The following is a 262245-nucleotide window of genomic DNA, read 5'->3' on the forward strand; positions in this document are numbered from 1 at the left end:
GTATCGGCCGCCACCTCGGTCAGAGAGATATGGTATTTGCCAACACAGACACCGTAGAGTCGGTATTGGCGACAGTGGATCACGGAAGGTATAGTCTACCGTCTCGGAGAGTCAGGACGTCCCTGCAACACAAATGAGCGCGAGGATTTGGAAATCATAAAAGCCGCTAGTTCCGCACCAACAACGTCACTAGCATTGATTCGACGCCATTTAGCACCTTCCAGGCCAAGAAAAACCATTCGAAGACAACTGCCCGACGCTGGTATACGCTGCTGACATCCATTATGAAGGTTACCACTGACCCCACCTCATAGGCGTGTCCTTTTTTTTTTTTTTTTTTTACTCGAACTCGGCCAAGCTAGAGTGTGACCTACATGAGGCATGTGATCTTCAGGCATGAATTCCGATTCAGTTTCAGTGCTGATGACCAACGCACAAGCTTGCGGAGGGGCCAGGCCATCGGTCAGCATTTATAGCTGTTGTTGTTTTATTGTCCAGTGGCATACGGCAGTTATACAAGGTGTGACAGTGTGGGAGTCATTTGCTGGGAAACACGATCACCTCTAGTCGTCCTTCTAGGCATTATGACAGCTCACAGTTACGTGGACGGCATTTTTAAGCTGGTTCTACTGATTATGCTATCAAGTAGCCCAGGTGATATTTATTAGGAAGACAACGCTCCGCCACATTCTGCGTGACTCTCCCAATAATGTCTGCAAGGATATGATGCATTCCCGTGGTCTGTCAGGTCAGCAGACCTCTCGCCGATAGAGCACGTTTGGGATATGCTTAGAAGGCTATTTTGTATTCTGTTCCAATACTATATATATATTTCCAGGTAAACTATCTAATGATCCTCATCATCCAGATTATGAGCCTTCAACTTTCGCCCACAAAGTTCAGGACAGACAAACAGAAAAAGTTGCTTGTTTTCAGAGGTTAGCAAAACGTAATATTCAACAAAACTAAAAAATCGCAACATTGAGTTCCGAAAACGGATTATTGTAAACTGTAAAGAAAAACAATAAACATGTAAATAAAACTAAAATTGCTCAACTATCACTCAAAAATTAGAAGAATGGCTTCCAAACAAGAGTACAGGTGACGAAAACATTTAAAATAACTTAACCTGAAATAAAAATTAACACATTCATAGAATAAATTAATTCAATTAAACAGCATGGAATTTAAATACTCTATCTTCAAAACACAGCATATTAAAAAATAACCTGAAGTAGAATTCACAGTTCCGATTGAAGCATTGTTTGTTGTTGTTTACATCGAAAACTTAGCATAGCGTGGGGTTTTTACTAGTTTGTACGGGTCATGGGAGTTGTTGTAGGAAATAACTGAGTCATGAGCTTTAAACGGTAACATATATATGTAAATTTGCATTATTAATAAAATCAACTGGTAGGTCAGGATTCATGATGCGAAACGTTGCTAAGAATATCCTAAATATTTCCATGCTTTTAAATTTTAGCTATTTATGGTAGAAAAGTTTCAGTTGTAAAACATTCGTGGCAGTTCTTAATCATGAAAATAAATCTACGATGTAGATTTCGTAGCAACGGCCTCTTGTGTATACAAATATTAATGGGTAAAATTAGGTAAATATTTCACTAAAGACAAAAGTTAAAGCTAAATGCGTGTGAGCCTATGAATCAAAAGTATTAAATAATATTGATTCTTAGAAATTATAAGCAGAAGAGAAAGATTTCCAAAAATCCTTTTCGACAGGTACTCAGAGAATGCCCTAAAACATGAGAACGGGAGAACACTAGAAGAAAAAAAAAAAGGCAATGCAAAAAAAAAAAAATATATTATGGAATATTCCCTTAGAATAATTAGTTCCCTATTCTTTTTTATGTTCAATTGTATAAGTTTTTTTTTAATACTAAAGATGACGGGCGTAAAACTTAAGAGATTGTTAGCTTAGGCGTCAAAATAACTATTACGCTACCAGCGTATCACGAGACTGAGAAAAATATTCTAAGCATTCCTTTATTTGCTGAAAAGATGTTTGGAACTTAAATAAAATATCACTCATGTAAATAACAAGTCATTCTTCTTTAATAAGCCTGCTTAACTACACAAACATATATTTTTGCTAATTCTATAAATTCTTTGTTCCCACTACCAAGAAACAAAACTAACAATAACTATTAGTGGTCAAACGACATTAAGTAAAAAAAAAAAAAAAAAAAAAAACATTAAAGGAAAGTAAGTATAAAATACAAATTACGTTCATTTGAAATCCAACAAGATAGATTATTTGAATACATTCTTAAATATTCAGCTGCATGTATAAGCTGACTGTGATTTTCAAAAAGTCATTTTTAAAGCAAAAGAAACATTTATCAAATAAAAGCACATCTCTTGAATTTATTAGGCTCGAGGGTGCTACGGATCAGAAAGTACGGAAATATCTTCTTCAGTTAATGAAAGTTTCCAAATACCATGTTGAAGTTATAAAATATATTGCTCCCGCTTTCCTAGCGTGCCTTCGTGGTGTAGTGGTTCTGCACTCTGAGCCGGTATTCCAGGGGTCCGTGGTTCGATTCCCGGCGAAGGCGATTGCTAATTTTTCATCTCTCTGGCTTTTCCAAAAATCCTAATCTCTCTACAGTGGCACCCGAACTAAAAGGGTGTTAGATGATGATTCTTCTCACCCAGATTTGGCAACTGGGACCCCTAAAAGCCGCAGTCACCCTCCCGCTTTCCTAGCGTGTCTTTGTGGTGTAGTGGTTCTGCACGCTGGGCCGGTATTCCAGAGGTCCGCGGTTCGATTCCCGGAAAAGGCGGTTGCTCATTTTTCATCTCTCCGGCCTCGAAATAACCTAATGTCTCTACAAAGTTATAGTCTAATTATTCTTTTTTTAGCCTAAAGGAGCGTTAGCTCAGAAGGGCTATTCATTTCGTTTTGGCATTTTGCGTCGGCTCACTTTCTGCGTTGATTCACTTTTCAAAGTGTTGCCACCAAATATTATCGTCCTGTGTTGTATTTAAAGAAATTAAATAATGACGAATCTGCATAACTGTATGTATGTTTCTCGCATTGTGATAAAACAACGGTAGCTAGATATCAGTTTTAAAAATTTGAGATACGTGTTTATTGGTAAACTCTTTTCCTGCATCTGTGTGTAACGATTCGGGTGTACGTTTAAAAATATCTTTTCGAAAGCAGATTTGATGGCCGCAGATGTTTTATCTTTGAGAGGAATAGCCCAAGCGTATTTGGAAAGAATATCTATACAGGCCAGCAAATATTTGTATTCACCATTAAAAGATGCCAGGGATTGCATATCCACTAAATCAGATTGATATTGCTCGTTTAAGCCTCCTACGATGACTCTGTTCCTGGGAAACTTGCGCAAAGTATAAGAATCCTTGGTTTGCAGCCATTTCTGGATGTCTTTTGTTTCTACGCGACCTTTTAAAGCACGATGCAAAGCAGCAAAACCCCCAAAACTTGCGAGGACGTGTGGATCCCGATAGGTCTGAATTAGAGCTGCGTTTATTGCAACAATTGTTATGATCTAAGCGTGCACTGATATTCATTTATATATATTTAAGTAGACCATGGAAATAATGGCAGAGTTTCTAATAACTTGCCTATATAAAGATTTTAGATGCCTATAATAGATCTAACACATGTACAAGAGAAAAAAATGAATGCTTAAAGGTTGAACAAGTAATGATATATATGTTTAAGAACAATAATATTTATACTCTAATAAAAATCAATAAGTTTGTATTAAATAGATATTTTTAAAAATTTATGTAAGTATTCATTACAGATTAAATATCATTTTAAATAATGTCTGAATCTGGAGACAGTCATGAGATCGTTGTAAAATAAAATAACACTTATTGAGCCTCATAATTATTTTACAAATATTCCTAGTATTCTGTACCTAAGACATTCGTAGTACAAAATGCATTTCTTACTCCGCTGAGTACATGGTTTAAACACACAGATTTTAAAAAGTCCATGGTAATGTAGTGAGCAGGTTTCAGTAACATTAAATAGGATTCTTCACCCCAAATATTTCCGTAAAATTGTCTGTCAACAGCATTGATTCTCAGAGCAATGGCATTCACAGTTTCTGTTTTATAAACGAGTTCTCCACAGCTTATGAGCTTGGGATATTTTAGTTCTTGCTGGTTAAGAAGTTTTCTAAGAATAATTTGGAGACGCGCTCTTCCCATAGAAATGTCGAAGGATTGGGACAGACTTTCCTCCTTAACAGTTTCGTCGGATATGCTTTCGTAGGCTTCACAAAATTCATGTTTTGATAAAGAGATTGGTGACAATGTCGCTGATAGGGCTAAAGTTTGTCATCAGTTCTTCCCACTGTGTAGTTGTAATGCTGAGGTTACTTTATCATCTTCTCCAGGATAGTGGTGCTTCAAAGTGAAGTGGGAATCCTTGTACGTGACCACAATGTTCATCGGCAGCTATTGAGATTGAGTGTCAGCAGGCCTTGTTCGTCCAATGTCATGTTGGTTGCGAGAACATTCAAACACCATGGCTCAACATTCACTTCTCGTCTTATCGGACGAATATCGCTTTACCATATTTGGTATACTCTCGGATGTGCACAGTCACTTTTCTCTTGTGAATGCTGGGTCCTACAAAGACATTCCTTCCCATGTGAGTGAGCTCCTCTGGAACAGCGTCTTCAGTAAAAAATCCTTTGCGCTGAAAGAAAAAATTAAGTCTGTTAGTATATAATACATTAAGGAATAGAATCACATACAATATAAACTTTAGCATATAAACTTTTCGCAAATGTTTTCTCGAAATGGGTTGTTTCTTCTGCTTTTCTTTTGGCACAAGAGCTAGTTGATTGTCTTGGAACATCTTGGTTTCGAATGAGGTCTTCATGGTTCAACACTTTATCGTTCAAAGGCATAGATTCTTTCTCAAACAGGTTTTCCATCTGAAAAAACGAAAGATAAATTCAGCACATATTGCAAATGCTAACTATTTCTAAAACATTAAAATTCTAAGAAAGAGTATTTTTCAAAACGATACTTACCGCTGCAGAGCTGTGGTTTCGTGCCTGACCGATTCGAAGCAGTGAAGAATCAAGAATCTTAATGACAGACGGTGGTCGAAGCAAAAGCAGGTGCGTACACTCAGGCCGACAGCAAGGAAAGAAATGTGGAACGTCATTGTCATTGTCATTTGTCGTGAGTAGGCAGTATTTAGTAGTGCTGGCTACTTTAACTGCCTGTTTTGAGAAATTGCCCTTAGGCGTTGGTAAACATTTTAAGATAAGGCGGTTACGCCGCGCCAAAAAGGCGAAACTTAACAAATGCATGTAGCGTGTAAAGATAAGCGTCTGGAGCTGTTCGAGTTGTGACATATTTGTAAATAAATAATGGCTGGGTTAAACCCAAATCATCAGACGATGAAATTTTGAAAGATTATTATACATTGAAAAACTTGTTACAATTTTGAAAAATTAACAATTTGAAAAATATCATAATGAAAAAATTATTCCAAATTTGAAAAAATCTACAAAGCATTGAAACTAGCTACCTATCATTAATGTTAATATTTCTTTTCCCTACAGGTGGAATAGTGGTATAGATGAGGAAATTCAGAATTCGAGAAATACTGTCAGCAGACTTTGAGAGTTAGAGTTACACATCACAGTGAAGTATTGGTAAGTAAAACACAGATAATTTTTGAAGCACTTTCACTATTTCATTTCACGCACTAAATCTTGAAATTCACACTTGCACATTACACATATCACAACAGCGAGTGAAGATATAGCACAGAAAGTAACACATATTAACCACTCGAAGCCGGCTGGTACAGCAGTTGTACCAGAAGAATGACTTTCTCAGACGCCGGCACTGGTACAACTGTCGTACCATCCATGCTTTCCCCATTTTAGAGAAACGCCTATCTGTAGATCTTTGGGTGGTCCATTGTCGCTACTCAGAGTAGCCGCTGGCTACGCATTATTTCCCTCTTCTTATCAGTTTCGCTACATTTGGGCAAAAACCGCCGGTTTCCTCTCACGCCAATATACTTGAAAATTAAATAGAGGCCATCTCTTTCTCAATCTGTCTCCTAATTTTAATGCTAATTTTTTTAGTACGGACTTTTGCTATGATTAAAACGTCAGCGATTTTGCACGCTCTTTAAGCATATTTAATATATTTTAAGCATATTTAACATATTTAATGTTTTTTAATCATAACAAATAAGAATAGATTAATATTTTAGATTTAATGCCCTTCTAGAAAATAGGTAAAACCGCTTTTATCGTTTACTTCCTTTTCATACTTATGAATAATAAGATTTTATTTTGACCTTTTTTTTGTGGAGTGCATAAAACCCTTAAGAAATGTTAACTCTTTCAAAGTGCTTCTCTTATGTAGGCAATTTTGTCTGATTTATCAGGAGATAATTAAGAGACAATTGTATGCATAATAGTTTTTGTGATTTTCATTCATTCAGTGATTGCTTTCAATGATTTTCATTGATTGTAAATTAAATAAAATCAATTTATCTTTAGACCCTCTTTTAGGATGAGATCTACCATAAAGTATTTAAATATCAGTAAAGCTCACGTTACTTCTAAATTGAATCAAAATATCAGTTACATTTTATAAAATTTCGGCTAGTTTTATTTGCTGAAATTCTTATACTCCTAAAGAGATAAAGGGAATTCAGACAAGTTGATAAAAAATATCTTTAAAAAAGGTTGTTATTTTGTCTGTAATAAGGTGTATGTCAACTTACTATTAAATGTATGAAAATTAGGATTGGATTACGGAAAAGCACGCGAACGCTATCTGCTTAAGGGGATGGATGCTTTCGTGTAAACCTTTTTAAGAGAAAATTGCTCGCATTTACGTTCCTGGTGGAAAACTCCACATGTAATCAACCCGCTCTTCGGTATTGATTGGATTAATTTTATTCGCTTACTGAATTACATCAAAACACACAACAATTACCTGTATAAGGGGAGTTATGCCTTCGCGGAGGACTTTCTAAGAGAAGCTGGCTTGCATTTACGTTACACAAAAACCGTGAATCCAACTATTTATCCGAAATTCAAACCCAAGCGAGCTACAAGTGTTCAGCCACCTTTACCGCTCTACTGAAGAGCCCGTAAAAATATTGATAAAGGAAAAGTATTGAAATAACCGGTTTAATTTACTAACCTACAATCGACAGTACATAAATTACGCATATGAGGGGGATTATTTGTGAATAAATAAACGGTATTGCACTTTTCTCCACTATTTCATATTACGATGGAATTATTGCATTTCAAAGTTATTTCTCATGAATTAATTTTGCTCTTCATGATTTTTGATATTTTCAAAGAGAAAATTTCACACTTTAAATAAAAAAATACACGAGAAGATACTTGATGCAAAATTTGGCGTAAACGGTTTTCTTAATTTTGCTTTGAAAATATTCCAGGGTAATCGTTTTCATTACTGGAAGAAGAATGAAAAACAGATTTACTACATTGTGTCAACACCCAGTATTTCCTTATTTTTTAGAAAACGTGAAAATTACTCTTTCTAAAATAAATTAGAAAATATATTATGTGCAAATAGAATATTCGTTGAAAATGAAATAGACTTCAACTTTTGGATATAGACAAAATTTCTACCTATGAAAAGAAATTAACGTATAATTAATTCTTCATGAACATTTAAAACTGTTCTCAAAATTCTTTTGATGATTGCATGTATAAGTCACGGATTTTTTTCTCTGCTATCATAAACAAAAGGCAATTTTACAAAGAAAAACTCTCGTTAAAGATATACCTTCTTTGCCTGATAGTCCAATGTAATATTTGTTAAAGTTAAATGATTAAACGCAACCAATATATCTCGGATTTTGATTTTTATATTATAATCACAAAATTATCGAAAAAAGCAGATTTAAATCTCTGTTATTGTTATGTAAGGCTTTATTATTGCTGTAAGTTCATCTCAAAATCTAATTGTATTGAATCTCATTCTAATCATCTAATGGTAATAAATATTATTATTATTATTTCATTAAATAAGTCATTACCATTATTTTATTAATGAAAACGTGTTTTTAAAAATCGCATTCCAGCCTGCAGACTTACAAATCTAGTCCGTATTTACTATATTTTGTTAAATTTTGTTCTCGCTTTCTAATTTCTAATACGAAAATACGCGAATATAAATGAAGAGGGAAAAAGTTAAAAAATTCACAAATTATTTACGAGATTGATTAGAAATAGTGAGTGAAATATAAACATTGCATACATTTTGTTTTAAATAAAGTGTGCACTGGATATGCATCCAGTACTGCATATTTATTTATGCACTATTTATTTAGAACTTCATTTAAATGAAAGCAAAATAATCATCGAAAAAATTGCAAATCTAGCAACCCCTCTACTATGGGACGTAAGCGTCCGACAAACATGTAAATTTTACTTCATCCATGGAAGGGGAACTAACGACTTTTCTCATTAGAAAATGTCAAAGAGGGGGCAAAACTGTTTCGGATCGCGCCGGTCTGAAGGCTATATCATGAGAATTTCGGCCCGGTTTTAGAAGGTTAAGCGAACACATTGTAAATTCTTGGGAGCTTAGGCTTGAATCCACAAGTCCATATAAAAATAAAAGTCTCTGTCAAGAATTCACTGTTATTAAATAAATAATAAAAGATGAAGTATTAATTTGCTGAGCTTGTTAGTGGCTTGCATCCACAAGTCCATTTAAATTCAGTGGCTTGAATCCACAAGTCCTTTTAAACAGCGCAAGTCTCATGCGCTAAAATATTTACACTTTTTATCACCATCTGCTGCTGTGAAATATGCTTCGCGCACGCTTGGCTGCACACTCAAGGGTTGGATCATAATTTAAAAGTTCTTTGAGGTGTTCGTACTGAGATTGTTCTATTTTTTGATAGAAATTGAGACTAGTTGATAGGATTTGATCCGCAACCGGACGTATCTTTAATTCTTTGTGGATTTGTAGGTTCCTTACAAACCAAGGTGAATGTACTATTTCTCGGAGGATTTTGTTTTGGAAAACCTGGAGCTTGTGCCTGTATATCTTAAATACAGTGGCCCAAACAGGCACTGCATAGAGCAAAGTAGGTCTTATCAGGCTGACGTAGATTTTCTTTTTGATACTGTAATTTAGTTTTGCTTTTCTGCCAATTAGTGGGTACAGGGCCATTTTAGCTGCAGTTGCTTTACGCAGCGCGTACTCAGAATGTTCCTTGAATAGAAGTTGAGAGTCAATATAACTCCTAGATATTTCGTGCTTGTCACAGTAGGTAGAGGTTGATTATTAATTTTAATATTCACACTGACCGGCGTGAATTTTCGATATCTTCTAAAAAGTAATATCTGGCTTTTAGTAGGATTTATTTTTAGCTTCCAAGAATCGCAGTAATAAGCAATTTGGTTAACTGCAAGTTCTAATTTATCAACTGCAAATTGGGGCTTGAGTGACTTCGTGAGAATAGCTGTATCGTCCGCATATTTGACTATTTTTGCATTTAAAAAGGGATAGGCATGTCGTTTGTGAAAATATTAAAAAAAATAGGGCCTAATACACTTCCCTGGGCAACTCCACTTTTAATTCTTTTCTTGGTTGAAAGGGCGTCTTGAATTCTCACTTGGAAGGTTCTGTTTCTTAGGTAGCTTTGCATTAGTTTTATGAAACTTAAAGGCAAATGAGCAAGGTGCAGCTTATAGAGGAGAGCCTCATGCCACACCTTGTCAAATGCCTTTTCATGATCTAGGAAGCAGCCTGCTATGGTATATTTTTTAGAGAAGGCGTCTGCAATAAATTCCGTTACATTTAACAGCTGGTGTACAGTGCTGTGCCCTGCTCTAAAGCCATACTGTTCTTTGCTGATGATTTCCTTATTTTCTAGATGTTGCATTAGTTTCTTTTGTAAAACACGCTCAAAGACTTTTCCTAAACTGGGGAGAAGACTTATTGGTCGGTAGGAGTTTACTTCTCTGGGACTTTTACCCGGCTTTACAAAGGTGATAACATGGGCGTGCTTCTATTGTTGAGGGAAGTAATTCAATCTCATGCAAGCAATTATAATGTTGGTTATAAGCACAATATAATTGATGAGAAGGATCTTGAGAGTATAATTAGAAATACCGTCATATCCTGGAGCCTTCCTGGGTTTTAGATTTTTAATAATTAATTTAACTTCAGTGGGAGAGGTGGGGTTGAAGTGATTTGCATCCGTCTGGTCAGGTAGGTGGATAATGAAGTTGTCAACCTCTTCTGTTTCATCATTATTCGTCAGTTTGTTAGTAAAGGTTTTTTCTAAATGCTACGCGAGTGTCTCTGCCATATCTTGCTTGGAATACATGATTCCATTAGCGGTATGGAGGGGCCAACAGTATCCTCTTGTGTTTTTCTTAAAGATTTTACTATTTTCCAAAGTGTGTTGGGGCTGAAATCCATGGATTCAAGGAGCTCTTCCCAGCAATTCGATCTGTATTCACAAAGGAAAGTCTTCAAGTTCCTTACTTTTCTATTGAGGGTCCTTTTAATATTCGAGTCAGCCGTCCTACGCCACACCTTAGCTGTACTTTTTTTATCTTTGATTTTTTCCACAATGTGACTTGGGAGCTTGCTTTTACTATATTCAGTAAAACGAGTAGCAGCATCAAGGGCTTGATTAATCTTCTGATTAATTTTAGTAATTTGGTATTGTATATTTGCGATGTCAGCCAATGCAGGATGTACCGGGAGTCTTTCTAGAAGGTTATTAAATTTATTCCAGTTCGTGAATTTCTTAAGCGGGAGGGTCTTCTCAAATCCATTTACCAGTATGACTGTAACGCGTAGTGTCCGTGGGACCAAAAATGCGGATGTCATTTGTTAAAGCATAGTTGCTGAGAAAATTTCCATTCACATTATTGCGTCTAGAATTCCAGTTGGAGTGTTTTGCGTTGAGATCCCCAGCAATGATAACGGGAAGATTGATATCTCTGAAAATCTGCATATCAATGGTTGAGATTCTGTTCGTAGGGGGATTGTAGGCCGAGATGAAAACAACAGGATCGTTAGTCCGTGCGTGAACAATAATGGCGGTGGTTTCTATTGTGCTGTTGCCGCTGAGTTGGTAGCGGGTGGCTTGCAGGTACCTTTTTATGAGTATTAACATGCCTCCTCCTCTGTAATTACTTCTGTCAGTCCTAAAAGTTCTGTAACCTTGAATTTTGAAACTATCGTTCGCCCGCAAGTGTGTCTCATTTACGAGAAAAACATCGATATCATAATGAGTTAGAAAATTATTGATTTCTACGATTTTATGCTTGATGCCATTAGCATTAAAGTAAGCGATATTGAGACTGCTGGTAGCAGTGATGTGTGTACTTGCATTATTTGTAAGGGAACTAAAATTCATAGTTAACCTCTCGAAGCCGGCTGGTACAGCAGTTGTACCAGGAGAATGACTTTCTCAGACGCCGGCATTGGTACAACTGTCGTACCATCCGTGCCCTTCCCATTTTAGAGAATCGCCTATCTGTAGATCTTTGGGGGGTCCATTGTCGCTGCTCAGAGTAGCCGCTGGCTACGCATTATTTTCCGTCTTCTTATCAGTTTGCCTACATTTGGGCAAAAACCGCAGATTTCGTCTCGCGCCAATATACTTGAAAATTAAATAGAGGCCATCTCTTTCTCAATCTGTCTCATAATTTTAATGCTAATTTTTTTACTACTGACTTTTGCTATGATTAAAACGTCAGCTATTTTGCACGCTCTTTAAGCTTACCATATTTAATGTTTTTAATCATAACAAATAAGAATAGATTAATATTTTAGATTTAATGCCCTTCTAGAAAATAGGTAAAACCTCTTTTATCGTTTACTTCCTTTTCATACTTATGAATAATAAGATTTTATTTTGACATTTTTTTGTGGAGTGCATAAAACCCTTAAGAACTGTTAACTCTTTCAAAGTGCTTCTATTATGCAGGCAATTTTGTCTGATTTATCAGGAGATAAATGAGACAATTGTATGCATAATAGTTTTTGTGATTTTCATTCATTCAGTGATTGCTTTCAATGATTTTCATTGATTGTAAATTAAATAAAATCAATTTATCTTTAGACCCTCTTTTAGGATGAGATCTGCCAAAAAGTATTTAAATATCAGTAAAGCTCACGTTACTTCTAAATTGAATCAAAACATCAGTTACATTTTATAAAATTTCGGCCAGTTTTATTTGCTGAAATTCTTATACTCCTCAAGAGATAAAGGGAATTCAGACAAGTTGATAAAAAATATCTTTAAAAAAGGTTGTTATTTTGTCTGTAATAAGGTGTATGTCAACTTACTATTAAATGTATGAAAATTAGGAATGGATTACGTAAAAGCACGCTAACGCTATCTGCTTAAGGGGATGGATGCTTTCATGTAAATCGTTTTAAGAGAAAATTGCTCGCATTTACGTTCCTGGTGGAAAACTCCACATGTAATCAACACGTTCTTCGGTATTGATTGGATTGATTTTGTTCGCTTACTGAATTACATCAAAGCATACAACAATTACCTGTATAAGGGGAGTTATGCCTTCGCGGAGGACTTTCTAAGAGAAGCTGGCTTGCATTTACGTTACACAAAAACCGTGAATCCAACTACTTATCCGGGATTCAAACCCAAGCGAGCTACAAGTGTTCAGCCACCTTTACCGCTCTACTGAAGAGCCCGTAAAAATATTGATAAAGGAAAAGTATTGAAATAACCGGTTTAATTTACTAACCTACAATCGACAGTACATAAATTACGCATATGAGGGGGATTATTTGTGAATAAATAAACTATATTGCACTTTTCTCCACTATTTCATATTACGATGGAATTATTGCATTTCAAAGTTATTACTCATGAATTAATTTTGCTCTTCATGATTTTTGATATTTTCAAAGAGAAAATTCCACACTTTAAATAAAAAAATACACGAGAAGATACTTTATGCAAAATTTGGCGTAAACAATTTTCTTAATTTTGCTTTGAAAATATTCCAGGGTAATCGTTTTCATTACTGGAAGAAATATGAAAAACGGATTTACTACATTGTGCCAACACCCAGTATTTCCTTACTCTTTTGAAAACGTGAAAGATTACTCTTTCTAAAATAAATTAGAAAATATATTATATGCAAATAGAATATTCGTTGAAAATGAAATAGACTTCAACTTTTGGATATAGACAAAATTTCTACCTATGAAAAGAAATTAACGTATAATTAATTCTTCATGAACATTTAAAACTGTTCTCAAAATTCTTTTGATGATTGCATGTATAAGTCACGGATTTTTTTCTCTGCTAACATAAACAAAAGCCAATTTTACAAAGAAAAACTCTCGTTAAAGATATACCTTCTTTGCCTGATAGTCCAATGTAATATTTGTTAAAGTTAAATGATTAAACGCAACCAATATATCTCGGATTTTGCTTTTTATATTATAATCACAAAATTATCGAAAAAAGCAGATTTAAATCTCTGTTATTGTTATGTAAGGCTTTATTATTGCTGTAAGTTCATCTCAAAATCTAATTGTATTGAATCTCATTCTAATCATCTAATGGTAATAAATATTATTATTATTATTTCATTAAATTAGTCATTAGCATTATTTTATTAATGAAAACATGTTTTTAAAAATCGCATTCCAGCCTGCAGACTTACAAATCTAGTCCGTATTTACTATATTTTGTTAAATTTTGTTCTCGCTTTCTAATTTCTAATACGAAAATACGCGAATATAAATGAAGAGGGAAAAAGTTAAAAAATTCACAAATTATTTACGAGATTGATTAGAAATAGTGAGTGAAATATAAACATTGCATACATTTTGTTTTAAATAAAGTGTGCACTGGATATGCATCCAGTACTGCATATTTATTTATGCACTATTTATTTAGAACTTCATTTAAATGAAAGCAAAATAATCATCGAAAAAATTGCAAATCTAGCAACCCCTCTACTATGGGACGTAAACGTCCGACAAACATGTAAATTTTACTTCATCCATGGAGGGGAACTAACGACTTTTCTCATTAGGAAAATGTCAAAGAGGCGGCAAAACTGTTTCGGATCGCGCCGGTCTGAAGGCTATATTATGAGAATTTCGGCCCGGTTTTAGAAGGTTAATACTCGAAATAAGTACCCAAGCTTCCCAGCCAATTTGGATTTTCTCCATAAGTGACTTTGTTTTAATAAAACGCTCAAACAGAGCTTTTACTTGGGTTATGAATTTCCTAATCCATAGGAAGAAGTCAGGGGCGGGGCTTGCTTGCTTGCTCTCTTCGCTTGCATGCTGATTGGTCGTTTGATTTTCTGCTACATTAGCATTTTCTGCGCTGTTGCGGGGGTTGCTTCGAGTGGAAAGTGGGGGGAAATTTTCTGCATCCAACTCCGGGGGCTGATTTTTAGTCATTTTCCAAGCTTCTTTTTTCTCTGCGGGAGCATTAATTTTTTGTTTGATGTTGTCTGGGTGCATTTCGCATTCACGATAAGAACTGACGTGTGGGTCTCCACAAAGACAGCATTTTCCTGGGATATTCCTATCCTTCGTGCATACAGTGGTACATGAGTTTGGCCGCATTTCAAACATCGAGGTTTGTGCTTCCAGTGCGCACGACTGTGGCCGTAGCACTGCTTGTGCCCTGGGGTGGGTTTGAAGTGCACAACTTTGACTGCTAAATCTAAAATGTGCGTGATTTTCTAAATTTTTTTTCCTTCAAGGCCACGTTTCACTTCAACCATGAAGGTGGGTAACTTCACTATTTCATTTTCGATTTTTTTTAGTTTATTGTCTGACACTTTTAACTGGTATTTTATTTTCAACTAGTTCTTGAAAAATGTCTTCCGGCTTTGTGTGGACGGACAATTTTTTAATGACAACACGAATTTGTTTATCTTGAGGGAGGGGGAATGTATGATACGGTATTTCTTTTTCGTACAGAAATTTAGTGACTGCTGGGTAGTCAGTATCTGTCTTGACCTTAATGTGAATATCTCCACCCTTTGGCTGACACTCCATGGCGAAAGTGAACTTTTAATTCTGTCACGTAAAGGTTTCCAGTCAGTAATGTCCGAAATAATTATGGGTGAAATTCTGCTGGCTTTCTTTTGAGGGGCGATAAATCCGCCGTCATTAATTTCGGCTTGCGAATCCTGCGAATTAATAATGTCCATTTCATCATCTGGGGATAAAGGAGCGTATTTATTTTTTACTGAAGTGATTGAGTTATTGCTGCTATTGCTGAGCGTGCGTTTATGCACTTTTTTGGGGTAATCCAAATGCCGTTATCACTATTTGCTTCGGTGGGGTTTTCACTATTGGCATCAGCCAATGAAGCTTGCATGTTGGGTTGGCTAGCAATATTTAAATTTGGCATGCTACCACGTTTAGATGCATTTACTAATTTTAAGATGTTTTTATCCTGATTAAGTTCATTAAGTCTGCTTGCAATTTTCCTAGCTACTTTATCGTTAATTTCTTCTAACCACTGAATCATTTCTGGCAAGGCTTTTCGTTGTCCATTTCTGATCAAATTGAGTGATAAATTAAGTTCAGTATTTAGCTGCTGAATTTCCTCATCCGTACCACTATTTAGAATATTCTCAGCTACTCCGCGAAAGCGTTCAAAATCTAGCGCGTTAAATTCCATCTTACACCTAACACCCTAACGCAGTACGAGCAAGGCTATGTCTATACTGAATTCTAACAAAAATAAAAATAAAAGCAATACTTACAAATCGTCAAGATCAACTGCACCAAGTACGTCCGACTCTTCGTAAATCCAAAGCTCTATCAAAAAAAGAAAAAAAATGCGGAACGTTTTTCTGGATAGGCTTATATTGAGTAGGAACTCTTTATTTCATCTGAACAGTGATTGGTTAAGAGACGGTGAGGTCATGTTTCAAAGAATCTGAGTGGTTCACAGAAATGTACCAATACACCTAAGCGGAGGCATACAAATTTGCTCGCTTTGTTCCGGCTGTCGTCACATATGTTGCTACTACGAGCGATGCAGTGAGTTGAATGCTCAGGGTAGGTCCGGAGGACAAACTAGGAGGTGAAAGCAGCGTAACCAATAGTCACGTGTGACACGGCAAGTCATCGGGGTAGCTGTCCAAGACGAAGTATTTAAAATAAACTTTTACATGCAAAATTACTAACAAAATGGCATGTAACAAAATGGATTTACCGATTCCTAAAGATGTAGGATCTCTACAGCGAGAACTGGGAATGTTTGCTCATTATTGCCGTTGGATTCCCAATTTTTCTGAAAAGATTCGGCCTCTTTTGACTAGAGAACCTTTTCCCCTTAGTAAAGATGCCGAGAAAGCCTTCAACTCCCTTAAGAGATATATATCCAAAGCTTCTTTAGCTGCAATTGAGAATAATATACCATTCAGAGTTGAAACTGACGCTTCTGAATTTGCATTAGGAGCAACCCTGAGTCAAGCTGGTCGTCCAATAGCTTTTTTCTCAAGAACATTAAACTCTTCCGAACGAAAACTTTCTTCTATTGAAAAAGAAGCATATGCTATTGTTGAATTATTGAATCTTTACAAAACTGGAGATACTATCTCATTGAAAGACACTTCGAAGTTTTTACCGATCAAAGATCTGTGGCTGTTAGAACCCAGCCTCAGTTGTTATTTTTCTTTCCATAGTTTGTCACTGCAAGAGTGGCAACCATCTGATCTTTGTTGTAGTTCTACGGATTTTGAAAATAAATATGACGCTTTGGAATTTTATATGTAAAGTTATTTTATTTTAAGTTTATTAGGAGAAAGGAGAACGGGTAGTTCTTGCAAATCTCAAACAATTTTGGTGACTACGGAAGTGATCGGTAAAACAATTTATTGGAATTTTATTGGTTTTATCGAATTTAATTCTATTTGACTTTATTGAATTTATTTTTACTGAAATGGAATCGTTAATTGAGAAACGAAAATCTGTCACAGCGTCTTTTACGAGAACAATTAATGCAATTTTGCAGGAATTAGAAAAGGAAATTCCTGATGAAGAATTTATAAAAACGAAACTTGTTACTTTAGAACGTTTATATGTTGAACTTATGCATTTGATACTCAAGTATTAAATTCAGAATTTTCTTAAAATGATCAGTTTGAAAATGAATGGGCGAAAATTGAAGAATACAAAGAAAAATTAGATTTAATACGAGTAAAAACGGAAACTGAAATTACCTAAAATAGAGTTAAAACAATTCGGTGGCGAAATTAAAGATTGGTTACCTTTTGGGGACAATTTCGGCGAATACATGAAGATAAAGAAATTCAAAACGAGGATAAAATGCATTATCTCGTTCAAGCGACCGTACCCGGTACGAGACCACGGCATGTTGTACACAGCTTCCCTGCAACTGCCGAAAATTATGAAAAAGTTATAGAAAGCTTAAAAAATAGGTTTGGAAGGGAAGAATTGTTGGTAGAATTCTATATTCGGGAATTATTAGGTTTGATTATTAAAAATGTCACTGATCAAAAGGGAAAATGCAGTATATCAGAATTGTATGACAAGTTTTTGCGTTCGTTGGAGTCAATAGGAATAACAAGCGATAAATACGCTGCAATGCTGTTTCCGCTCGTGGAATCTTGCATTCCCGAGGAAATTTTACGAGTTTGGATTAGAAATTATGCATCAATAATTACAGCAGAAAATTCTCACTCTGAGAAATTGAAACAATTATTATTGTTTTTAAAGAATGAAGTGGAAGGAGAGCAGAGAATTTCTTTGGCAAAAGCTGGATTTAAATGAATTGATTCGGGTGCTAAGAAAGAAAGTAGAAAAGATAAAAAGTACCAAAGTGAACATTTCGTGCCTACAGCAAATGATTTATTCTCAGGCCCAAATAAAGCAACCAATTATAGTGAGAAGAATTTTTTCATATTTTGTGAAAAATTTCATGAAAGTCGAGATTGCTTTGTTGCTCAGAAGATGCCTCTGAGTGAAAAGAATGATGAAATTAAGAAAAAGAAGAGTTGCTTCTTCTGCCTCAAAATTGGGCACAAGGCCAAGCAATGCAAGACAAATGTACGATGTTTGATATGCTCGAAAAGACATTGGGGTGTCATGTGTCCGGATTTGCCCACCAATCAAAAGAGCAATGATGTTGAAAAGAATAAAGAAGAGGAAACACAAAACGTATCACTTGCGAGCACTAATTTCCTAGATGAAGTGTTTCTTCAAACACTATTAATTAATATAGACGGAAACAAAAAGCAGAAGGCAGTAAGGGCACTTATCGATACAGGATCGCAACGTTCATACATATTAAAGAAGACTGCTGTACACATAGGGTGCCACGCAATTGGATCTGAATCTTTAATCCATGCACTTTTTGGAAGAATAATAACAAAGAGAGAAATTCACAAACGCTATGAAGTGAACGTTAGAAGCCTAAGAGATGATTTTTAGACGACTAATCTTGTTGGAATAGTCGAAGATTTGTGTACCAGTAGTCAGTTTACAGCCTGGACCATGGATAGAAGAACTAAGACAGAAGAATATCCATGCATCTGATGTAGGAAAAAAGGATTTGAAAATAGAGGTTCTTATTGGAGCTGACTTCGCAGGTGTTCTGTTAACCGGAAGAATTCAGAAATTAGAAAATGGGGGGCTGACTGCTGTGGAATCACTACTTTGATGGACAATCATGGGAAAGATAAAAGATAACGTTTCAGAAAGAAACTCCATGTCCATGTCTTCAACCATAACGTCGATGTTGACTCACAGCAGTGACATAGAAAACTTGTGGAAGCTAGAAGCACTGGGAATTATAGATGCCAAAGAAAGTAAAACTGACTCAGAATTAGAAGAAGTAGTGTGGGATCACTTTCACAAGACTGAATAGGGTGGATGATCGCTATGAAGTCAGTTTACCTTGGATCAACGATAAAGAAGCTTTACCAAGTAACAGAGAAGTTGCTGAAAAGCGATTGATTTCCACGACAAAGAAGCTCATGTTAAAAGATAAATTTGAAACATACAATGCAGTGTTCGAAGAATGGCTCGAATCTCGAGTAATAAAAGAAGTAACAGAAGAAGAGGAACGAGTTAACAATCATTATCTTCCCCACAGACCGATCTTCAAAGATAACTGTACAACAGCAGTAAGGCCTGTATTTGACGCTTCGTGCAAGCAAAAAGATTTCCTGTCACTTAATGACTGTTTAGCAAAAGGTCAAAATTTAATTGAGTTAATACCTAGACTGCTTCTTGAATTTAGGCAAGGAAAGATAGGGATTATCTCAGATATTAAAAGAGCTTTTCTTCAAATATCTGTTCAAAGATCTGATCGTGATTTGCTAAGATTCCTATGGTGGAAAAACTCGGAACAAAAGGAAATAAAAAATTTCGCCATTGCAGAGTAGTCTTCGGACTTAAATGCAGTCTGTTTCTTTTAGGAGCAGTGATCAACTCTCATTCAGACCAATATGAACCTTCTTTGAAGGAAGTGGCTACAAAATTGAAAAATTCCTTCTATGTTGACAACTGTGTCACTTCAGTGAATTCGAATGAAGAAGCAGAATACTTTATTGTAAAATCAACTCAGTTAATGGCAAGTGCTAACTTTGACTTAAGAGGGTGGGAGCAAACAGAACTTAACAGTGGAAAATCTACAATGAGCGAACCATTGAAAGTACTTGGTCTTCTGTGGGATAAATATGAAGATTCTTTGTTTTGTGACATCCCTAATATCAACTTGACTGATCTCTCAGTGACAAGACGAAACGTACTATCAATTGTACAGAGAGTTTTTGACCCAATAGGTTTCATATGCCCTTTTACTCTCCTTCCAAAGTTATACTTGCAAAAGAGCTGGGAAACTAAATTGAGCTGGGATGCCGAGCTACCTGAAGATATTAAAAGAAAATTCTTGAAGTGGGTCAAACAATTGCCCTTGTTATCCTCTGTGAAGATTCCCAGACTACTTTCATTGACAGAAGGACAATCTTTTAGTTTGCATACGTTTGCCGATGCTTCACAGGGATCTTATGCAAGTGCAGTATATTTGAGAAGTCTAAATAAAGAAGTGACCCTAGTGCAAGCCAAAGCACGAGTGGCTCCCTTTAAAAAAATAAGCATACTACGACTTGAATTTCTTGCTTATCTTATTGGGGTGCGATTAGCATCATTTGTCAAGAACCTTAAGGTCGAAATTTCAAAGGAATATTACTGGACCGATTCGTCAACAGCACTGTTCTGGATAAAGAACGTAGAAGTTTGGAGCACTTTTGTGAATAACAGTTTCAGAAATAGAATCCTATCGGATCGTGAAAATTGGCATCATGTACCAGGTGCGGAAAACCCAGCCGATATGCCATCAAGAGGATGCTCTGTGAAGAAACTCATTGAATCAAGATGGTGGGAGGGCCCACATTGGTTGGCACTGCCGGAAGAAGAATGGCCTCGTTCTATCCCAATCGATAATAAAGAAGAGGTTAATACTGAAAAACGTAAAGCAGTTATAGTTTCGTTAAGCAATGTTAGCGATATGTCTTCACAATTCTTTAGCTATTTTTCAAAGTATAAGAAAATACTTAGAATGATTGGGTGGATACACAGATTCATAGGAAATACTCGAAAGAGGAAAGAAAGAGAATCAGGAGAGTTAAAAGTTTATGAATTGATAAGGGCTGAGAAATCTATCGTGAAGATGATTCAACATGATTATTTTTCATCTGATGATATTAAGAAGCTGAAGTCAATAAGTGTGTTCAAAGATGACGAAGGCATTTTACATGTCAGGTCTAGGTTGACTGAAAGGAAAGACTATGAAAATTTTATTTATCCGATGTTACTTCCGAAGAATCATAAGATTGTGGAGAAATTGATAACTGATAAACATCTCTCTATGTCTCATGCAGAAATTCACTTACTGATGTCAACACTTAGAGAGACGTTTAGGATCCTGAAAAGTAGAGCTACGATTCGAAAAGCTTTTTATATGCATGTATCAGGTGCAGGAGACATGGAGGTAAACGACTACAGACTGTGCCTGCTACTCTACCAGAAAACAGTGTTGGAGAGGCTCGTGTTTTCAAGATTGTCGGCGTTGATTTAGATGACCCATTAATTTGAAGGATAAAAGAAAAGCTTGGATTTTACTTTTCACATGTGCTGTTTTCAGGGCGGTCCATTTGGAACTGATTTTGTCCCTTTCAACTCAAGGATTTTTGCTTGGGCTTAGAAGATTTATTGCCCGTAGAGAGAAGCCATCGATAATTTATAGCGATAAGGGAAGCAATTTTGTCGGATCCAGTAATCTCTTGAAATCGATTAATTGGAATACCATTGAGACAGAAGCCGCCACAAACAAGATCGATTGGAAGTTCAGTCCACCCGCAGCACCATGGTGGGGTAGCTTTTGGGAACGACTTGTTCAAATGATTATGAAGCTTTTGTGTCGAGTCCTAGGCCAGTCATGTCTGAATTATGAAGAATTGATGAGTGTGCTGTGCGACTGCGAAGCAACAGTGAATGCCAGACAGACCACTCACTTATGTGTCAGAGGACTCAGATGATCTCATCCCTTTGACACCATCCTTGTTTTTATGTGAAATTCCAGTCTTTGGAGTTCCTAACTTGGATCATCTTGATAAAGCTGATTTTTAACAAGAGACTGAGACATTTACAGAATTTACGAGAGCTCTTGAGAAAGAGATTTAGAAATGAATATTTCGGCCTGCTAGTGCAACGTCCATCTACAGTGCCGATTTCTCAACAGATAAAAATCAGGGATATAGTTCTTATCGAATGTGATGACAAACGCAAGGTGTTGTGGCCTCTAGCAAAAGTAATTGAACTATATCCCGAAAAAGAAGGCAACATTAGAGTAGTTTGTGTCAAAACCATGTCTGGAGAATTAATTCGACCAATCCAGAGAATATTCCCTCTCGAAATACCTTCATCTTTGGAGTCAGATGAGGCAAATGAAACTGAGACGCAGGGTGAAGACAGTTTAGTCTTAAAACTACCAAAGAATAATTCAGCTGCAGATTTATCAAAGGATATTAAGACTGTCGTGACTAGAAGTAGACGACAAATTAAAATTCCATCTAGATTTCTAACTTGAACACTACTTGAGTTATTTTAGAGTAGAAATTTAAGAACTTAATTTTTTCTTTTGTATTATTTAGCCTTAATATTTGTGTGGACAGTATTTTTTATTATACTATTTTGTTTTGATTGATTAAGTATATGTCATCAATCAAAAGGTTGGGGTATTGTTAGAACCCAGCCTCAGTTGTTATTTTTCTTTTCATAGTTTTTCACTGCAAGAGTGGCAACCATCTGATCTTTGTTGTAGTTTGTTGTAGTTCTACGGATTTTGAAAATAAATATGACGCTTTGGAATTTTATATGTAAAGTTATTTTATTTTAAGTTTATTAGAAGAAAGGAGAACGGGTAGTTCTTGCACATCTCGAACAGTGGCATTTATGTTTGATCAACAGCACTCCAGTAAAATTAAAAATGAGAAAATTATGTGTTGGCGGTTAGAACTTGCTTGTTTTTAATTTGATATTATATATCGCCCTAGAAATAAAAATGAAATTGCAGACACTTTATCAAGAATAAATGCAGCTATGAAACCGCAAATAGATCTAAAAGCACTGCATGATGAACTTTGTCATCCCGGAATTACTCGAATGTATCACTGGGTAAGATCTATAAATTTGCCTTTCTCACTAGAAGAAATAAGAAAAACTGTTAATTCATGTGTATGCTGCAGTGAAGTAAAACCTAGTTTCTATAGACCTGAAGGACATTTAATTAAAGCAACTGCACCTTTTGAAAGACTAAATCTAGATTTCAAAGGTCCTTTGCCTACGGCTTTCAGAAACCGTTTCCTTCTTACTATTGTGGACGAGTTTTCAAGATTCCCTTTTGCAATACCTTGCCCTGATATATCATCTGCTACTGTTATTGCTCACCTGAAAAATATTTTCTCAAATTTGGGGTGCCAGCCTACATACATTCTGATAGAGGATCTTCATTTATGTCTCGTGAATTAAAATGCTTCTTAACTTCATTTGGTATAGCAACAAGTCGCACAACTGCATATAATCCTCAAGGAAATGGCCAAGTAGAGAGGTATAATGGAATCATATGGAAAACCATCCAGCTGGCATTAAAATCAAAGAACATGGCTATGGAACGTTGGGAAGGCGTTCTGCAACCTGTTTTGCATTCGATTCGGTCACTCTTATGTACAGCAACAAATGTCACACCACATTGAACGTATGTTCATCCATGCTAGAAGATCATATAATGGACGTTCTTTACCTACGTGGTTAACACAACCCGAAACAGTATTAATGAAGAACCATACACGAGCGAATAAATATGAGCCTATTGTGCAGGAAGTGAGGCTCATTGAGGCTAACCCTGATTACGCTTGCGTTAAACTTCGAGATCGTCGTGAAACCAAAGTTTCAATACGATATTTAGCACCCAGAGGAGATACTCTCATACATGCCCATGATATCGGGTTGGATGAAAACCAACAACTTTCAGATTCTTTTGCTCAACAGAACGAAGGTCTGGCCACTGAAGCTCCTGAACCTGTATCGGAAACTGTAAGAAAATCGACTGAAGAGGGTCCCCAAGGTAGATTCGTGCCCTAGCAGACAAGAACGACTTTGAAAATACTTCAAATGATAACTTGCATGAGAGCGAATCCTTGCGTCCGAATAGGCAGAGACGTCAGCCTTATCTGGCAGACTATGTAACTTATTAATAATCTTTGGAAGGGGTGAATGTGGTATAATATTTAATATTGTTGCCAGCACTAAAATTGTACTACATTGAATGGCAACAGTCATTGTTAGTTTAAATATTGTTCTTACAATGTAACAATTGTTTTATGTGCAATTTTAGTTCATTAAAGCTTCATTTGAGCTTCTCTAGGAAAGTGATTTATTATATTTATAACAGAGACTTTCCACATTTTGCACCAATTCTCAATTATAGGGATGACACTTTGTAGTCGTTTAATTGCGTGGTTGACATTTGCTGATTTCATTGCCAGGGCAGTGTCGTCAGCGTAGCATGCTAACAAGCTGTTATTATGAAATTCCACATTTGAGAAGTCAGATACGTAGAATAAGAAGAATATTGGGCCAGTGACACTTCCTTGAGGTACTCCAGTGCTAATTGTCTGCATAGAGGAATGACCATCTCCACAACTTGCACGAAACGTGCGGTGGGAGAGAAAGGAGAGGATCATGAGTATAACTTCTCTTGGGAAATTCAGGTCAATGAGTTTGGCGATGAGTTCTTCATGCCAGACGCGGTCGAAAGCTTTTGCCACGTCTATCATGAGAAGGGCAACATTTAATTTAGAATGCAGGGCAGCGCCCCCAAATTCCGTGATTCTAAGCAGTTGTTTTGTCGTAGATAATTTAGGAATCCAAACTCTTCAGGAGGGAGCAGATGAAATAGTCCTTCATTCTATGAAACAAGATCATTTCAAACACTTTTCCCAACCTGGAGAGAAGACTAATCGGTCGAAAGCCATCAGGAGTTGAATGATCTTTTCCGGGTTTCGGAATAAGTATGATTTGAGCAATTTTCCATTTAGTAGGGAAGTATGCGTTAGTTAAGCAGGTGAGCTTCCAGATGATATTATTTGGGAGTACTTTGATCGCTCTATTAGAAATTTTATCGATTCCAGGTGCTTTTTCCATATTTAAGTTCTTGATAACACTATGAACTTCAGAAGGAGTGGTAAGAGTAATACGATTATTGGTAAGAGTAATACGATTATAACTCACGGCGCGTTGAGCCAATCTCTAACTTTGAGGAGGGTGCTTAATTCAAAACTAGGATCCATCGGCCAATCATTTGGCTGGAACTGCTTGGCAAGGTCGGACGCAAACATATTTGCTTTGTCATTATTGGTAGTTGCAACTTGACTGCCATAATAGAAGGGGCGATTGCTGGAGAAATCAGACTTTAAGTTTTTGATAAATTTCCGGAAAGAACCATCGTTAACGTTAAGATTAAGTATTTTTTTATTCCAAAGTTCTTGTCTGTTTTCCTTGATGAGGCGTTTAATAACTTTACTGAGCTGATTAAATTGTCTTTTGAGTGCTAGGTCCCACGTAAGGTGATATTTCATACGAAGTCTATTTCTTTGCTTCATCATCTGAAGGATGTTGGATGGGAGCTTATACAGCTTTTCATTGTTAGTGATTGTTTCACTTGCATTCTTAATAGCCTGCTGGATAATGTTAGTGAGGAGGTAGACTATATTATCAATTCTAGTATTGGAAACTAGATTACTAATAGCACATGGTATTTGCTATAATAAATATAGACTGCTGGCCATTAAAACTGCAACACCAAAAAAGAATGATCTGACGAATGTCAAAATCATATGAAAGGAAGAAGATGGGATAATCAAATGATTAGTATTTCAGCGCATTTAGACGATGCAGGAGGGAAAAATGACATCTGAAGCACTGCATAAAAGAAAAGTTATGTAGTGGATATCTCATTCGGAAAGTGCTTTACAAGGTCGAAGTTTGCACAGAATATCGTGTTATACCTCGAGTAAGAAGAGGAAATGCTTACCACCAAGTTTCGGAATCCGATAGAGGCAGGATCGTTGCCTATCGAGAATGTAGATTATCATTCCGTGATATCGCACGTCGCACTGCTCGACATCCAACCACTGTCATGCGAGTACAAAATCAATGGATTGCTGAGGGTCATACTGAACGGCACGCAGGATCTCAACGGCCTTCCATGACTAATGCCCCAGAGGACAGACACATTGTGAGATCAGCCCTGCAAGACCATACGACCACATCGTGGACCATTACTTATGAAATGGGCATGTTTGCAGCACGCCCAGTACCAGCTCGTAAGGTGCTTCGACGTTTGCAGCAGCGTGGACTCTCAGCACGTTGACCATTACTTCGGCTTCCCTTCACAATGCAACATAGGAAGAGACGGCGACTCTGGTGCGCCAAATGACAAAGCTGGACACAATATTGAAACAATGTCGCCTTTTCAGACGACTCCCGGTTCTACGTGCATTATTCTGATGGCCGTATAAGTATCTGGAGTGTCCGAGGACACCGCACGTTGCCTGCTTGCATTCATTATTGGCATAGGGGCTCTGCACCTGGCGTGATGGCTTGGGCAACCTTTGGGTACACGACACGGGCATCTCTAGCTCGGATCGACGGTAATTTGAACGCAGATGGGTTCATTTCTGACATCTTACGTCTAGTGGTTGCGCCCTAGCTTCAAGCCCCCCAAACGATCAGTTCCAACAAGATAATGCTAGACTACATGTTTCACGTCGTGTTCTGACCTTCCTCGATACACAGGGTATTCAATTGCTGCCCTGGCCTGTACGGTCTCCAGATCTGTTACCCAATGAAAACATCTGGCGATGGGTTGCTGAGAGACTGGCCGCCACCCCTCTCCAACTAATGCGGTTGACGAAGTGTGGCACAGACTTGAAGCAGAATGGCATGAGTTGCCCATTTTTGTCATCCAAGCCCAGTTTGCCTCCATGCCTATTGGGGTAAGGGACGTTACAGCTGTTTATACAAATTTTACACCCTGTAAACCTCCAAAACGCTTACAAATTTAATCATTTTGACTTCACGCCATACTGTTTACATGCAATAAATATCTTTTTTGCATTTGCTTTCTTTCATGGAGTTGCAATTTTAATGGCCATCAGTGTATTTTTCCTCTTGTCTTTAATCTTCTCTACGATGTTCTGAGACTGCAATTTCGCAGTACATCATAATACCTAATCAATTGCTGGGCAAATGGGATTTTGGATATCACAGCTTAAATCACCTGCAACTAACTGAAAGGCACAATACAAAGTCCATGAGCAATACATACTGTTACTTTTTTTTGACTTCTGACACCAGTTGTTACGTTATTTTCTTCCCTCACGTTCGTACGGGGTTCGTCTGGATTTGAAGTGAATAACGACAACGCTACTTGATGAAGTATCGAAACACACTCTATTGGCCAGTATTGTCAGGACAGCTCCAAAGCACGTTTACAGTCGTCGATGAACTACTATAAACACGCTGACACGATCAATGACACAGCCTTCAAGTTATCAGGCTATCACGGTGAAGACAGCTTCCTGCAAAGCAGCCGACTCTGCTTTCCGGAGTACAGCTCCCGACTCTGCTTGGTCGTTCTCGGAAATCCACGTACTCTCGAGGCTCTCCACGCTACAACTCGCGATGCACTCGACGACACACGAGCACAGCACCTGACGTTTCGGTTCAGTCTTTCCCGGAGCTCAACACGCTCTCTCGACGATGCACTAACCTCGATACACTAACAGACTCCTTCAATGGACTCGACGACCCACTCGGCACTCGCTGCCCGGCTGTCAACTCGATCGACTCCGCAGGGATTGACTCGCTAGACGAGGCACACTCACTCTCGATGAGAGGCACACACTCTCCCTCTCGATGAAGGACACTGAATGACTGCGGAACAGCAGGGTTTATATAGCTTTGGGCTTGTGTTCGGGAACATTCTGGACTAAATGGGTAAGAATTCGTTCCAGAAAGTTCTCCAACCGTCCATGGTATATCGCCAACTTCGTCGCAAATGGGCGATTTCTCGCCAAATGTGGCAACCTTGCCCTCCTAGCTATTTTATGGGAACCCTAAAACTGCTTTGCGGGGAAGCCATCTCACTGCGCCTTTACATTTCGTAACAATATTGTTACGAATTTTGTACTTAGATAGGTAATTATAGTAGAATTATAAGTAAAATTGTTGTATTTTTCTGTGTAATGTAGGCGAGACAAATTTTAAGAGAAATCTATGCCGGAAAAGTAAGAATACAGAGGCAATTCCATTTAGCATTGAGTAAATGGGTATCTCGGTAATTTGGCTGAGAACGATTTTGGCGACTTATTTTTTCACGAATTTTGGTCCGGTCCTATCACCATAATACGAAATGAAATTGAATAAATGTAGTTGACCACTATGTTAACTGTAACAGTAATTCCACACTCTTATTGCTTTCCAGTAATTTCGAGAAGCAGAAAGTACTAGAAAATCTCGGCGGCCGGCTGAAAGCTATAAAACCCGGAGAGAGAGCATCTGAGTTCGGTTGTTTAGTTATTGTTGTTGCGAGCTGTTTAGTTCCAAGTAAACTGAGATATCCGATTTAGCTTTCTCTTTAGATGCATTCTAACATTGTGTTTAAGGTTCTTAATAGTTTGATGCGTAACTACTGATTATACTGTGACTATTTGTATGAATATTTCTGTGGAAAATTCCAGAGTTCTGAAATATTTCTTTTAATAAAAATAAATTTTTATTAACCTATTATCGGACTTGTGCATTCGATCAATTACAAACCCGTACGCATGCAACACTTTGTGTCAGACGTGGGGTTGAATGCCTGTGACAAGAGCGCTGGATGAGCAACTAAGGCAGTTGATGAATGCGTTTGCTACACTCTAAGAGAAGATGAAAGACGCCTTCAACTCCGTTAAGGAAGAGATGAAAGCTAGTTAAGAGTTCTTTACATAGGAGATGAAACCGTTTAAGAAAATATAGAAGCTTGTGAAGAAAAGATAGAAGCAGGCCAAGAAGAAATGAAAAGAGAAATTACCTGCATAACGGAAAACAAATCTGGGGCTATAAAGGACAGAATAGACGCAGTTGAAAATACAGTTGGACAAATTGAAGATAAGGTTTCTTCTGTCAAAGAACAAATAATAGAAGAGATAATATCGGCTATGGAACAACAAATCGATTACAGAGTTTGTTCTGACAAAGAATAAACAGAAGAGAGAGCATCTGCCGTAGAAGAGAGGGTTTCTGAGGTCGCCAAAGGTCGTTATTTACCTTAAAGAAATTCTTAGCGACGGCAGGGAACAATTTTGATGGTTTTAAATTTTTATCCATGCCTGCTCGACCCTCTCTGAATCTATCCCCATATGACAGAAAGACCTGGAAAGTTTCTAAGACACAGATTTCTATAGTGGCGGAAACGAATGGATGGAGTTCCCAAACCAAGGCTTGGCATCTCGCCGCTTCATTCAGAGTAAACGCAGCGGATATCCTTCAGAATCTTCTCCAAAACCAGCGGCTAAACTCTATCCGGCGCGTTGCAGCTGCGCTTTGAGGAGAAATGTTTGAAAGACTACAGCAGGCTTCAATTAAAATGATGTGAACAGAAGGCCACGGAAACACTCCAGGAGCTCGGAGTGCCCCACAGAAACCAGGGAAATCCTGTCCCTGCTGTACGTCATCGATGGCATCCCGGAGACTGAAATATAGAAGGCTCTACGAATGGCAGATGACAAGGATTTAAAAAGCGCTATAGCAGGGATGGGACAAACGTTTTCTCTCGCGGGGCAAAAGTTGAAAAGAAACATTTGGCGGGCCAAGATAAATTTTTCTAAAATTTTAAAAACAATATACAAGTATTACAATTTAAATATATTAATGGGATGAATGAAACTGCGATTTCATTTTTAAAAGTTGCTTACATTGACGTTCGAAGCGAGATGTACTGATTCTAAGGAACAAGGCTAAATCCTCATCTGTCAGTCTACTTCTGAAATAATTCTTTCTGAGGTTCATAGTTGAAAACACTTGTTCACATACATAAGATGAAATTTTGATTTTCTGAGTGTGAGATATTAAATTTGGGAAACTCAGCTTCGATACTGATTTGTAAAACTCTAACGTTGACATATTTAGAAAAAACTGCTTGTAATGATTATTAGAGTGCAACTCAGTTGATTCAAGCTGCAAATCCGACCTCACTGCTTCACAATTTACGTTGAAAGGCATAGTAAAAATATCAAATTCCGTTTGAATGGAAGAGATCTTGAAATCGGCTTTCGAACACAAAATGCAGTTTTTTCAAGGCATCTTCATTTACTGAGGGTACTGAATTTAACCTCGGGAAATGAGACAAGTCGTTCTTAGCTAGCTGCCCAGCAAACGGATTAAGATTTAGTTTGAAAGCTTTGAGATGCGTCCACATATCGTCGATAAATTGATTTTCACCTTGCGTCTTGACATTCAAGTTGCTCGTATGACAAAGAAGATATGTGAAAAATGCAAAGTCCGAAAGCCATTCTGTATCTTTTAACATTTCGCACTCCGCAGAACACTGTTTCTCACGGAAGAATGACACAATATCGTCTTTCAGCTGCCAAACTCGCTCGAAAACACATCCTGCACTAAGCCCCCTTACTTTCTTGTAATACAATACATCAGGTATTTAAATTGCACTGACTGAAGAAATTCTCGAAATTGCCTGTGAGTAAGCCCACGAGATCGAATAGTATTTACAAGTTTCACGATTGCATCAAGCGCGGGTTTCATACTCAATGCAGATATACACAGAGCATTTTGATGTATAACACAATGCAGAAAAACAACATTGTTCGCGAGATAGTTTTCATTAAAGAGTCCAAGAAAGTTATACGCACTTTCAAAGTTAAAAGCCTTTCCTGAAATTCACGAAAAATATCACATCCCGTTGTAATTCCTTTAAAGAACGCATGCCTGCCATTTCCTCGCTAATTTCAAAATTCTCATCAACACCTCTTATAAATAATTCTAATTGAGCAGTATCATTTATATCAGTGCTTTCATCCATAGCTATGGAGCAAAATTTAAAGTGGCCAATCTCTGATTCTAATTGTGATGTCAAATTTTTATCGATGTCTTCTATTCTAGGAGTCATTGTTTTGCGAGATAAGCTTAGTCTCAAAATTATTTTTCTTGTCTGGACATAAAACATCACAAACTTGGAGCATGCATTGTTTAACGAACTCCCCATCACTGAGAGTTTTATTATTTTAAGCCAATATTGCATGTAACTTGCATGTGTTGCTGCTTCTTGCATACTGTTTATCTTCTTGAAAACATTTTGTCGGCCTGATAATTTTTTACTCTTTTGCAATTTGTTTTCTTTCATATTCGGACATTGCTTAATGTTATATTCTTTGAAGACTGCTACAGCTCCATTGCAGTGAAACACATTGGTTTATCCTTTACAGTTGTAAACAAATATTTCCAGGTCCATTCTTCATTAAAAGCAAGGCACTCTGAATCAACTTTACGTTTTTTAGTAGCCGTTTTGGGGTTGAATCAATATTTTACGAATAGTCCAAACAAGCACTAGTTACGCATACTTTTAATAATTTCACCACTATTCACAATGATGCTATATGTCCGTAATCTTTCCATACTCAATCAATAATATTAGAACTCGCGCCAAAAGAAAAAGCCGCTGGCTGGAGCTTAAAATGCGCAGTCTGCCACTTGTGAGATCTAGTTCACCCAAATTGGATTCCCATATGTCTGCTGCCCGAGAAAGAAATAACGCATGTTGGCGCCAATTTACAGCTATAACTAATAAAGAACTTCCAATTTTAACACTTTACCGATTGAAAGCTGCCTGTGCTTGCTATTTTCGTCGATTTATGTTTTGTAGAATAAAATAGAGAAAGTAAAAACATCATCAGTTCTTTGAAAAAAAGGAAGAAAATAATATTTAAACAAAGTAGAAAAGGAGACGGATATATAACGTATATTTCTTTTAATTTGCCTCGGACGGCAAATTAAAATTCTATCCGCCCTTCCAGAGGGCCGGAGTTTCCCCATCCCTGCGCTATAGTATACGCCATGAAATTCGAGACAGCCAAGTAAGCAACTCTTAAAGACCACCACCTAATCAGAGCTGCTTAAGACCAGGATGCATATAGACGATTTAATCAGATAGATCAATGCCTTGAGGTGGAGCAAGAGTGACAAGAAACCAACCACAAAGTGTTGCAACTGTTCTGTCGAAGGCCATATACGGCGGAACTGCAGAACACCCCAGGGCAAGGAAGTTAAGACCGCGCCTATCAAGAAGGGAAACTAATTAGTCGCCATCTCGCTGGGCGGAGGTTACCAGATGATGAAAAACCACAGTTTAAAGCGCTTCAGATTTCTGCAGTGAGTGGCGGCAGTAATGGTCTTTTCGTCAGGGGACATATCAATAGAATTCCTTGCAATAAGGCCAGCGATACAGGAGCCAATGTTACCATCATTCGAAAAGATTTGGCTGAACCACTGAAAGGTAAACTCATTTGGACTCCGCCCTGCGTTACCCTCCAGACTGTGCCTGCTGGTAAAATTGACACTGATGGAACATAAAACGTTAACATGAGGTTTGGAAGTGACGCCTATTATCAAATGGCATAGGTTGCAAATGTTGCAGATCCTTGCATACTCGGATTGTCTAAGAAAACACAATTTTTCCTTAGACTTTAAAAATAACGAAAGACATTCTGCCTCGGAAGACATAGTCCCTATTTGGATTTAATGATGAAAGAGTTAAATATGTCCAGAACATCATAGTTCAAGACGATATAACAATACCAGCATTACTTCCTGGATCCATAGCCGAAAACAGAAATTTTCGCTATGGCATCATAGAATAGTCCAAGAACTGTAATAGCCCGAAAGGAGTACTAGTAGCCTCAGCACTCGTCGACCTGTCGAGGATCGTTATCCCGGTAAGAGTTGACAGTGTAACTGAGAAGGAAAGAGTTATTAAGAAAGGTGAAGTGGTTGCAGCATGTACTCCAGTGACCAGTATTAAACGAAAGAGTAACACTCCAGAATTCGTGTCTTCAGAAAGCATTACATCACAGTTACTGAGGAATGCGCAATTATGAAGAGAATGCTGCCGATCGTGTCATTAAAGATCTTCAAGAAGATGTTTTATCCCGCTCGTCTTCTCACGTGGATCGAACCAGTTTGACACAATATAGAATCGATACCGGCGACCATCTCCCGATCAAGCAACATCCAAGACGTCTACGATTGCTACACAGGAAGAGGTAAGAACACTTTTAAAGGTTATGGAAAAAGACGATGTCATCGAGCCTTCAGCAAGTCCCTGGGGATCTTCCATCGTTCTTGTCAGAAAGAAAAACTGCTCAATAAGATTTTTCGTTGACTATCGCCGGTTGAATGAGGTTACGAAGAAAGACAGTTACCCTCTTCCTAGAATTCCGGACACACTTTCTGGAAGCAAGTGGTTCTCAACACTTGATCTAAAGAGTGGGTATTGGCAGGTAGAAATACATCCTGATAACCGAGAAAAGACGGTATTTACTACGGGACAAGGACTTTGGCAGTTCAAGGTGATACCATTTGGAATATGTAATACACCGGCAACATTCGAATGCCTCATGGAGACTGTGCTGAGAGGTCTTTCCTACGAAGCCTGTCTGACGTACGTGGATGACATCATCATCGTCGTCGGAAAGAGTTTTGAAGAGCATCTAGAAAATCTTAGAAAGGTGCTTTAGATACTGAAAGAAGCCAATCTGAAGCTGAGTCCCACTAAATGGAAATTGTTCCGTTAGGAAGTGACTTAACTGGGACATGTCATCTCTTCAGAAGGTGTGCGTACGAACTCTGAAAAAGTGTTAGCAGTTAAAGACTGGAGACGCCCCGAAAATGTTCATCAGTTGAGAAGGGTGTCCGCCGATAACACCGCGGACGAAAACGTCGCGAAGAAAACAACGCAAGTCGAAAACGTCGTGCTACAAAACATTGTGGGAGAAAAAATCGCAAACAGAAAACATCGCAGTCCTAAAACATCGTGGTACAAAATATCGTCGTCGAAAATAAAGCGGTTCAAAACTTCGCAGTTTAAAAACATCGTCATCGAAAATATCGTGGTAAAAAATAAAGTATCTACAAATCATCGCATGACGATAACATCGCAGACATGCTTTTCGCAAACATGCTTTTATAACTGTAAATGAATATTCCCATAATGATTTGTGAGCGCAAGATGCAAAGAAGGATAATTTTTACTTTCACATTTTTTATTAATTAATAAATTTTTGCTGAAAAAGTAATAAGGAAACTTAAGCATAGAAGATTAAATACAACTTATAGCTTATACTTTTCATGAAAAATTATCAGTAAAAATTTTTTTAAAAATTATTTATTAATGGCTTTTGTTAGTTAACTATGTCGGTTTAAAATTCTGTTAATTGCTATAAGTTGCATTAATTTGCTATGCTTAGGTTTCCTTCTTACTTTTTCAGCAAAAATTTATTAGTTAATAATAATAATAATAATAATAATAATAAAACAAAACAAAAAAAAAGTGAAAGTAAAAATTATCCTTTTTTCCATCTTGCGTTCACAAATCATTATGGAAATATCCATTTACAGTTATTAAAGCATGTTTGCGAAAAGCATGTATGAAAAAAGCATGTCTGCGATGTTATCGTCATGCGATGATTTGTAGATACTTTATTTTTTACCACGATATTTTCGAAGACGATGTTTTTAAATTGCGAAGTTTTTGAATCGCTTTATTTTCGACGACGATGTTTTGTACCACGATGTTTTAGGACTGCGATATTTTCTCTTTGCGATGTTTTGTAGCACGACGTTTTCGCTTTGCGTTATTTTCTTCGCGACGTTTTCGTCCGCGATGTTTTCGGCTGTAACCGTTGAGAAGTGTCCTTGGGTTTTGTACCTACTATAAGAGATTCGTGAAGGATTTTTCTTTCATCGCAAACACCCTCCACAAGCTGAGAGAGTGTGATATCTGGCGACTGTTTGGCGATCAACAGAGCATGCTTGGCGCAGGTAGCTCTTCTTCGAGAAGGGTTAATGTATTTATTAGGAGTTGCATGTTAGCATCGGAAGAGGAAGGTAGTAGATTGTACTATGCGGTAGGAGCGACGTACTGCTCTGAGTAACTATTATATTATTATTTGAATTATATATTTAATAAATGTTTGTTTCGTCTTGCTAAATGGTGCCTTATTAAACCATGAAGTCATCACAACACGCTCTCTTACGAGAAAACCAGAGAGGTTAGAAGCTTAGAGCGTTGAAAACGGAAGAGGCGTAAAGTTAAGCCTAACTAACGAAAGAAGTGTTCATTTGCAAAAGAGAGTAAAAACGTGAGAATTATTTAATCGAGAGTTTGAAAGGCTTGATTCTAAAGGAAAATAGAAGAAAATGTTCAAAAACGCAAAGAAAGAGGATTTAGTAACAGTTCTATTGGAAATTGGCGAAGAAGCATCCCCAGATTTGAAGCTGGTAGAACTGAAACACAAACTCCAGAATAGCAAGGAATACATCGAAGATGCTGATTTCGTGAAAAAAATTCTGATTACTACAGTGGAGAATAGAAAAAGAAAAGAAGAAATGGAAAGAATGCAAATGGAAGAAGAAAGAATAAGAACAGAAAGAGAACACGAAATAGAACTAGCGAAGATTCGAGCAACTCAAAATGAAGGAAGTAGAAGTCCAACACCTTTAATACAAAACACAGAACGAGAAACCGAAATTTCCCTGGACAAGCTGATCAAAGGAGTAGAAACACTGACTATACCAGTACCGAAGAGAGCAGAAGAATGGAATATATTTTTCGATTCTATCGAAAGAGCATTTAAGCACAAGAAGGTTCCTGAAGAATACAAATCAGAAATATTATTGAAATTAATTGGAGAAAAAGCTTCAAATGTTCTTGTTTATATAAAGGAGGAAGATCTGCAAAATTACGAAAAAGTGAAAACTCTTGTTCTGAAGGAATATCAACCTACTCCTCAAACCTGTTTAGAAAACTTCAGAAAAACTAAACGTTATTCCGGCGAAACGCATATCCAGTTCGCTTCAAGACTAACAGCTACATGGGACTATTACTGCAAGTCAAGAGAAGTAAAGGATTTCGAAACACTCAATGAGTTAATTATTTCCGATAAATTATTCCAAGCATTAGATGAAGAAACAGCTGCACACGTCGCAATACGCCAAGGAAATAAATGGCTGAAGCCTCAAGAATTAGCTACAGAATGTGATATTTATTTCACGGCCAAAGGAAAATCTTTCGACGAAGTTCGAAATGGAATTAAGCGATCACCGAGATTCCTGGATACAACATGTGCACACGACAAATATATTCCACCACCCATGAGAAAAGAATATCCAAAACACGAAAGATTTCACGCGAGAAGAAAAGAATGTTATATTTGTGGAAATTATCAACACATCGCGAGAGATTGCCCAGACAAAAGAAGAAAGAACGAAACTGCAGTAAATAAGAAGGGAAAGGATGATTCCAAAACTCAAAAAAATTCAAACAGAACATCAAAAGAAGAAGCCATCGTAGCTAAAGTAGACTCATCCCATCTACGATCTGAATTCGCAGAACGCATCGTTCAACCACTGCAAAAAGTAGATATTTTTATTAACTCTGAGAAAATCGAAGCTATCGTAGACTCTGGAACGCAGATAACGATCGTACATTCATCGCTCATTCCAAATTTAGAGGAGAGAGAAGGAGGTAAAATATTGCTAACACCTGCTTTCGGACAACCAATTGAAGCAAAAGTTTGCCGTGTACCTATTTACCATAAAGATCATGGAAGCAATATATTTAATTTTGTGGATACATTAATTGCAGTGACTGATAAGCTAAATGTGCCTTGCCTAATAACTCCAGAAATATACGAACTCTTGATTAATCCGGCGGCAGAAGAACCAAACGCAGAAAGAAATAAATACGGAAGCGAAAACTTACAAACTTTATTCGCCAATGCACAGTCAAACGACAGCGTTGATTCCCCCCCGCTAATGCTTATGGAGGAGAAAAACGAAGAGTAGGAAGGGAAGAAGGCGAGTGTTTATGTAAACACAGACTTATCGTCTGCTGAACGCCTACGCGAAGAGCAAGTTAACTGTCCCTCGCTGAGAGAAGCATGGAAGCTAGCAATAGAAAAAAAAGGAAATTATTTATTTATTGATCATCTTTTACATCACCAAGAAAAAATATTAGGACAGAATGTTTTTCAGTTAGTGCTTCCACTTAGTAGAAGAGCACAAGTGTTGGAATTAGCACATAGTTCCATTTTCGGTGCACATCTTGGGATAAGAAAAACAAAGGAGCGAATACGATATTCATTTTATTGGCCTGGATTAGCACAAGATGTTGAAACCTTTTGTAAAACGTGCAAAGATTGTCAGTTGAAAAGTCCAGAAAAGCGATCTGACAAGATTCCCATCACACCGGTCAGAAGGCCAGGATTACCTTTCGAAACAGTTAACATCGACATTATTGGACCTATTGAACTTTCCTCTGCTAGGAAACATAAATATGTGTTATGTCTGGTAGATCAACATTCCCGATGGCCAGAAGCCATTCCACTGAGAAGCTTGACAGCAAAAGCCACTTGCGACGCGCTTTTGGAGATTTTCATGAGAACAGGAATCCCTAATACAATAGCTAGTGACAACGGAAGTAACTTCGTTTCAAAATTAACTAAAGAATTCCAGAAAAGACTAGGTTCTCACCCTAGGTTCTCTACACCTGCTTACAGTGCTTCAAATGGATTAGTAGAAAGATGGAACAAGTCCTTCAAGCAAATGTTACATCATGTCATCAGGACTGATCCTTCGAATTGGGATAAGCACATCCCATACCTGCTCTTTGCATACAGAGAAGTACCAAACTGTACCACGGGTGTCTCACCATTTCAGCTGATGTATGGAAGACAACCAAGAGGTCCTTTAGCAGTACTGAAGTCTTCATGGTCAGGAGAAATACCTATACCACCTAATCTAAGTGAATCGGCAGTGGATTACTTACAACTTTTAAAAATAAGGTTAGAACAAGCAGCCGAACAAGCCAATTTAATTGCAAGTGATAAACAACAAAAATATGCTGAGTACTTTAATCGGAGATCAATACCAAAAAATTTCAAAATCGGAGAACAAGTTTATTTACTCATATCAGATTCAAATAACAAACTCTATGCACGATGGACTGGTTCAGGAGAAATCGTGAATCATTGCCCACCTCATTCCTATAAAGTAAAACTACCTGATGGAAAGATCAAACATGTTCATGCAAATAAAATTAGAAAATTCCAAGCTAGTGTCAATGCAGTTGGAGTGATATTTGAAAATGAAGAAGAATTTGGAGAAATTATAACTTTACCAGGAAAAGATCTCTCGACCCCCCTGGAAGATTTTAAAATAGATGCAAATCTGAATTTAGAAAATTTGAATCCGCAGCAGAGAAGAAAATTGATAGCTCTTATCAACAAACACCGAGCACTATTCACCGGAAAGCTGAAAATAGCTAAAGTTGAAGCTCATAAAATTAGATTAATACCCAATATGGAGAGGAAGAAACCTTACATTTATAGGATTCCTGAAGCATTGAAACCCAAGGTCGATGAAGAAGTAGAAGAATTATTGAAATCGGGACTAATAGAAGAAAGTAATGCAGAAATAGCTCATCCAGTAGTTTGTGTAAGCAAAAAAAATGGAGACATCAGATTGTGCTTAGATTATCGAGCTTTGAATGCAGTGACGAAGCCAGATGACTTTCCTATGCAAAATGCCATTGATTTAATGTACAGTATAGGAAGAGCCAACGTCATAACAACTTTAGATTTGCTGAAAGGATATTGGGCAATTCCCATGGAGGAACAAAGTAAAGAGTACACATCGTTCAAAACTCATCGAGGTCAATATCAGTTTAAAGTGCTACCCTTTGGATTAAGGAACGCAGCAGCAACTTTTCAGAGAGTAATGAATAACGCGCTGAAAGAATTTCAACAATTTTCAAGAGCCTATATTGATGACATAGCTATATTTTCCACGGATTTCGACACTCATCTCCGACATATGGATAAAGTTTTTACCAAACTAGAGTCACTTGGATTTACTATCAATTCGAAGAAATGTTCGTTTGCAAAACCTCAAATTAAATATTTAGGACACATCATTGGATCAGGAAAACATCAACCAGATCCCGAGAAAATAGAGGCAATCAAGAAGCTGGAAACGCCGAAAACGAAAAGAGATCTTAAAAGTATGTTAGGACTATGTAATTATTATCGCGATTATATCCCAGGGTATGCAGAGATCGCCTACCCACTCACAGAACTCACGAAAAATAAACAACCGGAAATACTCGAATGGAAAGAAATTCATGAGTCAACATTTCAACAACTGAAGGAACGATTAGCGATGTCAACGGAGCTGATCACCCCAACACTGCAGGATCCGTTTGTCATTCATTCTGATGCATCCCAAATCGGAATAGGTGCATGTTTGTCACAGCAAAGGGGAGAGAAGCAATTTCCCATCTGCTACGCGAGCAAGAAATTATCGAAATCTCAACAGAGCTGGCCGACTATAGAGCGTGAAGCTTATGCTATAGTATGGGCATTGAAGAAGTTTGAACCTTGGATATTCGGTTCATCGGGGAAAATTGTGACTGATCATAATCCTCTAGCCTTTATAGTGAGAAATGCTCCGCAATCGTCCAAATTACAACGATGGGCCATAGCTTTGCAGAAATATAATCTCGAAATAGAACATTGCCCTGGAAAAAAACTGTCAAACGCGGATGCATTATCCAGACTTCCCACTTGTGAACTTTGAACATTAATTTACTGTCCATCTTCACGAACATTTTGTATAGTTAATAATTAGATAGTTTTCTTTGCTTTTCATAATCATTTTACAATTTTGTGCAAATAAGATGTTTATGTAATTTGAAATAGATAGAGAAATTATTGGATAACAAATATTCGAGGTAAGTGGTAAATTTAGATATTTTTCTCCCAAGGATTTAAATCATGCTGCAGCATCATTAATTAAAAGGAATGTTAAGAATATAATTTTATATATATATAAGAAACTTAATAATTTTACTGTCATCATTGGAATAATACTAGGGTATATTTTAACATGTTTATAAAAGAAAATATCAACTTGGTTTCTTTGAATTAAGAATTGATAAATTGTTACAATAATAATAAGGTTCGGAACAAGTGAAGTTAAAAATGATTTATCTATGTTTTTATATAAAAATGTGTTATCTATGTTTATGTAGTAAATTGAGGTATGTCTATAGTAATTGAGATTTGAAAATTAGGAGAGAATGTATAAAAGTATATGTAGTTTTTTTTTCTTTTTCACGTTGATCGCAAACAGTTGCTAGATTTTAGTTTCCAGATTGCTGATTGATTTGTAAATAATATCAACAACAATCTTACGACGGGGGTGTGATATCTGGCGACTGTTTGGCGATCAACAGAGCATGCTTGGCGTAGGTAGCTCTTCTTCGAGAAGGGTTAATGTATTTATTAGGAGTTGCATGTTAGCCTCGGAAGAGGAAGGTAGTAGATTGTACTATGCGGTAGGAGCGACGTACTGCTCTGAGTAACTATTATATTATTATTTGAATTATATATTTAATAAATGTTTGTTTCATCTTGCTAAATGGTGCCTTATTAAACCATGAAGTCATCACAGAGAGCAAGCAAAAAGTTTTTGTTTACAAAATAATATGAGGACGCATTTAACAACCTGAAGGAAGCTTTAACATCTGCTCCAATCCTGACGTATCCTCTCATGTGAGCAATGAAAGTGTCGGGGCTATTTTGTCCCAAGAAATAAACGGCGAAAAACGTGTGGTGGCCTACTACAGCAAGTGCCTATCTAGATCAGGGAGGAATTACTGCGTCAAGACGAAAGAGTTGTTCGTCATAACTAAAACCGTAGAACATTTCCATCATTATCTCCGTGGCAGAAAACTTCTCCGAATGAATCATGCATCGTTGACCTGGCTTTGGAATTTCAAGAATCCTGAAGGTCAAATAGCCAGGTGGATACAAAAACTCCAGTAATATGATATCACTATTCCTTATTAGAAGAGATCATCACATAGAAACGCCGAACGCCCTGTTTAGTAGACCTTGTCCAGGAAGATGACGGTATAATTCCAGGGTCGAGGCGAAATACGAGCTGCTGAATCCGGCCGTATGATACGTTACAACTTCAACATCAGCTGTCGAAACCCGTGAAGTGATGATGAGCTCAGGTAAGACCAGCTGGAAAGCGGCGACATTAAACCCATAATTGATTTAATAGTCTTGAAACAGAAAACACATCAGGCAGGACATTTCGATCTATAGTCCTATGACAAAACAATATTGGGATCTCTGGGACTCACTCCACATTCGAAACGGCGTCTTATACCGAAAATTTGAATCGGATAATGGAAAGGCTTTCGGATGGCAGCTGATACTTCCAAGATCCCGGACGTCCTTAAAGAACTACATACCAGCTCTACAGGAGGTCACTTCGGAATAACGAAGGCTTTGCAGAAATTCAAATCAGAGAATGGAAAGGCTTTCCGATGGCTACTGATACTTCCAAGATCCCGGATGGGTAAAAGTTTACAATTGGGTGCCCCTTGTTTCTTGGCGATTCTTTTTTGACGCCAAGATCGGCGCCAGGAAGGCACAATTTCAAGATGGCCGCTACACAAAACCAAAATACTGCACAAACTCTGTGTCCATGTACAGCTGGTGGCCGTGCGAAGAACTGCCGTGCGTCGCTGTTTTCACGCTCCTCAATATTCGCCATTTTTCACGTAAGTCCTCATAATTAGGTTGAGTAAATCATACCATACTATTGAGGAAGCCAAGACATGCGTTTTGATATATGGATTAAGCCTGTATCATCCATACGTAAAAAGTTATTAATTAATTTCTAGTTTACTCTTGGGAGCCCTTTGTGTCCGCCATTGTTCATGCAAGGGAAGAACAACATCGCTTTTTAGTCCATCATTTACTCTCAAGATTTATATCACCGGACGCGCAATCGTGTCAGGTTTTCCTTGGAACTATTTTCGTAGTGATCAGATTATTATTACGTTAATTACGTAAGATTATTTAGCTAGCACGTGGTGTGATGAGTCATCTGTGAAATTGCAGGAAAAAGTACGGTTTCATCCCTGAACGTATTGCTAACTATGACAAAGAGCTGAAAAAGAGATAAGAAAAACTGGTGATAACAAAAGGTACTAGTGGTTTCTTCATCAGGCAGTTTCTCCAGTTTTTACAGCCCTTTTTTCATGAAAAAACGATGACAACAATCAGCGGAAAATGACGATTAAGGATTTCTAAATTAAAAGATTCTCCGTCAAATAGTTCAGAAAATATAAAATTTGGCTTATTTTCTCCTTTCTACCCACCGCAGCAATCCCCACAAGGAAGGAATCTACAACGTTCCCCTTTTCCCCCCAGGACTCTTACGAACAAAGAGCCTCTCCCACTACGTTTGCGGTTTTTATGACAGTGGATATTCCTCAATTGTGCAGTCACTCTTTTTTCAATTAGAAAACGGAAACAGGACAGAGAAATTCCCTCTCAAGTCTTTCAGAGTACTTTAAAAGTGAACTTTGCATCTCTATCGGTCATCTACTTCAATTTTAGTGCTTTTGGTGAAATTTTGATTTTAGTAACAGCTTGTACAGACTCTATATTGTGTGATAAGATTAGTGTTTCATTGTTTTCGCACTATTTTCTTAACAAGAATTGAGAATTTTCTCTCTTGGAGATAGTCTAAATTACGGAAGAAGTACTGCTACCAAGGTAGGACTTTTTACTCTTTCGTCCCCGCTTCTCATTCTCCTTGCTTCTGTAATTGATTAATTATACCACAGGCATTGCATAGTTTAATAACAAACAGAGTTGACTTAATATATATTCGGCCTAACATTTTTCATTTCATTTTACCAATGTTTTTAATAAGTTACATTCTTATATTAGTTACTTTTTTCATTTATTGCACTGAATAGAATCTATTTGTTCTTAACATTCTATTATTATGTTTGTACTTGTTTTTTGTTATATATTTTATATTTAACTCATCTAATCTGATTAGTAATTAATACTGGTATTATTCATCCTAAAAAAACAAAAACAAACAAATAATACAAAAAAAAAATTTGGCTCTCTACGTATAGAAAGCATTTCCATTCAATTATCTCTGTACTACGACATTTCTCAGGAGTGTGTGCAACCTATCACAGTATAACTGTTCACAATTTATAATAGTAATTCCCTCATAGTCAGCTTCCAGCATGGCTCAAACTACACGTCCTTCGAGCCCAGTGTCCGTCAACTCGGAAAGTATACTTTTACCACCGGAAAAAGCAGCAACAGTACGCCAAGAAACGCATATAAGAGCCGTAAATCTTTATCATGCATGTCTAGATCTAGCCAGTACTAGACGAGGCGGAAAACGCATCATCCCACCAGGAATGTTCACAAAGCTTAAAAAGATGCTCGATGAGCTCAGAGATATTGCTACAAGTAATAGGATCAGTAACGTAAGCGACGTTCCGTTTCCGATAGGTATTCCGCATCCCTCCCACGCCGTCACATGTCAGTGCGATGATTCCACCACAGACTTAATTAATACAGAAACAATGCCGTCATTATTAGAGGATAATAATGTTCCTAAAATTTCATATGCTAATGCTGTAGCAAAGGTACCAAGAAAAAATAACCCAACTATTTTGCTATACCCAAAGCAAGAGCTAAAATGCCATATTACAGAGAAACTAAATCAGATCCTTCCCCTCAAAGAAATAAATGCCAATATTGATTATTATATAGCAAATATTAAGAATGGAGGCATCGCGATCAGCAGCACTTCAAAGGAAGAACTCAACAAGATTACTAACGCCATAAACGTTTCCGAAGAAGCAAATAACTTAATAGAAATAAAAACACCAACGGTTAAAAAACCGAAAATCTCAATCAATAATATCCCGAATACGTTACCACCAAAATTAGTTCTCGAAGAACTAGTTGACCAACTAAGGATTGATAAAGAGGAGATTTCACCTCTCTTTTACACAAAAGGCAAAAACCCCAACACCATTAAGTGGGTTCTCGAATGCTCCCCTCGTACTCTATCAAAATGTATTGAACGTAGGAAAATTATAATTAATTGGAGCATTCTCCCAATCGCAGAATTCTACGGAGTGAGGAGATGCGATGCTACAGATGCCAAGATTTCTCACATTCTGGTAATGCATGAAAATTTAGGACTTATTGCGCTTTCTGTGGCGGACCTCACTCCATAAGGAATTGCAAAGACGACGTACCGGATTGTATCAACCGTAAACTGTTCAACTGCACATATGGAACCTACATCAATACTTCACATGCTGCATTCTCCCTCAAATGCCCATTATATCAGAGGGAAATCTCAAAAGTTAAAGCTGCTGCAGTTTACACATCAAAGCAAGAAGAATAGTTAGCTTACTACCTAGTTTCTTTTAAGTTAATTTAAACTTCCCTTTCTGTACATGAATCCATCAAGTACTACCGCCGCCCCTTCAGTTCCCCAATCTCAACTGTTTACGACAATTTTACACAATAATTCGCCTCCACAGGACAAGCTTAGAATCCTTCAAATAAACTTAGGCAGAGGAAAAAAGGCGTCAGAACAACTTAGTGAAGTAATTGAAAATAACAATCATGATGTAATTTGCATTACTGAGCCGTATTGCGTAAAAGGTGAAGTCAGATGCCTTCCCCTTCACTGGCAAATATTTCAATCTACCGAAAAGGATCCTCTAGTTAACCCACGTGCCAGTATTATAGTCACCAATACCAAATGGTCCCCTACAATTATATTAAGCCATAGAGATGTGATGACGATAAGTATTAACTGTAAATCAGAACAGCTATTAATTACTTCCATTTACTGCTCACCACGAGAGGATATGGGCCCGAATCTCCACACATTAGAAAATATCTTTAGTAATCTCAGAAGATCACAGCACGTGATTACAGGTGACTTCAATGCTCACCATCAAATGTGGCATTACAATAATACAGATAATAGAGGACATACACTAGCTGACTTTATTGCTACACACAATCTGTATATACATAACCTCTCTTCAGACACTCCTACATTTGAAACAACAAATGGTAAAGGATGGCCGGACTTGACACTGTCAACATTGAGTATCTCCAATAAAATACAAGAATGGAAAGTTCTTGATGATCCAAGCCACTCAGATCATAACTACATCTCATTTGAATTATCAGAAGAAATCCCCGACCTCAAATTAAGAAGATTTTCAATCTCAAAGCAAAAAGCAAGGCAATTTGGAAGAAAAATCTCCACATGTCTTCAGTATGCGGAGAAACTTATAGATAAATGCACATCACCCGATGCAGTCCATGATTTAATGGAAACAATTATCAAAACAATACAGGAGACAGCGACCAACACATTTAAACTCCGTAACAACAACAAGATTACGAAGACTAACTGGTGGACAAAGGAATTAAGACGTGAAAAGCAACATACAAGGGCCCTTCGTAGAAAAATGAAAAGTGCTCCGGAAGGGTTGAAAATGGAAATATGGATAAAATACAAGCAACAATTAGCAAATTACAAAAAGAAAATAACTGAAGCAAAATTACGCAGCTGGAAGAATTACTGCTGTAGTAATAAAGATACATACGGCCAGCTGTATAAAATGGCTACAAGTAAAGTTTTTAGTCTCGCACATATCGGTCTTTCGAGAGATCAACTCTCACGTAACAGCCAGCTTGGTAATGTCACTGAAAAGATTCTCAACAATATTCTAGATGTTGTTTTCCTAAAAGATAATGCAGAAGACGATGGCCACTCACATTCCGACATTAGATACAATAATACCGCTCCAAATACTCCAGACGATGTGGAATTCCACTCACAAGAAATTTCAAAAATTATTAAGTATCTTCCGAATAATAAAGCTCCGGGACCTGACGGATTAGACAACAGGATTATTAAGATAATTCACCACGCAATGCCTTTTCTGTTCCACAAACTACTAAACCTCTGCCTCAAATTTTATGTCTTCCCGAATTGTCTCAAACAGGGACAAACAATACTATTCAAGAAAAATAATAAAGATCCTACGGATCCGGAAGCCTTCAGACCAATCAACCTCTTACCTGCAATAGGTAAACTTCTGGAACGTGCAATCGCGGGCAGATTACGCCACCACTTAGAGAAAAACGAAACCATAAGCCCCAACCAATACGGCTTCAGACCTCTCAAATCTACATCACATGCGATAGTAGAACTTCAAGAGCAGATCCGTAGAAATAAATCTTCAGCTCTCCATACAGCAGTACTCTGCATGGATCTCAAAAATGCGTTTGATTCCGTGTGGTGGCCTGGTATCCTTGAAGCCTTGCGCAACATTAAATGCCCTCGGAACATATTCAAGCTAATGAATAGTTTCCTAACAAACAGAGCAACGATAATCATCAGCAACAACTGTATAGTAGAAAGAAGAATAACGAGGGGCTGTCCACAGGGCTCTTGTCTAAGTGCAGACCTGTGGAACATCACCTTCAATTATATCACCTCCAAGTGGCCGGACCATACAAAGCTCATCGCCTTTGCCGACGATGTGGCCTTTGTAACAAATGGGCATTCAAGAGACATACTAGAAAAGAATAGTAACGAGACTCTCTCCATATTCCATTCCCTCTGCGTCAATCAAAAACTAATAATTTCAGAATCCAAATCACATATTATTTTATTTCCAAAACCGGGCAAATCGCTACAAAGGCTACCTTGCATTAAAATCAATAATAGAAGAATCAAGATCTCAAAAGAAATCAAATTCCTCGGATTGAAAATTGACCAAAAGTTTTCTTGGATCCCACACCTCATGGAAATTCGGAAGAAGACCCAAACTATTTCTAGAGCCCTCGCAAGGACGCAAGGCACAACGTGGGGCCTCAAGTCGAGGATGCAAAACATTCTCTATAATACCGTTATCGAAAAAATAATCCTCTACGGGGCATCAGCATGGACTCACCCTATGACAGTGAAAAAGAAAAGACTCTTAGCTTCGATCCAACGCCCCTTCCTCTTACAAATAGCAAAAGCATACAGAACTACCTCAACGGCAGCTCTCTGTGTATTAACAGGAATCCCACCCCTCCACCTGAAAGCAAAAGAAGATGCAGACTTAGCCACGTTATTCCACCTGAAGAAAAACATAGAGGTAGAAGATCAAAACCTGTGGCCCCTTGATTTTGAACAGCCACGAAATCCTTACCTAAGACACCCTGCAGTACATGCAAAACTCAGAATATCTACAAAAGAAGACACCCTCAGTGTACCTTCATTTCCAGTCGTGTACACAGATGGGTCAAAGTTAAACGAAGAAGTAGGATGCGCGTTCTTTGCACTCCTCTCAGAACAAGATACAACAGAATGGAAAGGACACCTAAGGAACAACAACAGCGTTTTCCAAGCTGAGCTTTCAGCCATAAAACACGCTATTCTATGGTCTCATCAAAAGCATCTAACATACGTTACCATCTACAGTGATAGCCAAGCGGCAATTAAAGCTGTCAATGATGCAAGAAACAAATCATCAATAGTGCAAGATATCTACGATTTATTATCACAGCGCAAGAGAACATCTATAAAAATAAAGTGGGTAAAAGCGCATGCTGGACAAGCCCAAAATGAAAGGGCAGATGCGCTTGCTAAAAATGCAGCTCAAGACCCATCTCTACCTCCAATCAATGTCCCATTCCCTAAATCGTATGTGAAACATATGTTGAAAAAAATTACATTAAAAAAATGGCAAACTGAATGGGAAAATGCAGAAGTAGGTAGAAGGCTTTTCAACTTCTACAAGAAACCCACATATGATCCAATCTCTTATAACTTCTTCATCAACATATTCTTATCTGGACATGGTCCTTTCCCCACGTACTACTTTGCACGAAATTTGAGCGAATCAGACAAGTGCGTACGTGGGGAAAAGGGAGACCCAGAGCACTATATTTTCAAGTGCCAGCTCACAAAAGAGCTACACTGCAAAGGAAGGTCATAAATTACGCCTGAGTACATTAAATGCATGCTAACGATACCTCATTTACAACAAAAGGTTTCCTTGATTATGAAGAAACTTTTTGCATATAAAAGAGAAGACATATGTCAAGATGCTATCGCATCTGTATAAATACCTCTTATTCTACAACTTGCAAAAATAATGCAAGATTTCAGAAATATTGCAAGTGTCTGAAACAGGCTAAATATGGTATAAATAGTTTTTATAAAATAGTTACATTAAGAATTTGGACTGTATTAGTGTAATAATTAAATCATTAATTAAAAAATAATGTAAATAATATACGACTCTATTAGATATATTAGTGTAAATGTAAGTATTATGTGATTTTCTAATGTATATTTTCTGTATTTATGATACATTAATTTACAAAAATAATAATGTAAGACTTCAGTGCTGATGCATTTGTGTGTAACAAGTTAAAAAAATGAAAGGAAATGTATTAATAAGAGAATTCGCCTTAGTAATTCAACTAAGTATGATAAAATGCACAAAAAAAAAAAAAAAAAAAAAAAAAAAAAAAAATCTTCAATTAGCTCCTTAAAATGATGTTTATTTTAATTCGATGTAACTAGATATACTAATGTAAATATATTGTTTGTATGAAGTACAATGTACAATGAAAGTTTGTATGTATGTTCGAAGTAATTATGTTATTTCAATCTGCCATAATCCAACTTTTGTTGATAGGTTAATTTCTTTGCAATAATTGTATACTATGTCTTTGTAATTGTATATTCAATACGTAAGTCTAATATTAATATAAAATTACTATGTAAATGTCTTGGTAGGCTAGCATCCGATGCGGGCCAACTGAAAGCCCAGCGGGGTACAGTAGTGCGGCGGAGCAACACCTGTAAAAGTCACTGACGAAGTTCTGGTGCTCCGTCCACTTTTCCCTGTCCCTGTGTCCATGTACACATCGATCTGTTTTCACTTAAAAAAACATCCTAGAATTGCACAAACTAGGCATTGCGCACTGCCTTAAATTTGTCCATGTACATATCAATCTATTTTCATTTAAATAAAATCAGGAAGCTAAAACAAGGTTAAAACTATCATGGTAACCAGAAGTGAGGTTTCATCGCCAAATTTTTTAAAAAATTGTTGCTAATCGAAGGGGCACCCAATTCTACACTAGAGCCCAACGAACTACATAGCAGCCCTACAGGAGGTCACTTTGGAATAATGAAGACTTTGCAGAGATTTTGAGAGCGCTTCTATTGGAGTAATGCAAAGATAACGTGCAGAAGTGCTGTCAATCTTGCGATGCCTGTGCGGGTCGGAAAGCGCCGAAGAAACGTAGCTGAGCGAAGCTACAACGTTACAATGTAAGAGCGCCTTTTGAACGTATCGCCTTTGACAATTGCCACGAACTGTTGATGGCAACTAATACATTCTGGTTGTCATTGATTACTTCATCAAGTGGCCTATTCCTGATCAAGAGGCTGTCACAGTAGCAGAGGTAATGAATGATACACCACTGGATTTCCAGGCTCGAAGTGCCTCTTCACTTACATTCCGATGAATTTTCTTAACGTAAATTTTCGCACAAACACAAGAAGAATAAGAATTTAACACACATTTGTTAAAAATTTAACTAGAACTAACACTAGAACGAATTTCATGTAAGGCGTTTCTTTAATTTTGGTTAAGATTCGAAACAAATGACATCAGATGAAAGTATTAAAATATAACTTCAACTTTACTTCAACAAGACATCTAAACCTGAAATTCCTCAAATCACGGCCCCTATTGAAAAAGCTTCTAAATTTTCTAAAATTCCATAAACACAGAAGGATACCACCTACCTCTTAATTACTCATATCGTGAAATTTAATAACAAATTACTTATTTCGAATCTTAACCAAAAGGAAAGGGAGGCCTTACGTGAAATTTATCTTAATAATACTAACATTATAAGTCTAAAGCTGATAAGATTGGAGAGATCGTTGTTAGGGACAAATACACATACATGATGGAGTCTCTAAACTGATAAATGAAGGCCCATACTATTTGACCCCTTAAAATCGGTCAGCTTCTGAACTCACGAAAGTCAAAACAGCTGTTGCGTCTTCTCATATACTCTCAGTTTAAAAAATCACTTATTCCACTTGCTAACTGTGCTAAGTTTTATACTCTTTCCAAAGTCTACAAAATTGGAATACCTTTGGGAGCTATAGTTTCCAACTTAGGGATGGGATCATATCCTTTGGCCAAATATCGTTTCCACATTTTCTCCTTTACTTTATAAAAATATTCACACTACACAAAATTCTTTTGAAGTCTTTGGTAAACTTAAAGATATTTATCCCCTGCGTTCCGTTATGGTTTCTTTTGATGTTAAATCTCTAATTACTAATGTTCCAGTCGAAGGACCATTAAATTGTCTTGAAAAACTGGGCTTCGAGAATTTTATTACACATATGCTGAAACTGAAGAGTTACTTTCTCTAAGTGAAACCTACTTTGCTTTCCTAAATGAATATTATCGCCAAATTGAAATATTAGCTATGAGTAATCCTCCAGTCCTGTATTTGCCGACACTTACATGCACTTTAAGGGTCACATTGTAGAATCCTCTGGTATGTTTTAGAATCATACACTGTAGACCCTACTGAAAAGACTTAAGTAGCGAACTCTTGCTAGGTCTCGAAAGAACAGACGACTGTAGAAGAAGGTTTAAAATAACCCGTAGACCCTACTGAAAAGACTTAAGTAGCGAACTCTTGCTAGGTCTTGAAAGAACAGACGACTGTAGAAGAAGGTTTAAAATAACCCTTTTATTTAAACTTAACAAATTACCTGAACTTTTATTGAACTTAACAGAAATGCAAACACTCGGTGCTCATAATTTACCACCCCTTGTGGCTAAGTAACTTACCAGAAAATAAAATGTATGATCACATGTATGTATGTATGTGTGTGATTATGGCAAAGCCTCGAGGGGAGGGATGCCTTCGTGGAGGACTTTTTAAGGGAAATTGGCTCATATACACGTTACACATGGGGAAAACCACGAAAACTCCCATACAGCCAGCCCGTTCGCGGGATTCGAACCTTGGACCGAACTACCAGTGTTCAGCGACTTTTACCGCTCGGCCGCTGGTGGGCCCTGTACGATCACAATAAAAGTAAAGATTATCTACACGACTGACTCCTTCTTTATCTAAACAGCTAAGTCGGCTGCATACAGCAAAGCTGAGCCTAGAATATGAATATGTTCTAAAGATAAGGACCAACTATTTACGTAAAGAGCTACTTCAAACATGCAGCATAAACTCGGAACTAACTCTTAAAACTACAAACTCTTAAAACCGCTGCTTAAATACTGATTCCGAACTCACTTAGATTTGCATACACATAATTAAAATCCACATTCTGAGAGGAAACTAAAATCAAAAGGGAAAGTTTCTAAAACTAAAAACAAAATTGTTTAGAATAAGTTTTTTGCAACACTATTGAGACACTATCTTTTCGTCTCTGGATTGGCTAGTAGACAACACTTTCGCGCATTTTTATGGTAATATAGAAGTTTTATCCCAGATTTTTATCTATTACAAATTCGATTGACCCCCCCCCCATCCACTTTCCTTTTGAAATTAAATCTGACAATACCCTTCCCTTCCTTGATATTATAATTTGCAATGAATCTGATATCAGCACTACTGTTTACTGTAAACACTTTTCTGTTCGTTTACCATCCCATGTTAAGACATGTCACCCGGCTAAGTAAAAAATGGCTCCTTTTTACTATTATGCATTTTGCACTTTCTTAGAACCTCTGCTTGCTAATGAACTCAATTATTTGAGATCAGTTGCCATCGACCAAGGATTTTCTCCTGTGGTTTTGTATAAAGCCTTAAAAAAATTTTCAGCTTGCCATCAAAGAAGACATTCCGCACTAATGCACAGTAATTCAGCTTTCAGAAATAACATTAATAACCTTCTAGTGCATCTGTCAGGTGTAAAATTGCATGGATTCTCCAGAAGTTCAATTTTCAAGTCATCTTCTCACCTATCAATAAAATCCATCAGTGTGGTTTGAGATATATCGGACAAACTGAAAAACCGTTAAAATTTTGTATCAACGAACACGAATTTAATATCTGAGAAGGCGAAAATACATGTCTTCAATAGCTAAACTTATATGGAAATATAATCATAATTTTGGCTTTGGGTCTGCATCCAGCAAGACGGGAAAGTGCTTAGTGAGTCTAACTGCTATACAAAAGGGCTGCGTTCGAATCCGGGAGAAAGTATGGATGTAATTTGTCCATCCCTTCATAGGAGGCAATTATTAGGTGCCTCCATAATAAAAAAACCACTGCTTCCAGTCTTAGTTTATAAGCTTCTCAACGCTTAAAACCGGCTAGAGCCCAGGCCAACTAGATATCCAATTGTTCTACGTTGGTGTTGGTGTATTTAATTATGGCAAAGCACACTAGGGCTATCTGCCTAAGGGGAGAGATGCCTTCGTGGAGGACTTTCTAAGGGAAACTGGCTCGTATACACGTTACACATGGGGAAAACCACAAAAACACCCATGCAGCCAGCCCGTTCACGGGATTCGAACCTTGGACCGAACTACCAGTGTTCAGTGACTTTACCGCTCGGCCGCTGGTGGGCCCAATTGTTCTACGTACCGTTGTGTTTTTCACAATGCGAGAAACATGCATACAGTCATGCAGATTCTTCATTATTTGCTTTCTTTAATATGGGGTGATAATACTTAGTGGCAACAATCTAAAAAATGATATTTATATTGAAACGACACAAAAAGCAGTTTCCAGACTATCAGCCCCTCTGGGCTAATGCCTGGCGAAAATATTAAGTCTGCAAAAATTATCCAAAAAGCTTCTTCTGTTGATGAATTGGATTTTTTTGAAGCTTTTCATAATCACAAAGATTTCCTTTGTTTAATGATTTTAGGTACAATGCAGCCTTCTAGCGTTTTTAATTCTATTAACTTAATATTTAAATTTTTCGTTACTATTTTTGCTGATAGACGGCACTACCTTCTCTTTCGCTTTACTGTTGTAAGAGAATTAACATCATTGCTTTCCAGTTTCACCCCCTTTTTTTTAGCTTTATTGATTTCACTTCTTCATTGACCTTTCAGCATAATTTCATCAACTAATGATGACTACTTAAAAATAATTGCTCTTCTTCGTTCTGCTCATGCTCTTTATTACTTCATTAAGTTTCCCTGAAACTTTAATAACATGTGATCTTCGATGTGCTTTCCACTCTTGCAGATTTCTTTGCTCCTGATGAAAAGGTTCTTGTATCTGTTTGGTCTCGACATCGATTGAGTTCTTCACTAAATCTATGCCAAACACAAGGTTGTTTCTTTGCTAATTTTATCATTTTCACTTACATGAAGTTAAGCAATGATTTATATTAACTGAATATTAACTTTTAGCAGCAGCAATTCTAAATTTACTTTTATAGTTATTAAAAATGGAATATTTTAAATTTGATTTGTTCGCATATGAACTTTTCTGGTTTCATATAATTTATTTTAAAGAATACCTAATATAATAAGAATATATAACACTCTATATACTTATTCATGGCTGGGAAGGTTTAAATACCCATATACATTTACAAATGGCACATAGAGAAAATACATAACTGCATACGCTTATTTATACATTTATTTAAATCACTTAAAGAAATAAATTTTTTGGTTGTCCAAAAAAGACAGATACTATTTACATGGTAAAATATATACATGGATAGATATAGACAATGTACATTTTCTAACATATACCTTTAAGGATTATTTTTTCATGCAAGTCTGTAAAAGTATTTTCAAAAGCATTGCGATAACAAAACTGAAAATAATTCAATTACAGAAATAACAGTGATCAATTTTACTTTACAAACTGAAACAGGAAACAGGCAATGAGGTTTACAGGAAGAAAAGAAACTTTCGTAATGTATGACTTGAGAATAACTGTAAATTTATGTTCCATAGACATTATAGTCTTAACGAAGTAATTATATAAAAATATATAGTATTGATTTCTTAATGTTTATAAAATACATTATCATATTTGCATAATTATTCCGAGTTCCTTGTGATATATTATTTTGCAATGTCTAGAAACACTGTATATGTTTGACACAAGGAAACTATCATTAAAATTAACACATGAACTTTCGATATCCCTCCTATACTTTAATATCTAAACCAAAATGCAAAACTTATGAAAAACTAGTTCTTTAGATACTATAACATATTTTTCCAATCTGAAAATTTGATACTTTGGATACATAGAATTTTAAAAATTAATCCATACAAATAGTTAAAAATAAAAATTAAAAAAAAAAAAAAAAAAGTAAGTCACATAGCAGAAAATATTACTCATATACAAATTAAAATTATTAAAAATCAGAATTATTATATTGTTGTATGCAATAGATTGAATGCACACAGGTGCACTGATAAAATTTATTTTATCAATAACAACACTTCATAGTTTTGGAACTTTTCACAAAAATAGTCGTACAGCTCTTCATAGTGTCACATAGTACAATCAGTAGTTACACTTCAAACTACCAAGAATGTAAACACAATGCAATGCAAAGCGTATCAAAAGAGCAAAGCTTACCCGGAGGAATCTCAGTACTCCGCACTCATGCTGAACTATCAACTGAGTGCAGATGCTCTGCCCATCCCCACGAGTACGCTTGCAGCGTAGTTGTCACTATTTTTTTTCACTGGCATAAATTCACAATACACAGAGGATGCAAACCTGAGTTTGTTCATGCTCAGCTTTTTCGCTAAAAAGATTTCAGATTTTATATTATGCCCAAACAGGCATTCCCCCCCTCCCATTTACAGGCACATAAGACATTTTGAGAACATTTGAGCTAACGTCACATTATGCTAAAAATATTTAAAAACAGCATATGTTTAGATATTTTATTGGAGGAGCTTTTTTTTTTCTAATTTATTTGTGTAATAATATATAGAGAATAATTTATTTGTGTAATAATATATAGAGAGTAATCCAATTACAGAAAGCTTTACTTATTACACAGATTCCTTTACCTGCCACACATAAAGAAGCAAACCAAAGAAGGGGGAAAAGAACTATTAAAAATATAAAATTGATTTTATTATATGGTGGATGGTGTTTCAAGTCATTCAATTATCTTTATATACTGTATTCCAAAACAATTTCGTAAGTCTTAATTTGTATAAAAACTGAATTGTGCATATAACTGCTTAAGCTCACTATCAGAGTTGTTAAATTGCTTAAACAAAATTTCACTATAAAACTAACCAAGTGTGATATTCTTCTAACCAGACTATGAAACAGCAGATGAAACACTTTGAACTTGCAGCCTTCTATGAGCATCACATGACCTTTTTCTTTTCAATAATTTTGTTGGTTAAACTCAGACTTCGCTCACGTCCCCGTCTGGACGACTTTTCGTTGGTGATGTGCATTTCGTTGCGTCATTTACGTCACTAGCATAGGTATGTGGACGCACCTTTACAGTTTCACTTGGCTGCTGAGAAATTTCTAGCACTTTCTGCTTTTCAAAATTACTGGAAGGCTTATGAAGGCTGAATTAAGATTTCCCAAAGAACAAAATACATTATCAAATATAAATGGCAAAATAACTTTAACAATAATTGCTTCGGTTTTTGTTCTAGCAGATGAAAATTTTGGGTCATGTAACTCTTTAACCAGTTTAGATGTGTAGTTTGATGTTTTGAAACTGAGTTCATGTCCAGCAGTGTAGTATGAAAATAAGCAGCACACTCCAGATCATTGGTATTGCTATTAGTATCTTTGGCTTAAAAAAATCTCTTATATTTGCTGAAGTAGGAGCATTAATAGCACTCCTACGTTTAGCTTTCATGTGGTCTTCAATATAGCCCTTTCCTTTATGTGCAACAGAAAATTTCCCAGTACACAGTGTGCAATAAATACGTTCATTGTTACTGTCATAATTTCAGAAATATGTATTCCTGTTGGAGGTTAACATTAAAAACATATTTTCTTTTACGCATTGCCATGCAAAGACAGAATATGAATAGAGATAAAATAATCAAAATTGTATACATGAGTTACTTCACACAAGAAAACAACATAAACACATTGCCCCTGTAGTGTTGTCAAATGACTATGTAAAACGTTGTGCTGAGACTCGTAGCCACGCCTCCATCAATAAGAGCGTCAGTAGATGCTTCAAGGCCGGCTAAGAGATGCACGGAGGTAAGTGAATTTAAAAAATGCGATATCAAAAATATAGGTTAAAAAAAATCACCAGTAATAAAATTTTTAAACCATAGACATTTTTGCAACCCCGGACAACACTAAAAAATCAGGACGTGTGGTAAGCCTAGCTAAACTCATAAACTCAAAATTAATTTAAAAAAGACAGTGGAATACAATATCCAAAAAAAGAGAAATTTATCTAAAATTAAAAATTAGCAGAGAACCATATTTACTATAAAATAAAAGTTCTGATGTGCACACATAAAAAGTTAAATAACTTAATAACAAATTCATTTCTGAAATAGTAAATTCACTTCTCCAACCAAAATATGTTACAATAAATTCATTTCTGAAATAATAAATTCACTTCTCCAGTAAAAATATGTTACAAATATCGTACATTTTTTGTTAAAAAGTTTATTTGCTTACATACATATGAATAAATTGCCATTTAATTAATCATGCTGAATTTTCTGAAAACTGAAATTCTGCTCATTATATCCCAAACAGGTATTTGCAGATCATTAGAATTCTACGGCAATAAACTCTCACAATATCTTAAATTAAAAGAAAACTTTACTTCAATTATTTTGGTGTAAGAAAATAACTTTAACTCTCTTGAAAAACATAAAACAAATGTGAATGTCTTCTATAAATTTCGATTAATATTAATGAAGCAAAAAAACTGCATGAACAAAAGTAAAAAATCAGGTAATATAAACAACATAATGTAACTGCAAAAATGCTTAGTAACATGTAAATGCAGAAACAGTGTCCTCTTTAGAAATTTCATAAATTATATCTGAAATTAATGAAAATAAAAATTTGTAAATGCATTAAAAATATTTTCATTTCATACTTTATGCATAAAAAGAGAGCCAAATTTAAAATTAGATCTCTTATATGTATTCATATGAAATCTCTAAAAAATCAAACTGAGTTATATATTGTTTTCTATTGTATTAACAAAAGTTCATCATTACTAAAGCTAACTTTGAATTATTGCAGATCAGACAAGGAAAATCTCAATCTTTTATTTACTAATTTCTCATTATCTAACTCATTCAAGTTTAATATTGACCAAAATATGTCACATGGTGGTGAAAACATGCCAAGATTTGAGCTTCTGGATGTATCATGTCATCCTTTATTAAAGTAAAAACCATGAAAAAGAATTTATGGAAATAAATTAATACCTAGCTTAGAATATTATTTACTACTTTTCTCGCTCAAAGAATTTTATGAAAAAGTACATCAAAGAGAGAATTTCTAAAACCTTATTCACTTATTCTTAACATAACATATACCAATTTGATACATCTCAAAACTGAAGATGTCCAACTTTCACTACCTAAATTTTTGTGATTTTTTTAAAACTTCATTTAAAACTTTAAAACTTCATTTAAAACTTTTCATTAAACTTTTTTTAAAACTTTACTGTTTTTCAAATATGAAAGCATCTCACCAAATCACTAAATATCATATATGTATATATATATATATATGTGCCCTATTAATTGTATGACATGAATATTTGATTTGAATGCATTTTGTGGAGATTAAATAATTGAAAACAGAAAGAATATTAATATAAATTGATATAATGTTATACTATTTATAGCAGTGATAACAAACTCAAACTGACAGCAGCTGATGGGCCAAATTTTTTTAACTAAATGAAAAAGATTTTTAACAAGGTTAAATTTTATTTATTAAATATTTACGAACACATACATAAACATTAATAATAATGATACAAAGGAAAAAATTTCAATTGATTTTTTATCTGAAATTTAAAAGTTGGTATCTGCAAGAAATTTCTGTTGGTTATATTTTTTTAATTAAAATGACTGACTTCTAAATATTTTAGTGTGCTAAATTAACCTCTAAATAACTTACTTAAAAATAAACAAATTAGGAAAATTTTACAATAGGTTAACATGAGACTAAATAATGACAACATATTCTCATTTTTCATTTACTAAATTTTACTTTGTTTCTTACAGAAAAAATAGATACATTCATGTGTAAATAATTAGAAAATTTATTTACTACAGCTTCCAGCTATAACATACTATGGTATTTGAGTTTTGATAAGTCTGTAACCTTGGGAAAATAAACCCAGACTCTTCATCAAGAACTACAGATACTCATCAGTTGATATGGGTTCTCATTAAATTTTCAACTGCAGAAAAAACTGTTCACATATAAATGTACTTCCAAGTAATATTCTTCTTGGAAAAATTTAAAACTGATGGTATTTATCTTTTGACAAGTATGATAAAAGATTAATCAAACCTGTATCTTCAAATCTTTGACTAAGATTTATATCACAGTGTAAATTAATGAGCTTTCCAAAATGATTTAAAAAAAAAAAAATTAAATTCGATAATGATTATGTTACATCAATTAATGCACATACCTTGAAATTCAAATTCTTTTCAATTTATTTACGTAATAGCAAATTCTTGTAGCTTTAGCCTTAGGTTTCAGAATAATCCCACTTCTGATTTATGTTAACTTCCTTTTGTAGTTAAATTAATCACTCGTAAAATGGTTGTAAAAGACAAACATTTATTTGAAGATAAATCTTAATAACCTATACGTAATGTATTCATAAACGTACATAAGTACATAACATAACAAACGTACTTACTGCATCGTACCGTTAAACATTTGAAACGTACATCATCTGAAAGTATATTTTTAAAATTATAAATAGAACGACATCCAGAAATTAGCTGTTGCCATTTTCTCAATAGATAATTTGTCTAATACCAATTAAATAATTTACAATCGTTCTTACACATAAGTATATCAGTTTACATTTCTTTCATGCAAAGCAGGTAAAATATAGCAACAGTATAAAATTGACTCACTATACATCCTGTTTTAAATTCATAATTATTGGACCATTAACAGTTTTATTTAAAGTGATATTTGCATGCCAGTTTAAAGGCTTAAAAAGTGCTAGCAATATAACAATACACAGATGCTTTCAACATGTACTGTGTTAATACACTGAAATTCTGTGATGTGTTTATGCATTGATATGCTGCCACTTCACAAAGCTCTATTCCACTGTGTTTAATTTTGGGATTCATTAAAACACAGCAATAATTATAGTGTCTTTTAGCAGGATTAAATGCAAAACTATTTCTTTATGCTATTCTATAAATGTCAGTCATATTTCAGTCTTTGGGTATACATGACATACCTAGCATGCCACAAATAAAGTTTTGGTCAATATTATATGGGTAAATCATAAAGTTATTAAATTAAATGCAGGCAAAACCAAAAAATAACTTTAGCAAGGGAGATTTTTCCCATTTTCTTTTCTAATTTTTCTAAAAGTTTATTTACTGATGAATACACTCAAATATATTTTATGTAATCTCAATATAATTTCTTTTTGTATTCATAAATACCACAAATTTTAAAATTTGAACAAATTTTTGTTTTCTATCATTACTTTATATATATATATATGAAATAATAAAAGCATGGAAAAGACGGAGCACTGTTGGTGTGTAGTTATCCTATATTGAAGAAGATGCTTTTATTATGCTTTATTATTCCATGCTTTTATTATGGCAATTATACTATTCTGATTGCATCATAAGCTAATGAGTAAATAAAACTTGGCAGTCGAGGCAATTTTAATTCCATTTTTATTTCCAATTGACAATATGTGGCCACAGATCACTTGGCACCCTAGTTGTGCCTGTTCAAGAACATTTACATTATTGATATTTTTGCAATAGCAAGCAGCATAGCGAAATTACATACAAGCAAAGTAGAGACAGAAGCTGAAGTGTGTAGTTATGAAAGATGGAAGCACACAAAGAGAAAAGTTTTGGTTTACAATGGTAGTTTCAGTTCTCAATTATTACATCATCAGCGCTGCGCAGGCCATGCAGAAAAGAGAGAAAAACAAAGATCTAGAAATTACGCAATGCAGATAAGTTATTGCGATTTTTAGAATAGAGAGGGAGAATTAATGTTTTATTGTTAGTTTAAAATTATAATTTTGATTCACATATTTTTTATCTTACATATTCCTCCCTTCAAAGAGAAAAAAGTGTGGCGACAGAAAAGCCTTTTTAGAAGAAAGCATTACAGAAGTAGCAAAACTAGGTAAATACAACAGTGAGAAAAAAATCACAAAATTTTGATATAAATATTTTTTTTTAAATATAAAACCTTACAGATATCATTTTTAACAATAAATTCAAATTGAAAATTCTATTGAAACTTAAAAGTTTTCAAGTTCATCGTAAAGAATGTCCTAATTTTGATTCACATATTTTTTATCTTACGTATCCCCCCCTTCAAAGAGAAAAAAATGTGGCGACAGAAAAGCCTTTTTAGAAGAAAGCATTACAGAAGTAGCAAAACTAGATAAATACAACAGTGAGAAAAAAATCACAAAATTTTGATATAAATATTTTTTTTTTAAATATAAAACCTCACAGATATCATTTTTAACAATAAATTAAAATTGAAAATTCTATTGAAACTTAAAAGTTTTCAAGTTCATCGTAAAGAATGTCCTAATTTTTCTCAAGAAAGTTCACACTTCTGTCAAATCTTTGCTTAAACATTAATCATAATTAATATTTCGCAGTCCTTAATTTGAAAGTCTTTCATAAAAATTGATTTTGCCAACATAAAGCCAAAATTTTCTTTTACAGATACATGAAATTTTAATTGATTATTTATGATATAATCCACATTTTCTTAATAGTAAAGCAATGCAAAATAAATTTAGAACTTAATACATAGTAAGTAAAAAATTCAGTACAATAACAAAATAGACTTTAATAAACTAACAAAATAGACTAACAAAATAGATAAAAATGGGCAAATCCTCTACAATGCAAATCAGCATGACAACTTGCTGATGACTGTGGGACGCTTAAATACAATTACACATAGAAACCTCTGTTCCTTAATAAAGGTAACTGGCCTCTAGTATTGTATAATTATCAAAGTTTATGTAGTATTGTATAATTATCAAGATTTATAACTATAAAAAATCTTCAAACTAGTTAATTGAAATGTAAAAAATATACAATATGCAAAATTAAAGATATATTAAATCCTACACTGCTTTACAATAATAATATGGACCATATAATTTTGTGAATATAAAATAAGGAAATAAATTTCATAATCATATCTATTTAGGGAAGGCTTTTAAAACTTTTTCAAATACAAAAATTTCAAACACATTCATTAACATTACAAAATAGCAAACATTTCAAAATTTTATAATGTAATTAAATTTGTATTTGAAATAATATACTATTATTATCGAAATTTTTAATTGACTTATTTTGTACAAACTGGAAGACCCCACAGCTTTCTCCTAGTACACACTTCCAGCTATTTGAGCAGTTACTTGGAAAGGCCTCCATTCTTTTTATTATGTAACTGGCCTTTGCGAACTGCACTACAACACCCCATTTATAAAAAAAATTAACCGCAGTCCTATGTAAGATAAAAAATATATGAATCAAAATTATAATTTAAACTAGCAGTAAAACATTAATTCTTCCTCTCTATTCTAAAAGTTGCAATAACTTATCTGCATTGCATTATTTCTAGATCTTTGTTTTTTTCTCTTTTTTGCATGGCCTATGCAGCGCTGATGACGTAATAATTGAGAACTGAAACTACCATTGCAAACCAAAACTTTTCTCTTTGCGTGCTTCCATCTTTCATAACTACGCACTTCAGCTTCTGTCTACTTTGCTTGTATGTAATTTCGCTATGCTGCTTGCTATTGCAAAAATATCAATAATGTAAATGTTCTTGAACAGGCAAGACTAGGGTGCCAAGTGATCTGTGGCCACATAATGTCAATTGGAAATAAAAATGGAATTAAAATCGCCTTGACTGCCAAGTTTTATTTAAGAAGTCAACACATTAGCTTACGATGCAATCAGAATACTTTCTCTTCAATATAGGATAACTACGCATCAACAGTGCTCGTCTTTTCCATGCTTTTATTATGGCAATTACTGAGAATTTGTACTGAGTTTTTTAATCCATGTAGCCAAACGTCCTTATTATGTAGGTACTTTCACTGCTATAGAAAAATTACATAAATGTTTATTTTTTAATTTTTTCTGACGATTTACTTTGTAAAATAATGTAAAAAATATATATATTATAAAATTATGCAATTCCTACATGCATCCTATTCTGATTACTTCATAAGCTAATGTATTGACTTTGTAAATAAAACGTGGCAATTTTAATTCGAGGCGATTTTAATTCCATTTTTATTTCCAATTGACATTATGTGGCCACAGATCACTTGACACCCTAGTCGTGCCTGTTCAAGAACATTTACATTATTGATATTTTTGCAATAGCAAGCAGCATAGCGAAATTACATGCAAGCAAAGTAGAGACAGAAGCTGAAGTGCGTAGTTATGAAAGAACATGAAGAGAAAGGTTTTGGTTTACAATGGTAGTTTCAGTTCTCAATTATTATGTCATCAATGTTGCATAGGCCATTCAAAAAAAGAGAAAAAAAACAAAGATCTAGAAATGACGCAATGCAGATAAGTTATTGCGATTTTTAGAATAGAGAGGGAGAATTAATGTTTTACCGTAAGTTTAAATTATAATTTTGATTCACATATTTTTTATCTTACATTATATATATATGTATATGTTTGAGTTTAACCGTTTGAGTCTCAAGGAACATGATCATGCTGTTGAGATTTTATGTCAAGAAAATCCAGTAAATTTCGAGCATTGTGAAACAACTGACAGTGCACTTGATAGTGCACATTGATGTAAAATAAATAAAGCGCTATTGCACCACTTGATATTTCTCGACATAAAATAAAACAAGCACTATCGCGTTGCTTGGGTCTTTTTGCGCTTATTTAGAGAAAAGAGAGGTTGCACTGTTTTGGATTCTTCGACAGTGTTTTTTCAATACCTCTTGGAACTCAAACAGTTTAAAAAATATAAAGCCTAGAAATAAGTAAACATTATATAGCAAATAAGTAATAGAAGTAGCTTTTACATATAAAAATTTCAATATTGAAAGAAAATTGCACATTCAACTTAAGTAATATTTAGTTTATCAGTTGTTACTTCTGCATGGAAATAATATTTAAAAATAAACATGACAAACATATGTATAAGTTTTAAGATGAAAATTGTTAACAATTGTTTCAAAATGACTAGTTAATAATCACTCAAATCATTCTTTTGAAATAAGGAAAATAAAAATAACTTTAAAAAAATTTAAGATAAATAAAAGAAATAATACAATTTTCACAAGGAAATAAAATTTCATTTAATGATTTATAATTTTTCTTTCCCCGATCTTGTGTATATAAAGTTGCAACATACAATGTTTATGCAATATTTAATATAATTTTAAAACATTAAAATGTGGTATTGCATATTTACAAACAGACTGCATTTTGATTTTTTTTTCTTATTTATCTTAGAATTACATCTAGGTGAAAAGTGAGAAGAAATATGATGACTAAAGATGACTAGATGGGATAAAATAAAATTACGTTCAAGATAACAATTTTTAATGCTTAAATTCAACTTTTCAACTTTTTAAATTCAACAACATCAAATAATTCATAGCACATATCAATACAAAACAGAAAACTGAAATATGAATTACCATATTCTCGTGTTTATAGGCCACACACTTCATTTTTAGTCCGCCTACCATCTACAATATTTTTTTTTTCATTTCAGAGGTGCAAAACATGAAAGTTATTAAAATGAAAACATTACTTACCACACACTGAGACAAAATGTTTTAGCAGTTGAAATTGAACATCATATCTAAATAGTTTGCTTGACATTTTCCTTCAAACAACCAGTAACCACAACAGAGTTTGTAGAATCCATTCAACCAATAACAATGGATTTTCTACTCAATCATTAAATATGCACTACTATATTGTACGCATTGCTGTGTTGCCACATGTCTCTTATCATTTGTGTGTATAAACTGCATCTCTTATTTTATCAACTTTTCTGTGAAAAAAAGCGTGGCTATTGTATGAGAGAATATGCAATACACATACGAGAAAATACACAATTATTAAACATTAATTTGAGACAGAAAGTAAAGTACAAAAATGATATCAAACATTTTTAAATGCATAAAATCAATAAATTTCAATCTTTTAAAAATTCTCAGACAAAAAGCATCATGAGAAAGGTCATAGTAAATAAAATAATAAAAAAGAAAGAAAATGCACTATGAAACTGTGCAAAATCTTTTGGTTCAAAAGCAATGCATCACAAGATATTACAAAATTTATTTTGAAAATATTTCTAATTTCCACCCTGTTCAAACAAATACAATAATTATAGTGATATGCTGCTTAAAGTAGTTTTACAAGAACTATTACTTCTGAATACTCTGGTCCATTATTCTCAGATAGGATATTTTGTTATTTTGCTTGTAATACAAGAATAATTTTTACATGCAGTAGTTCGTTGAACAGAACAATAATGAGGACTTGTTTTCTTAAATATTCTCATATAATTTCCTGTAATAGCACTGATCAAAATTTAATGATGAAAAATACCATGCTTTCTTAACCCTTTGACGCGCGGTGGTCGCGCCCTGAAACCACCAATTTTCGAATTTTTTTCTCCTCTTCCTTCCGAAATTTTTGAGTGAAAATCAATTGATTACTGATCTTTGACCTCTAAATAACACAAAATGACTACAGAATCATACATGTTTTAGGTCTTAGTACTTCAAATCGGATGCTTTTTAAAATTCGTTTTCAATGAGACAAAATAACTTTCTTTTATTAATATAAACAACTTTAAATTTCAAAAGTTATTCATCGCACATCATGATTTCTATCATAAACAATAAAAAGTAGCAATAATTAAACTGCATATATAAAAAAAAAACCCTCTATATGTATGGCATTTGCTTTGTGGTTTCAAGGCGCGACCACTGCCCCACTAGAGTATTGTGTCACAATGCTCTAGAGGCTTTGTGGTCGTGCCTTGAAACCACTGCTCTTCACAATGGCATTTGCTTGCTTCTCAAATAGGAATTTTTATTTTTACCCGGATATAGATAAGAGGTTTTGAAATCTCAGAGTTATTTTATTACTAAACAATACATGCACCTGCCCAGTAAAATGGTCTTTCTTTTCCAGAGACTTTTCTCTTGACCTCAACACACTTGCTCCCCAAGCTAGTATTCTGAGTTTATACATTATTTCTGTGTTTTAAATTTAAAGCAAATATACTTTGCTGTAATTAAAAATAGAAACCGCGTAAAGTTTTATTTAAATTAAAAATATTTTCTGAATACTTTGAGACGAAATACGAATAAAATGAGTATAGTGGGAAACGAATGATCCGTATCAAAGGCAAAAAGACTAAGCCCCTCCTTATTAACATAAAAACACCACAAATTTCATGTGCCAGATGAAAAGAAACTAAATAACGCTGGACGTATACCAGTGAAATTTACATCCAATCAGTGTACATTTTCTAGCACAAGGAAGAAACCTCATAGAAGAAGATACATGCGGCGAAACGTGCAATGTGGGCATGCATGTACCAAAAAGACAAAACATGCTTTGAACAATGTCACAAAAAGTATTTGTTCTTAAAAAAACATTGAGTCTTTTTTTTATCCTTATTGTACTGAGTTTTTTAATCCATGTAGCCAAACATCCTTATTATGTAGGTACTTTCACTGCTATAGAAAAATTACATAAATGTTTATTTTTTAATTTTTTCTGACGATTTACTTTGTAAAATAATGTAAAAAATATATATTATGAAATTATGCAATTCCTACATGCATTTTTTTAAAAATTCGTAAATTTCGTCATTTATTGGAATCGCGTACGGAAAAAGGTAAGTTTTTTTTTTTTTCCTACTTACCTCGGTAAGTTTCAAGTCCTAGACGAGCGGTGGTTTCACAGTGCGACCACCACCCACAGAACAATGGGCAAGAGTAGATTTTTTTAAATTCATATATTATTTGTCTCTAGGATCATAATATTTTATTTCTAGAGTTTTTAGTTAAAAAAATTATAAAAATAATATCGCGCATGTCAAAGGGTTAAACACACAAAACCCGAAATGAATATACAGATGGTTACACAATGGCTGATATTCGTAACACGCAATGAAAAAACTACTTTGTAGAACTTTAAAATACATTAATAGCAATGATGGTTAATATAAAAAACTCAAATGCTGTAGAAATGTACATACTTACAGTTTTCCCCAGCACCTAAAAATACCACTCAACATTTTTTTCATAATAATTTATGTGATATTGCTATGAATATGATTTAAACTGCATACTTCATACATTGTTTAAATTATGAGGGCACTTGGCTTTACTATGACCATATTTTCCACACAGCTTACATTGCTCTTCAGTAACATATCTTCCAGTTAAATTCATGGATGAAAAATAATAATCCTGGGAGAAAAATTATATACATCTTTTATTTTTTAATTATATTTATAATTTTAAACAATGAAACTTTAATAAAGAAAATGCAAACTAGAGGCTTAAGCAGACTTTAAAATTACATCAGTGTACATATAAAATTAATGATAAATATTTTAAATAATAAAATATATCAAAACTTTCATTACTATTTTAACTGTTATCTCTTCGATATTTTTTATTTGGTTTCAAAAGAAAAGAATAGCATGTTTTTTAAAATCAAAAATTTTACTTGCAGAAGAATTTTCTGCTTTTCATGTCAATAAGCATTATTAAGAAATTAATAAAACCATCGTTTTTGTTACAGAACATTCCTTAAGGGGAGCAAAATGGCATACACATGCTGAATAAATTACAGTCAAACGCAGCTATATTTAACTCCTGGATACAATGAACAAACTTTTTGATCCCATACAGGGTATATTGCTACAGCAAACTTCCAAAAGTATGCAAATCATATACAACAAACTGCAAAGATGCCGTTAATTGGAACTTTTTTTGCATTTTTATATTTTATCCAGAATTTCTGCCAAGTTTCATTGAAACAATTACTATGAAATTTCATTGAAACAATTACTATATGAAAATCATTTGCACTTAAGAAATTACGAAACACATTTCTCATTCCAGAAGCATTAACAAAAATACCTTTACCTTTATGCCATTTTTCTTTTATCTTCAATCCGACTTTGCTCTGTGTTCTAAGTGAGGCTAAGCGAGATAGGTGTGACATGCAACCCTTGGAGAATGAGAATACAATAAGCATATCTTAGGACATTCTTGGTGTACAGGACCAGGGTCTCTGATTGATTCAAAATGCTTTTTCCGATCTGCCAGATAGAACTTTATTCAAGTCTGATGTTATGACAAATTTTGAAAGTTTTGCTACTCAGATAAAGAGTGAATGTTATATGGTTGAAGTTTTTCAGTTGATTCTTATTTTAGGGAATGGAAAGTTTTGATCCTTATCGGTTTGTTTTGCTTGAATATATATGCTCTTTAAGTCCTACCCTCTGAATTGGTCTTTGACATTCTTTAGGCCTTTTGTGAGATATTCTTTAAAAAGGTTATCAAATCCTTGTTTCACAATCATACATATTTTGGGAGAAAGGACTGTGTTCTCAAGAACACTGGATAAGATACATGAGTTAAAAGATAATTTTTCTTTTTCATATTTTTCAGAACAGCAAAACCCTTACATATTCTTTTACAAAACTCTCTGCATTCTGTTTTATCATCAAAAATACATCAGCATAGCGAGCTGTAAATATAAACTTCTGCACTGAAGATACTGGTGAATATTAATAAAAAATTACAAAACGGAAGCAGTCAAATTCATAACTGCCAGAAACATTTTATCGAATTTTACAACTGATAGCATAAATAAAATAAAAAATGCATAATTTCTGTTTGGAGGAAAATTTGAGTGCAAATACAAAGTTGAAAAAAAAACTGCATACTTCATACATTGTTTAAATTATGAGGGCACTTGGCTTTACTATGACCATATTTTCCACACAGCTTACATTGCTCTTCAGTAACATATCTTCCAGTTAAATTCATGGATGAAAAATAATAATCCTGGGAGAAAAATTATATACATCTTTTATTTTTTAATTATATTTATAATTTTAAACAATGAAACTTTAATAAAGAAAATGCAAACTAGAGGCTTAAGCAGACTTTAAAATTACATCAGTGTACATATAAAATTAATGATAAATATTTTAAATAATAAAATATATCAAAACTTTCATTACTATTTTAACTGTTATCTCTTCGATATTTTTTATTTGGTTTCAAAAGAAAAGAATAGCATGTTTTTTAAAATCAAAAATTTTACTTGCAGAAGAATTTTCTGCTTTTCATGTCAATAAGCATTATTAAGAAATTAATAAAACCATCGTTTTTGTTACAGAACATTCCTTAAGGGGAGCAAAATGGCATACACATGCTGAATAAATTACAGTCAAACGCAGCTATATTTAACTCCTGGATACAATGAACAAACTTTTTGATCCCATACAGGGTATATTGCTACAGCAAACTTCCAAAAGTATGCAAATCATATACAACAAACTGCAAAGATGCCGTTAATTGGAACTTTTTTTGCATTTTTATATTTTATCCAGAATTTCTGCCAAGTTTCATTGAAACAATTACTATGAAATTTCATTGAAACAATTACTATATGAAAATCATTTGCACTTAAGAAATTACGAAACACATTTCTCATTCCAGAAGCATTAACAAAAATACCTTTACCTTTATGCCATTTTTCTTTTATCTTCAATCCGACTTTGCTCTGTGTTCTAAGTGAGGCTAAGCGAGATAGGTGTGACATGCAACCCTTGGAGAATGAGAATACAATAAGCATATCTTAGGACATTCTTGGTGTACAGGACCAGGGTCTCTGATTGATTCAAAATGCTTTTTCCGATCTGCCAGATAGAACTTTATTCAAGTCTGATGTTATGACAAATTTTGAAAGTTTTGCTACTCAGATAAAGAGTGAATGTTATATGGTTGAAGTTTTTCAGTTGATTCTTATTTTAGGGAATGGAAAGTTTTGATCCTTATCGGTTTGTTTTGCTTGAATATATATGCTCTTTAAGTCCTACCCTCTGAATTGGTCTTTGACATTCTTTAGGCCTTTTGTGAGATATTCTTTAAAAAGGTTATCAAATCCTTGTTTCACAATCATACATATTTTGGGAGAAAGGACTGTGTTCTCAAGAACACTGGATAAGATACATGAGTTAAAAGATAATTTTTCTTTTTCATATTTTTCAGAACAGCAAAACCCTTACATATTCTTTTACAAAACTCTCTGCATTCTGTTTTATCATCAAAAATACATCAGCATAGCGAGCTGTAAATATAAACTTCTGCACTGAAGATACTGGTGAATATTAATAAAAAATTACAAAACGGAAGCAGTCAAATTCATAACTGCCAGAAACATTTTATCGAATTTTACAACTGATAGCATAAATAAAATAAAAAATGCATAATTTCTGTTTGGAGGAAAATTTGAGTGCAAATACAAAGTTGAAAAAAAAACTGCATACTTCATACATTGTTTAAATTATGAGGGCACTTGGCTTTACTATGACCATATTTTCCACACAGCTTACATTGCTCTTCAGTAACATATCTTCCAGTTAAATTCATGGATGAAAAATAATAATCCTGGGAGAAAAATTATATACATCTTTTATTTTTTAATTATATTTATAATTTTAAACAATGAAACTTTAATAAAGAAAATGCAAACTAGAGGCTTAAGCAGACTTTAAAATTACATCAGTGTACATATAAAATTAATGATAAATATTTTAAATAATAAAATATATCAAAACTTTCATTACTATTTTAACTGTTATCTCTTCGATATTTTTTATTTGGTTTCAAAAGAAAAGAATAGCATGTTTTTTAAAATCAAAAATTTTACTTGCAGAAGAATTTTCTGCTTTTCATGTCAATAAGCATTATTAAGAAATTAATAAAACCATCGTTTTTGTTACAGAACATTCCTTAAGGGGAGCAAAATGGCATACACATGCTGAATAAATTACAGTCAAACGCAGCTATATTTAACTCCTGGATACAATGAACAAACTTTTTGATCCCATACAGGGTATATTGCTACAGCAAACTTCCAAAAGTATGCAAATCATATACAACAAACTGCAAAGATGCCGTTAATTGGAACTTTTTTTGCATTTTTATATTTTATCCAGAATTTCTGCCAAGTTTCATTGAAACAATTACTATGAAATTTCATTGAAACAATTACTATATGAAAATCATTTGCACTTAAGAAATTACGAAACACATTTCTCATTCCAGAAGCATTAACAAAAATACCTTTACCTTTATGCCATTTTTCTTTTATCTTCAATCCGACTTTGCTCTGTGTTCTAAGTGAGGCTAAGCGAGATAGGTGTGACATGCAACCCTTGGAGAATGAGAATACAATAAGCATATCTTAGGACATTCTTGGTGTACAGGACCAGGGTCTCTGATTGATTCAAAATGCTTTTTCCGATCTGCCAGATAGAACTTTATTCAAGTCTGATGTTATGACAAATTTTGAAAGTTTTGCTACTCAGATAAAGAGTGAATGTTATATGGTTGAAGTTTTTCAGTTGATTCTTATTTTAGGGAATGGAAAGTTTTGATCCTTATCGGTTTGTTTTGCTTGAATATATATGCTCTTTAAGTCCTACCCTCTGAATTGGTCTTTGACATTCTTTAGGCCTTTTGTGAGATATTCTTTAAAAAGGTTATCAAATCCTTGTTTCACAATCATACATATTTTGGGAGAAAGGACTGTGTTCTCAAGAACACTGGATAAGATACATGAGTTAAAAGATAATTTTTCTTTTTCATATTTTTCAGAACAGCAAAACCCTTACATATTCTTTTACAAAACTCTCTGCATTCTGTTTTATCATCAAAAATACATCAGCATAGCGAGCTGTAAATATAAACTTCTGCACTGAAGATACTGGTGAATATTAATAAAAAATTACAAAACGGAAGCAGTCAAATTCATAACTGCCAGAAACATTTTATCGAATTTTACAACTGATAGCATAAATAAAATAAAAAATGCATAATTTCTGTTTGGAGGAAAATTTGAGTGCAAATACAAAGTTGAAAAAAAAACTGCATACTTCATACATTGTTTAAATTATGAGGGCACTTGGCTTTACTATGACCATATTTTCCACACAGCTTACATTGCTCTTCAGTAACATATCTTCCAGTTAAATTCATGGATGAAAAATAATAATCCTGGGAGAAAAATTATATACATCTTTTATTTTTTAATTATATTTATAATTTTAAACAATGAAACTTTAATAAAGAAAATGCAAACTAGAGGCTTAAGCAGACTTTAAAATTACATCAGTGTACATATAAAATTAATGATAAATATTTTAAATAATAAAATATATCAAAACTTTCATTACTATTTTAACTGTTATCTCTTCGATATTTTTTATTTGGTTTCAAAAGAAAAGAATAGCATGTTTTTTAAAATCAAAAATTTTACTTGCAGAAGAATTTTCTGCTTTTCATGTCAATAAGCATTATTAAGAAATTAATAAAACCATCGTTTTTGTTACAGAACATTCCTTAAGGGGAGCAAAATGGCATACACATGCTGAATAAATTACAGTCAAACGCAGCTATATTTAACTCCTGGATACAATGAACAAACTTTTTGATCCCATACAGGGTATATTGCTACAGCAAACTTCCAAAAGTATGCAAATCATATACAACAAACTGCAAAGATGCCGTTAATTGGAACTTTTTTTGCATTTTTATATTTTATCCAGAATTTCTGCCAAGTTTCATTGAAACAATTACTATGAAATTTCATTGAAACAATTACTATATGAAAATCATTTGCACTTAAGAAATTACGAAACACATTTCTCATTCCAGAAGCATTAACAAAAATACCTTTACCTTTATGCCATTTTTCTTTTATCTTCAATCCGACTTTGCTCTGTGTTCTAAGTGAGGCTAAGCGAGATAGGTGTGACATGCAACCCTTGGAGAATGAGAATACAATAAGCATATCTTAGGACATTCTTGGTGTACAGGACCAGGGTCTCTGATTGATTCAAAATGCTTTTTCCGATCTGCCAGATAGAACTTTATTCAAGTCTGATGTTATGACAAATTTTGAAAGTTTTGCTACTCAGATAAAGAGTGAATGTTATATGGTTGAAGTTTTTCAGTTGATTCTTATTTTAGGGAATGGAAAGTTTTGATCCTTATCGGTTTGTTTTGCTTGAATATATATGCTCTTTAAGTCCTACCCTCTGAATTGGTCTTTGACATTCTTTAGGCCTTTTGTGAGATATTCTTTAAAAAGGTTATCAAATCCTTGTTTCACAATCATACATATTTTGGGAGAAAGGACTGTGTTCTCAAGAACACTGGATAAGATACATGAGTTAAAAGATAATTTTTCTTTTTCATATTTTTCAGAACAGCAAAACCCTTACATATTCTTTTACAAAACTCTCTGCATTCTGTTTTATCATCAAAAATACATCAGCATAGCGAGCTGTAAATATAAACTTCTGCACTGAAGATACTGGTGAATATTAATAAAAAATTACAAAACGGAAGCAGTCAAATTCATAACTGCCAGAAACATTTTATCGAATTTTACAACTGATAGCATAAATAAAATAAAAAATGCATAATTTCTGTTTGGAGGAAAATTTGAGTGCAAATACAAAGTTGAGAAATATCCAGATAGAGATGTTGAAGAAGTATTTCTGAAATGGTTCATCATTTAAAGAAGCCATAACCCTCAAAATCTAGACAAATGCTTAAGATGAAGGCAAATGAATTTACCAAACCTTTTGAAGAGAATGGAAGAAAATGGACAATTTTAATAACTGAGCTTAATAAGAATTGCAATAAAATCCTTAATTATACTTTTAAAATTAATTATTCATTTCTTTTGGTAGATATGACAATGTTAATCAGTTTTTCTTTTTCAATTTTTACATATTTTTGCAAGATAATCCATTTTTTCATCACATCAGAAACTGTGAACCAATTTTCCAAACCCTTGAAGTTCATTGCAGTGTGATTTGACTTTAATTTATTATTTTGTTTTTTCATATATGTGTTTATAATTCGAGACATGCAACATATAAATAATTAAAATAAATTTTTCTTTTAGAATCAAAATGATTTGTGTAATTTGGAGTTAATAATAAAACATCTTATTTAATGTAAAAATAAAGTAATATAAACTGTAATTATTGAAAATAATACTTTCCTAATACTTGATCTGTTTAGCACTTTTACTTTACTACAATTTTACCTTTTATGGTCAATATGCTTAATATTGACATTCAGTATTGTGGGCTACAGAACTTTGCACTTATATGTTTACTAAAAAAACATTACCTAAACAATTAGTAGTAGCACTAATAATAATTATGAACATATAAATAAATATTTCAGCCATGACAAGCCCATGGTCAAGGTTGCAAGAGATAAGGATAGTTATTTATATATGTCCAGAAGTGTAGTTTCTTCTAGCTATTAAAATTATTAAAAATTTTGCTAAGTAATCTTTGTATGAAATGTAATTATTAAACAGGGCATACCTATTTAGTTCTTTTCAATTTTAGTTCAATAAGTTTACAATAGCCCCCCCCTGAAAAAAATTACGACATCACTGACTGAAAAATTTCTCAAGTATTATTATACAATTCTTGCACAAGTAATATTATAATATTCTTTTTTATGTAAGAGATACACATGACAATGTAGAGTTAGATTTAAAAAAAAATAAAATTTCCATAGATTTTGAATAAAACTGTTTCGATTTTAAGTGAGATCAGATATTAGTAGGTATTGGTATTGATCATACATTTAGCAGAAAAAAATTTTCAATTCAAATGTAAAGAACACACTTGAAATTATGTTGCCTTATTTTGATGCATCATGTTGCAAAGCATATTCAGAAATTTATCTTCCTTAGCTTACCTGTGATTATTAAATGTCTGAAATAACTGAATGCTATACACTCAAATATGATACTCCACAGTATTTGGGATAAATCCAGTTCAATAAGATCTTTTATTTTTTTACGATAAACTAATAAAATGGGAATAGCTATTAGGTTCATTCTGGAAACTCGAATATCCAAATTTAAGCTTCACAATCCAATGTCAAAAGGCTTGTTTAGCAGCGGTACATCCAAATGGATTTTTTAGGCTGTGTGTCAAGGTTTTTCCTATTATGCTCACTGAAGGCAGCAGCTGCTGGTATTACATCAATCATGCAAAATTTATGCGGATAAAGATATCATGTGTATGTAAATTTACCTCTTTTATCATCATAAATTTGCATTTATCACAATTTTATCTTTCTTCAGTGAAGAAAGTATTGTCTTTTATCAGCCACTGCATTTGAAGCAATCCAAATTAACTATGTACATGTAACACTCACTTTTAAATCTTTACGAGAACAAGAAATTTCTTTCCCGAATAATGATCTTGCTCTATTCAAAGTATTCCAAATAACTGAAGCCTCTGAAAACACACAAAATAAACTTCACATATAAATAAATAAATATATTTTATATTAATATTTAAAATTTGATAAAATTTGTTAAAATTCAGCATGCTTTCGTTAAACCTTATAACACCGCATTTACATAACATAATGGTTAACATTTAACATTAACATTATGTATTACTTCAAATTATAGGTGATCCAAAATAAGCAAAATCCCTAAAATTAATAGAATTTTACATGATAAGCAACTAAATTTATAAGAAATACAAAGCAAACTAAATTCTATGAAAACCTAGGGATGAAAAGCATCTGGCATAGCTTGCAATTATTAAATTCCAAATGAAACATAGAATTTATTCACATACTTTCCCAAAGCATTTTAATAAAAAGGTCTTAAAAATTTTCAGGTATTCACATGTAATGTTACATGAAATGTTTTCATGTTACTAACTGATTTGCCGATGGATTTTGGGTGCAGAGACTCTGACTGATAAAGCAATAATAGCAAAGAGCTTCAAGAAAACAGCAATATCTAATATTCTTAATGGTTCTGCAAATCACTGCATGTAGAAAGACAGACTGAATGGTAACAAAGACGATGACAACACTGACAACTTGCAAGCTGAAGCAGACTATAGAAGGTCCTGCAGCATTAAATCAGGGTTGCCACTCAAACAGGAGAATGAAATTCCCTGACTTTTCCAGGTGTGTTTTAAGAAAATTCCAATCTATCCAAGTAATGCACATTGGTTGTGCTAAGAGGTAAATTAATTATGGTATTACTTGAAAACACAAAAATTTGCCAATTACATATGATTTATACACATATATAATCCCCAAAGCATTTCTAGTATTATAAATATAATAGTTGTTTTCTCCACTGAAAGATGGAGATTAGAATCTGCCCGATCTGGATTAAAAAATGTATTCTTTCGCAGACATTTTGCAGCGAAACGAAAGAAAGAAATCTATTGAATGATACTTTTGAATAAATTCAGGTATTTTATATTTATTTAGCAGCATACATAAGCAAAAAATATGTGCATTAAATTTCATGATGGTATGTCATCATACAGTTAGAATTAATTTCAGGATTATGCCAGAGAAAATTTCCTGAAATTTGAAAGTATTATTTATTAATAATAAATAAATTTATAGGGAAGAAGCAACATTAAATGATACGAATAACATAAAAATAAAGATAATTACTTAAAACTTGAATTAGAATAATCAACGATATTTTAGTGAGTTAGTTATATTAAATGGTTAGCCTAGATTGACTGATTACTATTTTTTTTTTTTTTTAAATTTTACTGCAAAATGACAAATAAGGCATTTATTAAAAAAAAAAAAAAAAAAAAAAAAGTTTAAAACATTTTGCAGTAAAATCCTAGTATACACTAAGGCCTTGGCACGATTTTGAAAATTGTTGCCAACACCAAAATGACCCGTTTACCACTCATCATAATGTCGCCAAATCTAATGCGTACATCGTGGAGGTTAGAATAGAAAACATGGAGGTTATTCTAAGCAAAGAATGTCTATGTAAAGAAGGAAAGGTTCCATAGACATGCTATTACGCCGCTAGAAAGTGGAGGGAAAATTCACCAAGGTATTTGCGACGGAACCTGGCGGCCAGAATTTCCCTCTCCCCGATGTGTACAGGAAATTTAGGTTAAGAAGAAATTTTCTTTGACAAAACGTTTCTTCTTTGATTTTTCGCCATAATTTAAACACGGATTTTAGTAGTTTTTTCCCCCTCAAAATAACTGATCCATTAATTAATTTACTTGCACGAAAAAATATTTTCTTTTCCTTTAAAGTTTAAAGAAATTTTAAATGGTATTCATTTTATGAACTCTTGATAACATGACCTACAAACTTCGACACAGGCTTAGAGCTTTGGCGACATACATTTCGCACATGCGCAGCTATTTCCTTCTACTTTGGAATGGAGCCACTCCTGTTGCAAAGAAGTTTTCCTTCTTAACAATGCATATTCTTTGATTATAACCTCCGTGGTACCAGGCACTAGGATTAAACTAATTTTGTTTTATACGAGAATAAGTATTTTGTTTATTTCAACATGCACATGCAATTCGTGAGGTTACTGGAAACTTGCTTTGCTTTTCTAAAAGACGATTTAATTGGAGATGCAAAAACTGGCTCTATGACAGCTGAAAGAATGATGTTAATGTGATACACATTTTGCCAAGAAAGTGATCGCTTCCAATGTCGGTGCAAAACCTGCTTTCTTGGGGGGATGGCTGTATAAAATTCCCTGACTTTTCCAAATTTTGACTAAAATATTTAGGTACTTACGTACTATGATGACTACCTAGATATCTCGCCAAAACTGGCGACCCTTGTAGGTTATACATGTTAACCCTAACATAGGTTATGGAGGGTGCTAAAATAAAGAGTATTATTCTGCACCTGCTATTACCACAGATTTTTTTTGCTACATTTACATGGATTATTACGTTTAAGGTTAAACATATGAAACTTTTTCCAATTACTTCTTCCCAATGTATATCAACATTTTCCAACTTCCTTCAAATGAAGAAGAAGCAACTGAATTTTTCGGAGAGGCTGAAATTTCACCCAAAGAACACGTTTGTAAAAATGGCCATGATATGAAATTTTATAATTCAGGATTTTATTAGAGATGCAATGTCAAAAATTGTCAACAAATGTTTGAGGTCTGAACTGGTACATGGTTTGAAAACAGTTGTATTGAAATTGTAAAAGCTTTAAGATTTATTTACTTTTGGGCATATGAACAGTCTTCCATTAAATGGTGCAAACATCAGTTGGATTTATCTGATAAGACTGTTATACATGTGAAGTGTGTGCGAAAGAGTTGGAGGATAATCAAAATATTAAAATTGGGGGGCCTGGAATGATTGTCAAAACTGACGAAAGCATTTTAGCCTTTTTACATGTCGAAAGAATAATCAAGGTTGTATCTTGCCACAACAGTGGGTCTTCGGTGGAATTGGCCGGGAGACAAAAGAAACATTTCTAGTCAGAGTTCCAGACCGGAAGGCAACAAAAATTAATGCATGAAATCTAAAAATATGTTGCTAAAGGCTCAACAATAATATCAGCTTCGTTGCCTGGATATCAAACAGAGGAGCTCACTGCTGGCGGTTTTGAATATTTTAAGGTGAATCATCGATACAATTTTGTTGGCCCATCTACGCAGACTCATACTCAACATGTTGAAAGGATGTGGGATTTCGCAAAATGGTGGAACAGGTGACAACGTGGGACAAGCTGCCATCACTTGGATACCTATTTAGCTGAATTTATTTGGCGAAAAAAACAGGAAATGCCTTTTGATCCTATTTTGAAAGCTATTTCCCGCCACTTTCCTCAACATTAACATTTTCTTTTAACCAATTTAAATTTTTTTAATTCGTATTTAGTATATCATTTATATATATATATATATATATATAATTATATTCAGGATTTTTAGTTTTAAAGTTTTTGTTCCTTTATAATTAGGGCTTTTATTTTTAAAAGAATTTATAAACATAAACCAAAAAATGCCAATACAGATTTTTATCGGCAAATGTTGCCAAGGTAGTCATCATAGTATGCAAGTACCAATATTTAAATTCCCTGACTTTTTCTGGTTTTCCAGGTAGCATGGCAACCCTGTTAAATGATTTAAGATGTACAGAGTTGTAGTGGAAAAGAAGACTGAGTGAGATTCAAGATACAAGGAAGTAGAAGACAAGATTTTATTAGATACTGTAATGCTGAAATTACTAGGTATTCTTATTAGAATGTAGGTTTCTTTTTTAATATTATGATAACTACCAGTAGTTTACCCATGATTACTTTTCATTTGTTATGTTATTATAATCACATTGTTTGAAATCAAATTATTTGTATTATTTTCTCTTCGATCTTCATGGGATAAAATTAGTAAAAAAAAGCAGGAATATGACTAAATATGGTATTCCAAATTCTTGTCACATGACTTCACTGCAGAGTTTAGTTATAATCAGTTTAAAATCAATGTAACAGCAATTATTTAAAATCTGATACATCATACTTATTTTGCATATAAATAATCTATTCTTAATTTCATTTTTTCGCATGCTCAGGATTATAAAACTATTTATTCTGCCAACATCAAAATAGGTTGAATTTTAATTTGGTGATAATGAGAGTTTTGGTGTAGTGTAAAACTTGGTTCCTGACCAAAAGAGCATGTGAGTTTTAAGTTAAACATAAACTTTAATGGGTTCTTTCCTTGAGCTTAACAGAACCAATGAACAGGATATGTCAACCTATGACATGTGAGGAATAAAAATAACATGAAAAGATAGAACGATGGATAAATTGATTAACTTGACTGGTATGTTTGCAGGTAGTTTGGCTTATAGCACATATGCTCATTTGGTAAGCAACCAAGTTTCACACAATGCAAAATTCTCATCATCACCACATTATAATTCAACAAATAATATCCTACAAAAAATATTAAACTAGAGATTAACAACGATAAAAAAACTAGAGAGAACATTTTCCACCCAATGTTTTAACCTTTTTTGATAAGGAGCAGGTATAGAATATGCAAATAGTAAAATTTTCCCCAACTGAATACCATACCTTGATTGAAATAAATGAAAATAATAATATTAATAAACGCAACTCTGGATTTCTCAAGCAGTACACAGATTTTAGAAATATTTTTAAATATAAAAACTAAATATGTTATATTTATACATCAAATTGAAATTAAAAGCATTTCTTTATCTTTATATCCCAATAAATTTTAATTTCTAGTTCGACAGAGATGCATTTTTATTATAAGAAAACTTCCATAATTCCATGTCATCTCTGGCCAATCTGATATTTCAGACTCAAGAAAAACTACTTAACAGTGACTCCAATTCTGACTATATTTTACAACCTTTTTCAGACCTTCCCAATCTCATCTAATGCAAAATGCTCTGCATATCTATTATAAAACAGAAGACAGAAATTTATGCACACTCTCAGATCTCAGCAGGAAAATGTAAAATCCTAAACTTGATGAGAAGGTCCATTCCTCAGAGATAAATCTACTTTTTCCAGGGAAAGGGAAGATATGTAGAGTTTTTCATTACTTTCATTCTTTGTTATTTACGGTTGGCATTTTAATGACTTTAAAAGGGCATAATGTGCTGAAGAATAGTAATCCAAAATTTGATGGTATGGTCACAGCTTTTCCTCGTTTGATCTGATGGTAATTTTAAAGTCTTACAAAAATGTATGCTAAAAATAGATTTGGCAAAAAATTAACGAAATGAAATGATTTTTAACATCCTTACAAAAATAATGCAAAATTTGTAAAAGTCTTGAACAGTAAAATTGTAAAAAATACACAGATTTTCGTAAAAATTGGTGTATATGGTTAGTGTGTGTATACAGTGGTTGCCAAAATTGTGGACACTTTTGGAAATTTTTATGTGTTTGAACTTTGTATGCTTACAGAAAACGTTACATTTCACAAAATGCAAACTAGTATATATCATTTGAAGAGAATTTATTACTGAATTCAATATAAAACACAAAATTCAATTATTTGCAATACAAAAAAAGTTAAACAATAATAATTATCGATATACATTAGATAGTGATGATTGCAGTGAGTTAGCAGTACTTAGTAGGGTACCCTTTATTTTTGATTACAGCTTCACATCGACGTTTCATTGAGCTGACAAGAGTTTTAAGCTCTTCTTGCGTTATTACATGATGCCAGGAAACAATTATAGCCTCAATTAGTTCCCTTTCATTTGATGGGCGCCTCATTTGGACAAGAGTTTTCAAACGGTGCCACAAATTTTCGAAAGGATTGAGATCAGGACTGTTTCCTGGCCATGACAAAAATTTAATGCTCTTTGTACGAAACCACTCTTTCGATATTTTGGCCATGTGGCAAAGAGCAGAATCCTGCTGAAAAATAAACGAAGCATTGTTGGGAAAGAAATCTCTGATGGAAGGTAGAAGTTTTGGTTCCAGAATAGTGTCAATGTACTTTCTGGCATTCAGTGTCTCATCGATGACATGAAGGTGACCAATACCATCTGCTGACATGCATGACCAAATCATAACACTAACTGGGTTCTTCACAGTTGCTTGAATGCAGTCAGGATGTAGATCTTCTCCTATTCTATGTCTTACATATTTTCGCCCATCACTACCGAATAATGATACCTTAGTTTCATCACTCCATATAACTTGTGACCACTGATCATCTGTCCAATTAAAGTGTTTCTTTGCCCACTGTAGTTTTTTTTTTTTTTCGTTGCTGAAAATTAAGATAAGGCCTTTTTCGTGGAATTCTACCTCTCAGTCCAACATCTGTTAATTCTCTCCTGATTGTTCTTGAACTGACAGAAACACCAGCATCATTCAGATCACTTCTGATGGCCGCTGATGACATTTTTCTATCTTGGAGACATAGTCTTTTTATTCTTCTGTCATCAATAGATGTGGTGCACCTTTTTCGGCCTTTTCCTTCCTTGTTTTTTATTGAATTTGTCTCCTGATATCGTAAACAAAACTTTCCGACTCCAGATGTAGTCACTGAACCACCCACCTGTCTTGCAATTTCAGCATAGGAAAGACCACTTTCTTGTAACGCAATAATATTACATCTCTTTCTAGGTGTCCAATCTACTCTTTTATTTGATGTCATTGCTTCTTGACTAACTATTAAAAATTTTTACACAAATTCCTACTTGTAATTGCAGTGTATAAGAAACAGGTCCTCCTTCTACAGAACAAAGCAAAATAATGAATTGTTTCAAGTGTAAACATGATGTCAGCTTCTACTGGCACTTACTAACACTTGATTGGTTCTCAGAACAAGAACAGTGATTGGCCAGGAAAGCTAGACATTACAAACCACTTCATAACTGTGTTTTTTATTTATATTAAAGTACATATAACTTTTTTTGTATTGTAAATAATTGAATTTTGTGCTTTGTATTGAATTCAGTAATAAATTCTCTTTAAAATGATATATACAAGTTTGCATTTTGCGAAATGTAACATTTTCTATAAGCATACAAAGTTCAAAAACATAAAAATTTCCAAAAGTGTCCACAATTTTGGCCACCACTGTATATATGAGCAAGTATGTGTGGATATACCTATATATATATGCATATAGAAAAATGAATTAAGAAAAATCTTAAACATATAACCAAAGCATCTTAGTGTTTTAAAACAAACTACTATCTACAGATGTTTTAAAAAAAATGTCACAAATTATTTTTTATATGTTTGTTTATTTTTAAATATTTATTTTATAGATCTCCATAAAAAAGTAAACAAAAATTAATTGCTTTTATGTGCATTTAAAAAATTTATTCTAATTTGTTCTTAAATTTCTAAAAGTAAATCAAAATGAATTTTCCATTTATGATCTAAAATTCACAAATCTCTAAAATCTGTGCAATGTTAAGTCCCAAACTGTGTAAACATCTAGTCTCCTACTGTAATTCTTTGATCAGTCGCTAAGAAATATTTATTTCACCAACTGCAACTTTGAGCTATTTTGTCTTGTGATAAAGTTTTGTGAAATGACTTTAATAGCTGCCTAGATGAAAGAAAAGCATACTGAACTGTCAGTCAAGTAAAATGTGAAGCTTATCAAAGCTCCTGATAATCACTAAAACTTCCTAATTAAAAAAAAATATTCATTTTGACGCAAATTATTTTACATTAATTGCACAAAAAATCTGTAATCTCAAGTGGTTTTAGCAAAATACAAAATCAGTTAAATACTATTATTAGAAAAAATATCAAATGTATGGAAGATAATGCTTAACAGACACATGAAGAATAAAACTTACTCATCTGAGAAACAATACAGCCTAAATTTTTCACTAAGAATGGATCTATAAAAACAAAAGGAAAACAATTTCTTGTAAAAACATAAATGTTTATCTATCTGTGATGTAAAATCTAAATTATAAATATAAATATGACAAATGATAACTTAACAGTTAAAAGTATCAAGTAAATATTTTTAAATCACAAATATGTTTTAATATTTCATTTTCATTTCATCAGGTATTAAGCAGTAATAGATAACAAAACAAATATTACCATAAAGCAAACTTTTAATTTTACTACATAAGTGATTAACAAAATACAAATAGTCAATCATAACTATATAATCTTAATTATGAATATTTAAATTATACCAATTACATAAAAATCATTGCATCATTACTTCCTCCAATAAGAATGCTACAACACTGCACTAAAAATTTAGTCATATTATATTTCTTTGACTATACGTTCTGTAATAATATAAGCGGGGATGAAATATATCGTAAAGAATTCATCTAATCTGCAGCAATGGAAATTATATATGTTACCGGCAAAGTATGAAACGCTGGCATTCTACAGAATGCCGAGGCATATGAAATACGAGAATTATTACATGCTTTACCTAAGCATTCTACAGGGTGATTCTAAATTGTTTTTACAAATTAAAAGGTGTGATAGTGCTCATCCAGATTAGCAATAATTACCGTGGAACACAGGGTCGTATTCGACTGAGAGGCAGAAAAGAGGAATATTAGAATTCCAACCTGAACTTACAGCAGTATTGGGAGAGCGAATGAATGAGACCAAAAGTTGCACAATGAGATTAGTGAAAACCTCACAGAGAGTGCACAAAATGGATAAAACCGAAAACTTGGCGTTCGAATGTTAATTCGAGCTCAGACTTTGATGGCAAACATTCAAATGCACATCTTTGGTTGGCAAGGTCTCAACCTCACAAACAATAGCAACAAGTTAGTTATCTAAATTATAAGGGGGAAATTATCTATTGGGGGAAAACTACTTGATACTGATAACAAGTATTAAGGTAGCAGTTTTTTCCATCGTTCGCCATCTTCTATCCTCTCCTCCTAGACTTACTGTGCTACGCTCATTATACTTGAAGTGCCCTTCTATGGGACACAAAATTCTGACAGCCGGAACACAGCATGAACTTTTCATGTTAATCTCGGCATACAGTGGAAGTTGGAGTTAGTTGATAATATTCAGCTCTTGATTAGATAATTAATTTGTTGCAATCATTTGCTAGACTGAGACCTTACGAACCAAAGATGTGCATTTGAGTGTTTGCCACCAAAGTCTGAGCTAAAATTAACACTCAAATGCCAAGTTTTCAATTTTATCCATTTTGTGCACTCTCTGTGAGGTTTTTACTAAACTTATTGTGCAACTTTTAGTCTCATTTGTTCACTCTCCTAATACTGTTGTAAGCCCAGGTTGGAATTATAATATTCCTCTTTTCTGCCTCTCAGAGTGGAACGTGATCCTATGTTCTATGGTAATTATTGCTCATCTGGATGAGTACTATTACCCCTCTTAATTTGTAAAAACAATTTAGAATCACCCTGTATAGAATGACAAATGCTCTTTAGACAAAGTATGAAAAATAAAAGGGTTATGATAAGGCTATTATTTAAAAGATGTTCATTTCTCCAAAATACAAATGTTATTTTGAAAAATCAATGATAGAGTGCCATTAAAAAACTGTCTTCAAAATATGTAAAAAGAAAGATAGTGAGGCAATCTCAATACAGTGTAATAAATTTGTATTTTCTATCTGGCTGAGACTGGGAAATGGTAAGATCTACTTGACAACACAACTGAAGTTAAATTCAGAAACAATCATAAGTTTCACATTAGTGCCCTTTTTAATACCTTTTTGTTTTTTCTGGCAGGGCTCACAAATATGGTTGTTAAAGTTCAATATCATTACGTGCAATGCCTTTTTTAAGTGATTGAAAGTTCTTTCGACATTCTGCCACATCGTACCTGTGCAGTACTCAAATAAGTTTTCATCAAATACGGAAAATAACTCAGCGTCCAAGACGCAATACTGCATAGTACTGATGCTATCTTTAACAGCATAAATGAATGTACTTTTGCTTACTACAAACATCACAACCTAGCGGTTAGGCGGTCAGTAGTCCCATGGTTTCTTCTTAGTAGCCATTTTGGCCTTTTTACATTATTTATTAACTTCTGGTAAGTAGTTTCGGTTCTTCGAAACAAATTGGAAATTTGTTTTATACTTTGCCGGTTTCTATAGAATGCCTAGGAAATGTGTGAAATATGAATCGTTTCATACACTGGCAGCTAGTTTTAGGTATTATATACAATGCCTAGGCATTCTATAGAATGCCGGATTTCATACTTTGCTTGTAACATATACATTGCAAATTTATCTATGATTATACCTGTTAAATGACATTTTTCATTTGCTTCATAGTAAGCAAATTATATTTCCTATTAAATAATGCTAGAATAAGTTGAAGCTAATTACACATGAGATTACAATAAGAACCCTAACCCCTTTGCACCTGCAATAGGCAGATTGAAGTTTCCCAATAGGCCTGTGATGGAGGAGTGCAGAATATCATTGTATATCCAAAACAGCTTTGCAATTAACTGCTTCACATATTTGCAACATACTAATTAAACATAATTTTTGTAATATAAAATCCTAATAATTATAATTAAAATTTAAAAATCAATTAAGTACAATATAAGTAATAATGATAATATATTTAAATTACTTCTATGGTGTCCGAGGAACTATTCAAAGCTTATAAATTTGAAAGAGTCAGATTTCTTCAATCTAGCACATAAGAGCTCTTTTGTCCTAGTGGTAGAGGATTCTGCTCAGGTAAAACAGACTCAAGGTCTGTCCCCAAAGCCAACTAGGCTTCTGTTTCAACTCACAGATATCGTCAAGAGCTAGCCTCTGTTAAAAACACTGAAAGCACAACTGGCAGCCATAAATGAACTAGGCCCCACAGGTACCACAGTGGTGTCCTCTCAGATGTGACAGGAGCATGCATCTCCTCCACCTGAGGAAAAACTGATGAACTGCGTCACACTCATGCCACCCACAGCATCTTGCTTCTTAAGTGTTCAATGGGCCCAACTAGCTACGCCCAATGAACAGAGCTGAACAACACACCAATGCAACGATCAATCCCATTGTCGCATGGGCTCAAAAAAAAAAAAAAAAAAAAACATTGCGCAAGTCCTCCTTTCTTGTTAGCATACAGATGCTGAAGAAGGGTGTATGGCATCGGGGAAGCCATCAGAATTCTTGAATCTAGTGCATAACACCTCTTTTGCCCTATTGATAGAGGATACCACTCACAAGAAATGGACTCAAGTTCTGTTCCGAAGCCAAGCAGCCTCTTGCAACATGCTTCTGATTCAAACCACAAACAAGCCTCCACTAAAAACATCGAAAGCATCACACAACCGCAAGTCATAAATCCACCATGGCCCCACAGGTCATACTGCAATGAAGTAAACAAAATTAAGAATTTAAATATCTTTGCCTATTAAATCCTATTGTCATATTTATATACAAATTTTAAGCCACAAGCATTGCATGAAACATCTCTAAACTTGGAAACATAGCTATTTGTTAGTAAAACATAGTAGTAAGTAGACTTAACAGCAAGGTTAATAATCGAAACATTCTATTGAATTAAGTTTCACAAATGAATTAAGTATTCTGACATCATTTATGCATGTTTAAGATATCAAATAAAACATTCTGTTTAAAGCACATCAAATATGATATAATGGGATATGCCAGTGACACTTCGATCCTGCATCACATCTTAAATGATGAGCCCATGGAAAGAAATTGAAGAATATTCTGTATGATACGTTAAAAGTGAAGAGGTAAACTCTACTTTAAATGCAAAAACGAAGATAAGAGACAATTCCAATGGTGAAAATATATTATGCTAAATCTATAAATAAAAATTTGAAATTGGGTAAGAAAAAAGTACATCTTCATATTAACATTAAAAAGGCCAGTCCTAAGTTGATTGTGAGTAATAAAGAAATAACCTAATTTTCAAAGCAAAAAGACAGAAAGCAATAAAGATCTGATAGTTCACCTATTACGAGTAAAAATAATTCACTAACCACAGCCTAATGAAATACACTGAATACATGGACACTCTTAATGAAATATACAGAATAAATGAACATTAAAAAAATACATCAAATACCTTGAATGTTATACAAGGCAGCAGATCTTGGCAATGATGAAACAGGTACTGCTTCTTTTTGCTTAATACTTATCACATAATCACTGTTAACTTCAAGATAAAACTTTAAAAGTCCAAGCCATAACTGACCAGCAGTCAATTCATTTCTTGATCCTTTATTGTATATACTTTTCTGCAAAAAAATGCAAAAATTAAAATAAGTTTTTTAATACATGTGTACGTGTGTGACTTATCTCACTTATCTGACAATAACATCAAATCAAGCTTACAAAATTCATCATGGCAAGAAGTGGAAGATTGCGCTTGTTGTTGGTAAAAGCCTTGAACACCATACAGACGACAGTACGACTTCACTCAGTTCCACCCCCAATTTTGATGGAGAGCACCCCAGAGGGATGTGTCCAAAAGTCTCCCCCTTCCCTTATCATCATCCTCTCAAGAAGACTTTTGCTTGTCACAAACTTAGTGCCCCCACGACACACAGACCCTATACATTTACAAACATCCCTGCCTTCTCCGGGATTCAAATCCTGGTCCTCTGGTATCACAGTAGACTTCCCTAACCACTATACCGTCTGGGTGGCTTTTTTAATATACAAATAGTAATAAGAATAAAGAATAAAATTCAATTCTGGAAATGAATAATGGAAGGTGTAACTATGTTTACTTTTGTATATAGTACAATTCAATACAAATACTTGTTTTATTATAACAATGATTTGCACCTTGCCTTTTCTTGAAAGAAATGTTCCATAAAATTCAGATTAATTAGAAACTAGCAATTAAGTAACAAGTGAATTTTATAAGTTCCTTTTATTTTACTTTTCTAATTATGACTTGAACATATGAACTGATAAAAATACCACAATAATCATTTGCAGCTTAAATATTATTTGTATAATTATCTCAGTACATAAAAGTTTAAAAACTATATTTCTTCTCATGAACTTTGTTAACATTGACCAGGATCACATTTCTCATTGGGCAAATAATTACATGCTGGTTAGGGAATTAAATGTTCTATCATATTAAAATATACAGGTGACAGTGGAATCTGGATGGCTATTATTAAAATATACAGTCAAGTGTAACTATATAAAATAAAGCAGTAACTGTAATGTAGAACCAGCTTTCCAGACGGTTCAAAATACATTACCGTATTTTCCGGCGTATAACAAACATCTATAATTTGAGTTGTATTTTTAAATTTTTAAGTATATTTGCTGTATAATGTGCACTCAGAAGAAATCTAAAAGATACATGTGCAATGCTCTTATGAGGCAAATTACTCAAAGATTTGTCGTAGCCTTTTGAACAATGGTATACCAAACTGACAAGTGGTAAGGGGAACAATATGTGTGTGAGTTAAATACTTAAAGGAGTAAATATACCTGAAAAGAAGGTGCACTGTATTCAGCGCAAGTGTCCAAAAGAATGATATTGTAAGATTTTGAGAAAAGGGGGATATAATTTGGAGTACTAATGTTATACTTCCAACATGAAAGAATTCACAGAATTATGATTCAGATGTTTTCTATTTCTGTAGTCATTTGAAACTATGATTTTGAGGTGAACATCAAAGGTTTTAGTTGAAATATAATTGATCTCACATTTCTTTTAGTAGTAAATATGGCTCCTGCCAAATGAAACAACACAGTGCTAGTTTCAAATGCAAAGCCATTTAGATTGCGAAAGAAAATGGAAACGGATGATGATTTTTTATTTATGAATTAGAGTAACAGTGATGGTGAAGATAAAAGAGAAATTGATGAAGTGCCTGAAGATATAATGGAAGGCGAACATGGCAAACTTTTCATGTTATCTGCTAATGATAAAAGGCATAAGTACATGTGAAAAATGTAACTTTTGTATGCTGATTTTTCCATATTTTTAAGCTATCATTTTTATATCCAGCATATAATGCACATCCATAAATTTTGATTACATTTTTAGTGTTTTAAAAGTGCATATTATATGCCGGAATATATGGTACATTGTTTCCACATTGTTGGCCAAATAGTGAGTGAGGTCTCTCATTTTTTTATTTGTTCTTCAACCTGTGCTTGCAATTTAATCTCATTTTCTATCTGGAGCTCTTCTTTTTAGCTTATTTCCCATTTTAAAACATGCTGCTATTATTTAACAAATGTTAATATTCCAAGTATTTTAAAAATTAAATATTCTGATTAACTATAAATGGATGTTTGCTAGTAAAATATAATATTTCATATAATATCTAAAAAAACACCTTTTTCCTAATATAATACAATGCTAATGCAGCAAAAAGTCCAAAATCTCGATACCAAATACCTACAATTTTGAGTTTCCAGCCAAAAATAATTAATTAAATAATAATAAAAAAAAAACTCCTCCTCCCTCTTACAAAATTTAGGATTGGAGAATATAATATTCAACAAATGGAAGCAGGCTGTGGCAAATGTGATTTTTCTTCTGAGCAACTGAGATTCCTGCATGTCACTTTCAAACACCTGCTGGCCAGGGAATCACTCCACTGCTACTCAGTGCTCCTCTAAATTATAAAACCTTTGCCACCCCTAAGCTCTACCACTATGTATGTTTGCATTGACTCTGCGCCAACCCTGAGAGGTTAACATTCTCTTTTAGCTCATGAATGTCCAACATGCGGCTGTTAGGTGTCATATTAGATCATATTAAATATTGTGATTGAACTATAAATGGATGTTTGCTAGTAAAATATAATATTTCATATAATATATCATACTGAAAAAAATGGTGGATCATATTAAAAAAAAGTTTTAATCTACACATACATTGTATATAAAACAACCATCATATAACCAATAAAGAACATTTCATCATCCACCAATCCTAACTGAGCGTCAGTCAATTTGTGGCACCCTCACAAGGACATGCAGTGGTTGACTTTTATGAGGGTATTGATGTCTACTTTAACATAACAGAAGAATTATCAGCACTATATCCACTTGAGGACAATACTTGTTTATGAGATTTATTAGGAGTAGTGTTACATCAACACTGGATTGCTTCATATTATTAGAACTCAGCAACCTAATAAGGTTAACACAGGTAGTGCACCAGTAATGGTAACAGAAACATGAAGGTTTAGTAAAACTGATTGAAAATGAAACCTTCAAAGTTGATAATACTTAGATGTTAAAATTTCATTGCATTACTCAAGAAAATTTTTAATCTAGGTCTTTTAAAATGGACTTTGCCATGAAGGTGGTAGTTGAAACAATGAACTTCATGAAGTCACTGCCAGATTCAAGAATTTATCAAATCTTTGGATTCAGAGTATAATAGCATCATATTTTATGGTAAGTAAGCTGGTTAACCTGTGCCAAAATGTTAAAAAAGAATGTTTGGTTTGAAGCAAGAAGTACAACCATTCTTGAGATGCAAATCAAAAAGTATATAAGCTTGAAACAAGGCGTGTATTTGTGACTTTGCATTTCTGGTTAATGTAACTGGCCACTTATATTATGTGAATACTGGTATACATAGGTACTTATTAATGGTATGTTTGATAAGATTTCCATGTTTCAAATGAAACTTGGGATTTGGGAACAATAAATAAGAATAAAAATCTTCACTTCTTTTCCTACATTGTTACTGCAACCAGATGTCACACAAGTGGCTGCAGATAAATAAGCTTCATTGACTTGAACCTTGAATTCAAAAACTGATTTCAAGATTTTATTAAGCATTGTGTATTTTTTGTTGAATTTGCAAATACCACTCCCTATAGATGTGAAGTTATTGCCAGAAATGTTATTAATGGATGAAATTTGATGCAGTTAAAAGAGAAATTCCACGAGGTTGGTTAGAAAGATTTCTATAAAATGTATTTGGACAAGGAGAAATATCCTGCATTTTATAAACATGCTTTATTTATGATTATGTTGTTTGGAAACACATTTGTAAACAGCTTTTTAACTGGATTAAGAATATCAAATTATAAGTGAGAACATGAATTACTGATGCTAATTTGCAAAATTGTTTGCATGTAGCAACAACCTCAGTTAATATCGACATTGATGTACTTATATCTACCAAAGAAAACTCACTAAATTTATTGGTTTTTTGGAATCTAACCCCAATCTAATAAACATGCATATTTCTCAGTGTTTTATTTTCTCATACATATTGCTTGCTTTAATAATAATAATAAAAATTTCGTTGTGCGGCACAGCAGGAAATCTCATTTCTAAAAATCTGGCTCGATTGCTGAAAAGGTTGGCCATCCATGTTCTATCTAACCTAAACACTACAGGAAACCCTAAATGTCTACATGTCATCTACTAAATTTAAACTGATGATTTAAAATATGAAATTGCTGAAGTCCTGATGATTCCAGATCTTGGACTTTGTACTGCAATATCTCAGCATTTAAAATGTTTTTGAGCTGTGACATTTAAATTAACTCTAAAAGTTAATTTTACTAATCATTCTACAAGGACTGATCAAAGTGTTTTGAATAGCTTCTGTTTCTCCTTTCTGAATTTAGATATGGTAATTCTGTCTTGAATTTTTGGAAGGTTCAGCCAGCAGTAGAAGAATTACGCTTTTAGTATTTTGTCCTATGAGTGGACGTACCAATATTTCTTATCACAATGTTTGAGGAAGGTGTCTCTACAACTATAAGACAAAGATGTAATAAGATTTTTGTGTTTTAAACTTCAAAACAACTGTAATGAAACACTTTAAATGTTACAGTATGAATTTGATGATGAAATGTATAATCATGATGCAATTGAAAACAACAACATGCAGTGATTGAGAAAATATTCTGTGGCATGTTATCCACTTTAGTTAGAGACATTAATATTGCCCATCTACAAGCAAAGAGATAACAGTGATTATTATATAAAATATCATAAAAACTATGTGGATGGAGATATGAAGGAAGTTATGCTCAATAAACAGTGCTTTTGCAGCATCATAATGCCTGGCTGCACATTGCTGCTGTGATTCTGCCTGCACTGTTTGAAATCTATACGTAAAAGATGAAATACCTGACATATAGCCTAGACTTAGTGACATGATATAACTGAGCCTTCCCAACATTGAAAAGGCAATTATGAGGGAAGAAGCTCTCTTCAAATGAGGAAGTGAAATAAGACATGCCTTTAATACAATAGAGGATGTCATAAAATAAGTCTATTTAAAAAATTTCAATAATTTATTAAACACTAGGGAAGGAGCAGTTTGGTATAAAACTCAGGATGCAAACTTTAGGATTTTCAATAAACTTACCAATGATGGAATATCTTTACATAGCCAATCGTGTTTCCTTGCAGTTTCACTGGGTATGACTAAATTTTCTTCAAACACCTATTGAAAGAAAATAAAGATTAAGGAAATGAAATAAAATTCTAATTTCACATACAAAAGTGTACATTTACATTATTAGACACACTTAAAATACTTCTACATAATACAACTTTCGTGAAATATTTGCATAGAAGCACTTAAAAAGGTTTCTATAAAACAACTTATAAAACACAAAATTTTAATGTGAATTAGTAGCTAAATGATAATTAATGCTAATTTAACTGCTATGCTGACTACAGTTATTTAGCTTTATGTAAGCCATTACGTTTGCTGCCATTAATTAATATGGTTGCTAATTGTTGATAATTAGTATAATTTGTATGGTTGTTAATTATTGATTTCCTATTACATTTCTTTTAAAGTAACAAATACATTAAAAGGGAAATAGAGTGGGCAAATATTTAAAATTTGGATAGCCCATTTTTCAGATTTATTGTTAGAGCCAAAATAATCATATCACATGCACATACAATAATTACCTAGATTTGCAATAGTAATAAATCTTTGATTACAATATTAAAGTAAGGAAAAACAGCTAAATGATTGAGCAACAAAAAGGATTCAAAAGTATTTTTGAATCAATTTTTCTGCTTAAGAAGACAAATGCCTTTATGGAGGACTTTCTAAGGGAAATTGGCTTGTATCCATGGTAAAATCATGAAAATGCACATGCAGACAATCTGTTAGCTGGTTTTTCAACCCAGATCAAATACCAATGTTTAGTGACTATTATATGTTTAACTTTAGGAAGCCAGTGAATTGTTTAGAAAAGCCTATAACAATGCTTTACCTTTTCATCTTGGATGGACAAAACAGGCAATACTGGAGGTTCTATTTGTTGAAGATAATGAATAACCATCAATATATATGAATAAGAAGAGAGTGTTTTGATAACAGTATCAGCAATATAAGCTTTCTAAAAAAGAAATTAGAATATAAGTATTATAATGAGAATTCAAAATGAGAAGATTCATAATGGAACTTCCATGATCATATATATTACCTTAGCCAGGTATTTGAAAGCACATCCTAGAATTTGGCAACGTTCATCAAGTAAGCTATATGTTCGAAGGAGAGTAGAGTTATGAACAGCCTAAAGAATTAAAAAGAAAATCTCAAATAATGTTTAATGTATAAATATAAATGTAATTTCATCAACTGAATTAGCAATGAAAACTACTGCTATCCAAAACTTAAACACTCTCAATAGTGAGCATAAGTAAAACGTAAACTCACTCAATAGCTAACACGAAAATTAAATTTTGAGCAGAGTTTTTCAATTGATAACACAAACAAGAAATGAAATAATAGCCAACTGCTATACATAACACAAAAGCATATATCATTATTTATATTACAGAAATTTATGTAATAGCTTTTATTACAAACAAATTTAAAAAACGAACTGTTAATCTAGAAAGCTTATAGAAAATAATTTAATTTTAGATACAGACACACATTTTAATAACTTTTTTTTTAATACTCTTTTTTTTTTTTTTTTTTTTTCTTCAAACTATTGAAAATCTGCTATTATAGATTTCCAGGCATTTCTGCTTCAAGAAAACAGTAGTTCTTTCACATTAAAATACAAGTGATTATCAGAAACCAATATTTTGTTTACTGCAAGATTATGTTTTAGCTATATATATGCAGAAAATTGCCCTTCATATACTAAAATAAATAAGAGGAGAATGCTAATTAGACAACAGGAGCCAATCTAATTAGAAAGTTCAGTAGAGTTGTTCAAAGGGTAATTTCATTTTTTAAAATTTGTTTATACTATTAGAAGGATTAGTTGCATATTGTTTTTATATATTTTGATAGCTGATATTTCAAGGCAGATCTATGAAACCTTTGTTTGCTCCTGCATAATTTTTTCTTTTCTTTCTTTTTTTTAGGGGGGGGTCCCATAAAATATGGAAAACTAAAAGCAGCAATTCTGGAATACTCTGCTTTTTTTTTTTTTTTATTAATGCACAGATAAGGATGCTGTTCAAGCAAGAAACAAATTATGTGACATGTATGGGCAAGCTTCATACACATTCCTGCACATGGCCAACAACAAGTACTTTTAAGGCCCATTAATGAAAAAATTTAAGGACCTATCAGCAGATAGGAACTGAATAAATTCAACTAACGATATTATCTATGCCTGAACTTCACCTTTGTAATACCATTCTAAGAATAAAATATATAAGTAGGATGCACCATTAATAAACTCAATTATAGAACACATTTAAGAATAAAATCAACATAGTAAAATTTATCAAGTAACACTGAATATTTTACATTTATAATAGTTGGACATATTTTAAAAATTCTGATATGGATACCACATGATTTACTTGTATGGCCTACTCTATATTATATACATTTTTTGCTGCATTTCATCTAAACTTATTTCCTCAAATTTCATTAGAGATATATATTCATTCAATTACTTCAGTTTTCACTTCATGGCAAGGCAGATACATAAAAACTCAAAACATCCTCATTAAAAAAATGTAAAATACAGGAAAACAACACTAAATACAGTTAACGTGATGAGTGAGTGAGTGATGTGTATTTATGGGAAAGCCTCGAGGGCTATTTGCCTAAGGGGAGGGATGCCTTTGTGGAGGACTTTCTAAGGGAAAGTGGCTCGAATACATGTTACACATGGGGAAAACACGAAAACGCCCATGCAGCCAGCCCGTTCTTGGGATTCGAACCTTGGACCGAACTACCAGTGTTCAGCAACTTTACTGCTCAGCCGCAGGTGGGCCCCTAAATAAAATAATAATAATTAAAAAAAAAAAAAAGGCATAAAAACTCCAGTTTTAATTGTAATTTTTTTTTAATACAGTTAATAAAAGCATTTTTCACAATTAAAACTGGAGTTTCTATGCAAAAACAAACAATTCGGCTAGAGTGCAAGAAGGCAGATTTTTCAGTTTTTGGTTTGCTTTTGGAGTTTTGGTTTGCTTTTGGTCCCACTCAGCAAAAAGACACTGAAGGTGCAGGAACTTAATTTATTATTCTGCTAAGTTTCAAATGTAAACAAATGGCTGTTCAGTTAAGTATAGTCGGACTTAAACAACTAAATCGTTCATAATTCTACTGTATGCAGATTAATTACAGGCATAAAAACCTTAACCAGAACATAAGAACAACATAATTCAATCCCTTTTAAAGCAAAAAATGCACAATTTACCAACATATAAGAATAAAACAAACTGAGCTCACCGAGCCAGGTAACATAGTGACATATTTTTAGTGTAATTGCAACCAAAAAGGGTGGTGCACAATTACATATTATAGCAGTTCCATGTACAAAATTTCAATGTTATGAAGCTACTCATTTTTCAGTTATGCAAGTGCATACATTAGCACTTATGTACATACAGATGTCACAAAAAATCTCTTCTGAATCCATTTGACAATGTTTTGGAAAAACATGTCCTTTATTCTGTCCTTACCTATAGATGTCATGCAAATACATCACTCCAATGGATTCAACGGCGGTCAAAATTGATATTTTTTCTGAATTATGATACCTGAAATTTTTCCCGATTCCCATACTTCTTTCACTTCATATAAGAAGGTAAAAAAATTAGTGACATTTCATTTACATTTAACTAATTTAGCTTTATAATGATATTTTCTTTATGCTTCTTCTTCTTGCTTCATTACATAGTTGCTCAGTATAGAGGTTTAGTATACAGCAGGCAAATTTTATGTCAAACGACATCTTTAAAGTATCAAAATTTACACACACAAATAAAACAAACAAACAACAACAAAAAAGCTTAATATTTATTTGTTTACCTTATTAAACATTTCTTTCAATATAAGTTGTTTAAATTGCTTTGTTTTTTGTGCTAATATTTTATCTTTAATTCTGTAGACTGACACAATTTCTTATTCAGTTACATTGTTGAAGTCCTGTAACTGCTATGCCAAGAATTCCGACTAACTTATCAATTGAAATTTTTTTGTTTTCAGTAACCTCTCTGTCACTTTCTTCACTATCCAAAGACATATTTTCTGGATCTAGAACCAAACTGTAGATTTCATCCTCCATTAATTGATTGATGATTGAAGAGCATTGTCATCACAATAAAAAACTTCTTTTATATCTACTGCTTCTCCACATTTCTTTACAGAATCCGTCAATTGGAAAATCTTCACCTCTGGTTTGCGATATCCAGAAACCTTTAAAATTCACAACTATCATTATAAAATTTAGCTATCGTTGACTATACATATTTGGCTATGTATCATGAGATAGGCAACTAAAGACAAGTTGTTCCGCTAAATTTTATCTTGCTTCTATCGCGCATTGAGACATTTAAGCCTAAATTGTATTAGCTTAGTTATTTATTATATTTATGTCTATTTCTTGTCCATGCTTATCTGAGTCCTGAATAAATAAAGACTTATCTGAGTCCTAAATAAATAAATTCCCACATATACTTCGGCACTAGATATCTTACTGCCTGATGTAGTCTCTGTGGGTCTTAAATTCTGCTACCAAGTGCCTCCCTTTGTCTTCCCTAAATTCTGCAGCCTGGTACAGCCATACGGAAACCTGGCGCTGGTTCTAGGTTTATGAGAAAAACAAATCAGTTAACCCTTAATTCAAATAGCAGTAAATGTAATCTTTTGGTCTATGAATATCATTAACAAAATCTATTTTTAGAATATAGAAAGAAATTTTTATTAAATTTTTCCTCGTCAACATTTCTTAGCTCACTGAACTTAAATTTGTAATCATCGCCAAGCATAATGTCAACATAAAACGCTAAAAAAAAAAAAAAAAAAAAAAAAATGCTTAGGCATCACCATGGAGGTAAGAAGTTAGATGCAGTGGCCCTAAACCAGTTTCCCCATACCCTGCTTTGAAGCACTGGCGATCCCTTCTTTGGTGACCAAAACATTGGGTAATTTACCATCGAGTTCAATGGGTTTTGACACGATCAGATGTAAATATTTTGTAATTACATCTTAAATATGCATATAAATGTAAATATTTTCTTTTTCTACAATACTTCAGAGTCCTAAGTATATGAAAAGAAAACAGTTTTAAACTGCATTTCATTCTGAATGGAATTACATGCTATACTTTTCACAAAACAATTTGCTCAGCATGGTTTTATTTGAAATATTTTCACAAGTTTTCGTTAATTACATTAGAAAAAAAATTTAAGGTCATTCGATTTGATTTGGTTAAGGATTACAAAAATTAAGATCAAAGTTTATTGTATTATTAAAATTATGCATTATTTCTTTTCTATTTATAGAGTTTCTTCCTAAAATACTTTCTCATATATGACATGATTTTTTATCTTCTGAGGCATCTTTTAAATCAAAAAATATAAGTCAATTTATAATTAATGCTCTATTCGGTCCATTTCAAATTAGAGCACCTTTTCATTTAATAGCGAAATACTTTAAATAGTACTTAACTTTCTCCAAATATTTCTGAAAGAGAATAAAATAAGGATTATTTCTTAAATATTATTTAAAACTTGTAACTGAGTTATCATAAAATGTAAGGGGAATAATTCTTTTAATTATACTTATCAGATTTTTTTACCCTTAATTTCAACAATACATATTCAAAACTCTTCTTTATTACTTTCTTAAGTACGCATCTCATAGAAATTGCTTTACAATACCTTTTAACAGATTGCTTTCCAGTACGAACAATTCTTGCTTAACCAGTTTTATAACATATTTTTCAACAGGATGTCAATTTATGTTTACAATTCAATGTTAAGGTTATTACATATTTAGATAATATTTATAATCATTATAAATTTAGATACATTTAAAAATTAGATTTTTTTCACAGTAACTTTCACAGTTGTTTAGGAATGAATAAAGCCTTCATTTCAAATACATTTATAAGTAATTTAATGAATATTTATGTATTTTGTTAAATGCAGATACATGGTTTTGGCAAGCACATGCATAAATACCATTTTTCAGTTCCAGCATGTGGAAATCTTCAATTTCTGTGCATTCACTTTATTTTTCGAATAAAGTACTTTACACTAATTTTAAAAAAGTACATGTTACAATAATATGTGGATGTGAAAAAAAATTATTTTATTTAAAACATTTTGGTGTTTGAAACATAAAATAAAAGTAGTGAATACTCTATCCAGGGTATCAAAAGATATATACAATTTTAAAGGTACGGTGAGTATTTTTCATTCTTTAAGCATAACGTTTTTGCTAAAATCTATATTTTTGTAGTTCAACAGCTTAGAATTTTATAAAACTAATTCATAATCAAAATTGCTGTTGTTAGTTATTGAAAAATAACCAAGATGTGATTTTTGCATAAATGTCACTAAACTATACAAATTGCTGTTATCCATCACACTAGGAATTTTTCTTTTATGCAGAAGTGTTCCGTTTTTCGATTTGTATGGAACTGTTGTGTGTCGAAATACTATCAGAGGGCTGTTAAGCGAGCTTCTGAATGTAAACAAAAAAACACCCCATCTGGTGACCGAAGCTTCGGAGCGATGCTTCACTTCTAATGCCGGATTGGTCACTCCTTCCTTTCTTACCTCCATGGGCATCACTACATGAGTCATTAATGAAGTTGTCATGTGTTAATAAACATGCGATGATGAAAGCAAAACATAATAAATAATGATTTGCCAGTTTGGTGTCAGGAATATAAAACATCAATAGGTGTAAAGCCAGCAAGGTATCTATGTAGAATGTTTCAGTTTGAGGTTATTGATCATACAAATTTATGCTAAAATGATTGTTTGTTCAATGAAGAGAAATTAAGAAAGTTGTTGGTGGCTTTGAGGTCTGGATTTTAGATCATTCCGGATATCGGACATCCAGATCTCAGACTTCATACTGTATTATGTTTTCATTGTTCTTCGAAAAATTCTCCAAAAGGTATGAAATTCATCAGAAACTTTGTCTAAAATATATTCATTACATGTTAATACCCTGAAGACATTTTTCATTTTGTCACATTTTTCTGGAATCTTCTGAAATTATGGGTCTATAAATCTTGCCTTAAAATCCTTCTCTTTTTTCCAAGTTGCAATATCTAAAGACCTTAAGAAAAATTACCCTTACCAATTCTGTAACAGCAAAAAAAAAAAAAAAAAAAAAAAAAAAAAGGCAGAAAAAATTAGAAGGAAAAAGTGTAAAATTAATTTTAAAGAGAAAACTGATGCATATTCTAAGAATTCTGAAACAATTACATGAGAAAAACTCTTATCATGAAAAAATTAAAAAGAAGACATTTTTAATTAATTACATAGCTATTTTACTTTTGCTAAGAACCTTATCATAAATTGTGCTTTATAGCATTTACTACCTTGTTTATTTTTCAGATTCAAAACATTGTATAATATGTGATGCTCTCATAAGATCAAGGATATATTTTTAAGCTTCCACCACACAGTTTCATGACTGATTCGAAAGAAGTTTACTGACATCAACTGGGCAAACTGATTGATATTATAAAACAGAAAAGGTCTAAACAAATAAACAGAGAGGGGGTAGCATTTCACCATGATAATGTTTATGAAGAAAAAAGTCACTAATATTCTGTTCTTGGGAATTAGTAACTAAAAAACTGCTAAACAAGGCTGAAAATTATATCAAAGTAACTATCTGAAAGCTAGCAGAGAAACTGGTTGCTTCCAGAAGACGATATCTGCTGATGGAAAAATAACAATTTTGGAAAAATAAAAGTAATTTACATCATTCAATTCCAATCATTCCAATCTGGAATTACCTAAGTCCCAACAATTCTGAATCTTGGATTTTGTATTGTATCATCGGATTAGATAATTTCTAGTAGCTATTACACCAGAACAAATATGATGCATTTAAATTATTTATAAAAGAAATACAATAATATTACCTTTTATACATAAAAAAAAAATTCTTACCCACTCATTTTTTATTAATAGGTAAAATTTAATCATATTGTTAAACGGCTTACAGTGTTTAAATCACATTCCTAACTATTTTATGTCGTTGACATAAAGCAGTTTTTATGTCATCTGAATAGAAACTATGTTATGTCCAGTAATTGTTTTATATCAGCTGTATGGTAACTATTTTATGTCGTCTGAAAGTGAATAAAGATTATTATAAAGTTAAATAGGAATTATTAAATATGCAACATACCAAAATATTGTAAAAGCTGATGTCACAGATAAAATTACCAGGAATATAGTTAAATTTGATTATAGGTATTTGAGCTCTAGACAAGATAAGTACATTTTCAAAGTCTTCATTCCTCCGTAGGTGGTGTTTAAGAACACGCATGGTTCGCTGAATATTGATATCCTAAATAAACAAACAAAAATATATTACTAAAAGTACATAAAAAATAATACGAACATTGCACAATAAATTGCATGCTTACAAATTCTATCAAAGATTATTTTAACCAGTTATTCTATCAAAGCTTATTTTAACCGACTCAAGAACTTTATACTGGTTGAATTAACTGTTCACAACTGATTTTCTTAATGAAACAGTAGCATGCATATTCTTGTAACAAATTAAATATGTGACTGAGTAATAAAATAATTATAATAAATAAATGCACGAAATTGATTCTGTATTATTACTAAAACAAATTACCATAGAAACAGAGGAAAATGAATGGCAATCAAATATCCAACAAATCATGATTTATGAATAGCCTAATTGAAATTTTTACCTCCTTCTTGCAGCCTTCAAAGGTTAAACAGATATCCAGATCACTTTTCTTAAATCCAAATCCATTTACAGAAGATCCAAAAAGGGTCAGTCGAGCCCCTAATTAAATGACAACTGACTTAACACTGAATCTACAACTTAACATCCATCTGAAGATTTCATTAGTTTAAAACAATTTCATATTTATTTTTGGTAAAAAAATAATGTTAGGATACAGGTTTATTGCTTTTAATAATCATAATATTAGTACTGCTATCTACGAACAATGAAATTGCTAATGGCTGAATTCACAATATGAACATTCAAATTATTTTCCTAACTTCATGTTTAGTGTACTTAATTCAATTAAAATTTTTTTTAATACTGTTCAATGTTTCTGTAATATTATTCTGCTGTCCAGATGGAATACTAGTTAGTGATGCTGACTGCCACATAAAAGGGCTCCAGTTCAAATCTCAGGGAAGGTACAGATGTTTATCCATGCATAGTATTGTTATGAATTTTGTACATAGATATATAATTTTAGTGACATTATATTGTAGAGACATTAGGATAATTGGAAAAGCCAGAGAGATGAAAAATTAGCAATCGCCTTTGCCTTGAATTGAACCACAGACCTCTGAATACCGGCCTAGAATGCAGAACCACTACACCATGCTAGGAAAACGAGAGAAATACCTTATATACTCCCCTTTTTAAAGGGCAACTGGGGTTTTCAGGGAACTCAATCGCCAAATCCTGGATGTGGAGAAACCTCATCCAGCACCCTTTTAGTTTGAGCGCCACTGTAGAGCCATTACATATATTTTTGGAAGCAGGAGAATTGAAAAATTAGCAAATGCCTTTGCCGGGAATCAAACCACGGACCTCTGGAATACTGGGCCATCGTGCAGAACCACTACACCATGAAGGCACGCTAGGAAAGAGAGAGAAATACCTTATAATATGTAAAAGTGTTCTATTTCTTTTGTTTAAGCTAACACAAAAATCTAAAGGAGCTAAGCTTGCCGAAAAAGTAAGAATTTAGGGCCAAGACTATTTAACATTGAGTAAATGGCTATTTTGCTAATTTGGTGAAATATCACTGAACTCGGCAACCATTTTAGACCAGTCCCTGTATTCCCATAATAGGCATAGTAACTGAATAACTGTAATTGATATTCTGTGCAGCTGTAACCGTAATTACGACTTCAAATTCCTTCCAGTAATTTCGAGAAGCAGAAAGCATTAGAAATATCTTGGCGGCTGGGTGAAAACTATATTAGGCAAGAGCAAGAATCTGCCCTGAGCAGTAGTAGTAGTTGTTGTCAGTTGTTAGTTCGAAGTATTGAAAGCCACTTTGCCTTTTAGATGTGCTTTGCCCGAGTAGTGTTAACGTTCTAAGTTGAAGCATAACTAATGATTGTACTTTGTGATACTCTGAACACCTGTACGAGTATTCCTGTGGGAATTTTCAGAGTTCTGAAGTGTTTCTCTTGATAAAATAAAGTTTATCAGCATATTATAGGACCTTTGTGCATTTAATCCATTACGAACTAGTACACATGACAATTTTGGTGTCAGGAGTGGGGATGAATGCCAGTGACTGGAGCGACTGATGAGCAACTAAGACAGCTGGTGACTGCCTTTGCTGCATTCCAAGAAATCATGGAAAGAGACGTCAACTTTGTCAAATAAGAGATAACAGCTGTTCAAGAACCTGTTAAAGAAAGATAAAAGCTGTTCCAGAAAAGATTGAAGCAGGCCAAGAGGAATTTAAAGAGAAATTAACTGCATAATAGAAAACAAATTTGAGGCTATGAAAGGCAGAATAGTCACGGCTAAAGACAAAGCTGGAGAAATTCAAGAAAGAGTGTAAGCCATGGAACAACAAATCAAAGAAAGAGTTTTTCTGTTCAACAACAAATCAAATGACAAATTTATGACAGAGTTTCTGTGGTTGCCAAAGAAGCTGATGCCATAAAGAAATTTGTAGCAATGACAGAAAGCAATCCTGATGATTTTTATCCATACCTTCTTGTCCCCCTCTAAAGCTATCAACATATGATGGTAACACCTCATGGCAAGTATATAAGACATAATTTCTACAGCAGTAGACATGAAAGGATGGGATTCTCAAGCTAATGCCTGCCATGTTGCCGATTCTCTGACAGCAGACATTGTTCAAACTGCCAAAAACCAGAGGCTACTCTTCGAAGCTCTACCCACATTGGAGCTGCACTTTGGGAAGAAATGTTTAAAAAACTATAGCAGGCTTCAATTAAAATTTCATCAACAGAAGCCCACAGAAATACACCAGGAGCTCACCATGGATGTTGAAACGTTGTCTCATCTTGCTTTTTCAGACTGCATACAGAAACAAGGGAAATACTGTCTCTGGAGTACTTTGTGGATGGTATCTGGGATCCAGATGTACAGTCACCTACCAAAAACTGGTGGAAAGTCTCTCCAGAAGTGTGCAGACAGTCAATGATGCAAAAGGGAAACCAGCATCATATTAGTATATGCCTCAGGACTCTCTGAGTCCATACCACTGGGTGTCTGGATACTTCTGGCCGGACAATGTACATCACCCATTAGAACCAGAACTCAATTTCTTTATTCTCATGCTTAATATCCCCTCTCTCCCCTTGGATACTCTCAAACCCAATAGCCTTAGATACTTGCACGCCATCTCCCCAGACCCACAGCTCATAGTTTCTGTAAGCATGGATATTGCCAGCGTGCAAGCTTAATCTAGAACATATGCGAGAGGTATCATTTGTATTAGATCATTACAAATCTCAAAATTTAGTATATTTTTAATTCATAAGTTTGAAAAACAAAGAACTGCAGGTTACTACGTATAGGATGCACATGATTTTTTTGTTATCAACTTTATTTACTTTGTACTTTCAAGAATATCACAGCACATATACAGTTTGAACACCATTTCATAAGAAAACAAAATGAATATTATTTCCAAAATTTTAGAATTTTGTACATTTTTATGAGCAATAAAGAAATATGTTTATGGAATTACATACACTTGTAATTTGGGACCAATTTGAGCAAAGGCAATTTGAGGGCTGAAAAAAATTTATATTCTCATATAAAACTGCAGAAAAGGTGAACCACCACTGGTACATCTGGCCACAAATGTGAAAGTCACTGTGTGACGGTGGATCATGATGGCACGAAAACAAACCTATCATTATCCACTAGGGGTCAAGTGGCTGTTAAGGTGTTAAATTGATGTTAAAAATATAGGTTATTGATCAAATTAAAAAAAATTATGAAAATTACTTTAAAACATAAATTTTTAAAATAAATAAAAAATATATGTGAATTTTACTCGGATTGAGCCTAAATTTAGAATTATTAGTATAAATCAAGTAAGTATACTTTAAAAAAAAATATTAAATATACAGCATATTATCACATTAAAATTTTGAACACTATAAATTTTATTTACTACTACTTTTAAAAATTTACTATCAAAGAAAGCTACACAGGAAAATTTAAAATACAGGAACATGAGCATTTAATAAATAGATATCTCGTAATTATCCAGAAAACTCGAGAAAATAGGAGAAGCTTCTCGTGACAGATTAAAAAGTTTATTAAAGCCGGAATAAAACATCTCAATTCAGTTGTTGTTTGGACAACTGCTGTGTTTACTGTAGCAAATTCGCGGTGAAATCAGATTAGCTTTCGCTGTTTTGAATTAAGTTCTGTTGAAAGTTTTAGTAGTTTAAAAGATAACTACTGTGAGATATTGCGATATTGTATGGATATCTCTAAGGAAATTTAAGCATTTTGTTTTATCAGTTGTGAAAAGAATAAATTTTATTCACTTATCATCCTACTTGTGCATTCAATTTATTACAAACTCGTACGCATGCAACAATACGTCCAGATGTCATGCAAAAACATCATTCACATGGATTTGAGAACAGTCAAAATGTATATGCACACAACACTTTTTGGTGTCAGAAGTGGGGGTTTTGAATGCCAATAACTAGAACATTGGAAGAACAATTGACACAGTTGATAACTGCAATCCAAGAAAAAAATGGCCAAGCATCACTTAAAGAAGAAATGAAAGCTGTTAAAGGAGAAATTAAAGCAGGCCAAGAAGAGATGAAAGTTGGTCAGGTATCTGTTAAAGAGGAAATGAGGACTGTTCAAGAAAAGATTGAGGTAGATCAAGAGGAAATGAAACGAGAAATTACCTGCGTAATAGAAAACAAATTCGAGGCTATAGAAGGCAGAACTGATGCAATTGAAAATAAAGTTGGACACATAGAAGAAAGAGTTTCTTTGGTAAAAGAAGAAATAGAAGAAAGGATTTCTTCAGTAAAAGAACAAATAGAAGAGGGAGCTTCTGCCATGGAACAACAAACTGAAGACAGGGTTTCTGTTGCCATTGCCAAAGAAATTGACACCTTAAAGAAATGCATAGTGACAGCAGGAAGCAATTCTGATGGATTTAAATTTTTACCCATGCCTTCTCGTTCCTCTTTGAAGCTATCTACTTATGATGGTAAGACCTCCTAGCAAGTATATAAGACACAATTTCTATAGTGGCAGGAAGCGAATGGATGGGATCCCCAAGCTAAGGCCTGTCATCTCACCGCTTCTCTGAAAGCTGACACAGCAGATATCCTTCAGACTCTTCCTGGAAACAAAAGGCTAGATTTTGAAGCTCTGCCTCGCACATTGGTGACAGGGCTGTGGAGTTGGTAGGAAAAATGACCGACTCTGACTCCCATAATATATATATATATACACAGTAAAAAGTCCATAATCCAGATGTCCATTATCCGGAATGATCTATAACCCGGACCTCAAAGCCACAAACTTCTTTTTTTGTATGCTTTACACGTGCGCGTAAAGAATGCGCACACATTACGCGCCCTACCCTTCCACAGTCATAACACCTTGGTTCTTTACTCTTATTAGGTATAGCGCGTCCTTTATTTTGTGTGTTAGTACTTGAATAATCTTTATTCTTCGTATCTGGAACGCGGATTTTCTCACAAATTTTAAATTTCTCTTTGAATTCAGAAATAGTTTTACACCCATACAAAATAATTTTGTTACTACTCTGATCCGATATCCCATTGAAAAATCATCAACAGAACAGCGACTGGCTATTTCACGCATGGCAATTAAATATTCGGAAAGGGATTCACCAGGTTTTAAGTGTCATTTAAGTCCAGACATAGTCTAAATGAACCGCACTTTTTTTCTAATTACCACAATATTACTTGTGTAATCAGAAAACAGCTTGGCTTAATGATTTGTTTTTCTAACCATTCCGAAATCTGTTTATCAATTTCACACTGCACGGGGGAACGTTGCGGTGTGCAATGAACTGAAAGTTGATCTGTCAGCACTATCCTCATCTTCAGGGCAGATGTTTTTGTTTTATTCGGCTTATAATTCCTTACTAAATGTAGTATTTCATCTCGATGTACTCTGTCTTTGATATGATTTAAATCAATTTCCTCGTCATTATAAATATCACGAATACACATCAAATAGTTTTCTGGTTGCAATTTTATAATTTTGACTATGTGTAATGTATGCTGTAGGCATGCGCATGTTGAAAGAAATGTTTAATAAAATAAACAAATAAATAAGCTTTTTTTTTTTTTTTTTGGTAAAATTTGATACCCTTCAGATTATAATTGCTTTTTATTTCGTAAATTACGGTTTCATATTTTTAACTGTATAATTTCTGCATGCCATCTTACCAGATTTAAATTCTGATGATCTATAATTCGGAAAAACCCCTAATCCGGAATCGCCAAAGTCCTGACGAGTTTGGATTACGGACTTTGTACTGTATATATTATATATGTAAACATATACACATGGGTTACAGCTTATTTTTTTAATATGAAAGAAAGTAATAGATGCTAGAGAAAAAAAAAATGTTGGCATAGCAAATTGTTTATAATAATTAGCATTTATTATGAAATGGAAAAAATGGCATTAGTTATTTCTAAGAAACAGTATAGTTTCGGCAAGATCTTCCTTGTTGGAGGGCCATAGATCCGATTTGATAAACTTCAGAGCCGAGAAGAGTCTTTCCATACTAACTTGAGTAGGAGGAAGAGCTGTTACTGTTACGGCTACTACTTTTAACTTTTCAGGATACATTTTTAAAAGTTCTAAAAGAGGTGTCTTGCAAGCGCAATAATATTTCTCTATTTCCTCAGAGGCTGCGTAGAAATCTTGTTTGAATTTTTTCATTTTTATATCTAAAGGCTCTTGGTTCTTTATTTTCATTCACTTTGCCTTAGTCTTTTCAATATTATACAAAAATACTTTTCAAAATCTAATTCATCAATGGAAGAGGATGATAGAGACTCAATTGCAATGTCTGCAGTTTGACTGTCCTGATTCGAATTCTTCAATTGTTCTGAGAATAATTTCATTCTTAATGAATATTCACAGGTAGCTTTTTTTGCCTTTTTAATTTGTTCGTCATCCATGAAAATTTGGTGTTTTGGATCTACATATTGAACCCAGCAAGATCTCATTGTCTAGCAAACTAATTTCTCTTTTCATTGAAGAAATGATTCCTTCTGCAATAAACCCTCCATTTCAGAAAGAACAAACATCTCATTCTTCGATTCTCATCTCCTGTCAGTTCTTCAGATTGCAGCTTTTTCATGGCTATAACGATGTAGAAAGAAGAGTTTCCAATTCTGCAAGATCATTCCACAGTCTTTCTGTTAGTGAAACATTAGGGTTATCTATATCTTCTAAAAAAGTTCTTAATTCTAAAAACCTCTTTATCATCAAATATGTACTTCCTTATTAAGTTGCTTGATCAATAATTGCTCCTTTTCCTGCTTGCTTTCTAAGAATTGCATCAATTTTGGGAGTTCTTATTGCTACTGCTGCTTACCTAAATTTACCAGTGAGATTTGTAACTAAATTAGTCCGTTTAATCACTGATGGCAAATATCACATCCCTCCTCCTCCCTTATATTTATTTATTAATATGTCAATAAAATAGAAAATAGCTATTTATTAATATACGTAGTACATACATAAAAATAATAACTCAGCTTGTCATTTTTTTTCAATTCATTTTAATTTCATTTCAAATTCAAACTGTCCAATGAAAACTGGAGTCGGAGTCAACCTGTTTTTAGCGACTCCAGCTCCAACTCCTTTTATCCCAAAATCTGCCCGACTCCACAGCCATGGTTGGAGCTGCGCTTTGGCGAGAAATGTTTAGAAGACTACAGTAGGCTTCAATTAAAATCCCATCAACAAAAGCCCATGGAAACACTCCAAGAGCTCGCCACAGATGTTGAAAGGCTGTCCCATCTCGCCTTTCAAGAGTGCCCAACAGGAACAAGGGAAATCCTGTCCCTGCAGTACTTCATCAATGGCATCTGGGATCCTGAAATACAGAAGGCTCTACGAATAGTGGATGACAAAGGAGGTAAAAAGTACTCTGGTGTATGCCATAAAATTCAAGACAGCCCAGCATTGATGGCTCGTTTAGATGATTTATCCAGGCAAGTCAATGCTTTGATATGGAGTGAGAAGAAACAGACTCTAAGGTACTGGAACTGTGGTGAAGTCCACATACAAAGGAACTACAGAACACCCCGAGCACGGAAAGAAAGACAGGAGATTTAGACAGACAATTAAATGTCATGAGAAGGAAAAGGAGTGAGGAGAAACAAAAGTGCTGGAACTGAGGAGCTGAAGGCCATGTACGAAGAAACTGCAGAACACCCCAGGCCATGGAAAATAATACCATTTCCCAGCAATGATGCAGGAAACATTAATGACTATATCGAGGAACAGAGGTTGCAAGATAATGAAAAACACCATTTGAGAGCACTCAAGATTTCTGCAGTGAGTGGCAACAGTAATGGACTATTCATCAATGGCCATATCGATGGAGTTCCTTGCAATATGATTATTGACACAGGAGCTAATGTTACTATCATTCGGAAAGCTTTAGTTCAACAATTTAAAGATAAACTGATTTGACTCCATCCTGTGTTACCCTACAGACTGCATCTGGTGATGAAATCAACGTAGCTGGGAAGTTAAACATAAACATCACGTGCCTACTATCACATGGCATACATGGCAGAGATTACAGGTCCTTGCATATTCGGATTGGACTTTCTAAGGAAATATGATTTTTCCTTGGATCCCCCCAAACAACAAACAGCTTTCAGCATCAGAGGATATAACTACCCATCATCAGAAGAGATCCTCACCTAGAAACACTGACGTCTTGTGTAAAAGACCCTGCTCAGAAAGCTGCTGAAATCCTGCTAGGGTCGAAGAGAAACATGAGACTGCCAGCCATTTTCCATGCCAAATGCTTATCGGTTATGACCTTCATCTTCGACCTTGTGATGTTTTGTTTGGTCGCCCTCTGGTTGGGCTTTTATCACATGAGGAAGACATTCATCTCCAAGCCTGGTTTGAAGGGATACACAACTTTGCACGAGAGTGAGTCAACTTGCTGATGGAGAAGATGAAGACCCAATACAACACCAGAGCTACTGGACATTGATTCAATAAAGGAGACAAGGTGTGGTTGTAGAATCTGACTTGATGAAGAGGACTACATCCGAAATTACAGTCACCTTGGGATGGTTCGTACACAGTCCTAAACAAGCTGAACGACGTCATGGTTTGGATTCGTAAATCATTGAACCCTAAACCTGAAGTCATTTATTACGACAGATTAGCAACTTACTATGGCCATAGTACGTAGTGTATATAATTGTAAATAGTAAAGACCATGGTATTTTTGTTTCTAAACTTATATTTGATTTGATTTGTATTTGGTATTTGATAGCATTTGAGCTGTTTAAATTTACTTATTGCAATTATTGTTTATGCTGTTATTGTAAAGTAATGTTTATTACTGCCTTAGTTATAAGCTTGTTTTCCTGTTCAGGGATTGTACTGCCTGGGACGTGTAGCCCTTGGGAAGGGGGCAGTGTTACGATTTTTGTATTTATTTAGCTATTTTTATTAGAATTTGTAATTAAGATTGTTTTATATTCCCATGCAATGCAGCACAAGACTTATTTGAAGAAAAAGCTACCCCTGAAAAGTTAAATACAGAAGTAGGCACATTTAATAAACAGATATCTCGTAATTCTTCTCTTTTACTTTCCAGAAAACTTGAGAAATTGAGAAAAGCTTCTTGTGACACATTAAAAAGCTCATAAAAGCTTGTATGAAACATCTCAATTCAGTTGTTGTTTGGATAACTGTCATGTTTACTGTAGCGAATTCGCGGTGAAATCAAATCAGCTTTCTCTGTTTTTAAATAAGTTCTATTGAACTTTTAGTAGTTTAAAAGATAACTACTGTGAGATATTGCGATACTGTACGGATATCTCTAAGGAAATTTAATATTTTTGCTTGAAGTATGATAACCCATTTTTTTCAGTTACAATACTTCCTTTACTTCATAAAAAGGAAGAAAAAGAAGCACAGTTTGCTTATATTCTTCTGAAGTGGCTTACCTTCATCTGAATGTAGCCAATGAGCATGCATAGAGAGTAAAGCAGGTGCCATCTTATTTCAACAGTCTGCAGATCAGAGCACAATAAGTATTTACTAATGATACTATGCACTGAATCTCATACAAAAAATATTTGTCAGACTTCTATAATTTTTTTTGGAGTGTGTGTGTTTATACGCTTTAATTTATTGAAATTTAGAATAAAATAAAATTAGAGAAAAGGTGCAGATTTGACTGGTCACTCAGAAAGTGATGCAAAATAGTACTACCAAATGAACAAAGTTATAGGTATGAGAAATTAAGGAAAAAATAAGTGGAAACTTAAACAAAAGTAGCATTTCTAAATTTTTGAAGAGGTACATATACAGTTTGTTACCATAAAACCAGGCAGGTAAGTGCAGAAAATGGTGCATAACACTAAGTGATGATATAAAAATTAAAAGACTAGCCTAAGTGTTGAAAGTAAATCTTTTGAGATGCATACAAGAAGAAATGATACAGCCCACTGTGAAGTTGAGTGCAAGGACTGTTCAGAGCAGACTGTAAAAATTTTATTTAAATGCTAGAATTACACACACACACAGCCACCACCACACCAACAAAAATGCCATTGTTATAGCCTAGACAAAGGATAAAAAGATTAAACTGGGCTAAAATCAAGTTAATTGAATAGCAGGACAATGGAGCAGTCTTATATGGAGCAATCAGCATCTATCTTTTAAAAAATAATGAAGCATTCATGTTTCAACACGATTCAGTTCGATGTCATGTTGGTGTTGATTGCAGAACATGATTTTGAAGATAATCACATTCCACTCCTGGAATGTCCTGGGGACAGCCCACACTTAAACCCCATGTGAAAATCTATTGAGTCAACTAAAGAAACTGTTATGTAGACACAACCTAGTAATAAAATCCAATTAACAGACGTAATAGTTCAGTCTTGGTTTCACATTATAACATCTGCAGAACTAAAAAACCTCCATGGGAAGGTATTATAAGGTTGTTACTAAAGCTTACTCAACAAAATATTAACTGGTGATAATTTTTGTATATTTCATTTTCTCTATGTACTTTAATTTATTTCTTTATAAATGGTGTTCTGATGAAAAATAATAAATATTATCATCACATTCTTGATTAAATTATCTTTCCACTGATACATAATGTACCTTAAAATGCATTTTATCCAACTTCGCCTCAATTTTGAAGGAGAATACCCCTAGGGACAGATCTGAGGGTTTTTCATTTCTCTTTTCTAATCACCAATTTGTAAAGACTTGCGGCTTGGTACTATTTTAAGTACCCCAATGCTGATAAGATACTACATATTTACACACATCAATGCCTTCTCTGGGATTAAAACTTTGGCACAAGTTTACAGCAATCAGTCTAGTTGTGTTTCCACTAAAGAGTTTCCAAAAGCGTGGCAAATTGAACACCATAGCCACCAATTTTGAAATATGGGAAAAACTAGGAAGTTTCTAGTGAAATAAACAGGACTTTCTGGGATGTTTTCATTCTGCCCAGTGACACTATTTTAAAAAAACTCCAAACTAAAACTCATTTTGAAGTATGACTGAGCTATTTATAACACGATTCTGATATATAATTAATGAATAAATAGATATTGTAAATTTTATCTAATGATTTTTAGTGATTAATTAAATATAATATTTTTAATGGTTATTTAGATATTCCTAATTTCATTTTGTCATTTCCTTAAATTTTTATATTGAGGAAATCTAGAGTAGGGAAAGAAAGCTTTTATTTATCGAAGTACATTACAGTATGATAAAAATAAAATTAACAATTAATATACACATTATTGTGTGGGCAAACTTGTAATAAATCACTTATTAATGTTAAACAAAATTAAATACAAATATTAACTGATCAAATACTGATTGAATATTCATAAAAAGTTTCATAAACCACTACAGCAGAACAAGATAAAAGTTAAGAAATGTTAGGTTGAAAATCACTAGGGATTGAGGAATGGAATTTGCATAATTTAGGTGTTTATAATTCAATAAATTTTGTTTATTGCTGGGAAACATTTTTCTTGGTAAAGGCTAAGAATTAAAGACCAGGAGATTCTGTGATGTACAAAGAGATTCGGAGATGCGAAGAAAACTGGGACAGTAGGCAGCGATGGCATATTAACATTGTTAATAAATCAGAGAGGAGGTATTTACTTGATCAGAGAAGTATTTACTAGACCTATTTTTAGTATTTGATTTCATTCATTTTAATTTCTCAGTTGGTGAGACTGAAATTAAGGGGGAGGTTTAAAATTCAATGGTATGTCAAAATTGAAGGAATAATGATGTTGTTTTCTAAGAAGCGCATTTAATGAGAAATACATACTTTTATATTTTGCCTCATTTCTTTCTTATGAAAAGAAATAAATGCATTTAATATTTTATCTCAATAAAAACAATTAGGCAGTGCTACACAACAGGAATATGAATTACTCAATACAAAATTTTGAAGACTGTCCAATTAAAGCACGAGAAAAAATTATTTAATAAAATATACTCTGGAAGTAAGTGGTCATTGAATCATACTTACTTTGATATATCTTTCGTACATAAGTTTCTAAATCTTGAACAAACGCTTTTCTTGCCTCAATTCTTTTCTGAGAAAGAACATAATCTTCTAGAATGTAAATAAAAATTATTACAGTTTGCAGATGGCCTAAATGTTAAGTCATTTAAAATTAAATTTTTAGAGCTTATACATCACAAGATCATATTTTATGAGCTAAAAAACATAATTAAACGCAACTGTATTTAAGCTAATAGATTTGCAATATTAACTCAGTTCAGTTCGTTTGGCAGCATGATAAGCTGCTTTACCAAGTACATATTTTAGATTATCCCTCTTAGTTGGGAAAAAACTACTGGCTTTTCAACTGCTTAAAATCAAAACTTAAGCAAATGAATAAACATACAATCAAAATTTTATTAGAATATAACGGCATGAACTATTAGACAGTAGTTAACCGAAGGACAAAACAAATTTGAAGGAACTTAACTGCAAATTTCTTGTAAAACCTGATCTACTTTTTCCATTGATGAAGAACTCAGATCTGGTAATTCTTGTACAACTTTTGAGGGTGATATTAAACAATCCTACATAAAGCATATGCATTAATGAGCAGATTTTTAATAACTAATTTAAAATAATTAAAAATTTCCTGCTATTATAATATTACATAAATACAAATATTTCATCATAACAAAAATAAGTAACATTTAGCAATATTAAACACTGGATTAAAAATTAAGATACTTCTATGAATGAAAAAAGGTGGGATTTCTATGAGCAATAAAAAAGTAAGATTTCATAATTATATGTATGGTACACAGATTAAGAAAGTGCCAATTTTTTAATAAAATTATAGATTTATTTATTAAAAATTAATATGAGTTTAGCATTCAAAATAAACTCCCCGTTTTTTATGAATCTGCCACGTCTATCAGGAAGTTAAGAAATATCCTTATTTTATTTATTTATTTTAAGCTTTAAGGATGTTTTGACTTGAAAAAATTCTCCTTCTATTATGTTTTTTTTTTTTTTTTAAATGATTGGAATGGCTGATATGCTAATGAGTTTAGTACAGTACATAAAGTACAAATATATATATATATCTTCAAAAGTAGAGATAACACATTTCTTTTCACTACAGGAAGTATCACATTCCATGTCCCAAAGGACAACTCCTCAGAAAATATGGTGATATATATACTAGGATTAAAGCTTCCTCAAATACATATATATATATATATACCCTCTTCTGCATCAACGCATTCCTCCAACATTTTAAATGCTATAAGCAATAAGAATTATAATAATACTCAAATAAAAATTCAGCTATCCACAGTACATACGATGATATGTCATAAGGTACACTACAAAATTTTTTTATATCAGTACTGGATTTGGAATCTGATAGCTGATCTTGATTATTCTATGACTTAAGCATTTCAAGGGTTATTATAAATATATTTTAAATTGGTCATAATTGCTTGTTGAGTATTTATTGTCGCCACTGAGATTTATACTCAAAGATCTTAACTATGGGGGCAAATTATCAGAAACTAGGTTCCTATATGATTCTGCCAGACAGATTCAGTGCACTGCAGTGCATCAATAGTAAATTTGAAAATTCCACCTAGAAAATTTGCCTCTTCCAGAGGCCTGCCTCTGTAAGATGCATTGGCTTAAAGACAACAAGACTTCAAGCTAACATTTATTCAAGTTCCTAAATGAGGCCTATTTCTGCTGAATTTTTTTTCCCACCGCATGAAAAGTGCAGCCTTAAACAAGGAGACCTCATAGCTGACTCTGCTCACAGGACTGGATATACAAAATTAATTGAAGTCAACTGCCCATAATAATTTGAGGTGAAAAATAATTCTTTTCTATTTAGTCATCAATTACATAACTGTATTGAATGTTAGTTCTTAGTTTTTCAAGTTCAGTTCATACAGAATTTATCAATCTTTCTAAATACTTGAAAATACTGAAACATTGAAATTGATTTCAGCATACTGATATGCTTAGAAATAAGCATTTTAACACAAGCTTTTCTTAACTTTAAATAAACTTTTCCTGCAGATTTATTGAGTTCCTCATCTTCAATTTTTTTGATTGACAGGAGGAATGCACATGACCTAATAGAAAAGGTTCCAACATCTTCAATCAGAGTAGAATAAATAATTTTTGAACTTCAATTATTTTGCAATATTGCTGTTGAATTGAATTTTAGGGTTTGAGTACATAGAACATGATATTTAATAAAGGTAACACATAAAACATTAAAAAAAAAGCACCTTTGGACATAATTTAAAATCTGAATCCTTTCAGATTTTTTTAATTATAATTTTTTCAACATTTTAATTGTAATGTTTTAAATTTGGGTTTTAATTTGGAAGTGTTGAATTTTTTTTAAACTTAGGAATAAGTCTTTGGTTTTATTGACTTTTCAAAGTGCAATTTGAATAAAAAGTTTTCATTGAATTTCAAAATTTTTTGCAGCATTAATTCATCTTTTGCAAGATGACTAGTTCAACTATGGTTTTTAGTTTCACCAAAAAAGTGAACTGGCAACACTTGGCATTCCAGATTCTAGCAGAATTTCTAATGGTTTTTTTCATTGTTTCACACTGGTGTTTGATTACAGGTTCTCACAAAGTTTTGTGTTAAGATTATTTTGAAACTTCAAAGAGATATTCTATATTTTATATAGAAAGAGGAGATATATTTTAAGGGTAAGTTTTAATTTTTTACTAAAGATTCCTTTTAGATTAGAAAAGTCTTTATACATTGGAAGATATTTTTAATGATTTAACTTTGTATTTTTGCCATTTTTCGTCACTTTGAGGAGGACCAGAATTTTGGGGTGAATTTTTAAGATTAAATAATATACTGAAATGGTTCATCAGCTAATTCAGGATACAGAAAAGAAAGGTTTTTGTTTTGGAAAGGGAACTGTAGTTAAATTCGACATACCTCCTCCTGACGACGTTATGCCGAAGTTGATTGATTCCTCTTCATTCTTGTTCTTTTATATTCTTTTTTGGTTTATCTTGTGATGGTTTATTTTAATTTTTACTTTCCTAAACACTTTAAAATATTCTTATTCTACATTTATATGATTTTATGAATTTCAATTTTTAGTCTTTGTGAAAAATTGGTTATAAATTTCTTTATATATTTACTGACCAATTTTCAGTGGCATAATGCATGGAAATTCTTGGAAGTATTATAGATTTTCCTTTTAAAAATTATTCGTATTTCTCTCTCTCTATATATATGAAATATTGTGTAAAAATATTAACGGCTTAGAATGTTGATCCATAATGAAGAGCAAACTTGGCAGCTGAGAGCGATTAAATATTCCTTTTTATTTCAGTAAATGCTTGCAGCCACAAATACTTGGATACATAATTCATGCTTGTTTCAGAACAATTACATTTTTTATAATGTTTTGGGGAAGAAGGGAAAGCAGCATGCAACAGTGTATCTAGGCCTGAGGTGCAAAAAGCAAGTACTTTGTGTTCAGGATGAAATCTTAATTCAGAATGAGTTATTTTTGGTTTCAATGCATTTGGCTGGATAATTAAAAATGCCATAAAATTATTATTGGCTGTTTTAGTTCCGTTTATGTCACCAGCTTTGTGTAAGAATCATATGACATGGATTCGTCTCGAAATGGTCCAGTTCAGAAAAAGTTATCACTGTTTTCAGAACAGACTGACAAATTAAAATCAGGCATTAAGGGCATATTGTTAATTTAAATTATAACTCATATTTATATATTTTTTTATCTTACATATACATCTTTTTGCAACTGGTAGATGACAATCCAGCTCCTGCAAGTGGGAGATGGAAACAAGAGTTTTCACATGCACCTTTATTTCTATGTCATCTGACACATATTAATACAGTTAATAATTAAAATCTATGATTAATGTTCAGTAGAAATTTGATATTTTTGACATTTTTCTATTGTATATAAAAAATAAAAAATAAGAATGCAAACCTCACATGTTATCCCAAATTCTTCACATCTTTCACACATTGGAATATCCTAAAAAAGAAGTTTCTAAAAATAATCATAAATTAAGAGTTAATCATTTAGAAACTTACTAATACAAATGCTTTATTAAGTACTTAAATTGTTATTAAAGAAAGAGCATCCCCAAATAAATTATATATAAAATCATTATTCTTTATGATCCACTGTTTGAAATCACATCATAATATGCATATATATAAAATATATACAGTAAAATTTTTAATTAAAAACTATATAAAATAATTGAAACACACTTACAACAACATATGAAAATGCACTCTGTTGCAAAAGGATATATGCACCCAGAAAGAATTGAGCCAACTATGAAACTTGGCAGTAGTTTAGTGTTCAAGTGGATAAACAATCAAAAACTGGGGCAAAAAAAGTGTTTTACTTATAAGAGGCAATACAAAGAATGTGAAAATCAGTAGACAGTAAAGCCTCCCCTTGAAGCTATACAAGACGATACGTGATTGGGTATGGAGACTATTAAGTTGCTAATGTCCCTGAGCAGTATACTGTACCACAAATGGAACAACTGGTCAGTGAGTTGGGATGTATTTGTAAATGGCTGAATTTGCCTGCCCAACATGTCCTAAACATGTTTGATAGGCAATACATCTGGAGACCTGGAACGCCAGTTGAGGACATTAAAACACTGAAGGTACCTTTGGGAAAGTCATGCTGTATGTGGTCGAGTGTTGTCCTACTGGAAAACAGAACTTGGATGAACTGCTAGCATAGGCAGTATGACTGGCTGCAAAATGCCGTCAACATACCTGCAAACTGTCATATACTGTACTTCGCTAATACTGTACTAATAGTGAACGGCTTCCCACTTGATTGCTGCCTAAACTATTACACCTTGTGTTCTGGCTGTGTGCCACTTGGTAAGGTACATTTGTACGCTAACCTCCCCATCTCTAGACACATGCGGTAGTCATCAACATTGAGAAAAAGCATTATTTGTCGCTGAAGATCACATTTCTCCAGCAGATACCGTCCAGCTTAAATGAGAGTGAACCATGCAAGACAATACTGCTAAGTGTCAACGACGAGTGTCTTAATAGACATTGAGATCCGCGACCAGCATCACTTAGTCTTCTACGAACTGTATCCCTGAACCCCTGCAAGCTGGCAGATGGAGTTGAACTGATGACAAAGTGGTATGGATATGGCAGCTCTTCTAACTATGCGATCATCTTGTGTACTGGTGGCCCGGGTGGCTGACTATGCCTTCACTGAGACACTAATTTCAACCATGGACAATTGCTTCCACCAATGTGTAAGCCGATTGGCCTGTTTGATCAACTGGCCTCTTTCAGTTCTATAATGGAACCCTTCTCAAAGTCTCAAAACTGTTCGTATCGCTGAGTACATCTTAAGGTATCTTTTGTTATAATGTCATGCATCAAAGTCAGTGTAGTTATAAATGATCATTAACTTGCCCCATCTGCCCTTTCACATTCTACTTCAGATGCACATTGTATTGCTGCACAGTATTCATTGGTGCTGTAAGTTAAACCATTTACACAACTTGCTTAATTTTAATAGATATTCATTTCTTCAGGCATGCCTAAAAAAAAATCGATAGTAAACTCTCTCTTTTAGTTTAAACAGCTGCTGGTGTTTAATGCATAGGATTACTAATAGAAGTGAGAGGATATTATAGAACAAATAAAACAAACTTGAGTTTACAGACACATATTTTATTTTTTATTTATTATATTTATTCATTCAAAATGATCCTATGATTGATGATACGAGAAATAAGATAAATAATTTAAGATGTCTTCAGTTATATTCCTAGTAAATGTTAAATCTATAAATGAATTGCCAAGTGTACTTGAATATTGCTTGGCACCATAATGAGATAAAAATGATGTTTCATAAAATCAAATGCCTTTTCATTTCATTTGACACCTATACTGAAATCTCCCATCATAATAAATAAAGACACCTGTATATACAGTAAACTCTCATTGATCAATAAAGTAGTTTCAGAATATTTCATCAATGCACTAAACAAGAACAACTTCAAACCTACTAATGGCTGGATGAATACATATGGATGCTAGAATAAATCGTGCCTGTCCATTAAGAGTTACATCAATCATAACACTGCTGCTACACTCATCAAATTTCTATAAATCGCCACACTAGTTTGTTGATTCATTATTTTTGGCATGTCTCTATGTGCATTTCCTTTGTCCAATTTTTAAAATGTTTTTTGTATTTGCTAATGTATTTTTTCATCTATTTAATGATGTATTTATATTGATTGTAACATTTGTAGTTTCGAAGACACAAGCATTCATGCACATTTTTGCTTTATAAAGGAACATAATCCTATATTAAAATTTGGATATTCTTTCATTTTGATTCTATCTTGCATCATGGGTTTCAAATACTAGATGGGAAATTGAATAAATCTGTCTTTTCAACTATTTTTTCTTATACTTTCATTTGCAGCATTTCCAGAGGGGGATCTATATCTTTTTACAGGGTTGCCAATCAAACAGAAGAAAGAAATTCCCTGACATTTCCAGGTGTGTTTTAAGAAAATTCCATGCATTGGATGTGCTCAGGGTAAATTAATTATGAAACCACCTCAAAACACAAAAAAGTCTGACAGTAACATATTACTTATATAATTCACAAAGCATGAGTATTATAAATATAATAGATACTGTTTTCCTCAATAACATTGATTTATGTTTTTCTCAAACTAAGAAAATCTGCTATACAATACTTGCATATTAAACCACCATTCTCTTCAGCAATCATCAGCTGTATCACAAAATTAGTTAAGTCCAAATAAATTCCCTTTTTAACACACTCAGAAAATTCGCTCAGCGCCAGATGCCTGAATGATGTTCATGCAGTGCATAATTCACCAAGAAAGGAATCACTTTGAATATTGGCACGGAAATTTTTTTGGGGAATCGCTGTATGAAATTCCCTCACTTTTTCAGACTTTGACTAAAATATTTAAATTCCCTGATGGTCAATTTTCGAATTCCCTGACTTGATCCAGTTTTCTAGGTAGTGTAACCCTGTTTCTTAGAATAGAAAGACTTTCGTTTGGTGATTTTTATAATCACATCATACAAATGTATACTTACATATTTAGGAAAAAATTTCTTAGTAGAAAATAAGCTGCTCATATGGAAATTTTCCTCAGTTTAGAAACTATTTTAAGAGCAAAGAATTATTGTTCCACAACATCATAATAATAGCATTTATTGAAATGAAATGACTGCCTTTGTTCTTAATACCTGTTGCTTCATATAAAGAAGAATAAATTTTAAAAAGTGATAAAAAAAGCGGTATAAATAAGGGTATACAAAGAATGCCGTCTCATCGGGACCCAAAGGATTAGGGGGCCTTGAATGTGCTGCTGAACTACATTTGTATGTTTAAACTTAAAAGACGATGGATCCAGTGTTACCTACACTAAAACTTCAATTGGATACAAAGCAGGAGAGCTGTATGCTCTTGTTTTTATTTCATTCTACAGGACAGTTTATCTGCACAAATGTTATGTACCTTAATTTTTTCGTTACTTTAGAAGCACTTTCATGTATTGAAGCTTTCCTCTCCTATTCATGATTTCCTCAGCATCATACCTTAAGAAAATTAAAAAAATGAAACAGAGAGGAGATTCAATATTGGCGATTACCATGGAAGGCCGAAGACAACAAATCTTATCTAAACTAGCAACCTGGTAATGTGTCTTCCAGAGGCTGAACATGCTCTCTCTTATAATCTAAAGAATTCATCTTAAGTACATGCGTGTCAATTTGCATTCTGGCAGGGAAACAGAAAGAAAAAATGACAGATAAGATCTAGGAACTCTAGAACTTATCTAAATAGAAAAAATAATATAAATTATGTATTAAATTTATATTATTATTTCTTCTCTAATCCAATAACTAATAGGTTAACATGTCTCTAGCAAAAGTTAAAAAATGTAATACAAAATTTAGTGCAGTATAGTTAGGTACACTCTTTTGCAAAAAAATCGAAACACCATGAAGGAAGTGGTTGTTTTTGATGAAATTGAATATGTGTATATCTCATACATAGATAATAAAATGATTAAAAAAATCAAGATCATAGTACTGTTCATGGCTCACAATCACCCATTGCGTGTTTAAATTAGTAGTTGGTCAAAGTCCCTGGCGGCAATGCATGCTTGAATTCGTTGAGGCAAAAAGTGGTAGAGGTTCCTAATGTCATCCTGCGACACATTCTGCCAGAAATTCATCAGTTGTCTCCAGTGGCGTAGCTAGAGGGGGGCATCTGTCCCCGGGTGCAGAATCCAAGGGGTGCCAAACTGATGTTACAACATTTTAGAATTAAATGCTTTCCATCCTTGGCAAGCAGTAGGGGGTGCGAAACCTTCAGTTGTCCCTGGGCGCTAAAAACCCTAGCTACGACTCTGAGAGATAGCCCTCGTATAGTTTGCCATAAGTTAAATAAAATAATTAAACATTCTTGAAATTACTTCACATTACTGAAATGGCAATAACTTCATATTATGCTATGCTTTCATACTGTTGATAATTCCAGAATTATTCCATGCAGGTTAAGTAAAGACATAAAAACCTTAACCGGAAGATAAGAACATAATTCAGTCATTTTTAAAGCCCAAAATGCACAATTTAGAAACATATAAGAATAAAGAAACTGAGCTCACTGAGCCAAGTAACAGAGTGGATATATATGTTTATATTTATACACTTTCGGTGCGGCCGATTGCAACCGAAATGGGAGGTGCACATCTATATATTATAGAAGTCACATATACAAAACTTCAATGTTCTGAGCCTACTCGTTTTTGAGTTATTTGAGACACATACATACACATGTACAGACGCCACGAAAAAAACTCTTCAGAATTCATTTTAAAAGAGTTTTATAATTTTTTTTGGGGGGGGAAGTCCTTTATTCTGTCCTTATGTACAGATGTAACGGGAAAACATTGTTGAATTGCATTAAATAGCGGTCAAATGGATATTTTCGATGAAATATGATACCTTAAATTTTTCATGATTACAATACTTCCTTTTTACTTCGTACAAGGAAGTAAAAAAGAACTGCTTGAGTAAAAGACCTTCTATAAGAACCAGCTGTTGTTTCATATAAATCTTAAAGAGTGTGATAAAAGTTTTAAAGTAATCAAAGTAAGATATTTATTTATTTATTGCTACATGTTCACTATAAAGCAAATGCAAATAAAATAAATAAGCACACTTTCTGAGCAACAAAAAAAAAAAATTCCAAATCAATTTTATTTATCTCTGAGGTCACCATTATTCCATGGTAGATACAGAGTTGTAGCTAGGGTTTTCAGCGCCCAGGGACAGCTGAAGATTTCGCGCACCTACTGCTTGCCAAGGATGGAAAACATTTAATTCTAAAATTTTGTAATATCAATCTGGCGCCCCTTGGATGCTGCGCCCGGAGACAGATGTCCCCCCTTGCCCCCCTCTAGCTACGCCCCTGGGGAGATATACAAATTATTTCTACGAAGGCAATTCATCTGAAAACAGTTCTAGAAGCACATTTTGTCACTTATAAGTTTTTATTATGCAGCATGCTGTCAATCATATAATTCGAATATTTCATGTGCTAACATATGTACAGAAGCCGAAGTTAAATTTTGTATTTAGTTATGGATAATTAATGTAAATAATTATACTATTGGATGTTAGCTTTAAACCTTAATCAGTAAGCATAATTTTTTAGTTTATCCTTTAATTTTGATGAGCAGTATATTTCAGATCCCAAAAAAGCTCTACTCTTTTTCTTCTATAAGTACAAAAATAAGGAAAAATACTGCTGCATAACTATTGCTGTTATATTATACAAAACTATTACATTATTAAAAAAACTTTCTACTTGTATATTTTTTTTTATTTAATGGCATAGCAAAAAATATTGAAACAACATATTCTAAACAAAGCTAAGTATATTAATGTAAGATAAGCTTATTTATTTTATTGCAAGAAGATACAGCCAAAACAAAAATGTTTTTATAAAACAATGTCATTCTCAGTTAACATAATAGCTGATTGTTCTAACACAGCAATAAAATTTAAAATACACAATTTATGCATTAGAACAATTTTAAATAATTCAGGGAGAAAAAAAACATACTTGTAGTTCACATGAGCTAAATGAGTATCGTCTTTTTTTGCATTCTTGCTTCATATGACCTACAAATCAAATATAAACACTGAAAGGTATTTTAATTAAAAATAGCGAATGTTAAAAAAATATTCTAATAATATGGGGGGGGGTCCTGTAAGAGAAAATTAAGAATAACATAGCTTGAAGAAATGATACACTAATTTTTAAGTGATATATTAAAACACAAACTGCATAAATCTACCTTTAATTGGTCACAGATATATTAAAATGTATCCACAGTTTGGAAGGGAAGGGGGAAAAAACATCACTAATTACAAAAAAAAAAAAAAAAAAAAAAAAAAAAAAAAAAGAGGCTACTAATGCAAATTTTCTGATCTGCTATTTCAAAGTTACTGACAGATAGTCAGGCATTTACTTTTTTCCCCTTTCTTCTTAAATGCCACAACAAATTCCTATTATATTATTATTAATATTATTATAACAATGCAAAAATAGGTATGTTCCCTGCAAAAAAGCAAATGGATGAATAGATCATATTCCATTGTAACCCAAAATGAAAGTTTTTTTTTTTTTTTTTCCTAATATCTTCAATAGCTGAAGGTGGATAAATAACAAGTTTAAATAACAAGTGAAGCAAGATAAATAACAAGTTGTGAAACTGAGTAAGATAAACAGTGAGGCTGAATTAAGTCCATAGACTCCTAGAAATTTCTAAAATATGCAGGTTTTTGTTGTGAGCTAGGAGAAAATATTTTTAAAATTAAAATTAATCCCTTATCCTTTGAATCTGACTAATTTTCATTCAGAAGGCAAACTTCACATTATGGTTAATGATGAGAGAAAGTTATATGTTTCGTGCCAGAATACATATATGCATGCATAGCACACCTGTAAGATCTTTACCATGTAATATTAATAAAATGTTCATCAGACAATAGTAAACTGACAAGCAAGTTATTGCTTTATCTATAGCAGTGGTTCCCAATAGGATCGGTTGGACACTTTGGGGGAGGGGGGGGTCGATGAAATTTTAAAGAAGGTCTATGATGGTCAAGGGGTTAGCTGGGGGTTGATAGCCAAATATCCCATTGATTACAAAAATATATTAATAAAATTTATAATTTGTGTTTTATTGATATAAATCTTGATCATGCAAATATGTCAAGTCTTATTCAAAACACACGGGTACGCAAAGTTTTGGGATTTAAAAGTCATCCGAGAGAAATCTTCCCCAAATTAAAGTTATTACCAGACCAACAATATTGACATTTTCCTCCTCTTACCCCACCCACCATCGGCTGAGAACATTGAGGTAGAAAGTAAGATGGAGTGGCCCTAACCGGTTTCCTCCATATACTGCTTTGAAGCACTGGTGGTCCCTTTGTGGTGACCATAACATTGGATGATTTACCATTAAGATCAATGGGTTTTGACACGATTGGATGTAAATATTTTGTAATTACGTCATAAATATACATATGTATTTTCTTTTTCGACAATTTTTCAGAATCCTAAGTATATGAAAAGAATACATTTTTTAAATAGCATTTCATTCTGAACGGAATTAAATGCTATACTTTTTACAGAACAGTTTAATCTGAATGAAATATTTTCACAAGTTTTCGTTAATTACATTGGAAAAAATTTTTAAGGTAATTCGATATTATTTGGTTACGGATTACGAAAACTAAGATCAAAGTTTACTGTATTATTAATATTAAAATTATGCATTATTTCTTTTCTATTTATAGAGCTTCTTCCTAAAATACTGTCTCAAATATGAAATGAATTTTTCAGCTTCTGAGGCAATTTTTAAATTGAAAAATCCAAGTCAATTTATAATTAATGATGTATTCGATCTATTTCAAATCAGAGCACCTTTTATTTTAATAGCAAAATATATTGAATAATAATAACTCATTTAATAATAACTCAACTTCTCTGAATATTTCTAAAAGGGGGGAAAAAGGGATTTTTTAAAAAATATTTAAATCTTGTAACTGAGTTACTATAAAATGTAAGGGAATAATTCTTTTAATTATACTTATCAGATTTTTTACTCTTAACCCTTTAACTGTCAAGTTATTTTGATGATTTGAGTGCATAAATCATCAATTTTGTTTATTCCAAAAATGAAATATTTGCTTCGCGATGGAATACCTGTGCTGTGCACGAGATTATTTCAGGCATAACAGTTAAAAGGTTAATTTCAACAATACATATTCTAAAACTCTTCTGTATTACTTCCTTAAGTACACATCTCATAGAATCATTATAAATTTACATACATTTAATAATTAGATTTTTTCACAGTAACTTTCACAGGAGTTTATGAATGAATAAATCCTTCATTTCAAATACATTTATAAATAATTTAATAAATATTTACATATTTTTTTAAAGGCAGATAAATGCTTTTTGCAAGCATATGCATAAATATCCACACATATTTCATATTTTTCATTTTCAGCATATGAAAACTTTTAATATCTGTGCATTCACTATATTTTTTGAGTAAAGTAATTTACAATAATTAGCATACACCCAAAAGTTTTACATAAGAAATCTGTATAAATAGAATTTGCATGAAAATTACATGCATTATTTTTAATACCCACTCAAAGAACAGTTTTTTTATCGAAATTCCTCCACGATGACATAACTCCTTTTAGGCATACAGCTCTTGCACGCCTTACTCTATTTAATAAAAAACTTATGTGCCTAATTACAACTTACTCTATTTGATAAAAACTTAACCTGACCTATGTGCCTAATTACAATTATTTTAACATGCATAATTTTATACTTACATTTAGCCATCAAGTTTCAAACTTTTGACTTCAAACACATTTTAGGATACATTTCATTATCAAATTCAAATCATCTAGCAAATATATTTTGGCAGGGCACTCGATACCTCTTTTAACTATTTTACACACTTTAATATTTCTCTGATAATATAATAAATACCCTACTCTCATTTAAACATTAACCGCATTGTCATCAGATTGCAATCTTGATTGCTTTACTCTGCATAATATTGCTTCATCTGTCGGATTCGCAAATGTATCCATCTTCTGTTCCAAACAGTGGTTACAAATCAAGGAAAAGTTAACTTATTCGCATATCCGTGTGTATATTTATTAATCTTGACAAGGATAGAAGCATTTGGTGGTAATTTTATTTTTTAATTAATCCAAATAAGTAAAGCATGTAAGCCCAAAGCGATTATTTTTCAGTTATATAAAAATAAAATGATGAGTTTAAAATGAGCAACTATAAAGCCTCTCTTCTAAAAATTTTTAAAAAGTACATGTTACAATAATATCCGGATGAAAAAAAAAATTTTCTTTTAAAACATTTTGGCGTTTTAAACATAAAATAAAAGTAGCTAATACTCTATCAAGGGTATCGAAAGACGTATACAATTTTAAAGGCACCGTAAGGTATTTTTCATTTTTTAAGCATAACATTTTTGCTGAAATCTACATTTTTGCAGTTTAACAGCTCAGAATTTTATAAAACAAATTCATAATACAAATTGCTGTTAGTTATCAAAAAATAACTAAGATTTGATTTTTGAGTAAATGCCACTAAACTATACAAATTGCTTTTATCCATCACACTACGAATGTTTCTTTTATGCGGAAGTGTCCCATTTTTTGATTTGTATGGAACTGTTGTGTGTCAAAATACTATTGAAGCGCTGTCAAGGGAGCTTCTGTATGTAAACAAAAAACAGCCCATCTGGAGACTGAAGCCTCAGAGCAGTGCTTCACTTGCAGTGCCGGTTTGGCCCCTCCTTTTCTTACCTCCATGGCTGAAAAGTAAAGTCACTGAGCACTGCTAGTTGGACTGGCCACATAAGTATTTTGGTGTTTTTTCCCAAGTGTACAGTGGATGCGAACCAATTTCCCTAAAAATGCTTTACGTGGAGGCAACTCTCAGGCAGATAGCCCTAGTGTGCTTTGCCATAATCAAATTAAATCATCATCTTATCCAGTGTAAACAGGCTTTAATCAAGTCAGTAACTTTCTATGGAAAATAAGAAACAAGTTGAATGCTTCCAAATGAAGTGATTTAAAAATTGTGCTTAGCAATTTTATGCTAAATGTTGGAAAAAATTGCATCATTACATCAAATAAAGCTGTAACATTAATTAAAATTAAACTTTGGAGCAATAAGAATCTATGATTTTGCATCTGGTTATTTGTTTATATTTGTAAAGTTAAAAATAATATGAATACAAAAAATAATAAAACATAAGCCTAACAAACCAGTTTTTCAAAACTTTTGTTCATATTTAGTCTAATTGTGGTCTTTATTTTATGTAGGCACAATATTTTGCATTATGATTATGCTGTATGCTACATACTGTGCAGAAATATATGTAAGAGATCGATGAAGAAAACATACATATTAAAAAAGATCGATGTAGGAAAAAGGTTGGGAATTCCTGGTCTAAAAATAAATACAAAAAATGGTTGTCACTGTGACAAGAGTCTAGCCAATCAATGATAATTGAAAAGCAGCCTTTGGCTGTTCGGCTATGCTCGCTTGGACATGTCAGATATCATCAACAGTTGTTTGAATTTCTCTGTTACTTTACTTACCAATTCAACTGCAAAATAAATATAATAATAAAAAAAAACTGAAAGCTTTCAGATTTTACATGCCCCAAAGGGGCATTTTTTTAAACATTTTCTGTGTTACCTTTATTTGTTAAATATCATGTTCTTTGCACTTAAACCATAAATTTCGATTCAACAGCAATATCAAAAAATAATTTTAAAATGAGCATATCTTTAGAATTTCTGATATACAGTCTCACGCGTTGGAGATAAAAGTGTTTCCGCCCCCCCCACCATACAGTGTTGCCATTGCTCACTTTGAGTTTGTTAATCCAAAATTCATTAAGTGTTACAAAATATGAAATCGATAATAAAACAAATTCTAAATTAGGGCTTTCAGATGCCCATATTCAGTGGAAGATTACGTTATTTAAAATTTGATGGCTGTAGATGCCGTTGTTTTATCACAATGCTAGAAACATACATACATTTATGCAAATTCTACATTACTTTTTCTTTAAATATAACACAGGGCAATAATATTTGGTGGCAACAGTTTGAAAAGTGAATCAACACAGAAAGTAAATCAATGCAAAATGCCAAAACAAAATTAATAGCCCTTCTGAGTTTTGGGCTAAAAATCCTATGAGGGTTTTAAATAATCTTTTAACTTTAACAAAAAGTCATCACTTATGCATAAAACCAAAACTCTGATAGTTGCAGGTAGTAAAAGTAGCATAAATCTGAATTTACAAAGGTAACCAAAAAAGTTCTTGCCATTTCTGATATGACACTGGAAGAGTGAACCTCAGCATAAAAACGCCAAACCTGGTGATGAAGTGCTTAGGATGGGAGTCCAGACATTGACCAAGAGTATAAAAGAGTTTTGCATTGGTACTTCAAACATAACTCACACAGAAACTGATTGAAATGGACGTGTCAAAGGCGCTCATTCAGAGTTGTTTGCTCTATGATTTTAAAGTGGGCCTTGTCAGCAGCAGAATCTAGTGGGCAAATTTGCCAGACCTTTGGGGATGATGCCGTTAACGAATGAACCATTAGGCAATGGCTACAGAAGTTCAGGTTAGGGGATATGTCTCTCAGTGATGCAGTGGCCGGCTCCAAGTGCTGGTCGATGAGGCCCTGAGAGCAGCCATAGAGAGTGACAGTAGCCAAACATGAGGTGAGCTTTCAGGTATCTGATAAAATGATCAGACTCCCTTTGCAGCGCATAGGAATGGCATACAAGCTGAGCAAGTGGGTAACCCTGCACACTGTCCAATGCAAACAAGCAACAGCATGTCGCTGCTTCTTTGCATTGCTTACTCTGCACTGCAATGCATCCATATTTGATCGAATACTCACCAGTGATGAAAATTGGGTCAAATATGACACACCCAGGTGTTCCAGACATTGGTTTATCGCCACGGGACCCTGCGCCTCAAACTGCAAGACCTTCTCTCCACCCATACAAGACCATGCTCTGTATCTGGTGGACTAGTCGCCAAGTGGTGCACTATGAGCTCCTGCCATTGGGCCAAATCATCATGGCCTGATGCATAAAGAGCAACCATTGGTCGATTGTGAGGGTGCACTCCTCCTCTATGACAATGCGAGGCGACTTGTGGCTCGGGAGGCGAGGTACACCATCCAGCGACTGGTCTTTGAGACACTACCCCATCCACCACACTCCCCAGGCCTCACGCCAACAGAATATTACCTTTTCTATTCCCTGGACAACCATCTTCATGAGTAATCCTTCAACAACTGGCCAGACCCCGAAAAGGGTCTCATGGACTTCTTTGCATCCATGACTCCTGAGTTTTACCGCGATGGCATTGTTGACAAAAAGAACTGGATGCCAATGGTGATTACTTTGAGGATTAGCAGTGATTATTATTTGTTTTATGAGTTTTTATTTCCTAACTGTCCAAACTGGCAAGAACCTTTTGGTTACCTTGTAGAAGCATAATCACTGGAGATTACAAAAATGTGGCCTATGTAAGCTGGCTCAAAACTTTAATGGCATATTTTAATGTCAGCTACTAAATAGCAAATGCTGGAATATTAGTTGGCAGAGCTGGATGGTAGAAATAAAACTGCAGGCACAGCTGCCAAAAGTTCTATTTCTAAAACATTCAAAACCCTCACTTTAAATACTCTTTAATATTATTTGCATCCCAGTGAGGGCTAACAGAAAGAAGAATCATAGTAAAGATCGAAATCATAAAAATAGGCAAATGGCCAAAAAGTGATGAAACTCAGCATACAGAGAGAAACAGCAATGAACAATAAGTGACCTTTATTTCGAAATAATATACGTAATACTAAGCGAGAACAGTATCGGCTCAATAGGTTGTAGGACCAACTTGGATGGCGATACCCTAAGCAACATGTCAATGAGACTATGGATGGTGTCTTGAGAAATGGCTCTCCGTTCCCTGTCAACCATTTGCCACAATTCATCTTCTGAATGCGGCAAGGGAAGGGTCTGCAAATAAGTGTCCCATCACATCCCAAGTGTGTTCGATTGGCGAGAGATCAGAAGAGAATGGTGTTCAAGAAAGCATCTGTACACCTTGCACTGCACACTGGCTGATGCAAGCAGTGTGTGGTCAGGCATTATCCTGCTGATAAATGGCAATGGGCACTCCCTGAAGGTACGGTAGTGTCACTGGCCGCAGCACATCATTCATGTAGCATTGGGCCATCATAGTGTCCTGAATACAAACTAGAGGTGACCTTGAATCATACACAGTTGTGCCCCAAACCATGATGCTGTGTTGTTGCACAGTGGTGTGTTCCAAAATTGCTGCCAGGTTGGACCTGACTCCAGATCGAGGCCACACTCGTACGAGGCGTCTATTATTGGAGAAAGAGAAGTGCGACTCATCTGAGGACTTGACCCAGTGCCATTGTATTGTCTACATTGCTCGAACCAGGTACCATTGCAGATGCAGCCATCTATGATGTGGGGTTAATGGTAGTCTTCTGAATGGATGCCACGAGTGTAGGCTGCTAGCCGCCAATCGATGGCAAATGGTTCTGGTCGATATGAGAACATCCAGGGTGTCTTAAACATGTTGCAGAAGTGGTAGGTAGAAGTGGCTTGCAAATGCGTTGATCCACACATGCTGATTCTGCACTGGCACCCCTCGAACTTGCCACTTATCCTTGTTCCAACAATTGTCGCCACAGCTGGTGTACTGCGGATGCACCGAGGTGTCTGTCAGCTGAGATTTGTCATATGGACCAACTTGTCCTTCTGAGTCTGATCACCATGCCCCTCGTAGAATCATTTGTTTGCTAGAACTGCCTCTGTTGATGATGGTATGGCATTCTCTGCTATTAGACATGTTCTCTGAGGCAAGAACAAATTTTCTGTGATGATTCCCCTAGGAGAAATAACGGTATGAAAACTGAACATTCTGCAGGTTCCCTCCTTTACATCTTCTTCAACATGCACTGGAGTGCTGTGCATGTCACACCATTCGCATAACTCAGTAACATGCACCAACCCTGAAATTTGCATAATTTTCCAGCCACTCCTTCTTGATGTTGCATTTTCAATGTCAGGTAGTGTGATTATAGTAATCAGTCAGGCAATAAGCCTACCTATGGAATGTTAGCTGGTAGAACAACCAATTATGTTTATACAAAGACTTTATTCAAACAGACTATGCGAGAGACAATCGATGAGTATTGCAGTGGAGCAATGACGACTGCCAGACTTATGGGCAACATAACTGGTGGATACAATTTTGTTCAAAAAGATTAATACAAGTATGGCTATATTCTGACAGGCATTTCTTAATCTTCTAATTTCTCGTTTTGGTAGTTTAGGTAATTTAGGGAAAATTCAATTCCTAGATTGAGTTAGTTTGCACAATTCAAAAATGACTGAAGCATTAATAATTCAATTTTTTTAATAACTTCTTTCTTTTTTTTCCACTGTTCATAAGATAATTTGCAAATTATGATTTGGAATTTCATGTTAGTTGAAACTTCAAATTTATAAGAATGTAACTAACACAATGCAATTTTTAAAACTGAAAGTTAAAAACCCATCTGAAGTCATAATAAAAAATATGCTACAACTCTTTTCAAATTAAACAAAAATAATAAAAAAATTCCACAGAAAATGATTTAAAGATTGTATAATTAATTACAAATGTAATAAATACAGTCAAAAGCATTAAAATACACATATAAAATGCGAGTATTAATCAGTAGAGATATATTTTCATCTGGTTTAGTAAAAGAAATATTTTGTTTCATACCTTCTGGATTCTCAAAATTGCTTTCTGCCAAACCAGGAGGTAGTGAGAAATAATTATAAAATTTGGTAAAGCAGGATTTTATGAAATTAGCTACATCCAAACTAATAACTGAATCTGCAACATTCTTGTCACTAAATGGATCTGTAATAAAACTAAATTTCTTTATTAAGTGCACATAAAATCTCTATTACTGTTCAATAAATGAAGTCATGTAACATAATTTTTATTATGATTTATGTTTCTGCATACAATAAAAGAATTCTACATACTTTCAGTTTTTAAAGTCAAAAACTTTGCACCAAAGCATACAATGCATAACTATTCATGCCACCACAAGACCAAATATGCAATGACAACATCGTTAATAATTGGAAAGAATAAATATCGGTCAAGCAATTTACCCTCAGGATTTCAATTTCTTTTTTAAAGAATCAGTGTGGATTACAAGATTTGACAATTAACAAATGAGAAAAATGTACCATCACGTTGAAAACTATGTTCAGAAGAGCCACAAAATGAAATTGTGTGTTACTATTACTAAAGCACTGAAACAGCCCTGTGATGATAGACTGTGTTGTGAAATGAAAGGTTTACAGATTGTATGCTGATTCAAAAGTTTGCATTCCTTTACTGACAACTATTTGGCTTATTTAAGTGTGGTGTCAAGAGCTCCTGTTGGTTGAATTCTATCAAATGCAAAAAGGAATAAAATATTAAACAACTATTAAGAGGAGTCTATATTTTTCTTAGTTTCTTATTATTTATTTTGGATTTAATAAAATAGCCCTACTTTTCATAAAGTTGTATACATTCCTGGTGTTGCCACTTTTGTCTCCAATTAGATTTTATGCCTTTACTTTAATTTAGCCAAACTGGACTCCGGAACTACTCTGATATGTGCCCTCAAGTCCCACGCTGCCACATTGCTATCTAAATTTTTTGTCTACATTTCGAACTTTAAGCCTAAAATGTCTCCAAAAACATGGTTTTCGCGAATGCAAAAACCACGTTTTGAACACACAATTTAAGCTAAAAATCCGAAACAAAAAACAAAAAATTTAGATAACAAAACCATAAAGTTTCTAACCAAAATTATTTGACAAGAGTCCATGTACACAGCGATATGTTTTAACTTAAAAAAAATCTACGAATGTCCAATGAACATGCACATAGGCAACGAACGAATCTACGAATTACGCATACCTCGCTTTAATAAATTAACATAACAACAATAAATTTCAAAGAATACCATGTATACAGCATTCTGTTCCAACTTTAAAAAACATCTACGAATTGCACAATTTTAGACAATATGCACTAATCAACAAAATAACTAAAATAAATTTCAAACAATTCAAAAAACAACAACAAAGACAGAAATTCATACTAAAAAAACAAAGAACATAACATTATACAAAATAAGAACAAGAATAAAATAAAATGCACTTACCATGAATTAATGCTTTTTCGAACAGCAGAAATACAAATTTCATACCGGCTTTAACATGCCGCCATGTAATCACTATTGTATTTATATGACAGCCAGACACACCATCCAGAAAATTCATACTATGGTTCAGAAATAAATAAAATAACAAATAATCACAAATCCCTACTTCTATAATGCACAGCCACTAAAAATAATCTCCTAGATCCTCTTTCCACACCTCCAAATATCCACTGCCCCTCAACAGGATGGTCACCACGATATTTCCTTTTGCCGAACTTCAATTGAACAACTTCCACCATTTTATTTCCCCCCCCCCTAGTTTCTCAGACACAGAGCATGACGTGAACCAACAAACTCCAGCGAAAGATTTTTCAATGTCAACAGGGTTGCCGTACAACACGCAATCACGTCAAAAACAAGCGCAGAACACATATCGCCACATTTGGTGAAATTAGGGCATATATCAGAGTTGTACCTGGACTCCCATTAACTGAGAAGTACCAAATAGTTAAGAAAAGTTGCATTACAAAAAAAAAAAAAAAAAAAAAAAAAAAACCTTAAAAAAATACAGAAAATAAATATGCATTTACACTTAAATTACCTTCAATGGCTATCCAAGAGGGTTTCCAAGGTTTTGAACTTTTCAAAACTGGCTGCTTATGAACAACTGATACTACATTGTCTTCCCAATTAAAAGTTCTGTAATACTTTAGGAATTCCAGCCATAACTCACCAACTGCAGCAGTATTTGAATTTTGGTAACTTTCAAGTCCCTGAAAAAAAATCTTGCATTCTCATACATACATACAGGGTGATTCTAAACTGGTTTTACAAATTAAGAGGAATGATAATATCCATCCAGACGAGCAATAATTACCATAGAAGTCCATAGTCAGAGTCGGTCCCATTCCACTCTGAGAGGCAGAAAAGAGGAATATTTGAATTACAACATGAACTTACAACAGTGTTGGGAAAGCAAATGAACAAGACCCAAAGGTTGCACAATTAAACTTATTGTTTAGTGATAAACTCAGAGAAAGTGCTCAGAAAGCCGATCACATGTGTCATTGACAGTTGACATCGGTGAAGGAACGACTGGGACACCCTCTCAAAGATTGTTGGTGTCCCATCAATTTTGTCCGCAGCAACAATGATTCTTGTCACAATATCTTCAGATGGGATCACAAGTGTCTCATATACTAAAGATTTCATGTGCCCCTGAAGAAAAAATTCAGTGCATTCTGGTCAAACGGTCTGGCATGATGCAATGGCCTACCAGGTAATCACCTAGAATACCTGCCCAGATGCTCACGGAACATTTTTGGTGGTGTTGTCTGTCCTGCAGGGATAACCATCTGTGTCCAAAAATTGCACTTTTTGCATGTGGAACAGGTGCATGTGCTCCTCATGCAAAATATGCTACACCACTGACTGAGAAATAAATACCCATTTCGTATGCCACTGCTTACGTACTTGTGGAAGGAACTGCTTAAAATCTAGTCAAAACTCACTCTTCCATTTCTGGGGCTCATGCATTTCACAAACTTCCTGCGTTGCTTTTTGAGTTGGTAAAAGAACGGTTTCTAGCAGTCTTCGATCAACACTAGAAAAGGTTGGATGACTTGGAATCCGACGAGTTGGAAACCACTGTTCGTACAATCTTCGTGCTTCGCTTCCATTCCCTTTTGCTTCACCATATGCAAGTGAATATCTGCCAATTCCTCATACGGGTACTCATGCAAGTGAAAATCTGCCAATTCCTCATACGGGTACTCCGCCTTAGCATTCCCATGTTTCCACCATGCTTTATAATTCACTAAGTTTCGGACCATGTTATCAAGGTAATACTTGAAGTCATGATGTGGTGCCGTTTTCAAGGACACCGTTTGCTGTGATTGGTTTTCTCCGATGCCAACTAAGAGCAAAGTGCTACTTCTTCTCAGTGCAAATTCGGTTAATTCTTGAAAGTCTTAGGAGAGAGCCTCCTTGTTCTTCGTCGATGCACTCTACTTTCGTCTTTTCTGCCTCTCAGAGTGGAATGCTACCCTATGTTCTATGGTAATTATGGATTGTCTGGTTGGGTACTATCGACCCTCTTAATTTGTAAAAACAATTTAGAATTACCCTGTATAAATATTAACAAATAAACAAATGTACGGAAGGATTATCTTTTCAATTGTTCATTTTCAAGTAATTTTCTTATATGGCTTTAATTATCTTTAATAGCTTTTAATTATCATTAACAATTTTTGCACATCCGCTACTATTGGCCATTGCTAAAGCAATTTTTCCATACCGATATAACTTTTAATATTTAATACTTGTAAAATTTTTCTAAAATTTATTTTTTAATTAAATTTTTTTCGAATATTACTTAAAAATTTCGAATTTGTAAATTGGAATTTGACTTCAAACTGTAATTCTTTTACTCTATTAGCTTTCTTAATTTAATTTTAAACACAAGAACTTTAATAGGAGTACTCCCCTTTAATTATAATTTATATAGAGAGGGATACATATACATATAAATTACATAAAATCTTCGGTATTCTATTGTTAAAATAGCCACTATATTTAGTCACCAAAACTGCCCAGTCTGTTATGTGCAAATTTTAAATGTCATCAAAAAGTTATATGGCGGCTAGCTCATAACAAAGAAGTAACAAATCTTCAAGGGAAAAAATTTTGGACTATATACACGTAAACAGGATGCCCAGTAAAGTCATTCAAGTAACTTTTAAATGTGATTCTTGTTAGTAATAACTGTTTCTTCAAAATTTTGCTTCTAATTTAATTAGGTAATGCTCAACGATTTTCTAATTCATACTTTTTTCATAATTTCTAAGATACAGGCATCTTTTAGTTCCTGAGACTTCTAAATTCAGATTATAAAGCAAGGTCATTTTATTATAATAGTAATGCAGTTTGATTCCCAGCGAAGGCGTTGCGTATTTTTCATGACTCCTGCTTCCAAAAATTACCTAATGACTCTACAGTGGCGCCTGAGCTAAAAGGATGTTGGATAATGATTCTCCTCACCCAGGATTTGGCGATTGGGTCCCCTAAAACCCCAGTCGCCCTTTAAAAGGGGAAGTACATAAGGTATTTCTCTCACCTTTTTGGTGTAGTGGCCTGCACGCTGAGCGTGTATTCCAGAGATCCACGGTTTAATTCCCGGCAAAGGTGTTGCATATTTTTCACGACTCCTGCTTCCAAAAATTACCTAATGACTGTACAAGTCATTTGGATGATTTTTTTATTCATATTCTGCATGTTATTCACTATACATAGCACACATTCTCATGAAGGAGTTCATGATTCTTTAAAAGTAAGAAGCCTATTTTCACAATTTCTTAATTATCATACTTGAAACATACATAAAAATGGAAATGTCCAAAGAACATGCATATTTCTGACAGAATTTTAATACAAATTACAAAATCTCAATAAAAGAACTTTGATTTAAGGTGTCAATTATCTAAGAATACAGTTAATTTTAGAATGAAATAATTTCAAAATCACTGATTAAAACCATTTAATTGGAAAAAAAAATATTTACCCAGCCTTTCATAGAAATATCAATAATGGGTAAAATAGGTTGTTCGAGGTGTTGCAGAAAGTGTACTACCAACAAATTAAATGCTACAGGAGGAAGTTTTCCATCTTCAGCTTCATGAATTACACATACCTAAAATGAATTAGGAAATTAGTAGTTGAATTTTAATCAATAGAGTAGAAAAATAAAATATTACAGTTTTACCAGTTTACTAGTATATTTGTTCAAATAAAGAAGAATCAGTATAATAAAAATAAAATTTTTTACATAAAGCATCTGAATGAGAGATTATTTGAACATCTTTACCAGATAAAAATATAAATAATGGCCTAGAAACATAAAAGCAGAAATATTAGAGAAATAAAATATAACTTTATAACCTGGTATGCATTTTTACATTTTTGTACTGGAGACCAAAATAAGTATATAAAATCAATAGTATTTTTCACATTTGAGTCTAAAATTAACAATAACTCAGATCATTTACCTATCAAAGAATAAATGTAATAAAATATTACTGATTTTCATTAAACAAATTTGAAACATTTCATTTGAATATTCATCATTATTTCATAAAAGGAGAAAATAGGAAATCCTTTGAAGATTATTACAGCAAAAAATTGGCGTCTCCAAATGGAAGGCACTTAATTTTTTTTTTTTTTTTTTTTTTTAAATTTACACAAATATTTGTATACATCTGCATTTATATAGGTAGCTGTCTCATACACTTTTATGACAAAAATTTAATATGTATAATTATATATCACTTATCTAAGCAACAGAAGTTAATTAATATCAAAACTTAAACTATAAAAAATTAAATCCCAACATATGGTGGCTCCCTGAAAAATTCTACCAATTCTTAAGGAATTCCCCCAAAATGACCCTCTTGTATAAATATTTACTAGTGTACACTGGTGAACTAGTGTTTCATACATGTACTTTTAAAGGTTCATTCCAAGAATTATATTCTCACATCTTGTTTGTCTACTAACAAGATAAACTTAATGTTTTGTTCTCTTCCTTGACAACTTGCAAGAGATACAAACCACCTGTTTACTCATCAAACAGTAAATGTAAAACAACAAATGTTTAAACACCCAGAGAATTTGATCTGCCTTCTTTATTTCAGCTTCACTATCATTACATTAATAGAAAAGTAGAAGTCAATAGTAGGAAACTGAAATAATTTCTAATTAAGTAATTTAGCAGTTACCTCGGCCCAAATTCTTGTAGCGATAAGCATTGTCTTTATTCTGTGGTCTAAGGAACATACTGCTTTCAATAAGAATGCAATTTTACGAGCATTTTCTCCACTTCTTCCTAAGTACATGATTTCACCTATAACACCAGTGTATGGTTCTATAATACAAATCTTTGACTTTTTCACAGACACTTCCTCTTCAAAAGGCAATACACAATATTTTTTTAGCTCTGTTAAAATATAGAAAGATTCAAAGTTAAAATTGATGTTATAATGTCAAGTATTAATGACATACTACAAAGAATAAGAGTTAACAAAACAACAACAAAAATAAATAAAAATGAAAAAAAAAAATATATAAAACTAATAATTGTTTAAAATTATCATCTTAAAATATATCACTTAATATATTTAATTTTATTGCAATTTAGTACTTTGCAGTTTTCTCTTATTATACTTAAAATTATAAATAATGTGCCTGTAATTATTGTCTTATATAATAATCTATGATACTTATCATTTCTCCTGAGTCATATCTTCTTGACAATAATTTGGAGAGAGGGTTGACAAAACATTCCAAAGACATTTTGATAACCCTCTGTGTTTTCTAACAAGAATGTTTACTTCGTGAAACTATCTTTTAGTATTTTACTGTTTTATGTACTAATACATTCATACCTTTTTATGTATTACTGCAAAAATGCAACTGCAAAAATTTGACTTTTATCAGCACTTTTTTTTTAATGTGTTATTTTATCTTCTGTTTCGCTTTATATTCTTTTGAAGTATATGTTTGAGTTTTCTGAGATACTCTGTAGTAGCAAATAATCTAAATGTATGTACTTATTATTATATTAATACTCACATGAAGAACATAAGCAAATGCACGAACTACAATATTTATGTCACTAGTGTAAAGTTCTACACCAACAGAAAATATACATATTGTTGTAGATTTTGCTCATATAGGGATAATTATAGTGAAGTTATATGTGAAAAAGTTATATTGTTTCCTGCATAATGTAACATGAAAATCTAGAAAAAGGATGTTCTGCTGAAAAATAAGTGTTGAGAAAACATAGTTAGTGAACCAAGAGTTCCTTGAAATTATCAAGAGATGACACACTTGATGGCCGTATAAAATATATTTATTAAGCTTTATTGTGACTTCAATCTTGACCTTATAAGTAAAAACTCTATTAAGATAAGTATATTATTCTGTGTTAATTTTTTGAACTTATATATTAATTATATTATTATTAGTAAAATGTTGTGAGGAATATAATTGTTTTAATATTTTCGAAAATCATATTCATGTTTTCTTATTCAGAAATTAATTTGTGTTGTCCCCCCCCCCAAAAAAAAACCACCAACAGCAGCTTAAGAAAAAATATTCTTGATGTTGCTGTCATGATTCTGCGAGAGAGACACAGCTGGTGAAAAAGAATGCTGGCTGCTAGCTGGCAAAAATTTCAAAAGTTGTAGGCATTCTGTAGAGTTTTGTGTAACCGTAATAAAATGTTTATATCCAGTTCATATCGGTTTGTAGTATTACTTCGTCTTTCATCTGTTCCCTTGCACAGAAGATAACTTCAAAGAGAATCCAAATGCTACCCCAGGTGAATCACAAATTCTTTGTCTCTGTTAGTTTGGAACACTAAATACCTACAATAGGTGAAAGAAAGTGTATTTTTTACCTTGTTTTATATTTGAACCTGCTGAGGTCGGCTAGACTGCATGTCAAATCTAACACATTAGAAATTATTTTAAGTTTAGTCAGAAGCAGCAAATACACATTAGTTTCTGTTTTATTATTTTAATTCTCAGACATTTTTAGCCTAACATTTAAAATAAAGGAACAACATTGAGTAAATGGCTATCTCGCTAATTTAGTAAGATATTGCCAAGCTGGCAGCTGTTTTGCCAACTAATTTTTGTTGCCAAATTCGCCGAGCTTGGCAACCACTTGGTGACATTTTGGTCTGGTCCCTGGATCACTTTAATAGGTATTTTAATTAAATAACTACAATTGATGCTTTGTATAACTGTAACAGTATTCAGCCCTCATACACCTTTCAGTAATTTCAAGAGGCAGAAAATACTAGAAATATATCGGCGGCTGGGTGAAAACTATGTAAGACCAGAGAAAGCATCAATTCCTAAGTCTCGGAGGCTTTATGGAAAGTTCAAAAACTTTGAAGTGCTTCTTTTGATAAAATAAATTTTATTAACCTATCTAGTATTTAAAAAACCTAGAGTGCAATTCTGATTTTTGAGGGCTGGTATATATTTTGTACCAGTGCCCCTCTACAACATTTTTGATGTGCATCTATAGAGATGGGTGATTGAATACAGTCATGTAAGTCTAAAGGCAGATACTTTTAAAATTTCGTTAGAAATTAAAAATTTTTAAAATAAAATTTATGTTTTTTGTGTTTTGATGATTGCACACAGCTAAATATACTTGTGTTAAATATTAACACAAGTTACTACTACATTATACTTGTGTTAAATATTAACAAAATTGTGTTAAAAAGCTTTTGAAAGTGATTTAAATCCAATATTATTGTTTTATGAAATATTTTAGCAAATATGCATGCATAAACCATATCATGTTGCAACTGAACTAGTATAATGTTACAAGGAGATGTTACTCAGCCGAAAAATAAAAAAATTGAAAAATGAAACAACCCAGCTGAAAAATTATGTTGCATTTTTGAAGTTATTATATTTTATGCTTTAGATAATATATAAAAAGAGCATGCTTCATGCTATGATAGCAAGAGTTGCCCCCCCCACACACACACACACTTTCGATTACCAGACCCGTAATGGGCCCTTTTTAATTATTTGTAAATATAGGTTGTAATATATTATTTTGTTCAAGAAGAAAAACAGTTAAAGATTTTATTATTTGTGAATAATAAAAGATAAGGTCAAGATTGAAGTCACAATAAAGCTTAATAAATATATTTTATACGGCCATCAAGTGTGTCATCCTTTTTTCCTTCCAAAGATAAATGTTTTGCACCTAAAAGTGGCCTTAGAAATATTTTTCCTCCTTTCAACAGCTCTGAAGACTAAACCACGTATTTGTATCCTAACCCAGGGAAATAATATTTCTTGATTTTTTTAGTCTCTCATCTGAAATTAACAAAGATGATACCCTAAAGTATAAAAGCATGCTTTCAAATCAGCAGTTTTTCCATTGCACTAAAAAATCGATCTAAAGTGCATTTCTATTTCCGGTACTTTTAAGTGAGCTTCCCCTTTGTGAAGATGGCGTGAAAAATTATTGTCAATCACCTCTTTTCATTTTTGCTGCATTCTAGGATTTTGGACCTTAAAATCTTAATAACAAATTTTGAATTTCTTTATCAATAGAAAAATTCTTTCTACATTCATGTCCATAAATTAAGGATAATGCAAAATCAGGCAAAGGAAGAGTTAGAAGCAAAACAAATTTGACTTATTTGTAAAGCTTATTTATTAAACAAAAAGTAAGGAGCAAAAAAAGATGCTATATGTTTAATATTATTAAAAAAATTAGCGATTTTTTCTTCCCGGAGCAAATTACAAAAAAAAAAAAAAAAAAAAAAAAAAAAAAAAAAAAACCTATTTACAAAAAAACCAATATTACATGGTTGATATGATTGTTAATACATTGTATGTCTCACAGACGATGCAATGCAGTCCGTACAATGGCTAGGCATACTGAGTATCAAATTATTGATCTGATCTTGGGGGATATTACACCACTCAAAAAGCAATGCTCTCCAAAGTTCCGGTAGACATGTAGGAGGAGGTTGACGGGCTGCAACTCGTCGGCCAAGCATGTTCCACATATGCTCTACTGGATTCAAGTTCAGTGAGAATGCTGGCCAGTCCATACGGGTGATATCCTCCGATTGAAGGCATTCGCTTACGATGTTTGCACGGTGAGGACGGGCGTTGTCATCCATAAACACAAATTGTGCGTCCATGGCGCCCCGAAACAAACGTACATGTTGTTCCAGAATGACGTCCCGATAGATTTGGCTTGTCATGGTTCCAACTTGAACATGCAGGTCAGTTCTGGAACCCAGAATAATTCCACCCCAAACGAGCACTCCTGCACCACCGTAACAGTGTCGTTCAATGATGTTTTCTTGGTGGTAACGGGTACCTGGAGCTCTCCATATGAAAGTCCGGCGAGAATCAGACTGCAAGCTAAACCTGAACTCGTCGGAAAACATCACACAAGCCCACTGTTGCGTGTCCACAATGCATGCTCTCTACTCCAGGCTAACCGCAGGCGACAGTGAGTTGCAGTAAGTGGAACGCATCTGACAGGTCTACGAGCATATAGACCAATCTGCCCTAAGCGTCTGTGCACGGTCTACCTTGAAATTATCGTAACAGTGGCTGACGAGACAGGTCTGAGGCTGTGCTCCGCCTGTTTTTTTTGGCAATAACTGCCAAATACCGGTCCTCATTCGGCATTGTAACTCTGGGGCGACCTGTGCTGTAACGTCTACTCACATTACCATCATCTTGGAATCATTGCCAAAGCCTGGAGATCACACTCTATGCAATTCCAAGTTCGTCTGATACTTCCAATTGGGTACGCCCACATTCCAGACGGCCGATAATTCTACCACGTAAAAAATCATCCTGATGCGTCCTTTGTGTCATAACTATTCGGTTATTGCACTGAAATGCTTATAAAGCGCCTGCGAACAGTTTTATTTCTTTGCCTGTATTCCTTATATATCACTCTCTTACACTCTCGTCATTGTGACGTACCATCGGTGTCATCTGGTTACTTCCAGAAATTTGCATATGATTCTTGAAGATGTGTGTAGTGATTTTACAGGTGATATATTTATTTTAGAGTTCGATTTCCGCATACTCCGAATTATCCTTAATTCATGGACATGAGTGTATAATACCTGTCCATGTGATGAGACTGGAAGCATTTTTGATATTTTCTATGCTTGTGTCTAGTGAAAAGTAGCCAAAATAAAGGGAAGATAAACACGTTAAGAAAAATATTCTAGTGTAAGAAGTAAGGCATGCAGATATTATGTTTTCATTGTTCTTCCAAACGTTCTTCAAAAAGTAAGAAATTCATCGCAAACTTCCTGTAAATTACATCCATTACATGTTAATACAATGGAGACATTTTTCATTTTGTCACATTTTCCTGGAATGTTCTAGAAACATAGGTCTATAAATCTTGAGTTCAAATCCTTCTAAACTTTCCTATGTGCAATGTCTAAAATCCTAAAAAAATTAACCCTACCTGTAATAGCAAAAAGGCAGAAATATTTTGAAAAAAGAGGAGAAAAAGTGTCAAATTAATTTTATAGAGAAAGCTGATGCATATATATGAGAAATTACACAGAAAAGACTTTCATCACGAAAAAATTAAAGACATTTTTAATTAATTACAAGGCTATTTTGCTTTTGCTAAGAACTGTTTCATAAATTGTGCCTTATGGCATTATACCTTGTTTATTTAGCAATGTTACAAAGTTGTTTTTTTTTAAAAAAAAGGTCGAAAAGTTCCCAGATCTCGGAACTGAAAATTTTCCAGAAATTTATCTTAAAATCATCAAAATGTTGATAAATTTGAAAATTTAGATAAATTTAATAAAAGAATTTACATCCCCAAAAGCAAAACATTGTTTAAGAGCTCTTCATTAAAAAAAATGAAATAATTTCAAAATGCTTATGTTTCACTTCTTGCTCAGAAACTTGAAATAAAAACAAATTATAACCCATAAACTTATTCACCCATTCAAAAGATAACCATATTTACCAGTAAATTGCCAAAAATATTATTCTAAAATGGTAATTCACACTTAAAATGGCAGTCGTAAAAGCAGATAGAAATTTCAGATGATTAAAATTAAGGACCTTCTGCCGAGTTTGGACTTTTAAGGACTAAAAATTGATTCTAAAAAAAAACCTAAGGACTCTTAAGGACTGTACAAACCCTGTAAATAGCGAATTGAAATACTTAAAATCTCAATCTTTTAATTCTTAGCAACTTCGCTGTTACTTTCTTCACTATCGATGATGAACATTTTCTGGCTTCTATACTATACTACAAAATTTGCCGTTCACTGATTAACTGATAATTATAGCATTATTACTGCAATGAAGACTTCAGTTATATCATTTTCATTCAGCATTTATTAACATTTCTGCAAAATTTCCATTAATCAGAAGATTTTGCAATTCATTTCCATTAAAGTCACACCACTCAGCAATGTTTTTTATTTTGTGTATTTCCTTGGTATCAGCCATCAGAATGGTTTGGGCTTCTTTCCTGATATAATCACATTTTCTCTAGCTAATTATTATTTATTTTAAATTAAAATAGATTTTACAATTAGCCTGAAGATGAACTATGCTATGTTTTCAATAAAAACATTCTGCAGAGAGAAAGATTGTTCTTGAACCCACACCATGTGAAATTAAAATGTAACTTAAAGCAGAAATGGCAACATTTTTTGCATTTAAAACCATCCCATAGATTTTACTCCTTGTTAACTAATTGATGACTGAAGCATTGCCACTGGAATGGAACTTCAGTTATGTCATCTTTCAACATTTCTTCTTACATTCCATTAAAAAATTTTGCTTTTTATTTGCAAAATCTGAAGGATTTTAAATTTGAGGCTATCATCATTATAAAAAAAGTCTAACAACTGCCTATAAATAATGCCAATTCTCTCATGCTCTACTGCAGTGTTCCACACAACAGACATTACATTAATATATTTCAAGATTTTTTTGGATAGCTTTATTGTTGCACTGACTTTAAAACAGCTTTTTATTACTGCATTTCAGTGCAAGCAAAATTTTTATATCCATAGGATGACTGATGGATGCACAATTTCAAGGAATGGGTAATATGAAGACATTATTTCTCTAATTTTAATAAAATTTTTTAATATTAAATGGAACAAAATAATAAGCTGCATCAAATAAGAAAATTATCGAGGAGTACATTTTGCAATGCTAGCTGAGCTTAAGTTCAATAGAATCTAACTCCTTCTTCCCTACTAGACTAACAAGAGAAAACCAGTATGTGCAACATTTCACTCCAAACAAACATGGGTTTTTAGGTTTCAATGTTCAAAGGGCTAGTTACCATAGAAAAACGTTGTTCTCCTTCAACCACTTAAGGGCCAAAAATGTGGTTCACTACTTGACAGCTGTTTTTAAAAGAGAAATAATAAGCAGTATGTCTCAATACTGTCATGGATAATGATGTTTCACGGGAAAAATATTCCAGTTAATCAGAAGAAAAATTATTTATGGCAGTCTCGTTTTTTTCTTAAGTATCATTCTCCACACCTACACTTTGTGTGTGTGTGGGAGGGGGGAAGAAAATAATGCCAAGCATTTAAAATATATATATATATATATATATATGAGATTGGAATAATAGACCTTTTGATTTTTAGACACCTGGATTTCAGGCTTTGCACTGTTTTACCAAAAGTGCCAAAAACAGGGCTGTGGAGTCGGTAGGGAAAATTACCGTCTCCAACTCCTGGAATTTTAAAGACTCTGACTCCCTCATATATATATATATATATATGTAAACATATACATATATATATATATGTAAACATATACACATGGGTTACAGCTTACTTTTTTAATATAAAAGGAGTAATAGATGGTAAAGAAAAAAAATTTGATGGCATAGCAAATTATTTATATTAATTAGAATTTATTATGAAATGGAAAAACTGGCATTAGTTATTTCTAAGAAACAGTGTAGCTTCAAGATCGTCTTTGTTGGAGGGCCATAGATCCGATTTTATAAACTTCAAAACTGAGAAGAGTCTTTCCACACTAACTTGAGTAGGAGAAAGAGCTGTTACTGTTAGGGCTACTTCTTTTAACTTTTTTCTTCTTTTAACTCTAAGTTGTAAAAAAAGTGAGTGAGTGAGCACCACCAAGAAAGACCACTGACCTGGCCTTAGCCTTACAGTGTGTTATCTTCCTGGCAAAAACCATCTACTCTCTACTCCACCCTGCTCCGGGAACACAGCCGAATAGAAGGCTTAGAGCCTCATAAAGTCTACATGTAAGCTTGGATGTTGTTGTTCAGGGAACGAGTATTCTGTTAGGAACTACTTAAAATTACGAAAGGAGTACTAGCAGCTTCAGCACTCATTGATCTATCCAGGACCATTATCACAGTGAGAGTTGCTAATATAACTGACAAGGCAAGAGTTATTAAAAAAGGTACAGTTGTTTCAGCACGAACTCCAGCAACCATTGTTGAATGAAAGAGTAACATTCCAGAATCCATGTCTTCGGAGAGCATCAGAATTATTGCAGAATGCGCAATTAAACGATGAAGAGAGGAATGCTGCCGAACGTGTCATTCAAGATCAAGATGTTTTCTCCCGCTCGTCTTCTGCCTGTGGTTGAACCAGTTTCACGCAACATACAACCAATACTGGTGATCATCCACCAACCAAGCAACATTCAAGACATCTACCGGTTGCAAACCAGGAAAAGGTAAGAACACTTTTAAAGGACATGCAAGAAAGCAATGTCATCGAGCCTTCAACAATTCCCTGGACATCTCCCCTAGTCCTCGTCAGAAAGGAAGACAGTTCGACTAGAATTTGCATTGTATATCGCTGGTTGAATGAGGTTATGGAAAAAGACAGCTACCCTCTTTCTAGAAAGACGACATTTTGGACACACTTTTCGGGAAGCAGATGGTTTTCCACACTTGATCTAAACAGTGGCTATTGGCAAGTAGAAATACATAATGATGACCGAGGAAAGACAGCATTTACTACTAGCTACCACTATTTTTACTGACTCACAGCAGTGCTGTCCACGAGACTATTTGCTATTCCCCATCTCAGATGCTCTTTTGCCGTGATCTTCGTCTGCCTTGAGATCTATTGTTTGGTCGCTCTCTGGATGCACCTCCATCGCCATGGAATACATGCAAGATCTCCAGGCCCGGTTTGAAGTGATGCACAATTTTGCACAAGAGCGAGTCGACATGGTGACAGAGAAGATGAAGACCCGATACGACACAAGAGCTATTGGACATTGATTCAATAAAGGCGAGAAGGTGTGGTTGTGGAATCAGACTCGATGGAAAGGACTGTGTTCTAAACTGAGTCCTTACACAGTCCTAAACAGGCTGAACAACGTCGTGGTTTGGATCTGTCATCGAACTCTAAGCCTAAAGTCGTTTATTACGACAGGTTAGCTCTTTACTATGGCCATAGTACGTAGTGTATATAATATTAGATAGTATAAGTCCATGGTCCTTTTTGTTTCTAATTTTGTATTTGTAATGCAATGTTTATTATTGCATTTTTACTTTAGTTGTAAGTAGTTGTTGGATTTCTATCTAGGAAATTGTACTGCCCCAAGCGTGCAGTCCTTGGAAAGGCGGCAGTGTTATGGTTTTTGTATCTAGTTGTCTATTTTTAGTTTAATTGTAGTCAAAATTGTTTCTTTTTTCCATGCAATGCTGCCAGCAATGAGTTTTAAAAGAAAGCTACTCCGAAAAAGTAAAAATATGGGAGCATACACATTTAATATTTAATAAATAGATATCTCGTAATTGTACTCTTTTGCATTCCTGAAAAATCGAGAAAATACCAGAATGTTCTCATACATGATTAAAAAGCTTATAAAAGCTGGAGGAAAACATATCAGTTCAGTTGTTTACTTAGTGCTGTTACTGATTGTAGCGAATTCGTGGCGAGATCGGATTAGCTTTCTCTGTTTTGAATTGAGTTCTATTTACATTATAGATGTTTAAAATATAACTACTGGGTGATACTTGTGTTATTGTACAAATACCTCTGAGAAAATTTCAGCATTTTGTTTAATTTCTTGGGATAAGAATAAATTTTATTATCTTTTTATCAACTTGTGCATTCAATCATTACACACCCATATGCAAGAAATAGTATGTATGATTCTCGCACTGTGATAAAAAAACAGTATATAGAGCCATCAAATTTTGAATTACATACGTCTCCACACAAATATGAACGTTTGAAGGACCAAATTTAGAATTTGTTTTATTATCTATTTCATATTTTGTAAAGCATTTATGAGTTTTTGATTAATAAACTCAACAATTTCAAAGCAAGCAATAGCAACACTGTACGGGTGGGGGGGGAGACATTTTTATCTCCAGCGTGCAAGACTGTGTATCGGAAATTCTAAAGATGCTCTTTTTAACACTTTTTTATTGCTGTTGAATTGAATTTTATGGTGAGAAGAACATGATATTTAATAAATAAAGGTAACACACAAAATGTTAAAAAACGCCTTTTTGGGCATAATATAAAATCTGAAATTTCCCAGTTTTTTTAAAAAAATATATTTTCTCTTCACCAAGACCATAAATATATAAAACTTATAAAGAATAATCTGTTTTTGTTTCATCTGAAATTGGGAACTTCAGAAGATGCCAAGAATGTTGCCACCTAGACAATAATAGTTACTTTCTTGCTGCGATGTGATGAACATATGGTTAGGTCTTTAAAACCGCATGTGATAAAAAGTTTTTGGATTTGCTCTTACATACTTGCGATTTATAAATTTTTTACAGGTCTTTGGAATTTGCCAAAGAGTTCAAAAGAAGTGAATGGCTTCCTTCAAAACTGTAAAAAATATTGCCCAAAATTTACAAAAGTTTCAACTGCCATATAAAAATATTAAGAATTAGTAGATTATAGCAAAGCATGTTAGAACTATCATTCTAAGGAAAGAAATGTCTTTGTTGAGGACCTTCTAAGAAAAACTGGCTTGTATTCACATCAAATATGAAGAAACCATAAAAACACTCATGCAGTCAGCCTATTTTTCAGGCAACAAGTTAACTGCCATTATTCAGTGATCTTATCCACTTGGACAATGATGGACAACCATACAATGGAATAACACATTACAGAAGAAAACATGCTGTGCAGTTCCACAATGCCATTTTGAAAAGACAGACTGTGCAAATGACAATAAGAAATTTATTTGAAAGAAAATGAGTATTAGAATAACAGGATTCATTTAAACTGTTAGAGCAAAGAGCTAGTTTAGGCGGGAAAATTCTTTTAATTATTGTTACACAAAGATGTGAGAATCTCTTAAAGACCCGAATTCAAGAAAATCTGGGATTTTTTCCCTTTATTTTAATTCATTGATTACAACAATACATGAATAGATTATTTGTCAAAGGGAAAGGACATTCTCATGGACTTCCTAAGGGAAAAAGGCTTGTATTCATGTTATGATTGGGAAACATCACAAAAAGTGTCCTTTACATTACATCTATGAAGTATGCATCATGTTTTAAATATCAAGTGATATACATTGGAAAGGAGAAATTTTATTTATTAATAATAATGTGAGTTCAGTAAAATAATATTTATAAACAATTTCAAGCATTTATTAAAAATTATTCATGATATAAATTAAAAAATTAAAACTACCTTTCAGGCAGTATTACCTTTAGAGAGGCACTTTTGAATTTCAAGCAAAAATGAATTTTTTACAATAGAATCTGTTGCCAAAGCAAGATTTAAATTAGATGTACTAACAGCAAGATCAGAACAGTATGATCCGTACAAAACGATACAGTTTCCTATAATGAGAAACTTCAATTAAAATTTCGTTACATGAAAAACAAGCAAATTTAGACTGTAAATACAGTATTGTAATATATACAGATAAATGATAGAAATACATAAAGTACAACTGCAACTTTAATATAATCCCTTAAATCTCCTTAATTTGACAAATTTAACCATTCTATTCTTAACTGCTAAATAATAAATCTCTATGTATTGCTTCATTTCAAAATAAATTCATGCCATATGATTCTTATGTAAGGCTATTGACAAATACTTATACAATGCTTTAGTCAATAATAGTATTAAAATTTGCAAACAAAATGAAATGGAAACAAAACTGAATCTGTTTTAACTTAAGCATCTCACAGAAACTGTCACTCTTCTCTAACTTGTTGCTCTACTAACATGTCACTGATTACCAATTTCCCATCGAAATTAATAATTATAAAGATATAAAAAAGACACAAATGTGAATAAAAAAAAAACATACTTTTTGTGCTAATTTAGGAGTGTCAGTATCAAAAATAGAAATGCTCACATAGCCACAATTGCGTCAACTTTTCTGTGAATGGGCTTTTATCACTAACAACTACATCATCAACTTGATTACAGTCATGACTTTTCTACATCTATGTAACAACTAATTTTGATCAAAGAAAAGTATGTGTCAACATATTAACAGGACAGCAAGTGAAGGGAAAATGCCCAGATTCTAGTTAGAATGTAGCATTCCTTTAGTGGTTTTAAGTCCTTTAGTATATGTCATCTATTAAACACTTCAGATTTATCTTATCCTCTTTATCTTGTGATTATCTTCATTTGTATCCTCATTCTCTTTCACTACTGCCCAAGTAGTAAAGTCCCTAAGCTAGTAGTTTGGTCCAGGGTTTGAATCCCAGTGAACGGGATGGGCATTTCAGTGGTTTTCCCCATGTAGGATGTGTATACGAGCCAGTTTCCCTTAGAATGTTCTCCTGCCCTCAGGCAGCTATCCCTTGAGTGCTTTGCCATAATCAAATACACCTAAACCAAAATCTCTCTCACTAGTACAGTAAAATGTCCCCATCTCTTTAAAGTTACCAGTTTTTACACAGCCCTATCTATTTTCCGATATCACCATCAATAACTTCACAGCTTAAAATTTTCCTCAATAAGGCTACTTATGCCACAAATTTCTGTCTTTCCTTGGCTTTTTTAAAACTTGTAGAGTCATAAGGTTACTCTGAAGCAGGAGACTTGAAAAGTGCGCAATGCCTTCACTGAAACTCAAACCTCGAACATGCTTCCAATTACATCACAAAGACATTTGTAGAGTTGCCAACTCTCCCGCCAACCTGATTTACAATATATTTCTCCCGACTTTTTCTTATTCTTAAAATTTCTCACGGTTGTTATGGAACTTGGCTTAATACTTCGTTATATGAAGAAAAAAAAAAAGTGATTTTGGACGTCTGAAAGCAATTGAATTTTCTCTAGATTATATCTAAAACAAAACCGTACGAATCAGATGAGAATTTCTGCTTTGTGAGTGAGAGCATATGTATCCAGAAACGTCGCTCTTAAATGGGCATCGAGCTCCACTGCGTGTCATCTGGCATATATTAGACAATGAGCAGCACAAAGCAAGCTCAAGGCTGTTATTTGGATGTTCTTTAGTTATTTCGTTCATTTTGTCCTGAGTTGTGTGAGTATTTCTGCTTTGTGAGTGAGAGCATATGTATCCAGAAACGTCGTTCTTAAATGGGCATCGAGCTCCACTGCGTGTCATCTGGCATATATTAGACAATGAGCAGCACAAAGCAAGCTCAAGGCTGTTATTTGGATGTTCTTTAGTTATTTCGTTCATTTTGTCCTGAGTTGTGTGAGTACACGTGCCTTAGGGAAATAGTTTTAGAAATTATCATCTTTTCTTATGTCTGCGAGAAAGGTGAAATACTCGTGTATGTTTAAAAAATCGTACACAGTTGACTTTCCTTCCATTATTTCCTCAAGGAAATGTAATCAATTTGCGATGTGTACTGTCTGTCATTGTGATTTTTTGATTTCGCATGGTGGAAGGGCGGATGTTCTCAAACATGCGCGTACACAAAAACACAAGGACAACATGAGTTGTTTTGAAAAAAAAAATGACCCCACTTTAGAAGGACATTCGACAGGCTTTAACATAGCACAGCTAAGTATTAAAAGAAAATGCAGTCCCTCTGGATAATTGCTTAGCACTTGGTGCCGATAATGCACCAGTAATGGTAGGCTTGAAGACTGGTGTTGCAGGCATCTTAACTGTTTGAGTTCGGCGAAGCGTTATTGAGCTTCACTTGTCGTATGCAAAAATACGGCGCCGCACGATAGCGCTTCTCTTGTTTTGTATCGAGAATGCAAATGCTGCTGTTGGTTAGTATACTTTATGCAATTAATGAGAGCAGTTGTAGTGATATCAGTAGCAGTTGTTTTATAGGAATTGGAAATTGTTTTCATTTTTTTTACCAAGTGTTATACTGATAATTACGAAATAACCAAGTCAAGTTCTGATTCATTTGAAAGTGACTATGTTACGAGAAGTGATAATGAAGAGTATGACATCATCATTCGTTCTAAGAGATTACGAGTTATTAATGACAACAGTGCTGATGATGAAGTAACTGCAAGTACCTCCGATGATGATATTATTGATGAGTTTTTACCCATGGATACAATTTTTTCGAACGAATCGAATACTTTTTCTGAAGTACCTGGACCAAAGCATGCCCCTCCTCCTGATGCGAAACCAATTGAATATTTCAATAATTTTTTTTTTCAATTTTCAATAATCTTTTTTCAAGTATACTAACGAACAGCAGCATCTTCGCATTCTTGATACAAAACAAGAGAAGCGCTATCGCGCTGTGCCGTATTTTTGGCATACAACAAGTGAAGCGCACGCCGGACTCAAACGGTTAAGAAAGGAAAATTCAGATTTGCAGATTATGAGGTGCACCTGTCACCTCTTAAATTTAGCAACCGAAAAAGGGGCAGCTTCTTTACCAATAGATGTGGATAAACACATTATTGATATTTATCATTATCTTGAAAGGAGTTCTAAAAGGAAGGAAAAATTGAAATAGTTCCAACAGCTGTATAATACTGAAATGAGAAAAATTTTGAAATGTGTGTGCACGCTGGCTGTCTTTAAAGAAATGCTTATCTAGAATCCTCGATCAATGGAACCCACTTCTTGCATTTTTTAAAGAAGTAAATGCTTCGAGAGTTAAGATAAAAGACTCTATTGAAATTTATGAAATACCTAAAGTAAATGGAGATGTAGTTACTACTTCCATTGTTAAAAATAGGTTTGAGAAAAATAAAGTAATTTCTGCACCATTCAGCAATTCAACTGGAAGTTCTCAAAATAATACTGCAAAATATAAGCCTAAAGCTGATTCAAATTTCTCTCAAAATAAAAAAAAAAAAATAAAAATAAAATAAAAATATTGCTCAATACATGAAACAAACATTTTCCGATTACTGTAAGTTTATCTTGTGAAGAATGAATATTTATTTTTTTTTTCCCTTTGGACTTTAACAAAGCTTTTTGCTTTTTTTTTAAATTCATTTTGCCATCATTCGATGTTCTTAACACAGTTCTACAAAGCATATTTCCATTAATTCATGTTTTGCAATCAATGATTTATGATCTGTTTAAAGACATTTTATCAAAGTTTGTAAAACCAGTCTGTGTTTTGTCTTGTAATTCTATATATGATGTGATTTATGGTGAGAGAGAAAATCAGAAGAAAGATGAAGATTTGGTAATAGGAGCTGCAACTACAAAAGTAGTGGAAGAACTTTCAGAAGAAGACAAAAATAAGTTTTATCTTCATGTTAGAAGTTACTTCTGTCGAGTATGTGATTATATACTACATAAATTACCAGTCAACAATGAAGTGATTTTGCAAAGTTGCTGATGCTCTAGCAAATGCATCCTTTTCTAATATAAGGTACTTTTTGAACAGATTTCCTGTGTTACTTCATTATGTTATGAAAGAAGATGATACTGATGTTCCCACTGATATATTGAGTCGCAATTTTGTAGTTTACAATTAGAAAACCTGGATGAAGTTATAAAATCAGCTAGGATTGACACCCAGTGGAGTTTAATTGGAAAACTGAAAGGTGCTGAAGGAATTTTAAAATATAGTGAACTGTCTAGAATTATGTTGGCCATCTTGACAGTTTCCCATAGTAATGCAAAGTGTGAGAGGATTTTCAGTGTTGTTGCGAAAACAAGGACTAAATTTCAATCTAATATTAGTGATGACACATTAGAAAAACTTTTACTAGTGAAAGCAGGCCTACATGGCAATTGCTATGAACAAAATTATGAAGTTTTTTCCTTAATGAAAGCAAAATCTGCCACTGTTCATAACATTTGTACAAAAGTGATTAAAGTGTCTTTTTTTTTTTTTTTTTTTCCCCTTAAACGATGCAAGTAATAAAAAGGTTTTTTATGTGTAAGGTATTTTTGTGTTGCCTGCATTTAAGAATTAGTAACTATTTAAAGTTAATTCATTATTAAAAACCATATTTTTATCATTTAAAAAGTCTTTTTAACATTATGAAAAATCTCCCGATTTTTGAATGTCATAGGTTGGCAAGTATACATTTGGAAAGGAGGGAGGAAAAAAATCTTACATACTTCTCCTTTAAAGCATGACTGGGGACGAAGGAACCCAATCACCAAATCCTGGTCGTAATGAATTATTGTTTGCTACCCTTTTAGTTTAGGTACCACTTGTAGAATCACTTAGTTTGAAGGAGGAGATGTAAAAAATGTGCAATGCCTTGTTTAAGCATTTAGCGACACCATTGATGTAAATGCTTTTGCCCATGACTATAATCTGACCCACCTCTGTCCACATTTGAAATGATAATATCTGAGTTAGAATGAATTTCATGCAATGCAGCCTTTCTTTCTGTTACACTTAGATTCGGTTTGAAAGGAAATTAAATTTCATGTTATGGGTGATGAGATGTCTAATCACGTCTGTCTGTGAGTCTGAAATTTTACCGAGTTTGAATGTTTTTCCAGTGGGAGCTAAAATTTTTGGAATCGAAGGTTTTGAAATTTTTGAGAAGTTAAAACTATATATACAAACTCTTTTTCTTTCCTTTGATAAACTAACAATAGAAATATGAACTATTGGATTGGGTTTACAATGGGAAGATTTTTTTAAAATACTTAAACTGTGAAAGACTGTTAAAGGAAGTTTTGAGATTTATATGCAATCAATGGTAGCGAGTTTTCGACATGAATTTTGAATCTCATTAAGCTCAAATTAAATTCTGGATAATTGCTGATGTTTGTCCCTTATGATAGACTGAAGCAAGGCTAGTTTGCAATTTAGGAGAGTTTTTTAAATACAAATGGACAGTTTTTGATTACATTTAACATAAATGAAATTGGGAATAAATTTTTTATGTTTATACTTTAGTAACAATTGAAGGTGATCCAGAAATTTCTGTCATTTCAGGCATAATTTTGTGACAAATTTAAGCATTGAAGGCAAGATAAAAAATGAACAACAATCAGAAATAATGTGTTTCACGAAAGTCATTCTAATCTAGATATTATCACCTTAAAGGCTGACAAAGGTGGTCAAATAGTTGTCACAGGGCAAAAACGTTTATATTTAAACAAAAACCAGTATAACCTACCTCTACAGTTCTGTCACCTTCCAATATCTTAAAAATAAAAACTATGATAAATCTTCACAAATCCTTTTGATTCAACTATAAAAATTGCTTATTCCATTTGTTGCTATTTGTGCCATATTATATGCTCTACATAAGATTCATAAAAGTGGTATTTCATTCTGTCCTACTGTATTAAACTTAGGTATTGCCTCATACCCATTAGCTAAATATTTGGTTTCTAGGTTTTCTGCTTTGTTAGTTAATAACACATCATAAAAAATTTAATATAGCTTGTAACTAAACTTTAAAATATTTTTCCTGGAAATTCCATCATGGTTTCTTTTGATGAAAATCATTAATTGTTTGTCGAGTGCTGAATAACATTTCTAATTGTCTCATAGTATATAGGTGTAAATATTTATATATATATGTGTGTAATAAAAGCACTTTGCAACATTGAAGGCTTAGAAATAGTTTATGACATAGATGGAGAAATATGGCATTTTGTCACTGCAATGAAGAAAACTCAAGATGTAATGTTGGCATAGAAACATAGATTGTTGAATCCATAATAAACAGCAGGAAATTTGATTGCATATGCCAGCCAAGGCAGATTAAATCTTCATTTTTATTTCAGTAAACATGTTGTGGCCACAAACAACTTGGCACAGTACATGTGCTAATTTAAAATTTTTTACATTTTTGATAGCTTTATAGTAAAAACAGAGAGCAGCAAGCAGCTATGCCGGAGTGTAGAAAGAGAGTGCAGTTGTGTTCTAGATGAAATCTTAATTCAAAATGAGTTAGTTTTGGTTCTCAATTCATTTAATTGAATAGTAAATACTGCTGTAAAATTATTATTGGCTATTTCATCATCAGTCTTATGTAAGGTTCATATGACATGGGTTTGTCACAAAATGATGCAATGGAGAAAAATATTACTATTTTTAAAACAGAGAGAGAGAGGAAATAAACTATTTAAAATTAAGCATTAAGCGGCAATTGCCAATTTGAATTATTATTTATCTTTTACATTTTTTAAAATCTTACATATTGTAAAATATGCATAAGAAAATAAATCACTGATAAATTACTAACTAATCAGCAATAGTTCCTTAAATTTCTTTTTTAGATTTAATTATGCACTTTCCTAAAATCTGACATCTGCAGTCTGTTCTGCAATGCTGAAAATTCTGGACCAATCCTCTGCTTAGATTCTAGACCAAGACTTTGCATCCCTATAAGCAGACCGGCTCTTATGTCAGCTTTTTCTCCCACTTCTAGCTCCAGCTTCACTAACATGCAATAGTTGCTTGTTGACTTTGTCCATTGTTTCAAAGTATACATTGTATAACTGTTGTAAAATGCTTATTGCATTCATAATGTTGTTCCAGCTCAGCAGATGTATAGTTATAGTTCTAAGGAATCATTCTTTGGAAAATAAATTCATCCCATGTAAAAATTCTTTTGTGATTCTTCAAAAGTGCAGTCATCCACAATGCAGCATAATTGTAATGAGTAATCATCCATCACCACAAGGTTAACTTCAAGAGAGCTGATGCCTTCTCTTTTTTCTTAGAAAAATGTTTCTTCATTTCCACAACCTAAATCCACAGCCTATATATATGTGTGTGTCGTGGTTTGTTAATATATGAAATGTAAAAAATATTTTAAAAGAAAAATACATCGAATACCATACCAAACACAGTTCATATGGTTTACATGGTTCAAATTGCATTTCAGTTTTACAAAATTGTGCAATTCGTCGTAAATTTTCTATGAGATTTATTTTCAATAATTAAATAATAATAAAGAAAATAAGATCATTATGGCAAACAAAACAAACAAATTTTATTTTGAATAATTCAAATAATATAATAATGTCAACAAATTAGAGCAGATCTTTGATAAGCCAAAGGGAAACAAAAATTCAATTTATCAAAATTCTAAGGCACTAAAGTTTTACTTTAAAGGAAAAATAATTAAGAAGAAATATTTTGGTAGGAATTGCAGAGATAAATTAAAATAAAAAAGAAAGTTATTCAATTTTTTTTTTGTTAACTCATTCACATTTTAACTGGTTTTTAATTAATTAGGAATGGATCACTTGATTTGAAATTTATACTACACTCACATGCAGACTTAAGTGTTATATTTCATAGAAGATGTTTTATGCTTGAATATGATACTGAATATAATATCAAGTAAAAGCAAACTAAATTGAATCGATTGTGACAAATAAAAAGTAAAACACACAGAAAATACAAAGTAAAGTACTATGAAAAACTTTAACATGACAGGTATCTGTTCCAATTATGCATCCATGAATGTAATGTGCTGACTTAAGTGTTATATTTCATAGAAGATGTTTTATGTTTGAATATGATACTGAATATAATATCAAGTAAAAGCAAACTAAATTAAATCGATTGTGACAAATAAAAAGTAAAACAAACAGAAAATACAATGTAAAGTACTATGAAAAACTTTAACATGACAGGTATCTGTTCCAATTATGCATCCATGAATGTAATGTGCTACTGTCTTCAGAGGATATACTTTCAATAAAACTGGGGGAAAAAATCAATTTTGTTGAAAGCATATCCACTGAGCCATTTTATTTCAAGATCCCAACAAGCTCTATTTCAGTACTAGAATTGCATTCCACAATGCATTTCTCAAAACTAATTCTACCTTTTCTATGAGATATATGTTGAAGAAGTAATAAGGTAATATTTCAGACTGTTCAGACTGTTGTTCAGAAGAAGTAATATTTCAGACTGTTCCTAGGTTTTGCAACAAATCAACCAACACGTACTGAATATTGTTATAAGCCTTACAATAAGGAAAATGAATTTCCCAGCATAATAAAATCAGAGAGCATCAACCTACCAAATTAAAAAATTAGATTTTTCTTATAAAATTATTATCACAGTGAAAAAAATAGTTTATATTTTTCCATTATGCACCTCCCTTTCTTTCATAGACCATGCTTTTTGGTGCCTATAAAAGAAAAGCCAAATAGACACTGAGCACCAATGATAGTGCCTTCGGGATGTGCGTGCATGTGTAATATGTTTGCCACTTATAAACTATTCTTGTAACTAGAAATTGTTTACATTTTAAAAAAACCTGCCAAAATGCAGAGCAATATAAACAGACACACATACCAAAAAGCGTGGCAGGTGCATAATGGAAAAATAACTATTATTTTTAAATGATAACAAAATATGCAGAAAGCTCTCATTTTTTAGGAATAAACTGGCTCTAAATAGAATCTAATTGAAGCACAGAAACTAGTTCTTAAATGAAAATAGTAAAAAATAGCACATGCTGGGAGAAAATTAGATATCTATGCACTGTCCCACTAACAGTATTAGTATTGTTGACAAAAGACACCAAAGTTGAGCAGTCAATTCTGTGCAATTCTGAAGAAATTCAAATAAATAAATTATCAGTATTTGACCTACCTCATTTTTGCATTTTGTAGAGATGTTTTTATTCATTTTTACTATTTTGTTGAGTCCCCAGATTTTACAGGAAGCTCTGTTTACGATGTTAGAAGTACAAACCTCTCACAGAAGTTAAAATACAGGGTATTTATAAAGTCCCATTTTGATGTTTAATAACTCAAAAATAATAAAGATAGATTAAAATTAATAACATAAATGGTTAGATAGACTCAAAAAGTTTCATGACCCTTGTCAATGAACTTTCACATGTGCCCTTTTCGTCACAAAGAGAATATCAAGTTGATATTCAATTTCACGCCAGGTACCGGCAAGCATGTCGGCATCCACAGAGGCTATTGCGGTTGTAATTCTGGCTTTTAGGTCATCAATGTTCGACACTAACATTGTCCTTTAAAAATCCCCAAAGGAAAAAGTCCATATATCAGGTGATCTGGGTGGCCAAGGACCTCCTCGCCCAAGTGGCTGAAGCTCTTCTAGTTGTGGAAATACGAAGTTTTCCAACATGTCTAAGTATATGACTGATGAGACCGTCTTTACTGTAAAAAAGAAAGGCCCAATGACTCAATCATGCATTAGTCCACACCACACATTAACCTTTGGGAATCCCTTTGTGCCTCACGGTATTCATGGAGGTTTGGCATTAGTTGCCAAAAACAAAAGAGAGAAAAATGCAATTAATAAGCAGACGATATTTAGAAAAGTACAGATATTTAGACTGGGAAATGAAATTATCTGAAATTAACCACACGCGCAGATGATATTTACAAAAGTAAAGATATTCAAACCTGAAAAGGAAAATATATAAGTTATTCCATCCACAAATGCCATAAGTTTGTTTATATCTTCATTATTTTATGAGTTATTAAACATCAAAATGGGTCCTGGATTTTATAAACACTCTGTATATTAATATTCTGCCAGTCATGCCTAGTTTTACTTTTCCCCACTTAATAGATGTTAATTCCATCAACCAGACATTAAATGAACCAGAATGCAGTCATAGATGTGATTCTCCAGCCTTCCAACCACATTTCTTTTCAAATGGATAATATCTTGACCAATTTTTCTCACTGCACTGCCAATGTTTGTCTGTTTTCGAATAAAGTACTAATTAATACACACATTTTTGACAGTAGGCTGCCATAACTGAAAATAATTCATTGCTTGTTGTTCTGTAGAAGGCAGGTCCCAAATTTAAATAATTTTTTCAGAATGTAAGGAAAAAAAATCAGAAATAGGAGTTAATTTACATTTTTGTTCAGAAAAAAGTGATTTATTAAGAATCAATTAAAAGTTATATCAAACAAAAAGCACAGATATTATAAGCCTGTTGTTACATTACACTTATCCATAATGCTTAGCAACAGTTTCGTGGTGATGGGATATTATGTAAGTCCTGAAAATTATTATTCATATCTTTTAACGAAAAGATAATACAGGTTTCTGCTGCTTAAATCAATATCCTTCAGACCCCACCACTTATAGCTTTTAACAAAGAGATAATATGTAGGGTTCTGCTATTGTAGATGCTTAAATCAGTGTACTTCAGACCCTGTTAGACTGACGAGCAAATTATTGCTCTTTGCGTTAAAAGAATTGTCCTACAAATGCTAAAATTAATAATTTTATTAACTCTTAACATAAGGCACTACTTTTGCCACTTGAAGGTATTTAAAATATTATTATATTTTAAATACCTTCAAGTACTGATATTCAAATTAAAGTAACATAGTCTGAGACTACACACAAAATAGTCTAGGACTGGACGTCGAAACAGACAATTCTCAGAACCCACATATTTCCAGGAAACCCACAAAGCAGATTTGAATGTTAACCAGTAATCGATTATTGCTTAGATTGGGATAACGTGATCCTTCAGAAGCAGAACTTTTGTCTGATTGGTTGATATCTACCCTGGACAGAGCTGCAACCAAAACATTTTCAGCAAGGTTTCAAAATATCCCGTGTCACCAATACATCGTTCCGTAGCTAAGCGGAACTTCGCTTCCAATGGAGCTGTTTTGTTTCTAGGAATCATCCTGCTTAAACCAGTGCTACCAGAATCTCGTTTCTCAGAAAAGTCCTATTTAGCAGGGACTGTCGCTAGATGTGACAACCTCTTAATATGTCTTTTAACATTGACTTTTAAAGTGATTAAAGTTGATATAAGCTTTGGCAGAGCTGGCGATAAAACAGAAACTGCAAGCGAGGCTGCCAGAAGTTCTATAACATTTAAATTCTTGCCTCATTCTGTTGAGGACTACAGAGAGATTAAGTTACAGTAAAGTTTCAAATAATAATTGGTTAATTAACATTAAATCCCACAAATATTGTAATATTTTTTTTTTTTCAAAAATGTTAATAAGAGTTGAATATTTTTTTTTTCGTATCCCCACCCTTTTTTTTTTCTTTTTTGTTGAGAAGTGAGCATTGTAATTCTGTTAAAACCAATTGAGTTAATGTGTTTTACATCATTAAATCATGTGTTTTTTGTGCATGCATATTTACGAAAGTTAGCTCATCTACTGTGTGACATAGAAATCTCACAATTACAAAAGGTAAATATTGATGCACATCGCGTATATTATCGCTCTTTAAAAACATAATTCAAAGAATGCAATTTATGTAAAATTTTTCAAAACGTACATGAGTGCTTTACTTTTTCCATAGATATAACTAAGACAAAAGTTCACAAATTCTTAATGCTATTCTCACAGCACATGAAACACTGTTTAATGACACCAGAAAGCAAAAGAACAGTTTCAAAACTGTTTTGCGCTAATTGGTAAATATACCAGATGATAAGCAGCAGCATTTGATGTTCAGTGAAACATGATATTTTCAGAACAGGAACATGAAACATTCATAGCAGTACCATGCCACAGTGCATAATTTACAAAATGATATTGATTTTCCTTTGTTTGTAATCTTGGGTTGGGGCAATCTCACACCCCAGAAATCATGTTTTTGAGTTAAATTACAAAATATTAAATTAAGACATGTCACACAAAAATCATTTAACATTTTAAAAACAAACAACATTCGAACTGGTAAAAGGTACAGTCGAAAATCAGGAAGTCTTTTGCCTAAATTGGAACAACTAATATCTCAGAAAAGCCTCTTACGCAAAGAAAAATACTATGCTGCTACATAAAGTTGCATTTAAACAACCAGTCATCTTCTTTAGATCATGACATATGCTAAAACTACACAAAACAAAATGCTCTAGTTAAAAATATATAAAATTAACTTGATCACAAGACAGCACTCACTCTTTCCTATTCCAGCTACTCTCTCTTTCCTACTTCTGTCATCAATTACAAAAATTTTCCTGTCCATAGATAATTACAACTCAATTAACCATAGCAGTCTTCTATGGCAGTTGATGAAGTCAGCAAATTGTTACTCCGAAGGTATTTATATTTTGTCTCAGACTCTTAATATAGCTTTTGTGTATGCTGATGTCCATACAGAATCAGAGCACAAAAAAAAAAAAAAAAAAAGTTATTATGTAATGAATTACATTGTAAGCTAAAAGGAAGATAGACGCATTATATACAAGTAAATATAAAACAATAAATAAATAAAAAATGAAAGAACTTTATACAACACAGATTTTAAATGATATTCTACTTTTTTATAGTGATCAGGTATAGGTCTTCTTTACAATAATTTAAAAAAAAAAAAAAAAAAAAAAAAAAAAAAAAAAAACTTTATTTAAATCCTACATTGGCATTTTCTCTTCCAATTAGAATTGCAGAAATTATTAATTATATCTTACAATTATAGAAAAATCAAGGATTATATTATAAAGACATTAAACATACAAACCAGAAAAATTTCTTTTGATCACTGTCTTCAAGTCTTCCACAACCTTTCCTGCAATCTTAACAGAAACCACCCTATCTTTTTCAATTTTCTTTAAATAACCAGTTATAGTTTCTATTTGGTTAAATCCAGAAACAGAACTAAATCCTTCATCATTTTCTGATACATCTTTAAAATTCTCTTGCTCCTAAATAAAAAAGATAAGAATTGCAATAAACAAAATAAATACATTTAAATTTATACTTTATAAATTAAATTTTTCACCATACAGTTAATGAATTATAACCATAAAAAATATCGATTTGAGAGAATCTCTTATCAGTGTACTTTTTACGTATATATTCAAAAAGTTAAGGATACAAATGATGAATTAATACATATACAAATATTTACAGTAAAAATATCTATGTATCTAAAATTAGTTACCTTAACCCGGCGGAAGTCGCACCAAGAAAAGTTATTAAGAGTGGGCGCGCGGGGTATCACATACCCCAATATTTAAAATACGATAAAAATAGTTTCATTTAGTTTTAAAGCTGTTTTTCTTGTTCTTGTGTATTATAAATGCGTGAATAATAATTGGGTTTCAAAAAATTAATTTCCAAAATAATCTTAGAGTTAAAATTAAGATAAATGAAAATAATAAAAAACAAACATCATGCCCCTAAGTTTCATTGCATCTCTAATACACAATGCTTATTTTATTTCTTCACACTTTGAACGAAATACATTCATGTGTTCTTGGCACAGAATATTTTCACATTTTAAACATTGCATTCACGTTCTTCTGTCCTTTTCGCGAGGGCAAAAAATTTATCACATCTTTCATACTTAGTTATTTCGAATTTCATGTATTCGTTTTAATTCTTCATCAAAACTTCTGCTTGTTTTGCACGCAATATGTCAGTTTCTTGGTAAAGTAGTAATCTCTGATCTTTGTTCAATACTTTTTTTCATTAATTGTAATGCTAAGTCCTTCAAAAACAGACTTCTGTTTCTGGTCGGTGGATTAGCATTTGAATGTAATATAATTCAAGTATTTATTACAGCAACATTCAGTGCAGGAAAGAAAATTACCATTGGCCACCTCCTTGTTATTCTGGCAATTGAATAATTGGCTGACATTTCATCCCCCATATCCACTGCTCCTTTAGTCATATTATAAAAACATATAATTCCTGACGCTTTATTTTCTCCAATAGTATTATCTATGGTATGATCGTTATATAATGTTGAAAGCATAAAAACAGTTTTTCCTTTTTTAGGAACATCAGGAATTAATGTTTTATCTTTTTCGAAACCAAAACAGTGTAGAAAATATTCCTAGTTTCATCTTTAGTTTTCGAAATGCAATCTTCATCACTTTCAAATATTTTTAATAAATCTCACAGACGTTGCATCTCCAATTCATAGGGAGTCAGTATTTTTACCATAATGCAGATAGAAATTTTTAAGAATTTAATGTCAAGTACTTTAAAATCACTTGCGAGTAGAAATATTTACTGTTACACTCTATAAATAAATTTCTAAACTAAATGTTCACTCAGAAAAACACTTTCGCGGACAGGCGCGTGGGGTGTGTCATACCCCAGTTCCAACAAAATACCGATAAATCTTTTTCTGAAACAAACAGGCAAAGAAACTGTTCTGAACGTCAACCACAACTAGAAACTCAGCTACTGAAATTAATGCAGAATTTCAGTTTCACAAGTTAGGAATATTCTACTTTTATGTAGGTTTGGGGTATGATACACCCCACGCGCTTTCCCGCGGGTTAAGAGTTAATTCTTATTCAACTGAAATATTGAATTGTAAATCTATTTTGAATTATTGTGCATTTGTTGTTATTTATTTATTTATCACCTTTTCTGATGATTTAAGATAATTTAATGTGCATTTTGTCTAATCTTTAATTTGGAGTCACAATACTTACATACATGTAGTTGCTTTTTTTCCGCTTGCAATATTTATAATTTTGAAAACAAATGTTGTAACTCTGAATATAGTTTCACAAGAAGTTGATAAAGAAACTGGTGATAACTAACAGATCTTGGTAAAAAACGTTTGGCTAAAAGGTGGCAATATTTGGCAACTTTTTGTTAACTTGTCAATATTTTGGAAATTTCCAGAAAACACAATACAGGACGGCTCTGGTTATAAACAACTTTTAAATCCTCCTCTTCACTTACAATAGATTTTAACATCAGCTTTTCTTTCGCACGGATTCATTATATATAGAGCACAATTTTCCTTTCTTAGCTTGAACTTATATAATTGATACATGCATTAAGTAAAGCAACCATTTGAGCTCACGAGCAGCCGAGTGGTAAAGTCACTAAACACTGGTGGTTCGGTCGGGGGTTTGAATCCTGGCAAATGGGCTGGCTGCATGGGTATTTTCACGATTTTCCTCATGTGTATACGACCCAGTTTCCCTTAGAAAGTCCTCCATAAAGGCATCTCTCCTCTTAGGGATATAGCCCTCAAGTGCTTTACCATAATCAAATAAACCAAATTAAACTAAGACAGCCATTTAACTAACAATGGACAGAAGTCTCATATTAATTCAGATAAGAAGTTTTACCTATATATAATACAGATGGGAGATAAATAATACATACAGTACAAATTTCTTTCCATATATAGTAAAAAGATTTTGTAAATGATACTCAGTCAAATGACTACATTTAGTTCTGTCTAACTCAAGAATAACTCATTAAGTCCAGGGCTGGTGCTAGAGCTGGTATGACCGCACCAGATGGCAAAATTTAGGGTAAGCAAAATTTTTAGAATTTAGATAAGCTCCAAGCAATAAAATTAAGAGATGGCAAAATCTTAACCAACATTAAATCATTCTAAAGCAAGTTTTCATCTCGAACATGTCAAAATCTCTACTTGCTTCTGAAGCAAGTTTTCATCCCTCCAGTCAATTTGCTTGCAGCTCTTTCCTTCACTGAAACTAACTAGTATAAAGACTCTGAAAAAGCCCAAATGTGATCACAAATGGATAGGCGCACCATGCTCATTACACTGTAAACTTCGTGTTAATATGTTGAAGGCGGCAGGGATATTTATTGTTCTTTTCGTGCAGCGGCGCTTGAATTAGCTGTCCATTTTACGGCGCGACGCTGAGCCAAATTATAAAAATTAAAATTTTAATATTAAAAAATAAAAAAAAATCTGAAAGGTTTTGGATTTTAAATTATGTCTAACGGGACTTTTTTTAAGGTTTTGTGTGTTAACTTTATTTATTAAATATCATGTTCTATGTACTCAAACCATAAAATTCAGTTCAACAGCAATATTGCAAAATAATTTTAAAATAAGCATATCTTTAGAATTTCTGGATACACACTTTCACAAGATGGAGATAAAAATGTTTTTTCTGTAAGACGTTGCCATTACTCACTTTTAAATCTTTGAAATTGTTATCAAAAATTCGTTAACGTTTAACAAAATATGAATAAATAATAAAACAAATTTAAAATTCAAATTGGGGCTTCCACATGCCCATATTCTATGGAAGATTCCGTTATTCAAAATTTGATGGCTGTAGGTACTATTGTTTTATCACAGTAAACATACATACTTTAAAACTTACATACTTTCATATAAATTCTTCATTATTTAATTTTCTTAAATATAATACAGGGCTCTAATATTTGGTGGCAACAATTTGAAAAAGTGATTCGCCATTTATAGTTTTTAGTGCAAAACGTCAAAACGAAATTAATAGTCCTTCAGGCCCCTTTGGACTAAAAATTATAAAATTAAAATTATAAATATAAAATTATACAAAATTAAATTATTATATTATAAAATTATACATTTTGTAACATAATATAATAATTGTATTTTTTATATACAAGCATATTTCAGTATTTTTTTATATACAAGCGTGACCCATCGGTGAGTCATGCCGGCCCGCGGAACAATCAAGCATGACCCAACAGTGGGTCATGCCGCCCCAAGGAAAAAACAAGTATGACCCACCGGTGGGTCAGGCCAGTCAACATGTTAAAGAATGTCTCAAGAATGACTTTACTATGACTGCTCACATCTTTTAAGTGCAAAGCTTCCATTACTCCATAAGTCACATTCTCTGCTGCGTCAACAACTTTTAAATTACGAGGGCTATCCAGAAAGTAGATTACGTTTTGGAATAAAAAAATAAACAAAGTATAGGAAACAAATTTTATTATATACAGATGAAAGCCACACTCAAATACTACTTTTCTACATAGTCACCATACAAATTAAGGCATTTATCGTAGCGATGTACGAGCTTGGAAATTCCTTCGTCGAAAAATTCGGCCGCCTGCGCCTTCAACCACTTCGTTACCTCTTCTTGCAGCTGTGCATCGTCATCAAAACGCTGCATAGCCAGCCACTTCTTCATTGCTGGGAATAGGTGGAAGTCGCTCGGTGCCAGGTCGGGACTGTACGGCGGATGAGGAAACAACTCCCACTTAAAAGATTCAAGAACTTTACGAGTGACATTTGCCGTGTGGGGCCGGGCGTTGTCGTGATCAAGATCTTAGAGCTCAACATTCCTCTGCGCTTGTTTTGAATTGCTCTTCTGAGTTTTTGGAGAGTTTGGCAATACCTTTGAGAGTTTATTGTAGTGCCTCTTTCCAGGAAGTCCACCAAAATTACACCTTTTCTGTCCCAAAAAACAGTCGCCATCATCTTCCTTGCCGACATTGTTTGCATGCATTTCTTGGGTTTTTGGGGAGAACTTGTGTGCCCCCACTGCATTGATTGCAATTTCGTTTCACAGTTCACATGTTTCACCCATGTTTCGTCACCAGTAACGATGCGATCGAGTAAAGAGTCACCATCCTTATGGTAAGCGTCCAAAAAGTTCAACGCTGCAGCCATTCGCTGATTTTTGTGGTCCTCTGTCAAGATTTTTGGAATCCATCTTGCACAAAACTTGTGGTAACCAAGCTTTTCGCTGATGATTTCGTGCAACAAACTTCGCGAAATTTGTGGAAAACTCAAAGAAAGTTCCGTTATTGTGAAATTTCGATTTTCACGGACTTTAGCATCGACTTTTTCGAGAAGTTCGGCGGTCACTATGCTGGGTCTCCCACTTCGATCTTCGTCGTGAACATTGGTTCGGCCATTTTGAAATCTTATGACCCACTGACGCACTCCACCTTCAGTGATAATGTTGTCCCCATACACTTCACGAAGCTGCCGATAGATTTCTATCGGTTTACAGTTTTTTGCAGTCAGAAACTTTATTACTGAGCTCACCTCGCAGGATTTTCAATTAACGCAGACATTTCAAACCGTCACAGTATCTGAACGGAGCACAGCACGAACCTCTCACTAGCACGGCTAGATGCAGACTGAGCTGCGCAACGCTCTGACCCCAAGATGGCCGCGCTAGCCCTGCCCCTAGCGGACACAGACGGAAACGTAATCTACTTCCTGGATGGCCCTCGTATTACAATAATTTTAGATTAACAGTACACTCAATGGTTGCCAGGAAACCCCTGCTTCATCAAAAGGACCTCAAACTGCAAGGTCCAAGTTCTTCAATGAAATGGTTGCATAATTTTTTCAGCCCTTTCTTCAAATGCTCTATCATTCAACAAATTTGACTGAATGAGAACAAAATTTGCCATATCACAGCCAATACCAGTCCGGGAATTGCTTGAAAAAATACAACATACTAGTGCTTCAAAGTTTAGTGGCCTTTAGAATCTATACAAATGTAAAATAGGCTGTCAAGTTTTTCTAATATCTAGCCTGAATTATCCTAAACATCAAGAAATGCAAGAAAAGAAAACCCATTGTCTACTGGTCACAAAGTACTTCTAATTTAATAAACCTGCTGTGGTATTGACTGTAATATAAAGTTCTTCTGTTGGAAAAGCATCAAGTGTTGTTGGGGAAAATTAAAATGCTGTGATTTAAACATTTATTTGAATGGTTTAGCTGTTACACATTTTACTAGTTCATTTAAAAACGCAACAAAATACATGATCTTGTTAACCAACAGATAATTAAATTTTTTCTTAAAAATGAAGCAATTCTTTATTCATTAATAAATGAACTTAAAAATGTTTTTAATAGTTGTCAAACAACAACTGATTATAATATTAATTATTTTGAAATCTAGTATGTAATATTATTTTTACTATGATAATAGATTAAAATTTTATGATATTAGAAATTTACTTTTTAATAATCATGCTGATTAAATTTAATAACAAATTTTAATTAAGAAAAATTAATAAAATTTAATGTAATAATTAGTGTAATTTTGAACTATTATAAGAATGAGATAAATGCAAAAAATGAATGAAATAATTTTGTACATTAGTAGAGAAAATATAAAAATTGTATTTTGAGTAATCATACAAAAAATATGAAAGTTTTTATACACAGTACTGCTGTAATGAATGTTAAAAAATATTAATAATTTATGAGAGAGTAATTTTAATAAAATTGATTATGGATAATGTAATTTAAAAGTGAAATGTATAAAAAAGTGATATGAATGTTAATAATTAATCAATAAATGAATGCGCAGAATAAAGTAGTAGGAAGTACTAATTCAGAAATCACAGGAATATTTTTTACCTTCAAATAATAGTTCCTTTTGTCCTCTCATATAAGAAAAGGTTAGGGCTACCATTTTTAAGAAAGAAAGTAATATTTTTTTATAATTAATTTTTTACTATGAAATACTTTTGTACAGTTCCCAAAGATCAGTTACCTTATACCAGGAATAAAAACTTTTCCAGCAACCCTTAACCACTGATGAAGTAACATATCAGCCAAAGAGGATTTACCTACAAAGGAATGCTTTTAAAAAGGACTCTTTCAGGATTGGCTCATATTTACATTACAAATGTGAAAAACCACAAAAATCAACTATGCAACCAGGCCATTCGCCTGAGCTCAAACCCAGGTTGAATTACCAGTCCACTTGGCCATTGGCAGGACTATGAGAATGAATTGAAAAGTACGAAATAAGAATAAAGCCACAATTTTAGTAAGATATTGCAATATTTATAATGTTCAAAGGCAAATTATAAATAAGAAAATTTGTATAGTAAGATATTTGTGATTTATTAAAATGTATCAAAGGAAGTATTGGATATGTACAACTTTATACTTATGGTTTTCTGTTAAAAAATATGGAAGACCTTCCTTGAAAATCAAAATAATTATTTGGACTTCGCAAAAACAAGGATTTTTAAACTGGACTGAATACTGAAATTGAAATAGAACTTTAAAAAAAAATTGTATGATTTTTTTTAAAACATAATGCTCAATATTTATATTCTAAGTTATTCAAAAATTATAATTTTATACAAAATTTTGTGATTTATACTTTTTATATTAGAGTACTTTTCTTCATTTTTCAACTGTTTTTTCTCTAAACAAGCCTTTTGCTGCTAGTTCATGAAACACTTATTTTTTATACAAAATAATACAAGCATGTAATAGACTGCTTCTGGTCTATTTCTCAGCAAACCTATTAAACACATGTAAAAATTATGATGCAATGAACAAAAACTGAGAACTTTCCATGAGAAAAGGGCTACCAAACAAATAATACACAGATATTTGCTCACTTTCATCAATCTGAACCAGACAATGAAATAAAAAAACAGCAATTTCCATCCTTTCTCAAACAAATAAATAAGATTTTCCATTTTTCTAGAAGAATCCAAAGCAACTTTTAAGTTAGCTCCATTGTTCCAGGAAAGCAGAGTTGTGAGTGATAATGTTGATGCTCAGCACGTGTTAGCTAATACCCAAGTATCATATTTTCACGTGAGCTTGAAATAATGGATGCTTGGAATAGATTGCTTCTGGTTCATTTTCCAGCAAACCTAGTAAACACATGATGTAAAAATTGAGATGCAATGAACAAACACCGAGAACTTTCCATGAGAAAAGGAAATGAAATGCTACAGGAAAGCAGAGTTGTGGGTGATGATGTTGATGATGTATAAGGTGCTAGCTAATAACCAAGTACGACATTTTCATATGAGACAGCCATTTACTTTTGTAGTGAACAAGAAAATGTGTTTTCTGTTCTTTTTCTTTCATTTTTTGTTGATCATTTTATCAAATACCAAAAGATTTCAGCTAACATACCACAGCTTGATGTTTCTACAAACCATCTTTCTTTTTTTCCTCTGCTGAAGTCATTCACCATATTTTTCATTAATTTCTTTGGTACTTACATATTAACCCAATGATCTTGGCACAATGTGGTGACATTTTACAGATGGAAAGGAAACAGTTGTTTAAGTCATGAATGCAAGTTGGTGGCTTTTGTGACTTTTTTTTAAAGATTCCCAAACTATTGATATTTATTGTAAGTTGGAAAACATTATAAATATATGAAATATGGAAATATGCTTTAGTAATTTAATATACAAATTTTAATTATAAAAATATTATGTGATACATGAAAAAATAAAATATTAAAATTTTTCACAAATCTTTCTATAATTTTTTGGGGGTTTATTCTTCTCCTCAAGTACACAGTCATCTGTTTACACATAAAAAAACATTAGACAATTGACAGACATAATGCAAACTCTGGTAACTATCAAACGCTTCTTCTTTTTATTCAATTTGGACATTCTGCATTCCTAAAGAAATTTTATCACAGGGTCTTCTGCCTCTGGCAAATTCCACATGCACATATTTTAAAATTAAGTTTAAAGCATAAAATACCAAAATTTGTTTATAAAAGGCACTGGAATACAACAAAAAGAAAGCATGCTAAAATGGTGACACTTTGTTGATTGAAGGTTTGTTATAAGCATGGTTGTGAGTTTGGCACATTCTCAAAATCTGGTCACTTCTACTAAAGTGGTTGCGATAACACTAAGTACCATTTCTTCTGGGTTATAAAGGAAAAAAAAAATATGACAACACAGAAATGTAGTTAAAGTGACATACTGTATTTCATTTCTTTGAGCCTTACAATATAACTTCTTTATCCCTATCATATCCATACATATGGCATCCAGAAAATGCATAGAGTGTATAGTGTGGATACAGATGACTTTTACCAACCATTCTTTAAATGCATAACCATTGATCTCCATAGTAGCCAACTGTAACAGCTGGATGGAAAATAGACAGTCTCTTAATAATCTTCTTCCAGTCAATTCAGCACGTAATGATGGTTGTGAAAATGTCGCTCAGTGGCATCCCTCTAAGCCACAAAGAAGTTTATATACACTGCTGGCTATTAAAACTGCAACACCAGGAGGGAATGATCTGACGAATTTCAAAATCACAAGAAAGGAAGAAGTTGGGATATGCAGATGATTAGTATTTCAGCGCATTTAGACGACGCAGGAAGGAGAAACCACACCTGAAGCACTGCCTAAAAGAAAAGTTGTGAAGTGGATTTCTCATTCAGAAAGTGTTTTCTAAGGTTGGAGTTTGCTCAGAATATCGTGTTATGCCTCGAATAAGAAAAGGAAATGCTTACGAGCAAGTTTCGAAATTCAATAGTGGTAGGATCATTGCCTATCAAAAATGTAGATTATCGTTCCGTGATGTCGCTGGTCGCACTGGTCGACATCCAACCACTGTCATGGAAATATGGAATCAATGGATTACTGAGGTTCATAACTGAACGACATACAGGATCTCAATGCCCTCCCATGACTAATGCCTAAGAGGACAGACATATTATGAGGTTAGCCCTGCAAAACCGTACGACCACATCACGGACCACTAGCCAGAAATGGGCATGTTTGTAGCACTCTCAGCATCAGCTTGTAAGGTGCGTCGACGTTTTCAGCAGCGTGGACTATCAGCAGGGTGACCATTACTCCGACTTCCCTTGACAATGCAGCATAGAGAGAGATGGCGTCTCTGGTGTGCCAAGCGACAGAGCTGGGTACAGGAGCGGCACTATGTCACGTTTTCAAATAAGTCCCAGTTCTACGTGCAGTATTCTGATGTCCTTATACGTGTCCGAGGAAACCACACTTCACGTGCTTGCATTCGATATCGGAATAGGGCCGTGGCCCTGGTGTGATGGCTTTGGAAGCCATTGGGTACACGACACACACATCTCTAGTTCGGATCAATGGGAATTTGAGCGCAGATGGGTATATTTCTGACATCTTACATCCAGTGGTTGTACCCTACCTTTGAGGCCTCAAAACGCTATGTTTCAGCAAGGTAATGAAAGACCACATGTTGCATGTCGTGTTCTGACCTTCCTCGATACTAAGGGTATATGATTGCTGTCCTAGCCTGCACAGTCTCCAGATGTGTCACCCATTGAAAACATCTGGTCATGGGTTGCTGAAAGACTGGCCTGCCACCTCTCTCCAGCTAATACAGTTGATGAAGTGTGGCATAGACTTGAAGCAGCACAGAATGAGTTGCCCATTTCTGTCATCCAAGCCCAGTTTGACTCTATGCCTAACCAGATAATGATCGATTTAGCTGCATGGGGTGGCAGCTGTTTCTACTAATTTCGCACCCCTATAAACCTCCAAAATGCTCATTAATTTAATCATTTTGTCTTCATGCCATACTGTTTATGGGCAATATATATCTTTTTTGTATTTGCTTTCGTTCACGGTGTTGCAGTTTTAATGGCCAGCAGTGTATGTGGTTTATACTACAGAGACAAAGAATCCTCAGAACTGCCATTTGTTGATGGTCAGCATACAACAGCATTAGACAGTTTAGTGCCCTTTCGTAATTAGTGCCAGTTAAATCTTGCAGAAAATGCTCCTGTGGTAAGTGTTGGATTTCATACGATATGTAGTTTGTATTTCATGTACTTTCATTTAATTTTATTTACTTAATGTCGTTTGGCCACTAATAAGTATTGTTAGTTTTGTTTCTTGGAAGTGGCAGCAAAACAACTTAGAGAATTAGCAAAAATATGTGTTTGTAATAAGTAGACTTATTAAAAGAATATTTTTTATTCACATGAGTGCTGCATTTATTAAAGATTCAAACTTATTTTCAGTAATAATGAATACTTTAGAATATGTTTATTAATCTCTAGAGTCTGTGATACGTTGACTGTGTAATAGTTTATTTTGATGTGCAAGCAAACATTTTCTGGTACCCTCAAGGGCACAAGAGAGATGTTTGTTTGAAATTCTGAAGTATAAAAATGTAAGTTCAAGCAGGTATTAAAGGAAAAAAGATTCACAGAACTGCATTTACAAAATCCCTCAATGTTTTAGAAGAAATTATAAAGAAAAGAGATGTATTCTTCTGAATTACAGTTGGAACTTAACATTTTGTTTTGAAAGTTGAATGTTTGGAAGATACGCACATACATTCTGAGTGAAAACTAAATTGAAGCAAATTTTGATGCTACTGAAGATCATCGAGACAAGGCTGTCAGAATCGAAACTGAAGTGAAAGGTATTCTTCAGAATCTACAAAATGTAAGTACTTCAAACTTGATTTTGAATGAATCTTAATGAGAATGCATGAAAACATACATTTAAACTTCCTAAGCTTGAATTACAAAAAATTTATAGTGACATTAAGGAACGGTTTCTTTCATTTTTAGATTCAGTTTGAAAAAATTGACAAAGATATTACAATTTCTGACAGTGATAAAATTCATTATTTATTACAAGAGCACATGACTCAAGTGCAAGGGAGGTTATAGAAAGTTTTCCCATTACAGCTGCTAACTATCCAAAGGCCATAGAATGTTTGAAGGCTCGTTTTGATTGAAATGACTTGCAAGAGAATTGTTGAAATTGATCCTTAGAAATGCAAATTAAAGTAATTCTTCTATTAACTTGTGCATTATATGATAATTTGGAACTACAAATCCAGGCTCTGGAAACCCTTAGAGAGGCACTAGAAATAAAAGTGCTGTACTTCTTTATCTTTTAGTTGAATCTTGCTTACCTGAGGATTTTTTAAGAGCCAATCAAAAGAAGTGCAAATGTTGACCATGGTCCAGACCCAAAACGTAGACTGGACGGTTTATTACAATTCTTAAATCAGATACAGAATCTGAAGAACGCATAAATTTAGCTATGGCTGGTTGATTTTTCAAAAGAAAAAGTGTTTATTTTTAGAAGTTCTCTAGATTTATAATAGGCTGTTTCCCAACAACTTAAAGTGGAAGAATGTTGGATTTCATATGATATATAGTTTATATTTTATACTTTCATTTAATTTTATCTAGTCAAAATTAGTGTTAGGTTTGTTTGAAACTGTATATTAATACTAATCATTGATCCTGATGGATCAAAAATGTGTCTAGGCATTTATTCCTAAATACATATGTAATTTTCCTTATACTTCCATAATGCAATGTACACAATAAGATTAAAAAATTGCATGAATAAATGCAATTTTTTAATCTTATTGTATACACTGCATTAAATATGATTAAAAACACATTTTTAAAATTCTTTATCATAGTACTTTTTTGGACATATACAAATAGCCAACAAAAATTAGCATTACATTAAATAAAAATAATGGTGACCAGATAAAGCAGCAGCTTAAAATTTTGAAGCTGTTCAGAGAAGGTTTACTAAGGCGAAAATACAGTTTAGTAATCCTAAAATAATCGTTTTTGCAAAAGCATGCAAAAATTTAAGTTTTAAAGTAATTTTCTAAATAAATATGTAAAAAAAAAAAAAAAAAAAAAAAAAAAAAAAAAAAGGTTCAATGAAAAACATACTTTTTCTAACAAAGATTCCTTCTCTGAGTTTTCAGATAAAACAGATGGAAGTAAATTCAAGGAGTCATTTGAAGGCTTGGGAAGAAGAGGTGGAGGAATATAAGGCATCTCCAAATTACAAGTTTTTTTATCTATTTCAAAACAATCTAATGAATCAATACAATTTGTGTCAGGCAATTCTGGGCACAAACTATTATAACTACTAGAATTTATATCTATAGCTAGTATTTCTTTTTTGTGCTCTTCATGCTCTGGCAATATTGATGAATAAGTACACTTTGAGCTTTTGTTACTATTCAAACTTAAGGAAGGTGAAATTGAAGGGACTGAATTAAATGTACTGCAGTGTTCACTTTTATTATTGCATACAGAAACTTGTAGCTGGTCATTATTAAATATTATAGTCCGAGCAGTTCGAAAATCATTCTTTAAAACGATAGTACTGTCATCTGAATTTAATTCTCGGTTTTTGCCTTTATTAGGAGCACTTTGATTCCTCATCACTTTCAAATCACTGTCATTCCTAACAATTGCTTTTTCTATAGAAAACTCATTTATCTGCACATTATCACCTTCATCAAAATTTTTATAACAATGATAGTCAGAATCTGTTTCTTTCCTTTCAAATTCATTAATTTGTTTATTAAATATCTTTTTTTCAGAATATTTGCTTTCCTGTGAAGAGGAAGGCTTTCTTCCAGCTGAACTAAAAGAATTTACATGAACTTGATGACTTTGACTTCTCACACTTTTTGATTCCTTGTCTTTCCTAGAATTACTTTTATGAGAACTAGGATATTCTTTACCAACATGATTATTGTTTTTATGAAAACAGTGAGAACTTCTTCCAGGAGAATATGAATTGCTTCTTTGAGCCTGATTATGATTTTTATAACAATTAGTAGGATCTGTTTTTATCCTTTCTGATTCACTGAATGTCCATTCATTATCAAATTCTGTTTTCTGAGAAGAAAAAGACTTACTTTTTCGAGAGATAGGATGGTCTTTAACATAACCATTTTTATTAAAATTGTTAGCAGAACATGTTTCTACCCTGTTCAGTTCTCTGGCACTTCTGTCATCTATTTTTTCTCCAGAAGATTCTTTTTTCTGCTCAAAAGGTAAAGCTGTTGCAGAAGTTTGATAATTATTACAACTTTTATTACTATGACTATTTTCTTCAATTTTAGATGTAATTTTGCTTCTGTTTACGAGCTGCGACTTTTCTTTACTTTTTTCGTCTACAGAAGTATTTGATACAGCAGCTAAAAGAAAAGAAAATATGTGTTTTATGTATAAGTAATAAAAGATTCCAGTTTGTCATAATATAATTTACTATATAGAACACATAATTATAAACATACACAAAGCTACCTATTAAAATTGCTACATTGTAAAGGAAGTGTACAACAAACCTGAAATTTACAAGAAAGTTAGAACATGCTGGGTTATGCATATTACTAGCATTTCATAGCAAGCTTGTATAATGAGAAAGAGTAATGATACCTCAAATCAGTTTGAAAAGCTAGACTGAAATCTGAATTTTTCATTCAGGAATTGTATTCATTAGTTGTTTTCGTGTTGGATGTCATGTTATGCTTCATGTAAGAAGAAAGAACTCATATTGATCTAATCTTGCAAACAAATTGTAATCTATTGGGGCTATAGATTATTATATTGTGTAATTACTGCTCAAACTGGTGAAGATCCAATTACTTTTATGAGAATTTATTACCAATGGTTGCAAGAGAGCCACAGTCAATGAACACATGGTTTCAATGGCCAACACATACCAATGCCTAAAATGACATATCTTGTAACGTAGGGGGTCTTCAATCCATGTCTCGCTGAAGTCATTTTAGTGGCCACACATTTGAATTTGAAGAATTTTAAGAAATTCTGGTTTCAAGAAAAATTGCCTTGTCAGCTTTTTGTCGTAAAATTTTTTTTCTCTTATTCTTGATATTTAAAACATTCTATTCACATGCCTGATATTATTTGAGATGAAATTTTCTGAAAATGACAAATTTTAGGCAGTTTGCCTTATTTGGAACGACAATGTCGCTGTGATGAAGGAATACAACATTAAGAGACATTATGATACTAAGTACAGTGAGAAATATTCTGCATTGTAAGGTCATTTTCGAAGTGATAAGGTGAGTGAATTAAAATCAAAACTAAATTTTCGGCAGTCATTCTTCGCCACGGTGAATAAAGAATCTGAAAATAGTGTTCATATTCATTAAATGATAACAGAAAAAAATTGCTAAGCATAAAAAACCCTTTGCTTAAGAAGTATTTGCAAAAGAGTGTTTTTAAAGTGCAGTTGATGTGCTTTGTCTATCATGGGCTCATGCCATATCAAATACAGTCAAAAAGTCTTTAATCCAGACTCGTTGATTCTGGATTATCGGCTTTTCCAGATTATAGATCATCAATTTAAATCTGGTAGGATGGCATGCAGAAATCATAAAATTAAAAATATGAAATCGTCATTTATAAAATAAAGAGCAATGATGATCTAAAGAGTATCAAAATTTACAAAAAATAAAGCTTAATATTTATTTGTTTACTTTATTAAACATTTCTTTCAACGTGTGGATGCATAAAGCATACATTACGCATAGTCGAAATTAGAAAATTGCAACCAGAAAAACTATTTGATTTGTATTCGTGATATTTATAATGACGAGGAATTTGATTTAAATCATATCAAAGACGGAGTACATTGAAATGAAATACTACATTTAGTAAAAAATTATAAGCCGAATAAAACAAAAACATCTGTCCCGAAGACAAAGATAGTGCTAACAGATCAACTTTCAGTTCATTGCGCACCGCAACGTTCCCCCCTTGACCAATATTCGTCAAAAATTTTGGATGATAAAAGGAAGAAAAACAATACAAAAAGTCATATCGAAGTGTGTTCGGTGTAAGAGACACTCGGCGAAAGCTTCTGATACAGTGCCTTGTGTCCCAGAAAATTGAGTAAGAGATGCTTATGCATTTGAGGTGACAGGTGTTGATGTAGCAGGACCACTTAATTTAAAAGAAAATAGAAAAGCTTGGATCTTGCTTTTTACCTGTGGAGTTTATCGTGCAGTTCATTTATAATTAATTGAAAGCTTATCGACTAATGGATTCTTCTTTGGATTTCCAAGATTCCCAGTACAAAGAGGACGGCCTAGAGTAGTATACAGCGACAATGGCACAAATTTTGTATGCGTAAGGAATTTACTCGGATCTGTTGACTGGAACCAAATTATCAGAAGTTCTTCGACAATGAAAATTCAATGGAAGTTAAATCCACCAACCGTAGCATGGTGGGGCGGCTGGTGGAAGAGACTGGTTCAGATGATCAATAAATTATTGAGAAGAGTCTTGGGAAAAGCATTACTTTCATATGAAGAAATGTTAACTATCCTATGTGATGCAGAAGCAAATATCAACTCCAAACCATTAACATAAGAGTCAGAAGATTCCACCGATTTATGTGCATTCACTCCATCTACGTTTATTCAGGATGTGCGAACTGAGGATGTTTCGGATCTGGACAGTTTGGATAAAATCAACTTCTCGAAAATATGGCAATACCATCAAAAATTACATGTAGAATTTCGTCAAATATTTAGAGATGAATATCTTGGACTGTTAGTACATTGACCAAAGACCATACCTTCGCGAACCATCCAGAAAGATGGTTTAGTGTTTGTAGAGGACGACAGAAGGAAAAGAACAGATTGGCCTATAGGTCACATTGTAGAAACGTATCCTAGGAAAGACAACGAAATACGTGTTGTCAAAATGAAAACTGCAATGGGGAAACTCCTAAAACCTGTGAAATGGATTTATTCTCTCAACCTTGATAGACCTAACTTGTTTAGTGACTTGACTATGAACAGAAAGAACTCTGCCGATAAGTCTGGCAGTGATATTAACTATCATACTAGATATAGACGTAAAACCTGTTATGTATTTTTAAATTGTTATACAGTACAAAGTCCGTAATCTGGATTTGTCGGGACTTCGGTGTTTCCGGATTATAGATCATCAATGTAAATCTGGTAAGATGGCATGCAGAAATTATACAATTAAAATATGAAAGCACAATTTATGAAATAAAGAGCAATTATGATCTAAAGGGTATCAAATTTTAGAAAAAAGAAGCTTAATATTTATTTGTTTACTTTACTAAACACTTCTTTCAACGCGCGCATGCGTAATGTATGCACATTCTCTACGTGCATGTGTAAAGTTTGTGGCTTTGAGGTCCGAATTATAGATCATTCTGGATAATGGACGTTCGGATTACAGACTTTGTACTGTACTAATTTTTGTTTCTTTTCAGTATCTTAGAAGTTTAATTGTCCTAACTGTAATAAATTGGAATATGTTACCTGGATATGGTAAGAAAATGTTTAGATGTGTAATAGTCTTTTGTACGTATTGATTTTTAGAACATTAGTTAATTTTCATATTTGTGAGCTTTTGTTTGATTAATGCTAAATTTTGTTTTGATTTTCCAATATAAAATCAAAAGGTGGGAGGATGTCCCATTCTTGCACTAGATGGCGGGCATTCTTGCTTTCTTTTTCACTAATTGAGATCTCAGAATGAGGTTAGATTCGAGCCACTCTGAGGAGCATAGAGACGAACTTTGATTTCGAAACCAACTAAAATGTACTGTCATTAAAGTAATCCTGTAAATAGTGTAAAATAAAGATGTGTGAAAATAAAAAGTCATTAAGACTTAATTGAAGTAGTGATTTGAATCGAATATAGAAATCGAAAGCTCTTCCATATAGAACTTATGGATTAGAAATAAGAGTTTACATGGTAAAATGGCTGAATGTTGTAGGATTAATTTGAAGATTTGTACGATTTGGAACGAAAGGGAAAAAAGCATGAATTGACTGGCATGTAAATGGATTGGATTAGATTATTTAATTATAGCAAAGCACATGAGGACTTTCTAAGGGAAACTGGCTCATATACACGCTACACATGAAGACAACCACATGGCTGTAAATGAAACTTTACTTAATTGCTATTATAAGTGTTCTGTTTTAAGGAAGGAAACACGTATGGTCGAACGTTGAAGGATACCTGCACTATGGAGGTTAAATAAACTCCAGGGGAGGACGCGGGACATATGCCTGTTAACCTCTGTTAAGCTTCAGGCGTCCCTGCCCTCCGTCACCTGCACTATGGAGGATATTCTCTTATTTTTGTGAATTTATGTGGCAATGCCAGTATACAGATTCAAGTTCAGATAATTTTAGGAAGTTTTTGGGTGCTGTTAAGAAATTTTGTTTGACTGAAGATAGGGCAGTTTGTAAATAATCTAAGCGGATATTTCCTTTGTGTAGTGCTAAGATGAATTTCCTTTTTTATGTTTTTTCACTGCTTGATTTAAAATGAAGTTTATCAAGATTACATATTGTTGGCTGTTCCTTTTTAGTGAATATAGATTGATGTATACATGGAAAAAGTCAAGGGAGTGCACAATGTCTAGTTTGCACAATTATCTAATTTTTCTTTGTGAAAATAGGTTGATGTGTACATGGATACCAAGTTTGTGCAATTCTTTGACTTGTTATTTTGAATTTGTGTGTATTCGGCGATTTTTGGCACAGAGATCATTGCTACACAAAGCCAAAATAACAAGTCAAAGAATTGCACAAACTCGGTGTCCTGCCAAAAATCACCAAGCAGCACCCGTAAATATATTTTTACCGGAGTGTGTATTGTTTGCTACATAAGAAAGTATGCTGTGAAGCTACGAAGAAATTTAAAAATAAGAGTTTCGGCAGAATGACAATTCAAAGAATTGAAAATTTATCTAATGATGTTAATGAATAATTACATATTGCTGCCACCAAATTTAAGTACTTTTCTCTAGCAGCTAATGAGTCAACAGACATTACTTCAACAGCTCACATGCTTTTGCTTCTTAGAGGGATTTCTGAAAATTTTGAAGTAACTGACCAACTTGTTGGAATGAGTTCAATGAAGGGAGAACAACTGGAGCTGATACCTTATCCTTCATTTTAAATTTGTGATCTTGACATAATTACTTAGTTGATCTTAACAAACTTGTTAGTATCTCTACTGATGGAGCTCCAGCCATGATTGCAATTCAGAATGGCATGGTGAGTCTACTGAGAAACCTTTTGTATGATTGAGGCAAAGATTTGCTTCGGTATCACTGTATCATATACCAAGAACAGCTGTGTGCAAAAGAACTAGGATTAAACCCCCTAATCAAGGTAGTGAGCAATATACAATCAATTTTATTCACTCATGTGGTTTCCCCAGGCAATTTAAGGAAATCCTAGAATACACAGATGCACAACATAGTGATCTTACTCTGATGTATGGTGGTTGAGTCGAGGCTTTGGAAATGTTTGCTGATTTGATTGATGAAATAATACCATTCTTTGAAGAAAATTGCAAGCAAAACTAGGATGTTAAAGGAACCATCTTTTAAGTGTGACTTAGCATTTTTAGTTGATGTGATAACCCATCTGAATGAACTAAACAGAAAACTGACGGGAAAAACTAATTCATCAATCAACTGGCTAATTCAGTATCTGCTTTCAAACCAAAACTCCAGGTGTTCTCAAAGCAGCCTGGTTTTCAAAATTTTGTCAATTTTCCTTACCAAAAGAAACTCAAGGAATATTTTCCTGATAAGCAATTGGATTACTCAGATAAAATAAAGATGCTGTTTACTTCATTTGAAAAGTGTGTAAGGATTATGTTAATTTATCTAACAATTAAATTTTGAGTTATTTTCCTATCCTTTCTTAATCTCAAGCTTACAACTTCCGGACAGAACATATTTTTTGAATTGCGATTGAATGCAAATGAGGAGAAGTATTTAACTGTGAAGTTCTATTGACTTCGTTAGAGAGAACCAGTGATTCTGACTAGCGAGGGTCCACCTTTTTTAGACTACTCCCTCTTAAGCTATTATTATGCTCGGCCATACTTTAGACCCTTGATAGCTTCACCGTTATTCAGCATTAAGGGGCCAACTCTGTTAGAAACTTGATAGCTTCAGCTATATCTTTTTAGTTAAGTTTAATTTCTTAGTTCCTGAGTTCAAGCCCGAGTGGAGGCTTTATTGTAAAACGGCAAGAAGGAGTTCTGTGAAATTAATTTGGAATAATAAAGTGTATTTAACCCTTCCCAAGTTTCATTTTATTTCTCACGAACTCAAGTGATTATTCGCTAACCAGTTTTTAAGATTCTTCAACTTTAACTTAAAAGTACACAGGTTAGAATCTTATAAGCGATTTACAGATTTTTGAGTTGCATAAGATTAAATTTAAACTGTTTGCGGATCCACTTTCTGTTGTAGTCAAAGAAGCTCTACAAGATGTTAAAATGGAACTTATGGATTTACAAACTTCTGACTTACACAAATCTAGATTCTGTGATTTCGACATTCTTTACTTTTATAAAAAAAAACTCTACCTGCCAAATTTTTGCGCTTTTATAAAAAAAACTCTACTTGCCAAATTTTGCGCAAGCAGATGTGCTACCATGTTTGGTAGTACTTATATATATGAACAAACATTTTCTTTTATGAGTCTAAATAAGTCAAAATTAAGAAATACACTGACAGATCAACAGTTGCAATCTGTCTTATGAATATCAACAACTAGCTTTCATCCAAAGATATCAAAAATTGTTGATAAAATTCAGTCTCAGCCATTACACTAATGTATTTAACTATGGCCAACTTGTGTACATTTTTATTAAAATATTTACATATTAAATTATCAGGCACAAGCATAAATTAAAAATTTTTTCCCAAGCTGAATTGGGTGAGTTGGCTCCAGTAGTACATGCAAGAGGAAACTGAAATCGCATCAACCCTTACTTACATACATATGTAATGGTGTCCAAATCAGTTTAAATTTATATGGTGCATGTCTGAATTGCAAATTAAGCAACTTATTGCATTGACCCCCCTACAAAAAAACTGCATTCTCTATTATTGGCCCTTGGCAACAAAGTTGTTTCTGTGAGTGGCCCTTCTGCTAAAAAGGATGTGCATCCCTGATATTTGCATACTATAAATAGACAACTGAGGTTCTAGTTTCAATATAACAAAAGTCAACTGCACCTTGAAAACATTCTGAGTCACTTGCATATATTAACAAGTTATATGTGAATAAAACCTAGCACAGGCATTTACATTATCACTACTGATTTGTTTGAGCAGGGAAAAAAGGTGAGATACGTAATCAATATTAAATATTGTCATGAAATAAAAAAAGGAATGGCAAGTAAAAAATGATCTGATAAATGAAAATAATGAAGATGTTAAATGAAAAGTACAGTTTGGTGTCAGTAATTAATGTTAATCATAAATAATAATAAATGAAATCAAAAATACTAACAGTTTGCTGAACATGGACCTTACCTTTCTCAACTCTTCTTTCTGTATCCGATTGTGAATTTTTCACAGATTTTTTTATCTCCCTAAATGCAAGAGTACAAATACGATGGGGGTTTCCTTTCTTGCGAGTACGTGAACTTGAACTCATTGTAAATCAGCTGAAGAAAAGCATTTAAGACCTAAATTCTAGAAAAGAAAACATTAAGAAAAACTGTAAAGAAAGAAAGAAAGAAAATTTTTTAAATAGCAGTTAACATTTATGGAAAGTACAGGATTTTCAGCTCATTAATTTTCCCGTAAATAGTCATCACAAGAATCTCAGCACATAATAAAATTATAAAAAAAGCAAGACAATTTAGAGTGAAGTAATATTCATATAAAATTTATTGACTTTTCTAAAAACTTGATAGCCTGATTAGCAAAGTTAAGTACTTAGACATTTGCAATCTGAGTCCAATTGCTGGCACACTCCATTTTATTAGCCTTAACACCATAATTCTCCACATATTTTTCCTTTTCATTTTACTAATTTTATTGTCTGAAAATCGAGAGAGGAAAATTATGTGAATAATTTAATTTCCAAAGGATGCAGTTACAATAAGATTATACCACATGAAAAGCAGTCATGGATAAACTACAGGTAATTATCATAGTATTTTTTCTTTAAAAGAAGCCATAGTAATAATTACAATAAGAATAATAAATTTTCAATAATACATAGTAATATTAACATTACAGTATCCATATGATATCTTGTTTTCTCCTTCCCTCTAACTCAAATGTTTCGCATTCATATTGTTGTCTCTGCCATTGCTTAGCCTCATGTTATCCATAAATAACGTGACAAGGTGAATTTGTAGCTGACTCAGCAAAATTATAGACTAAAATCAGGTTGTGTTCACTTTGCTGTGATTGGTTGATTCTTGTATTACGGAGGGAAAAAGTTCAACACATTGAAGGAATAGGTTCAACATGACTTGCAGCTTGATAAAAGCATTCCAAAGAGTATTTTGTTTATTTATTTATTTGTGATACACTCAGTAATTTGTTTAGTTTTTAAGGATTTGGCGATTGGGTTCCCTAAAAACCCTACTTGCCCTTTAAAAGGGGGTGTATATAAGGTATTGCTCCCACCATCTTGGCGTGCCTTCGTGATGTGGTGGTCTGCACAGTGGGACGGTATTCTAGAGGTCCATGGTTCGATTCCCCGCGAAGGTGATTGCTCATCTTTCATCTTGCCTGCTTCCAAAAAAATCCTAATATTTCTACAAGTTTTTCAAACCCAAAGTCCTCTAGATGGACGGCTATTTTTGCTAAAAAAGCGTGATATTTAAGGTTCTAACTTGAATACAACAAAAGTCAATTGCACTTTAAAAACACGCCAAGTTACACGTATATATTAACAGGTTATATGTAAATGAAACAGAGAACAGAAAGTTATATTATCATGATTAACTATTTGGGGCAGAGAAACTTCATATATATAATCAACAATAAATATTGTCATGAAATAAAAAATAGAATGACAGGTAAAAATTACTTGATACATAAAAATGATAAAAAACTTTAAAAAAAAAGTTCAGTTCAATGGCAGTCATTAGTCATATTATAGGTAGTTTGCAAGGATTTGTCTTTTTAGTACAAAGAAAATAGTCATTACATGAATGAATCCACTTTAAAATTTAGGAAAGCTCATTTTTTGAATGCATTAAAGAAGGACAAAATTATGCAAATATATTTTAAATTTTCAGAGCCTGGTGTTAAAAATTTAGAGAAAATACACAAGGAAATATTGTAATTATTTTATTAATATTTTGAAAGAAAACATTCAGGAAAAATATTTTTTAAAATAAAGGAAAAGAAATTTTTTTTAAAAAGGGGGGAAAATACTTCATAAGTATTTTTTAACTTTATTTTAACTTTTATTCTTGGGGGAAAAAATGTTTTTTCAAGAATAAATCAGAAATGATATTTATTCTTAAAACATTTAACTTAACAATAAAAATCTGCTATCATATATAATGAATAAAAAAAGGGCTTACAATATTTTCAATTTTTATTTATAATCTATATTAGTGAAAAGTAAAACTACCACGGAAGCAAATGCAGGCTTGTTTCAGTGATATATAGGAGAGGTTTTTTAATGTTGAGAAACTATGCTTTATTCTGAAATTTTAAAAGAAAGTTAACCTAAAAAAAATAAAGTACACAAGCACTTATTTAATGTGCCCAATGTCAGAATTTTTTGATTTTAAGCATAATAATGATTACACATTTTGAAACATTTTTAAAGAATCAAGCATTAATTACAAACATATGAAAATATACTGAAAGTTAGAGGAAAATAAATAAAAATTAACTTTTCTATGAAAATTTTACATTGCATTATTTTTTTAAAATAATCTTCAGAGCTGGATTTTTTTAAAAAATAAAATGAAAGTAAAAAATTTTATACTGATTAGAAAGAAAATATAGCCAATGACTAGGGTTTGAATATGAAATTGAACATGATCTGAAATGCTCTCTCTCTGCATAGATATACAGTATATATACATGTACTGTAAAAACTATAAAAGTTTGCAACAAAAAATTAGCGCAAAATTTTTTCACTTATTTCCAAGAGGGACAAAAAGGACAGTTCTATATCTCCCGTTTTACTGAGCCGATTGACGAAATTCAAATTATGTTTTTATGTCTCAAAAGCGTGACTCAGGATATATATTAGATTTATATATAGCAGGATTGGCCTAACTTCATGTCAGTAACAGCCGCACGTTTGAATTCAGGAATTTCGTCAATCAACCCAGTAGGAGGGGAGATACAGAACTGTCCCCCCCCCTTGTTTTGCGCAATGTACATAAATAAGATCTGCAGATGTGATTAATTTTAAGGTCCTCTGTTTTTATGCAGATTTTAAGCAAAATAAACTACATCAAAATTGTAAAAAAAAAAAAAAATCTATTACATCAAAAGCATGACTATCCAACATTCAACCAACCTGAAAGCTTAAATAAGTAAAATATTTTAGAATTTTAGGGGGAAAAAATTTAAATGAGTGATTTTTAATACCATTATAAAATTATCATATTCTATTAATAAGCATACATTGTTGCCAAATACTGCGATTTAGTGCCAATAATGGATAAGCATGAAGTCGCAACACAATTATATGAAGTTTATTCTAGTTTAAAAATACATTCGATTAATTCTCAGTAAGTTGGTTTAACTATTTTCCAAAACGGATTATAAGTTCTATTTTTTCTTACATTTTGATAAAATGATTAATATTTGGGACAGCATGAAGTGAAGTATTTTCGAAGTTACAGGATCCAAGCATCAAAAGAAGCCATGATGTATGACTAATAGATAAACGATGATGTAATGTGAAAAATTATGATAAGTGATTTAATTTTTTTATATGCTATATCCATACTTGCCAACCTACGACACTCAAAAATCAGGAGATTTTTCACAATGTTAAAAAGACTTTTTAAATGATAAAAATATAGTTTTTAATAATGAATTAACTTTAAATAGTAACTAATTCTTAAATGCAAGCAACACAAAAATACCTTACGCATATATATAAAAAAAAAAAAAAAAAAAAAAAATTATTACTTGCATTGTTTAAGGGGGGGGGGGGAAAGAGGGAATTTTAGTTTAGAAAATTAGGAAGTTTCTTTCAGAAAGAAACTTCCTAATTTTGTTCACTGCAATTGCCACGTAGGCCTACTTTCACTAAGAAAAGTTTTTCTAATGTGTCATCACTAATATTAGATCTAAATTTAGTCCTCGTTTACGCAACAACACTGAAAATCCTCTCACACTCTGCACTACTATGGGGAACTGTCAAGATGGCCAACACAATTCTAGACAGTTGACTATATTTTAAAATTCCATCAGCACCTTTCAGTTTTCCAATTAAACTCCACTGGGTATCACTCCTAGCTGATTTTATAACTTCATTCAAGTTTTCTAATTGTAAACTGCTGTTATGCAGCTGTTGGAACTGTTTCAATTTTTCCTTCCTTTTAGAACTGCTTTCAAGATAATAATAAATATCAACAATGTGTTCATCCACATTTATTGGTAAAGAAGCTGCCCCTTTTTCAGCTGCTAAATTTAAGAGGTGACAGGTGCACCTCATAATCTGCAAATCTGAATTTTCCTTTCTTAAGATGCCTGCAACATCTTCAAGCCTACCAATACTGGTGCATTATCGGCACCAAGTGCTAAGCAATTATCCAGAGGGCCTGCATTTTCTTTTAAAGTTTAATAATTAACTGTGGTATATCAAAGCCTGTCAAATGTCCTTCTAAAATGGGGACAGAAAGTAAACTGCACCCAATTTCTGAAGAATCTGGATTAAAAAAAGAAACAACAATTGGATACAGTTTTGAATCCGTATTATTGCTTCCATCCGTAGAGAGGCAGAACAGAGCTGTTTTGTGCAATCAATAACTGAAGATTTATTTTTCAAACCCATTTCTTTAACAATTGCACCTGTTTTGGTTCTTGCACTTGAGTATTTCTTAGAAATTTCACTATCGGGAAACATTTTTCTAAATAAAGCTGCAGCGTGATCCGATGCATTCAGCGGCAGGTTGTGCTCCAGTAAAAAGGCAGAGAACAGACATTCTGCATTAATAACTTTTTGGTCTTTTGTTTTCGTTTTTTTAAAAAACAACTCATGTTATCCTTGTGTTTTCGTGTTTGCACATGTTTGAGAACATCCGCCCTTCCACATTGCGAATTCGAAAAATCGCAACGACAGGCGATGCACATCGCAAATTTATTACATTTCCTTGAGGAAATAATGGAAGGAGAGTCAACTGTACGTTTTTTGAAACGTACACGAGTATTTCATTCTCGCATAACAAAAGATGATAATTTCTAAAACTGTTTCCCGAAGGCACGTGCACTCACACAACTCACGACGTTTCTGGGATACGTATAATGCTTTCACTCACAAAGCAGAAGTTATCTGATTCTTAAGGTTTTGTTTTAGATATAATCTAGAGAAAATTCAATTGCTTTCAGACGTCCAAAATCACTTTTGTTCATATAACAAAGCATTAAGCCAAGTTCCATAAAAATCGTGAGAAATTTTAAAAATAAGAAAAAGTCGGCAGAAATATATTGTAAATCGGGTTGGTGGGAGATCGGTTGAAAATCGGGAGACTCCCGCCTAAATCGGGAGAGTTGGCAATTCTGTATATCCATAACTTTTAGCTCTTTATTACGTAACAAAAAATATATATGTTTGTTTAAACTTCTGTCAGAATGAATGGCAACATCTCTGCCAACTTTCATGCTCAGTGGGATTTCATAATTGGATTGGGCCTATGAAATACATTGACTTTTATACTACTAAAATGCATTCTTTGCCCCTTCTAAAATCTTAATTTTAAAGGTAGGTTTCTGATATTCAAGTTGATAATAAATAAGATGATTTTTTTCATAATCTTAGAGAAGAAATTATTCCTACTAATCTGATTTTTCTATCATGAATTCCATTTTTTATGTGCTCAACTATATGGAATTCAGCACTTCCCGAGCTTTTCGGAGAGTAAAGATTTTATTCTATATTAAGGTGACCAATCGTCCTCCTTTGGTAAGCTCTGTCCTTCTTCAAGAAGTGTCCTCCCAACTTTCCTCCTTTTCAATAATTTACAACTAATCTGTTTATCTCTATATTGTTTAAAGACACTGTGTCGAAATGTTATGCGTCAATTGTCATGTGATGGTGCAGTTCAAAAAACATTATTATAAAACACATACACAGCACATTCTGGGCATATCAAAACTTCACGCAGCCACACTTGTAATGCACCCTCACACTTCTGCACACTTTTATTTTAACCTGTCTACAGTATTATAGTTCACATTTACATCTGACATAAATACAAATTTCTTTCTTTCACTGAATAATTATTATACTCAGGTAAGTGCCTTACTAAACAGAATTCACGTTTTATTTGTTCATTAAGATAATTTTATTATACAACTGTTTTCAACACAAGTATAAAATAATTTAAATATAGATTTAGTAAAGTTTTACAGTTTTTGTTATTAAAGATTTAGTTTTATTCATTTATAATGTGCTTACATTGTTTGTGTAGCTCCATATTTTATTTTCAATTTTATTTAAAGGATGGAAAAATCAAAGAAGAGAAAATACCATTTCAACGATCAGTTGAAGAAGGAATTTCCATTTCTTGTGTCAAAGAAAGACATTAATGTTTTCTGAAATATTTGGAGAGAATTTTGTATTGCAGTTGGAGGCAAAGCAGCCAAAATTAAGCACTTAAACACGAACAAGCATAAGCAATCATTAGAGGCATCAGTTTCCAGTAGTAAAGTAACAATTTTTTTTAAATTTCTAATTACTCCGAAGAGGAAAAAGTTAGCTATAATGGAGGAAACATTTTCATTTCATAAAATAATTTATAATCAAAGTTTGCATAGTATGGATTATACAATAAAATTATTGAAAAACTTTCACAATCCTAAATTTTCATGTGCCAGAACAAAATGTAAGTATTCAATTAATCAGTATTCTATTATTAAATCAGTTCAAAAATTACTGTGATAATACACTTGCAGAAGACTTGAAAAATGCAGCAGTTGTATGGGTTTTATATGATGCATCAAATCATAATGAAACAAAATTGTGTCCAATAATAGTAAGATATTATAATGTTAACAAGGGCATTCACATAAATTTTTTTAATTTAGAGTCCATTTGGGGCAAAACTGCTGAAATTTTGGCGAACCATCTATACAGAGTAATAAATGAAAACAATTTGAAATATAAAGTTGTTGCACTAACAGTGGATGGATAATACAAACACAAATTTTGGTGGGCGAAGACGCAAAGAAGTAAATAATGTCTATTTAAAATTACAAGATTCTAGGCATAGGTTGTAATGCACATATTTTGTCAAATGCAATAAACACAGCATCATCTGCCATGCCAATTGATGCAGAAGTAATAATGACAATTTATTTGTATTTTAGTCATTTTAAGGTTCGAGTGACTGCTTTAAAAAAATTTTGTGAAGATGAAAATGTTGAATACAAGAAATTTTTAGGATATTCAAAAGTTAGATGGCCTGCTTTAACACCTGCTTTACACATGTTTTACAATTATTTGAGCCTTTCCGTTCATATTTTTTAAGTTTAGACAAATGTCCAAAAATTCCTAGAATCTTTTTTCATTAATGAATTATTGGAGGTATTAATGTATTTTGTCCATAATCAGGCATCTGTTTTCGAAAAATGATTCAAAAGATTGAATGTGAACATACGAAGCGTATTGGGAAACTAAGTACCGTTTTGAAAAAAAAAAAAAAAAATAGTAAAACAATTTTTTCGAATCCAATTTTATTTTTACATGAAAATACATATCTTAAACTATTTTTCAACATAGTTTCCACCAATGATCAAACACTTGTCATAGCAGGTGACCAGTTTTTGTATACCATCGTTAAAGAAACTTCCCGCCAGTTTCGATAACCACGACTCCAGCATTTTTCGTGTCATCGTCAGATCCAAAGTGCTTGCCACCGGCGCCAAGTCCGGGCTGTACGGCAGGTGATCGAACTGCACCCAATGAAACTGTTGAATTAACGACTGAGTGACACCAGCAGTATGGGGCCCGGCATTGTCATGGAGCAACGCAATTCCTTTTTTGAGCATTCCTCTTCGTTTGTTTTGAATGGCACGCCTTAGTTTTGTTAAAGTCTCACAATATCGTGCCACATTAATGGTTTCACCTCTGGGAAGAAATTCAGTAAGCAAAACGCCTTTCCTATCCCAGAAGACAGTACACATGATTTTTGTGATGACATTATCACTTTGAACTTTTGTTTTTTCGGAGAATGAGTGTGTCTCCACTCCACCAATTGTTGTTTCGATTCTGGTGTGAAATGACACACCCAAGTTTCATCACCTGTCACTATTTGGTTTAAAAAGTTTTCTCCCTCATCACTGTACTGCGTGAGAAATGTCAGGGCACTACCCAGTGGCTTTGTTTTGTGAACATCAGTGAGCATTTTTGGAACCCATCGGGAACACAGTTTGCGATAATTCAAGTGGTCAGACATAATTTCGAACAAAACAGTACGTGAAATTTGTGGAAATGCCTCTGAAAGAGTTGTCATTGTGAAGCGTCTGTTCTCATGAATTGCTTCATCAACTTTCCTTACCAAATCATCGGTGACAACAGAAGGCCCACCACTCCGAGCCTCAGCGTGGACATTTGTTCGACCTGCATTAAACATTCTTATCCACTTTCTCACCATTCCATCACTTATCGCGTATTCACCGTAAACTTCTGTCACTTGATGATAAATTTCGACCGGTTTAACATTCCTCGCGTTAAAAAATTTAATCACGGAACGAATCTCACAGTCAGCGGGAGAACTAATTGTCTTAAACATTTTGAATGTGCACAGCAAACTGAAAACACAACATAGAGCAACCAAAATGGCAACAATTGAAAGTCAGTGAACAAAAAAGACTAGTGTGTATGCGCGGGATGCCTACCACAGCACTGGAATGGCGCTAGAATGAAACGGTACTTAGTTTCCGAATACGCTACGTATTTCAGCTACAGAAGTTTGCCTTATTTTGAACGATTTTGTCCTTCAGTATAAATCACGATTTGAAGAAAAATTTATTCCTTTAACAATAAAAAGGAAACTGTCAAATTTAGAGGAATCAAATTCAGGCATAACGGAAAAGTTTACCAAAGAAGACAAAATTTTTATGAAATATGTTTCCAATATGTTGAAGAATGGTCAGAAACAAACATCAGAATAAATAACAGTTTTAAATGATGTTTTTTGACTTCATCGCAAATAAACTGGACAGATAATGAAAATTGTCTTGAGTTTTTATCGAAAGAAACGCCTGATATTAAAATCGATGACAATCATGTATTTGAAGAAATTAGAAGACTGAACGTATATTTAACCCTCAGCTGAAGGGGCTGGCGTATGGTACAATTTCAGAGGGCCAGTATATGAAGTACGCCAGGTCGTTTTTCGAGCCTCTGCTTCATGTTTGAAACTATTTAATCTTATACACGACATTAATAAGGTGATTCGTCATAGTAAAAATTATATAAGAAAAAGAATAACAGAAAAAAAGCAGTAAAGATGGAGATTAAGAATTTTTAATTCAAAAAATGGAATGCACTGGAAACGTAATTTAAAGTTATATAGAATTCGCTATTATTTTCTGTATGAAAACTATAAGATCATAAATCAAATTTAAAAATTATAAATATTCCATAAAGAAAAGTTCAGTTTCACAAATCAAAAAATGAAAAGCGTTTTGCTACTTTAATCCTCTTCAGATTGTCCCTGTTCACTGCAGCAGGGTTTGCAAAGTTGTACTGTCTTGCTCAGATGATTTTTGCAGGTAAACTTAAAACACTCAGAACATTTTATGGTAATGTAATTATTCTTCATTCTACCACACTCAGCGCAGCGTCCTTTTATCTTTTTTGCAGGTGGTTCCTCGTCCCTTTCGGCCCTCTTGTCCACTTCTACTGTTACCAGCCTTCTAATAATAGCTTTGGAATGCGACAGGAGAAATGGCCTTTTCAAACGATTCTGAAGATGTGGTTTTATCAAAGATGTAGCTAGATTTTTCAAAAAATATCTTCTAAACTTGATGGTTGCATCAGGTTTGGTGAAGTTCAAGAGCCCTTGTGAACTTATGCCTGCTACGTTTAGAAGTGCAAAAAATATTGTCATTGTCCACCTCTTGATTTTTCAGGTGACAGTAAAATTACTACAAAGTTGGTCTACGGTGTCGAGTCCACCTTTACATTTGTTATAATCCAGAATGATGTGAGGTTTATTCGTTTCCTGGTCAATTTTGTCATCATCGTGTAAAGTACTGAGCAGTATTACACACTTATTTTTTTCGTTGCATATGAAACAATTGTCGTATCCTTTTGAAAACTAAAGGGTGAACTGCCAACTTCTCTTGTTTTTGATGGCTGGAATTCATTTGGAATTTCCTTTTTATTTTCTTCCAGCGTGCACACAAATGTTACACCTTTTGTAAGAAGATATTGAGCTAGCGGGTAGCTTTTATACCAATTATCAGTTGTCAGGTTACAGTTGGAACCTTCGTATGCACCAATAAGCCTTTTGACAACATCAATACTTGAATTAGAAGCCTCGTAAGGTCCTGGGTGTTGATTGCTACAATGAATTTCAAGTTCATGAGTCAACAACAACAAAACTTTTCAGACCGTACTCTGTGGGCTTGTTGGGGATAAATTGAATAAAAGAGCATCTTCTGCAAAAGGGTTCCAACTTTTCGTCGATTGTGAATTCGTCACCCGGTGTATAAAAGTTTTGACAGTTCTGATTGAAAGATTAAAAAAATTCTCTTAGTGCAGCAAGCTTATCAGTTTTTCTTCGCACATACCTTGTGCCTTTATTGTTGAATCCAATAGCAGCACACAGGTTTCTGAATCGCTCGAGACCTATGACCCCTTGTGAAATTTCAATTCCAGTACCGTCTTTTGTCCATGCTTCCTCCAAATTGAGTTTTGACATTTTTTTACACCCTAATAAGAATAAAATTCCTTAAAAGGCCAGTATTTCTGATCTATTAGTATCATACATGCTTCTCTTTGAGATGATTTGGAGATCATCTGCAGTCCTGTTACATTTGAGATAAACATTTGTATATTGTACAATAGCATCAATCATATTTGTATTTATGATTTTCTGGAAAGCAGAAAGCTCATCATTTATATCATCACAAGTTTTGGCACTTGGGAATATTGTTTTCATCAAATTTTTTCGAGGTGTTCTGACGAATTTGCTTTTAAGGGGAACTTTATTCCACTTATAAGTTTCCTTTTCTTCTTTCAGAAACTTTCTTCTTTTTGTAAATTGTTTTCACAAAAAAGTCATCATATTTTAAATCACTTATACCATTTTCAACATCACTAAAATCGTTATTTGTTGGGGAAACATCATTTGAGGAAGGAAAATGAGGAAGTTTAGAAACATTTCCCTCAATTTCTGAGTCACTTTCATGATCAGAATGTTCGATGACTTCCAATTCATCGACATCAGATGTGTTATTCAAATTGTCGGAGTCTTCATCAACCGAAACTTCTAAAACGTGCAAATAATCTTCAGGAGGTACAATATTTTTCCTGTATTTACCTGGAGGAGTGGCATACAGCGTTCGCCTACACAACATGTTCACAAGAACTGCTTTCGGAAGGAAGGCGGAAACCTGGCTCACCAGAAATAACAGATGCGTTGCACTCATGGAATGTTTCTAGGAGGGTAGAAGAAGGAAGGAAGCTCAGGAAGGGGTTGTCTAAAAATTACAGTCCAAAAAGATGTCATTGGCGTACTCTGTACGCCGGCTCCTCCACTGCAGGGTTAAACACTGATAAATTACAACAATGGGAAAATCAACATATTGAAATTGATAAAAGATGGGTGGAAATTTTTAACCATTTTAAAAATGAACACATTCCATGTGAAAATTTAGTTATTCTTGTTTTACATACAATTTAATTTGATACAAAAAATAAATATAGTCAAAAAATACTACCTTTCTTTTCTTTATCATTATCTTTAATAGAAATACAATGGGCACTCATCATAATGACAGCTTGAATCCTGCAGAAAAAAAGGAAAACTTCTGAAATAGTTGTTATAAACACATAATTGTATTTTAGGTACAACTCTGATATACGCCCTAATTTCACCAAATGTGGCAATATGTATTCTGTGCTGGTTTTTGGCACGATTGCGTGTTGTATGGAAACCCTGTTGACGTTGAAAAATCTTTCGGTGAAGTTCGTTGGTTTGCGTCATGCTCTGTGTCTGAGAAGCTAGGGGGAAAAGATAAAATGGTGGAAGTTGTTGAATTGAAGTTCGGCAAAAGGAAATATTGTCATGGCCATCCTGTTGAGGGGCAATGGGTATTTGGAAGTGTGGAAAGAGGGCTCTGGGAGATTATTTTTAGTGGCTGTGCATGACAGAAGTAGGGATTTGTGATTATTTGTTATTTTATTTATTTGTGAACCATAGTATGAATTTTCTGGATAGTGTGTCTGGCTATCATATAAATACGACAGTGATTACGTGGCGGCATGTTAAAGCCGGTATGAAATTGGTATTTCTGCTGTTCGAAAAAGCATTAATTCATGGTAAGTGCATTTTATTTTATTCTTGTTCTTATTTTGCAGAATGTTATGTTCATTGCTTTTTAGTATGAATTTCTGTCGTTATTGTTGTTTTTTTGAATTGTTTGGAATTTATTTTAGTTATTTTGTTGATTACTGCGTACCATCTAAATTGTGCAATTCGTAGATGTTTTTTAAAGTTGAAACAGATCGCTGTATACATAGTATTCTTTGAAATTTATTGTTGTTATGTTAATGTATTAAAGTGAGGTGTGCGTAGTTCGTAGATTCGTTTGTTGCCTAAATTGTGCAATTCGTAGATTTTTTTTTTTTTTTTTTAAATTCAAACAGGACGCTGTGTACATGGTATTCTTTGAAATTTATTGTTGTTATGTTAATTTATTAAAGTGAGGTGTGCGTAGTTCTTAGATTTGTTTGTTGTCTAAATTGTGCAATTTGTAGATGTTTTTTAAGTTTAAACAGGATGCTATGTACATGGTATCCTTTGAAATTTATTGTTGTTGTCTTAAAGTTATGTCTATTATATTTATGTTAATGTCTTAAAGTGAGGTGTGCGTAGTTCGTAGATTCATTTGTTGCCTAGATTGTGCCATTTGTAGATGTTTTTTTAAGTTAAAACATATCGCTGTATACATGGACTCTTGTCAAATAATTTTGGTTAGAAACTTTACGGTTTTGGCGACTTGAGGGCGCATATCAGAGTAGTTCCGCATTTTACTTCAAAAACCATTTCAGAAAATAAATAATGTACCTTTTCAACAATGTAATATTTGGTACTCTTTTGTTATTAGGACCAGATTCAGAAATATATGCATGTATGTATGGACATATGTGTTAATATATGCATGTATATATGTAGGTACACTGCACAAAAAAATGGGGGGGACAGTTCTATATCTCCCATTCTACCCCATTGATTGACGAAATTCAGCTTGTGTTTTTCATGTCTCGAAAGCACAACTTAGGATATGTAATAAATTTATATATAGCATTGCTCTAATATAGGTATTTTGACACACAAATCGGACTTTTTCTGAAATGACATGCCAATCTTTTCTACATTTAGATTCTACGAATGAAATTATGCTGAACTGCCCAGTTTTGTAAAACTCGCATGAGTACTCTTTTAAAAATTAGCTCTCAAAATTTTAGCTCTTCAATTTTAATTGGATTTGATACAGTCAAAAGTCGTTAATTCAGACACCCATTATTCCGGAATGATCTATAATCCGGACTTCAAAGCTACAAACTTTCTGCGCATGTGTCACGTTGATGCATGCGCGTAAGACCTTTACGGCTGCGAATATGCGTGTGAGCATAATACGTTTACGCATGCGCATTTAATGTATAACAGACGATATAAGCTAAGCTAAAATTATCTAATTCAGTTAATGTTGCAGATTGCATTGTTCCTTAATCTTCGAATTGGATACAGCTTATTATTTTTTGCAGACCGTTAGAGCAATTTTATAAAAGTAAGCTTGAACTTTCGATTATGTCAAATAGAGTTTCCGATATATATTTACTAATATGTAAAGGATCTACAAAGCGAAAGTATGTTTCGAAGTCCATTAAGCAAAAAGAGGAATTGTTGCAAAAAATGAATAAAGGCATATCCTCCGTTTTTCTAACCATTCCGAAATCTGTTTATCAATTTCATGCTGCTCTGGGGGGGGAAGGAAACGCTGCGGCGTGCAATGAATTGGAAGTTGATCTGTCAGCACTATCCTTATCTTCAGGGCAGATGTTTTTATTTTATTTGGCTTATAATTCCTTACTAAATGCAGTGTTTCATCTCGATGTACTCCTTCTTTGATATGATTTAAATCAAATTCCTTGTCATTATAATTTGCTTCCGATAGTGAAAAAAGTGACAGAGAGGTTATTGAAAACGAAAAATTTCCATTGACAAAATAGTCGGTATTCTCGACACAGCAATTATAGGACTTGAACAGCAGAACTTTGTAACTGAAGATGAAATTATGTCTGTTTATAGAATTAAAGAGAAAGTATTATCAAATAAAACGAAGCAACTTAAACAACTTACATTGAAAGAAATGTTTAATAAAGTAAACAAATAAATATTAAGCATTTTTTTTTTTTTTTTTTTTGTAAATTTTGATACCCTTTACATCATAATTGTTCTTTATTTCATAAATTACGGTTTCATATTTTTAATTTTATAATTTCTGCATGCCATCTTACCAGATTTAAACTGATGATCTATAATCCGGAATCGCCGAAGTACCGACGAGTCTGGATTAATGACTTTTGACTGTATAGTACAAAGTCCGTAATCCGGAATCATCGGGACTTCGGCGATTCCGGATTATAGATTATCAATTTTTATCTGGTAAGATGGCATGTAGAAATCATACAATTAAAAATATGAATTTATGTAATAAAGAGCAATTATGATCTAAAGGGTATAAAAAAAGGGCTTAATATTTATTTTTTTACATTAAACATTTCTTTAAATGTAAGTTGTTTAAATTGCTTCGTTTTTTTGTGCTAATACTTTCTTTTTAATTCTATAAACAGACATAATTTCTTGTTCAGTTACAAAGTTCCACTGTTGAACTGTTGAAGTCCTGTAATTGCTGTGTCGAGAATACCGACTAACTTGTCAATCGAAATTTTTTTGTTAAGTCTGAGATTTTGTCAAATGTGTTGAAAGCTGAAGTATGCAATCCACTGCAATATTAAAACGCTGAAATCCCATATGAGGGATCATAATCTTTTGTTACAACTTAAAATTTAGAGAAGTGGAAAGCACTAGGGAGATGCTATGTTCATATCTGCATTGCTACATAAATACTTTCTGGCAATACGGCATAATACCTCATGAATACATTTTTTTACGGCTTTTTGCTAAGGATAAAATATTCAAAGAGTACCAATAAAATGCTCTGAATACTGGAGTAAGGTAAAGAAACTAATTTAATACCAATGATAGGATAGTCAATTTTTGGTATTCAAGATAGTTAAAAAAGAATTTCAAAAACTAAAGTTAACTCCAACAACAGAAGACAATACAGAAGTTATCATATAAAGGGTTAGGGTAGACTGAAGAGTACCCCTTGTATTACGGCGAAGTTGTTGTTTTATTTATCGTTAAGTTGTTTCATTTAAAATAACCTGAGCAGTTGTATGTTCCATAAATATACTTTTACCTAGAATTAGATGCTCCTTTAGTCAAGGGAGTGCACAATGTCAAGTTTATGCAATTCTTTGATGTTAAGTGAAAATAGGTCGACGTGTACATGAATAAAGTCAAGGGAGTGCATAATGCCTAGTTTGTGCAATTCTTTGACTTGTTATTTTGGCTTTGTGTAGCACTGATTTTCCACCGCTACACAAAGCCAAAATAACAAGTCAAAGAATTGCACAAATTCGGTATCCATGTGCCGCCAAAAATTGCCAATTTTTGCTAAAGGGATACCCGTAAATATACTTTTACCATATAAAAGTCTATGTCGCTCTTTTAAGCAACACATATCTTTACTTCATAATTGTTTCTCCATTATCTTAGATTTAGCTTATTGATGCTACAATGGATCAATGCCATCACAGGGATATTATAAATACTTAAAATCATCAGCACAAAAGCTTAATTGACAAGGTAATTCATTAAAGCCCTACTAAAGTAATGGCTGCAAGCAGAGTGTTGAGACTGTGAAGCTCTGTCAGATTTAATACTGCTGAAATAGTCAAAATACCTTCTAAATGTTCAAATTTGAGATCTTATTGAACCTATTAAACCAAAAAAAAATGAAATACTAAGTTTTTAAAAATATATCTTCTTTCAAAACAAGAACTGAAATCAGTGACACAAGAATGACTGAGATCTAAGTTTTAAAGGAGTAATAAAACATCTGGTTAAAGTAAAGCACTGTACGCATGCTAAATTTAGCAATTTTGTTATAATTAATGATTTTAATTTAGTAACCTCTCTTTCTTGGTTGCTAAATAATGATGATTTTGTCGAGTTTGCACAACTGTTTAATTTTTTTTTTTTTTTAACGAAACAATATATATACAGCGATAATGCAATTCTGTTCATTTTTTTAGTAAAACTAAATAACATATATAGAACAATAGTAGTGGTATAGTTTACTATGCTATAACACACGGGGGCTATCTGCCTAAGGGGAAGGATGCCTTTATGGAGGACTTTCTAAGTGAAACTGGCTTTATACACTTTTGAGAAAATTCACGAAAACAGCAATGCAGACAGCCTATTCGCCTGCAATCGAACCAAAGTTTGAACTACCAGTGTTCAGCAATTTTACAGCTAGGTCAGTGGTGGGCCTAGAATAATGGAAATGTATCCTATAATATACATAATATTTAATGTAATATATAATCTTAATTTAATAATTAAAATATGTATTTCAAACTGCTAAAGAGAGTTTTCTTTTGATATGTTAATAATATTTGGCGATTTAAAACCAATCTTTCACTTTCATGGGTAAATATCGAGAGTTAGGCAATCCTTTTAAATGTATCAGCAAAATTACCAACAATTACCTGATTAAGGGTTAGAGTTGACTTTTAGGGTACCCCTTGTATTATCGCAAAGTTGTTGTTTCATTTATCACAAAATTGTTGCTTCATTTATCGCCAAGTTGTTGTTTCGTTTATCGCCAAGTTGTTTCATTTATAGTAACCTGAGTAGTTGAATGTTATGGAAATTTTATTATGACATAATTGTTTGCATTATTCTGGGAAATTTTGAATCGTGGGATGTTTTGTAAGGGCTTTTGTGGTGCAAGTAGTTAGGAAGTACATTGCTTGTTTCATTGTTTGGACTGAATGTAGTAAGATTAATTTGAAGTTTCTGTACGAGTTGGAATGAAAGGGGAAAAGTTCCTTAATTGACTGGTGTGTAAATGAAGGTTTACTTAGTAGCCATTTACTGGACAGTCCGGAATACACAGGATATTTCTGACTCTTATTTTTGTGAATTTATGTGGCTACACCGATATACAGATTCGGTACTTTTCCGTTTCGCCGGCGCAAATCTCGCCAAGCAGACTTTATTGGCGACAACATAAAGTACACACATAAAAAATGTTACTTCTAAGAATTGTTTATTTTGAAGGCACAGACATTTTAATATCGTTTAAAATTCTGTAAAAAGCCAATAAATTTTAAAAAAGGACATTCATTTAAGAATTTACTATGCTTTCATGGTTCAACATCCTGATTCGCCGGTTCGTATCACGCGATCCCAAGTGATTTCATCTCACGTAAACAACTCTACAAAATTCTAATTCTCTCAGTAATTATCTACATCAATTTCAAGTTAAATCTTAATTTAAAATACAAGTTTAAATGCAAGAATTATTTCAGTTCGTAGGAATAGCTTACTCAGAAATTATGTAAAACCGCAGTGCTTTACTTCGCTAGTGCATTCTCATTAAATTTGACGAATTTGACCGTTGACTTTGCCTTTTCTATATTTCGTCTTCGGGTGAGCTGTGTGATTGCATCCTAATTGACTTAATTACCACGAATGGCCTTAGGGCATAAAATTGAACCATCTGGTAAAAATTCTATGTAATTGTATGCCAGCATTGAAAATAAGACCCAATTAATCTGATAAAAAATGGCTTCGACTTTTTTTGAAAATGAAGTGTAAAAGGTTACCAGCGAAGATATTTCGTTTGGCATCAGTTGTACCATTATTGGCGACTTTATCGCCTGCGTCGGCCAAACAGAAAAGTACCACAGATTCTAGTTTAGATAATTTTAGGAAGTTTTTGGATGCAGTTAAGGAATTTTGTGTGCCACAGACTGAATACGAAGGGATTTCTAAATAAGGTAAGTGGATATTTGCTTTGTGTAGTATTTAAATGCCTAACAGGCTTTTCCTTTTTTATGTTATTTTATTGTCTAGTTTAAAATGTAGTTAATTGAGATTATGTATTTTTTGTTTGCCACTACTATAGAATTAGGTGCTCTTTTTTCTTTTTAAGTGAAACTATATCAATGTGTACATGCACAAACTCAAGGGCATGCTCAAGGCCTAGTTTGCACAATTCTCTGATATTTTTTTAAGTGAAAATAGTTCGATGTGTACACGAATAAAGTCAAGCAAGTGCGCAATGCCATTTTTGTGAAATTCTGGGATTTTTTTTTAAGTGAAAATAGGTCGATGTGTACATGGATATCAAGTTTGTGCAATTCTTTGTCTTGTTATTTTGGCTTTGTGTAGCGATATTTGGAGCAAAGATCGCCACTACGCAAACAAAAATAACAAGTCAAAGAACTACACAAACTCGGTACCCATGCACCACCATAAATCGCCAAGGGGTACCCTAAAATATACTTTTACCCTGATTAAGTTACCAATGACCAAAACTCTTAATTCATGTCAAAAAATAATAAATCATGTTTCTGAAAGCTAACAGTAACTTAATATAACAAAAAAGGTTTTTTAATCTTTTCATTTGATAAAATATTGAGAATTTTATAACATTTGTGGCATAACTTTTAAAAATGATATAACCAGATAATTTTTAAAACCAATCTTTCACTTTCGTGGGAACATGTGTAGTGCTTTAATATCAGATAAAACTGATACATCAAAGAAAACTATGTTTAATAGGTTCCATTTAACGCATCTTAACTTTTACGCATTAAAATCGTGTGACCATTTTTTGTAATCTTATGTTGGAAAAAAGTTCTAGAATTTTTAAGAATCATCATTTTTATTCCTATTTGAATTTAACAAACATTCTCTATTCGTAAGAAGCAAATTTAAAGTTAATTAAATTTTAAATGAAATTGAATTACAAATAAATGATTAATTATTGCTGCGAACTAATCTACAATATCATTTAAATTCTGAGAGCATATGTAAATCAAGTGCAAGTATCAAAATCTATGAAAAAAATATATATAATTCAAAAAAATTTTTAATCCTAGAAATTCATTAAAATGCATAAGTGAATAATTGCTGAGCAGGCAGGAGACAAACTTATCAAGGGGAAGTTGCCTCCAAACTTCTTAACTCCTCAATTATTCAATTCGTGATTCGTCATCCATGTTGGCAAGGGTAAAAGTAAAATTCAAAACCAAAAGTAAAAACAAATGTTGTGAATTACTAAAAAGAAATTAAAATATATATTTAAACATTTTTATTCATAAAAATATCACTCTAGAAATTTTTATTCCTATTAATTCAATTATTAAACTGACGATTCATTTTCATTTCATTCACCTGCAGGGATCAGAAGATAATAAATAGAAAATTACAAAATAATTACCAGATGCGCTTTCAATATTACCCCCCCCCTAGATTACAAAATTCCAAACAATTTACCAAGAATATCAGCACAGAAATTTTCAGCAAATTAAACATTCCTCCATAATATATTTATTTCCCGAATATATCTAGGCCTTCTCATCAAATGCATGTTAATACTGGGGATTTCTCCATACAGGTATTATCTTTCTTATATTTTGAATTTGAAAACGATCTTTGCTGATAATTTCATAAAAATATCAATCTAGAAATTTTTTCACATGGAAATAAATGGTCGACATAGAGAAAACTTGACAACGAAACACAATCAAATATATATACTGTTTTCGAAAAAAAAAAAAAAAAAAGCAATTTTTTTACCTCCTAGCTCATGCTTCCAAACACACACACAGATCGTATTTTATTCTCGAGTGTCAAGATGTAGAAACCGCACACCGAGTGTGCATCAAAATTTCACAAATCAAAAGTGCATCTACGTCATCACCGGATATCAGACTTTATAAGTTTGGCAATCGCAGGCAGAAGACTGATCGGTCTAAAGCTACTTGTGAGATTTCCAGCTTTGCCAGACTTTTTAATGACAAGTAGAATGGCGTGTTTCCAATTTTTTGAGTATGCATTGCGTTACAACTCTCAGGGCTACAACGTGCAGGTTACAAATTAAATAATTACAGCAGAGATTATTGATATAAAGATTTTTAATATGGATATCTCACACAAGCGGAAAACGTAATTGAGTGTCTGAGAATGCTAATAAGGCTATTACTGTGGGTTTGTACTGAATAAAAGAAGTTGACTGCTAATCGTTTAATATACTCTTGAATAAGTTCGATTTGAAGGTTTCTGTGAATGTAGATGTTTGGAATATACCAAGGAGCATTGATAATTTCTCGGAGAATTTTATTTTGCAGAATTTGTAATTGCTTAATATTGGTTTTAGCTGCATGCTCCCAGATCAGAGCTGCATAAAGGAGAGCTGGGCGAAGTATGGAGCGATATAAAATTAATTTGTTTATAGTAGATAAGTTGCTTTTCCTACCAAGAAGAGGTCGCATAGTAGCTGTGCTGATTTTAAATTTTTTGACTACGAACCAGAAGCAGGGGCGTAGCTAGAGGGGGGCAAGGGGGACATCTGTACCCGGGCGCAGAATCTAAGGGGCGTAAAACTGATGTTACGACATTTTAGAATTAAATGTTTTCCATCCTTGGCAAGCAGTAGGGGGCGCGAAATCTTCAGTTGTCCCTGGGCGCTGAAAACCCTAGCTACGACTCTGACCGGAAGTGGGTTCTGAAGGTAAGTTTTTGGTCAAGGGTGACTCCAAGGTATTTAGTTTCATTAATACAGTCTATTTCTTCGTCAAATATTTCAGGGGGTGGAAGATAGTATTTCATGTTTCCTTTACGGAAAATTATTGCCTTAGTTTTATCAGTGTTAATTTTAATCCTCCAAAGGGCGAGCCATTTTTCCAGTTTTATGGGATAGTTTTGGAGTTGGTTTCTTACGGCGATAACTGTGCAGGCTTTAGTAAGTATGGCGGTGTCATCGGCAAAGAGTACAAGATGAACAGAAGGGTCTTTAGGGATGTCTTGTGTATAAATAGATTTGTTATTCAGATAAACCTAGAAATGCGGAATTTATTTACTCGGGACTTAAAAGCTTATGCGGAAACAGACGTTGTTCTTTCTTCAAAATAGACGTTGTTCTTTGTTGACGTGTTGATGTTGTAACAGCTTTAAATAATATTAAAATCTTGTAGTTTAAATAATTTAAATACATGAACATTAAGGTATTTGTGAATGGCAATATTTGAAACCAGACTCGAGTGCCTCGTGCGACTCTCGCACGAAGAATGTAATTTATTTTTAAATGATAGAATATGTTTTCTCCTCTTGTTTGTATGTCGCCATTTTTGAGTGTTAAATAAAAGTTATTGCTGTGTTCCATCATTGGAGTTGCTTCATTTCGCCAAAGAAGCATCACACTGTTGATATTGAATTGCCTTATTTTATTAGTTCATCACTGAACGTAATATTAGTGATATCAGGTTATTACTTCCTGTTAACACTGAACTGCCTTATTTTATTAGTTTATCACTTGAACGTAAACTTAGTGATACCATTTTAATGCCATTTCGACTAGAGCTCAAAGGAAAAAAAAAAAAATAGCTGAAGAGCATTTCGATTAGAGAAAGGAAAAGAAAAATAGCTTGGAACCGATGAAGGAAGAAAATAAAGCATCCAGAGATGTATTTGAAGAAGAAGTTAGATCACCAGAATTAAAAGACGAAGATGTCCACGAAAATTTAAAAAACGATAAAGAAATTAATATTGAGAATCATTTTGCAATGCAGCGTTATCATCATCTTTCGGCTTTTGATTTAATATCAAAGCCGCTACTAATAGACGAAGAAAACAATTGTCGAAAGCAAATGACAAATGAATATTATCCGAAAGGCACAGATGAACTGAGGAAAGGCTTTGTTGTGAATTATAGCCGAAGAACTGATCCAACATGGAAGAGATCTAGGCGCCGTCAAGAAAAAAAAAGGAAAACTAATTTGAACACTGTCCATTTTCTTCCTATTTAAATATGGTGTAAAAATATTTGTTTAAAACTTAAAAATTTTGACCTGAAGTTTGGAAATTTATCAGAGAAGTTACCTTTTCTCTTTAAGCAAATGAGCAAGCCGAGCTTATTAAATTATCGAATTTTACAGAACTTTTGCCTTCGGAAAAAGTCTCTCCTTTGGGGGAGAGGTTGTAACAGCTTTAAATAATATTAAAATCTTGTAGTTTAAATAATTTAAATACATGAACATTAAGGTATTTGTGAATGGCAATATTTGAAACCAGACTCGAGTGCCTCGTGCGACTCTCGCACGAAGAACGTAATTTATTTTTAAATGATAGAATATGTTTTCTCCTCTTGTTTGTATGTCGCCATTTTTGAGTGTTAAATAAAAGTTATTGCTGTGTTCCATCATTGGAGTTGCTTCATTTCGCCAAAGAAGCATCACAATGTTAACACTGTAGATACCGTGTTGATGTTAATACTGATGAACTAATACTGTAGATTTCTGTAACGGCTAATAATCAATTTACATAACCTTATTTCACATTTATTTCCTAATGTATTTTTGTTTGATACTCTATACTATATTTACAGCTATAAAATTTCTTTTTAAATTTATTTGAATTCATATTTTCCACAAAGGCATCTCTCATCCAAATAATTGTTGTTTGCTTTGCCATAATCAATTAAATATATCTATATCTTATATATATGTTACCGTGAAAGACCGAAATTGGAGAATGTCGACTTTCACCGGCGAATGTCAACATTTACCAAATACGTCGGCGAAAGATTGAATATTGTATTACATTCTTGTATATTCGGACCCTCACTGGTGTATGTCGACAATCACAGATATGGGGCCTTCTGGACACCGTCAAGATAGAAGAACGGGTCGTTTTTTGCGATCTACTCGACAGAAAGCAAGTCTGGTATCATCGTCTCGATCATTACAGACACAGACGCGTCGGAAATTTTTCCGTCAGCTGGACAGCTGCCGTTTATGTTTCTGACTGTCGTTTTAGATCTAAACTGATGACGGCGGAGGTCACGGATTGTTTTTGGAATTGTACGTAATGGATATTTTAATTTCTTAAGATTTGTGAAAAACTCGAGTATTTCGCAATAGAAATAACGCATTTAATGCTGACGATTCTACATTATTTATTTATTCTACTTTACCAATGCCTTAACTAAATTTTATTGAACGTAATATATTTGGTGTATTCCTATTTCACATATAAAGAAGGGGTGCATACTTTTCATTTAAAATTGTAATTTTTAAACTAATGTACATGTCAATGTACTTAATTTCATGTTTTGAAGAGTAATTTGTAAATTTTGAAATTTTATGTTTTAAATTATAATGTATTTCCCTCTACTTTTATTTTAATTTGCAGTGTTTAAAAATGTAATACATTAGACATGCATTAAAGAATCTGCAATATATAATTCAAACTATGCGCATTCTAAATTCAACATTTACATTAAATTGCTTTGAGTTAAAAAATTTATTTTAAGTAGTTTTAACTGTACCGATATCAATGTCAATTTCCAATAGCTTTTAGAATCTCCTGTATAAAACAAGTTAAATTCCTATGTAATTTTCGGTTAAACTAAATTCTTGTAAATAATATAATGCATGATTTATAATTAGTTATCAGATATTTTAATGTGGTCTACTTTTAGATATTACATCAATTTTCTGCATTTTTATTCAGATCTAAAAAGTGATTGGTTCGGGATCTATGTAATTACGGCAAAGCCTCGAGGGATAACTGCCTTAAGTGAGGATTACCTTCGTGGAGGACATTCTAAGGGAAACCAACTCGTATACACGTAACACATGGAGAAAACCACGAAAACGTCCATGCAGCCAGCCCGTTCGCGGGATTCCAACCTTGGACCGAACTTCTAGTGTTCAGCGATTTTACCTGCCGCTGGTGGGATCGATTTAAAAAGGGTATAAATATATATGTGCTGCAATTTTTTTCACTGCATCTGTTAATATATTTATACAGTTATATATATATATTGGTAATGACGACCATGCGTCCAGCCCGTTCGCCGGATTCGAACCTCGGACCGCACTACCAGTGTTCGGAGATTTTACCGCTCGGACACTAGTGGGATCGACTTAAAAAGGGCTTAAATAAGAATATGCACTGCAATTTCCTTCCACTGCATATATTAATATATTTATAACACATTTATATATACATATAGTTATTTATTTAAAACAGGTTTTGTATGCCTTAATTTTTTATGCTTTAGGAAATTACGAGAAATATGTTGGTGATGACAGATATATTGGTTATCAGAGATATGTAGGTAATGCAACAAACCTGTTCGCAGTATTTGGACCTCGGACCGAACTACCAGTGTTCAGCGATTTTACCACACGGTCACTGGTGGGATCGATTTAAAAAGGGTATAAATAGGAATATGTATTGCAATTTCCTTTCACTTGCATATGTTAAAATATATATATGTGTGTGTGCAAGATAATATGTTTTATGATTTAACGTATAGTTATTTAATTTTTTTTATTTTTCTTCGTATTACTTTTGTTAAAAGTTTCTTATATTTGTACTCACTGCTTATTGGTATCTACGGTACATAGTATATTTTTAGCTACGTGATAGGTATAATTCCTGAATAAATAAAATTATTGATATAATCATGGGTTGCTAAAAATTAAATTTTTTTTATTCAAATTCATTAGGAATATTAAACACGCGTACGCGGTGCTATATTTCAATGATTTGACTTACGACGTTGTTGCATAACCTTCTCAAACAAAATAATGTATTTTAATCATAAAATTCCTGTTAACAAATAGTTTACAAACATGTAACCTTTTAGAAAATTTCCATTTTGCAAAAGATTATACGTAAAATTATGTTTACGTTTCTTCACATACCTGAAGTTTTGAAAAGGCCATTTCTTTCTGCGTTTAAAATATCCATTAACGTTCCCCATTTCTTTTTTCCATACTCTTTACTAAATCCAGCGTATTTTTTCGAAAAATTTCACCATTTACTGGAACTCGATTTTTTTTTTCTGTCGCCATTCTCAATAATAAGCACGTGCGAAACAGCCCCTTTGACAACAAACTACCCCTTCCCCTGAGCCTGGAGCAATGTAGAGGTGAGACAGACTGGTTGCTATGCAATAAACGTCACTTCCGCACGGAATTTCCACTTCACTTTCCGCCGACGGAATTTGAAGGGGCCAGACTCGCTCTCCCTTCTGCTGTCGAGTGGAAAGAGAATCCCGACTGGTTTTCCGATATCGATCTCGACCGGTGTCCAGACTATATAAAATTATTGATATAATCATGGTAGTAGGTGTAGGTCGAAAAGAGAAGTCATAAAGTGTCATAATATTTTAAGTTGTTGCAATAAATAAGATTTGAATCACATAATTTAGTAAGATTTTTATTACTATTATTTTATTTTCTCATTTAGAACTTACTGTATAATTAGGTAAGTTTTTAACTTCTATTATTTTCCTTTCTCAATTTGAATGTACTGCGTGTTTTAAATTCTTATGTTCTTATTTTTAAGTCTCAAGTGCATTTTTTCGCGACTGAATTACGGAGAAGAAAATATAATATTCTTATTCACCATTAGTATATGGTAAATGTCGACATTTACCGGTGTAAGTCAGAAATAAGACTATTTGGAAAATATTTTGGACGTACACCAAGTGACCATATAAAGGTTGACATTCACCGGTGAAAGTAGACATTCTCCAGATTTCGGTGTTTCGCCGTAACATATATATTATGTACATCTTTTCTATATTATATGTCTATATATTCTTCTTGTTGATTACATTATCTTACCTATTAGTAACCCAAAAGACATATACTTTATTCGTAATCGATCCTCTAATGACTAGGCTTACCATATTTTTTTTTTGTTCAAACCGGTATAATTTTGAGAAAATACTCGCATAGAAAATAAAACCTGAAAAAGCAATTAGTACGAAAAAAGGAAACTAAAGAAAGATTGAAAAGGCTAAATAAAGAAGTTATTAACAAAAAAACCAACAATGAGTTAAGATAAATTTTTAATAACTCAATATATTATTCACACTAGTGTTTTTATCACTAGTGTGAACTTTGTTTAAAAATTCTTTGTTATTAACAGTATCGAAAAATTCACTGCAATTTAGTTCACTATTAATTCTGTCGATTCAGCCAGTTTAACTTTTTCTTCCAACCATTTTTTAATGATGCTTATTATTGACAATATTCTTTTGATTGCTGCCAGTGTGTCTCGCATGCTTGAAAATGTATTCTATCATTTAAATGGCACTGTGCAATGAAATGTGTTTTTCTTTGAAATGATTGAAATTTTGTATCCACTTTTTTCACAATTTTTATTTTTCTAAATTGCATAATTAGCTAACCAAACCTTTTGAAATCATTAATTCATCAAAAACTTGACGCATATTTATTGTATAATTTGGGACAGTTTAATTCATTTTTCTTTCATTTGAAGCTTCAATTTCAGACCATTTTAATTTACTGTTGTCTATTGAAATAAAAGATACTATCTCACCAAAACCGTTTTCCCGTAACTCAGTATAAGAAAGACATCAATCAAAAATGCTGTAAATTCTTGTATGGTTATATTGATATAAATAGTTCCATTATTTTCTTATATATATAAATCTTATTTTTTCAGATGCGTCATTTTTACCCATGTTCTGTGGGCTCATGTGCACGAAGAAGGTTTTGTTTTGAAAAAAACTTCCTCACAACAATCACATGTAAATTTGCGAGAAGTTCTTTCAATGTAGGAGCTAATTCCTGTAGTTTCGGAGGATGGCAATTAATAACATGCGCCCGTAGATTTCGTCGGAATGAATAGGACTTTGAACATTCCAAACATAAAAAATTTTCTTCCATAATAATCACACTAAATATAAGACACAAGTAAACTGGTAAGTCAGGATTAACTTCGTATTAATATTTAGCGGAACAACATACCTTTAATCGTCAATAGCGGACATAGCAGATGCCAGCCTATTACGCTAGCAAAGCGTATCACAGCGCATGCGTGAAGCGTAAGCCCCGCAGAACGGAGACGTTACTGTTAAAGCTTGTTCGCAGTGTGAATGGGACACTTTGGAAGAACAGGGTTTCGACACCGGTCGAATCTGCTGTTGTGAACTGGGCTTTTGTGAACTTTGCGGTAGCGTAGTATGCGGATAATAAGATAAAAGTGTTCCTAGGCTAAGGACTGCATGTCAAAATTTCTGTTTCTTGCTCTTTAATATAAGGGTTAGTTCATAGCTCAAAATATGAAAGGGCATGTATTATTTTAAAGGGTTTCATGACATATTTTATAATTATTAATTTAATACTAATATAAATATTTTTTTAACAAAGTGTTATGGGTTGTCAAGTTCGAAGGGTAATAAGGCGTTGTCACTGCGGTGCTTTTGGAACACAAAAGACAGCTCCTGAAATGATTCCGAGTGAATTGATTTATTCATGTCTAAGTCTATATTTTCAGACATATACGTCCATTCAGTTGTATTAAACAACTAATTTTTCTGCTTCTGTTTTTCAGGTATATTACCCCGGCATAAGCATGCACGGTTCATACCAGAGCAACTATGAAAAAGCTGATAATATAATTATGTTTCTGTGCACGGTTAGGTGAATTCTACGAATTGCAGCTGTTCCATCAACACATATTCTATAGCTATATTCCGTTCGATAGCTGGATATTCGTTTATATAAAAAGAATTTAAAGGCATTTCAAATAAACTTATTGAATTTTATGGTCTTTTTGCACAACTTATTAGTGTGAATAAGGATTTTCTTCTGTGTTATATTTGAAAAATAAATACAAACAAAATTTAAATTGGATCCTGATTACAGTTAAAATTAAGTGAAAAAAGACCAGACATAAAGATATTGATCTCACTTAAAGAGGCCTAAATTTTGCACTAAATTTTAGAATTCAAGTATTATAACTAAAATTTTGATAATTAAAATGTTAACTAATTTTTAATCTAATATTTTTACAGCTCCATATTTAATAAAATTCATAATTAATACAAATAGTCAATAAGCTGTGAAAATGGCAATATATATATTTATTTATTTAATATTTCTATTGAGAAATTAAAAAATAATCATTGTAAAATGTAGTGGTGGTACTAAAGTTTTTCAATTTTTTGTTTAGATGGTATATATTAGTCAAAAGGTTGAGAACCTCTGCATTGAGGGAAATGAAGAGAAAACATTTCCAGGCAGAACATTGCTTGGTAATGGAAGCATGATTCATCTTTGTTCATCGGAATTAGCTGAAAAGCAGGATATTTATCACGGATTTCAACAAACATGAAATCAAAAATGAGTACGGTTATTTTTGATAGAGAAAGAAACGTACAGACGTGAACTACACTTTTTCGTAATTACGACAATTACTCATTTGATCCCTTTTAGACAAATTGATGACAATAATATTGCGATTCCATAAAGAGTTACGTTAACTGATCCAGACTTTCACGAAGAGGGGAAAATTTAGTTACTTCTTGGATCTGAAATATTTTTCGATTTGATCAAATCTGGAAAAATGTATGTACCAATATAAATTTAGTGTTACAAAACTCAGCATTTGGGTATTTGGTGAACGGAAGCATTGAAAATTTACCGAATGAGAAACAATTAATGCATTAAGACAACGCCTGGACACAAAAATGTTTTTTGATTAATAGTGCTTGATTGACATTTAAAAAGTGTTTTGATTTGGAATCAAATTGATTTAAGAAATGATCCCAATGATGAAGATAAAGAATTAGAGATATTCAATAAAACTCTTAGTTTCAAAGATGGTCGTTATACTGTTAGCCTGTCTTGGAAGAAATATTGGGAATATTTAGGCAATAATTTTGGTGTCGCAGAAAAAAGAATAAAGATTCTGATGAGAAAAATGCAGCATTATAATGCATTATACTTAAAGAGAGAGAGAAAAAGAGTATCTAAATCAAGGAATAATAGAAATAGAAAAAGAGTATCTAAATCAAGGAATAATAGAAAGAGTATTAGACACTATGAAAACAGTAAACAAGTTTATATGTAAACATAGTATTTTATAGCAAACAGTTTATGCATTCAGACATGCATTCTATATCTGATGCTGAAGATAGAAAACATCTCCTCATCCTCTCAGCACCAATATGCCACATCTTTTGAATTCCAATCTGCAACAGCCGTTGGATCCTTGACAGAGAAATATCGAATATAATCGAAATGGGATTGCATTTGCTGAAGAACATGCACTAGTGTAATACATAAGCACTAGTGACTATAACACATTCTTGTCACTCACTTTTGGCACTCTGGTTACGGTCCATTCTTAGCCGAATATTTCTTCTTTTAGCAATTTTAAGCGAATTCAGAAACCTGTAAGGGTAAATATACATATTTATAATATGTGAAAAAAAATATAAAATTGTACTCTAATAAATACAATATCATTTCCGCATAAAGAAATTTAGATCTGTAATAAAATTCTTAGGCTGCATATTTCATAAGCGCATGACTATTTTTAAGATGCAGATGTGAACTTCAAAAGAATTATTTTACGATAAGCAACATATACAGTAACTGGCAATATACTAATTTAGCAAAAATTGTATACTTAAATTTTATCCTGCGAAATACGAACTCTCGCTTTATAAGAAAGAAGTAACATAAGTAGAAGTAATTTATGGTACCCGAGATAATTCGTATTTATTTGCAGTTTCTTGTAAATATTTAGAATTTTGAGTTGAAAATTTTTGTCATTTACCAAATTTTTATCCTTTTTTTAATTAAAGTAACTGCTAAACAATTATTTAAAAAAATTAATAACTAGTAGTAAAAAATACCTGTCTTTTCCTGGAATCTCCCCCAAAATTTCAACTGATGAAACTTGAATTAAGACACAATAACACGCCGAATAAATACTAATTCAGAAGTCAAACAACAAAAATCAGCGTTAATTTACAAAATTTTCACAGGACTAGTTTCGATGGTTTTACCGAACCATCATCTTCAGCTGCAAAACCGCAAATGAATTTGCTTTAGCACTTATAAGGTGGCCAAAGCCTCGGCCAACGAAAAGTGCACACCTTTCCTTCTTGATCGCGAAGAATTTGAGACCTAATCTAGATCAGGAGGATTAATGACAAAGCATGAAAGTAACTGTTCTGCACTTTAAGAATAGCCACGAGAAACATATAAATAAATTCAAGAATAATAAGTTTTGATTTACAAATTTCTAGATATACATTTTTTGTTTCAAAATGGAACTTAAAACCCAGTTTTAATTAAAAACTTTTAAAAACTTTTGAGCTTTTTTACAAAGAGGCAACAAAGAAACTCTTGAATGTACAGTTAAGATCTGAAGTAAAATGTGCAAGCAATATAAGTATATTAACATTATGTACAGGAAAAGAACTTAGGTTTCTTACCATTCACTTAGATTTCCCATTCACTATAGAAATTTCTGAAAAATTATTTTAGGCAAAAATAATAATCCTAGATAGGAAGAAAAAAATCAATATAGTAAATTATTCATAAATTAAAAATTATAATAACTTAAAACTTCATTGTAATCATAGAAATTTTGGTAGCTTAAGATTTGAGGAAGTGCAAGTGCAGCGCATTCTATGGATAACTGAAAAAACAATGATAATACAAAATATCAATTTTCATGCTTAATGGTTGTGCTTATTTCTTAAAAACATCAGTGATCTTTATTTTTGAGAACGCTTAAATATTTGTTGAATTTCTTTGCGAGTTTTTCGAAGTGCTGTTTCATAAATGGATTCGAAACTCCTTTGGTGAAGAAGTCCAGTTGAGTTTGAACAGAAATCACTGCTGTCTCGGATAATTGTAATTGTCAGTATCTTCTTCGCTTGTGTTTTCAGTATAATTATCTGCCCTTTCTGTTCTTGTGACGTTTCAAACGCTTAGTACTTGTGCTGTTGTTATTGTTGTGACTTATCTCACTTGTCTGAGGGTAGCATCAGAACAAGCCAACAAAACTCCTTGTGGCAAGAAGTGCAAAATTACACCTGTCGTTGGCAAGAACCTGACAGTACGACTTTGCTCAGTTCCGCTCCCAATTTTGACGGAGACCAGCCCTAGGAGGACGGGTCCGAAGTTCACCCACCTCTCTTCTCCTACCACCAATTCCAGAGAGGACTTTCGGCTCGCCGCATATTTAGAGTGCCCCTACGCCTCCCAGACACAATACATTTACAACCATCCACGCCTTCTCCGAGATTCGAGCCCAGGCTTTTTGGTACGGCAGTCAGCTTGGCTAACCGCTATCCTGGTTGGGCGACTTTAGTACTTGTAACATGTTATTTATTTAATTTTGCTTCTAAAATTTTAAATTAGTTTTTAAAAGAATAAGAAGAGAAGATGCGCGAACATAGATAAGAAACTAAACAATCCCAGCGATCATTCTATACGATGCTTTTGGTCACATGCAGAACGAATACGAGGTAATCTTTGAAACTAAACAATCCCAGTGATAAATCTAAACGATGTTTTTGTTCATATGCAGAACGAACTGTACGAGGTAATCTTTGAAACTAACCTAAAGACAAATTCAAAGGTTTTTAGAGCATGCTCGGAATGGCGCATGTTTTTTTAGACTCTCGCGCATGGCTTTGAGTGTGCATTCGTGGGCCTGACAGGCACGGATAAACAGCAAGCGGATAATGGAGAATGCACTGTATATATTTTCTAAATAAATTAATTATAAGCTAGAGAATGAAATATAGACAAATTTATATTTAAAAAACTAGGAATATAAGAAGATTTAAATCGTACTGATACATCGTGACACAAGGCTCTTAAACTCGATCAAACTGACATTAGTACTTGTGTTGTTGTTATTGTTGTGACTTATCTCACTTGTCTGAGGGTAGCATCAGAACAAGCCAACAAAACTCTATAGAAAGCTCTATAGAAATTAATTAACTATTAAGCTCTATAGAAAAGATACATGCATTTCGAAACCTGGGACGAATCTATTTTCAAGACGACCAGAAACTTAGCCCATTTGTTGAACGTATTCTCGTGAGTTAAATAAATTTGTGAAAAAATAAAATTATATGTGTTAAATGAATTTTGATATACAATTTTGATATATATACTTTGATTCAAATTATGTCCATTAAAAAATGCAGTGCCAAATATGAATTTATTACTGAATTTATTTAACAATTTAATTCAATTTTCTCAACGGGAGTTAAGAGTTAAAACCTCTTTAATAAACTTTCTTTCTGCCTTAAAAGTGTCAAAAATTTAAGGTTAAAATAAACCATAGTTTAAAAACCTGTTGGAAAGCAGTTATTTTTTTCTTTAAATTCTAACTCTACATGAAATAAAAGACAAACAAAATGTGAGAAATGAAATCTTTTTAAAAACAAAGTCGTTTTGTCAAGCCGAGAAAAATAAAACAAAGATACGTAAGCACTAAAAGGTATTAATTGAGAGGTTAATCAAGTATCATTTAAGTTTCTGACTAGTCATTTTAAGGTAAATGGCTATCCTGTCAGGCTAATTTCGATTTCTCTGCCAGAGTGTAAATTTCTAGCTCGTACGATATTCAAATAAGGCAGAAAGTAGAGAGTATTTAAAGGAATGTTTTAGAGGTTAAAATAAAGCGTGTTATGCCTGCTTGAGGACCACGCTGCTACTTTGACTCTCTAGCGATTAGTATTCTGCGACGTTGAGTTATTCTTCCATTATGCTTGTTTACACCGACTTCGTTCAGAACCAGCACGCACCTTAGTTATACTGTGAAGCCGTTAGGCCGCACTTCATTTCTTCAATTTTAGTTCATCCATTATTTTTGATTTAAGCCAAAACCATTGGCTTCTGTAAGCAAAAGTTGACGCCGGCTGTTAAACTTTATTCACGTTAAATAAGGGATCCTTTACACTCTTTCCCTGTCTGTCGTGCTTACAAGACATAATGAAAATTCACAATATATCTTTAAGATTACTGGTCTAATTTTATGCTACATAAGAAGGCTAGACACTATAAATTTATCCAATAATTTAATGACTTTTAAAATATTAAATTAATTATTTTCACAAGTTTGGGCAGTCTGTAATACATAATAATTTTACTATTTGCAATGAATAAACATATAAGTAAATGTGCAATACAAATAAAAATAAACAATTTATTACCTATCCCTATTTTGAATTTTAAAATAATAATATATAATACATTTTAATGATTATAATTAAAAAAACAATTTTTAATAAAAATAAAATAATTTTTAAACATTAATAAATAATAAAATAACAAAAATGCTGCAGGTTTAGCATTCTGTATTTTATTTAAAATGTTACATGTTTACTTCAGAAAGAAAAATGGAAATGATCGAATATTCAGCTTGAAGTGCAAATATAATACTCACTTTCAGATCTTTGATAGAATCTGGAACTTCATTTTCTAGTAGATATATCGCTCTGTTTAAAACGCTCAGTACTTTAGAAACATCTACAAATGAAAATGAAGCGATGTGAACATAAGAATAAAATTAATGCGCAAAACTTTTAGCACAAATTAAAAATTTAATATTCGATAAAGTGTAGCTACATTTTGCTATTGTTAATTATTATCATTACTTTATGCAAAATAATATATTCGAAATAAATATAAGCTCAAGGTTATTTCTAGAAAAATGAAATAAAAATATGGCAGTGAAGAAGAGATTAAATCTGTTGAGAAATAAAAGGCAATATATAGATGAAAGGAGTACATAATAATTCAAAATAACAAGTTTTCATAACATAATATAAAAGTTACTTATAGTAGTTGGGGAACAACTAATATCGCTGAAATTTTAGAAAGATATATATTTAACAGCAGTTTCAATATCAAATGATGTTTCAGTTAACTTACCATGTATTAATATTAATCGGAAAATTTTTAACTAAAGGAAATATTTCCGCACATAAATTCATTTTTATTCTCCTGCTGTAGACTTAATTTTATTATTGTTGCTGTGTATGCTGTTCATAAAAACAGAATGAAAAAGAATTTTCACTATTCAGGGATTCAAGAAATTCTTGGTGTACTCTAAATACAACTAAAAAAAATTCGTTATTATGCATATATCTGAAATTTAAACATTATAACAAAAATTATGAAAATTTGTGGAAATCTTTGTTACATGATTATTTTATTCTCCTATTTAATGTTGTGTTGTGCGTTGTTGTGATTTATCTCACTTGTTATAAGGTATATCTTCCGCATTCTTAACGTGTTTTCGTGGTGTAGTGGTCAAGGCGCATATTCCAGAGGTCCGTGGTTCGATTTCCGGCGAAGGAGTTGCTCATTTTTCAAGTCTCCTGCTTCCAAAAAAAAAAAAAAAAAAAAAAAAAAAAAAAAAAAAATACCTAATGTCTCCACATTGTCACTTGTCTCACTTGACAGTAACATCAGAACAGGCTCACGAAATAGCAAGGAGTGCTAGATTGCGCCTATCGTTGGCAAGAGTCTTGAGCACCATACAGGTTACATGACGACTTTGCTCAATTTTGATGGAGAGAACTACGGAGGGGGCGGGTTCGAGGGTCTACCATCCCCCCTCTCCTACCATAACCTCTCAAGAGTACTTTCGGTTCCCCGCATATTTAAAGTTCCCCATGCCGCACAAACTCTGTCCATTTAGAAACATCCATGCCTTTTCCGGGATCCCAATCCGGGTCTTTTGGTAAAGCAGAGTCACTAACCACTATTCCGGTTGGGCGGCTCCGATTTAATAGAATATACAGATATATTAAAGTCTACTTAATAAATCGCTTTTCTACGACTAGGTATATCACGTTTGTATATAGAAGTGCTTTTTTAAGATTTTCAGTACTAAGGCTTCATTTCAAGGTCCGTCCGAAAAGTGTATGCAAACTTTAACGAAAGAAAATCCTTTATTGTGTGTTGGTACCGAACTTAATTATGTATGTGAATATACTCATACATATCGCAGGTTATTTTGGTTTAAAAGAATCTTCCTGCATACATATCTCTGCCGTTACTTAGAGGGCTCCAAGTATCAGTGGTGGCCCATAGCGGCCAGACATATAGCACAATGGTGAGTGGTTGTTTAAGTAACATTGGTCAGTATGTGCACGGCGATTGCTGCAAGTGCCATTATTATTTCTTGACAAAGGACTTCGAACATATCCGATTGCCTGGACTACATGACGTCCTTCGAGGCCTCTCAAAGCCATTTTTGATTCATTATCCTATGTTACAAATTAGAGTCATAAGAGTCCTAGTCCGAGTATAAGCTGCACATATGACCCATATTTAAATTGTGATAAATAAGGATTCGGGTAATGTTCACGATCTTACAAGAATGATTGCATTTTGTCATATCCTATACAGATAAAAATGCTCTGAACTTTGATTTCGAAATAACGACAATAGAATACTACATTTTAGAATCTAGTAGCATTGTTAAAATGTCGTATCGTTAATGTTAATGCATAGTAGTACCAGTAATGTTATCGTTACAAAATCATTGTCGAAAGTTAACTGAAACTGTCAAAGTGTAGCACATGTCTGCAACTTAGAATTTTGTAACCTAGGTTTTTCAATAAAAATAATGTATTATGCACAATATTCATGATCAAATAAAATACTGGTATGTATCTACTCTACTGATAATTATATTTCCGTAAATCTGTCAATATTTTCCTTTCTTCCCTTGGCTTATAGTCGGGGATCATCTGTTTTCTTTTTCCACTCCTTCAAATTTTAAACGTCTGGCTTATATGCGGTGGCTGCTTTTATTTAAGCCAATAGGTATGTTCTTTTATGTGGAGAAAATTTTTTATTTATTTATTTCTAATTTAGGACTTAAAATTTTCTGTTAATTAACTGACCCTGCTGATGTCGCGGTGGGAGACTTTATTTATCAAACTGGGTGATTGATTTGAACTAAAATTAATTGAATAAATATCTTTAAATGGTAAATTAACTCATTCAAGTTCAAATGCATTAATTATATAACATAGAAAGTAAAATGAAATAAATCTTCCCCGGTGCCTTGGAATCAAAGCATAAATAATGAACATGTTACATATTTCTATAACTTTCAAGATAAAACACAGAGAGACAATGGTAGACCACCAAGCAAATAAAGAAACACTAATTCACATTTTGAACACGTTTATTAAATTATCTCCGGGTTTCCATTGATAACTTTGATAGCTAACAAGTCTACCTACATCCACGTAAAGGCAAGTTACAGTTATTATTTTTAGTACACTTTGTTTTGGGTGTTTAAGTCACTGAGGACAATCAATTTTACATTATCGTTTTTCTCTAACAATTAAAACAATAGTGTGAGAAAATAATAGCTAAAGGAAATCGTAGTAGGACTTCTGGAAATAGTTACTCTCGATGGGCTTCCGGGAAGTCAACGTTCGCGTTCGGGATTACAATGAAATCACCCAAATCAGAATCCACACTGAAGCAAGTTTAGGAAAATGATGTTTCCGGTTTTCCACGAAACCGAGAAGAATAATGGAGGAAATAGAGCGCTATCTAAACTCAGACCGTTATTGAAGAATTAATAGTTGGAGATGCTGGTGTTGAAATGATCACAAAGAAGCTGAAGACAAATGGATAAGAGAAAGGAATATACCAGAAACATAAAGATGGGAAGATGTTAGACAGGGGATGCCTCCAGGAGTCAGATCTTCAATTGTTTATCAATTACACTGCACGTTGGATCAATAGAGAGAAATCATTTAGCACTCTGATACTAGAAGTTTAGTTGAAAATCGCTGCTGCTCGACCTCATGCTGAGAATCGAAATCCGAAGGTATGGTGCCTAAATCATCCGATAGTTCCGAACATATCCGGTAAAAATGGAAGTCGCGGAGACAGTCCCAAGCTGAATGGCTCCGGAAAGCCTGCTTCTCCTTTCAGTGGCGCAGCGAGGGGGTGTATGATGCTCCGGGCGCCGCTCGCAGTGGAGAGCCAAATGGTCTCCAATCAAGATATTCTTCATATCACTATGTTTTTCTCGAGGAGGGCGCCAAAAAAGTATTTTGCCCCGAGCGCCAGTTATGCTCGCTACTCCACTGTTTCCTTTCCTTTCTTACTATTTCATTTCTCAGCCAAAGTCTGAAATCTAAAGCTGTGCAACGCTGAGGAAAACTCTGATTCCCCAAAAATATTACAGACCGAATAAGAAACAATTAATAATTCCGGGCTAATGCTTGTTTGAAATTTTCCTTTTGACGAATCGGACTTCGATCATAAGTGCCTCATCCTTCGCAGCCGGGCCGATGAGTCACCTAGATTATCACGTGGAAGCTAGAAAATATATATATAAAGAGTTAATTGTTTTATTTATAATAGTATAGTAACTATATATATATATACATACAAGTAACCACATATATAATATATATAGTTACTTGTTTACATACATTTTATAATTAATAAGTTACTTGCTTCTATTGTTACGAAATGCCCAGCTGCGGAAAGATAGCTTCTCTGCAAAGCGGGATTAGGTTTGTGAGAAAATGGAAAGGAAAGGTAGGGTAGCCAAATTTGGAGCGAAATCGCCCATTTGGCAACGTTTGGCAACAAAACTGGCGATATGCCATAGAGGGAGCGAGAACGTTCTAGAACGAATAGTTACCAGTTTTCCCGAGAATGTTCTTGAAGGCAGATCAAAAGCTATAAATAACCTGCCTGTACGTGGAATAGCAGTTTATCGTGAAGAATATTTTGAGTATGTTGGACTCAGTAGTAGTGCTTTGCGTTCAGAGATTAGCTCGAGAGCGATCGACCGATTTGGAAGCTGTATTTTAATTCTTTACCGTGAAGCTGTCTTCACCATTGTAGCCTGATAGCCTGAAGGTTGTGTGTTGCTGATTTGTTTCAGCGTGTTTGCCGTAGTTTTTCGAAGGCTGTAAATGTGTCTTTGGACCTCTCCTGTGTAATACTGACGAATAAATTGTGTTTTGGTTCTTCTTCAAATCACTTCAAATCCACGAACCCGTAGAACGCAACAATATTATTAACATAAAAGAGTATAACAGTATTACAATAAAAGAGTATAACAGTATTAACATAAAAGAGTATAACTTACTATGCCCGCTAAGAGAACATCCTAAATTTTTCTTTATGAATGGATCTGAAAATAATGTGAAATATGTTAATGAAATATATTCTTATTTTCACAAGAAAACATTTTCAAGTTTATACACTAAGAAATTAAATACATCTTCTAGCTATTAATCAATTATACACAATATTTTACTTAACAGTAAGAAGCGTTATATTCAAAAATACGAACGTATACTGTTGGTATTTAAGCTTCTGGGTTATAGAGTTGCATAGCACTATTATACAGATTTTATAAACAATAAACGTTTGTTCAAATGAATGTAAGCAACTGATAACAGCTGGCCGAGTTTTCGGTGTACCTGAATTAAAATTTTGTACCTCTACAGTAATATAAACTCGAAGGTCATTTTTTACTGATAAATGTTCAATGAGCCTGTAACAATTTAGTTTGTTTAACTAACAATTTATTTTAATTTGCATTTTTACTGTCCTTTCAGTCATGCAACTAATGCAACGTTCTTTCCAGAAAGTTACGCAGAATTTCATGTGGTTAGTGTAGGTGGATAAAAATCTTAATTGGAACCCTAAAAGTGAGCGAGGGAACGAACAAGAAACAACGGAGCAGCGCTTGGAGTTAAATCAGCTGAAGGCGAATGCCTGTAGGTAAACCTGGCCGCCATAGAAGAAAGAGTCCATGGAAATTAGCTGTCCAAATGGGGTAAGCTGCAAGTGAAAGTTTAACGCGTTACTATGCATTAGCAAAAATTGTGTTATCTACTAGATTCATTTGAATGCTGAATTTTTAGAGCTCAACATTTTATTCTACAACTAATGTCCAGTCAAATAGACTGACTTCTTGTAATGTATTCTAAATTAAATTAAGTAGAGATACATTAGAGTTAATAAGGTTTTATTCATTATTTCTGTCTGAATGAACTTTATACTTCACTTCATTCACGAAAACTCATAATACAGGATCAATTAGCACCTGTTACAACTTACGCATAACTGTAAGGTGACTTTATCAGGCACAAGTACTTCAAATCTAATACAAGTGTAATAAACCAAGACTTGAGTAGACTTAATATAGATTACATGGGCTAATCAGGCCGTCTCCATGGAACCAATTAAGGTTTTAGTAACTCGATGTTAATGTTTTTTAAAATTATTTTAATGCTGGTACTATTTTCTTCCATAAAAATTAATTGCAGTATTGATGAACTTAATAACTTAAAATATTCTATTTAATAAAATAATTTATAATAGTTTAATGGAAAAGTTAACTTTTTGTTCCAGGATAAAAAAAAATTATGCCTTGAATTTCATATGATATAAAATATCTTCTTTTCCAAATGAATTTAAAAAAGTTTTCGCGCTTTTTTCATATCTATGTCTAGTAACGCTGTATCTAGGGCACAGGTAAATAAAAGTTCACATTGCCTTCTGATGGGCATGGAGTATGTAATCAATATATGAATGGGAAAAATAATCAATAAATATATTAATAGCATAATATTAATAAAATTTAGAATTTCTGAAGTAATCATAATATGAACAATAGGAGAAAAATATATTAAAATGTCATCAGTCGTATAAATAGAATAGAGAACCAGTTATTCAAATTATTATATTCCTCCTCTACTTCAGAATGACGAACAATTTATTTAAATAAATACAGACTTGCACTGTGCGATATAAAAGGGGTTTTTCTGATACTAATAAAAATTACTGTCTGCCACTATTTTATAAAGCCATGCGTAACATAAATACGAGCCAATTTTCTGTAGAGAAGAAAATTATACGATAAAGGTATAAGGAAGAATACCATCAAGGTATTTATATTCCTAGGCAGGTAACACTAAGATTAGTTTAGATTTATTGAAATTAAGATAAAGAATTAATTAGATTTATTGGAATTAAATAAGACCTTTAAGATTAGATTTATTGGAATGGTTTGCTACATTCTAATAAATTTAAACTCTGCATCAATTAAAAAGCAGATTGCTTATTAGGGCTTTAATAATTATCTATTCTTTTAATTAATTAAAAAGCGTGTAATTTTGCTTTCGAAAAGAATTTTTTTATATGGGGAAGTCTTATTATTTTATTTGTTTTTACATTAGAAATATAACATTTACCAATTTTTCAGCTGCTTCTGTACTCAGACTACGGGTATTTCTTAGGCCCGGATCCTTAATTTAATAATTCTTACTTTCTTCTCTCTTTTTTTGTTTCTTTCGAACAGATTACTAAATCTCATTACTATTTAAAAATAGTACCTAGACTCATTTGCATTCTCATTAAACAATCATTGATTTAATTTTCCTCATAATTTATATTCTCTTAATCTAAACTACTTTGAAACTGCGCTATATGAAAGCTGCATCGTATGCATCAAAGTGATAATCTTTACTTTTAGTGCATACTTATATTAGTTCGGATCTTATTATTTTATTTCATACTTTATTTACACTTTTTAACATTAGTTTAGGCTCTTTCTAAATTGTTCTGATTAACAGTTGGACTTTGAGACTGAAGCATTTATATCATTCAAATGATCAGAACACTAGAATTTGAATAATGACGCTCTAATAAAGCTAATATAGAGGTAAATTACCATCGATGTTATAAAGCGCAGCGTTTTTGGGCAGATCTGTCACTTCCATCCGTTCCTTTCTTATTGAGATAACGTTCTCCTTTTTGCTGGAATAATATTTTAATAGGCCCAACCATAGTTCTGGGAGGGATGTGCTGTTGTCCTTCAAACTGTGTAATTTTCTCTGAAAAAAAGGTATGCAAATATAAATTTATTGTATAAAAATCTTATAAAAACCATGATGCATTAAATATTAGATTCAATTTCAGAATTGCAAAATAAATTATATTCCATTAAAATGATTTCCTTCTTCTTATTGTTTATTAATTTAATACTAAAAAAGGTGGAAATTTTTTATCAAAACATGGAAATGAAAGACGGAAAAAATTATTTTTTTACTATAAAAATATTTAATATACAGTATATTTTGTGTCTATGAGTAGGAAATGGACGTGTTGGGTTTATATTAAGAAGTATATTATAAGGTCATTATGCATTAAAAAGTAGATTATAAATCCAGAAAATGATTTTAGTTTCATAAAGTTTGACCACAATTTTATTTTCGAAAGATAACATGGTTATGTAAGAAGGAAGAACATACATTACGCACAAATAATTTGAACACGTTTGAAATATAAGACAGAATTTATTAGTGTTTCTTAGATAGAAATAGAAATATTACTGCATGGCAGTCAAATATTTATAACTGCTAATTATATATCAGACAGATTTCAGCAGCAGGAAAACATATTTCACTTCTTTTATAAAATGCGTAGGCTACTGCATAAACGACAATCAAATAATCTTATTACCTCGTATTAAGAAGTGCAATACTATGAACATTAGACCTCGTCAATATTTTATGTAAGTATTAGGTTAGAGGCCAATTCTGCAAATAATGAGCTAGACTGGTCGCGAATAGCCGATGAGTATCGTATTGTATTATTTGCCACTGTTGATATGAAGGAACTTTGCTAACCAAACGGTCAACATGAAGGTTGTTACAATGGTATTACTTTTATGACAGGATATGTCTAACGGTAATGCTTGCATCATTTCCCTTTTTAAAACTTTCTAAATTTAGTTTTATTTTTAACAAACTGCTCAAGACAAAAAAATGAAATTTGTTTGATGACTTCGTTTAAACTTACCAGAGTTTGTCTGTCTTCATACATCCACTTATTTTTTACCAACGTTCTGAACGGTACTTTTAAATTATCTTGAAAAACCTACAACAAAAAAAGTGGTTAGAAAAGGATAAAAATATATTGAGTATATAAAGTTACGCATAATTATTCAAAATTCATAATCGGTAGTTTTGAAAAACAACAGGATTTAGTGTTGTAAAGAGCTTCGATTTTAAAAGCGGATTGAAATTGACATATCTGATTTAAGGTTGCTTTAAAGTGTATCACGAATCTAATTACTGTAGGATAGTGAGGTAAAATGTATTAATATTACTTTCATTATTCGAAACTGAAATTTTATTTTATGCTTTTTGGATGCTTTCGTATTTGTAAATAAAAAAAATATATACTAATAAAACGTCAAGTAGGAAAGAAAGATTTCATTTTAAACACATGTGCTTTTTAAATAATATTAGCAATTAATGTCCGAAGGATCATGTTGATTAGTAAAACCTTCATAAAATGCTTTATTAATTTTACAGTTGTTTAAAATAGTTCATGTCGAATAAAATTTATGTAAGAAATAACGCAGAAAATTATTTGGGAAAGAATTGCATATATACAAATTTAAGTTTCTTTAAAAGATGAGAATGACATTGCTGCAGCTATTTTTGAGAATTTAACACCAAAATTTTCTTCATAGCACTTTTCCTTCCCTGCTTCAAAACAACAATGATTAACAAGTCTTAGATGATCTAATTCTTCTTTCAGAGCTGAGTTTGAAAGAAATGGTTTAATCTCCAGATCTTCCGGCTTTCATGTATTAAAAACAATAGATTTGCTGGAAGAGTTGACAGTTCTACAAACTAACTAATGTTGTATCAAATAAACATATCTTCGAATCTATTAATAGTAAAATGATTTTAGGAGTAAAATTTTAAAGGAAACCTGATTTTAGACCCTGCATTGATGCACAGAATTTTGTGTTGTTTTAAAGGAAATGCTCTTTGCTTCTGACTCTTTAGGTCTGTCCATGACTTTGCGCCCTGGAGTCCTCTAAGTTACCATATTTTCAAATTTCAGTAAACATGGTTAGCTGCATGGACATTTTCCCTCATATATAACATGAATATGGGCTAAATTCCTTTCAAATGTTCCCCGAGAAAGCATCCACATTTAGTCAAATAGTCTTTACATACTTTGCCATAACCTATTAAAGAACAGCAATATACCTTTTGTACTTTCCCAGGCAAAGATAAACAAAATTTATAGTAATTACATTCTTAATTGTCTCCTCAGATATACTAACTACTACTAGTTATAAAGATGAATTTGAATGGTGTCATATCATAATCTCGAGTAGTAGCAGCAGTAAAATTGACCATATAAAAAGCATACTTTTAAGTTGTTAGAATGTACTTAATATTATATATTAATTCAAACTTTCTAAATTTGATTAAATTTCCACATTATTACTCATATACTTAATAAAAATGGTAGATTAAACCAAATATTCTACATTATATATATATATATAAATTATTATAGAATGCAGGATTTAGTGGTGAGACTAAGTTGTAGAAAATTAAAAGCCTTCTGAATAAAGCTTAATCATTAAACTCCTACTAATAATACAGTGTGTTCAATATTTAATATATGTTGCAAATTTAGGAATGAAGAAATTTTTTATACTTACATTTTCATCCTGAATTTCAAATCTTGGCAAAACAGGAGGCTTGACTTGTTGAAGGTAATTTATAACCATTAAAATATAACTATACGATGATAAAGTCTGCTTGGCTGCTGAGCAAATATCGTTTTTCTGGAACATAAATTAGGTTTCATTATGAAAACGTTTATTTTGATAAGGCAAATTTTTCTATAGTTTATTTAATAATGAAAATTTAAGGTAAAAAAAAAGTATATTTAATTACCTTAGCGAGAACCTTTAGGGCGCAACCCAATAACTTGCACCTTTCGTCGTATTTGCAGTAGGTCCTCAGAAGATGAGAATTATGTACAGTCTGAAATTTTAAAGAAGTTTACATTCATCTAATAAATTCTGACACCACATTTACTTAATAATTAAATTACGATACGATATTTTTTATCATGTTACCAAATTTAATACTAAATGCAAATTTAAAAGTAAATAATTTTAAATTTGAAAAATAAAGAATAGTAGTTTGTGAATTTATTTTGCTACTTTTCACATAACAAAAATTTATGAAATATGTTGTAGAGACATTAGGTATTTTGAAAGCAGGAAAGATGAAAAATTAACAACGCCTTCGCCGGGAATCGAACCATGGACCTCTGAAATACCGGCTCAGCGTGCAGAACAACTACACCACGAAGGCATGCAAATGAACATAGTCATCTAAATTACCGATTAAAAAAATTTCTAAATTAAGAGTTAAAAAAAGAAGGTAATTTGTTTTCAGTTTAAGTTATGTACATATTTGAATTATATCCCACACAAACAAGATTTTTTAATTATGCCATTCAAAAAGGTGACTTTAATATTTTGTAGATAAACTATTCGTATATATTTAGACTGAGCTGCGTGTCTTGAATTATACATTCTTCAGGAAGAATTTCTAAGGGAACGAGGCAACATTTATATTGCATACGTGAAGACTGTCGCACATTATCTCTTGGGATTCAGAGCCAGCGTCAGAGAGGGAACATTTTCGAGAAAGGTGACGTTATACATGAGAGAATGTTTTTCCTGCAAAAAAAATCGCTATCATTTGCTTACAGTATCTTTTTAAAATAATAAATATAAATTTTTAATCTTTAACCCTTTTTCATGTTTAATATCAAGGTTAGGTTTTTAATAAATGTGTTTGAGGTACTACACATTATAATATCCTGTAATAGTCTATGCGGTTCTATCATAGTAATTTTATTCTGATAAATGGGTTTTAGTTCATTGATTTTAATAACTTCTATAATAGAAAAACAGAGATTTATCTGTGTGTGCATTGCATAGAATAGAGATAGAAAGGATAACTATGGTAAACTGCACACAGATATTACACGTATTTCATTTGCATCTCGAAGGGATTTTTCCAAAATTTAATTTAGATTTACTTGATTTAACTTTGAAGCGATTTTCGTATATATTTTGCTCAAGACAGTGTCAAACATCGCAGAATTATAATCTTTACAGCATCCTATACATCGGAAAAACGTTCCAAATAACGTTTCTTCCGAATCTCGGGGGGTTTTGATAGATTATAAAAGCGTTCCTTCATCGCTTTTTAAACGAGGAATAATAAAAAATATTTATTAGACAATTTTTTTATAATTAGCAGTTAAAAATTTATTAAGGAAGAATTTCACGCGCCAAAATGTTAGATTTATCCTTTTTCTGATTATGTATCCTCACCTAAAGACGGCATGACATCACTAACTTCCCGTTTAATTTTAAGTGTTCCCTATTTCCGCAATATTTTTTTCAGAACACACGTATGTAACTTCAGTGATCGTTTCTGATATTGTATACATATTCTAAGAAAAGTGATAATTTCCTTTTCCGAAAAATTTTCGTATCGCTACAATTTAATGTAACTCAGTACTTCTCCGCTATTCTTTTAAGTAATTTATTAATTAATTAAATCTCAAATTAAGTATTTACTAAGAAAACTACTAGCACATGCACCTGAGATAAAGTTCAGAGAAAAATGTATTGTTATTTGAGATTTATTCAACTGTAAAGGAAAGAAAAATTGTAAATCTAATCGCGCATCCTATCTGCAATTTCACTTATTCTTAGTTTAGTTTTGCTGGGAAAAATTTTTTTCTATCACGTTTCATAAATTTTAAAAGGCAACAAAAGTAATAAATTTCGTATTGCAGATAAAATACAGCAGCTCAAACATATCCAGTATTGCTTTTGGATGTATCTGCATGCTCCTTCCAGACAAATATACGTAAATACAAGGAATGAAAGTGGTTATTATAGAATCTTATGTGTATTCTCAGAATACAAGAGATTTGTATATTGGGTATTTAAATTTGTTTCTATACCGGCACTTCTTTTTAAATTTGCATTCATTCTTGCTTTTTGTGTTTTTTATTTTCATTAGCCGGCTATAATATAGCCGGCAATAAGAATTCCAAAATCTGTGGTCATTTAAAATGTCATAATATCTTAACCGCTGTAGGTACGAGAGAGGTTATATTTTGATACACAATGTATTTCATTTAATATATTTAGCATTACAGAACATAATCCACTGTGTTGTTTGGAATATTTTATTATTAATTTATTTACTGCTGATGATGGCTTACTGGCAATAATTTATCAATAAACTTTAACTGGAAGTATGTGTACGTTATAAGAATACCAGTTTTATGTCATATTCGCGGTTAAGTGTTGGAATGCATTACCCCCGGATAAGATACTCCTACTGTGTTCATGTGAATTATTTCTACATTGATATTAGTCAGAAATCATATAGCATTTCTAGCCCATTATAAGACTTATTACCAGCTAGTTTTAAAGAGTGTTAACTCTATAAAAAAGGTGCCAATAATTAGTTAACATACGCATAAATTCAATATCCGTTCAAAACCATCCTCTTGGAGTACAAAATATACAGGTTTCGTTATTCAGGAAAAGATAATACAGTTGAAAGAAAATGGGAAAGGGTTTTCAAAGCTATTGTATACTTTCATAATAACTGAAAAGATCATATGAAACAGAACGGTGCTTAATTATTGCAAAATAATACTCACCGGAAAGTTGTTAATACAGATGTCAACTTGGTAATTTAATGGTTTATAAAGGAATTTAATGATAGGTGTAACAGCTTTGCCCAATAACAGGATATTATCGTATTTCTTGTTTCGCATGAGATGGTATTTTGTTTCTTTCAGTAGCGCTTGTTCATCCTAAAAAACAAAGTTGAAATGTAATAATGCATTTCATATGTAATGAAAACACGTGTAGTGAAATAAAATATATTTTGCTTAATACAATACAATTTATAATATTAACTTTCATAACTCAGAGAACTAAAATTTAGCTAAAGAGCTTTTAGCTTATTCCTTTCTTAAAAATAATTCACATCGATTAACGAATTAGCAACAGCACTTCATGCAACCCATGTAAACAAATCAGGAAATACATTTCAACACATTATTCTTTTATAGAACGAATAAACGACAGTTAACTATTTTGCGACATAAATTCGTGTAGTATATAGCTAAATTTTAAGTACTGGTATATGTTCTACAAAGTACAGTAGTCATAAACGAAATAGGTTTTATGATTTATTTTACCTCTGTTTCATCAGCAACACACATGGAGATATCTACATCACTGTCTTTTAAACCAAATCCGTTTACTCCTGAACCAATCATTACCAGCTCGGCTCCTAATAAGAAAAAAATTCAACCATTAAAATAAAAATTTGCATTTCATTAGCTTTACAATGTACATTTTCTAAAATTTACATGTACAACAAATTCCAGAGAGTAGACATCGAATAGATTCTCCAGATCATTCTATATAAATGCCTGTTTTGTCTGATTAACGTGATTGTATTAGGTTACTTGAATATGGCTCGTATTCCATGCATGTTTTTCTGTAATTGTGATTAAGTTAGGTTATTTGAATGTCTGCACGATTTATAATGGACCCTTTAACCACAAAAAACATGCCTGTATCGTAGGTAACTAAGCAAAATGAGCATGCAGCTAACAAGTTGGTATAGATTTTTACCTGGGCCAAATTACCAGTATTCAGCGGTCTTAACTACTCGCTCACTAGTGAGGCCTCTATAGTTCTAAGGGAGGTATTGAGAGAGTTTGGCTGTGCTCGGTAAGTTGCTAAACAATTTAATAATATCTGTTCTATTCCAGGTGTTTGTAGGTTTGATATTTAGGCTATTGTTGCTAATATCGGAATCCTGGCATCATGGAAAGTTGCTTGTTTTATACGAGAAGACCTTATTTTTTTATTTATGACATCATTTATATCTTGTAAAAAACCAAAATGCGTGACTAATTAAATTAATTATTGCGACGAAGAGCACAGGTTTGCATTTACTCTTGGGCATTTTATAGGTAACATGACGACTTCGCTAGATCCTTATCAATTTTTAAAAAATATTTCTGAGAAACAGGTCCAAAGAATCACGTATAAAGGTTACTTTAAAAGTAACAATTTCATGAGATAATTCTTACCAGGTACTCTCTCCTGGATATATTTTTCTAAATCTTCAACAAAAGTCTTTCTTTTTCGAATTTCCTCAGCTGAGAGAGCGTATTCCCCTAAAATAAAGAAATAATTAACATCAGAGCAAGACAATTATAACTTATTGTTTTTTTTCAATGGCGGGCACTTGCCTATAACGGCATTGGCCACTTCTAAGGCCAGAAATGGTGGCCATTTTATTGTGAAGTCACCTAATAGGCGGCCACTTTTACCTCCTAGGAAAGGACAGACAATTTATATCGATGCCTTTTCCGGGATTCGAGCCCAGGCCCTTCGGTATCGCAATCGGCTCCTCTAACCACTATAGCCTCTGGGCGGCATAACTTACTCATTAATAATAAAACTCGTTTTATTAATAAAACATTAATTATTAATAAATTAATAAAACATTAATTTATTAATAAACATCATTAATAATAAAACTTACTCATTAATAATAAAACTCGTTTTATTATTAATGAGTAAGTTATGCCGCCCAGATTCAGTAATTCAGTAATACCTCTAAATTCAATAATACTTTACTTCAAGCAGAATAAAAAGCTCGTTTTATTCTGCTTGAAGTAAGGTATTACTGAATTTAGAGGTTAAGAGAAACTCAACTGTATTTACGTGACACATGACAGAAGAAGCAAAAAAACCCATGCTATTATCTATCTCTCTTTCAACAGAAATCAAGCCTCGTGACTTTAAAAATGGATTTAAAAAATTCAAATGAATATTTCTTTAAAAATTTACATTGTTTGTATTGTTTAGACGTTTTTACTGATTTGACTTTATTTTTTTTACAAACATTACATTAAACACAGGTGGCAATAACTTTTTAGAAAGCGAATATAAATCACACAAAAATATGAATTTTATCCAAAACATTTTTAGCTCAAATTTTAATACTGCTTAGTGAATTTTCTCATACTTAAAATAAGTAAATAATAATAATAATAATAAAATCTGATAATAAAATTTGAAAGCTTTCAGATTTTATATTGCGCCCAAACGGCGTTTTTCGTTTACACATATATGCACACATCGAGAGCTTTGGGCTAAAAATATTTCAAAACTGCATATCATTAGAATTTCCGGTAGACAGTCTCGCGCCCTAGAAATAAAAATATATTATTCTGTACAGCGTGTTGCCGAAGCTCGCTTTGAGATCGTTGAGTTTCTTAATCAAAGATTCGTTGAAGTAAAAAAAAAACATGAAACAGATAACAAAACTACCTCGAAATTCAAGATTCGGGCTTCCAGGTGCCCATATTCGGGTGGAAGACTATGTTATTCAAAATTAGATGGTTCTATGTATTGTTGTGTTTTTACAATGCGAGAAACATATATACATTTATGCTGATTCTTCATTATTTAATTTCTTTAAATATGTTAGAGGGCCATAATATTTGGTGGCAACAATTTGAAAAGTGATACAGCCGTTCATAGTGATTCGACGCAAAATGCCGTTTCAAGACTAATATCCCAAGGGCTAGTAGTAGCCCAGGGGCATCTAATAGCCTCTTTGGGCTGATAGAAATGCAGGGACAGGTAGACACATCTAAAATTTATTTTTCTCTTAAAACGCCTTTCAATACGAGTGAAAAAAAAAGGCGCAAGTTAAAATTTAAATTGATGAATTAAATTATCTTTTCATTTAATGCCACACACAGTACTTCCTGTCTTTTTAGAAAGATCCTTAAAATGGTATACTATTATAGCGTGTACATCAAATCGTAAAAATAAATACAATTCAGCTCTCATTTAACGGTTGAATTTAGAAATGCTTGACAAAAGAAGATTATATATATATACTAGCCAAAGTAGAACTACATTTGAGTAATAAACATTTCACAAACTAATCTTTTTAAATTAATTTTCATTTCCAGAAAAATTAGGTAATAAAAATGTTAATTAAGGCATTAAACAGTTAATTTAACCATCTTTATGTTGCAAGAATGTAAGATATTCCTCACATGCACACGTCATTATTCAGGACGTTTTATAATTGTATATTGATGTATTGCAATATAGTCGCTAGCATATTAGTGCTGTATACTGAAGATTATAATCGATCTCCAGTGCTGGAGTGAATTTTTCAAGAAACCTCTTTGTACCTTCATAGTGGCACTTAACTGAAAGCAGAGTAACATTGATCAACAAGAGCATCATTTATAACAATACCAGTTCTGTACTTTATTATTATCCGCAACTCTCCTTCATCACCAAAAAGTCGCGAGCTCACTGGCAACTAAATGTTCACCAAACTGATGTGCCGAAGATAAGAACCGTAAGAATTCCATGGAAGAGCAATGAAACAAAGTTGAAAATGCAACAACTATCGGTAAGAATCGATTTTTCGAGGAATTTTTTAAAATCTTTTCGAGGAATCTTTTTGAAATTTTTTACGCTGCTGTCCCTATGTACGCAGTGATCTGCTTTTGCTAAAACAAAATCAGAGTACTGCGCAATTTCGTTATTACGCAACGGCGAACAATAAATAAAGCGAATAGCTGTAGTATACGAGCTTCGGCTATCTAAAAATGAGTTTTTGACCTATGCTCTAACACATTGCTTAAAATGTTTTCCATTACATTTTCAAAAACTTTTACGTTTAACAAGATTTAACATAAATTTTAACATAAACACAGTAACATAAATTTTTTCGTTAACTTGATTGAATGCGAATTTTTGCATTCTCTTTTGTTGGGGAAAATGCTATATTGCTACAGAAATGCAACACTATGGTTTCGTCAGACGGCAAGCTCCCATAGTCCCATTGCGATTCATTACAGGAAAAGCAAATATTGCAAATATTCACTGCAAGAAGAAACACAATCAGAAAAATGATAGTACAATTTTAAAAGTCACCTAGGTGTGTTACTAATCGCCTATCTGAGTTGCTACGTAACGATTTTATGACTTGCTGCATTGCTTCGTGAATATTTTTTGTGACATTTCGTTGGAGATGCGGATAATCAGAAGAAACCAAAAGTTTTAATGCTTTGGCTCATTTTGTGATTCTAATTTTTTTTAAAGAGCCTTTGTTTTGTTTGCATCAGGTATATTTTTGAAAATATGGCATAGTCACATTAGATGTTAAGGTATCCGACCTCGTACAAAAGACGATTTTTACATTATTACACTATCTTAAAGAATACATCTTTAGCTATCAAATACAAGTTTTTGCTTGTTGATATGTTAATTAGAACTGAAGTTATAAGCATTTTTCTGTAACGGAATAAACCGGAAGTTCCAATATTCTGGACCGGAAGTGAGCGTTTATACAGAAATACTTATTTAGAAACTTTATTTATTATCAAGATTTTGTAAATTATAAACCATCGTACTAAGTTTAGATATTTTGTAATACATTTTAAGAATCTGGCGGTAGTTTTTTTCCCTTAATTTCGTATTTAGTTTGGCGCAGAGGGTATTCGATGTTGAATGGATGTGTTACTGCTTTGTCGATTAGCGTTGACAGTCTTGATTTAAAGGCTATGTCACATTTTTGCATCATTTGCAACAAACTAAACAAAATGGAATGCAATCTCCAGCACGAAATATAGTTCATAATACATATAGCGTAACATAATTATTCTGCAAATTATAAAGAAGCAACTTCGGGTATGGAAGCAGTTGGTGTTTATTCACTTTTTGAATGATCTATTAAATTACGAAAGCTGAAGTACACGGAGTATTATGAGGATGGAGATTCTAAGGGGTTTTTAATTGTGAAAAATATATATGGTAAAGATTCGGTCAAGAAACTGGAATGCATTGGACATGTACAGAAAAGGGTTAGTAGTGTACTACGAAAAATAAAAAACTCCACTCCTGGATCGAAAAGGAAAGGTAAACTGATTGGTTTTTTTATTGATAAACTACAGAATTAGGGATTGCAATTAGAAGTAATGTTGTAAACTTAATTGAGATGCAGCAGGCTGTACTAGCTGCTTGTTCCATTGTAGCTCTTCTTCGAAGCTAATGCCCTCCTCAATCAACGAGTTGGTACAACTATCAATGTGCGATTGCGGAAAAGAAAAAAAATCAGCCAAAAACTTCTGGTATATCAACATATATTTTGAATTTAATTAAACCTACATATGTGGAGTTGACTACATAAACAAGAGTTATTAAAAAAGTGCATACATGGCAAAACTCAAAATATCAAAGGACGTTTTAATGGCATTTTATTTCAAATTGTTCCTCGCGAACATTAATGTTTGGAGCAATCATTAAATAACATTAAATAACAAGTGTTGTTATTTAATGTTATTTAATGATGGATTTATAGGTTTGCTTGAAGCATTTTCAAGGTTAGCTGTATGTTCTGAATTTTACACTGAGCAGGGAATTCTAAAACTTGACAAAGTGCAAAATCATGACTCTTGGCGCCATTCCGCAAGTTTTACAAAAACCCAAAGAAAAATATTACGCTTTATTCGAAAGAAAAAGCGCAATGTTTGTGAAAATACAAACAAGGTGTCAATTAAAAAGAAGGGGATTTTAATTATCAGAGATGCATTTTTCACTAAGAAATTGTTTTATGAAAACTTTAAACTTGTTTTCTGAAAAATGTGTTTTTCAGTAAATATTGCCAATGATAACAGCCATAACTCACAATTTTATTAATAAAACTAAATGATACCTTCTACGCATGTTTCATATAATCTGATGCATGCTCTGAAGCAGAAGATTTTAGAAATATTAATTAGAAGTTGAATTGTTACTTTTTATTCTTAGATTTTGGATGCAATAATAGGAAAATATGCAGTTAATACTATATATTTTGACATATCTCAAGAACATATGAATATTTCTTAATTATTTTGCTTCATTGCATACAAAATAAGTGTAAACATAAATAAAAATTAAAAAAACTTTATATTTATGTATACATTGTTCACCGTAGTTGTTGCCGTAATGACAAAATTTAAGCAAAAATTATCATTTTTTTCATTATTTTTCAAAATTAAAATTACTTAGCATTACTTTTTAAGCTGTTTTCACTTATTAGTATGCTTATCTTCAAATTAATACGTTTATAGTTAAAATAAAAACCGTTTCTTAAAAAATGGTGCCCGAACGAGGTCGGATACCTTAATATGCAATATAAAAGCTTTTAAAAACAACGGTAACACATGAAGCTTTCTCTTGCTCATTAGTTATCAATGTTGTCACGAATTTTTATATATGTGTAAAGAATTTTACTGAAGTCAATTTAAAATTGTAGTATTTTTTGTATAATGTAACTGGAAAATCTGAAGAGTTGAAGCACTGCCGGAAAAATAAGATTACAGGGGGACAAGTCCATTCAACATCGAAACAAGTGGCTATCTCGCTAAATTCTCGAGAAATTGTCAAAAGTCCTCAAACTTGGCAACCGTTTGGCAACATTTCAGTCTGTTCCCTGCATAACTAATTGGTACTGTAATTGATCCCTACATGTAACTGTAACCTCATCCGGCCCTCATATGTAACTTTAACCATCAGTAATTTCGAGAAATGGAAGAAACCAGAGATTTCTCTGCGCTCGGGGAGACTGTATAAGACCGGATCAGTACTCAGGTTTTTCAGTTCAGAGTAATAAACTTCGGAGTACCTAGATCTTCGGTCTTTAGATTCGCTTTCCATTGTGCTGCGTTTAATGTTCCGAGTAGTATGAAGTGTAACTACCGACTGTACTCTGTGATACTGAGAAGAGTTGTACGAGTACTTTTTGGGGAAAGTTTCAAAACTGCAATTTTTTTTTTTTTTTTTTTTTTTGTAAAAATAAATTTTATCATGCTGTCATCGGTTCTGTGTGCGTTCAGTTCGTTATAAATCCGTATACACACAACAGTAAATATGAAAGAAATATTAATTTAATTAACATAACTCTTATAATTATAAATTTATTAATTTAATCCCGAAATAGAAATGCAGGGTATATTAGTAGGGGATTTATGTAGACATAAAGATGATAAGATCAAAATTCTTGATCAGCAAACTGAATGCATAAAATATTCATGCATAAATAAGTTTTGACTCGAAAAAAGAAAAAAAAATTATATATTTTTGTTCTAAAATTTGATGGCCATATAAAAACGGGTATTTTGATAAATAAAATATTAAAATGACACGAATGAATTTAATTATTGTATTATATAGATAAATTACACTGTTTAAATACTAATGAAATCACATACGTAATTACCGTATGCATAAAACGAATAACTGGTGTTAATCATCATAGCTACTTCTAGTTGAACGATTTCAATTTAGACCTATATCGACTAAACTGGTCTCTGGTATGCTGAATACAAATAAGTAGCAATGTTCCACTAACAATATTTAAGGGTTAAACATAACGGTAGTCGTATTTCAAGGAAATTCTGAAGAAATGAGGAAGACTAAGATTCTCTTTCTGAGAATTACTACAAGGCTAAATAAATAATTATGTATGTTTTGCATTCCTTAAAAATTTATCCTAAGATGTAGGAAGGTCTTGTATTCGATAGGGTTTCATTTTCAAAATCGGTGTATATTTGAGACCGTAAAGCAAAATATGGCTGACAAAATGTGACTTTCAAGTAAAGACATGGATATCAGAAATTTAAGTAAGCTATCTTTGGCGAATGCAAACACAATTTTCATGCATCACTGCACATCAGACTAGGGCTGATGAAATAATACGTAACAACCTTGATTAAAGAATGTTGAGGCTTTCATTATCTATTATGTAAATTTTCTGCATTCAGTACAGAAATTTCACAGCAGACCCTTCGGACGATTCCCAAATAAGATAGCAGAATGCAGTTCAAAAGAGATTCACAAGTCATGAATTCAGTAAACGCTACCAAACATGGTGTTAGAGTCTTATCTGCTCTATTGTTCTACGTTCTTGACCAATATCATTTCAATGCATTACTCTCAAGTAGTAAAACAGATTTTCTTTAATTTCAATAAGCTTTGCCATAATGAATATCTTCGTATCACACAACCTTATAAATGACTCTACATAAAAAGTAATTTATTAATTAACTTTCCATTAGAAATACATTTTAGAGCAAATTAATTTTCCATTACAAAACCATTAAAAGGCAATTTGCTAATTAGATTAAGAAAAACATGAAGTTTGAATTTTTTTACACACTATTTAAATAATCAAAATTAATAGCTGTAAAAATATAAGCAGGCTACAGAATTAAACGAGATGAAATAAATTAGTAGGGCAAACTTACTATAAATTTCACGCAAGACACCTTCAATTTTGTTCAGTTGTTCTGGAATCAGATGTGACTTTGTAGTTGAGAATTCCTAGTTAAATGAAATAATAAAATGTTTAAAGTTTCAATTACTGGGTAATTTGAATTATGTTGGTTTAAAGCAAAGTTCTTTGAATTTCTGGATTACAATGATGAATTCTTATGAATTTCTGGATTTACAATGATGTATAAGTGCATAAGTCCATTTACGGTTGCCTACAACAGGTTTTCCCATATGAAGCGAAAATGAGAACCTGTTAAAGTCTTACCCGATACATCCTTCTCCTTTGGCAAATAGCCCTTGTATACTTTGTGGTATGAAACAAAATAAACAACCTGAAGTACAATCATTCCGAAATTTTAATCTTGATGGCATACTGCAGTGGAAAAGCATTTAATCAAAGATAATTTGTAATATTGCAGAATTTTAGGCAAAGTCGTCGACTTAATTCCTTTATTTCACCATGATTGACATGAGTACGAGGTCCACATTCTTTATTTCATCAAGATATATATATGTAAACTACTAAATGGTCTCAAACTGCATAAAGACCTAATGCACGATATGAACACAGTTGATGGGTCAGAACTTTTTTAACAACAGAAAAAATTTTACTAACAAGATAAAAAAATATTTCAAATAAAATTTAAATTTCGCTTAATAAATTTTTACCGAAACATTTGTAAGCAATGATAATAATAATATTGAGAGGTAAAAAATTCAAATTTATAAAAAAGTAGTTTTTTTCCCTCTTATTTAATAATTTTTGTTCCAATGGATACATAAAAATGCATATGTTTGTATGCAAATAGTTATAAAAAATCTTTATTTTTTACTACAGCTTGACACTTGACGGTATTTGATTCTGATAAAGTTTGTAGCTTTCGAGTGAACTTACTAGAAATTATCTTCAACATGTCCCAAGATGTATATGTTCATCAGTTAATCAGGTTCCTTTTTTATTAATCTTCCACTGCGAGAAAAAGCTGTTCACGTGTAAATATATTCCCAAATAAAGTAACTACTTTTAGGGCAAAATTTGGCAACCGAACTAATTTATGTTTTGAAAAGTGCGAACAAAAGTAATAAAATCTGTATCTTCAGATCTTTGAATAAGATTTATATCACATTGTAAATTAATTAGATTTATGCAGAGTTTCTGATGAGTTATTCACGTTCGTTTTTAATACAGAAGAAAATATGTAAAGTCAGATTTAAAATAACTTGAAATTTTTCAAGACCGTATTTGCAACAAATTGAAAATTGAGATGTCTTTGCGGGCTGTATAAAATAGCTTCGGGGCAGAATGCAACTTCCAAGCCTAAAGTTTGAGACCATTAAACGATGCTCGATATGGACGAGAGAATCAAGAGCTTAATGAAAACATTGTAGCAGCTTGTGGAATCAAATCTGCGACTGACCATCCTTGAAATGACACCTAGACTGGATGTGGATTTCCAATTAATAATGTGCTAGTTACATGTAATTGCAATTCACTAACTGCACTGCATGGGTAACCTGGCAAAGTTCATTTCTGGCATTTTCATTTTTCAGAAATTATTGCAGTAATCTCGTGAGTGAAAATCTGCATAACTTTCTAGCCGTATCAAGATGGCATGCATCACTGTTTATAGTATTTACTGCCAAAAGTGATTTCTGCTTCATTTCTAACATCATAGATATACAACCTGAGCTGCAGATGATGATTGTTCCAAATTGCATTGTTTCGAATTTGAATATTAAAATAGATGACGCTGATTGTCGGATGGTTTATTTATGGTGTCATAACTATAGAAAAGCTTCCATCGAATACATAATCAGTACCGTCTATTACAGTAAATAGCTTCAGCATCTCATTTCTGAATTCAGGACGTTCTGAATCCATAATATTTAACAATTCAGAGTGATCTGTCAAAATGTCATCAACTTTGCTCTTCATGCTTGGTGCCAACAGATTTCAATTATTATATATACTCTAGATCTTCATAGGAAAAATAATGTTCTTTAAGAGAGTCCAGATAAAGAATATGCAACAAAATCTATTTGGCTTTTCTTTTTTTCTTAATATCTGTTTTATAAAGATTCAGAGTCTTTTCGTCTACCAAATCTAAAAAACTTTGATACCAACATAATACAAAAAAAATATAAATATACTTATAAATGGTTTTCTTAATTTTGAAACTTTCATTTTTATCAGAAAGAACAACAAACAGGACTTTTAAGCTATGGAAACTGTGCTCGTGTTTTCCTTTCAGATTAAAACTTTTACGTGAACTTTGCAATATGCAGCAGCTTTAAAAATTACTGAATAATATATGCAACAATCAACTGCACAAAAATAAATTAGTCGGTGCAAAAGAACAGGTAACCTTAAACATATGTTTTACAAAAACTAATCAAATTTCACATTTTTTATTGCAGATTCAGCTTAAAAATAACGTGACAAAGACTGTATTGAGATAATTAAATGAGATAATCAAAATGTGCAAATACTTACTTTGAGGGCAAAACAAGTGAAAGAATTTTGTCTTAATTTCTGCGCAGTTGTAAATGCTGTAAAAGGAAATAACGATATTCAAGGCATGAAATTCTAAATATTTAATAATTACAATATATAAAGTAACTGAATTTTATTTTTAGTAATATTAATTAAATTTTGTTAACTTTACCATATTGCTAAAGTGTAAAGGATGTTTAAAAAATTGCAGGGCTAAGAAAAAAATATTGAAAATATAGGGTATTTTTAAAAGTGTAAGTTTGATTGTTTATATATATATTTATATATACATATATGATTAAATGCAAAATAAAAATTGAATAAATAAAAAATATAAAAAGCTCAGAATTTAATACAATTGCGTGCTGGTAGTAGTAATGAGTGGTTATCATAATGCAAAATAAAAGAAAATATAAAATAAAAAATACGTCTAAAGCCCATATTCAATTCTTAAGAAACCCCATACTAAAAAAAAAAAAAAAAAAAAAAAAAAAAAAAAAAAAAAAAAACGAAGCATAGCAAATTGCAAAAAAGGGGTGGATTTGGCAAAACTAAAAATGAAATTTACATCTTTCGCCGTTTCATTTCGTCGTCAGGAGAATGGTGCAACGAATTCCCTGATGACGATGCAGCGTGATCAGTTTGGTGCATTGATCGGTTTTTTTGATTATGATCCCTGGTGACAATTGGTGCAGTGATCGGTTTTGGGAATACAAGTTGCAGAAACAAGCGTACTACCTATTGTGCAGTGAATTGCATGCAGTGAAAAATTGAAATAAAAAAGTGTAGTCTTCCTGAAGGATAAAAGAAGAAAGGGAAGTCACGATAATTGCGATTAAAGGCTTTCTGCAATTAAAAAAAATGTGTTCCTTCAAAACAGCGTAAGTCAGTTTGGACATTAACCTTTCTAGAGGCAGTATTTATTTTGTTATATGAAATTGCCATGTTGAATTCATATACTTAATTTGATAAGTTATTTATAACCCTAAATATTTTTGCAGAACAAAATTTAAAAACAGAATTTTAGACTTTAAAGAGAGCATGTATTATTTATAAATTCTTTTTTTTTTGTCAATAAGTATTTTAGCAAATTTTATTGCGTTGAGTATTGTTATCTGTTTGAGGTGAAATATGTTATTTAAGAACTGATTAATTTCTTTAACATTTTTGCTAATCTCACGTATTCTATATTATGCGTATCATAAATTCCATTGTTATTTAGTGTAAATGTTACTATTTCTGAACTGTGAAAATTTCCACAGTAGACAAACAACTTTACAAAACTGTATTATTTTGTATTTTATTGTGTCATCCTAAAATTTTTGGAATTTGTAAAACGTCATATCTTGGCAAGGGTAGGAAACAAGATCTCATAAATCTGTCTTCGGAATTAGATCAAGAGGTTCCATACAGTGCACAAATACAGGACCATGAAAACTATACAGGGTACGAATATGACGAAACAATTGTTGAAACAACGCTTGAGTCAATTAATTAGCTCTGATAGAACAGGGTAGGCTCGAAGGAGCCAACTATTTTAGACTCAAGAAGAAAAGGGAGAGAAAATATAAACTAGAACGTTTGTGTTTGACAAACACCAGCAATGGCCGCGAAAGTTCTCAAAATAGTATTTCGAGGTCTAGAACAGAATTGCAAATCTTAATGCAAAGATATAATCCCAAATCATAGGATATTTTGCTTTATTTAGCAATGCTTGATAATCAGGCTCGCAAAGTGAATATAGATAAAGAAGATTGGATGTCTTATTTAATGGCTGTATTGCCGATGGACATTGATTCTATAATTCTACGGAAGCTAGAAGAGAAGCCTGATAATTTGAAATACGTAAAGAATATTCTTTTACAACGTTTTAAGTTGAGCTCTGAGGGTTTTTGTGTCAAATTTGTTTAGCACTAGTAGCGTGTAGGTACTCTATACAAATATTTTACTTTTGAGCTGAAACATTACCTGGAGGAGTGATTAAACGAAGTAGAAGCGAGAACTTTGATTCTCTGAAATATTTAATGTTAACGGACCAAATTAAACGCCGCGTAAATGACATAATTCGCTTCGGGCAAAATTTGCTTCGGGGATGAATGGCCAAACATATCTTCTGCTGACCTCGTCAAGAAATTAGACCAATATGAAGCAGTACGAAGTTCCCTTAAAAAATGGTTTTACACCAAACAAGGCTCTTATTTTAATGAAAGGAGGAAAGAAGAATTTTCAGATCGAATGCTTCGCAATGAAATTTTTTCAAAAGAGAAAATTACCGAGAAATGGAATTTAAATGTTTCTGAGAAACGGAGAGCACCTAGATGGTATGAATGCAATTCAGAGAGTTATCTCCGACCCCGATGCCCGCGATTAAATATACAACGGAAACTACGTTTTTTTGTTTTATTCCTTATAGAAGTCATAAATAAATTAGCTATTTGGACCGTATTTTAGTACTGTGACAGTCATAGACCGAAAGATTAAAATTTTTTGAGATACTGATCCACTGTTGACTTAATAGAAAGGAATCATGTAACATCGAAAATGTTGCTAAGGGAGATCGTCTTGGTCAAGCAACCCTTGGACCCAAAACCGGTTTTGTTGCCTTTCGTACTAATAGAACTCGAAGGAAATAGCTTTGGAAGGGTAATTACTAAAGCAGCAGTAACCAGCCGAGATCTAAATTAAGAGTACTATTAACTGGACAACGAGCAGCTCAGTTAATTGAGTGTAATAAAGCTCTTGCTTAAAGATAATATAGTCTCCTTATATGTGAGGACATCCAGCCGGAATGAACCCGTTAACCCAAAGAGAAAAGGAAGACGAAAGGAAAGATGTGAAACTCTACCTATCCATGTAGGATTTATTGTGTTCCTTAGTTTGGGAGAAATAGCGTTGCAACCTTACAGTTTTGAAGTTATTTACCACCAAGGTATTGTCAACGGGCTGACTTGTCTCGAAACGAACGAAACATTGTGTTGGAGTGTGATTGCTCCCTTCAATTTATTGAACATGTATTTGTATGATGTATAATTGTAGCAAAACAGTATTTGTTTCTTTGTTAAGCATACATTGTGATGTAGATCTCTCCGTCTCTCTCTCTATCTACAGATTATTGAATTTGCTAAGTTATCGCCTCTAAGGTTAATGCCTAATTGACTTTTTTATATGTGTGTGAACTGTCTATCAGTCACATTATTATTGATTGCAACTTTGTCTCTGTACAAGTGTATGTTGAGGATATTACTTAAAGGACAGAGGTCTTTACTTCCTATGAGTTTTTTTTTGGGGGGGGGGTGGACTCGTGCGAACTAGTGCAGCTGTGTGCACTTTCCCTCGTCTTCAAGAAAAATCTTCCAAAGGGGGGAACAGGAAAGAAATAGTTCTAATGTCTTCAGATTCTCGGAAAAATTACTTTTTAACAACCACTTAGCAAATTCTCAAGAAAGATGAACGTGACCTGTAATTATGTACCGTTCAAGTCTTTGTTTCCTTTCGTAGTGGTCCGATGGAGAATATCATTTTGTTCCTGAGAAAATCTGGAATCTGAGATTCCTTCGTTTGAAATTCCCACTTATCTGTTTATAGATGCATTGTTATGTATCGACTATCTGTTACCGAAAACCTAAATACAGATGAATCGCGAACCACGTAGTAAGTCAGAGCCTGAGAAATCTCAAGAAAATATTCCACAACATACCCGCAAATAATCAGAGTGCTTTTGGTAGTTGAGAGGGGTTCTAAAAATTTTGGACAAATGAAAATTTAGGAAGTCTTCTCGATACACCCAAGGAATCTTGAAGGGAGTTAATTAATTTAATGAAAAAGAGAGAAACATCCTTGCTTGTGTTTTCAGCTCGGCCAAAAGCAAATTTTTCCTGTTCGCTCAATCAAGAGCACTCAAATCTCTCGGCGAAGAGAAACAGTATAGTCGATAGGCACGTTTTCCGCTACTTGATTTGAGAACAACTTGCTCGGAACGACCAGCTGCGGTCAGGTGAGGCAACAAGGCTGTTTCATCCTGCACTAGGATAAACGTCTCTGAGAACTTTAACGTCCGATTAAACAGACAGGAAGTTTCACGACTTTGTAAATCCTTTTTTTTAAATTTTGTTTTATGCTTTTTTTTCCTTCTTTTACGAGAAACAACAAAAGCTATCCTGTAAATTATATGCATATAGCCTAGAATATTAGAATATTAAACAAATTAAATACTCTACTTCCTTGCATGTGTCAACTCTTTCCAGTATATATTAAAATAATTCTACTTTAATTAAACTTAGGAGATAATATAATCAATTAATCAATACGGTTTAGGAAATAAATTATTATATATATATATATATATACACACACGCAGACACATAACAGAATAAATTTTAATTTAAACATTTCTCTTTCATTTTCGCATAAGATAGTTTGTGTAAATTTAGCATATGATAATTTATAAAATATATAATAAATATAATAGCAAAACAAGAATTGTAATAGTATTTTTGATCGCAATAGTATCATAATAAATGAAAAATGAAAATAGTAATTTCTTTTTTCCATTACTGTTTTCTAAATTATTTAGTACTTTTTTATATGTGTTTACATCTGTATATTTAGAGTATATGTACTTCTTGTTATTTAAATTACTGTTATTATTATATATAATTTTAATTATTTACATTATTATTATTATTATATATTTCTCGGTATTATATTTATTTAGTATTAGAAGTACATTATAGGATTAAGTACATGTATTACTACTATGTATTATGCCATATTTACTCGTATATTTGCCACTGCTTAATAATTTTTCAGCTTATGATTTCTAATTTCTGGTAAAAATGTAAAATATAAGCACAAATAGGAAAGTACCTAGAATAACCAGAAAGAAAGTTACTGAAATTTATAAATTCTTTGAAATACATAATGTAATAATATAAATGTACTTTTTAATGTGCTATATTTATCACTTGAGCCATTTGTTCAGAAAATAGCGTATTTCCTCTTTTTTGACTCCAAGCGTTAAAATTAGGAGGAAAAGGATACAATACATAAGTAAATGTGGCATTCATTAATGTTATTATTTATGCCATGTAACGCTTAATGCTTAAATTATAAATTTTGTTTATATTAAGCACAAATTCTATTTCGAGTTGCGTCTACGCAGGTTATACACTGACTACCAATAAGTATTTGGACATCTGTCATAGAAAAGAAAAAATAACTTTATTCAAAATCAATAGTTGGTAGAGCCTCCACGAGAGGTAATTACAGCGTGGACCCTCCGGGGCATACTTTCCACAAGTCTTTGTATGACAGCTAGTGGTATTTTCTTCCATTCGGCTTGGAGAAGACATAGAAGTTCCTTCACCGATTTTGCACAGGTAGTGCACCCCTGAATTCGGCGATGCAACTCGTCCCAGAGGTTCTCGATAGGGTTCAGGTCTGGACTCTGGGCAGGCCAGTCCATTCGATGAACTCCATTGGCACCATACCAAGCCTTGGTTAACGTCGAAACATGACAACTGGCATTGTCGTCCTGAAAGTAACAGGGGTCCAACCCGTAAAACTGCCACAACGTAGGAAGCACATTGTAATCCAAAAAGGTGCAGTAGGCATCGGAGTTGAGCTTACCATGAATGGGGACCAAGGATCACAGCCCATACCAGGAGAAACACCCCCAGACCATAATTACACCTCCGCCGAACTTGACTGTTGGCACAATGCATTCTGGCAGGAGACGTTCTCCAGGTAGACTCCAAATCCAGACCCTGCCATTCGAACGGTAAAGGTTGAACCTTGATTTGTCACTCCAAAGAACCCATTTTTCACTGATCTGTGTCTGGTCCAATTTCAATGTGCTTTGCACCACATTAACAGAGCAGCGCGGTTGGACTTTGTGATCAAAGGCTTATGGGCAGCAGCACGACCATGAAAACGAAGCAGATGTGCTTCCTTACGGATAGTATTCATTGAAATAATACTCCCAGATGCCTGTTGAAAGTCCTCGCGGATGAGGGCCATCGGTTGGGTGCGGTTTTTCCGAATTTCTCTGGACAGCACTCGTCGGTCTCTCTATCTCCCAGTTTCGTTGGTCTGCCGACTTGGGGCACATTCCGACAATCACCGCTCACCTTCCACTTCTTAATCACATAGGCCACTGTCGATTTTGTGTACTTTAGGTCGCTAGATATGTTCCCTTCAGGATCGGCCACATTTGTGATACCTGATAATTATACCTTTCTCGAAATCAGAGAGCTCAACTGCGAGGCATCTTGCATGCGACTAAAGCCGATGCTGTTTCCTACACGATATATACCGGCGGAGTCCGTGACGTACCTTTGGACCGCAGATATCGTCATTTGCATAGGTGTCCAAATACTTATTGGTAGTCATGTATAAATTTAAATGGTTTAATTTTAAAAAAAATTCTTTAAATATCTTATTTAAATTTAATAAATATATTCTCATTAGATTACGTTTGCCTGGCATTCAAAAGAGAATGTTATTAAATTATTTTCTTTTTCATATTCATGTTGATGCGTATAATGCAGAAAAGTGGCTTTGTTGATAATCCTTCCGACTACTACTTAAAAAAAGACCAAGGAATTAGAAAATTGTATTTAAATTTAGTTTTTAATTGTTGTTTTATTTTTGTATGAATTTGCTTTTCAGGCTTATTTTCCAAGTTTTTGCTTCAAGCTGTTTCTAATTTGCGCCTTCCTGCTAGATAATTTATTACTATTGGTTAATATTAATTCTATATATTTTTCTTTTTATTATACGGGTAAAACCCTAAATATACAGGTAAAACAATAAAAATATATTCATGCAAACCTTAAAAAAAAAAAAAAAAAAAAAAAAAAAAAAAAAAAAAATGTTCCTTAGCATACCTGTCGAGGAAGCAGAAATGTCAACTTTGGCATATTCCTCTTCAGAAGACTGGAAATATTTTAATAGCATGTGAAAGCTTGATTTTATAAATTGCCTTTCCTTATACAGTATAATTCCTGAAGATATATTCTTCTTGGTAAATGGATCTAGTTAATAAAAAAGGATAAAATTAGAAAAAATAAAATAAATTTAAGTGGTTACATTGGCGACTGCCAACCTTGAAGTACGAAAAAAACTGGAAAATTTTCGTTCTGCGCTGAGACGTAACTTCAAAGACTAAGCTGACAAATTTGACTTTAAACAGCCTATAACCCAAAATTCATGTTAAAAAGGTAAATAGTATGATTCTGAAATATATATTTATAATAACTTGATAAGTATTTTATTGTTCTAAATTTAAATTTTATTTATGTTTTTGTCTAATTTCAGTCAAGTTTGTAGCTTCCTTAAAATTTTATCTTGATGAAAATTCAAGTAGAAAAGAAAAGCTTTTATTTACGAAAATGCTTTTAAAAATTATAAAAATAAAATTAATAATTTTTCTCTTAATTAGATATAAATACGCATATAATCGAGCTTATAAACTTAATAATACGCCATTTAAATTAAAGCAAAATAGCAAAGATTTACATTAAAATTAAACACCAAGAGTCATCTATATTAAATGTTAATCTTCATAATATGTTGTACTGTCTTTCATCATGTATATTAATTTTTTATGAATATCTGCAGTGGATTAAAAGAGATAAGATACAGCAGAAATCAATAAGAAAGAATAAGTTTAGAATTGCTACTAAGAAGATGAAATTCGTGTAAGTTTCATCAACACATTATGACATCAGCTATTTTTTAGTATACTTCTGAACAAAATTTCTTTCGTAACATATTTTTCTTCGACATTAATTGATCCGTAATTCTTCTAAAACTACATTTCAAAGAGATAATCTAAATTGAAATAAATTACAATCGGAGAGATTTGGAGATTTACAAGGAGCCTGGAAAGATGGTATGAAAATTTGGGAGTCTCATTTTTAGCTTGAAGTTTGGCAGCTCTGTGGTTAACGTACTGAGTCAGTTTTGCAATCAATAAAAAAATCATCTGTTATAGAGAATTGTAAATATTTAAAAGACAGCGTGATAAAGGAATCATACCATGATTCAAACTATAGTTTAAGCAGTTGTATGAAGAAATAATATGAGATAATAAATAGCATATTAGTGGAAAGTAAAATCTTTTAAAATTAATTTCTGATTTCTGAAATAAGTGCTGAAAATTGCATATTCAGTTTGAAAGACGTATTCGCATTTTTCTGACATGGATGAATTCTTCAATGGATAATATGTGGTTTTTAACGACAATACCCAAACTCGTCAAAAAAATTCTTTTTGGAGGGTTTCTTCACAGTCATTTTTGGAAATTCTACAATGAATTTTTCCGGTTTTCATTACCTAGTTGCAACATACCAACCTCTTTTTCGGGAAATTGATCGACAAATCCAAAAATCATTTCTTTCCTTACTTGGACTCCAAGCAATGGGATTACAATAAGCACTGTGCAGAGCTAATAGGTTAATTCGAAGCAGAAGATATGAAAAATGAGCAGTGCCGTCCCCGGGAATCGAGCCACGGATCTCTCGAATGCGCGCCGAGTGTGCAGACCACTACACCACGATGACACGCTACAAAGGCGAGAGAAATGCCTTATAACTGAACTGGTAGTTTGAAAATACGTGTACTAACTTCCCTATAGAAATATTAGCATAGGTAATCAAAATCGTAAAAACAACCTTGTATTTAGCGTAAGTATAATGAAACACTCAATTGATTTCGAGGGCAGCTAAAGGTCCCTCCTCATCAGGAGAAAGAAATACCTAGAAAGAAGAAAATAAAATAAAGGAGAAAGAGTCTCAGAAACACGTGGTCCTTATCAGCACTGCACGTGGAGGACCACGTGTTTCTGAGACTCCTTCTGAGACCGCCCATGCAGCCAGTCCGTTCGCCGGATTCGAACCTCGGACCGAGCTACCAGTGTTCAGCGTCTTTACCGCTCGGCCGCTGGTGGGCCTTAGACGAGATACGAAATGCAATCATATGCGAAAAAAAATAACTAACATTTAACTATCTGGCAATGAATCAAATTACATTGGAAATGTAATAGCATGAAAAGTAGAAAAAATATATCTGTACGGAAAATCTTGATGACAATTTCTGAGTGTGTTTTTTTTTTTTTTTTTTTTGAATAAAAATCGTTAAAGGCTCCTAAATTGGTAATGAACTACTAAATTCGGTCAATTTTCATCAAAAACGCCCTAAGAAGTTCTCCGTACTGGTAAAATATTACTTAAATTCTTTAGCTTCGTGACTTCTCTCAGACATTGGCAAGACCAACGGCTGTCAGGGCAATACAAGATAACTAAGTGTTTAATAGGTTACTTCAAAGCTATGAAAGAAATAGCGTTTGGGAAAAAAAATATGGACATTTTCAAGAAAAATATTCTCTGATGTTCTTTCTGTATGTTTATAAATGTAAACAAAATGCAAAAATTTAGCATATACGTAGATAAATCTTATGAATAAAGGTAAATTAACATGAAATGTTTCCTTAACGTCTATGTAAATGGAAAACGGTGATCGTAATATATTTGAAAAAAGTAGTTCATATACAGTTCATTAAAACTTTGCTACCGATCTATGAATTCATGGAAATCAGCGAAAAAAAGTCATTTATCACGTTCGATTGCTTACAGTATATTCTCTTGACGTTTTAATCTTTTGAGTTGTAGTATTTCTGAACCTGAAGCCTTAAAACACAAAGTCACTCTGATTTATCAACTTGTGCCTAAATGTAGAGAACAGTCAACCAAATGGAAGATTTTAGCCTAAGTAAATGTACTACAGACGAAATAAAATTTAAAATTGATAGTTATTTTTCATACTCTGTTCATGAAACTAGTTGGAAATATGGCATTTTCTTATTCCATTTTATATTTCACTGTTAAAGTCTGGCTTGGGAAAAAGTTTTTCCGTGGAAATGGCATACTTATCCTATATATCTGCAACTGTTCTAATAAATTATATTACTAACAAGTGTGAATAAAATCTCTAGTTATACAGGAATTATCTTGAATATTTCCTTAATCTGAAATGCAAAATGTAACCCATGGGGAAAAATAGAGCAAGTTTATCTTAAAAAGTTCTTCACGAACACAACTTTTTCTCGGTCCTTACATGCTTTTCTGTATTTATCACTCAAGTTCATTGTGTACCTCTCTTTTATCTAATTTGTGAAGTATTCCTGTTTGAATACTAACATTTGAATTTGTTTAACTGATTTTAAAGTACATGTATATTTTGGTCAATGCGTGAAATGAGGAACTGTGGCACCGAGTGTTCTAAGCATGCCATACTGCATTTTTCTTAAGAGTACAGTCAGTTAAAAGAGAAACGCGTTTCGTACTTTGTGAAATGTATTTTATTTACTTATTATGTGTCATGCTCATGATAAATAAAAACATGTGCGCAGGATTGTATGGCTCCAATGTTTAATTAAAATAATGCTTTTTTGAAAGTGTGGTCTTTCTGATGATAAGTTATACTAAAATACGTTAAAATTTTTAAAGTTGGTTACTATAGTAGATTATATGGAGTTTCTGTCATTATTACCTATTATTTATAATTATTTGTGTGTATTTTTATTTACTATCTATGAGAAGTTAAATGTCAAATAAAGCTGTAAGAGTTAAGCAATGTCAGCTTGAAATGTCTATCTTAAAATGACTGTGTTAGATCTTTTACGTTAATTATTATGTTGGATCATTATTTGGAACTCTACTCAATATTTCGTGAAATGTATCATAACTATGTAGGAATTATTTGTCAGGTATGATAAATTAAATTTCGTTCTCAAAAGGCTGTAAGAGTTCAGTGCTAAATAAATTATTGACAGCTTAAAATATAGGTATCTTTCAGTTAAGTTACAATGAATACGTTAAAAATATTCCAAGTTAACATACTTTTATATTCCAAGTTGGGAAAAAGGCAACAAAGTTTCATTTCCATGGCTGAATATTAATTCCATGTGTATTATAGACTTTGAGACTATAATTGAGACTTTGAGACTATTCACAAATGTAACTATAATTCAAATTTAAAAGAATACGTTACAATGTCGATATTCTTCTCTGTAGTTAAAAAATAATTCAATCTCCTGTACCTAGTTAAGAGAGTAAGGCTGTGATAAGCTCAAATAGAGTAGTGTTTATAAAGTTGTGCGGTAAATTGTGGAATCATATTAAGAATCCGAGTGACGTTTTTACATGAAGGAAAAATCAAGGTTCAGTGTATGTTTGATGTTTTAAGTAGGATGTATCCAAGAAAATCCAAGATATTTTTGTAAAATATTTCAAAGAGTTAGCAAAATTTGTGTTAGTAGTATAAATGAATGTTACTAAATAAAAAGGAGTGTTCTGAATATATACGTATAAATGTTTGTAGAATAAAATAATACGAAATGCAGTACTATTGGTAAGTATATAAACTTAACTGGGTAGAAATGCCCCATGCATTGGTTTGAATGGACTTCATACCATGAAAACTTATTACTCCTTATAAGATTTGTTCAAAGTCAGTAGGTCTTGCAATAAAGAAATTTGTGTAAGTCTGTATTTAATTTTTTGGGGGAAAAGGAATCAGAAATACCGCATGAATATGTTTTATAAGTTAAATATAAGGGTAAATGTGTAAATGTAAAGTGTAAAAATTACATTTGTCAGACATAGTTTGGTGAATCCTTTGAATAAAGGTAAGACGTGTAAAAGAAAATCCGCGAAGTTTTGTATAGTTGGCCAAAAAGTTAGTATAGTCATTAGTAATTAATGAATTACATTAGAAGAGAAAGTTCTGAGTATCTCCAGCTTAGGAGTATATAGAAAGAACATTGTGCGTATTGGTTTAAAGTTACAGAAAATATCATCCGTCCAGAGTGACGTTATATGCATGTAAATCCTAGCTTAAAATTTCGTAGACGGAGAAATGCAGGTAACTTTACCTTGGAGAAATGGAAGTGTAACATTATGTTGTATTTAACACAAGGGAAAAAAGTTAAGGGTAAAATAAAAATGTAACAAGAAAAAAAATTTAAAGAAAAGAAAAAAAAAATTTACGTTTAGAATTAAAATACATTAGGGAAAAAACAAAAAACTGCATTTGTGTAAACCAAAAACTGAAAAAAAAAAATTAAATTTATGAAAATAAATATTACTTTTGTAAAATATTACTTTTGTAAATAAAGTTAAAAATGTAGTAACACCTTTTTTTAAATCAAAAACGAAAAGGAAAAATTAAATTTGTAAAAATAAATATTACTTTTGTAAAAAAATTAATTTAAACAAAAAATTAAAATAAAGTAAAGTAAAAATACGGAAAGGAATACATTTTGAAAAAAAAAAAAAAAACTTTTGCAAAATAAAAAAGGGTAAAGGAAAAATGCAATTCGTAAAAATAAATATTACTTTTGTAAAACCAAAAAGAAAGTTAAATATATATATATAAAAAAATAAAGTAAAAATACGAAAAGGAATAAATTTTTTTTTGGGGGGGGGAACTTTTGCAAATTAAAAAGTAAAAAGAAAATGTAAAGTCACTTTTGTGGAAATAAACTTCAATTTGCGAAAGTTAAAAATAAAATTTATGTTTGGAAAAGGGAAACATAGAAAAATTAATAAACTATTAGTAAGTATGAGAAAAAAAAAAGAAAACAATTAAAAAGATCCCAATAATAAAAAATTTAAAATGTGGGAAAATCTTACATTTAAAACAGCAATGAATAAATTAAATGATTATGAATGAATAAATGTAATGATTTAGAAGCCAAAAGAAATTCCAGTCAGTTTCAAGAAACATTAACATGCTCATTGGTTACAAAAAAGGATATTATTAGCAAGGATCTGATTGGCCATCAAGATTGCATTCGTTCACCGTCGTGAAAAAACAAATGTGAGGCGCCGTTTTCAAGGCAGGTTGGCGCATCCGCAATCCTTCCTAGTGACATCATGGTGGACAAGCTGAAATAACAAGTTTGATAAGATGACGGGGTAGCCGTGTGGTAACGCTCAGGTCTTTTCAACCTCTGAAACGGCGGGTTCGAATCCTGCTTGTGGAGTTGCTTTTAAAATTCAGGGAAAATGATATTAAATGGATTAAATGGAATCAATTAAAACTAATTAAAAATAATGACGGATCAAAATAATTAAGAAGGATGATTCATAATTAAATAATGAAACATAATTAAAAATAATGAATAAAAATGATTAAATAACTAAAATAATAAAGGAAAATAATTGATAAATAAGGAAAATAATAAAGTTGACGTCACGTGGTTTAAGCGATCGTTGCCACAAGCATAAAAAATAGGGTTGTTGCCACAAAAATAAAAACTTTGAAAAGATCGCTGCCACACCATAAAAATGAAACTCAACATGATTACGTCATTTCATCACGTGATACAAGATGCCGCAGGTGTCGGCACTTCCTGAGAAATCCAATATAGCGGAGGCCACGCCCCCCTTTCTGTGACGTCACTTCCTGAGAAAGTGAAGCACGAGTACCTGGGGTTACTACTCTTATCATTAGCTCCGTTAGATAAGCATTATCTCCACATCTGTTATGAACAATTTTCTTAATGTAAGTTTAATCTTAAGAAATTTTCATTTATCAAAACTATGAAATGTTCATTCGATATTCAAATGAAATTATCAACCGGATAAAACACCTATAAGTTTCATACAAATTTGGCTAAAAAAAAATTTCAAAAGCTTTCTCACTTGCACGCATTTTTACACAATGAAAAAACGTAGCTTCTTAGGTGTCTTCCCTTATCCGCCGTGTATCGATAGCTTAACGAAATGTATGAACAAAAATTTGCAGTTTGAAAATATAGTAAACGTCTCACAGTATTAATGATCTCTGCTGTGTTAGATAAAATATCTGATGTTGACACCACATGACTTCCTTGTACGGCTTATTAAATTTTGCACATTTTTTGCTGCAGATCATTTAAACTTATTTACTCGAATTCCTTAGAGATATATTTCGCATTTAATCAATTCAGTTCTCACTTCGCGGCAAGGCAAAAATACGTAAAAACACAAAACATCTTCATAAAAAAAAAAAAAAAAAAAAAAAAAAAAAAATCAAATACAATTAAAAACAGTTAAAAAAATTTTTACAATTAAAATTAGAATTTCTACACAAAACAAGTAAATGGGTTAACGGGTAGAGAGACCAAATTTTCGATGAACAAAATTTGAAAGTTAACTTTCAGTCCCACTTGGCAAAGAGACTGAAGTTGGTGCGAGTGAAGTTGAAGGTGAAGAATGAAGTTGAAGAACTGACATAATTCACTTTTCTGCTAAAAGTTTAAAATGTTAGCAAATGGCGGAAGGCTTAGTACCATTTAAACTTTTAAATTGTTGATAACTTTAAAACTGTTGTACGCAGATTAATTAAAGGCACAGAAACCTTAACGGGAACATAAGAACATTATAATTCAAACAATTTTAAAGGAAAAAATGCAACAACGTATAACAATAAAAAAACTGAACTCACAGAGCGGAGTAACACAGTGGGTATATATATATATATACTATTAATATATGTTTGGTGCGCCTATTGCAACCAAACAGGGAAGTGCACCATTACATGTTAGAGTAATCCCAATATACAAAATTTTAATGTTCTGAGGTTAATCGTTTTTGAGTTATGCGAGATATATACAGACGTCCGGGCAAAAAATCTTCTGAATCCATTTTAAATCCATTTTATAACTCTTTTAGAAAAAAAGAGTTCTTTATTCTGTCCGCACAAAAACATCGTTCAAATGAATTCGAGAGCAGTCAAAATGAATATTTTCGTTGAGATATGATACTTGAAATTTTTCGCAACTACATTATTTATTTTCTTCTTCGTACAAGTAAAAAATACACTAACATATTTTTCCTACTACTGAAATTAATTAATTTTAGATTCGCAGAAGACTGAGGTTATTGCAGGTAATGCTGAGGGAACTGGAGTTCAGAAATTTTGAGGTGTGAGGGCGGCATTTTTTTAGCATCATCACAGTGCAAGGGAGGAACCAGCCAGAGACTCCTCCCTTCCTATACATTTCGAAACAGAAGACCTTTAAGGAAGACCTTTATGGATCTTTAAGGAACAGAAGCCCTACAATCACGAAATGCAATAAAATACTTTCCCCAAAACACTTTCCTTCCAGGAATGCACAAATAGAACCTCCCTTTGATTAGTTTACCAACGCGAAATAAATTGCTCAAGGTAAGATTTTCACCAAATTTTGCTGAAAGAAACAGCCGTGTAGAGCAATCCTGTGAAAAAAAAGATTTCTTATAAAATATTTTATTGCATTTTGAGTTCATAGGTCGGAAAAGGTTATAACGAATGAAATCTTAGAGAAAATCTCAAGTTAATATTGACACATTAAGATTTAATATTTTTTGAATAAAAATTAATAAAAATTATATCTCCTTTTTGATCGCCAATCAAAGCGTCTTAAGATTCAACGTACTAAAGCGAAAATCAAATCACATTGATATAATATCATGTCATTTAGCTCTTGTTTCTTATCTAAGGGATTTACATAATATGATAATTTGATGAATAATGGCAACGTATTACAATCTGCATGGAGCAGTATTTATTTACTGGTTAATAAATTATAAAAATACCATACTAGACTGCAAAATAGCAAATAACTATAAGAAAAGAAAGATATGTCACTAGTAAATTGACATGTTATCAAATTCTTACCCATTTTTCCGAAAAAACATCGATCAGAGGTAAAACAGGTTTCTTCAATTGTTGAAGAAAGTGAATTACCATCATACTGAAAGCTGTATATGGTAGCTGACCATTGGTCTGGTCATGTCCACCCAGCTTGGAAACCTAAATTAAATAGAATCAATGACGAACAAAGAAACAAAATTTGTTCAACATTATAATGAAACACAGTACAGTATATAAAATTGCTTCCGTATACAAAATAGATATAAAATAAAATAAAATAGCTTCTCGAATATATAAAATAAACCTGCATCTGAGAGATTTGCTGGAAGAAATAAAATATTTGCATGTAAAGCATCTTTGTAGAAGAATTTTTGTGTAGCAGAATCTTAGCAAATCCATCGGACCTTTGTCAGGAATTCAAACCGAAACTTTTGATTATAAAAAATGACCCCGAGTTCAAATCCCGGAGTAGACATGGTTGTAATTGTTTGTGGAGGCAACGGTGGCCACCTGTTAGGTACTTCCATAATGACGTGGTCATCACTTACGGGTCTTGTTGTGGCGCAAGGCTAATGGCTATTAAATAAAGCGCCAGGCCATTACAATGTTTACATATCCAGAATAACATTCATACACAATACAGCACACACAGTTTGGTAAAATTTAACTGATGTATTACTCATCATGGGACATTACGAATATTGGAAGGGGGCAGAAAGTCCGGACGGTGTAGTATTCTAAAATGTGCAGTAATAGATTATTATAGAATAAAATTATTAAAGTAAGCTTATTTTTGCTTTACATATTTACAGTATAATTTTTTTCGCCATATAAACTTCAAGACATGGCAGAAAGTCAAAATAAATTGAGGGATCACAGCACTGTAAAAAATCATCCCCCCCTTTTTTTCTCTCTTTTTCTTTTTTCCAATTCAAGCACTTCGTAAACTCGAACAGAAATTTTACTTAATCATCTGTATTCCATCGCCACCACTGACAATAGAAACAGTAATATATTCGTTTAAGCTATTATGTCTCTATGCCAAGGTCCTGTTTCACTTACCAGCATTAAATTATTTATTTCTATGATAAAACACTTTGGGAGTGTAGTAAATTGAAGAAAAAAGAAACCACTTGCTAGGGAAATATTGCAGACATGATATCTTTTGCAGAATGAGCAAATAAAACATATTCTATGATCTTAAGTATAGAGAGGGCAAGAAAAAGTATGGTTAACTAATGTTTAAAACTCAATTACTGAAACTGTTCTTATAGAATTTTACATGTAATCTTGAGAATTTTTATACGAATTCACATTTAAAAAATTAAATAATTCCCCCCTAACAGCTGGTAATATGTATAAACTGATTAACAAATAAAAATGGTAAAAAAAGGTAAAATATGATATACATAGAATTTATATGCACTTCAAATGAATTTTATTTGCTGTGTATTAAGAAAAGCACTTAATACATTAGAATACAGGAACTATAATTCGGCCAATAAGAACTTACCTCTGCCCAAATTCTTGCAGAAATGAATAAAGACTTTATTCTTTGCTCACGTTCCGAGATATCTTTTAGGAGAGAGCAAGTTTTTAGGTACATGTCTGAGTCTTCACTAAGAAGAATCAAGTTGCATTTTATACAACTATAAGGTTCAATAAACCGGATCACAGATTTTTTTGCCACTACCCCTTTCTTAAAAGGAAGTATTCCATAGTTGAGACCTATTGAAAATTAAAATTCAATTAAAAGTTCTGAAATATATCTTACTAACACAAAAGAATAAAATTTAAAAATATAATTCAGGATACTTAAAAATACTTATTTTTACAATATTTAATATTATTAAAATATAGTATATTACACAGAGTGTTTATAAAAGTTATCGCGTGGCCTTTATTTTCAAAGTTTTCTTTGTAGATATACACTCTCAATTATGAAAATGATTTAAATGATGCAAATATTTATGTTTTGGCATTTTTAAATCTAAAAAAATATATACGTTTAATTCTTATATGGGTAAAATTGACCGAGACAAGTAAGTTAAAAATTTGGAATCATATTCAAGGGATTCAAGGGTTCTATACAAATCAAACAGCGAAATATTTTCATTTGCAAATAACTAAATTTTTTTTTTGTTTTTAAAATTAATGACAAACATTGTTATGCAGATTGTCATTAAAACAATTAATCAATATAAATGTATTCAAAAAGGAGATTTTATTTACATAATTTTAAAGAATTCGTATTTTAGGAAACAATGGCAAGATTTCAATATTGGCATGTACACAGATCGTGAAAATACTTCCATAAATTAAATACGAAAAATATTTCTAGTCAGTTAGAAACTATGAAAATGGAATAATTATCCATAACCTTGTCTTGTCTTGTCATTCTAATTAAATTTTAAATTACTAAGCTAATATAATATTATTTATATAACGGCATGAAACATTTTATATTTAAAGCAAATATGCATTCTGATAGAAAATGATGGGAGTTGATTTCATTCCATGTGTTATAAATGATCATAAACAAGAAAACTATGACAGGAAAATATGTAATAAATATACAGTCCCAATTAATCTCAATTAAACAAATTATGTAATTGAAATTAAAGCACTCAGTATCTTAGTCAGAGCGTATATGATTTAAAAAATTCCTCGAAAAACAATCAGAATTTTTTTTAAAAATTGAACAAATAGTTTCAAGTATAATCACAAATATAATGATACACACAAAATTTTTTATTAGTGCATAAAATATAATCTAAAGTTACGGATACTTTCTTTATGGACAATTATGAAATAATAACTTGGCCGAAATCGTGAAACTCATTGTAAGGAAATAGCCTATCAATGAAATTGAAATTTTCAGAAATTTCTCACAAGACATAATGAGAAGTTAAAACACAAGGAAGGAAAAATTTTAAACTTAATAAAGAAAATTTTAGTGCCTTAAAGTTGTATTTGCAAAAATATTAATACTTCGATTTTGTATTAACCATGAATAGGATTCTTCATATTAATAATGATTAACTGAAATAAGTTATATGCTGTTTCCAAAGGAGACCACTCTAGAAATTAAAAGATGTTCTCCCAACTTTGCTGTTTATTAAACAAAGTTAGTAAAAATATTTTGTTTCTGATTAAATATAAGAATGTTTCATGACTAAGAGCTAAAAATCGTGCAAGAACTGTATAAATGTAAATCATGAATTTAAATGACCTTTGAAAAGAACAGAAATGATGTAGTAGTAGAAATATGATGTAGTTTAAACTGATAAAGTTTCTTCAGATATAAAACATGGCATTTGCAAGCAGCACAAACTAAATTTTATAAAGGACAAAAATAAGAAAATTCATAGCAATTGCCTTACACGAGGCATTCTCAAACTTTTAAAATTTTGTATCACTTTTAATAAGAATAAAAAAATACATACCTCATATACCAATGTATATAAGAAAAGAGGCACTATTTTACGTTCATTATGAACATTACTTAAATATTTTGTGTAAAACATGTATCACCAAAAGTAATGCATCATAAAGGGTACATGTATCATAGTTTGATAAATCCTGCCTAATAGAAAAAAAAAAAAAAAGTGTAGACACTACCGTATTAACCCACTTGTGACATTTCCAGTTGTCCCTTTTGTGCTGCCATGTACAGACATTTTTTTAAACGATTCATTAATTTAAAGTAATTTTTTGACAAATATCTGCCTTTAAAAATGTACTTTGATAATATAAAGTAAATTGCCTATAATAGCTGAAAAACTTGAAATCTGAAAAACCGGGAAATTTTTGTGCGAAAAGCGAGAGAAACCGAGAGGTTTTTAACTCTCGACACCATTTCAAATGAATTGCAGACGTACTTCATTTCACTTTAAAATGCATAATTCGGGTTATTGAAATATTAATTGTGAAGTATATTAGTATTTAATTATAAGTTCTAAATTTTTATGTTCTTTGACTAATTTCAATTTTTAAAATTATTACACTTTTTCACCGAGAAATTCCCGAGTGGGGAAGGAAAGCTTTTATGTATCGAAGCACTTTTAAAATTATGAAAATAAAATTAATATTTAATGCACATAACATTTGAGAGGATAAATTTAGAACACCATATAATAAAGAAAGTTAAAATTAAATACAGATATTTACTGATTAAACATTTAAATGAATCTTCCCACAAAGTTCTACAAAAGTATTCAGAGGGTTAAGATATTTCAGGTCTAATGAAACATTAATAAGAAAACTTTAATAAGAAAAAAATCATAAAACGTGGCAAGGAAAAAATAATACAATTCAGAAGAAATAAAATTTAATGGTAAAATTTATTCTGAAATTTACTAGCGGTGGAGGAATGCAATTTAAGTTTCATTAACACAATAAATTTTATTTATTTATGCGCAACATTTTGTTTAGTAGCTTTCCTTGGTGAAAGTTAAAAAATTAAAAATCCGTGGGATTTGACTATCTAACCGGGAGACGGGAAGGTAAGTTGAAAAACCGTAAGACTTAGGAGTATGGCATATTAATTGAAAAATAGAAGAACAATCAAATAATTTCACTTCAGAAATACAAAAATAATTTTACTTCAGAAATGTTTTTACCTTCAGAAATGCAGTTGTGTATCTTAAGCAAATAATCATTTGTTATGCTGTGTTTAGTTTCCAGTCCGATATTTATGTTGGACGAGAACACTGCAAGGCCCCAAGAGTAGGATCCATATAAAGTAACAGTGGCACCTAGAGTTGAAAAATGCAGAAACATGTTTCGAATTAAAAAACTGATTTTGCTTTTGAAAATAACATAAATTTCTAAATAAATATTATCAATTCTAAGGTACTTTTGCTTTTATTAAAGGAAAAGAATAAATAAAATAATTTACTCTTCTCCTTTA

The 262245-nt window shown here is 32.8% G+C and overlaps 2 protein-coding genes across 9 annotated transcripts; both read right to left on the reverse strand.

Moving 5' to 3' along the window:
- Window positions 1-53472: 53472 nt before the first annotated feature.
- Window positions 53473-203873, reverse strand: LOC118187177 (terminal uridylyltransferase 4-like). 8 transcript variants are annotated; one of them, XM_085827747.1, is made up of 27 exons: window positions 203621-203708; window positions 195390-195457; window positions 183810-183971; window positions 175373-176637; window positions 162691-162874; window positions 149593-149727; window positions 138105-138322; window positions 136892-137020; window positions 133934-134105; window positions 131883-132023; window positions 123038-123096; window positions 116837-116884; window positions 113324-113420; window positions 112858-112944; window positions 100771-100868; window positions 100230-100391; window positions 93073-93162; window positions 92860-92985; window positions 91992-92069; window positions 86733-86904; window positions 82509-82553; window positions 74575-74657; window positions 71260-71373; window positions 69649-69762; window positions 68038-68151; window positions 66427-66540; window positions 53473-64100 (listed from the first exon to the last, which is right to left on the reverse strand). In XM_085827747.1, the coding sequence occupies exons 3-27, from the start codon at window positions 183931-183933 to the stop codon at window positions 64092-64094; spliced, it is 3978 nt and encodes a 1325-aa protein (XP_085683873.1). In that variant the 5' UTR covers window positions 183934-183971; window positions 195390-195457; window positions 203621-203708; the 3' UTR covers window positions 53473-64091. The 8 variants fall into 8 exon arrangements, 5 of the variants coding, with proteins under 5 accessions (XP_085683873.1, XP_085683874.1, XP_085683875.1 ...); XM_085827748.1 differs by lacking the exon at window positions 203621-203708 and adding an exon at window positions 203318-203570; XM_085827749.1 differs by lacking the exon at window positions 131883-132023 and having other exon boundaries at window positions 203621-203873.
- Window positions 203874-212930: 9057 nt separating this feature from the next.
- LOC118187176 (terminal uridylyltransferase 4-like) lies at window positions 212931-257494 on the reverse strand. The gene is made up of 15 exons (XM_035357376.2): window positions 257358-257494; window positions 248537-248683; window positions 241650-241705; window positions 239128-239203; window positions 231889-231975; window positions 230983-231077; window positions 230437-230592; window positions 227625-227714; window positions 227387-227512; window positions 225715-225792; window positions 224585-224747; window positions 221990-222034; window positions 217292-217374; window positions 214317-214383; window positions 212931-213264 (listed from the first exon to the last, which is right to left on the reverse strand). Exons 1-14 carry the CDS (start codon window positions 257359-257361, stop codon window positions 214360-214362), a joined length of 1230 nt encoding a protein of 409 aa, XP_035213267.1. The 5' UTR covers window positions 257362-257494; the 3' UTR covers window positions 212931-213264; window positions 214317-214359.
- Window positions 257495-262245: the final 4751 nt, after the last annotated feature.

The sequence above is a fragment of the Stegodyphus dumicola genome, chromosome 12 (genome assembly GCF_044657685.1).
Source record: "Stegodyphus dumicola isolate Sdum_Otavi_A_Nest chromosome 12, ASM4465768v1".
NCBI classification, from domain to species: Eukaryota; Metazoa; Arthropoda; class Arachnida; order Araneae; family Eresidae; genus Stegodyphus; species Stegodyphus dumicola.

Coding starts and splice junctions, on each gene's coding strand:
- LOC118187177 (XM_085827747.1), bottom strand. CDS start 183,933: ATGAGTTCAAGTTCACGTACTCGCAAGAAAGGAAACCCCCATCGTATT. Junction 100,392..100,770: donor TTGAAGGCTGCAAGAAGGAG/GTAAAAATTTCA, acceptor TTGTTTATTTAG/GATATCAATATTCAGCGAAC. Junction 93,163..100,229: donor TCAGCTTTTACAATATTTTG/GTATGTTGCATA, acceptor TTAATTCTTTAG/GCTGTTCATAACTCTACTCT.
- LOC118187176 (XM_035357376.2), bottom strand. Junction 239,204..241,649: donor TCACTTGTTTTGCCCTCAAA/GTAAGTATTTGC, acceptor TCATTTAACTAG/GAATTCTCAACTACAAAGTC. Junction 224,748..225,714: donor ATGAAGACAGACAAACTCTG/GTAAGTTTAAAC, acceptor CCTTTTTTTCAG/AGAAAATTACACAGTTTGAA.